This window comes from Schistocerca americana, chromosome 1 (genome assembly GCF_021461395.2).
Source record: "Schistocerca americana isolate TAMUIC-IGC-003095 chromosome 1, iqSchAmer2.1, whole genome shotgun sequence".
Taxonomy (NCBI): domain Eukaryota; kingdom Metazoa; phylum Arthropoda; class Insecta; order Orthoptera; family Acrididae; genus Schistocerca; species Schistocerca americana.
Window position 1 is genome coordinate 912,855,254 of NC_060119.1, and position 288,358 is coordinate 913,143,611.

The 288,358-nt window shown below is 43.7% G+C and overlaps 1 pseudogene; it reads right to left on the reverse strand.

Annotated features, from left to right (window-relative positions):
* Positions 1–58,817: 58,817 nt before the first annotated feature.
* On the reverse strand, positions 58,818–58,936 carry LOC124556854 (annotated as a pseudogene).
* Positions 58,937–288,358: the final 229,422 nt, after the last annotated feature.

The window sequence follows — 288,358 nt, forward strand, 5'->3', positions numbered from 1 at the left end:
TAGTGGCTTGATGAACTTGTGGATAGTATGCTACTACGCATCAAGGGAATAGGACGTACTACTGGGTATCAGAGGTACCGGTGTGTACAGCAATCCGGACCACCACCTCTGAAAGTCTCGCTCTATGGTGGTACAACGTGAAATGTGAGGTTTTTATGAGCAATAAAAGGAGCTAAATTGATGTTTATGTGGGCGGTCACGGTGGATGAGCGGTTCTAGGCGCTTCAGTCTGGAACCATGCGACCGCTACAGACGCAGGTTCGAATACTGCCTCGGGCATGGATGTGTATGATGTCCTTAGGTTAGTTAGGCTTAAGTAGTTCTAAGTTACAGGGAACTGATGACCTCAGATGTTAAGTCCCATAGTGCTCAGAACCATTTGAACCATTTTGATGTATATGTTGATCTCTATTCCAATTATCTGTACAGGTTCCGGAACTCTCGGAACCGAGGTGATGCAAAACTTTTTTTTTATGTGTGTATTATGGTATTGGCAATGTTCTCGTGGCGTTCTCTGGTTGATTTTGTCATTCTGGAAGTCACAGTGGATCAACACAAGTCTACATCTATCATTGGGAACCAACTAAACCTCTGCATGCAGTTTGTTTTTCCTCGGACGGTAGCAACTACCAGCAGGACAATCCAACATGTCACACGGCTCGCAGTGCACATGCGTGGTTCTAAGAGCACCAGGATGAGCTTACAGTACTTCTCTGGCCACCAGACTCTCCCAATCGAGAATCTGAGAACCACCTCGATAGGCCCTTTCGCGTCGCGAATCCTCAACAGAGAAATCTAACGCAACTGGCCACGGCACTGGAGTCAATATGGCTCCACATTTATGTCGGTCCTTCCAGAACTTCATTGACTCTTCTCCTCCGCATGTCGCATTGGTCCGTGCCGCATAACGTCGTCTTTCAGGCTTTTGACAGGTGGTCACTTTAGTGTGACCCAGTCACATCGTTGTTTCCTCTTGCAGTACGCATAGGACTAGCTCGATATATAATGCGCTATGCTTTCATTGTAATGAGTTTTGAAGCCGTCTTTTTACATCTAGTTCCATAACTACAGCGATGTTTCTATTTTGCAACGTTTCACTAGTCTACATCTACATCTGTACTCCGCAAGATAGCTTATGCTGTGCAGACAGCAGTATATTCAGCATTGTCACTACCCTAATTTCCTGTTATAGTTGCGGATGTTACTCGGGAAGAATGACTGTTAACAAGCCTCCGCATCAGCTCGAATGTATCTAATTTTACTATCATTGTCTTTCCGCAAGTTATACGTAGCAAAAGACAATAAGCCGAGTGACTTTTCTGTGAACCAACGCCCAATGAATTTCAACAATAAACAACTCCGTGACGCTTAACGGCTCTCTTGCAGCGCCGGCCAGTAAAGATGGAAGAGAATCTCCATGAAACTTTCACTCTTGTTAAGCCAACCCGTGCAGAAACGCGCCGCTTTTGTTTAGATGTTCTCGACTTTCTCTACTAATCTTTACTGGTAAGTGTTCCACACTGGCGAGCAACATTCAAATATTGATAGAACGAGGGTTTTACAAGCTCTCTCTTTCATTGGTGGCCCGAGGATTGTGCAAACTTCATGGATGGACTACACTTTCTGACGAATCTTCCAGTAAACAGTTTCACATCTGCATGTCCTGAATGTAGTTTTCTGTGGTCATATTCCCAGATATTTAATGGATGTGAAAATAGTATATGTTCATTCGGCTGTTTAGATACCGTAGTAGAACGGAAATGTATGTGTGTACTCATGCACCATATAATTAAACATTTGCTGTCAAAATTAGCTGTTCCATTCATCAACAAGTCATAACTTCTCGAAAGGCGTTGCTGAAGAACAGAATAACAAGAAAGATTTTTAAGGTGTGAGAATAGTTACGTAGGAACGTTACAGCACTGTGTAGATATGTGAGCACTGCTCGGGAGAACTGATTGGGTAGGACTGTCCCGACGACATAGCTTTCAGTTAACAAAGCGTAAAAGTATTCCAGCTGAACAGTTAATAATCTCATAAAGCAACAAAAATGGTTCAAATGGCTTTGAGCACTATGGGACTTAACATCTACGGTCATCAGTCCCCTAGAACTTAGAACTACTTAAACCTAACCAACCTAAGGACATCACACAACACCCAGCCATCACGAGGCAGAGAAAATCCCTGACCCCGCCGGGAATCGAACCCGGGAACCCGGGCGTGGGAAGCGAGAACGCTACCGCACGACCACGAGCTGCGGCATAAAGCAATACATATAGTATGACTGATGTCAATAATTGTACACTATAAATTTAGGCAGAAAGCTACAAGGAATTGATAAACTAAAATTGATAATTTAAGATCTACATAAGCAATCAGCGCTCTACAGCTTTGCATGTAGATATGTAAACAGCACAGCAATAAGCAGTGCGTAGAAGCTGCAGCTGCTGACGGTGGTAAGGATTACTGGAACTGTACGAGGGCAACAGCTGCACTACTTCCTTCTTTCAGCGTAACTGTTGTGGCGTAGAATTAATGTAGTTACTTCGTGTAAGTCAGTGCAGATTGCTACGTGCGGTTTGAAATACGCCCGCAGGCTTCGATCACAACCTACCGCAGCAGTTTAAACTCTGAATATTGTTCTTGGAACGCGACGTATATTTTGAGCACGAGTAAATGCGTCTTAAATATACTTGACGTAATCTCAATACGCGGGCAAAAAGTTATTATTATTATTACTATTATTATTATTATTATTATTATTATTATTATGTTACGCTCTCTTTCAACAAACTAACCCAGCGATAATATAGAGCATGAAATGATTTCTTTCTCCAACAAATTAATCTAATGATACAGAGAAAGAAAGAATGGTGCCAACACCTGCATATTATTGAAATAATTGCAAAGAATTTCTTCTCTGTAATAATTGAGTTAACTTTTAATCCTTTGAATTAACTGAAAATATTTTAAACCAGAGGTAAAGCCTCACCTAAGCCTTGCGGTGTTAAATCTTTGAATAAGTTTCGTAATCAAAAATATTAACTAACGTTAATATTGAAAACTGACGGTAAAAATTCATAAAAGCACTTAGGATTATTTTCCTTCGGGAGTGAAGGCCGTAAACACTGAAATACTCTTTAGTACACAAATGGTGGATTCAGCGCCACCGAAACAGTCGAAGCCAGATGGGCGATCGACAGCAGTAGTATTACCTTCAAATAAATTTGACGTGGAAGGAGAAGTATTTTTGAAAGGAAACATCAGATACTTTCAATTGATAATATACTGTAACTTTAAGGCTCATACAATTGTACGGACAGCGACTTGTACATACATCGACACGCAGTCGAGAGAGAACAGACGAAAAACAGAGAACAAACTGGGCGAGCAACATGGCTCTTATATATATATATATATATCTTACACGTGAAGTTCCATGCTTTCATGTAACGTATTAAAATATCGTATTCTTTATCTCTGAGATTGATGGAAAATATTTACAATATTTGTCAGAAAATATTATCGGACTCGACAAAATGGCTCATAATATTACAGGCATTATTTTCTCGGTTTACATTACATTTATATTAGTTAAAAAATCGCGTCATACTTTAGGCAGGCTTGGGTAGACGCCACACAGCGTCTCACGAATGACAACGATCTCCAGTGGGAGACCATCCAAGAAAGACGATAGGCAACCAGAAAGGCTTGCTGAAATCAGTCATCTGTCATGAATTTGTAGTGTCACATCGGGATTCAGAATCTGAAGTCTTATCACGAGCAGCTCCATAACGAAGTAGTTCAGACAAGACACTTCAAAGCTTAACCGAATCACTCAGTTTCGCTGACATTTCCCTTCGGACATTTCCCTTCGGACATTTCCCTTCGGACATTTCCCTTCGGACATTTCCCTTCGGACATTTCCCTTCGGACATTTCCCTTCGGACATTTCCCTTCGGACATTTCCCTTCGGACATTTCCCTTCGGACATTTCCCTTCGGACATTTCCCTTCGGACATTTCCCTTCGGACATTTCCCTTCGGACATTTCCCTTCGGACATTTCCCTTCGGACATTTCCCTTCGGACATTTCCCTTCGGACATTTCCCTTCGGACATTTCCCTTCGGACATTTCCCTTCGGACATTTCCCTTCGGACATTTCCCTTCGGACATTTCCCTTCGGACATTTCCCTTCGGACATTTCCCTTCGGACATTTCCCTTCGGACATTTCCCTTCGGACATTTCCCTTCGGACATTTCTCTGTACTACAGTCGAAGGTACTGTCATGGGATGTGTGGCATCGTTCGAAGAGCGAGGTGCAAAAGCAAGGCTCGTACCTCGCAACGCAACCACAAGAGAAGATAGTCGCTGCAAGCTGCATCGACGAATAAGTGACACCGGCGTAGCCACGCCCAGAAACGTTTCGCTACGCCGCTGCAACCGCTCTTCGGCCGAGCACAGGACCGCTCAGCCAGTTTTCTTTACATAGTAGGCTGTATGTGTGATCAATGCATTAAGCAGAACTCTACTTGAAAGTTATTGTTGTTCTGAGTGAGAGGCTTGTATTTTGTCTCTCTCGAGTGACACGTTAATGTTCAGAGACAGTTGTAAATACTTATGACCTCCCTGGGGAAATGCATTATACAAAATTCTTCTTCTCTGTATTATAATAAAGCGAACTAATATTTTATGTGTTGTAGTATCCACATGGTCTTCTCCCGGAGCAAAGTCAAGAATCCACCATTGTACCAAAGAGTGCAGTTTCTTCCGGTACAACATGACATACGGGGAAAAAAACTAAAGCGGCAGCGGATTTTGAGGCCGCGCTGTGCAGTGCTCCGGGGATTGTTACTACCCATGGAAACATCTATATAAAATAAATAAGTTACGTGAAGATTTCGCAACGAAACGTTGCAAGAAGAAACGAATAAGATGTTATTTCGTCCGACATGTATCTCATGATATGATCATAATGATAAAATTATAGAAATCTCTATTTCATAGTTAGCGTTGTTTTGCAGAGTACATACATGAGTTTGATTCGAAACAAGCTTACCCTGTTAACACAGCAAGCAATCAGTTTATATTTCGTGAATAGAGACAGGAACTAGCCACTGTTTATACGGTTTTTATTATGCAAGCCGTGTTTCGGACCTTCCTCTATTCAATTGACGTAATAAATTTCTGTTTCCATCAACACGACGATTTGTTTGGCTGCTTTTTAAGCGCTGCGGCTACCCTGTGCAAAATAAGAGTTTGTTTAGCTACCACGTTTTGTGAATTGTGTTTTGACGTTTAATTAATAAATAGGTAACTTTCAGTTTTAGCTCTTTTTTCGTATTTGTGTGCATACCATACACTTTCAGCATAGAAATGCATAGAAAAAAGACTTAAATCTTACAGAAAAAAAGTAATTACAATGAAATGAACACCCTTAACTGCTTACAGGCGTTGACATACGTCAACGGGGACAGATGAACATGTGTGCCCCGACCGGGACTCGAACCCGGGATCTCCTGCTTACATGGCAGACGCTCTATCCATCTTTTAATTTTTTTTTTGCATTTTGTTCGTTGTTGATAGTTGTTTGGTGTGGCGGACGTCACAGTTGTCACAGTGGTGGCCGAGCGGTTCTAGGCGCTTCCGTCTGGAATCGCGCGACCGCTACGGTCGCATGTTCGAATTTTGCCTCGGGTATGGAAGTGTGTGATGTCCGTGTGTGATGTCCGTGTGTGATGTCCTTAGGTTAGTTAAGTTTAAGTAGTTGTAAGTTCTAGGGGACTGATGACCTGAGATGTTAAGTCCCATAGTGCTGAGAGCCATTTGAACCATTTGGCTGGTGAGCCGTAACTATATATGTATATATACTAAGATGGCATCATCTTAGTATATAGTATAGAAAAAAGTAACTGCACGTGGATTTTAATGAAACAAATTGCAAAATTTCGTAGCTCAGCGAACTGTTATTTTGCACAAGACGTTTGCAGCGTTCAAAGAACAGTCTAAAAAAATGGTGCTGGTGAATAAAAATGTATCACGTTAATTGTACATGGGCGAAATCCTGAACTGTCTTGACACGTGTAAAAAAGGTTGGTTGCTGTATTCATTAAACCAATGTTCTGCAGAGTCACAGAGCTCAACAATTATCGCGGATGATCACTCCGTATGTTCGACACACGAACATGTTACACGCAATATTAACGAGATTTCGATATCGTTACAAACAGAGAAAACGCAAAGTACTCTAAATAAGCACGCGAAATTACAGTGACAAGCTACTGGAGGTGTGGGAAAAGAGTTTTCTCCCAATGCGAGAAAGAGTCACCATGTCGGACGCGGCCTCGTACAGCACAGAAGCCAATACAGCGCGCACAGTTCCCCGTTTTCGTAGAAGCTACGACGGCGTCCACAGAGAGGAGAGCGGAACGAGCGGGCGCGAGATTACCTCCGGAGACCGCGAAAATACCCGGAATCGGGCAGTCGCAGCCGCCGCAGGAGCGGTGTGAAGGGCGCGCGGCGACGTTGCACCGCTGTACGCGGCGGGCCGGCCTTTCCTGCCGAGGCGGCCGCTAAGCCCGCGGCCCCGCTGTGTCGGCACGTCCCTCACAGCGCCGCCGCCCACCGTTCCACAAATATTTGTGCTCGCCTGCCCGATGTGTGGCGCCGCTGCTGGCGCACTGATACTGCACAGTCGGCTGCCGTAACTGAGAAAAGCCGGGTTAAAAAGCTCCGCATCAGTCCGCTGTTAGGTACCTGCTGCTAGAAACTGCTGGAGAGACTGCTCTTCAACTGAACTAATCACAAAACTGTAGACAACATTTCTTTAGAGCCACGCCAAATAGAAGCTGCATAGACAAGGGCCGGCCCGAGTGGCCGTGCGGTTCTAGGCGCTACAGTCTGGAGCCGAGCGCCCGCTACGGTCGCAGGTTCGAATCCTGCCTCGGGCATGGATGTGTGTGATGTCCTTAGGTTAGTTAGGTTTAATTAGTTCTAAGTTCTAGGCGACTGATGACCTCCGAAGGTAAGTCGCATAGTGCTCAGAGCCATTTTTTGAACAGACAAGGAGAAGTCTTACGCCATACATAGCGAAGCATTCCAAAAACAAAACAAAAAAAACTCTGCATTGTTTGTAGACTAACCTGCTCTATGAAACGGTTTCGTATGTTGTACAAGCTGATTAAGCTGATTGAAGTATTTCAATGACGCTCAATAATGAGGATATCAGTAGCACGTCATCAGACGGATACTTTCATGTTGTACAACGCAAAAATATACCAGGGTGGTCCATTGATCGTGACCGGGCCAAATATCTCACAAAATAAGCGTCAAACGAAAAAACTACAAAGAACGAAATTTGTCTAGCTTGAAGGGGTAACCAGATGGCGCTATGGTTGGCCCGCTAGATGGCGCTGACAGGCCAAACGGATATCAGCTGCGTTTTTTTTTTTTTTTTAAATAGGAACTCCAATTTTTATTACATATTCGTGTAGTACGTAAAGAAATATGAATGTTTTAGTTGGACCACTTTTTTCGCTTTGTGATAGATGGCGCTGTAATAGTCACAAACATATGGCTCACAATTTTAGACGAACAGTTGGTAACTGGTAGATTTATTAAATTAAAATACAGAACGTAGGTACGTTTGAACATTTTATTTCGGTTGTTCCAATGTGAGACATGTACCGTTGTGAACTTATCATTTCTGAGAATGCATGCTGTTACAGCGTGATTACCTGTACATACCACATTAATGAAATGAATTCTCAAAATGATGTCCATCAACCTCAATGCATTTGGCAATACGCTTAACGACATTCCTCTCAACAGCGAGTAGTTCGCCTTCCGTAATGTTCGCACGCGCATTGACGCATGTTGTCAGGCGTTGTCGGTGGATCACGATAGCAAATATCCTCCAACATTCCCCACAAAAATAAATCCGAGGACTTCAGATCCGGTGAACGTGCGGGCCATAATTTGGTGCTTCGACGACTAATCCACCTGTCACGAAATACGCTATTCAATATCGCTTCAACCGCACGCGAGCTATGTGCCGGACATCCATCAAATTGGAAGTACATCGCCGTTCTGCCATGCAGTGAAACATCTTGTAGTAACATCGGTAGAACATAACGTAGGAAATCAGCATTCATTGGACCATTTAGATTGCCATCGATAAAATGGGGGCCAATTATCCTTCCTCTCATAATGCCGCACCATACATTAACCCGCCAAGGTCGCTGATGTTACATTTGTCGCAGCCATCGTGGATTTTCCGTTGCCCAGTAGTTCATATTATGCCGGTTTACGTTACAGCTGTTGGTGAATGACGCTTCGTCGATAAATAGAACGCGTGCAAAAAATCTGTCATCGTCCCTTAATTTCTTTTGTGCCCAGTGGCAGAACTGTACACGACGTTCAAAGTCGTCGCCATGCGATTCCTGGTGCATAGAAATATGGTACGGGTGCAATCGATGATATAGCATTCTCAACACCGACGTTTTTGAGATTCCCGATTCTCGCGCAATTTGTCTGCTTCTGATGTGCGGATTAGCCGCGACAGCAGCTAAAACACCTACTTGGACATCATCGTTTGTTGCAGGTCGTGGTAGACGTTTCACATGTGGCTGAACACTTCTGTTTCCTTAAATAACGTAACTATCCGGCGAACGGTCCGGACACTTGGATGATGTCCAGGATACCGAGCAGCATACATAGCACACGCCCGTTGGGCATTTTGATCACAATTGCCATACATCAACACGATATCGACCTTTTCCGCAATTGATAAACGATCCATTTTAACACGGGTAATGTATCACGAAGCAAATACCGTCCGCACTGGAGGAATGTTATGCGGTATCTCGTACTTACAAGTTATGTGACTATTGCAGAGCCATTTATAACAAAGCGAAAAAAGTGGTCCAACTAAAACATTCATATTTCTTTACGTACTACACGAATATGTAATAAAAAATGGAGGTTCCTATTTAAAAAAAGCAGTTGATATCCTTTTGACCTATGGCAGCGCCATCGAGCGGGCCAACCATAGCGCCATCTGGTTTCCCCCTTCAAGCTAGACGAGTTTCGTTCTTTGTAGTTTTTTTCGTTTGATGCTTATTTCGTGAGATATTTGGCCCGGTTACTATCAACGGACGATCCTGTATAAGGGAGGGATCAAAAGGTTTCCGTCCGAGGTTGTTGCTGCAGCGTACTTGCAACGTAGCGCGAATCAGATTCGGGTGTACACTGTGGCGACAGAAGTCACGGGATAGCGGTACGCAGATGCCGGTTGAATCAGGTACACAACATATAAAAGGACATTGCACTGGTGGAGCTGTCATTTGTACTCAGGTTATTCATATGAAAAGGTTTCCAACGTGATTATGACCGTATGACGAAATTAAAAGACTTTGAACGCGGAATGGTAGTTTGAACTAGACGGATGGAACATTCCATTTCGGAAATCGTTACGGAATTCAGTATTCTGAGTTTCACAGTGTCCAAGAGTGTGGCGAAAGTACGAAATTTCAAACAATGTCTGTCATCAAGGACAACGCAGTTGTCGATGGCCTCCACTTAACGACCGAGAGTAGCGGGGTATGTGTAGAGTTTTCAGAGATGATAGACAAGCAGTAGTGGGTGGAATAACTGCAGAAATCAGTTTGGGATGTACAAGGAACGTATCCGTTACGACAGTGTGGGGAAATTTGGCGTTAGAGGGCTACGGCAGCACAAGACCGGCGCGACTGCCAGTGCTAGCAGCATGACATCGCTCGCAGCGCTTCTCCCGGGCTCGTGACCATGTCGGTTGGACTCTAGTCGACTGGAAAACGGTGGCCTAGTCAGATGAGTCACGATTTCAGCAGGTAAGAAGTGATAATAGAGTTCAAGCGTGGCGTTGACCCCACGCAGCCGTGGACCTAAGCGTCAACAAGGCACTGTGTAAACTGGTAGTGGCTCCATAATGTGAGCTGTGTTTACAAGGAACGGACTGGGTCCTCTGCTCCAACTAAACCGATCATGGACAGGGTACGGCTATGTACAGCTGCTTGGAGTCATTTGCAACCGTTCGTAGACTTCATTTTCCCTTACAACGGTATCATGTCACCAGGCCACAATTGTCCGCGATTGGTTTGAAGAACGTTTTGGACAATTCTGTCGAATGCTTTGGCTACTCAGATCCCCGAAACGAAACTCGTCGAACATTTATGGAACATAATCGAGTGGTCAGTTTGTGCACAACATTCTGCACCAGGAACACTTTCACAATTATGGACGGCTATGGTCAATATTTCTGCAGTGTACTTTCGATGAATTGTTGAGTCCATGCCTCGTCGAGTTGCTGCACTACACCGGAAAAAATTATGTCTGACACGATATTAGGGATTATCCCACGACTTTTGTCACCTCAGTGTCTAAGCACCGACATTTAGCATTCGTGTCTTTCCTACGTGCGTGCGGTAAATTCGGAAATGTGAACTGTGGCGACGATGTTACCAAATGCTTTCAAAGAGAACCAACGCGCTATTGTTCTTTTCTTGGCTGCCGGACTAACAAAGTTAGACACCCGTTGGAGAATGAAAAATGTGTTTGGGGCAGTACGTCTGTCGAAATTTACCGTTGTGCGTTGGTGCGCAACGAGCGGTGTTGCCGCTTCATGATAATGCATGTTCGCATATTGCAAACGTCGTATCGCGGAAGTTAAGCCAACTCGAAGTGGGAGACACTCGAGTACCCGCACTATAGTCGTGATCTCTCTTACGTGCGATTATCACCATTCGGGCCCTCGAAAGAGGCCTGGAAGGGTCAGTGATTCCTGTCGGACGAGGATGTGCACGAGGCACTTATGGACCTCTTCACGCAGCAGGACATGGTTGTTTACCAAACGGGTATCTCATCCCGATGCGTCGGTGGGACGATTGCCTCAATGCTAACGGCGATTTTGCCTGGTTGGCATCTCGATTCTGGAATTGTGTATTTTGTCATGTTTGTTCTTTTTAATGGAGTTGCTTTTGTTTATCACCTGCACTGTCTGCTATTCCAGCAAAAATAGTCGCTCAGGTGGACGTAGTTTCCTAAATATATCTTGTGTTTAGTAAATTGTATCTGAACCAAAGATTAGGAAACTTCAGTCTTCAGTTCAATGAATATGTAGCGAGAACTGAAAATCATTGCCTGGCCAGGACTCTTGACTGCTTAAGGGGCTCCGGAAAGGCTCAAAATCATGAAAAGTTCAATTTTTACTTTTTTGCGTTTTCTGAATCTGCAGACTATTACCTTTTAATAGATATATAATTTATTCAATTCCGAAGACTACAACTATTTTTAAATTTTTTTTGAAATGTGTTCTACATGGGCGTGACCCACTGTGGCGCTGTTAAACTGCTGTCAAATGGTGTTATTATTAACGTCCGTGTTCATCAGGTACATTTTAGTGATGTGAGATAAAGTATGTGTTGTGGCTAACCTGTGATGGTTCAATATATATCACTGGTGTGATTGTCGATTGTTTCATGTTTATTTACTCTGTCGTTATCTCGAAAATATTCGTAATTAATTCTGTTTCTTGAGTCTCTGTTTTGTTGAAGTATAATAATGAGTAAAAGTAAAGTTATTAGAAATCCTCTGAAGGCTTTTAAGAAAAGGAGAAATGTTGGAAAGCCAAAGGTATGTGTTATTACTGTAAACAATAAAGACGATAACCAAGTGAGTGAACCTAACCTCTCAAGTACACCTGCCCATAGCAGTCAAAGTGGGAAAGAAAATACTTCACAAAAGAAGCTTGGTTCAATGAGTGAAAACTATGAATGTTTTATGGGCGAATCGGATGTGAATGAAAGATTTGATATGTCGGTTCTCAAAGGAATTTTTTCAAACTGTGTAAGATGTATTCATTGTAGTGAAGTTGGTCTGGAACTCTCCATAATAAAGCACGTAGGACTTGCTAGTGAAATACAACTGAAATGTGATAAGTGTTCATACATGACCACCTTTTGGAACAGTGTTGCAGTAACTGCAACTGAAGAAAATGGTAGCAAAATCTACGAACACAACAACGAGCGATGCTTGCTTTAGACAAGGAACGCCTTCGGGCTGCAGACAGGGCTGTAAAGAGTCTAGAAACACAAGCAAGAGTAAACAGGAGGAGGAACAAGAGGAAGCTGGAGGAGGAGTTGGCAGAGGATGAAGATAATCCATCCTATGGACCTGGAATGCACTAAAAAGTTAATCCAATCTTTGTCGCTCGATTCCCAAAACTTTTATTTTCTCATACTAATTACATGTTTTCTAAGGATCTTCCAAACATATTTGTTTCAAACTTTTAGTAAATGTTACACAGTACCTTCTGCATAATTTAACACAGCCTTTTTCCAAAAAACTGTATATTTTTGAATATATAAATAAAAAATGTTGTAAATTTTCATTACAATTGAAAAAAAATCATCTTTAATAACTGAACTAAAATTTTGGAAAATCCCTGTGTTAAGTTGTAGCCCATATTCCAATAAATAATCTGTAAGAAGTTCAACTTGTGAGGAAAGATGTAATTTATAAGCGTTATTTTAACATTGCAAGTATAGGGCGTTCCGGAGCCCCTTAATCGCGAGCAGTCGCCTCCTTAACCATTATAACGTCAGTCTCAAACTCTTAGCGTCACTGATGTTCCCACAAATTACTTTCGAACATTGTTCTCCCACGGGGAATTACGGGAACAGCACCATCTGGGAAAAGAAGTAGGTGAAGGACCACAGCATACACTGCCACAAGGAACACTTCCGAACTGATTACGATCGGTGGTTCAGATATACCTACAACATACCTTGAACAAGCCCAACAGACACAACAAGTGAACGCCAGTAAAGTAAAGTTTCCTTTCAAATATCAAATAGTAAGCCACTCTATCACTGCTGCCTTGCTATGGCAGGCTAATGAAGCAGCACTTGGAGAAACGCATCGGAGAGGCACAAGGCTACTCGTCACCGGACCTCCGGCGTTGCGGCCGGGCCCGCTCCCTGTCTGCGCTGACAGACGCGGCGTTAATGACGCAGCAGAGGCGACAGCGACACTCCGGCCCGCCGTAACGAGGGGCAATTTGTCGGCCAGCGCTGTGCGTTATCTGATACGACAGCAAGACTGGGCCAACGTCCGGGGTCGCGACCTCGCCACAATGGCCGGGGATTGCTGTCGCGGCCGCAAGGCTTGCCCCACCATTCCATTCTGGACGGAGCCATGGGCAGCGCTGCAGGCGGACATGTGCGGTTCCACAACCCAAAGACTGGGTAGCAAATTTATCCTCTTGTTGAATTTTATTACCAAGCTGGTAACGTGCTAAAAGAACGGGGGATCCGTTAAATAACAATCAGTTTGGTTCTTGGGAAATTAAAGACACCAGACAGGCAGTTCTGATGTTGCGACTGATAATGGAAAGAAGACTTGCGTTCGTCAGATTTATGACCAAGAAAAAAATTCGACTATGCAAAACGGCGCAACATGTAGAAGTAAGCTGTGGGAAATATAACGAGTAATAGACAGTACGTGCAAGAATCAATCATGTTGAATGACCAGGAACGAAATGCTCCGATTAAAAAGGACGTAAGCAAGTAATTCAGTCTACCTCCCTTACTATTCAATCTACACATCGTAAAGTGACGACGGGAATAAAAGAAAATTTCAAATGTGGGATTAAATTGCAGGGTGAAAGAATATCAGTGATAAGATTCGCTGATGACATTGCTACTGTACAAGACCTGTTGAACGGAGGCCGGCCGGAGTGGCCGAGCGGTTCTAGGAGCTTCAGTCTGGAACCGCGCATCCGCTACGGTCGCAGGCTCGAATCCTGCCTCGAGCATGGATGTGTGTGATGTTCTTAGGTTAGTTAGGTTTAAGTAGTTCTATGTTCTAGGGGACTGATGACCTCAGATTTTAAGTCCCACGGTGCTCAGAGCCATTTCAACCATTTTGTTGAACGGAAAGAGCAGTCTAATGAACACACGCTATGGACTAGGTATAAAACAAAGAAATACGAAAATAATGGCAAGTAACAGAAATGAGATTAGTGACAAATGTAACAGCAAAATTGGGGATCACGAAGTAGACGAAGCATGGAAGACGTGAAAAGCAGACTATCACAGACAAACAGAGAATTTCTGGTCAAAAGAAATCTACTAGTATCGGGTACCGGCCTTACATTGAAGACGAAATTTCTGAAAAATTTCGAGTGCAGCATTTTATGGAAGTGAATCATGGTCTTTAGAAAACTGGAAAAGAAGATAAGCGTTTGAAATATGGCACTGTAGGCGGATGTTCAAAATTAGGTGGACTAATAAAAGATAAGGAATAAGTACGCTCTCCGCATAATCGACGAAGAAAGAAACTATGGGAAACGCTGACAAGAGGAAGGGACTGGATGATAGGACATGTCTGAAGACACCAGGGAATAACTTCAGTGCTACTAGAGGGTGCTGCGGGGGGGGGGGGGGGGGGGGGTGTAAAAATTGCAAGGGAGAAGACACAGAATATATCCAACAAGTAACAAAGGAAATAGGGTGAAAGTGGTACTCGGAGATGAAGAGAAAGGAATTTTTGGCAGACCCATCAAACCAGTCAGAATTCCCATGACTCAAAAACAAAAATTAAAACTGTCTACCCCAATCTTCAACCCTTTGTTACTGCTTACAGTACTCAGGAATTTTATCTTGCACCTCTAGCAATATCTGTTAATAAGAAGAATGTCGACTTGAACCGGGGCTCGGGATCCAAATGTAGTTTTTCCTATAAAAATGGTTCAAATAGTTCTTAGCACTATGGGACTTAACTTCTGAGGTCATCAGTCCACTAGAACTTAGAACTACTTAAACCTAACTAACCTGAGGACATCACACACATCCATGCCCGAGGCAGGAATCAAACCTGCGACCGTAGCGGTCGCGCGGTTCCAGACTGTAGCGCCTAGAACCGCTCGGCCACTCCGGCCGGCCTTTTACCTATAACTAGGTGGGTAAATCAGTCCAAAAGTTGGAGGAAGGGAATGCATCCCTTTCTCCAACTTTTGCATTGATTTACGCACCTAGTTGTGGGTCAGGCTGATAAAGCACCGCAGTGTTCAAACCGACAATTCGGATCGATGTCAGCTGCACATTTTACCGCTTTCATCAGTCACGGGAGAAAGTCTCACAGACTTCGCGATCGAGAGAGGCGGTGCAAAAGGCTAAGATACTGAACTCGTATTCAGCGGGAACGTGGTTGAAATCCTCGACAGTGTGTCTTTATTTAGGTTTCCTTGTTTTTAATAATTCTCTCCCATGGAATGTTGGGATAGTTTCTTTAATTATCTCACAACCGATCATCTCCTCCAACGTTAAACAGTTTGCACTGTGTCTGACGACCTCAACAACTGCGAGACGTTAAACCAAACAATTGCTTTTTCTGAACTCTGTTTATACTTTCAGTCTAAATTTTAAGCCATAATCTCTGTACTGCAACAGTGCAGCTCACTGTAGTATACAAGACTGTGTAATATGTGAATATACTTTCTAAAGTCGAATATAGCGCCAAAATATGGTCATGGCTTCAATACCAAGAAATTCAGTCATCACAAATGATGGACTGGTAAGTTGATGTACCAAATGCTGCAGAGGCCTGGGTCATGTAGGGAAGGGAGAAAGTGAGGTGCGAGCACGTGAAATTAACTTGCGAGACTTCTGATAGGTGTAATATAAATGGAAAAGATGAAAAATAAAAAGTCTGAAGAAAATAACAAGGCAACCAGAAAATAACGAGGCAACCTTACGAGACAAGATTGAGTAAATATTTGAAATGGAGTAGGCATCTGAAGAGAATAGAACAGAGGAGGATGTCTGAGAAGGTTCACGGGATAGAGAGCAAGAGAGCATGGGTAACGCCAAGGGACAATTCGGAGAAGAGAAGACTGGGCCAGAAAGATGAAGAGGCTTGTGTTCCAAGCAGACTCTGCCAGTTAAGGGAAAACGTACAAGACGATGATGCTTATGAGGATGAAACGATCGATTTGTGCCTCTATCTGTCAGCAGACACAATAGACATCTTCCCTACGGGTCGTGTGAAGAGTTTTCTATCAATCCACATTTGCATGGGAATTGGTACTCAAGACCCGTATGTGGATTAAGACCCACTCGTCCTGAAGGAGAGTACAGTGATGTAACCACCACACCACCTCCATGGTAGGCGCCAAGCTGTCATCTGGAGGCAGCACAGATGTTATTGAAACATTTGTCTAGCTTGGGCCATCTTTCCGTAGTTCTTTCCCTTTATAACACAAAAAATAAAAATCCGAACGAAGAAGTATTGTCCAATTGTTTCCCTAGCGAAGATTCAGTCGACGTCCGCCAGAATAGTGGGACGACTATGTGAATACGGGCAAGATTGGACTGTCCGCGTGGGAAACGTAAACGTGGCTGCATGAGTGGGAGCAGGTAGTGGGCGCTGGGCAGGCCTCACGGCTGGAAGAGTCACCTCACACACACAGACGTGCCTGCCAAAAGGGAGGCCGGCACTACCTGTGCCTGGACCGGACGCTTGGCCGCCCTTCCTGCTGTGCTAACGGTCCGCGCACACAACACGTCCAACTTCCTCGCCGTGGTCAGCGCATGGAACATCACGCTTCCCTACACACCGGGAATGCTGAGATTCTTCTCAAGTATTCTTCCTTTCCCATCACTGGTTTCACAGTTATTCTTCTTGGCTCGCCCTATGCTGTGTGCTTCGGTACGAATGACTGTATTTTTCTGTGATACCTGCAAGTGTAGCGGGGCGCTGTAAATGCACTTTTCCTCCTGTAGTGAAAAAGAAAAAAAAGTGCTCAACTTACTTCTCATATACATCTGCATCTATATATTTCCAAACCCACCTGCAACGCCGGCCGCTGTAGCCGAACGGTTCTAGGGGCTTCAGTCTGGAACCGCGCGACCGCTACGGTCGCAGGTTCGAATCCTGCCTCGAGCATGGATGTATGTGACGTCCTTAGGTTAGTTAGGTTGAAGTAGTTCTAAGTCTAGGGGACTGATGACCTCAGAGGTTAAGTCCCATAGCGCTCAGAGCCATTTGAACCACTTGCAACGGCGCGGTTATTTGTGTTCGTGCTACAGAAAAGAGTTCCACTCATCTTGCGGTAATTTCCTCTTCTGGAATCCGGCCCACACGCCTTTCCTATTAAAAACGAATAATGTTCCTCTACTGGAAAAGCTGTGATAAAACCTTAAATGAAACAAGTTTACTGTTACCAGTCACTGTTTATTTATCTCCACGACGCGTTTCAAAGGTTTAAATGTCCATCAGGTAGATTTACTTTTGTTAGTATGACATGTGTGTCTGTGTTGTGTTATGATTTTTTGGAGGAGCTTGTGGTTCGGCCTCCAGTGGTCACAGGTTCTTTTCCGTGTCGTAACACATCACGTGTGGTAAAACCAACAGTACTGCGCCAGCTCAAGGGGTGCAAAAAGATGTTTTTCAGAATCAGGTTAGCTGAGCGATTAACTGAAAAGTGGTTTGCAAGTAAGAACTGTAATATTTAATGCTGGTTCTTGAAACTCTGTAAGTAGGATTTTCGTGTCTATTTGAAAGTTTCTGCTAGTTCAGCTTTTGCAGCATGGGTCAAACAAGCGTTTAACTATTCGTGCTGTCCTTCTTTGTATACGTTTAATACCCCCCGATAGTACTATTTGGTATGGGTCCCACTCACTGGAGCAATATTCCATTACTGGTCGCACGAGTGTTCTGTACGCGACATGGGACAAAATAATACTCAACCAATACAAGTTTGAAGTTTAAAGCGCTCCCATACTTACACAGTGTTGAGTTGTTTCAGAGTTCTCCAGAAGAGTTCTGCAATGTGTTTCGCATTTTAATTAAGACTTCTGTTTGTTGAATATAAAGGATCGTACTTCCCACGACTGCCACAAATTTGTCTTGTAATGTGAACATCTCGCATTGTTATTGTTTAAAAGTACACTGTGCGCACAATCTTTTAAAATTTAGCCGGCCGCGGTGGTCTCGCGGTTAAGGCGTTCAGTCCGGAACCGCGCGACTGCTACGGTCGCAGGTTCGAATCCTGCCTCGGGCATGGATGTGTGTGATGTCCTTAGGTTAGTTAGGTTTAAGTAGTTCTAAGTTCTAGGGGACTGATGGCCGTAGATGTTAAGTCCCATAGTGCTCAGAGCCATTTGAACCATTTTTGAAGCTTAAATCAACACGAATGGATTAAGTCCAAATGTACAGTGTCACAATAACGTTGACCAATGAAGGTGAAAACGCAATGATTAGACATCATTGTTACATTCGAATTATTTCCTTAAATAAGAGATCTTGATTGATAGGGTGTTCCTTAAACCGGCTACGATATTCTAATCTCCCCTGCTGAGCTAACTGCTCATTTTCTAATGATCTCGATGTAGACGAAATATCTTCCTTCTATCGACCCAGCTCCCATCCTGCTGTGGTTTGTACATTGTTTGCTCTGAAACCAACGTTGAAACTCTCCTGCGAATACGTTGGCGCTTTGAATATACAGTAAGGAGGCTACTTTAAAATAAGAGATGTCACCAAATTCTGAATCACCTTTTTCGATTCACCTTCTTAAGCTACGAAGAGTAAGCAGTAGTTTAATATCAATTCTAATTAATTAGGTGACCTCCACCAAGTGGCATATACTAAGTTACCGCGACGCCTAAGACATGTGCCCCTTGAAATGGTGTATCCAGATTTTTGACAAACTGCTCGTTCACTGATGCTGCAGTCTGTACTGTAACGTACATGGATAGAAGTGAGTATTTAAACTGCATTTTGCTTATTCTGCACTCCTCCGAAAACTTAAGGACGGAATAGACAAAGTAATTTAACATGTTAACAATTCAGTGGGTAATGAATCAGAATGTGGGAGCATGTTAACATAAGTCTCCCAGTCGTGCACAGAAAGCTGGACATCACATGGCATGAAGTAAACGTTGCTGTAGCGGCAAGTGGGGCTGGCCCGCAACGCGAGGCAACTGAAGGAACGGGTAACGACAGTGTGTGTCAACCAGCCAAGAGTTAAGGCGCACTGTGGTAATGTTCTTCGTTAAAACATTTCGCGGAGACGACATCAAGCTGACTTCATACGGGAAAGAATCGTTGAGGAACTGGAAGGAGGACGAAGTGTGACGAGGACGCCCAGGAGCTTCGCATTGCTAACAGCACTGTTTCATGTACATGCAGAGCGTTCCGAACTATAGGCACTGCTGCCTGGAGCAGAGAAAGTGGTCGACCACTGTCAGCTAAAGCAGCAGATGAGCGCTACGTTGTGAAACAGCAAGAAGGGACCAACGCCAAACTGTGGATGCAATTGCAGCCACATTTAGCTGGACTGTAAGGCGCGCAATCACATGCTCCACTATGGCACGGCGACTCTATGGGGGTGATCTCTTTGCACGGCGTTCTGTATCGTTGACACGCACACATCTGCAGCACCGTCAAAAGCACAGGGACTGGACCAAAGGGGAGTTGGGTCTTCTGAATCGGAGCAGACGCGGTATGAGAAGTGGTTCTGGACGTACACTACTGGCCATTAAAATTGCTTCACCAAGAAGAAATGCAGATGATAAATTGTATTCATTGGACAAATGTATTATACTAGAACTGACATGTCATTACATTTTCACGCAATTTGAGTGCATAGATCCTGAGAAATCAGTACCCAGAACAACCACCTCTGGCCGTAATAACGGCCTTGATACGCCTGGGCATTGAGTCAAACAGAGCTTGGATGGCGTGTACAGGTACAGCTGCCCATGCAGCTTCAACACGATACCACAGTTCATCAAGAGTAGTGACTGGCGTATTGTGACGAGCCAGTTGCTCGGCCACCATTGATCAGAAGTTTTCAATATGGAGATGTGCTGGCCAGGGCAGCAGTCGAACATTTTCTGTATCTAGAAAGGCCCGTACGGGACCTGGAACATGCGGTCGTGCATTATCCGGCTGAAATGTAGGGTTTCGCGGGGATCGAATGAAGGGTAGAGCCACGGGTCGTAACACATCTGAAATGTAACGTCCACTGTTCAAAGTGCCGTCAATGCGAACAATAGGTGACTGAGGCGTGTAACCAATAGCGCCCCATTCCATCACGCCGGGTGATACGCCAGTATGGCGATGACGAATACACGCTTCCAATGTGCGTTCACCTCGATGTCGCCAAACACGGATGCGACCATCATGATGCTGTAAACAGAACCTGGATTCATCCGAAAAAATGACGTTTTGCCATTCGTGCACCCAGGTTCGTCGTTGAGTACACCATCGCAGGCACTCCTGTCTGTGATGCAGCGTCAAGGGTAACCGCAGCCATGGTCTCCGAGTTGACAGTGCATGCTGGTCCAAACGTTGTTGAACTGTTCGTGCAGATGGTTGTTGTCTTGCAAACGTCCCCATTTGTTGACTCAGGGATCGAGACGTGGGTGCACGATCCGTTACAGTCTTGCGGATAAAATGCCTGTCATCTCGACTGCTGGTGATACGAGGCCGTTGGGATCCAGCACGGCGTTCCGTATTACCCTCCTGAACCCACCGATTCCATATTCTGCTAACAGTTATTGGATCTCGACCAACTCGAGCAGTAATGTCGCGATACGATAAACCGCAATCGCGATAGGCTACAATCCGACCTTTATCAAAGTCGGAAACGTGATGGTACGCATTTCTCCCCCTTACACGAGGTATCACAACAACGTTTCACCAGGCAACGCCGGTCAACTGCTGTTTGTGTACGACAAATCGGCTGGAAACTTTCCTCATGTCAGCACGTTGTAGGTGTCGCCACCAGCGCCAAACTTGTGTGAATACTCTGAAAAGCTAATCATTTGCACATCACAGCATCTTCTTCCTGACTTAAATTTCGCGTCTGTAGGCCGGCCGAAGTGGCCGTGCGGTTAAAGGCGCTGCAGTCTGAAACCGCGAGACCGCTACGGTCGCAGGTTCGAATCCTGCCTCGGGCATGGATGTTCGTGATGTCCTTAGGTTAGTTAGGTTTAACTAGTTCTAAGTTCTAGGGGACTAATGACCTCAGCAGTTGAGTCCCATAGTGCTCAGAGCCATTTGAACCATTTTTCGCGTCTGTAGCATGTCATCTTCGTGGTGTAGCAATTTTAATGGCTAGTAGTGTAGTTACTTTCCGTATTGTACTGTACTGTAGCAGTTTTGTCAATGTACAGTCCAAGTTTCATCGAACTATATTACTTGACAGTGACACGACATGCGAAAGTTGCTTTCTTCCTTAAGATTTGCTCACCAGTGTATTTAGCTGCTGACCTCAACGCAACGATCGTATACACTAGGAAGGTGTTCTCCGGTTGAGTGGCGCATCGCGTGTTGCGTCGTGGATGTCTACACGGTTACGTAAGTGAAAGCTGCATCCTGAGAGCATTGCGTCCCGTTAAGTGTCGCGGCCTTCACCCGAGTGTCTCCAATCACTTGCCAGTGAGTCAGTAATTGGCCATCATCCCGAGCCGCTCATCCTCAATAGCTACGCACGCTTCCGCCTTGGAGCTGTTATCACCTTGTAGCTACTAAAGGAGTGTAGTACTAATTTCAGCGGGAGAATGGGTGAAAAGCGAACGCGCTCCCTCTCAAGGATTTTTTTGTACCCCAAATAGTGGCTCGGTATCTTTCTGGGAAATCCAGAGGCGTTTGTTCGAAATAAAGCACAGTACGATGCCTTCCATATAGGTGTCACCAGCGAATTCTCCGTAAATGCGTAACATCGCTTCTTCCATCAGAGAACTCATAATTCGCTAGCGAGACTGCAAGAACATTACAATATATTCTACAGCCAGTGTGAAAGTGTGAGTGACTTTTTTTATTGTGAATGTGAGTCCAACTAGGTGTCACTTTCAGAGAAACTTTTAACAACAGGCGTGCACACTCGTTAATTGCGTCCTTTATTACTGTTCGCTATGTACGGGACTTCACTGTCGTTTTACCACTGCTCTGTGTTTTTCATGTCTTTCTGTCGTAGTCTTGTAGCTCACGCAGTCGTGTTTTCTGCTTGCAGTGTTCCTACGACAGTAAATAAATTATTTCGCTTCGGCTGATCATTTAGATCCGCCCCATCGCACTCTGGCATCCATTAACCCTTTCTTCAATGTGTGTGTGTGTGTGTGTGTGTGTGTGTGTGTTATCGTTTAGGCCACGCATATGTTCATAAAGTTCACTTATCGTTGTTTATATTTGGGGAGTCAGAGTAATGTATGATTTATGCCCTCATTTATTCTGTGTTATTGCTTTCGTCTGGCAGTGCTTATCCGAGTTACTCTTATATAAGATTTTATTACTCTACATCTCCCGTCCTTCTGTTTTTGTAGGTCAGCGACGGATAACAGTGAACTTTCGCTTACCACAGCTCACACGAAAAATGTTACGCTCTCTAGTTCATGTAACCTTGCTGAACAATACTAAGGCAAAAACTATTGAAAATAGAACGACGATAGTAACACATTTTATTATCTGCATACCTTCATTTCGACATTTCTGCTGTAATTCGATGAGAAACGTTTATATGAATATAAAGGTTTGTTTGCTAATGTCGATCAAATACCATGTTAACAGATGCTACCTTTTTTCTTCAGGCACAAAAATCCTGTTCAGAACTTTAGCGCATATCAGTACCTTTGTTAGAATATATCATGGCATCTTTGGGTACAGTAACTGATTATTCTTTCTTTCTCTCTTTTTTTCAGGTAAGTCAGCGATGTAGAGTGAAAAGTGCCAGAAGACGGTGAGTCTAATCATTTGCTTACGCGACCTTGTTATTACCTACTCCATAGCCAACTTTGCACCCACAGTATGCAAGTCACTTTACAGTCGACAGCAAAATGTACTTTTGCAGTAGCAAAGCGGTAAATGTTCTATGAGGATATAACATCACCTGCTGCTCAATGTTAGGTGTAATCTCAGAAATATTTTGTGGGAATAACAAATCCAAATTAATGGTAGGGATGTTGTTGATCCAATGCAATGGGTAGTCACCTGACTGACATTCATGCCTGTGTGGTATGACGCAGTTGCCACTATTGGAGCGAAGCTGTGTTCAAGTGCCAATCTCTTCATCCAGCCGTCGGTCACCCGCTGTTCCCTGAAGTCAGTTCACGTGAATGCTGGGAAAGTATCTTTAATAAAACCGTGGGTGGTTCTTTCCTCTGTCCTTACCCAACTCATCTAGTGGTTCTTATGGTCTCGGCGATACGTTAATTCCTAAATTTCCTGCGTGATTACCGCGCAGTTATTACGGAAGGTAAGCTTGAAGTTTATCATGGTCACAGGAATCAACAAACCTCAAAATTTAGTTTATGTATTTTGAACTTGAACAATAACCACGCAGTCGCAAAAATGTCAGCTTACGCGTTCGCCAGCATGCACGCTGCGAATAGTAACAAAGTTTGGTGCTTGAGTAGTCATTCAGTTATCTACGTCTTGCGGCGTGTGGCAGAAAGAAACTTCTGTGACATTATCATTTCTCTTCCCCTCTCCTCACATTCCCTCTATTCCTTCTGCAACATTTGGAAAGAGCCTGTCGGATTAAGACCGTTGGCGAGACTCCTTGGTAACACTCGCGCTCTCCCTCCCTCCCTCCCTCCCTCTCCCTAACCCCCCCCTCTCTCTCTCTCTCTCTCTCTCTCTCTCTCTCTCTCTCTCTCTCTCTCTATCTCTCTCTCTCTCTCTCTCTCTCTCTCTCCCCCTATCGTTAATAGTCTTTTCGTGCAATACATGTGATACCAAGTAATATGTTGCATTTTTGGGGAAGACACGTTCCAGGATTAGTACGCTTCCCCATAATGCACAACGCCCCTTTGCAGCATTTGCCATTGCAACTACCTAAGCATCTTCGTGGCCCTAAACGAACCGTAGCAAATGTTCTACGTGCCCTATACTGTTCCAAGTAATAGCCCAAGAATTAGCATGAATGACTACAAGAGTCGGTGGAACGAGTGTTTTAAAAGCAATCTTCTTCGTGGGCGAAAAAATGTACTTGGAATTCTTTCAGTGAATGGCGCCCGTTTGCGTTTCCTAAATGAATTTTATGTGGGTGCTGTAGATTAGATAACCATTTATATGTACCCTACATATTTTACGTTTATGAGCGTTTGCAATGAACAGTGTAAGTATTTAAAAATGGGTTTCTTCTCCATTTACGCTTAATACTCTACAATTGTTACTCTGAGAGTCAACTGCCATTCTTTGCAGCTGACGTCGAGCTTCTGCAGGTCTCGTTGTATTTCTCTACAATTTTCTAGCGTTGCTCTGTATCTAACGCAATAGCATCGTCGGTAAGCTGGCTCTAGGAGGCTCTGATGTTACCCACCAGAACTTCTACGTACGTCGTGGGTAGTAGCAGTACTAAAAGGGCTGTCCGGAAAGTATGGCCCAATCGGTCTCGAAGTGGAAACAACAGTGAAAATCAATCATGTTTTATTAGCAACAGTTTGCTACACCTTCTACATAGTCGCTGCTCCGACTTGAGACATCTGTCTTAGCGTTAGCGTCGTACCAACTTTGCAATACCCTCGTCATAGAAAGCAGCCGCCTGTACTTTCCGCCACTTCTCTACGCTGGTCTGCGGCTCGCTGTCTGTGCCAAAATGTCTTCATAGCCAGCGGTTCATATGAGCAGAGACGAACATCAGAGGGCACGTATGACCTAACGGGGCAGCGCAGTGGTTACCGCACTGGACCCGCATTCGGGAGGACGACGGTTCAGACCGGAGTCGGATCATCCTGATTTAGGTTTTCCGTGATTTTCCTAAATCGCTTCAGGGAAATTCAGAGACTGTTCCTTCGAAAGGCCGGTTTCCACTTCCATCCTTCCCTAATCCGAGCTTGTGCTCCTTTTCTAATTACTTTATTGTCTACAAGACTTTAAACACTAATCTCTTCCTCCTCGGGATCTATGGTAGGTGATCAAACACTTCCCATCGAAAACGCCGCATGGGGCTTCCTCACTGCCCCTGCAGTGTGTGGCCGAGAATCGTCATAAGGGAAGAAATGCATGACACGTACGTTGCGTGGAGTTGCATGAAGACTGGCGAAGTCTCGCAACGAAGACCCATGCTTGGCAGGAGACACTATTGTTCTAAGCATCTTAGCGTGCTTATTGTGTACTCAGAACTGAAAAGAGCCACGTGATGGGATCAACAGGCGTACTAGAGATACTGACCAACACTTCTGTGCAGCTTCAGTCCGGAACTGTGCGACTGCTACGGTCGCAGGTTCGAATCCTGCCTCGGGCATGGATGTGTGTGCTGTCCTTAGGTTAGTTCGGTTTAATTAGTTCTAAGTTCTAGGGGACTGATGACCTTAGAAGTTAAGTCCCATAGTCCTCAGAGCCATTTGAACCATTTTGAACTTCTGTGCAAAACTTATCGGATTTTCGCTGTCGTTTCCATTTCGCGACCTGTCGGACCTTTCTTTCCGAAAAGCCCTCCTATAACAAACACTTGCTACATTCAGCCTTACCGCTTCGCGGAGAGATGAGCGCGCTAACGTGCGGTGCGGCCGGGTAGCGGCACATCGGAGCACTTGCGTACCAAACTGCAGTTCCCTGACCGGCGACTCCAGCCCATCGCCAGACCTGGCCAACTTACCGAGTGCTCCAGGGAATCGAGAGAGGCACTCGAACTCGAAAATTGTGTTTGGGAACAAGCAGCAATAACCGGAAAGCGAGGCGGCTCGGAGTTCGTTAGGAGCGGCCGAGCGGGGCGGCTACGGGTCACGTAATCGCCGGCGCCGTAATGAGAGCGCAGCGCGGGGTCCGACCTGGCCAGGTCGGGTCGGGTCGACGCCGACGCCGGCGTCTGCGTCTGCGCCTGCCTACGTGCCCGGCATGCGGCCGCGCGCAATAAGTCGCAGCGTCGCGCCGCTCAGCGCCAAATTAAACGAGTTTCTGCCAGCGGCGCGCGCTGCCCGCCTGCCAAGCGAGAGCGCCCGGGATTGAGACGGCCGGGGCTGGTGCGACACCAGCTAGGGAGCGGCGGCCGCGCCGCGGAAGCACTAGTTGCTAGCGCGGATAGCTGGTGCCGCCGCAGCAGGGGTGGGTCAAGTTTTACCTAACTATTAAAATAACATTGTTATTGGGCAGTAACTGTCACGCAAATCATGCGTTCCACCTTGGACCCTAAATTGGGTAGCACTCACCGACAGAAAATCGAAATTTCACCATTTGCTTTGTATTAGGACAGCAATGAAAAAAAAAATCTATTCGAGTTTTATGTAAATATAAAGTGGAGGGGGGAGAAAGGGAATGAGCTGATTATATCAGCTGCATCAGGACTTCATGCGGAATCGGCGCCGACGTGTGAAAATGTGAGCCACACTGGAACTCGAACCCAGAATCTCCTACTTACTAGGCAGCTGCGTTAGCCACTGCACCATCCGGATATAGTGTTTATCGCAAACGCGGTACTATCTCGGCACGCTCCCGGGCCGACCCACATTCCCACCTGCGTGCATCCCCACTAGTGACGGGCAAACTCGTTCATCCTTGGGAACTAGTTCAGTGCTGATCGTTCTTTTTTGGGAACAGTTCATTTTCACTCGTTCACAGTTCATTTGTGTTTGGTATATGGTTCTTATGAAAAACTGAAAACTAGTAGTGTAGGTGACTGAAGGGTGGTGGGCACCAAGAGGGGGCACTTGCCTCCCCCCTGGAATATAGAGCTTTTATTCATTACAGAATTCTTACACATTTTTAGAAGTAATTTCTGTGATTCTGCAGAACCTCACGTTTAGTCAGCTACAGTTGTGTGGCTGATAGCAGGGAAATAATATAGGGTAGCGCACGGAAAACCGGCCCCGAGTACAGACTGCTCGCCAATTACAGACGATGTGTTGCCCGTTACGAGCAGATGCAACAAACAGACAAATATATATTAATTAGGCAGTGAAGAAATAACAAGCTAATGCAAGCAACAATTGCGAAACAATCGATGACGATGAGTAGAGAGCTGGAGAAGAGAACATCAAAATCTCACGCGACGCGCATGGGCTGTAGGTCATGTAGTCGTGTAAACCTGTTGGTGGCTGTTTCCCAACTTAATAGACCACAAGTGTCTTGTTCAAAATTCTTCATTTCGACTTCAACTACATAGTTATGCTACGTTGTAAACAATAATCGTTTACACCCTATATATACTTCACGTTGTTTCTTAGTTCGTAGGCGAAGTAGAGACTTTATGGAAGCATAAAATAAAATGTTGTTTTCTCATACTTGCGTCACACGCTTAATAAAAATTAGGTTTTTATGTTGCATTATTAAAGTTAATGGAGCAATAATAATAATTAAGTTCGCAGTAGTAAAGTTTTTGGTTTTAAAGCTGCTCCTGAACAAATGTTTTTGAGATAATAAGTAAATACGATTTTATGGCACTCTGTCTTTTCAGATGGAGGGGCGCCGCTTTTCCTACTGAGCCAAAATAACCCACAACCCACTTTTTTCAAAGAAACCAAACTAGCAGGTAATGCAAATTGGAAGCAACCAAACTTAAAAATAATTAGAGCCTTTCAAAATATAATTGTTTTGTATATGAAATATACACGAAAATCGTTTTATATGAATAACAAAAAAACTTGCCTTGTTATAAGTATGTCTTCTGCTGTTCATCGATATAATGAAGTGAGCTGATATGCCCTTTTGTTATCTGAAAAGACGTACCTATTACATACATCGTAATTTTTATGTAATTTAGGTAACTATAAAATACTTTTTGATTACCGGTCGTGGACGCTGAGTAGCCAGAACCGAGTGCAAGAACAGTTTGGAACACATGTATAATAGGCGAGCGCAGTGAACGAAACGAACAACTGGATACTGAGCTAACTAGGAGCAGTCAGCAGTAGAACTGAAACAGATGGTCATGCGAAGAACGACAGGTGCGGCCGAGGGAGGCCGAGGCTGAGACGAGTACTCGACCGAGGCTGGAACGAGAACTGCCGAAGTGACCGCCGCGACCGAAGTGAACTAAACGATGAACCGATCGTTCCTCGTTCCCGGGAACTATAAGTAGACCGCCGCTACCGAAGTGAACTATGAACCGATTGTTCCTTGGAATTCGTTCCTCGGAATTCGTTCCTCGGTCCTTTCGTTCATCTTGGTGAACCGTTCACTTTGCACCCGTTCGTTCGCGAACTACATCTCTAATCCCCACTGAAGGTAGCATTGTTCACCGAGACTAAATAACAGTTATCACGCATTCATAAAATATTCAAGTTTTTTACAATGCTTTTCCTCTTGTTGTTAAAATTTCAGCAATAATTTTAAAAAATCAGTCATTGTTGCCCTGTCGCTGTGTTAGACAGCCTCAGAGATCTGTCTCGCATCCCACACGGTTCATTTACATTGATGCGACCACCGTCTGTGTACTACGTGACGTCAATATACAGAACCACTGACAGACGTCCGGTGGAGGCATTGGCAGTGGAGGGTGTATAAAGCGTGTCCTGGGGGGGGGGGGGGGGCGGCGAAAACAGTGCAGTTGTTGTGGTAATGTGGAAATGGACCTATTTATCTGACGACCAAAGCGACGTTATCATTGGCTTTCTTGCCGAGGGTTGAGGCCTTCCCGAAACGATCACGCCACGGATGAAAGGGGTGAACGACGGCCTGCGGAGATACGTGCGGGCGAATACACGTCCAGCTGTTGGACAACTAACCGCCCAGATTAACCAATAGGCCACCAACAGCGTTCCCTCAGCGAATGTTTCTGCGTGTGGGGCTCCCCAACAGGCGCCTGGTTCGTGCACCCATGCTGACCGCTGTTCATCGGCGAAGTTAATACCGTAACTGGATGCCCACTGAGTGGCGACAGTTGATTTTTTCAGATGAATCACGTCTTATGCTCCATCGGCGTGAAACGCCTGAAAGCAAACATCATGCAGCACTCGTCGGAAGAGTCCAAGACGGACGAGGGAGTGTTATGGTCTGGGAAATGTTTTCGTGGCATTTCCTTGGTGATTCGTCATTCTGGAAGGAACAGTGGATCAACGCAAGTGTCCACCTATCCTTGGGGATGGTTGTCCACCCCTGCACGCAGTTTGTTTATCCTCGCTACGATGGCATCTACCAGCACGACAATGCAACGTGTCACACAGCTCGCAATGTACGTGCGTCGTTCGAAGAGCACCAGGATGAATTTACCATACTCCTTTCGCTACCACACTCCCCGAATTAAAACCCAACCGAAACTTTATGGACCACCCCTTCGCGCCATGGCTCCTCAACCGAGGAACCTAGCGCAGCTGGGCACGGCATTGGAGTCCGCGTGTCTCCACCTCCCTGCCTGTACCTTCCAGAACCTCATTAACTCTCCTCCTGAATGTCTCGCAGCGGTCCGCGCTGCAAAAGGTATTTATTCAGACTTTTGAGAGGTGATGACATTAATGTGACTGGACTGTGTGTTGGCCACAGATAGCTCCGTGCGATTAGGGCGTTATCCGCGCTTTTGCAAAGTATTAGTTCCAACGGGACGTTCCATTGCAGCCAACACTCATTGCCTCGCGGGGCAGTTATCGTTACTGTGGTAACTGTTAACTGGAGCGGACTGCCGTGGGCAGTGTCGTTCCGCCGTTCCAACGTGGAAGCCGTGACACGTTTACTGCCTCAAGTGTGTTGTGCGCTCTTGCTTGCAGCGGAGTACCCACGTATTACTCATACCTACCAAGGGAAAGCGAGGTACAAAAATTTTACATTCAGTTTTGTTCGTTTGTTTGTGAGGGCATTTTTTTGTAAAAGTTGGAAGTAACGGTCTCCTGATTCCACATATTAGCAAGATGTGTTGCATGGGGGCTTAATTAAATTTATATTTGATTGAAAATAGTTTTTAGTGTTTTAGTATGTCCGATTACGCAAGTCTCGTAATCGGTTGGCCCTGACTAGAATTATTACGCTATCTGACTGCAACAAACAATGTAAGAAAATTTCCGTAAACACAGTTAATTAATTAAGTCCCCAGCAACTATAAAATCTACAAATCCTGGCACAAATGTAACTGTTCTGTATGTGGGAGTGTGACTCAACGTCCACATCTGGCACGGTTCTTTTCCAACAAGACAAGAATTTTTAAATACCAACTATACTGGCGTGACAAAAAAAAATTTAGAAAAACTATAATTACGCAAGAAAATCACAATTACACTCTAATCCAAGAACACAAGCCAGATGCTTTGTTGACTGAACCTGTAGTGACACATTATTTCAGATACACAACTAATAAAGGAACATTATAAATTTTACCTTCATATATTGACGAAATGCACTCATTACAATAACATCTGCTATCTCTCCCATCAAATAACTGCATAGGACATGGAACTACACTCTTTACTACAACATCTTGCTCCAACTTCACAACAACCACGAGCTCTGCCCACGCACACACTGTCTCTATGAGTTCTTAACACACACTGTCCTCTCCGATCTCTTAACAACCACTGACTGCCACGAACTCTAAACAGGCACTGTGGAGGCGGCTTAAAAGTACTCTTTGGCGCACTCTCTGGCGCAGTGGCACAGTGTAGCCACCTTTCATATGCCCCTCCTCCACAGGCCAGAATTTGATGGTATTTTTGCCAGCATTGGTGGTGAAAATACCACCAAATTCGTCCACAAAAATACAGACAAAAATATAAGATAATATTAATACCTAAACATCACATAATTAGTTAAAAATTTTGGCTTTGCACTGACCTTTTACTAACCTAATATATAAAATACAGTAAGCAATACAACTTCTTTTCATACATGTGACCTTACATAATAGTTTATACAATATACAAAAAATCAGTTCATACAAATGTTCACATAAAATGCTTTCAATGATTAGTTTATACAAAAAAAAGATACTAACAGGTGACATCTTTTCAGTAGAAGCAGTCCATCAGTTGCACCCAGTAAAGTTTAGCAGGTACACCCAGCAACAAGTCACATTAATTCAGTAGAAGCAGTTCATCAGTTGCACCCAGTAAAGTTTAGCAGGTACACCCAGCAACAAGTCACATTAATTCAGTAGAAGCAGTTCATCAGTGGCACCCAGCAATGTTGAATTGGTGCAGACACCAACAAGTGACATCATTTCAGTAGAAGCAGTTCACCAGTTGCACCCAGCAATGTTGAGAGCAGGTGCAGACACCAACAAGTGACATCATTTCAGTAGAAGCAGTCCATCAGTTGCACCCAGCAATGTTGAGTAGGTGCAGACACCAACAAGTGACACCATTCAGTAGAAGCAGTTCACCAGTTGCACCCAGCAATGTTGAGAGCAGGTGCAGACACCAACAAGTGACATCATTTCAGTAGAAGCAGTCCATCAGTTGCACCCAGCAATGTTGAGTAGGTGCAGACACCAACAAGTGACACCATTCAGTAGAAGCAGTCCATCAGTGGCACCCAGCAATATTGAGAGCAGGTGCAGACAGCAACAAGCGACATTATTTCAGTATAAGCAGTTCCATCTGTGGCACCCAGTAAAGTTCAAGAGGTACACACAGCAACAAGTGACTTCATTTCAGTAGAAGCAATCCATCAGAGGTACCCAGTAAAGTTCAAGAGGTACACACAGCAACAAGTCACATTAATTCAGTAGAAGCAGTTCATCAGATGCACCCAGCAATGTTGAGCAGGTGCAGACACCAACAAGTGACCATCATTTCAGTAAAAACAGTTCATCAGTTGCACCCAGCAATGTTGAGCAGGTGCAAACAGCAACAAGTGACTTCATTTCAGTAGAAGCAGTCCATCAGTTGCACCCAGCAATGTTGAGCAGGTGCAGACAGCAACAAGTGACATTATTTCAGTAGAAGCAGTTCCATCTGTGGCACCCAGTAAAGTTCAAGAGGTACACACAGCAACAAGTGACTTCATTTCAGTAGAAGCAATCCATCAGAGGTACCCAGTAAAGTTCAAGAGGTACACACAGCAACAAGTCACATTAGTTCAGTAGAAACAGTTCTAACAGTGGCACCCAGCAATGTTGAGCAGGTGCAGACAGCAACCAGTGACTTCATTTCAGTAAAAACAGTTCATCAGTTGCTCCCAGCAATGTTGAGTAGGTGCAAACACCAACAAGTGACACCATTTCAGTAAAAACAGTCCATTAGTGGCATCAGCAATGTTGATCAGGTGCACACAGCAACAGTGACTTCTCTCAGCCGAAGCAGTTCCACAAAATTCACTAGCACTGATCACACAGTTCATCAGCAGAAATTAAACACGACCAAATGTCACACATCATGTTGAAAAGTGCAGGTAACAGTTCAGAATATTTATCTTCACTAATCAGACAGTTCAGGCATGAACAATAGTTTGAATGCACATACAAATGCTTTTACAGTAACATACAAATCATAACAAACACACAAATTATGTCAGATAATTGTCCTATTAACTATTACAATACACAAATACCAGTAAACCTATAATATTCATGGGTGTCAGTGCAAGCCACTACCAACACTAAAATAATATTTAGGAGATAGGTGGGTAGGATTAGGAAAGGAAAACACACAGAACACACTCACTCATCTCTCATCCACATTAAGTACTACTGTGTAACTGAATAGTGTTAACTGTGTAAATGTAATTCTGTCAAAATCTGATGTTCATCATGTGTATCAAGTAGTACTGGCAGCAATGTATAACAGTCAATAATAGTTAAGTCAACGTCATAGTCATCATGTCAAGACCAATGTTTGCAAAGCCAGATCAAATGTACTGTTGCTGAACAACTGTCAGTGAGCCACGATATGCAATTACTTCCTCTCTCCAAAAAAAAGTATATACTGCTTAGTTATTTAACAAAGTGTGTGTATAGACTATCTTCCTTCTATTTTAATGTTCTAGTCTGCTATCTTCCTCCTCCTGTTCCATAAGACCAACAAAAAAAATATGCTCCTCACTTACTTTACCTCTTATCCACCAAAACTCCAATAATTATCAGCATCACATAATCTCAATAATACCTCAATAATACGTCGATAAATGTAAACCTCAGCACCAATATCACCTTACCTCTTGTCCACAAACAACTTCATATACTCTCAATACCTATAATAATACATCGATAAATATAAACCTCAGCACCAATATCATTTCACTTCAATAACAACTCTTTCCTCTAGTCAGTCTCCTCGAACAAGAACAGATAAAATCCTAATGCAACTTCAATTCAGCATCCCATACAATCCGAAGACACAGTGTCCACACACAACCTCTGTGTAATCCATCTGACCCAAATTTTCTACTCATTATAAATTATAAGATACATTTTGGTTCCTTGTCCATCATTAAATAAAAGAAATGCATACCTGACCTCTAACAGACTTAGTTCGAATAACTCTCAGTAATTAAATACGATTACGGAGTGTGAATGATCATAATATTTCACAGTGAGTACACCACTTCAAGAATCATAGCAGAAGCAAACATGTGGAGTATTTTTTGTGTCAAGTGTCACTTCCTATTTCAATTGTTTACGAAAAATGCAGTCTAATAATTGTTAATGGTCTAAACCTAGTTTCGGTCTGTCATGTCGTTAGCCTCCTTCCTATTTGCATAAATTTATACAGCTTCCATAAAACCTCAGCTCATGTGACTTCAATGACTCTTGTACTAATGTCGTTCGTCGAATTATAGCAGTTAATTTTCTTATCTTAAAAATATAAGGCACTTAGCGTACGCAAAACATGCAATAGCGAGTAAATATACCAGTAGAGAACACAATGTCAACAAGTGGATGCAGCACAATCCTTACAACGAGGCTCTGCCAAGCGAACAATCTATAATTAATACAGTAGTGTGACCTAAACTCTATGTTTGTACACTGTACAACAGCATTGCTATATACCAAATTAAAGAGCAGTTATGGCAACAAAACAGAAATGTGTAAATATGTAATCCATACAAAAAGCAGCAAACATATATCTTACGTAATAAACAGGTCATTATCATCATACCAGCATACGCAAATAAATGTTCATATGTAATCTTAATAAGTAAACATGAAGGCGCAAGCAGATAAATGACAAAGTACAACATACATACATAATCACAGTCAGCACAATTAATCAGGTTACAATTATAATCCATACGTAAAGCAGTAAACATGTCATTAGCATCATATCAGCAAAAGCAAATAAATGTTCATATGTCATCTTAATAAGTAAACATGAAGGCGCAAGCAGATAAATCACAAAGTATAACTTACATACCTAAACACATCAGCACAATAAATCAGGTTACAATTATAATTTAAATAAATAAGCACAGCAGGCACATAATTAAAAATATGACATTAGTGAAATAGCAGTGCAGCCAAGCGATGCATAATCATATACAAGTCACAACCCTGTTCATTAATCAATAATTGTCAAAATCAGTAATTGTGCGCAAGCGCGTCGCTTCACACGTAAATTCATAGAACATAAAATTAGCACAAAGTATGAATCACGTAATCGCGAGCAGCAAATTACGTCTAAAGTACGTACCTAAGTGGAAATATGTAACCTGAAAAATGAACTCAATTAATAGTTACCCTTTTTAGTTTATTAGTTTCTTCATCGAAATTACATTCTTCCTGAAAATTTCTCGATAGCAAGTCCTCTTAACGTCGGAGACACACAGAGTTTACCTGAAGTTCTTAAATATTTTATAGAACCGTATCCTGAAAAATACTGAATGTTAATAACAGAATTCATCAAGTCACTATAGCTTTATACTGAATTTAGTCGGAGAAATTAGACTGTGTATTTGTTTACGGCTGTCAGTGCATTCGCACTGAGCGCTCGATCAGCTGTGGGCGCGTGACGTAGGAAGCAATTGTTCGCGGTCAACGACTGCCTTGTGCGGCGCGCAGACTTCACTGTTGCTTTGAGTATGTGCCGCCGCCAAAACACAGCGCGGTATCCTTGTACTCTCCGCATGTTTACATGTAGCTGTTAGTTTCTCACAAGTATGTCATTCCACAAAAATTTTAACGTTGGATATATGATGTATTCCTTTAGAGCGTCGTGATTTAAGAGTTTCTACTTCAACAGTGTTATCATGTATAATTTTGCGAATTCTATATGGACCGTTATAAAGCAGAAAAAATTTGCGACACAAGCCTTTTCCTTTATGAGACAAACGGTGAGACTTAACACTTTCTGACCAACTGACAAGATTTTTAAACGACCAGGACGTTTAGCTGATTTCTCTCTTCTTGCAGCCGCAGACGCAATATTTCGTAGAGCCAGGTTGACAACTTCAGAATGCCGCAGTTTCCGTGAAGGCGGAAAAGGAACGATTTCAGAAATGCGATTTGTTGGTACTTTATTTTTTAATATCAATAGAGGCGGTAAAGAAGTTGAGTCATTAGGAAGTTCATTCAGAATGTTTTGAAAAATATGAAGATACTGATCCCAAGTTCTGTGATTCTGATGACAATAAAGACGACACAATTTATTGATTTCCTTCATCCATCTCTCTGAAGCGTTCGATTGAGGGTGAAAAAGTGAAATGAAAATTGGTTTAATTTTACGACGCTGTAGAGTACGAAGCCAAATTTTAGAACGAAACTGTGATCCATTATCTGATATAACCTTATCAACGTGACCAACTTCTTTAAGAAAATGTTTGATGAAAGCATTAGATACTGAACGAGCTGTTGCTTTGCGTAAAGGTGTAAAACACACATATTTTGACGTCAACTCCACTGCTACGAAAATGTACGCAAAACCATTAGTAGAACGAACCACTGGACCAAACAAATCGACTGCAGCCATCTCCTTTAATTTCGCTGGAATGATGGGAAACAACGGTGCTCTGTGAGAAATCGTTGGAGGCTTAGCCATTTGACATAATTTACATTTGGCAAGAACAGATCGAATACGTTTTTCCATATTACTGAAGTAGCAATTTTCTCGTAATTTATGAAAGCATTTTCGGGACCAAAGTGTGCATAACTGAAATGCGTATACCAAATCAATTTATTGACCCACTCATCAGGAATACAAACTAACCAAACGGAGTTGTCGACCGATTTTCGTTTAAAAAGAACTTTCCAGATAGATCGCAAAAACGAGGTGTGGCCAAATCGTCCAAACTAACAAAGCGTCGCAGAAAATTACAGACACCAAGGAAACTACGAACGTCACGTTTTGTGCTAGGAACAGCATAATTACGAATAGCGTCTAATTTCTCTGGATCAGGAAGAATACCTTCTGTAGAAATAATGTGACCGAGAAATTTCACCTGAGAACGACCAAATTCAGATTTTTCCAAGTTTACTGTCATGCCAACTCTTGCAAAGATACGTAACAATGAATCCAAAATTTTGTTGTGCTCACTCCAAGAATGTTTAGCAATAATAATGTCGTCAACATAAGAAGTAACATTGTCACGAAGATAAACAGGTAAAATTTCATTTAAGCTACGAATGAATGCTGCTGAAGATACTGTAAGTCCAAACGGTAATTTCCGAAGTCACTTTTGGGTACATTAGTCAAATCCGGTTATTGTTTAATTACTCACTAGATAGATTGATAGTCGAAGAGTTGTTTTTGACAGATGCAAAGAATAGTAAAAGAGTAGGCAGCGGTACAGAAAACTAAAAGAGAAATAGCACCACTACAGCTCGGGGCCCTATGCTCGCTACGGCACATATTCACATAGAGTAGTGAATCCCCTGAGGACTTTAACAGCTGCACATAATTTCAGGTTTGTGACTTTGTGGTAAATTTGGCGGAAGTGCGTACGTAAATTGATCCAGCCATGAACATGGATGTATGTCATCCTTAGAATTGCGGAAGATCTTAAATTTCCGGACAGTCAAAAAGTGTTTATAATCAAAGTTCTCGCCTCGTGGCGACAAAGACCTACCGCGTCTGTCCCAGTCCGAATGTCGATTATTGTTAAATTCACGCGCCTCGCGCTCTCTTACTGCATCCCGTAAATGAAATAAATTACTTTCTTCATACCCCTCTGCTATCTGTGATTCTAAGTTCCTTCTACTGTCCTTTCCTACTATTTCGCCTTCAATTTGTTTGACTTGCTTCCGTAATGCCTCAAATTCCCTTTTCACACGTTCATTAAATTTTCCCTGATTTTCAACATGCTTATTTATGTTCTGATACTCTTCAGTTTCTGCAAATGGTAATGGAACTGTATCATCTGAATCTCTGTCCCCATGTAAACTAAGATTTGTCAGTTTATCTGAAATTTCCTCCACTCTTTCCGATAAGTCACCAAATTGTTCTTTCTGTTTATTTACGTCTTCCGTAAGTGTCGCGACTCGGGTTTCAGTATTGTCACATTTGGTAGCTAGCTGTTCATATTGTTGTGTTAGGTTATTTAATCTGTCATTTGGTACGGATCCTTCGATTCTCTCAAATATTTCTTCCTTATCCTTTGCACGTTGTAAATTTAACTCTGAAAAATTCTGTACTATCACGCGATCTCTTTCTTCCTGTTCTCTATCCTGTTCCCTTTGTCTGATTTCTACTGCAATTAATCTATTATTGTGAGAATTCAGAATCGGTTGTACTTCTTCCCTGATTTCTTTCTTTAATTCATCTTTCATATTTTTGAAACATGTCCCTATTCTTGAATCTAACCGTGTTTCCAAAGTTCCCATCTCTGTTTTAATTGTTCCAATCTCTGTTTTTAATTCAGATCCAAACCGTGTTTCCATTGTTCCCATATCAGTTTTAATTGTTCCTATATCAGTTTTAATTTCAGATCGCAAAGTTCCCATCTCTGTTTTAATTGTTTCCATTGTTTCCATTCGTGTTACCATTGTTCCCATTTGTGATCCCAGATTTAATATTGCACCCATCAACTGCTCCATTGTAGCCGGTTCGCAATTCTTTTCGCGCCTAACATTTCCCGCAATTCCAGTTTCCTTCGTCATAGCTGTAAAGCTATCTGTGTTCGATACTATTTCAGAATCTTCTATCGTTAATCTCATATTCTGTAAATTTTCTGATTGAGAAAAATTTTGAAATGGTTCTGGACTATTTTCCCGACTTATTACATTGTTTTCAACTCCATTATCCACCATACTGTTTTCCTGCGTTGGCGAGTTCGCCATGTCAACAATTTCGTTATTCTCACTATTCATCATTTTTGCCTTTTTCATTGATCGCGTAATCATTTAAAAAATATACGAAAGATTCGTCACTGTACGAAAATTACACCCAATGACTCTTTATCTCCAACAATACTATTCACATGCAATGTCTCCCTCAAACACGATCAATCGAACAATTGAAATAATTGCACTAATTTGTCAAACGCGTATACAAGACAATAAAAAAATTAAATTTTGAAAAATACCATTAGAAGAATGCCAATTACCAAATCTACACACTCAATACAGACTACAATCACTAGCTACAAATTACTACAACAATACTACAGTCTACAATTTTCACAATCAGAAAAATTCCAAGGGACGATCCTGGCAGGGTCGCCACGTGCATGGGGGCTTAATTAAATTTATATTTGATTGAAAATAGTTTTTAGTGTTTTAGTATGTCCGATTACGCAAGTCTCGTAATCGGTTGGCCCTGACTAGAATTATTACGCTATCTGACTGCAACAAACAATGTAAGAAAATTTCCGTAAACACAGTTAATTAATTAAGTCCCCAGCAACTATAAAATCTACAAATCCTGGCACAAATGTAACTGTTCTGTATGTGGGAGTGTGACTCAACGTCCACATCTGGCACGGTTCTTTTCCAACAAGACAAGAATTTTTAAATACCAACTATACTGGCGTGACAAAAAAAAATTTAGAAAAACTATAATTACGCAAGAAAATCACAATTACACTCTAATCCAAGAACACAAGCCAGATGCTTTGTTGACTGAACCTGTAGTGACACATTATTTCAGATACACAACTAATAAAGGAACATTATAAATTTTACCTTCATATATTGACGAAATGCACTCATTACAATAACATCTGCTATCTCTCCCATCAAATAACTGCATAGGACATGGAACTACACTCTTTACTACAACATCTTGCTCCAACTTCACAACAACCACGAGCTCTGCCCACGCACACACTGTCTCTATGAGTTCTTAACACACACTGTCCTCTCCGATCTCTTAACAACCACTGACTGCCACGAACTCTAAACAGGCACTGTGGAGGCGGCTTAAAAGTACTCTTTGGCGCACTCTCTGGCGCAGTGGCACAGTGTAGCCACCTTTCAGTGTGTCATACAAGAAGTCTTTTCTTCAGTTTTCCTAAAAGATGGCTTTGTTAAAAATGATCGTCATACTGGGGTAAGCACCAGACATACTGAAAAATTCTCTGTTTCGTGAAGCAGACGTGGTACACACTTTCGAATCTGCAATAAACCTGGGCAAACACATTAAATGTGTCATAGGTTTCTGAAAACTAGTACATAATTGCAAGTGAAACATTGTAAACTACTACTCCTAATTCGTGGTTTAGGACATCTCTACACCACAACATACCGTCAATAGCTGGATAATTGTCATTGTTCACGGATGAAAGATTTTTTTCAATCTTATTCGGTTGACTGTGTGTTTTGATTGTCATGCCGTCCAGCCGATTTGACGTAGCCTGCCACGATTTCCTGCACTAGCCAAACCGTTTCCTTTAGAGTAGCACCGACACCCAACTTCCTCAGTTACTTGTTATATTCCAGTCTATGTCTTCCCCAAAAATTTTTGTCCTCTGCGTCTCCCTATAGTACCGCGGAAGTTATTTCTTCGTATCTTCACAGACACAGTCTCTCTCTCTCTCTCTCTCTCTCTCTCTCTCTCTCTCTCTCTCTCTCCCTCCCTCCCCCTCCCTCCCTCTCTCTCTCTCTCTCTCTCTCTCTCTCTCTCTCTCTGTGTTTCTCACCCTATCCTATCTCTCTTTCTAGTCGTCGGTGATTCCCATATAATCCTTCCTTCACCGATTTATGATCAATCCACTTAACTTTGAACTTGGTTGTGTAACATTACACCTCAAAGGCTTCGGTTCTTTTCCTTTTTTTTTTCTTTTCTTTTCCCACAGTTCATGATCCAGTTTTATGCAATATTCTATTTCAGAGGTACAGTCTCAGAAAATTTATGACTCAAATTAAGATATGTGCTTGATACTAGGACTGCCATCTTTGCCTGTGCTAGACTGTTCCGTCTACGTACATATTCCGCACCCTACACTAAGGGCGGAAAGTGCCATGTACTCCTACTAGTGATTCCTTCCCTGTTCCTCTGGCAAATGAAGCGGGGGAAGAACGACAATAAACGTGCCTCCGTAAGAGCCCTAATTTCTGGTGTACTAAATATTTTCTCAATAATATTTCGCGGAAAGAACATCACGTTCGCTCCAGGGATTCCCATTTTAGTTCACGAAGCATCTGCGTAAAAATCACGTGTTCACCAAACCTACCAGTACCAGATCTAACAGCACACCTCTGCATTGCTTCTATCGCATTGCTTGATTTGTCCGTCATGTTAGGCAGCACTCTCTTCACACCAGCTGCTATGTAGTCCCCAAGTTCGATGTGAAGTTCGTCTCTCATCTTATTTCTACTGTGTCTTTCATTGGTTAGCTTTCAGGCCGTATTCTGTGCACAATACGTTTTTCTTGACGGTCTTCTCTGTGCTGATAACTTCAAATACCCTGTAGCACCTTACGTTATCCCCATCGACGTGCAAGTCGCCGAAGTGGCGTCAAAGCGAAACACTTACACTCGGCGAACGGTCTACACGACTGGAGACCCTGCTCACACGACGACCTTACGTTGTCCAAAGATTCTTCGGCGTCGATAGCCCTCTGAAAAGTTTTGGTTTTTCTTAACTGCTTCCATTATCAAGCTTACGATCTACGCTTTCCGCGAAGTGAATTTGATTACCGTTCCTTCTTAGCAAATGAAATGAAATAATAGTATGGCATTTATTGGCCGGGATATCCCCTGTGGGGTTCGGCCGCCGTATTGCAAGTCTTTTTGGTTGACGCCACTTTGGCGACTCGATTGTCAGTGATGATGGACACACAACACACACAGTCCCCTGCCGGGAATCGAACCCGGCCCCCCTTGCGTGGTAGGCGGTAACGCTACCGCTTCTTACGCATTGCGATAGTGAATCACACTGCCTGCGCATCGTCCTCCGTTTTCCCATGCATGACTTCTGAGTCGAACAATTCTAACACCATCCTCTTTCTCTATAATAAAATTTCTTGTCACTCTTTGTAAGTAAGGAAGATTGAAGTGTCCATTCAAATTGTATGCAAATACCAAATCCAGTTTATGGAGATACGATTTATTTTTCAAGATCGTATTAACTTCGTCTTCGAGTGGTTTGTGTCAGTCTCGTTTTCTTTCATTACGAACCTTCACGTGTGATATAATAATCTTTTGTATATACGTAGAAAGCTTAGTCTCATCACTATTTGCACTGCATGTTAAACTCGAGGTTCCTTCATAATTAACAGAAGAAAAAAGTCTGGTCGGCTGAAACCAAGAGCAAAGTGTTTGAATGTGGACATGCTCAGTAAGACAATACGCCGTTAAAACTACTGATTTAACAACTGCTCTACTGTTCAATTTGCTTCAGGGTGCTCAACGTATTAGTGGAACTATTAATAACTGAAACACATCAAGATAAGTAAACGAAGCTTTTCAGAAACCGAAAATAAACTAAGAAACAAGTATTGTGTTGTACTCCACATGCAAAACCTTTCTATCCATCGAGAGTTTGAAGATCTTACTATGGACTTACATAATTGTTGTATGGCGTTCGACAGTTCTAAAACAGGCGCATAAAAATATAAATCATCTTAGTGTCTGGAAAAAAGACTTGTAAAAATTTCCGAAGAATGTATTAATACAGAAGGTCAAAGTGTCGCCACGGTGAGGTTCCTCCACAATGTCTACGTAAACATGGCAAGTTACCGCTGAACAGACGGAATCTTAGCATTTAAATGTTTCGCGGCTGCTAATGGAAAACGATACACTGTAAACTTTAATAACCTCTATAACACTGAACTTATGTATTCAAAATATATCCAGTGCTACTAAAAAATTGATCCATTAAAAAACAATATAAAGGCTTCAGTATATCGGTAGGTATGAAAATTAACAGAATTCGTGAATACGCTAAGTACTAGAGCCTTTTTGGTATTATTATAAAATGCTAAATGTCTTTTCCAAGATCATAACTCTCAAACTTTAGGGTGTCCAAATTGTATGAATCATTTTTTACCATTTGGTAAAAGCTGTACTTCGTTCCCGGCTCTACGTGTAGGACACACAAACCGAGCATTATCCTCTCGCGACATGAAAAGCAGTTCTCGAAGTGCGAGTCTTCAGTAACGGACACAAGAAACAAAAAAAAAAAAGATATACATTTCTTTTGCCTTGCTACCGCCCCCCTCCCAGCACACGCCGAATAACGGTGGAATCCGTAAATGGGTACCAAAGAAAAAGAATTTGTTAAGAAAAAAGGCCGTTCGCAACAATGTAGTAAAATACCCCAAGTTCACTCCATCTCTCAGACTGAAACGAAAGCGAGCAATGCTGGTTTGGTCGACCGGTTCCACGTTGCAACGTACGGAGTAAGGTATGCCTGATATCTGCTTCTCACATCTCGCTCGCATACTACGGAGGCCGTTAGATAAGGCGGCTGACAGCGGTACAGGGTATTTAGCGCAAGAAATAAGCGGGCGGGTTGCGTTTCATGCACTTACTTCATCATGCGGCGTTACAAATGGATCACTTCTGAGGAATCATGTCGGATGCTCACCTCACGAAGCTAATATTACGTGCACTCTCCACTACTTGTTTCTCTGCACGTACATCTTAGACTGATGCCGCCACCATTTTATCCCATTACAGCTATCTTATGAGCTACACGTTCAAAAGCAGCAGCACTCAATCACCTAAGAATTATCCAGAAAGTTCCCTGGTTTTTTCTCTCTTCAGGTAGTACATACAAAAACTTCCTGACGAATTAAAACCGTCTGGCGGGCCGGGAATCGAACACGGACCGATGGCTTCCGTGAACAGTATTTTTATTGACTGAGCCATCCAACCTCAGTCTTTTAGTTCTTACCTTTCATTCTAGAATGTTCAATAAGTTTATTGACTGTACAAAGGTAATCATTCAATTTCGTTTCCTTTTAAATTTTATTTAATGAGAAGCATTGGACTTTCTCTGACACACCCCAGCCTTGTCGAGGCTGCTATGTACCCCCTTCCCAGTCGTCCATTATGTGAGTGAGTACCGTCTTTTACCTAAGCAGCATATTTAGAGGAGTGACTGAATTGAGCAGTTATGTCAAAACATAGTGCACAGAATTTAAATATGGATTGTGGTGTATAAAACCAGTTTTTTACTTTTTACTATCTAGGAAGAGAAAAATATTTCAAGCTTAACAGCGTTGTCCTTTTATTCCTGTTCATACGTGTTTCTCTTGGTGTTAGTAAGTCGCCTTGTAAGATCTCAGCGCAATACCCAGATATTCCAAAAGATAGTTTTGGGAGCTCTTTAACACACAATTCTTTCATTTGGATGTCTTAACAAACAAATCGTATGTTTGTAATAATATTTAAAAAAGTGAAGCTATCATTAACCGAAGGTTGATTTGAATACCTCAGTGTTTCACTAGGCATGATACATAGTGAAGGTGGCATGCCTTAGCGTTCTTCTGACTTTAGAACTGATTAACCAGCCAGTTGATGTGGAATGAGGATCACGATGTAACTTGATATATTTCACATTAACAAGCAGTGCCAGAAACGAAAGAAGTGACAAACGGCAGATAAATATCGCAGGACTGACACGGGATTGAACTCCATATCTTTGGAGCTATAATGTGGAAGTTTACCACTGAGGGACTGAGCCACACGTGGAATATTACGCAAAGGAAATATTAATTATTATTATTCAAAATCTCGAAATTAATTTACTCATACAACGTATACGGCGTATAGAAGAAAACGTTAATAATCAAATTCGTCTTTGATTTTTTTCACTGTGCCAGTAAGAATTATATGCGGTAGCTTGCTACTCTCCATCCAAGATGGACTCAGAACATAGTTTTTGTATCTTCTGCTGTCGTATTTTCGCTACTTCAGTCTTTCTTTTATCTCTGCTTAAAGTAGCGTTTCACTGCCGTCGCGCTTTACAGTGTACGATTGAAAACGGAAAGGATCTCTCCTCTTTCTGATTCCCTGCCATCAGTCCGCTTCACGGAGAGAGAGAGAGAGAGAGAGAGAGAGAGAGAGAGAGAGCACATACACAGAGAGAGGAGAGCGCGCACAGCAAGAAAAGAGAAAGAGAGAGAGAGAGGAAGGGGGGAGAGAAATAGAGAGATTGGAGTTAGAGGGATGGACATTTGCAAGTGCGTACCACGTCGGTGAAGGACAATGGGCACGGAGCGGAACTGTGGGAGTGTAAGGACGACGCAAAACACCTCTCCCAGTGGACGACCGTGCAGACTGATCGCAGACGCAGGAGTAGTTTGTACCGTGTACCGGGACGTCCTGATACGGTCAATAGCGGATGCCGGTCTTCCCTTTTTATGCCCCTTGAAAGGCTACCTAGTGTGCGACGTGAAGCCATCACAAACACTCGCCATTGTATCTTTACGAGACTGACAGCCTACCCGAGCCCGTTCACCTTTCTAAACACGCTACCTCAGGCTCTCACGCCAGAAGGCTTGAACCTTCCTGCTCCTCAGAAAAATATCGCCAACGCGTAATTTAAATATGAAGTGTGTAACAGGTAATATCTCACTCTACATGTTGTCTTTTAGGTTTATCGTGCTTAAATCTCACTATAATCTGCAGAAATCACTTTCTTAGAGGTCATGACTTCTGTGCCGAGCCGCTTTTCAGTCTCGTCCCTCTCCAACTCCGTCTCCCAGCTTTATTTAATGAAGACTGAGATGAGAAAAAGCGGCGAAGCATTTGTCCACGAAATGAGTAACTCTGTTAAACTGGGCATTCGTCGTAACATTTTATGTGCGTGTGTGCGCATACGCTGTATACAAGGTAAACCACAAGTAGGGACACACATTTACGAATATCTCAAGTTTAGATTACAGATGATAAAAACGTTCTCCGTAAGCGACACTAATAATATCACATCGATATTGGAATTCCTGCCATACTCGGGTAAGCAAGTTCAAATGGCTCTGACCACGATGGGACTTGAACTTCTGAGGTCATCAGTCCCCTAGAACTTGGAACTACTTAAACCTAACTAACCTAAGGACATCACACACATCCATGCCCGAGACAGGATCCGAACCTGCGACCGTAACGGTCGCGCGGTTCCAGACAGTAGCGTCTAGAACCGCTGGGTCACCCCGGCCGGCGGTAAGCAAGTGCAACTTCACTGATGTTATGACAGTAGGTACCCGATTCTTCAACTTTCTAGGTTCTGTGATAGTGCTGGTGCATAAAAAAAATGTCCTTGAAGAAACCTCGCAGTGAAGAAGTCACAGAGCATTAAATTCTTGTGACCGTGAAGACCAACTGAGAAGTGCTAAGCCGCCGGCTGTTTAACGATCAATCCAGAGGCTCGGTAGAGTTTCATTCAGACGCACATGGTGACTCCACTGACGGAGGGGTACCGTTTTCTGAAAAAAAATGAAGTTGTCCTCATTAGACTCAGAAACAACTAGTTTTGTAAGATAGCAAGATACTGCTGACCGTTAACCGTGTTTACATGAAAGAAGAATAGACTGTAAATAAATAAGTAGGATTTCGTACGAAACGCATTGATTTTGGGTGAATCTCGTACACGTTCAGTGTGAGCAAGTGGGTTCTGCAGGCCCCCCAATTTCGAACATTGTGTTTGTTTGCTTTACCACTAATGTGAAAAGTCGCTTCATCACTGAACATGGTGCGTTGTGTCTAGGAATCCTGCAAACTCGGTTCGCTAGACAAACAATCAAACAAACCGTATTAATGAGTTTTATTACAATAAGGCAAGATACAAAATAATCAGTCTTTTTCTGAATGGACAAATACAAGTCAGTTCTACGTGGAGAATCGTAACGAAGTGGCTAACGTTGACACTGCTGCCGAAGTGGCTCCACCAGTCGAGCGCGACGCTTATGTCCTCCTCTCCCAGGAACAGCTGTTGTCGCTTTGTCGTCCTGGAGGAAGGTCGATCAGCGTGCGATTGATTGATACCTTCTCACAACCTTCTGTTCCCTGTCGTTCCCGACTGGCGTGCCGGCACTGACTTTACGCCGTAACATTGTGCGGAAGTGTTATCATTCTCAGCCCGCATCTCGTGGTCGTGCGGTAGCGTTCTCGCTTCCCACGCCCGGGTTCCCGGGTTCGGTTCCCGGCGGGGTCAGGGATTTTCTCTGCCTCGTGATGGCTGGGTGTTGTGTGCTGTCCTTAGGTTAGTTAGGTTTAAGTAGTTCTAAGTTCTAGGGGACTTATGACCACAGCAGTTGAGTCCCATAGTGCTCAGAGCCATTTGAACCATTTGTTATCATTCTCAATAGCTTTCTGAGGCTCGACAAAAAAGTCACAGGTGTGCGTTTGTCGTCAGAACACAGAGCGTGGAACAACTGTTACTTGCACGACTTTATAACCAACCGACCTCTCAAAACACGGCGAATTGTTGTTATAGGCAGTTGTATCTCCCGACCGGAAGGACGAGTTCATTTTGTAGGATTACGTTGCCAAGCAATTTGAATTCGTGCGATATTTTCGTCGGAAACAAGAGGGCGGCAAGGATTATTTCCATTACATACACATTCTGTGTCTGCAAACTGTCGACACCACCTGCGAATGATCCGCCCATTCGGAGGGTCAGTTTGATACCTCAACCTGAAACCAAAAAAAATGTTCAAATGTGTGTGAAATCTTCTGGGACTTTACTTCTAGGGTCATCAGTCCGTAAGCTTACACACTACTTAATCTAAATTATCCTATGGACAAACACACACACCCACGCCCCAGGAAGGACTCGAACCTCAACCTGAAACATCTTAGCACTGTAATCATGGAATTACATTTCACAAACTCGACACCTGCGGAGTAGAGATGGCAGTTATCACTGAAACAATCGGTTTTCGGTTACATCGATTTTCCCACGCCAGTGTAACATGACTTAAAACCGATCAACGTAATCGCTTTCTGAAATAACGTACTTTCTGTCTCTTATTCCTATTACTTCCTGCAAAAATTTTGACTCGCTCAGATTCAAGATACATAGAATCAAAATGTTAAATAAATTAGGCAAATAAAAGAAATTTAGTTCGTCCACTGTTCGCTGCTTTCTGCGAAAAGTGATAAGTGGCTGAAAACTAGAAAAAAAATTGCCAATATTTTCTTACTGATTCTAGTTTTTTGAAACTCCGCTCAAAAATCAAGTTGTAATCGGGGATCAAAACACTATTTGGGCATTACGAAAAGCCATTGGTAAATGGTGAAAACCGAGGCCCAAAAACTCAATTTTTCCTGTTGATTTGTCCATTTTCAAGGGCTACAAGCATAACGCGTTCCCGTTCACAGGGGGCGAGTAACACAATAAGATGGGGGCTCAGGTAGTAAGCATAATGCGCCACAGCGGCGTGTGGCAGCGTCCATCTAGAAAAGATAACCTGAAGATGCCTAAGTAAGGCGAAACGCGTCGTTGAAAAATAACAAACTAAAATTGTAACCAAGACTGTTTTTAACCAATACGCCACAAAAATAATTACATTAAAATTCTATAGCTAGTCTTTAGACTGGAGCTTAACGTCTCGTCGACAACGAGGTCATTACAGACGTGGTACAAGCTCGAATTCGGGGAGGACGGAGAAGGAAATCAGCCGTGGCCTTTCTTGGGAATCATCTCGGTATTTGCCTCAAACGAATTAGGGAAATCACGGAAAACTTTGGTTTGGGTGCCTGGAAGGGGGTTTGAACCGTCGTCAGCCTGCCGAAGTGGCCGTGCGGTTAAAGGCGCTGCAGTCTGGAACCGCAAGACCGCTACGGTCGCAGGTTCGAATCCTGCCTCGGGCATGGATGTTTGTGATGTCCTTAGTTAGGTTTAACTAGTTCTAAGTTCTAGGGGACTAATGACCTCAGCAGTTGAGTCCCATAGTGCTCAGACCCATTTGAACCATTTTTTTTGAACCGTCGTCCTTGAGACACTTGTTACCAGGAGCTCCTTACAACAAAACACTCAGAAAATATCCACGAACCATCTTCGAAATTTTGACGGTAGAGTTCAGCAGTGACACATACGCTGATGACCTCCAGTTGCAATAATCACAGAAACTTTGGCACAAAACTCGTTATTGCTTAGTGCATTCTACAACACAAGAGAATTTTATGGAAATTCCCTCTCTTGTTGTAGAACCCTCTGATTGCATTAAATTCGCAGCCTGTAGAGCCGACTCCTCTGGTAAGTCCATCCTGCGTAGTGTGAAGGCCAGAGAACGCGTCGCAGAATAGGAAATGCTGATCGAGTGGTGGCGGCGTAGGCTGCACAGAGGGGACGCGCAAGTTGTCTGTCGGGCCGACTTTCCGGCGCTGCAGACGCCGAGGGCGGGAGGAACATATATTGCAGATAAAGTTTCACGAGATCGCTCGCTCGCCGGCGAATCCGACGAGCCTCCAGAGAGGCGCGGGCAGGCCGCCCACCGCGCCCCTCCAGCCAGGGTAAATAGGGCGCCGCCGGCACTGCCTACCGCCTACCGCCTGCCGCCCGCCGCCCGCCGCCCGCCGCCCTTCGGCGCTCCCTGCCGGCGAGCTCCTCCTTTTGGCAAACACGGATTTATTTGCCCGCTGATATCTGCTAGATGAAATGTTGCCTTCGCAAAGTAGCGCTTTTCCGAGCGGTAATTTTCGCGTCAAGGTCGTTTTAATATTCTCCGGGCTGCGGCCCTTTGCCGGGCTGCTCTTTGCTCCCGCGACTCGCGTTGCTTGTACAGTGGCAGCTCGGTGGAGCAGCAAAGGCGGTTTTGCACGCTGCTGCGAGCCTTTGACCAAACAGGTGCCTCTCCTCGCACAGTTACTCCTTCTGTCAGCTCTTTCGTACCCACAAGTGGAACTCTCGCAACAGTTTAAACTAAAAATAGATACTTGCATTTTTCTACTACGTCAGTATTGTGTCGTTCTGATCCCTCTGTGCTTTCACCCACTGAAAGTTTATAACATGGGACTCATCCCAGGAAAACTGTTTTAATACATATAGCCCAATTCTGCATCCATTCACTTTTTCACTTTTTTTTGCCGTTGGCGTTAGCCATTTGTTCAAGGTAAGTGATGACAGCCAAAACAGTTGCAGGATAAAGATTTATTAAAATTCTTGACAAGGTTTCGGTATATATAAATATACCTTCACCAGAAGTAAAAAAATCCTGAACAGGAAGACACTTTCATTAGCAAAAACTTAACATCGGAAATGAGAAAGGAAAAACACCAAAGCTTAAGTAACCGTTAAATTACCAGAGTAAAACAGGCACAAAATCTTTTAGTTACTTACTAAAATTACATCCTGCAATGGAGATTAATAAAACAAGTGTGCCAAAGGCGTCGTCAATAGTTAAGACATCTCCATTTGTACAACATGATTATGGCCATTTGCCCAAGGATATGATTAGTTACAAATTATTACTCAATATCACATGTGCGACATAGGCATTCACTAATACAATTTAAGGTTCATCTACAACTACAGCTACAGCTACATATTGCCCAAGCCAACGATTGGTGCGCGGTGGAGGTACAAAGTACCACTAGAAGTGGTTTGCTTTCCTGTTCCATGCGCAAACAGGGAGTGGAAAAAACGACTACCTATATGCCTCCGTACGAGCCCTAATTTTGGTCATCTTACCTTTCTGGCCCTTATGCTACATCTACTTTGGGGGCAGTAGAATAGTCCTGCAGTTTATTTCAAACGCCGGACCTCTAAATCGTCTCAACAGTGCTTCGCGAAAACAACGTTGTCTTTCCTCTAGGGATTTCCATTCGAGTTCACCAAGCCTCTCCTTAATAGTCGCGTGCTGATCGGACCTACCAGCAACAGATCTAGTGCTCCGGCTCCTTTAAACCAAACTGTTGGGGATCTCAAACTCTCTGGCAGTGCTCAAGAATGAGTCGCACCAGTGTTCTATACGCGCTCTCCTTCATAGTCACGCATTCGCCTTCCCTGCTACCACCCTTACGTTCCCGTTCTATTTCATATCACTTCGCCACGTTAGCCTAGATATTTAACTGACGTCACACACTTTGTATAACTGATAACTGTGCTTTCATTTCGCTGCTTGGCAAAAACAATAACATTGCGGAATAAATGTTCACGTGAGCTGTAGCCACCCCTCCATGTACATCGTGTCTGGATATCTTGCACATATTCAGGGTGATTCTTATTAATGTTTAAAAACCCCGATGCGATGTAGATGACGCTGAAACAATTAATTTAACGTAAGACACATGGCGTCGCATATGTCGGGAAGCAGCCCAAAAATGGATGGGAAATACTGAACTTGTGACGTCATCAGATGTACTTCGGCGCACATGAAGCGGTTGCACATGGGCGTGAACGGATGGTTGAGCGATGCAATACTTGCATGCGAGCAAATGGTGCAAATTTCGAACGCGTTTTGTAAATGTAATCTGTAGACATTACAAGATATTGTCTGTAACCAAGTAAAGCTACTCTTATTTTGTATTTATTTCAGTTTGTTCCTTACTTTTTTGTTTAGAGGCACTGTGTTTCAGAAAACGTAACTCATTTACTGTTGCCGGCCGCTGTGGTTGAGCGATCCTTAGACGCGTCAGTCCGGAACCGCGTGACTGCTACGGTCGCAGGTTCGAATCCTGCCTTGGGCATAGATGTGTGTGATGTCCTTAGTTAGGTTTAAGTAGTTGTAAGTTCTAGGGGACTCATGACCTCAAATGTTAACTCTCATAGTGCTCAGAGCCATTTGAACCATTTTCATTTGCTGTTAACGACGCAATTCGGAAGTTATTATTTATTTACTTGTGACGTAAATTATACAGTCCTGTACCTTGAAGTAAGGCAGAGGAGACCGCTAGACTGGTAAATAAAATAGCAAATCTTACCTCAATATAAACAGACAACTGTCTACGATAACGAAAAAAATACTGCCTGCCAGACGCAGGACTCGAACTGTGAGCCCCACGCGCTGAAGTCGCTCATGCGGGCCAAGAGCCACACCGACGGAAATACTTGGCGTGGTTTGGGATGATCAGGTGCGACATCTGGTGACGTCACATGTTTAACACTTGTTATCCACTTTTGGGGTATTTCCCGATATTGGGGACCCTGTGTGTCTTGTATTAAATTACTTGCCTCAGCATCTTCTATTTCACGTCGGAGATTTTTAAACTTTGATAAGAACCACCCCGTACAAAGTCTCGTGGGAACTACACCGACATATAGCTGCTTATTTTACGAAATCCGGAGTGTAACTCGCCAGAATCGCTCATGCTTAGCACTGGTTTTTCACAACTCCCCACGTGTCATTTCACGCTCGATTCTTAAAGAGGGGGCAAGAATTTATCAGGTGGCCTCTCTAATATGTAGCTTACTCTGTAGTGAATTTTACTCTACCTCTACGTCTGCGTCATGTAAATATCTCCACTTCTCTTAGAAAGCGGGCAATACTGACAGTTCACTGTGGCCAGCTGTCGAAACAATTGTCACACACGTAGGTTGGGAATCTGTACTCTTTTCAACTCCTTGTGAAGCTTACGCCTTTGTCTTTCACAATACGAACACGCTAGTATTACACAGTTGTCTGCGATCTCATTTTGCTCTTCTCCGTAGTGCAGAGATGGTTGAACTTAAAGCCTCTGTGGGCGCGGAAGATAACAGGCATGATCCAACCTAATGCGTATTTTAGTAGTGATGTGTTGCCTAGATAATTTTATCTGTGAAAACCATGTTGTTGGCGGAATGCTCGACTGTATAGATGCGTAATGTATTCTTTTCGACTTTTGTGAGATCTGCCACATCTGCGTCCATTCCTGAAACGCTTGCGTCTTCAAGCCGGGAACGAAACCCGTATGCGTTACAAAATTGTTATAAAGTTGGTCATAGCTCACACTACGTTTGCCAGGTGACACACGATCTCCTTAGGAGGGATACCAGAGTGGCGCTTGGGCCAAGACAACTAAATGGGTTCAAATGGCTCTGAGCACTATGCGACTTAACTTCTGAGGTCATCAGTCGCCTATAACTTAGAACTAATTAAACCTAACTAACCTAAGGACATCACACACATCCATGCCCGAGGCAGGATTCGAACCTGCGACCGTAGCGGTCACGCGGTTCCAGACTGAAGCGCCTTTAACCGCACGGCCACACCGGCCGGCGCCAAGACAACTCGGTACGTTTGTGTTGACATTCAGATTGGTATATTAATTTAAATAAAATAAAATTGGCACATGGTGGTTTGTTTTGTAGTACCATTCCTGTTTTTCTAGGTCTTCCAGGGCTTTCCGGGATCCGTGGAAAGGATTTCGTTGAACTAATTTGTTGCATATGTAAGGGCTTCCTTGATTGCGAGAAGTTCAAGGTGAAGATGCTGGCTTCTGTAGGCAGCTTCAACATAGTCCAAGTTCGTGGATCTTCGCATAAGTTAGCAGAGCCACAGCCATTTTTTTTTTTTGAGCTTTGTGTATACGTTGATCGATGTCAGCGACGGTGATGCAATCAGTTGTACATCCATTGATTGCTCTCTTCCAAGGCCAACCACTAATAAAGGGAGCGGAACGAGAACATAATTTCGGGAAGAGCTGTAAGGGAAGATGTTCATGGGCCAATCAACCATCCTTATACAGCTGTTCTGTGGCCTGTCTACGTCTCAACAGCTGAGTACCAGGCTAGCTCTTTCAATTGAGTATCTGACTGTCTGTCAATGGTGCTCTCGCCAACGATAGTACTATCAACTTTTAAGAAACTACTATGTATCTCGTCTGATTTTTTACTACTGATTGGCGAGCGCGCGACTGTTCGTTGAAACTAAAAATATTTTGCCACTACAGTTTGTTAGAAATTTTTCTAAATAGACACTATACATAGTCTTGAATTTTCCCGTAATCCGATGAGACAAACACACACTCCCATGCCCGAGGGAGGACTCGAACCTCCGCCGGGACCAGCCGCACAGTCCATGACTGCAGCGCCTGAGACCGCTCGGCTAATCCCGCGCGGCTGGACACAACGTAGGGTCACAGTGGAGAACAGTTCCACGGCATTAACCTACAATATTTAATTTTCACTTGGCGTATACCTGTCCATCTAAGTCCCCTACAGACATAGCACACGTATCTGTTTAGCACATGGATATATATGGATAGGAAAACACTAAGTCATAACGCTGACCATAACAAAGTTCCTGTAAGTATTACATTCATATCGACAACGAAAGTACAGGCTTATAAATACGCTAGTTTCCAGATACTTCATGTTGGGAAGATGCAAAGAATGAAAAAGAAAATTTTTCATGTTGCTGTATTTATGTCCGGGAATGTGTCCAAATATTCAGACCTAAAACAAATTTTCTACCACCAGTCACTCGGTGATCAATGTTTTCACACGGCGCTAGTAGCTTCGGGCTTGTGATAATCTTCAGGTACAGTTACGTACGGACAACAGTAGTAGGGACTTAAATATTGTAAAAACATCTAAATTTCAAGTAAAGTATTGCTTGTGGCTAGCACACTCTGTAATTTCGTTTCTTTTCGCACTTATTAATGGGCACACCTTTAGTTTTCCATTTTAATGCAGTACTCCGATATATTAGTGTAAGCTGCGAAGAAACTGAAACAAATGCCCTCTGACTACAAATAAATATTAAATATATATACGTTGGTTTCCCCACTAGAAATTCGAAAGTTTAGCAAAGTTGCATAGCATACAGGTATCCACAACCAATGGTTAATGCCAAGTTGCGATGTTTATACTGCCCTTAGTTGTTACCTTCAAATAAAAGAGAGAGGAAGAGACTGGAGAAGAGGACGGATCGTCCAGGTGTTCCAGGCTTTGTTCAAGAATAAACATATTTGTAAAAACGTTCAGGGAGCTAGATTTCGGTAACTACTCTTTTCGAATACTTACCAAGAGATAAGACCTCGTGGATAGAGAATAAGGTAGTATACCAGAGCATCATAGGGTTTCAAGAATTTCAGGAAACACTATAATCTAATTACAGGATGGTTTCTCAACCAGGGGCATCGGATATTACTCTGTTTCCAGTTAATTTAATGCCGACAAGAATATTTGAGTATGACAAACTATAGTACTAAGAATTTTATATTCTGCTTGGTGAAGCTTAACTCTAAAACACATTCTTTTCTACAAGCCGTTTAAAAATAAAAAAAAAATTAAAGAATGTGTGTGGTGCTCGAGTTTCGTTGTCAGACTATGTGGAGAAGTGTACTGTTATTTCGTTTCTTGTTTTATTGGTTGGTTTAAGTTCAGTTTTTCGTTCCAGGTATACATGCACATTCATTAAGATGGTTTTATTTCCTCTTTTGAAATTTTGCAATGGCCTGGTGGAACGAAGATGATTTTCCTTATTTTGTAGTTTTGTAAAATTCAGCGCACATCGTGGCGAACCAGAACGCAGTCACCCTACAGTGAGTTCCCCACTTTGCTTTTCTGCTTTCGAGACATTCATGCTTCGACGTGTGTGCAATGCACTGAATGGGTAGCCTACTACAACAAATTTTTCCAGTAGATTGATGCATCATTTAAAATATTTTCTTCCGCAAAAATATTTCGTGACAGAGCAAAAACAACAGCTTTCAACTACTGGAAATTAGAGCTTCTATCACATGTCGACCAGGTGTTACGACAAATACCCAGGGAAAAAAAAGAGGCTCGTGGCAATGTTTAAACCGTGGAGTCTACATTAATATGGAACGGCATCCTCGCATATTATTCGGGAACGTTACGGCGTGCGTCTGCTCGTAGCGTGCGCTCTCGCTAGTATACGTTGTGTTCCAGAACCTTGTCCCAATATATTCTGCCGCACCACGCACAGCTCAGCGCTTTTGCTCATAACTGTCCACTTACATTGTAGTGTTGATTAAAAACGGGTTTTACATACCAGGGTTGCGTGTGGCTGCGGCAGAAGCCGTGTATTTATTCGGAGCTGTCTCGGCGAGCAGTTTATTGTGGGCCCCGCTTTCTGGAGGCGGGCGGGCGGCTCCAAGGAAGCCCGGGAACATTTCTCCCGCGGCTAACGAATCACGAACTCGTGTCTACAACACGAGCCGCGCTGCCTGCTGCCGCCACGTCGTGGCTCACAGCGCACACGGCCCAGGCGGGCGCATTTTAAAATTTAAGTGCCGTACCGCCTCCCTGAGCTACGAGGCGCAGACAGCGCAGCGTCTGAATACGACTCGTGTTCTCCAGTCAGCACTTCTGTGGTCTCCCTCTGTCCTCGCGTTCATCACTATGGGACAGTTGTGCGTACTTCGTAGGTGGTTGTGTCTGTTTCAAAACTGAGGTTCATACTAAAACTAATAAGAAAGTTACGCTTAATATTAACGGAAGTGACTTAACGCCTGTTACGTTCTTACAGTAACAATTGGTAGAGTTCAACCGTATGCTACATACAGCTCAGCAACGCATTTCGAGGGATAATGCTCTCTCCACCACGTTGTAAGGCTTAACTCATGACGATAAAACAAAACGCTAAAATGTGACAGACTTTTTAACGCTTTAACCGCATGAGCTAAGTTTTAGTATCTTATGATAATGAGAGCATTGTCTCGAAACACATTGTTAAGTTGTGTGTAGGTGAATGAAGAAGTTTGGATGCTAACAATTATTACAGTTTTGCTTGCATTAAAAAATGGCTCTGAGTGCTATGGGACTTCACTTCTGAGGTCATCAGTCCCCTAGAACTTAGAACTACTTAAACCTAACTAACCTAAGGACATCACACGCATCCATACCCGAGGCAGGATTCGAACCTACGACCGTAGCGGTCCCGCGGTTCCAGACTGAAGCGCCTAGAACCGCTCGGCCACTCCGGCTGGCTTGCTTGTATTATTTACCCCTCCATAAACAAAACTATTTGTTCAGACACTGGAGTCATCTTACACAGGAACTGATATCAAATACCGGCCAGAACACAGGGTAGACATGCCGATTTAGGGAAGCTGACGGTACCACTAGATTTTACGCAATCCCAACACCAAGTGCGAGATTTTCTTATTCTCTTGCTTGTTACGATCAAACTATTAGACCTACAGAAAAATGAATAGGAACTTTTTGTAGGAAATTTTGAACGGGGCTAAGTTTCCGCTGGAGGCCAAGGCATTTCGAATTATTCAAGAGAAACTCATTTGAAGGTATATGTTGTACATTTTTCTTGAATAGTGTGAAAACCACGGCCTTTGGCGAAAACGTATCCCGTACATACGAGGTGCGGCTAGAAAAAAACCGGACTGATGCTGGAAAAAACATTTATTTACAATTTCATGTTATCTCCTTCAATGTACTCTCCTCCTCGGTCTCTACACAGCTCCATACGAATTTTCCACTGTTCATAGCAATGCTGCAGATCATTTTCGGTAAGTCCATACATTACTTCCGTCGCTTTTTCTTATACTGCTTCAACAGTCTCAAATCTAGTTCCTTTCAAAGCTGACTTGACTTTAGGGAAAAGAAAAAAGTCACAGGGGGCCAAATCAGGTGAGTAGGGTGGATGATCTACGATGGGAATGTTGTGTTTTGCCAAAAACGTCTTCACTGACAACGCACGGTGAGCTGGGGCATTGTCTTGGTGAAGGATCCATGACCACTCGAACACTTGTGTTCGCGATAAACAATCATCGCCGTACACTTGTTGTAACATTACAAACGTTGCACTTGCAGATTTTCCTAGTTTGAAACAAAATTTGATGTTAACACGCTGTTCTTTCTGTACACTCAACATTTTCCGACGCACAGACAAAACGTCAACTACTTAAAACAGACGCACGGGCAGACTGAGTGCAGGAGGCAGATGGAACTCGAGCAGTAGGCGGAGCGAGAGTCACGTGACAGGCCACGCGACTTTCAGCCTTATTGCATTCGTTTTATTGTTTCACCAGTACTAGTCCGGTTTTTTTCTAGCCACACCTCGTAATTTAACTACATTAACTTCATTACAAAAAGATGCTACTCATTTTTCTGTGGGACTAATAGCTTGCACATCGTGAGCGAGAGAATATGAAAATATTGCAAGTGGTATTTGAAGGCACTGAGGCTGCATGAAACCCATGTGTAGGAGCAGCTGAGTCACCCTCTACATCACCTTCATGTCACATAACCTATGAACAGGTCTTCTTTCTTTATAAACTGGTCATGTGATGATGACTTGCCTAAATGTCGAAACTGTAATGATAGAATTAAAAATACACCAAACATTCTGAAAACAGATATTGGCCACATTCAATAGTTCAGATATCTTGGGGAGATAATCCAAGAGAATAGTTTGGAAAAAACTGCTGTCGAGGTAAGAATGCATAAAATGGGAAAGGCATATGGAGATAGCAGAGAGACGAGAGACAAAGATTTTTGCAACAAAAACGCTTTTTTAAAAATGCAAAAATAAGGCATTACAGTACAGTAGTGGGCCAGAATATCTATATGCAAGCGAATGTCTAGAATTAAACTATAATTTAGATCAATTGGAAATAATAATGGCGAATAATTAGGAAAATATTAGGTCCACAAACACCGTGGAAGATAGGAATTTACGTAGCAAAGATGAAATTTGTGAAACATAGAAAACACATCAGAGGTGCTGAGAAAAAGAAGACTGGTATTTTTCTGGACACCGGCATTTATATCGACACTTGACAGAAGTGCTTGGAGAAAATGTATTGCATGCAGATGGATTCCAAGGTATAAGAGTGAGTGAAAAAAAAAATTGGTCAGAAAACAGGAAGAAAACACGTAGTGAACACATGAAATAACACAGCAAGAAAAACAGAGAACTACCAACAAGGAATTGAAACTGACGCGTGGTCCTTACCTGGCCCAGCTGAGAAATAATAATAGATTTTTAGTTTTTTCGTTATTTTACTAAATTGCTTGTGACGAATGATGCTTCAACGGTTTATTTGACACTATTTTGAAATTTTGAGAAAAGTTATTTTAATGGTTGAACTAATGAACTATAACATGTTGCTCATAAGCAATTAAGTTCTTCCCTTGCCTAAAATATTACTTTTTTATGTAAATCAGCGTAATTGTTCCTCATTCGCGTCTCTGCGCCATTAAAAAGATAAAATAAAAAAGTAAGGCCGTCACGCAGCTCACTTTCCCGTTCAACCCGGCTTATACGGTCCATCTGGAGCCAAAGTACCGAAAAAATTATAAGTAAAGTCGTATGGCATTGTTGGCAGGAAGACCCTGAAGGGGACGTTCAACCCGCCTAATTGGAAAGGTTCTTCAATCATGCGCGCACGATCGGACCTGGCGTGTTTAAGTGTATCTTGTAATTGTAGGTGACCGTAATAAGTGTGTGTGGTGTGCTATCATGTTAGTGTTGGATGATGATGACGAGAGAATGGAGAGGGTGAAACATGGTGCGGCACATAGCCTACTCCTCTCACGAAGCACGAATGGGGTCACCGACCTTAGAGCCTCATGCGACGGACGGTGCACCATCAACAGTGCCACGTGCTCTCGCTTCAAGAGATACTGCGGAGAGGTGCGGAATTTAATACAGGACATCGTTGCGAAGTCTGGTGAGCAGGAACGTGACGCCACCACCCCTCTTCCTATTGCCGTGAAGGTGAAGGTAAAGGGAAAGGGAAAGCAACAAACAGCACGTTGCGTACCCAGACGGTTACCCATCCATTTACTGGCCACGCTTGACGTTACTTAACTTCGGTGATCTGATGGGAACCGGTGTAATAAACATGACAAGGCCGTTTGCGCAAAATGGTGTACAACATGTAAATTGGCTTAGCTAACTGTGCGTAGCCAGCGGACGACTGAGATCAAAACCGCCCATTGAAATAATTTTGGACTTTTAGTGTTCGTACGATGGCTGTTGGAAATCAGTATTATTTTAAAGCAACATTGTCTACAAAAGGATTAAACTAATGTTTGACATCCGTCATCATCCTTGACCTATTGAATACGCGTTTCCTCTCGCCTGATTTCAAAGCCTGCTGCACCTGTGACTGTCACTTTTGTTTTCATATTTTAGTTTCAGAAGCATCCCTATGTTACGTTAAGAGTCCGTGGGACCATATTCAGTCTGATACCGTTTGTTAGTCTTCCAGTTAAGAAAACGAGCAATTTCGTTTCCGTTGAAGGCACTGCTAACTGAAGACTACGTTTACACATGTAAAATCATTTTAAAATTGCGAACTGATACTTGTAGCATGTACCAGCTATGACCCCTAAGGATTACTAGGCACATTTAATCTAGTGTTTTTGATTGCTTATTGCGTATTTCATTCGGCGCGCAATGGCACTGAAAATATCATTTCCAATGTCATTACAAATAAAATATCATTTGATCATCGTATTACCACTAGGATGAATATGACGCAATAAACAAACTGGATATATGTATCTCCTTTGATTTCAAAACTGTTATTTTCAAAATATATGACTTCTCTTTCTTAGTCAGTTATGTCCAATGATGTTTAGTTCATTTTTATATTTACAGCGTACCAAAATTTATTCGTGGTGAGCACCACTGCGGTCAGTATGTCGCTAATTTAGATTGTTTGTTTCTCGAATGTAACATTCATGAACATAGAGTGGTGACTGTGACGCTGAACATCTGTAGTGTACGTTTTCTTGTTAGTTCCTTAAAATACTGCCGATACATCCCATGTAAATTACTTGGGGTCCCCAATGGTAATCAATGAAACAAAAAATGCTTGTAGTAAGAGGGTTAAAATGTAGTTTATGTTTCCATTCCACAGTGCGGCTCCAAATTAGCCTAGAGTGGTATTCCGGTCGAGGACTACTATTTACGACTACTACATGAAGTATAAAATCACTATTTTCAGCAGATACTGAGAAAATGTGCTGCATGATGGTGCTGTGAAGCAAGTGCGGGATATCATCGTAGCAATGAGTCCATGAGTCACATTTATAAAGACTTTGCTGCGTTCATCTCATCGCAGTTTGGTAAAGTTTTTCACATACATCTTCGTTACAAATCGATACTTTGAGAACTACTGATAAACAGAGTTTGTAGGTACTAGGCCGTCGGTGGCTAACAAGTTTTCCCCCTTTGTGCAAACTGACAGATTTCGTCTTCTAATGTAGATTAAATACGATAATATGCTTCGGACGGGATTGGTTAGTAACTCCTTGAGATGGAATGTAATTATGCACTCGCACGCCATGAAAATTTTATTAATTGAGATTTGATTACAGCTAACAGTTGTGATCGTTAATATTGCACAACCACATTTGGGTTTCAAGATCAAGTATGAAACAACCCCAAGTAAAACTCTAGCTAAATTACGTCGTGAGTATACGGAGCAGAATATCTTACATGAGAATACCTTTGAAACATTGAAACATACCGATCATCTTAGTGGTCTGCTGTCACCAGACTTTTCAACACAATTCCATGCGACCGTTGTATTTTTTATTTAACTTTCAAACTGCGAAGAGAGGTTTTACCATCGGTTCTCTTATAGTACGTAAACGCAGAGGAAAAGGCGACCACGAGCGTCCCGCGACAGAGACGTAGAAGTCATGCGAGACGATTCGCTTCAATATGATTCGCACTTTCATCGAATTCGGGCAGACTGTCTGTTCCACGGTGGAATTGCGCTGGATTGCCAATAACCTGGCGTCGTGAGGCGCAAAATTAAAATTCCGCGGAAAAGAACCTTAACGCACATGAATAATACATCCTGCGGATTATTGACTCTTCCCTTGTCTTTCTCCTCCGACTCCAGCTAAAGCGATCTGGATCAGAAGACGAATTGTCCATCATATTTATGATTCTTCACGCAGTTTATAGGGTACGAATGTGAACCAAATTCAGATACCATATAGGAAAACTACTTTTCCGATAGTTATACGATAAGCAAATGGGATTCTACCTGAGGCATTATTACAGGGTGTTTCAAAAATGACCGGTATATTTGAAACGCCAATAAAAACTAAACGAGCAGCGATAGAAATACACCGTTTGTTGCAATATGCTTGGGACAACAGTACATTTTCAGGCAGACAAACTTTCGAAATTACAGTAGTTACAATTTTCAACAACAGATGGTGCTGCGGTCTGGGAAACTCTATAGTACGATATTTTCCACATATCCACCATGCGTAGCAATAATATGGCGTAGTCTCTGAATGAAATTACCCAAAACCTTTGACAACGTGTCTGGCGGAATGGCTTCACATGCAGATGAGATGTACTGCTTCAACTGTTCAATTGTTTCTGGATTCTGGCGGTACACCTGGTCTTTCAAGTGTCCCCACAGAAAGAAGTCACAGGGGTTCATGTCTGGCGAATAGGGAGGCCAATCCACGCCGCCACCTGTGTTTTTTGGATAGCCCAAAGCAATCACACGATCATCGAAATATTCATTCAGGAAATTAAAGACGTCGGCCGTGCGATGTGGCCGGGCACCATCTTGCATAAACTACGAGGTGTTCGCAGTGTCGTCTAAGGCAGTTTGTACCGCCACAAATTCACGAAGAATGTCCAGATACCGTGATGCAGTAATCGTTCTGGATCTGAAAAATGGGCCAATGATTCCTTTGGAAGAAATGGCGGCCCAGACCAGTACTTTTTGAGGATGCAGGGACGATGGGACTGCAACATGGGGCTTTTCGGCTCCCCATATGCGCCAGTTCTGTTTATTGACGAAGCCGTCCAGGTAAAAATAAGCTTCGTCAGTAAACCAAATGCTGCCCACATGTATATCGCCGTCATCAATCCTGTGCACTATATCGTTAGCGAATGTCTCTCGTGCAGCAATGGTAGCGGTGCTGAGGGGTTGCCGCGTTTGAATTTTGTATGGATAGAGGTGTAAACTCTGGCGCATGAGACGATACGTGGACGTTGGCGTCATTTGGACCGCAGCTGCAACACGGCGAACGGAAACCCGAGGCCGCTGTTGGATCACCTGCTGCAGTAGCTGCGCGTTGCCCTCTGTGGTTGCCGTACGCGATCGCCCTACCTTTCCAGCACGTTCATCCGTCACGTTCCCAGTCCGTTGAAATTTTTCAAACAGATCCTTTATTTTATCGCTTTTCGGTCCTTTGGTTACATTAAACCTCCGTTGAAAACTTCGTCTTGTTGCAACAACACTGTGTTCTAGGCGGTGGAATTCCAACACCAGAAAAATCATCTGTTCTAAGGAATAAACCATGTTGTCTACAGCACACTTGCACGTTGTGAACAGCACACGCTTACAGCAGAAAGACGACGTACAGAATGGCGCACCCACAGACTGCATTGTCCTCTATATCGTTCACATCACTTGCAGCGCCATCTGTTGTTGAAAATTGTAACTACTGTAATTTCGAAAGTTTGTCCGCCTGAAAATGTACTGTTGTCCCAAGCATATTGCAACAAACAGTGTATTTCTATCGCTGCTCGTTTAGTTTTTATTGCCGTTTCAAATATACCGGTCATTTTTGAAACACCCTGTAAGTCTATAACGTAGTTTACAAGTGCTTCAGTGCTTAGTAAACACCTGCAAATAAGACGAGTGCCGCCTGTTGCTAGGTAGTAACATTCAGATAGATAGGTTTATGAATGTTTGCATCTGAGACTTTGCTCTTTGATCGATACTCGTAACTAGAAACTGAAGCTACTAAGAATTTTTCAAAAACAATATGTTACACTTTGCTCACGTGCACCCATAAACTTTGCAGGACGTGAGTATGATAATGCGAAACGCATTAATATTTCAATTGATATCTCAAAAACACTTAAGGCAAAAACACACGATCTGTCGATAGCTGTTTATTATTCTACATTACCTGTTTCAAGCACTTTCGTTAATCTTCGCTTCTTTTCTTCTTCACTTCGTGGATGAGAAAAATTGCCTGTTGTGGTGCTCAACCTCTTGTACGGTCTTCCTACATTTCTTCTGCCAGTGCATTTATAATTGAGACCCTTTACTGGGAATGCTTCTCCACATGTACGGTGTACATGTTTCTTCGATTTTCTCCTATTTACGTTTGTTTTTTCGTTCAGGTTATATATTACTAAATATTTCCTTACATCCCCATTTCTTTTCCGGCCTTCACTTGTACATCCTTCCATTCTCAGAAATCTCATTATTTGATGCTCTATCCTACTTTTTCGGTATCTTAAGCAAATATCATCTAGCGATCTAATTCAAATTATTTTTTTAAGAAGGGAAACAGCAATTAATCTAGAGATTTTGAAATGTTGTCATTTATTAAAACAATCTGAAATACTAGAAAATACTCACCAATGTTTTAAGCATAAATTATATGAAGTTGAAGTTTTTAGTACATGTAGAGGGTTGTCATTAATGGTTGGTTCAAATGGCTCTGAGCACTATGGGACTCAACAGCTATGGTCATAAGTCCCCTAAAACTTAGAACCACTTAAACCTAACTAACCTAAGGACATCACACAACACCCAGGCATCACGAGGCAGAGAAAATCCCTGACCCCGCCGGGAATCGAACCCGGGAACCCGGGCGCGGGAAGCGAGAACGCTACCGCACGACCACGAGCTGCGGCCTGTCATTAATATCACAAAAATTTTCCACCAATCAAAGCTTTGTCTTTAGTACATATGACAGTGAGGCTGATTCTGTTTCTGCACGAATAAGGTATTTCTTGAGAACGAAACAGTTTACATCACGATTTTTATTTGAATGCAGCTATCGGTTTTGGTCGAATTTGGCTGTCTTCAAATCTAAATCTAAAACTAAAATAAGAAGAGCATACTTGCAACAACAGTGCCCGTATATCTTTAATAACATGTACGTCCGCAGAACTCACAAATGGCGGATGGGCGGTCGAAATTTAAATACGTCCTATGCAGATTCTACTTAGACAGGTTGTTCTAGTTGAAAACTGATGGAAAAGTTGAAAGCCGATGGAAAAGTAAATAATATCAAAAATGTGCTGTAGCAGCATAACAGTGTCAGAGTAGAGTGAAGGCACCTGCATTTAGCACTGTGTATGCGATCTGTCTTAGCCGAAGATACCTGGTGTAATTTCAGTAAATGTGAGGGGAAAAAAATGGGTGGTGGAGGCTAACTTGGTGGTGCAGTGCTTTCAGTTCATTGTTTTTACCGCGTGCAGCTGGATATGCTAAGGAAAAAGTTGTTTAGTACCCGTCTATAAAAATGGTTCAAATGGCTCTGAGCACTATGGAACTTAACTTCTGAGGTCATCAGTCCCCTAGAACTTAGAACTACTTAAACCTAACTAACCTAAGGACATCACACACATCCATGCCCGAGGCAGGATTCGAACCTGCGACCGTCGCAGTCGCGCAGTTCCAGACTGTAGTGCCTAGAACCGCACGGCCACTACGGCCGGCCTACCCGTCTATGACAGTGTCATTAGAAGTGCTGCTCGTTCTCGGGATGGAGGACGGATGGATCAGGAAAGTGACTGTTTCAAAATAACAGTACCGGCATTTACTTTAGTCAGTGGGAAAAAGTATATCTGACTGCCAGACGGGTGTTTAAACCCAATCCTACTGAACGTGAGTCCCATGGCTTAACCATACTGTAACTCGGTCAGCTGAATCCTTTAGCTGTCCATCCACTGTAAACTAATTTTCCATTTAATTCTCTTACTACATACTCTTGCTACCAATTATCTTAAGGGAGGACAGACGTATGCGCGCGAACAGTCTTACTGAGTCGCAAAGTGTACTTTATATATTGAAAATGAGACCCAAAAAGTTGTAAATGAGAGTGGAGTGTCCAGTTCTTGTATTTATGGCACGCCAGCTAGCGTTTTAATTTTAGAGCAGACACTGCTGCATAGCGCAATGAAGATAAAGTGGTGATGTAACCAAGCGGAAGTGTGGAGGGAGGAGGGTGTTAGACGGTAACTAGAGTGTCTTCTGCTCCACAACGATCCCAGGAACTGTTTATCTGACTGCTTCCATGAAAACGCATTTCACAGGAACTCAAGTGCCTCAGCTAAGTTGCAGCACCGGCATGGCTTCTAAAGGTCGACTTGGCAATGGGTGCTGCGTCGCGCTGTCCAGACTGTCGCGTGTCGACGTGTTCTTACTTCTCTTTCCGACCTGTTCCCTCCACATACCTCGACGGAAATTATCCTCACTTCCACAGAAGAGATCAGGTCCGCGAACCCGTCTACCACCCGAGAGGTAAGCAGCTCACTATGGTACTCCCAAAGGTTACGGGAGATCTTTTCAACAAATGATGCACACGGCACCCACGCTGCGGAAGAACTAAGGGTTCTAATCTGATGAAAGACATACTATCTAATGTTGCACAGTTTGTCAATTTAAGGTTATTCAGAAATAAAGAGTAGCAGTCGAAAGTGCAGTTTATTTTCTTCCTGCTGGTGTTGGCCAGCTTCGGCTACAACAATCGTCATCAGACCGAGATTCCGCAATACAGGTTTTGTCTTTAATAAGCATCATCAGACAGAAGGTTTCGAAATACTTTTTATTCTTATATCAGGAAAAATCGCTGAAGTTCAAACATGTTGCCAAAAGTCTTAAGACTTGCTGCCTATAGCAGCCACACGCTAAAGAAATCGTGTTGTTGTATCAGAGTTCAGTCGAGAATTTTGAATCTAGTAAGAAAAAAGTTAGACACGAAATGAAGCTTACCAAAGAACATTTCATTAAATTGGACGTCACCATAATATATCATAATGTCTCTCTCCTTTTCGAGAAGCACTGTTGAGAAAATTTGGAGAACCGGTATTCAAGGCTGACTGCAGAACGATTCTGCGGCTGAATACCACGAAGATAGGATTAGAGAGACTGGGGCTCGTGGAGAGGCGTACAGACAGTCGTTTTTCCCTCTCTCTCTTTGCGAGTGGGACAATGTGAGCAAGAACATAGGCTACTTAAGAAAAAAAAAGTTTCTACCACTAAGAAGTTGAAGTACGGAATGTACACGTGGTATGAAGTATAGCTATTTCAATAGCACGATGCATAGATTCGCGCTCCTGTCTACACCACTGCACATGTATTACGCACCGTCGTGCGTTTGTGACAGTTGATGAGGTGGCGTGGGGGGGGGGAGGGAGGAACAGCGCACATCACGACGAGCTATGCCTACCCAAACAGGTATGTGAGGGTAGCTGATGTTATTGCACGTATAGTAGCTTAATTGTTCACTAACACTCGTGATAACAAAACTACTGATACGCAACACAACTGTGGGTAATAGCAAGTGACTGAAGGCAATTAATTTGGATCCGCAGAGAGTCGTTTCTCCCTCGCTCTGTTTGCGAGTGGAACAATGTGAGCAAGAACATAGGCTACTTCAGAAAAAAGTTTGTTTTCTCATTCTCAAATCATTCATACCTGTAATTATCCATACTAATCATTTAGTTGAACTAAAATGTTTTGCCGGCCGGAGTGGCTGAGCGGTTCTAGGCCCTACAGTCTGGAACCGCGCGACCGCTACGGTCGCAGGTTCGAATCCTGCCTCGAGCATGGATGTGTGTGATGTCCTTAGGTTCGTTAGGTTTAAGTAGTTCTAAGTTCTAGGGGACTGATGACCTCAGAAGTTAAGTCCCATAGTGCTCAGAGCCATTTGAACCATTTTTAAAATGTTTATTTAGTATGTGCGTTTTTCAATTCATGTCATAATATGTTTTGCATCTAAATATTAAATATCAGCTATTTCTTTGTTTGACTTGTTTGAAGCTGTATTTTACGGTATGCTCTTGAAGTGACTGAAATACCAAAATCTATATGTTCACTCAGGGATTTGAACACCATTCGTTTCAGAGTACAACTCTAGCGGCATAGCACCCAAGTCTGTCAGTACAGATCAACGATTCCTCGGAATCCGTTACTTCCTGTCAATATTGCAGCAGTTGGGCGTGCCGTTTCTAAGGTACACGGCCGCGGAAGAAAAAAGGAAGCCAGCACCTGTTGATCAGGCACGTCCATCTCGCCGCTATCTCACGGATCTGGCTGTCAAGACCGAGAAGCAATATGATGCGCTGGCCGCAGCCAACTGCTGGAGACTTGCCGGGCCGTTCGCAGCTGTCTGCGGGGAGCGCCGGAGGCACTCGAGGCGAACCCGAGGTGGCAGCGGTGGTGCGGGGGTGGCATCCACTTGCCCGCACCATCAGCCCCGGGCTACCAAAATTGCGGCTTCCAAGTGCCAGCCCAAACCTGCCTGCCTCCATTGCCGCCACCGTTGCTACCGCCGCTCCAGAATTTGCAATTCAATGCCGCAAAGCCACACCGGCGCGGCGCGAGCCGCCTCCGCGAAAGCCGATAAAAAGTTTTCCTTTTTTTTTAACTTCCTTTCTTCCTTTTTCTCTTCCGTAACACTCTACCTCTCGTCCAGCTACGTCGCTTTTAAACGCTATACGGTTAAATTATGGTAAGGCGGATAGAGATTTGGAAGACTCTCACCTTGTTCTTTCCCTACGGATAAAGCGATGCAGCTGCTTATCTTTACAACTGTTCCCCTCCCACTCCGCACCTCGAGTATTTCACTTCCTCTCCCGAGAGCGCGAATTGACGGTGAGTGCTGGTACTGGTGTTCGTGTCGCTGGAGAAATTCCTTCCCGCTTTCATTATGTCAGCACGCGTATTCAGCTGGGAACACTATGAGGCACTTCCCAGTAGCGGGCGGAATGGTTCCGTGCGATGTGTCCAAATTTCTGCGACCGTAAAGCCTGCTGCTGCGTTGTGTAACACTGTTTAATACTGTGCTGTTCCTGAAAATGGCGTGTCATACGGTCGGAACCACCATGTTCAGAATATCAGCTTCCCCCACGTTCCGTGGAGTTGGTGAGCTACTGAGCTACGCTTCACACTCCCCTTTACTGTTAAAGATACATATTGACGAAAGATCACGTCCGTAAAAAAAATTGCAGATAAAATTCGCGGTGTTTACTGATATTTTTGGGAGCCCTTAAACAACTAAAAGCGATAGTAAGAAAATGTGTACATTTTTGATTGATGGAAATATGTTTTTCATGTAGTACAGGAACAGAAACGTCCGCACGTCTCAAAAAAAGATTATTTAAATTATACTACTGGCCATCAAAATTGCTACACCAAGAAGAAATGCAGATGATAAACGAGTATTCATTGGACAAATATATTATACTAGAACTGACATGTAATTACATTTTCACGCAATTTGGTTGCATAGATTCTGAGAAATCAGTACCCAGCCAATGCGAACAAGAGGTGACCGAGACGTGTAACCAATGGCACCCCATACAATCACGCCGGGTGACACGCCAGTATGGCGATGACGAATACACGCTTCCAACGTGCGTTCACCGCGATGTCACCAAACACGGATGCGTCCATCATGATGCTGTAAACAGAACCTGGATTCATTTGAAAAAATGTCGTTTTGCCATTGGTGCACCCAGGTTCGTCGTTGAGTACATTATCGCAGGCGCTCCTGTCTGTGATGCAGCGTCAAGGGTAACCACAGCCATGGTCTCCGAGCTGATAGTCCATGCTGCTGCAAACGTCGTCGAACTGTTCGTGCAGATGGTTGTTGTCTTGCAAACGTCCCCATATGTTGACTCAGGGATCGAGACGTGGCTGCACGATCCCTTACAGCCATGCGGATAAGTTGCCTGTCATCTCGACTGCTAGTGATACGAGGCCGTTGGGATCCAACACGGCGTTCCTTATTACCCTCCTGAACCCACCGATTCCATATTCTGCTAACAGTCATTGGATCTCGACCAACGCGAGTGGCAATGTCGCGATACGATAAACCGCAATCGCCATATGGTACAATCCGACCTTTATCAAAGTCGGAAACGTGATGTTACGCATTTCTCTTCCTTACTCGAGGCATCACAACAACGTTTCACCAGGCAACACCGGTCAACTGCTGTTTGTGTATGAGAAATCGGTTGGAAACTTTCCTCATGTCAGCACGTTGTAGGTGTCGCCACCGGCGCCAACCTTGTGTAAATACTCTGAGAAGCTCCTGTCTGTTAAATTTCGCGTCTGTAGCACGTCATCTTCGTGGTGTAGCAATTGTAGTGGCCAGTAGTGTATATCACTTATTGCACTCAGAGGATGTAACTGAAACTCCACTGTGATTCCACAAGAATTTTCATTTAGTGGATGCTTCCGTTATGATCATACTACTGAACATGAGCCTTTAAAAGTTTATATTTAGGCCTGCTGTTTATTTCTCTATGTGCTAACGTTTTCATTGGTTCCTAGTTTTGGGATTATAAGCTCCCCATTCGTGTTTTAATATTTTTGCGAATCAGATATTTACAATGTGTGTAATACCATTTGTAAGGTAATTGTAACTGTGGCCTTCATTTTGGATGCTTGCAAAACTGTGTTACTCCATTAATGTGGAACTCCGTAACCATTTCAATTCCTAAACGTAATTTCTTAAAAACAAAAAACTAGTATGTTTCTTCAAAATTAGAAGCTTATTTTCCATATTTGACACTCCACATTTAACACTACTTGAGACAGTTTTTGAGAGGCATTTGTCATCGCTTTTTATTCGCAGAGCCGAGTAAATATTTTATGTCATTTCGTTTCGATGTCTCATGTTTATCGAGATACATTGTAACTTCAGGCTTTTTCGAATTTTACATTAGCATCATTACTGTTTACCATTCAAATGTTCCGTGTTATAATGCTTTGTGTCTAACGTTACTATTACGTCTGCGTATTATTGTTAACTGGAATTTATCAATAGCACTTCTGCAAAAGGACTATAAATTTAGGTAAATATGGAACACACCGATCCATAGCGATCAAACCTCTTAATTGAACATTTACCTCTACAGTACAATTAAGTTGTCATTGTACGCATACACTTTCTTCCTCTTTATTTGGATTGCCACTTTGAGTTACGATTCGCTGAAAGACGTCGTCATACTTCGCTTTTCATTTTCTGCATCCTCCAAACGATTATTTTCTTTCTGGGAGACTGTCAGAAGTGTGTTGAAACCGTCTCTAATACATACGGGAGCATAAAGATTGTGTGTCCAGCCGTGGAAATGATAACTTGCAGTTGAACAGCGATTTATAAGAGTGGGCGACACGCTGGTCGGAAACATAGCATTTTTACCTAAACTGAGTTATGACATGACACAGGCGGTAAGAGTCTCTGAAAATCTTATTGTTCTCCTCGCTTGGTCTCCAGTAGACGCGCTTGAATTTTAAATGGTACGGGAGGGGGCTTTTTTTCGCGACTTTCTCTTTAGTTGGTACTCATGATGTTTACCATATAGGAATCTGAGACTGAGAGATGAACAACATTTTGTAACGACGAAGAGGTTTTTTTTTCTCAATTTATTGGCTTTTGGGCCGTCCCATTAAGTCAACTCAGTAGTAATGTCAATTATGATGATACGAAAGGAAGAAGAACACAACACACAGTCCTCGAGCGGGAATCGAGCCCGGGCCCCTTCTCTTAAGAATCCGCCGCGCTGATCGCGCAGCTACCGAGGCGGACGACGAAGATTCGAAATAAACCAAACGCGTCAGCAGGACAATTGCTCCGATTGATACCAGCGTCCTCCTGTGGTTGTTACAGGAATATTTGTACAACCTGGCTTTCTATGTAACTACCCTGGAAAGCTCAGGACGAGCGGACGTTTATTGGTTCGTTGATTCTAAGTGATGAAATATAACACCGTATAACGAGCATACTGAAACGGAAATAAGTCTGTAATACATTTTTTCATTCGAATGACTTTCTTTGTGTGAGAAATCTTATGGGACTTAACAGCTAAAGTCATCAGTCCCTAAGCTTACACACTACTTAACCTAAATTATCCTAAGGACAAACACACACACCCATGCCCGAGGGAGGACTTGAACATCCGCCGGGACCAGCCGCACAGTCCATGACTGCAGCGCCCTAGACCGCTCGGCTAATGCCGCGCGGCCGAATGACTTTCTGTACCATGGTCTCCTTACCTTCAGTTCACTTTCAGTGATACATAATTTGTGATGTTCTGATTCAACGATTGTTGAAATAACTTGTCGCTCAGCTTCGACAGATCTGTATAAAACAGCAAAAACATGCCGCCGCCCTCCATGATAGTTTTATTACTGCAAGGTATATTTTTATAAAGACATTTGTTTCCGGTTCTAATTACTTAAATGTCGACTCCAGGTCAACTTGTAACCTTCGAATACAAAATCATATATGTGATAGCTGTGCACGCGACTACCTTAAACAGTTAAAACAACAAGAATACCCTGTAACAAGTCAGTGTGAATTAGTTTAGTTGTTAACGACACATGACCGACACATAGCTCCAACTTCAGGTGAAAATTTTAGATTCATCAACGAAAGTTCCACGACTACAGCGCAGTTCGATTAAAATCATGTTATTTTCCGATAAAAATAACATAACATTTTTCAATGGTAAATTATAGTATTTTGAAATGACAGTGGCCCTCGTAAAGTAAAGCTACGCCACAGCCTCTTGGATTTATTTTACTAACTAAACAGCACTTGGAAATTTTCCATAACTCGAAAGATAAAGTGTTCTCTTAATGAACCAAGAGATTCTGTCAGGCCGATTGTAATATCAAAGCTCACGGCGCATTTACATCAGGTTTATTGACAGATACGCCGCAATCGTTATACGACATCGAAGACCAGAAATATAAATCGGATAACTGCTTACCTTCTGGCACCAGTGGTGTAAATATCCACTTGGTGAGAGGGGAAAATAAAGCGAGGCTTTCCATTTTCAGAGGGACTGTATTCCAAAGTCGATGGCGTGGCTGGGCTAAAATCAACTTCCGCGCTGCAATTAGCAGGACAAAAGAAGTGGACGCCGTGCCAGAGGGACTTTTTCCCTGCAGGCTAACCTAGAATTTGGCAGTCGGCAAACCTGCTACTACGAATTTGGCTGCGCCGCTTTCTATGCGCTGCAAATTACGCTCTTTGATCTTAACTTAATCCAGTCCACTTCAATAGAGCGCGCGGCTGATTTGTTTGTATATGCCGCGTCACGCGTTTGCCTAACAAATGCGCCTACATCCTTTGTTGTTCATTGGTTGCTCCAATGCATTTCGATATCGGCTATGCCAGAGTAATGCGTCACTCGTACCTGTTCCTTTTTATGGTACTATTGAGGTGTGCTGCTTTCGCAGTTTATGGCGACTGGTAAAAGCGTTGTATGTGAAACGCTTTTGATGGCCAAGTTAATTCCAATATTTTTCTCTTAATACGAACTGCAAGTATAATTCCTAATATTTTTTCACTTCTCTTCGTGCAAAACGAGAGTTCTCGAATAACACTTTCTGTTTATAAACGACCGAACTTCTCTTTTCATAACTTTTATCTATCTTGCCGTCAATCAGAGTATACCACTCGTATAAAAGCCAGCAATAACTAATGCATCGAACATAAGTTTTCTAGTAACATTATCTTCATATTACATCAAAATTTTATGTGAAACATTTGTCTTACGTAATATTACCATCAGCAGAAAATATCCTTTCGATTTATTATGAAAACAAACAGTACAAAGAATTTTAATGAGCATTCCAAAGATATCGAAAAGAAAATTAAGATATTCTTTTGACTATTTTTCTATAGTGGCGTTCTCGGAACTGAGGGAATTTTTTCATCGTTTTCTTTTTAATTTCACTGTCCTATAATTTGATAGGAAGAGGGGTTCCCTAGCTGCAAAATGTTTGCAGTAGTCAGGTTAACTGATAGCTGAAATTCATAAATAAATTCACACTAGGAATTCATCGATTTCAGAACTGCAACTTGGGCCATTGGTCGTATGCATCGACAGTTGGGTAATTATACTCCCCAGTAACTCTTTTGTTATAAAATTAAATGTTCATTTGTCTTTTCTCTTGATTAATTAATTTCCCAGAATGGTAAAACTGTCTGCAGATAGCATGTTTACGCATCATCGAGTATTGTTGTTCCCTGATCATAAGTGCAATTAATGAGAAAACCGATACTGTAGCGGTGTGTATGGTAGTGCTGTAGTCTCAGCTTGGTCAAAACCAGCAATAATCTGCCTCTTAGAGGGTGCCGTTGCTTACACACAGCCAAGTTCGTCCATTGTTCCATGATCGAATAGTAAGCGCCATTCACAATCATTCCGACCTTAATGATACTTTTTACGAAAAACTCTGATGTTTTGCATTGATTTAAACAACAAATTAATAATGAACATCAAGGTCTTGTTTCATTCCTAGCGATTTTCGCAATGTAACAGGATTAATTTATAATTAGTCACGAGGATCTGCGACATACATAGGTACTTCTCAGTACGTGCAAGCAAGTGACGTTACTCATCTTTAGCCGCGCGGAGTGGCCGGGCGGTTTGAGGCGTCATGTCACGGACTCCGCGGCCCCTCTCGCCGGAGGTTCGAGTCCTACCTCAGGCATGGACGTGTGTGTTGTTCGTAGCATAAGTTAGTTTAAGTAGTGTCCAGGGACCGGTGACCTCAGCTGTTTGGTCCTTTAGGAATTCACACACATTTGAACATTTTTATTCATCTTTACACTCGAACCGACACACAAAGTTCAGGCGTAAATAGAGAAAGATGCCCCTTGCATATTTACGCTAACCTATCAGATTTATGATTAACAACATAACGGGCGGTAGGAGAGAATGCTCCCGACGTCATCCTCATAAAGTGCTTGCTTGGGGCCATGTATGAGGTAAACTTCCACAGCGTTAACTGCATCGTTTTGTCGAGAATTTAATCTGTGCGTTTGTGCCTCGATTTTATAAATAACACATTACACGAATAACGTCTCGTAAGTACGGAGCATTTAAGGGGCTCCGGAACGCCCTATACTTGCAATGTTAAAATAACGCTTATAAATTACATCTTTCCTCACAAAGTATTTGAGGTAGGAAGTTGAACTTTTTACAGATTATTTATTGGAATATGGGCTACAACTTAACACAGGGATTTTACAAAATTTTAGTTCAGTTATTAAAGATGGTTTTTTTTCAATTGTAATGAAAATTCACAACATTTTTTTGCAATTTTTTATTTATATATTCAAAAATATACAGTTTTTTGGAAAAAGGCTGTGTTAAATTATGCAGAAGGTACTGTGTAACATTTACTGAAAGTTTGAAACAAATATGTTTGGAAGATCCTTAGAAAACATGTAATTAGTATGAGAAAATAAAAGTTTTGGGAATCGAGCGACAAAGATTGGATTACCTTTTTAGTGCATTCCAAATCCATATGATGGATTATCTTCATCCTCTGCAAACTCCTCCTCCAGCTTCCTCTTGTTCCTCCTCCTGTTTACTCTTGCTTGTAGGTCTAGACCCTTTACAGCCCTGCCTGCAGCCCGAAGGCGTTCCTTGTCTAAAGCAAGCATCGCTCGTTGCTGTGTTCGTAGATTTTGCTACCATTTTCTTCAGTTGCAGTTACTGCAACACTGTTCCAAAAGGTGGTCATGTATGAACACTTATCACATTTCAGTTGTATTTCACTAGCAAGTCCTACGTGCTTTATTATGGAGAGTTCCAGACCAACTTCACTACAATGAATACATCTTACACAGTTTGAAAAAATTCCTTTGAGAACCGACATATGAAATATTTCATTCACATCCGATTCACCCATAAAACATTCATAGTTTTCACTCATTGAACCAAGCTTCTTCTGTGAAGTATTTTCTTTCCCACTTTGACTGCTATGGGCAGGTGTACTTGAGAGGTTAGGTTCACTCACTTGGTTATCGTCTTTATTGTTTACAGTAATAACACATACCTTTGGCTTTCCAACATTTCTCCTTTTCTTAAAAGCCTTCAGAGGATTTCTAATAACTTTTCATGATTTTGAGCCTTTCCGGAGCCCTTTAACATTGACCAACAAAACCAACTAAACGTGTTTCATCTGGAGACTTAAACCGTGTTCCTGTGCACACACTATGAGAGGAGCTTTATTACGTCCTGTTTGTATAAGGTTCCATCTTAAGGGTTGGGGTTGGGTTGTTTTTGGGGAAGGAGACCAGACAGCGAGGTCATCGGTCTCATCGGATTAGGGAAGGATGGGGAAGGAAGTCGGCCGTGCCCTTTCAGAGGAACCATGCCGGCATTTGCCTGGAGTGATTTAGGGAAATCACGGAAAACCTAAATCAGGATGGCCGGACGCGGGATTGAACCGTCGTCCTCCCGAATGCGAGTCCAGAGTCTAACCACTGCGCCACCTCGCTCGGTCCTCCATCTTAAGCAACCTTTTAAGTCACGCGTACTATATAACCAATAACATGCCTACTTCCAAACAGAGTTTAATGTACCAAGTTATCTGCACAACAACTTGACAGGTCCTTATCAAATGGCCCTGAGCACTATGGGACTCAACTGCTGTGGTCATTAGTCCCCTAGAACTTAGAACTAGTTAAACCTAACTAACCTAAGGAAATCACAAACATCCATGCCCGAGGCAGGATTCGAACCCGCGACCGTAGCGGTCTTGCGGTTCCAGACTGCAGCGCCTTTAACCGCACGGCCACTTCGGCCGGCTGGTCCTTATCAACGTGGTCCATATTCATGACCGTCGCAAACAATCAATAACTTCATTCTACATGGTCACATCATCATCATTACAATCGTCATCAATATTATTAGCATTATTATAGTTTTCATAATGTTAGACGTTTAGATGAAAAATTGGGCGTTACAAACAGAAACAGTAAACAATGTGAGAGACAACAGTTTGGCTATGCAACAGTATCAGTCACTGCTGCCGTGAACAAAGAAGAGTGGTTATTTGAGACTCTGAAAGAAGTTACTATCTATTTCTATATTTTTACTGGCTTTGCGATCAACGGCGGCAATAAGACATAATCATTCGCTTTGTAGGCCCACGAAGACCGATCAGCGTATTGTAATCTAACTTTTCACCGTCGGATTGAAGTGCTGCCACCGATACAGTTTTAGAACTGCATTTCAGAGAACCGTTCTTCATAAGGACTTTCAAAACAAAGTAATTGACGGTGGACATACTACGAAAAACTTTGATAGTGAAAAACTTCAGCCTGAAGTACATAAGGACAGTCTTGTGTCTGCCAGTGTTTCCTGGTGGATCGAAAGGGTGAACGCCATGGGAAAGAACTGCAAAAGTTGGTGAAACAGTGCAAGCTGTTGGCAGTAGCAAAGTAATGATGATAACAATAACATTTTCTCACTGTTCTCTGAGATGATACATCCACACGGAACGCGTTCTCGATAATACGATATAAACTACTGCGTGCTGAAAAGTAACGCCTCCGAATTTGTTACATGAAAACTCTTAAAGCTTTTTAAAAAAATCGAAGTTTATAAACATTCCACACTTTAGTCTTCGTGTCTAAGTATTTATTTCTCAACATAGTCACCCCGTGAGAGACACAGTTCTCCCAACGAGAGGCCAGTTTGTTGATACAGTCACGGTAGAATGTTTATGTAGACGGAGCCACTTCACCCCTGCATGCAGCACTTCATCACTATCAAGGTAAGTCCTCGAAGGTGTTCTTCAAGATGAAAATCAGACGGGGCCAAGTCGCGACTATATGGGGGATGATCGATGACAGTGAACCCAAGGCGTCGAAGAGTTTCTGATGCTGCAGCACGCGTGTGTGGTCTGGCAATGTTATGCTGCAGGAGAGGATGCTCCATATGTAGACCAACTTTCTGCGGTTAGAAACTCAATTACAGGACGCTTTTCTCACGCAATGGCGTAGTTACGCCACGCATCGCCATGTTTAACGCTTCAATTCGGAACCCTCTAGCGGCAGAGGGCTGCAGCTTGCATCATCATTTTGAGAACCGAATAAAAAATTCGGAGGCATTATTTTTCAGCACGTCCTCCTACATTTATAAGATAACGTACATCCGATTACCTTCACTGAGAAGGGTTGGATGTTACAGCAAGACATTGCGACTGCTGTACATGCACGGCAACGGTTGGAAGTTCGGGAGAGACCTTTCAGAATCTTCCTTGGTGCTATAATTAACGGGCACTGAACGAAAGAAATTGTACGTGGTGCTTTATAAGAAACTATTGCGAAATTGTGCTTGAATCAGCTAAGATAAGCAGTCATCTGTGATAGTTCGCTGACAACGCAATTGTGTATAGGAAAATATCATAAGAAATCCAGAAAAATTTGGAGACAAAATTTTCGGGTGGTGTAACGACGGGCAGCTGTCATTAAATGTAAATAATTGTCGCCAATGCCCATCACAAAGAGAAAGCACCGAACAGTACTAGACTACAAAATCAGTCTTAGTACGATCACCTAAAGCCAGTATTAAGAAATGCGATTGAAGACCTCGAGTTGTTGGAAGGGTTCGGAGAAGTCATTGTGCATCCTTGGGGGAAACTGCATACAAGAAATTAATGCAGCCAATTGCAGCGTATTTTTCCATGGTTAGGTTTCCTTATGAGGTAGACTTGATACTACACACGCAAGCGTTCATAGACACACTGCTAAGATCTTAACAGGGTGGAAGAGCCCTTGTGAAAGTATAATAGAAAATTGTAAAGGAACTTAAATGAGAAATCTCGGGAGAGAGACGACGTAGCTCGCATGAAACCTAGATGTCTGACTGTGGAGAACCTGTGTACGAGGACAATCGTACGACTGTTCTGCTGCCACCACCGCATACCTGTCGAATGGATCATGAGAATGAGATAAGAGAGGCATACAGACTGTCACTTTTCAGTCGCTTAATATGCTAGTTAAACAGCGAATCGCTGATATTGGTACAACGTACCCTCCACTATGCGCTGTAGAGAGGCTAGCGCGGTATATATGTAGATGTAAATAGGGGAACCACGAAAAGCCCAAATTGTTTTTTCTTGTTGGGTTTAAACTTCATTCCTCCCTAAACAAATCAGCGGCCTTAATCTTTGCGCCCGGTGTGACTATTTCTGGAAATTATAGCTATTGGTGACACATCAAAATTTGTGCCGGACCGGAACTTGAATCTGGATTTGCCGCTTACTAAGAGCGGCCGACTAAACCATCTCTGCCTCTGTAAGCTTCCACGACCAACCAAACCAGTTGGAGTCCCGGTCCGGCACAATTTTCATATGCCGCCAACAGGACTACGACTGATGTCAAAAATATTCGCAACTGTAACAAAATTTCGTAATATTACTACCGCTGCAGATTATAATAATAACAAATATTTCTGATACGTCTTGATGACATGGCTAATTTCAATATTATTTTGTAACTCCGATCATACGAGGGCTATTCAGGAATAAGTTCCGATCGGTCGCGAAATGGAATCCACAGTGAAAAAAATAAAAATTATTTGCGATACTCAGCTAAATCTTTTAGCTACGTCTCTACAAAGTCGCCGCTCCGACTGAGACATTTGTCGTAGCATTGTATCAACTTTCCAATACCCTCGTCATAGAAGGCAACCGCCTGTGCTTTCTGTCAATTCTCTACGCTGATCTGCAGCTTGTGGTCTGTGCCAGAGTGTTGTCTTCATAGCCATTTGTTTATGTGAGCAGATATGAAAACCAGAGTGCGCCAAGTCCGTGTTGTATGGTGAGTGATCACACGCGTCTCATCGAAAACTCTGCAGGAGCGTCCTCTATGCTCATGCAGTAATTTGGAAATTGGTGGTAAGGACTATGGGACCAAACTGCTAAGGTCATCGGTCCCTAGGCGTACGCACTACTCAATCTAACTTAAACTAACTTGAGCTAAGGACAACACATACACCCACGCCCGAGGGAGAACCCTAACCTCCGACGGAGGGGAGTCGCGCGAACCGTGACAAGACGCCTGAGACGGCAAGGCTATCTCGCACGGCGCTCATGCAGTGTGCGGCAGAGAATTATATAAAGAAGGAAACGCATGTCAGTTGCTTTGTGTGGGCTGCATGAAATCCGGCGAAATCTCTCACAGGCACTCGTACCTGGCGGGAGACACTATTTTCTGGGCATCTTTATGTACTCACTGTGCGCTCGGAACTGAAAATAGAGACGTGACGCGATCCACGGGCATACTAGAGACACTGTCCAACAAGTGTACGCAAAGCCCCATCGGATTGTCACTGTGGCTTCCAATTCGCGATCGACCGGACCTTAGTTTTCGAATAGCTCTCGAATCGTTCCTCTCTAGAGTTGCGTTTTATACGCAAACATGAATCATGGGCGGACTTATTGAAAAGTGACGTTGGGATATGTGATCTAGACTTTGACCAGCGTATTACAGTCTTTATTTGTGACCAAAGCTACAAATAAAACTAATACGTTGCCATGCGTCGTTTTACGGACCTCCCGAGACAGCGCAGTGATTAAGCTAAAGAAGGTGTATTTGGAAGAACTCTATTTCAAATCCCCATCAGGCCATTTAGACTTATTATGATTTCTCTTAATCGCATAAGCGAGATGCAAAGGTCTTTGACAGTAGATTTATTTCCTCATCCTTCCCCGACTAAACTTTGTGCTCAGCAGGCCGGTGTGGCCGAGCGGTTCTAGGCGCTTCAGTGTGGAACAGCGCGACCGCTACGGTCGCAGGTTCGGATCCTGCCTAAGGCATGGATGTGTGTGATGTCCTTAGGTTAGTTAGGTTTAAGTAGTTCTAAGTTAGAGGATTGATGACCTCAAATGTTAAGTCCCATAGTGCGCAGAGCCATTTGAACCATTTGAACAACTTGGGTCCATGCTTCGTGGAGTCTGCGGCTTCACTCGAATCCTTCCATCAGCTCTTACCAACTGAAATTTAACTTACATGACCAGGCCACAGTTTCCAGTCGTCTAGGATCCAAACGATATGATGACGAGCCCAGGAGTGGCGCTGCAGGGGTGTCGTGCTGTTACCAAACTCACTCGCGTAGGTCGTCTGCTGCAGACACGTCTGTGCAAACACCGCTGCTCTCATTTGTTAAGGGAATCCCATCGGCCACTGCGCAGTCCGTGGTGAGAGGTAAATTTAGTATTCCCGGCACGCTCTTCGGACTATGGAACTCGGAATATTGAAATCCCTAACGGGTTCCAGTTTGGATTCCGTAGAAATGTTGGAACACGTGAGGCAATACTGACCCTTCGACTTATCTTAGAAGAAAGAGTAAGGAAAGGCAAACCTACGTTTCTAGCATTTCTAGACTTAAAGCTTTTGACAACGTTGACTGGAATACTCTCTTTCAAATTCTGTAGGTGGCAGGGGTAAAATACAGGGAGCAAAAGGCTATTTACAATTTGTACAAAAAGCAGATGGCAGAGTCGAGGGACATGAAAGGCAAGCAGTGATTGGGAAGGGAGGGAGACAGGGTTGTAGCCTCTCCCCGGTGCTATTCAATTTGTATATTGAGCAAGCAGTAAAGGAAACAAAAGAAAAGTTCAGAGTAGGCATTAAAATCCATGGAGAAGAAATAATAACTTTTAGGTTCGCCGGTGACACTGTAATTCTGTCAGAGACAGCAAAGGACTTGGTAGGATCAGTTGAACGGAATGGACAGTGTCCTGAAAGGAGGATGTAAGATGAGCATCTACAAAAGCAAAACGAGGATAATGGAATGTAGTCGAATTAAATCGGGTGATGCTGAGGGAATTAGATTAGGAAATGAGACACTTAAAGTAGTAAAGGAGTTTTGCTATTTGGGGAACAAAATAACTGATGATGGTCGAAGTAGAGAGAATATAAAATTTAGACTAGCAATGGCAAGGAAGGGATCGGTTGGAAGGACATGTTCTGAGGCATCAAGGGATCACCAATTTAGTATTCGAGGGCAGCGTGGAGGATAAAAATCGTAGAGGGAGACCAAGAGATGAATACACTAAGCAGATTCAGAAGGATGTAGGCTGCAGTAAGTACTGGGAGATGAAGAAGCTTGGACAGGATAGAGTAACATGGAGAGCTGCATCAAACCAGTCCCTGAACTGAAGACCACAACAACAACAACAACAACAACAACAACAACAACGAGTTACAAAATGTAATGTCTCAAGCGCCTAGCTCCAACTAACATTCCGCGTTCAAAGTCTTAATTCCTGTCGTGCGACCATTATCACACCGGAAATCTTTTCACATCAGAGTACAAATGAGAGCTCTACCAATGCACTGCCCTTTTATATCTTGTGCACGCAGTACTGTCGCCATCTGTGTATGTGCATATCGCCATCCTCGCCGTCACCTCAGTGTATGCCTAGGTGCCGTATGATGAAGTTGTGTATTTCATTTTTATTCTTTCGTTCTCAGAGCACGAGCTGGTAGTAGTTGCTAATTACAGATGGCGCGAGCGAAATGCTGTGCTGTAGGTTGGCTTGTGTCATTTCTTACAGCTACTCATCTGTTGTATTTAGTGCTGTCTGCCTTCCGCGTTAAACAATCAGTACCTACACTTTTGTAACATAGCACGTTTTTGTCCAACGAAGGTACCATTCTTCTGACGATATGACCTGGATCTAGCGAACGCCTATATTTGGCCCGAGGAAGTTTACCAGAAAATTAGAGAGGCCGCAGCGAAGTTTGGTCGTCCCGACAACCGCCAATCGCCAAACAGGAATGGCGAGGCGTCCGTAGGCCAGCGATCGCTTTTACTGCCCCCCTGCGCGTAGTTGGGCGTGATTTCTTATCAGGGCGGGCACCATCGCCATCGCAGGGGAGGCGGGTAGCGGCTACCGCCGGGCCGCGGCCACCGCCATAAAAAGCCGATCCCGCCGCCTCCGCCGCGGCCGCAAAATAGAGTTGGCCGCACTGCAGTAGCAACGGCAACTCTGCGATCCGCAAGGAGCCGCACTGAAACCGTGCCGCTGCTGAGACCACAGGAGCACCAGTAACTAGGGTCACCGAAAGATCAGTCCGGTATGTTCCGTAGGCAGGAAACTATTCTATACCTGGCACCTCCCACTCTTGGCACGTTTGCCGTGCTTTTCAATACACAGGGTGAAAAGTATTTAAACCGACAAACTCTGGGAGCTTGTAGGGGACATCAAAACAAATATTTTTCCCTAATGTCATTTTTTCCTATGAGGATTATTTAAACCGGTGGAGACAGTATTGCGCTCTTCAGTTGTTAGAAGCCGTATTACGCTCTTCAGTTGTAGGAAACTGCTTTCCACCAGTTTAGTAGTGCATTGCCTCTGTTTACTAATAGAGCGATACACCTGGAGTGAGTACACTGATACGGTTGGTGCGTACTATGTAGCGCACCACAACGGACGAGCTGCACAGCGGGTTTATCAACAAATATATCCTAATCGCCGAATCCCGTATCATACAACCTTTGCTGCTGTGTACCAACGTCTGCGTGAGACCGAGTCATTCAGCAGATTGCCTGGACAGGGACGCCGTCGCATGGTAAGAACGCTGCAATTTGAGGAAGCTGTCTTGGAGCATGTGAAGGAGCATCCTTCAATCAGCACTCGTGCAATTGCACGTAACATGGGGACGAATCAGACGAATGTAAGAACAGTCCTTCGAGAGCAATTGTTACGTCCATTTCACTTACAGCGTGTCCACAACCTGGAACCAGTTGATTATCCACCCAGAGCACAGTTTTCGCAGTGGTACCTGGAACAGTGTGAAAGTATCCTACATTTCCATCCTCTGTGTTGTTTACCGAGGAAGCAACGTTCGGGCGTGATGGAGTCTTCAACATGCACGATTCGCATGTTTGGAGTGAGGGTAGCCCACATGCCACAGTTACTAGCGCTCATCAAGATTCGATTCTTCGTTAATGTGTGGGCCGGTGTTGTTGGGGACTGTTTAATTTGGCCGTATCTGCTACACAGGCCATTAAATGGCAGCCACTATTGGAATTTTCTCGCCAGAGCATTGCCAGAATTACTGGAAAACGTCCCGCTCCCTACAAGACAACGCATGTGGTTCCAACATGACGGGGCGCCGGCACATTTCAGTCATCCTGTGCGTCGATTCCTGGACCGACGGTTCCCAGAAACGTGTATTGGCAGAGGCAGAGTGTTCGTTGGTTTAATTAATTTGCCGCCAGAGAAATCATCCTCTGCCGGTTTAAATACTACTCATAGGAAAAAATGACATTAGGGAAAAATATTTGTTTTGATGTCCCCTACAACCTCCCAGAGTTTGTCGGTTTAAATACTTTTCACCCTGTAGAGTGGCTTTTCCATGCGCCAAGAAAAGATCAGATGACTGCAGGTAACGCTGAAAGCACTCAAAAATTTATGTACTATTTTTCACGCAATCCAATATTTACACAGCTGTTGCTGTTTCTTTGTAACACGCAAATGACAAGTCGGATGAATCAACAAGGCTACTTTACAGAAGAATAGAAAAAACTGGTAGAAGTCGACCTCGGGAAAGATCAGTTTAGGTTCCGGAGAAATGTAGGAATACATGAGGCAATACTGTCCCTACGATTTCTCCTAGAAGCTAGGTTACAGAAAGGCAAATCTACGTTTATAGAATTTGTAGATTTAGAGAAAGCTTTTGACAATGTTGACTGTAACACTCCCTTAGAAATTATGGAGATCGCAGGGGTAAAATACAGGGAGCGAAAGGCCATTTACAACTCGTACAGAAACCGGACCGCAATTATAGGAGTCGAGGGGCATGAAAGGGAAGCAGTCGTTGGAAAGAGAGTGAGCCTATCCCCGATGTTATTCAGTCTGTACACTGAGCAAGCAATAAATGAAACGAAACGCAAAGTAGGGGTAGGATTTACAGTTGAGGGAGAAGAACTACAAACTTTGAAGTTGCTGATGACATTGTAATTCTGTCAGAGACGGTAAAGGCCTCGTAAGAGCAGCTAAATCGAATGGATACAAAACAAGGATAATGAAACGTAGACTAATTGAATGAAGTGATGCTGAGGGAATTGGATTAGGAAACAACACTGAAAGTAGTAGATGTGTTCTGCTATTTGGGCACCAAAGTGACTGATGTGGCCTTATAATACGAAAGTAATACACATACTTCTCTGTAAAAAAATACATTTTTAAAAGCATTTCATACACTGTAATTACGTATTTTAAAATAAAAATAAACAAAAGTTACCTAAAAAGTAATTCAACTTCATTAGCAGAACCCTTGATGTAACAACTCCATGCATTCCCTTGATTACAAGGTAGAAGAAATGTCCTGTATACCCATGATCCTGTAGGTGCTGCCATCTAGAGGCGTAGTCTCCACACTAGAATGCAATGGTGCCATGTGTAACCTGTGGGATATCGTGGATATTTCAGAAATTTATCAAAACTGTAATGGGTCAAAATGGATCCAATGGGCTGGAAAGAGTAATATCTCATTGTAATGACAAGTTCTGTTTACTCCATCTTCCTTTGCTAGCCAAAAAGCACAATTTTCTTTATACGTACCATTCCTAAACATATTGCAGAATCTCATTAAATGTGATTTCGCGTAAACGGGATTGCTATCATCATAAAACATAGAATGAAATATTACCCTTTTATATCAGATATTTGACGACACAACTGCCAGCAGTTGCGTGACAAGAACGGCGTTTTGCATATGTAATATATCGCTAATGTGAGCCACTAAGTATAACTACACAAACCACGTATCATAGAAAAATGAACGGGAATGCCGTTCCCACTTCGCAAACTGCACAGCGTTGCTAGACAAGCGTGTGGAGTCACTTGCGTGATTATTTGAACAATGTAATTCATATAATACTGAATCTATATTTCAAGTGCATGACTGTACTACTCTAATCTGCAATACTGAGTGGAGAAATGTTAACACTCAGTCATCATAAGAGTGAAGTCACGCTAATGTGTGTGTATACATCCTGTAAATTTGAAATCCTTTTCAAAGAAATAATATTAGCTTTACACATCTTCATTAGTAAATAAAAAAAAGGATGAGAGGCTAATAAGATGACAGCTGTTTAGTATTATCCAAAGTTTATCCCTGCCATTAACATAACAGGAAGCCGAACATAGCCTAAGCTTCTTCCTAAACTATTACTTCTGATCTAAAAGTCATGATTCACACACATTGGTGCTGCTGCATGCTAATATTTTTTATGGTAACCAGAACAACACCTGCAGTTCATTTTAATGAACTGATTTCTTCGTCACTCTTTGCTCACTGTTATAGTTTTCCGTGCGCAAGACAATACTTAGAGAATTTCTTATATCACGCATGCGAAAAGGTTAAATTCCCTTAACACTTTTTCAGTTCTTCTTTTATCCATTTCAAAGAAACAGAAAGTAGGTTGCTTTTTTTTTTTTTTTTTTTTTTTTTTACTCGCCTCTCGCGTGCACGATGTAATTTTGAAGGTATCCACTGCCATTCGTACGCAGAAAACTGGGCACAATAATGAAGCGGTTGACACAAAAGTCAATCGTGGGAGGGAATAACAGCCATTTTCGTGCATGACAGATGCTAAACAGTTGTGACATCTGCACGAGTCGTAACAGATTGTGCAATTGTAGACATGCAAACAGAACTGTACATGCGTGAACTCGGACCGGCAAAAACAAACAGTCACGCATATCGTAACTGCGCGTTATTATCCAGTAAAGAGCCTCTGTGGGATACAGTGAAACATCTGAACACCGCGTACTCGTTACCATCGATACGAATGCGCGTATCGCAAAGTGAATGACATGCTGTGCACGTCCTAGCCTCATCATGCGTTAAATACGTCATACTGTTCACGCTAAAAATGGAAAGGCGATTTGTAACTGTCGCCTGTGTCAAGCTTTAGCGAGAAGCATTTATCTTGTGTCGTTGATGAAGCAGAAAATTCGAATCAGATGATGTTACTCATTGCAATATAAACCACGCTTGTACAGCATTTTATCCATTGTGACCATGCTTGCGTTATACGGTGAAATCAGAAATACAGTCACTCTCAGAAAAAAATATTGTTTTGTTAATGCCGTATAGTCTATGGTTACAGAGCTGTACGGTAAAGTAACGTGGTCTCTGTGGATTAATAGTGTGACGCTGTTTCTGTGGCAAAATCTCGCACTGAAAGTTAGACATCCTAATTCTTTCAAGACTCAAAATTTGTTAGATACTGGCAGAGGAACGGATGAGTCGAGGAAACAGAAAACGAATATTAATGGCCACAGTATTCTAATAGCTTTGCAAAAATATTTTTATCTATTCAAATCTGACATCGGTTCTAGTATTAAAGAATGTCAGTACCTCTGTAAATATATGAGGCAATCAAAATCTTTCCATCGGAGGACGTTGCTGTAGCTTATATGGAACATAGCGCGACTTCGATGCGTGTGTATGAGCCCATACATGCAGGCAAGGAATTAACGTGACATTCGTGTCTTTCCGACGTCATTTGGAAAAGTCAACCATGGCGACATCATATCAGATGCCTCAAAAGAGGACCAACTTGCTGTTGTTCATTTCTTAGCTGCCGAAGCACAAACGCCAGTAGATATCCATCAGAGAATGAAGAATGTGTGTGGGACAGCATGTATGCCGAAAACTACCGTTTTGGAATGGAAAGCCAAGTTCCGTGCTGGTTGCGATTCGACATAAGACGTCCGTCGATGCGGTAGGTAATTCATTTCAAGGAATCATCCGCTTCGAGCCATCCAGATTTAGGTTTTACGTGATTTCCCTAAATCGCTCCAGGAAAACGGCGGGATGGTTCCTTTGAAAGGGCACGTCCGATTTCCTTCCCCATTCTTGGCGCAATCCAAGATTGTACTCCGTCTTTAATGACCTCGATATCGACAGGACGTTAAACCCAATCTGCTTTCCTTCTTTATTTCAAGGAATTTGATATCTCCGTCACTAGGGAAGGGTACTGCGCAGCGCTGGAGAAATTACGGCGCGCAATAAAGGCGAAACGTCCGGAAAATCTGCGACAAGGGGTGCTGCCGCTTAATGGTAAAGCACACCTCCATATCCCAAATGTAATGCAGAAGTTATGTCATCTCAGGTGGAAGACAGGCGAGCACCCGCCCTAGAGTCCTCATCTCTCCCCGTGCGACTATCACATCTTCGATTCCTTAAAACAGTCCTTGAAGAGCTGACGATTATTCATGTCAGACATTATACGCAGCAGGACTCGGTGTTTTACCAAAACTGGTATCTTCAACGTGGTGTGTCGGTGGGATGATTGCCTCAATGGAAACGGCGATTTTGCCTGATCGGCATACTGATTCCGGACTGTAAGGCCTTCCAACGGAAACATTTTAATCGTCCTTACATTTCATGTCATTTCCTGAATTCAACAGCAAATCTGTGTCTGATCTGCACCATAATGAATATTTGTAACTGTCTAGTTTCTGCCATATTTACCAAATGTATCCCCTTCATTGCGTGAGTGATTCTGTAGTAAAAGGCTCATACTTCGTAATAAAACTTGTATGAATCGGAGCTTAAAGCTGCAATGATAGGAGTCATCACCCAAAAGGACACAAACACCTTCCACAGCGTATTAAGGTTCAGTAAACGATTATTTGTGATTGAAACGATTGTATTAATTAGAATAGAAATGAGAGCATTCGTATGTCAAAGAGGGCCTTTGTAATCATACAGACCATACGTAAAACAGAGTGACAAGTGCTGCAGTGAATAATGGTATGTACTGGACGTCTCTCTTTTAAATAACCGGTGAAGCGAAAACGGAGCGGGATGTGCATGTACAGGGTTATTACAAATGATTGAAGCGATTTCACAGCTCTACAATAACTTTATTATTTGAGATATTTTCACAATGCTTTGCACACACAAACAAAAACTCAAAAAGTTTTTTTAGGCATTTACAAATGTTCAATATGTGTCCCTTTAGTGATTCGGCAGACATCAAGCCGATAATCAAGTTCCTCCCACACTCGGCGCAACATGTCCCCATCAATGAGTTCGAAAGCATCGTTGATGCGAGCTCGCAGTTCTGGCACGTTTCTTGGTAGAGGAGGTTTAAACACTGAATCTTTCACATAACCCCACAGAAAGAAATCGCATGGGGTTAAGTCGGGAGAGCGTGGAGGCCATGACATGAATTGCTGATCATGATCTCCACCACGACCGATCCATCGGTTTTCCAATCTCCTGTTTAAGAAATGCCTAACATCATCCTATGGTACGTTTAGCTCCCTGCTTGCTTTAATCGTCGACTTCCGCGGGCTACGCGTGAAACTTGCCCGCACGCGTTCAACCGTTTCTTCGCTCACTGCAGGCCGACCCGTTGATTTCCCCTTACAGAGGCATCCAGAAGCTTTAAACTGCGCATACCATCGCCGAATGGAGTTAGCAGTTGGTTGATCTTTGTTGAACTTCGTCCTGAAGTGTCGTTGCACTGTTATGACTGACTGATGTGAGTGCATTTCAAGCACGACATACGCTTTCTCGGCTCCTGTCGCCATTTTGTTTCACTGCGCTCTCGAGCGCTCTGGCGGCAGAAACCTGAAGTGCGGCTTCAGCCGAACAAAACTTTATGAGCTTTTCTACGTATCTGTAGTGTGTCGTGACCATACGTCAATGAATGGAGCTACAGTGAATTTATGAAATCGCTTCAATCATTTGTAATAGCCCTGTATTTATCGTTTTGAATCCTTTGTAACATATTAAAATCGTAAAAAAAAGGTCATGTTGCTACCATTTTGATGACCACTTTCTTTCTCGTTTAGCATTTCGAAAGCTCACACCCAGAGCAAGTCAAATCCTCAACCAGCAGTTACAAACTCCAAGCTCATTCAATGAGAACATTGTCTGTATTCGTTTTTTGGTGGGTAGCTTTGGTCTCACACAGATGCACAGATCAGATCGATGGGTGAAGTTCGTCATATATTTATCATCGCAATATTCGTTATGTGCTCTTTTTCTCTCTGAGTTTAAGAACATCGTCGCAAAACCTACGGCTACTTCTATACGAACAGGTCGTATCTTATTGCAGGGAACCCTTACTCAAAGACTACAAATGTTTGCATGGACCAAAGCTTAAGATGGCTTTGCTTGGAAAGGTGAGAGTTTTCAGAAAACGGAAAATACAAGTCAGTTACGCCTCACTTATACGTAAACAATTCCGGTTTACGACGTGATTCAAGATTTCGATTGATTCTGTGAATTACTCCACGCTATGCTACGACTATTCCTCTACCAGCGCCTCGCGTCTTGTTTTTCCGTAACTATTTTGCTATCAAATAAAAAGAATATGACATTTTTGAATGATATAACAGTTATCAGGAACAGTGGCCAGTATTAAGAGATCGTTTTTCCATATTTGCCTGTTCCACCATCATTAAGGCTTATATGTTCAATTACCCTTTGGCAAAATTAATGGCAAAGTTGGGTCACGATACATCTAACTATGGCGTCCGCCCCGACAAAGTTCACGTTCCAATACATACCACATCCTACATATCTCCCGGCGTCGCAACTGCAGCGCTGTTCTTAGTATCTGCGAAAATTCTGGAGCGGCAACAATGCCACTTGCACTAGATCAACTTAAGCGAACTCCTGTAAGTATTTTGCAGGTCGATACTCAAAGGTGTCGCTATAGCCCATTCCAGCATATGGATGTTTGCCTCTTCACAGGTACACGTACACAGACTGTCAAATTGCGAATTGCTGTGCTATCTGCCGCGCCATCTCGTCGTCCACAGATAAAGCGGCACATCCGTCCGCGTTTTGTCGCGATACGGCGCCACTGTGTGCTGCTTATCAGCTGTCCAGATAAGGCTCTGTATATCGACGACAGACCATTCAGTCGGTGCCGGAGTTTGGCAAAAACTGTCTGTAAAGCCGACAGCTGCGCAGCGGACATGCGTCGTGCTGCAGATTCCGCCTGAACTTTAGTGAAAAATAATCTAAACCGTCATTACTGTCGAATTAAGAACCTTTCCACTAGCATTTCTTTTTGTCCCTTCGACGTAGTTTGCCTTGTCAGTACGACTGAAAAGCTGCTAACATCGATGAAATTCGACAAATCGCGTTTTCTACCCACTCTTGTTCTTCAGTGTTGTTTTATTTTAATATTTTCTGCTATGAAAAACATCAAACTTAGGGAAGCAGAATAATTTAATTGATAGATGACAGTAGTTCATGTGTTTGAATGTTATCGTTTCAGAAGTAATGCGCTGCAACTTACGAACAGCTTTCTGTCACATTTTTTAGTTTTCCTGAGGAGCTTGATATAATTCATGTTTAATGAGCTATTAAGATCACTTTTTCTCAGTTGCTAGCATTTCCATTTTTAGCTTATTGTTTCATACCACACACAGTAGTTCTGCTTGCTTACTATAGACTCACAGACATAAAAGTTCCTCACGGTACACGCAGATGTTGAACTGGAATAAACACCAGTGTCTGTAGAGTCATCTCGTTTCATGAGAATGCATCGTCGATTCGTTGTCCAGTATGCCTACTGTTCAAAATGGCAAACAGTAAACTACGGACGACACTGCATTCAGCTGAAAAAGGAAAGACATGAAATGAAAATTGGATGTTTCAGAAGACAGAAGCACAGGAGTGTAAATATTATTAAGTACTTCGTTATTTTCACAGGCTGTTTATTTTACATGTGTACGTTTATCTCATAATGCATAACCTCAATTGATTCTATTAAATGGTGTTAAAATATATAGACCGCAAGTAATAATTAATTATTAGTAATAAGCGGCTTCTTAGTCCTGAATTTCTTTCTGTAAGGATAGTTTGTATCATCCTAAACAGATCATCGATGAAACGTAATTGTTTAGATGACTTCAGTACATTTCCTGCGCCGGCCGGAGTGGCCGAGTGGTTCTAGGCGCTTCAGTCTGGAACCGCGCGACCGCTACGGTCACAGGTTCGAATCCTGCCTCAGGCATGGATGTGTGTGATGTCCTTAGGTTAGTTAGGTTTAAGTAGTTCTAAGTTCTAGGGGACTGATGACCTCAGAAGTTAAGTCCCATAGTGTTCAGAGCCATTTGAACCATTTGAACATTTCCTACGTTTTTGTATGTGAACAGTCAATTCCACATCTTTCTCAGAATAAATCCCTCTCAAGACACGGACTTGTCCACATTAAGCCAGAAAATTTCTTTTCAATTGTGCTTGCTCAGAGTCTGTGACAAATAATTCGGTGCTTCAAAACACTATGTAATGGTATTGATACTGCGGAATATCATTGTTTACAGGTCGGGACGGTTAGTTTTGCAGTGACAAGTGTTCATGTATATATAGCTTAATATCGTTGATAAACGTTCTTTTTTAATTTAAAGGTCAAAGTTTTCGTGGAACTCATTTGGGATTTTTGCGGGACTAAGAATAGTGGGACGTTGTAGCAATTCCAGATTACTTCTGGAGGAGGCCGACGGATACTACAACGTACACAAAATATTCAAACACTTCATTAAAATTTGAAGAAGACAGAGGACTTAACTTGGAAATAATTCAGGTCAGCAGGAATGTCAGTTGCGTTCCTGTCACTGAACGATAAAAGTTATCGATGGTTCGATATAGAATGATAGCCATACCATAACGTACAGTCGACTATAAACTTTGATAGATAGTTCTCGCACTGCAGGATCTGAAGTAAGCGATTATTAACGATAGGCCTGAGTGGCTTTGCGCTCTGCATAAGCAGGCACGCAGCAGCGGTGGCACGTGGAACATCTCGAGGCGTCTCCCTTACGTTGCTGCGTCAGGCAGCGATTTCCCTTATTTGTGGTTCTATCTTGAGGCACTAACTTTGACATGGAATCTCGTTCCTCATACGACACCACACAAAGTTCCCATGCAGCAAACTTCGGGAGTCACTGCACCGTATTGTACATTGAGATGACGAAAGTCGTGGGATGGCGATATGCACATACACTCCTGGAAATGGAAAAAAGAACACATTGACACCGGTGTGTCAGACCCACCATACTTGCTCCGGACACTGCGAGAGGGCTGTACAAGCAATGATCACACGCACGGCACAGCGGACACACCAGGAACTGCGGTGTTGGCCGTCGAATGGCGCTAGCTGCGCAGCATTTGTGCACCGCCGCCGTCAGTGTCAGCCAGTTTGCCGTGGCATACGGAGCTCCATCGCAGTCTTTAACACTGGTAGCATGCCGCGACAGCGTGGATGTGAACCGTATGTGCAGTTGACGGACTTTGAGCGAGGGCGTATAGTGGGCATGCGGGAGGCCGGGTGGACGTACCGCCGAATTGCTCAACACGTGGGGCGTGAGGTCTCCACAGTACATCGATGTTGTCGCCAGTGGTCGGCGGAAGGTGCACGTGCCCGTCGACCTGGGACCGGACCGCAGCGACGCACGGATGCACGCCAAGACCGTAGGATCCTACGCAGTGCCGTAGGGGACCGCACCGCCACTTCCCAGCAAATTAGGGACACTGTTGCTCCTGGGGTATCGGCGAGGACCATTCGCAACCGTCTCCATGAAGCTGGGCTACGGTCCCGCAACACCGTTAGGCCGTCTTCCGCTCACGCCCCAACATCGTGCAGCCCGCCTCCAGTGGTGTCGCGACAGGCGTGAATGGAGGGACGAATGGAGACGTGTCGACTTCAGCGATGAGAGTCGCTTCTGCCTTGGTGCCAATGATGGTCGTATGCGTGTTTGGCGCCGTGCAGGTGAGCGCCACAATCAGGACTGCATACGACCGAGGCACACAGGGCCAACACCCGGCATCATGGTATGGGGAGCGATCTCCTACACTGGCCGTACACTGGTGATCGTCGAGGGGACAATGAATAGTGCACGGTACATCCAAACCGTCATCGAACCCATCGTTCTACCATTCCTAGACCGGCAAGGGAACTTGCTGTTCCAACAGGACAATGCACGTCCGCATGTATCCCGTGCCACCCAACGTGCTCTAGAAGGTGTAAGTCAACTACCCTGGCCAGCAAGATCTCCGGATCTGTCCCCCATTGAGCATGTTTGGGACTGGATGAAGCGTCGTCTCACGCGGTCTGCATGTCCAGCACGAACGCTGGTCCAACTGAGGCGCCAGGTGGAAATGGCATGGCAAGCCGTTCCACAGGACTACATCCAGCATCTCTACGATCGTCTCCATGGGAGAATAGCAGCTGCATTGCTGCGAAAGGTGGGTATACACTGTACTAGTGCCGACATTGTGCATGCTCTGTTGGCTGAATCTGTGTGTCTGTGGTTCTGTCAGTGTGATCATGTGATGTATCTGACCCCAGGAATGTGTCAATAAAGTTTCCCCTTCCTGGGACAATGAATTCACGGTGTTCTTATTTCAATTTCCAGGAGTGTATACAGATGGCGGAAGTATCGCGTACACAAACTGTAGAAGGGCAGTGCGCTGACAGAGGTGTCATTTGTATTCATGGGAAAAGGATTCCAACATGATTATGCCCGCACGGCGGGAATTGACAGACTTTGAACGCGGAACGGTAGTTGGTGTTAGACCCATGGGACATTCCAATTCGGAAATCGTTAGGGGAATTCGCTATTCTGAGACCCACAGTGTCAAGAATGTGCCGGGAATACCAAATTTCAGGCATTACCTCTCACCACGGACAACTCAGTAGTCGATGGCCTTCACTTAACGACCGACACTTGCATAGATTTGTCACTGCTAACTGCAGAAATCAGTATTGACGTACGAGGAACGTGTCCGTTAGGACAGTGCGGCGAAATCTACATCTACATTTATACTCCGCAAGCCACCCAACGGTGTGTGGCGGAGGGCACTTTACGGGCCACTGTCATTACTTCCCTTTCCTGTTGCAGTCGTGTATGGTTCGCAGGAAGAACGACTGCCGGAAAGCCTCTGTGCGCGCTCGAATCTCTCTAATTTTGCATTCGTGATCTCCTCAGGAGGTATAAGTAGGGGGAAGCAATATATTCGATCCTCATCCAGAAACGCACGCTCTCGAAACCTGGACAGAAAGCTACACCGCGATGCAGAGCGCCTCTCTTGCAGAGTCTGCCACTTTGCTAAGCATCTCCGTAACGCTATCACGCTTACCAAATAACCCTGTGACGAAACGCGCCGCTCTTCTCTGGATCTTCTCTATCTCCTCTGTCAACCCGACCTGGTACGGACCCCACACTGATGAGCAATACTCAAGTATAGGTCGAACGAGTGTTTTGTAAGCCACCTCCTTTGTTGAACTACATTTTCTAAGGAGTCTCCCAATGAGTCTCAACCTGGCACCCGCCTTACCAACAACTAATTTTGTATGATCATTCTGTTTCAAATCGTTCCGTACGCATACTCCCAAATATTTTCAGGAGTAACTGCTACCAGTGTTTGTTCTGCTATCATATAATCATACAATAAAGGATCCTTCTTTCTATGTATTCGCAACACATTACATTTGTCTATGTTAAGGGTCAGTTGCCACTCCCTGCACCAAGTGCCTATCCGCTGCAGATATTCCTTCATTATTTTCTAATGCTGCAACTTCTCTGTATACTACAGCATCATTCGCGAAAAGCCGCATGGAACTTCCGACACTGTCTACTAGGTCATTTATATATATTGTGAAAAGAAATGGTCCCATAACACTCCCCTGTGGCAAGCCAGAGGTTACTTTAACGTCTGTAGACGTCTCTCCATTGAGAACAACATGCTGTGTTCTGTTTGCTAAAAACTCTTCAATCCAGCCACACAGCTGGCCTGATATTCCGTAGGCTTTTACTTTGTTTATCAGGCGACAGTGCGAAACTGTATCGAACGCCTTCCGTAAGTCAAGGAAAATGGCATCTACCTGGGAGCCTGTATCTAATATTTTCTGGGTCTCATGAACAAATAAAGCGAATTGGGTCTCACACGATCGCTGTTTCCGGAATCCATGTTGATTCCTACAGATCAGATTCTGGGTTTCCAGAAATGACATGATAAGTGAGCAAAGACATGTTCTAAAATTCTACAACAGATGATGTCAGAGATAAAGGGCTATAGTTTTGCGCATCTGTTCGACGACCCTTCTTGAAAACTAGGACTACCTGTGTTCTTTTCCAAGCATTTGGAACCTTCCGTTCCTCTAAAGACTTGCAGTACACGGCTGTTAGAAGGGGGGGGGGGGGGGCAAGTTCTTTCGCGTACTCTGTGTAGAATCGAATTGGTATCCCGTGAGGTCCAGTGGACTTTCCTCTGTTGAGTGATTTCAGTTGCTTTTCTATTCCTTGGACACTTATTCCGATGTCATGTATTTTTTCGTTCGTGCGAGGATTTAGAGAAGGAACTGCAGTGCGGTCTTCCTCTGTGAAACAGCTTTGGAAAAAGGTGTTTAGTATTTCAGCTTTACGCTTTATTCGTGTCATCCTGTGTTTCAATGCAATCATCATCCCAGTGTGTCTGGATATGCTGTTTCGATCCACTTAGTGATTTAACGTAAGACCAGAACTTCCTAGGATTTTCTGTCAAGTCGGTACACAGAATTTTACTTTCTAGTGTTAATGGACTATAGCATCAGGCGACCGACGCGACTACCTATGCTAACAGCACATCGCCTGCAGTGTCTCTACTGGGCTCGTCACCATCGTGACGTCTGGAAAACCATGGCCTGGTCAGATGAGTCCTCACTTCAGTTAGTAAGAGCTGATGGTAGGATTCGACTGTGGCACAGACTCCACGAAGCCATGGCTCCAAGCTGTCAACAAGGCACTGTGCAAGCTGGTGGTGGTTGCATAATGTTGTGGGCTGTGTTTACATGGAGTGGACTGGGTCGTCTCGTCCAACTGAACCGATCAATGAATGGAAATGGTGATGTTCGGCTATTTGGAGGCCATTTTCAGCCATTCATGAACTTCATGTTCCGAGACGACGACGTCGTGTCACTGGGCCACAACTGTTAGCGAGTGGTTTGCTGGGGACTTCCAGCGACTTGTGTCAATGTCACGTCCAGTTGCTTCATTATGCCGGGCAAAGGGAGGTCAGACACGATTTTAGGATGTATCCCACGACTTTTGTGATCTCTGTGTAATATAGTGAGAGCCATGATACTGCGTGCAATTTCGGATAGGCACACGGAACGAGCACGAATTAGCGTTGAAAACGGTGTCTTAGCAGTCAATAGAAAAATAATTGGACACAAACTGTGCGATTCATCCTTGGTCAGCTTTAACTTAGCGTTGTAGTTCTCATGTTTAACACGATTGGGCCTCGTCCTCCTCTACAGAAGCACATCATGAAAGCGCGCTTGTGGCTACGATGCCAGTCCACGGGGCCACACGTGTCATTGCGACAAATGAGCGGATCTACATTTGCGGGTACTTTCGCTACGCGCGCCAGCGGGTACGAAATGGGAATTTGGACACGCGGCGCGGCGCTCTCATCATTTAACCTCAATCCCATTACCGTGGTTTGATTTCCGATATGGCGGAGGGGCGACCGCGCTTCTAATTTCGTTTGTCGGCTGCGGTCGGCCGGCCGACGTCGCGGTCGCCGCTGTATCCCGGCGGCGCGCCTCGCGCTCCTGGCGAGCTAATTGAAACCAAAGGCTGCGGCTGTCTCATTTTCCGGTCTGCATCCTATTCTCTGCAACCATCACTGAATCTTTCTGGTAGCTTAAAACTGTGTACCGGACCGGAACTCGAACCGTGGACTCGAGCTGTTCGGATAATTGTCCTCAACCAAGTGAGCTATCCAAACACTACTCACGACCTGCTGTGACAGCTTCACTTGCACAAGTACCACTTCCGCTACCTTTCAGACCTCTAAGTAGTTCTCCTGCATACCAACGTCTCTAGTAATTCTGTAATATAAGAGGATACGAAATAGGTTATCAGATGTATGAGTGACTCGAAGGCTTATTAATAGAGCCCGATATGTTGTCCTCGAGGGAGTGTTCATCAGAGACAAAACGCTAGTCAGGAATGCCCCACGGAAGTGTGACAGAGCCGGTATTATTGTCTATATTTACAAATGTAAGAAGCAACCTGCAATTGTTTGCTGATAATGCTGTGGTGTATGCGAAGGTGTCGAAGTCGAGCGACTGTAGGAAGATACAAAATGACTGATACAAAATTTCAGGCTGGTCTAATGAATGGTAGCTAGCTGTAAATGTAGAAAATTTAAGTTAATGGAGATGGGTAGGAGAAACAATACCGAAAGTTCGAATACAGCATTAGTAGAGTCCTGCTTGGCACAGTACGTCGTGTAAATATGTGAGCTTAACGTTGGAAAACGATATGAAACAGAACGAACATGTGAGAATTGCGTTAGGGAAGGCGAATGGTCGATTTCGGTTTATGGAGAGAATTAGTGGAAAGTATGGTTGTTGTGACCGTAGAAATTTTTAATTTTTATTCTTGCTTTTGTCACTATAATAAGAGTCCAGGCTCCATAGGCAAACAGCCAGCCGACATTAAGAAGTAGTCCACCATGACGTAGGGACAAGATAAGCGGCGGAGGCTGCCAAGAATGGCTTTCTGATCAAATAACTTAGTGTTTGACTTCCTGTCAGAGGAAGCAGCATGAATCAGACTTGCGCAATGGAAGACGCAAAAACCAGGGCGATAATACAGCAAGAGACAGTGTCAGCCACGTGCGGAAAAGACTCGTGTGGAACCAAATTAAGTTGTGTGCAGCTAGAAACTAAAGTGTCGTGTGGAACCATAGGCATTCTTGTGCAATCCGATCACTTAGAAATGAAAGGGTCGTGTGAAACAAATTAACTCGTGTGCACCCAAGTACATGAGAAACGAAATAAAAGGCCAGCCAGCGCAATAGCTAGAGGGAGAGATTCAGAGCCAGTGCCGGCAGTTTGGAGATTCCGCAGCGAGACGCCAGCGGCGCCGAGTAGGCCCACAGCGGCCGATACAGCTAATAAAGACTTCAACTACGAGAAGACGGTGATAGACTCTAGTGGACACTCAGGAACTGCAGGTCAAGTAGGATTTTTAGAGTTTCGTTGGAATAGTGTTGAACAGAGGCTGTCAGTCTTTGTCTCAATTGCTTTGAGAGATTTCAGTGCTAACCAAGAACAAGTGATTGCTTTGTACTTGTATTTTGTACAATTAGCTTTGAAGTAGCAAGTCCGAATAAATAGACTGAATCTTACGAAGGGGTTTATGGTCCAACACCTCACGTAAGTATATGTGAGAATAAACTTGATATAAACTATCCAATCTTTTCTGCCTATTGCAATTGTGTAACCTATTTTCAGGAAACTTATTTGCTTCAAACCAAGGAGATTCTCTCCCTTTCATCTCCAACATAAAGGTTGACAGCAATTTGTAACTAACCCATTGTCGTTAACGTCCCGATTGCGCTACGCAGTTCGCACTTACTTCATTCTGGTATAGTGAGGCTGTGCTGGGACGCCACATGGTTCATCTGTAAAGGGCACCGCATATAGGACGCTAGTGGGATCCGTAACAATTCGGATTAAAGGAAGACTTCGAAGCAATTCAAAGGATGGTTGCTAAATGCGTTACCGGTAGATTCGAACAACACGCTATTGTTACGAGGACGCTTCGGGAAATTAAATGGGAATCCCTGGAGGTAACACTGTTGAGAAAATTCAGAGAACCGGCATTTGAAGCTGACTGCAGAACGACTCAATCGCCGCCAACATACATTTCCCGTAAGGACCACCAGAATAAAATACGAGAAATTGGGGCTCATATGAGCAGTGGTTTTTCCCTCGCTCTATTTGCGAGTGGAGCAGTAAATGGAACGACCGCTAGTGGCACACGGTACTCTCCACCACGCACCGTATGGTGGCTTGCGGAGTATGTATGTGGATTTAAGAAAGGAAATTGCGGAGAAATGGCTTTCCCACAATTAAGCGATATTTCAGCACTTTCCCGCGAAAGGCAAGGTCCTGGGTTCGCGGACCGGTCCGCCAGACAGTTTTCATCTGTCAGGAAGTTTCTAATACTGCTCTGAAGAGTGAAATTTTCATTCTCGAAATTAATTTTTCCGTGCCGACGAGAGTGACGTGGCGGAAACGACTGAGAGAAACATTATCCTCATTTCAAGTTGTAACGCTACGTGAATTACTAATAACTGTGAGTGCTCACTGCGATTTTGCATTGTGTAAATTATGGCGTTATCGAAGTGGTGAGAGTTTGTTGCTATTACACTCCGTCCAAAAAATTCCGAGACTGATTTTGTTCCTGGCGTGTAATCGACGTCAGCACAGTAACTACGGTGGCAGCTCGAACTAGCAACCGTAAACAACAAATGTGCATGCGACCAGTTAGTTGCGAGCAGCCAGTGTTAAGTAGTGGACGGTCGGCCGTACTGTGTCAAAGCTGTTGTGCCACTAATCGCAATACAGGAACATATATACATCAAGCGTTCAAAGATATTCTCCAGAATGATTCGGCGGAGAGAATGTGTATGCAAAGGTTTCCCTGCACACCTTGACTCCAGGAAAAAAAAAAACCCGAGGCGAACTGATTGAAATGAAAAACGTGAACAATTAATTCCTACAAAAAATCTTCAAAGGTGACGAGAATTGATGTTAACTATGCGAACTTGCCACAAAACGACGAAGTGCAGAAATTCACATAAAGGGCCAACGCTATAACGACATATCCTACTTTGAAGCCAATTTAAGTTATTTACATGTTTCTTAGATCATTTGAACGATTTTTTATCAGAATGATCTGCGACGGTTCGGTTTACAGGGCATCTATACATAATTAGTGTTAACATTAGTAAACATATTTTATCCTACTCAAGCAACTGCACTTAGGAGAAAGTCCCTCTCTTTTTTTTACTGGCTACCAGTTTTAAATAGAAAATGGTTAAAGGAGTGGAAGGAGTTGTTTAGGAAAAATGACTTTTAAGTTACATGCCTTGCTGCCTGTCAATGTATTTTATGTGGCACACCAGTTGAGTAAATCTCAAAGGAGGACTTTCTTTGCAGTTTCGCATGGTTATATAGACAATTTGCACGTTGTACTCCGGTGGGGGGGCCTATCTAGGCATTAAAACCACCATATTAACTTTTTCTAGTTTTTATTAATCCAGTCTCCAACTTTTTTTACAGGTTGGGGTAGTTTTTAAGTCAGTTTCATGATATATATATATTATTTCTCTTACTTTTGGGCGTAAGGTTTTCAAAATTGCTCTAAGCACTATTGGACTTAACATCTGAGGTCATCAGTGCCCTAGAACTTAGAACTACTTATACCTAACTAACCTAAGGACATCACACACATCCATGCCAGAGGCAGGATTCGAACCTGCGACCGTAGCAGCAGCGCAGTTCCGGACTGAAGCGCCTAGAACAGCTCGGCCTCAGCGGCTGGCATTTCAAATACAATTTTTATGTGCATTGAAGATCCCCGGAAATTATGCTAAATTGATGAATTAAGCATTAATGTAAATTTATTGTTATTATATTAAAACACTTACTCTAATTAAAGAATTTATTATGATTATATTAAAACATTTGATATATTTTATTGGTACTTATATTAAAATCGTAAGCGTCTGTGGCACATTAATAGTCTGCGTCGCAACAAGTTACGATGAGTAGCGTGGAGAGGCGCAACAAACCGCGATCCTGCCCTCGCCCCCTACCCCAGAACCGATCCGTCTACTATCTTCCTTCTTACTTTACTTCCGGCGACATTACAGTTACATCCATCGCAGTTGTCTAGTATTGAGGCGCCAGGTGTCTGGTCAGAGTTCAGTCACAGTATAGCGTAAGGTCGCACAAAGTAATCCACGAGTAATGTGCTTTTACCGTCAGTGTAAAGACAGAAAGAGCCCGGCAGTGGTTTGTTTGAAATCAATCAAGGAAGTTTGTAATGTATGACTGTTGGAACATACTGACTGCCATCGTATGGGAGATGGACGATACAGATGTCGGCGACGGCTCTCGCTCCGCGACCGTGGAGGTGGAAGGCCGCAAGTACATGCACAGCTGTGAGGCCGGACTCGCGGCCTCGCGCCCGGAATGCGGACTCGCTCGGCCTTGGGCGCCGCCCCCTCGCCTCTGCTCGGTGCATTCAGCCGGGTCTCCGGCGGCCCGCCTCTTCTGTTTAGGACAGCTCCCAGGCCGCCGTTTCCGCCTCAGACTCGGACATCCTAAATAACGCTATGCGAACCCTAGACAGTCAATAATATTGCTTAATAAAATTGTGCAGTTTTAATGACGTTCTCTGTAGGCTGCTTAATAATATTGTGCCATAATACTGTAGTTCGGAATGCTAAAGGATAAAGATGGTCCCGATGTGATAATTGCTCTACTTTAGCGCAACTGGGGAAAAAAAAAGGAGAATGACAGTTGGTTCATGGAGAGTAAAAGGCCACTCGTGAAAACTATTCGAGAGAATTTAAGTTAAGCGAAAACAATATTATCAAAGGTTTTTGTGTGCTGATGGTCTGACATTTGATACATTACTGGAGGTAGCTCACCCCATACATTGGCGTTCCCGTACATTGGAAATTGTATAAATGCTCGACGTCTTTTGCAGTGATTGGTGGTTTTCACTGCACTGTGTTTAGTGAAGCAAGATGTGTGCAACCTGTTGGTGTAGTCCTAGCGCTGCACCACTGCACCTGCCGTCGTGACTGTATCGGAAGCACTAGCGCCGGTAACCTCGATCTGGACGTACGCTTATTCCACAGCATAACAATTCTATGAATGTCGTTCAATCCGTGATAATCCGATGCTGCTCTACAAAGGCGAGACGTGTCATTAAAGCAATATTTTCGCAGCCAAGACCGTTTTGTTCAAAATTAACATACACATCTGTACTTCACATGTCACTTCCGGTGTTTGACGGTGCATATTCTACATCTACATTCATACTCCGCAAGCCAGCTGACGGTGTGTGGCAGGGGGTACCTTGAGTATATCGGTTCTCCCTTCCATTCCAGTCTCGTATTGTTCGTGGAAAGAAGGATTGTCGGTATGCCTCTGTTTGGGCTCTAATCTCTCTGATTTTATCCTCGTGGTCTCTTCACGAGATATACGTAGGAGGGAGAAATATACTGCTTGACTCCTCGGTGAAGATATGTTCTCGAAACTTCAACAAACGCCTGTACCGAGCTACTGAGCGTCTCTCCTACAGAGTCTTCCACTGGAGTTTATCTATCATCTCCGTAACGCTTTCGCGATTACTAAATGATCCTGTAACGAAGCGCGCTGCTCTCCGTTGGATCTTCTCTCTCTCTTCTATCAACCCTATCTGGTACGGATCCCACACTGCTGAGCAGTATTCAAGGAGTGGGTGAACAAGTGTACTGCAACCTACTTCCTTTGTTTTCGGATTGCATTTCCTTAGGACTCTTCCAAAGAATCTCAGTCTGGCACCTGCTTTACCGACGATCAACTTTATATGATCATTCCATTTTAAATCACTCCTAATGCCTACTCCCAGATAAATCATGCAACTGCTTGCAGTTGGTGACCTGCTATATTGTAGCTAAATGATAAGGGATCTTTCTTTCTATGTATTGGCAGCACATTACATATTGGTAGTGTTACCGTAATTTCTGCCCTTTTCTGTTCCATTTCCGTATGGTACATGATAAGAACGAGTAGTGTTCAATCTCTATACGAGCTGTAATGTCTCTGACTTTTCCGCCGTGGTCATTTCGAGAGATGTATGTGGGAAGAAGTGATAGGTTGCCCGATTTTTCGAGGGACGTACACTTCGGGAATTTCAACATTAAACTTCTGCTTGGTACACAACCCTTCTCTTGTAGCGTCTGCCACAGCAGCTTGATGAGCATCGCCCTGACGCCCTCGCGATTACTAAACTAAAGCGTAACAAAACACGCTGCTCTTGGTTGTATCATCTCTACCACAACCTGTGATTTTCACTGACGCGATACGATACGCGATGTGACTTGCAATAAGACACAAAAGCAACCCGCATCGGCGGAGTGCAAAGAAACGTAGTTGAAACGACGTAAGTTGTTCTCACTTGGACGACAGCGATACGGCACCGCCACGTACTGGTCTCGCATTGACGGCGTAGTACGGAGTGCTGGTCACTCCACTAACTTGTGTCGTACGAGAGACAGCGAGGGAAATTTCAAGTTGTCCGACGTGTCTATAAAGCAAAGCAAAGCTACACTCGTCTCTGTAGTTAGTTTCCTAGTAAAACTTTTATCGTAAATAATCGGCTAAAACGAACATTTACATATTTCCATGCACACTCTGATTTCTCTTATTTTATAATGATCGTCATTTCTCCCTATCTAGGTGGGCGCCAACAAAATGTCTCCGCATTCGGAGGAGAAAGTTGATGGTTCAAATCTCATGAGGAGATCCTGCTGCAACGAAAAACGCGTTTGTTCTAATGATATCCATCCCAGTTCACGCGTATCATATACGTGACACTGTCTCACATGTTTTGCGATAGTGCAAATCGAGATGCCGTTCTTCGAACTTTTTCGACGTCCTCCTTCAATAATATCTGATACAGATTCCACACCGCGCAGTAGTACTCCATATAAAGACGGACAAACATAGTGTAGGCTGTCTCTTTAGCAGAATTGTTGAAAACATTTAAAAGCTAAGATCGCACAGACAACCGTTTTCAACCTTCTTAGCTGTCGTCTTCAGGTCTTAAACATTTATTTGTACTTCATTTTACGCTGAGGTTCATGCAGAAGATGTCAGCTGGATAAAATTCCCTTTGGACTAGGTGCTGTGTGTTTTTCAATATTTTAGCAGCGTTAATAAACATGGTTGTCCGAAATGCCACCACCAAAGAAGATGAAATAAATAAATATTCCAGAATTCGAATCAGCACCAACTCCCAAAATGAGTAACCTAGACGTAGATATCCCCAGTGTAACGGAGGCAAGGCCTCCAGCCCGGATTCTATACCAGTTAGGTTCCCTTCGGAGTATGCCGATACAATAACTCCACACTTCGAAATTATATACAACCGCTCGCTACTCGAAACATCCGTAAAGACTGCGAAGTTGGACAGGTCACAAAAACACTCAAGAAAGGAAATAGAAGTAATCCGCTGAATTACAGACCCGTGTCACTAACGTCGATTTACAGTAGTATTTTGGTACATATACTCTCTTCGGACATTATCAATTACCTCGAAGAAAACGTTTATTTACAGACAACACGAATTAAGAAGATAACGTTCTTTTGACACACAACTAGCTCTCCATTCTCACGAAGTAATGAGTACAATCGACAGAATATATCTTTGTGTTCTGTAGGTGAATATTTAGACATTGGTAGTATGTGTAGTATAATAGACAAACATTTGGGCTTTGCTCTTTAATTTGCGTTTGACTTCTAACACTGAGTGGTGGCAGAGACTAAGATATGAATATTTATTAAACTTAAACCACCGTGCTGTTTAATCATCTGTAACTGGTCAGCATGCAGCCAGATACACAAAATCCATGCCTCTTACATCGGGATCCATACGACGTGGTTACCAATATCCACTGATTTGAGTGAGGTCCAAATCCTTGTTCGACTTGCTAATTTAGATTTCTCATTGTTTCCGTGAAAGTATGAAGTGGAATTTTGGGATATAAAAGAACACAGTCAGCTTTCTGCGCCCACTCCCCCTTCTTCGTCTACCCGACAGCCAGTTCCTGGTCGAGGGGACTCTGAACCTAGTCTATTCGAAGCCTACCAACGTCTACCACAATGAGTCGAGTGTATAGTTGATACACATCTTTCTTCCTTGTTTACCAACGAAAATTACGGCCATACGCCAGTACGGCATACTTCATACATTTAAATCATCACAGTGCGTTTTATATATACAGGGAGGAAGGCGCAACGCGTTATGCACGGAAGTAAGACAAAGTTAAAACAGCCACGTCAGGTCTGTAGTGCGCAGTTGGGAAATGGGCCCGCTGCTGGAACTAAATTACGAGACTGGCTTGTTTCGACACCGACATGATCAAGATGTTTTGGGCGTGGCCGTACATACGAGCGAGACACCGCAAGTGGAATGCGGCTACTGAAAGAGTCATGGTTCACCTTACGCAAACAACCGGTCAGTTAACAACCGAGTAATTCTGCGCTTACCGTTTATCTTTATACGAAGCGTGTACACACCAAGTGCATGTTATTGATGGTGGAAGACTTCTCGGAACAGATAACAGTAGTTAAGGCACTGGACTAGCATTCGGGGTGTGTGTGTGTGTGTGTGTGTGTGTGTGTGTGTGTGTGTGTGTGTGTGTGTGAGAGAGAGAGAGAGAGAGAGAGAGAGAGAGAGAGAGAGAGAGAGAGATGGATTCTATTACTGTCCAACAATACTGATTTATATTCTTCGTGGTTTCTCTAAGTCGGTTCTGGCGAATACCGGTATGATTCCTTTACACAGAATCCGCTCACTTCCTGCCTCTCATATGCGAGCCGTTAATAACTAAAGTAGTATTTTAATTCTAAGGGATTCGACAGTAGGAGGACGTTAAATTGTACCCTTGCTTCCTTGTTTGTCAGTAAAACCAGTTTACTATACTTAGAGAAGTTCTATGAAACTGTGTGAAACGTGGTAATTGAGAGTGAAATTTTGAACTGTTCGCATAAACGAATGTCTTTGCACGTCAAAATGGGGATGAAATCTGCAGACACGGTGGATGTTATTCAATAATTATTAAATTACTAGGATTCAGCTGTACTGGAACAACGATATACGAGTATATGTAGGATACTACACAGGAAGGATGAGATGAAATAGTTCAAGAAACGTAGTTACCGTACTATTTAAGTCCAATTAATATTTGCTGCATTTTTATTGTTTTTATGATACTTATACAAAAAAATTAAACTGACATCACAGTGTTTAAAAAGAGACGTTTTCTATTGAAAGGACACTTAGTCCGCGACGACGTAAAGACATTTCGACATTTTCCAAAATTCGACAGATTTTACTGGCACTAACATACCTCGTAAATAACTACTGTGAACAAAAAGTAAGGAACGCTCCTGATGTGGAATAAGACAGAATGTAATTGCTACCCAGAGAAAAATAACCCTTGAGCAATGCGATGGAAACGATGGTCGTAATAAAAAAAAGTAACATGAGGAGTCTAGCATCAGTATTCTAAAAAATCTTATATTGTGCCAGCAATTGGAATGGCGACATATACAGTAAGCGGTGTTCAATGCAAATTACGAGTCTGATATTGCATAAATCAGCGTTCGGGTGTTCAGTCATCATTTTCATGTCATATTCGAATATCTATTATTGATATTTCTCCTTCACCCTAGAAAGCTATAGCACGGGAAAGTCCTTTTAGCTATATGGGGATTACAAACGAACACAAGTTGTCGGAATAATATGAAGTGAATTTAGTGTTTTTGTAACCAGTAACGGATTTTTTATGGGATGACGTCCATTTGTACAGATCAATGGTCACGCAAAATACCCAGACTCTATTCCCGTCGCTGCCAAGGATTACTCCTTTGTGGGGAAGACACTTTTCTCAGCAGAAATGAAGAACGTCTTCGAGAAGTAACGATTCAGGCTCGAGAGCTGGCATTAACGAGCAGAAAGCCTTTATCAAAACTAAATGTCATTCCGTATTCATATCCAGTGACGCCCTCGACAGAGACTGACGCATTGGTTGGTCAATACCGCATGGCTGCAGAATTGCTATTCTTTTCCACATTACGAACAAACCATACATATCGAGTAAAAGAAGTCATGATTCAATTGAGAGTGTATGTTATTTGAACAAAGTGCCTAGCTCGCCACTATCACAAAGGAATGTTCAAATGTGTGTGAGTTCTTAAGGGACCAAACTGCAGAGGTCATCGCTCCTTAGACTAATTCCGTCCCGGGGGGTACTAACCTATGCTAAGAACAAGACACACACACACACACACACACACACACACACACACACACACACACGCCCGAGGTTGGACTCGAACCTCCGGTGGGAGGGGTCTCGCAATCACTGCATGGCGCCTCTAACCACGCGGCCACCACTATCACACCTCATTCAAGTAATACACAGGCTTAGCAGAACTGTGACTTCGTTTCATCAATGTTTGGAGACTGTGGACTCAAACAGCCGTGAAACATGAACTGTTGTTTCTGCTATCTTTTAAAGAAGTGATCAGTATGTGTGACGTAACACGTAAGGAACTAACTTGTAAGACCACGAGGTGAGGCGGATCAAAGTAGGACATGTGGGAAGGGCTAAACGACGGGTTACCTGTTGTATCGCCTACATCCAGGCGTTTAGACAATTTCCCCGAGTCGTAAAGGAAATAACCTGGTTAATTACTTACACTCCTGGAAATGGAAAAAAGAACACATTGACACCGGTGTGTCAGACCCACCATACTTGCTCCGGACACTGCGAGAGGGCTGTACAAGCAACGATCACACGCACGGCACAGCGGACACACCAGGAACCGCGGTGTTGGCCGTCGAATGGCGCTAGCTGCGCAGCATTTGTGCACCGCCGCCGTCAGTGTCAGCCAGTTTGCCGTGGCATACGGAGCTCCATCGCAGTCTTTAACACTGGTAGCATGCCGCGGCAGCGTGGACGTGAACCGTATGTGCAGTTGACGGACTTTGAGCGAGGGCGTATAGTGGGCATGCGGGAGCCGGGTGGACGTACCGCCGAATTGCTCAACACGTGGGGCGTGAGGTCTCCACAGTACATCGATGTTGTCGCCAGTGGTCGGCGGAAGGTGCACGTGCCCGTCGACCTGGGACCGGACCGCAGCGACGCACGGATGCTCGCCAAGACCGTAGGATCCTACGCAGTGCCGTAGGGGACCGCACCGCCACTTCCCAGCAAATTAGGGACACTGTTGCTCCTGGGGTATCGGCGAGGACCATTCGCAACCGTCTCCATGAAGCTGGGCTACGGTCCCGCACACCGTTAGGCCGTCTTCCGCTCACGCCCCAACATCGTGCAGCCCGCCTCCAGTGGTGTCGCGACAGGCGTGAATGGAGGGACGAATGGAGACGTGTCGTCTTCAGCGATGAGAGTCGCTTCTGCCTTGGTGCCAATGATGGTCGTATGCGTGTTTGGCGCCGTGCAGGTGAGCGCCACAATCAGGTCTGCATACGACCGAGGCACACAGGGCCAACATCCGGCATCATGGTGTGGGGAGCGATCTCCTACACTGGCCGTACACCACTGGTGATCGTCGAGGGGACACTGAATAGTGCACGGTACATCCAAACCGTCATCGAACCCATCGTCCTACCATTCCTAGACCGGCAAGGGAAATTGCTGTTCCAACAGGACAATGCACGTCCGCATGTATCCCGTGCCACCCAACGTGCTCTAGAATGTGTAAGTCAACTACCCTGGCCAGCAAGATCTCCGGATCTGTCCGCCATTGAGCATGTTTGGGACTGGATGAAGCGTCGTCTCACGCGGTCTGCACGTCCAGCACGAACGCTGGTCCAACTGAGGCGCCAGGTGGAAATGGCATGGCAAGCCGTTCCACAGGACTACATCCAGCATCTATACGATCGTCTCCATGGGAGAATAGCAGCCTGCATTGCTGCGAAAGGTGGATATACACTGTACTAGTGCCGACATTGTGCATGCTCTGTTGCCTGTGTCTATGTGCCTGTGGTTCTGTCAGTGTGATCATGTGATGTATCTGACCCCAGGAATGTGTTACTAAAGTTTCCCCTTCCTGGGACAATGAATTCACGGTGTTCTTATTTCAATTTCCAGGAGTGTATTTCCGCCACAAAGACAAAGAAGTCACATAGCGAAAACACAGATTCACACAGAAAAGAGATTACCAGTTTCGCATGCAGCGTGTACACGAGGTTCCTCTCGTCCTAGATTAAACTGACGGTGTGGCGACAGGAATAGCAATTCGGCAACAGAAGCAAAATAAGCGGTCTTTCTATCAACGCGCCAGCTTCTTCTTTAGAAGCTAGTTGCCTCGCAGTTGCGAACTTTGACTGATAACATCAGAAAATGTTGTTTATTATTACTTGAAGCATAGCATCGCACTGGCAATTTTACCTGGATATTTATACAGATAGTAGCGCATTATCTTCATCTGATCAGTTCGTACGATGTTTCTCTGTACTATTGCTGTGGTCTGCATTCCGAAGATTGCCTTGCACGCCTCCACACTAAACTATTCTGTGCAAGCCTTTACATAATTATTGTAACAGAAGTTAGAGGAGGATGCTGGAAAGCAGTCCAATAAAATCAAGCGATACTGGCACACTTACAGCACTGCTGAATCCGCTGATTGTGACCGAGTCTTGGTCTTCCTCTACTCTCTTTCCTTCCCACATTTCACTCAGTACCAGACTGCCAATTCCTTCAATTCCTTGTTACCTTTGGTTGTGTCATATCAACCGACTCCATATTTGTATTGTATTGTATTGTATTGTATGTTAACCGGGGTCCTAGAAACGACGGAGAGGCTCCGTCCCCGGCGCAGCCGCAGTGGTTCGCAGCCCCACGACGACTACCGCAGTCCACTTCACCCCTCCGCCACCTCACACCGAACCCAGGGTTGTTGTGCGGTTCGTTCCCTAGTGCACCCCCTAGGGAACGTCTCACACCAGACGAGTGTAACCCCTACGTTTGCGTGGTAGAGTAATGGTGGTGTACACGTACGTGGAGAACTTGTTTGCGCAGCAATCGCTGACAGAGCGTAGCTGAGGCGAAATAAGGGGAACCAGCCCGTATTCGCCGAGGCACACGGAAAACCGCCTAAAAACCATCCACAGACTGTTCGGTTCAGCGGACCTCGACACAAATCCGCCGGGCGGATTCGTGCCGGGGACCAGGCGCTCCTTCCCGCACGGAAAGCAGTGCGTTAGACCGCACGGCCAACCGGGGGGGCGACTCCATATTTAGTCAAGTAGTGTCATCTAATAATCAGCTTTATTCTGTAGCACCACATTTAAAACGCTTCTATTCTTATCTTACCTGAAACGTTTCTCTTTCCACCCTCCCCTCCCCCCCCCCCCTCCGCCCTCTTACATTCGACGCCAACGTGCAATAACCACGCAGACGGAATGTGGCAGCACTAGCAGTGGATTGTGCATAAAGTGTGTCGGGGGGGGGGGGGGGGGGGGGGGGGGGACGGCAAGGACATTACAGCCGTCGCAGTGCGGAACCGGAGTGATTTATCTGATGTCCAAAAGGGCATGAGTATCGGCTCTCGGGCCAGGGGTAGAAGCACTTCCAAAACGGCTCAGTTTGTAAATTATGTGCGTGCCGTCGTGGTTAACGAATATCCAAAATCGGTGCCAAGGAAACTGTGGTTCGGGCAGTTGATGACAGTGGCGAAGGACGCTGCGGAGACTTGTACGGGCGAATAGACGTGCAATTATTGGGCAACTGATCGCTCAGATGAACACTCGAGCTAACAACAGTGCCTCCTTAACGACCGTTCAGCGAATGTTGCTGCGTGTGGGCCTATGCAGCAGGCGCCTGGTTCATGGACCCATGCTGACTGCTGGTCGTCGGCGGCGGCGGAGGGTGGAATTTGCACGCCAATACCGCAGTGGCCGGCCACCGAGTGGCGACAGACAGCCTTTTCAGTTGAATCACGTTTTATGCTCCATCGTGTACGGCATGATAGGTCTGAAAGCAAACACCTTGCCAGTCGAGGGGGCGTTGGGGTCTGGGAAACGTTTTCGTTGCATTCCATGGATGATCTCGTCATTCTGGAAGTCACAATGGATCAGCAAAAGCAAGCACCTATCGTTGGGGCCGATGTCCACCCCTAAATGGAGTTCGCTTTTCCTCAGCACGATGGCATCTACGAGCAGGACAATGCAACGTGTCACACAGCTCGCAGAATACGTGCGTTGTTCGAAGAGCACCGGGATGGTTTTAGCGTACTCCCCTGGCCACCGATCTCTCCGGATCTAGACAAAATCGAGTACCTGCGGGGCAACATCGATCGGCCTGTTTGCGCTACGAATCCTCAACCGAGAAACCTAGCGCAGCTGCCTACGGCACTGAAGTCGGCAAGGGTCCACATCCTTGGCGATACGTTGCAGAACCTGACTGACATTCTTCCTGCAAATCTCGCGCTGTAAAAGGTGGTTATTCAGGCTTTCGACAGATGACTGGACAGTGCATCACCTCTCCTGCCATCGTTGTTGTTTTACTTCCCAAATGGCAAAACTGATCTGCTACTTTTGGTGTTTCATTTCCTAAACGGCCTCTATATCTACAGCGATACTCCGCAAGCCACCGTACGGTGCCTGGCGGAGGGTACCACTACTTATCGTTTCCTTTCCTGTTTCACTGACAAATAGAGCGAGGGAAAAACGACTGTCTATGTGCCTCTGTATGAGCCCTAATTTCTCGTATCTTATCTTCGTAGTCATGAAGCGCCATGTACTTTGGCGACAATAGAATAAGTATCGTTTGCTTTAGTTTGACTGGATTACGGTTCCGTCGTTTCACTTTTTTGTATAATCGTAAATTTCCTAATAGAGTTAATGGAATTCCTTATCGCATTCCACTGCCGTTTCGCACAGCTACACTTGATGCTAAGTGATAGAGAAGGCAGAAACAGAGGACTGCGGTAAGCGAACAGCACAGAAAGAACAGCAGATTCGCAGGCAATCAGATGGCCGGATTAAAATCCCGCAAGACAAGCAGGTGCGCGACCGGCCCGGCAAATGGGATTGGCCAGCTGAGCGGCGCGCGGCGAGTAATTCGCCGGATGAGTCGGTCCCCTGCCGTGGCCACAGAGGAGCGGTGCAGGGGCCGCCGCCGCCGCCGTCCAGGGACCATCTCATCGGGAAGCCCAGCTATGGCCGGCGCACACCGCCGACAAAAGACGTTTTACTTAATTGGCAGTGGCCGTGGCACGCACGTGCGATTCCGGCCCTTCACAGCGTAGCAGCGCGCTGGCTTCTCCTGTCTGGAGGGGTCGCCAAAACTCTCGGGCTTCTTAGCGACGGTATGTTGGCTACTTGTTATTTATGTTTTACGACTTGTCTGTTTTATGAATTTACTGGCCTTCCGGCCAATTTCCTTCCCTAATGCGACTGGACCGATGAACTCGCTGTTTGGTCCCCTCCCCCAAAACAGTCAACCAATCTACGCATATCTTAAGAGCTAAGAGGGCCCGTTCGTTTTGGCTAACGTGACTGGTTCAAAGGGCTCTGAGCACTATGGGACTTAACTTCTAAGGTCATCAGTCCCCTAGACCTTAGAACTACGTAAACCTAACTAACCTAGGGACATCACGCACATCCATGCCCGAGGCAGGACCGTAGCGGTCGCGCGGTTCCAGACTAAAGCGCCTAGAACCGCTCGGCCACTCCGGCCGGCGGCTAATGTGAGACACGTCACTTCTAATGAACACACTTGTGGTATTCATTTTAGAGCCCACGCTAACATGATGATTTTTCTTTGTCCATACTACCTTCTCCCAAAATATGGGAAGCAAGGAGCATGCAGGAAAAGAGATTTGTTTTACAGTATTGAAAATGTACTAGTGCTCATGTCCGCCCCCGGTAGCTCAGTGGTCACCGCGACAGAATGTCAATCCTAAGGGCCCGGGTTCGATTCCCGGCTGGGTCGGAAATTTTCTCAGCTCAGGGACTGGGTGTTGTGTTGTCCTAACCATCATCATTTCAACCCCATCGACGCTCAAGTCGCCGAATTGGCGTCAAATCGAAAGACTTGCACCCGGCGAACGGCCTACCCGACGGGAGGCCCTAGTCACACGACACTTACCAGTGCTCATAGCTCTTAAGGCATGCATTTCAGAGCCCATCTTTCATTGGCTTTTGCTTCCAACGACCGTTCCTGTCATACCCATGAATTCTGATATTTCATCCTGGAACACCCCGTATATTTTAGTAGTAATTCAACTGAAGTGTTTTGATTACAGTTGTTTGTGTAAATCGTGATTGTTTTGTGCTCTGACATCTGCTGAATACGTGTTGCGTCTCAGAACAGCCATTAAATTGAAAATGATTATTACGCAACAGCTTCCTCTGCTCACATGTGATACAATTTCGGAATCAACTAAATAACTTCGACCCACAAGAAACCAATTCGCCCACTATGGTCTTCAGTTGCTGTCGATCTTCAGTTGCTGTCGATCTTCAGTTGCTGTCGATCTTCAGTTGCTGTCGATCTTCAGTTGCTGTCGATCTTCAGTTGCTGTCGATCTTCAGTTGCTGTCGATCTTCAGTTGCTGTCGATCTTCAGTTGCTGTCGATCTTCAGTTGCTGTCGATCTTCAGTTGCTGTCGATCTTCAGTTGCTGTCGATCTTCAGTTGCTATCGATCTTCAGTTCGTGGTAGAAACATATGGCGTAATGAATTAAATTAGTTTCAACATTCGACATTATGGTTTTCTTACAGGAATCCTAAAATATAATTTCGGAAGAACTGTATGCCATTATCAAGCAACCGCATGTGTTGTACTGCAGCAATAGGTTTGTCTGATGTATACAAAAATGCAATTATTCCGATATAAGTTGTTGATCAGTTCCATTCTTCTCTAAAGGAATGCTATAACGGCAGCCTCTCAACTACTAAACACAGCAGAGAAGTCAGTTAAGAAACGTCGATTTCGATTTCGATATCAGACATTGCCAACCGAAAATTCTGTGTGCTAAACACATTACCCTCCCTTATTGTCACACATCATCACACTTTAAGCAGTACTCCGCAACTTACCATGGGCTTTCAGGTTTCGGTTTTGGTAGGCGTCTTAAATCATATGATGCTGAGGGAATTAGGTTAGGAAATGAGGCACTTAAAGTAGTAGATGAGTTTTGCTATTTGGGGAGCAAAATGACTGATGATGATCGAAGTAGAGAGGATATAAAATGTAGAATGGCAATGGCAACGAAAGGATTTCTGAATAAGAGAAATTTAACATCGAGTGTAGATTTACCTGTCAGGAAGTCGTTTCTGAAAGTATTTGTATGGAGTGTAGCCATGTATGGAAGTGAAACATGGACGATAAATAGTTTAGCTAAGAGGAGAATCGAAGCTTTCGAAATGTGGTGCTACAGAAGAATGCTGAAGATTAAATGGGTAGATCACGTAACTAATGAGGAGGCATTGAATAGAATTGGGGGGAAGAGGCCCTCCCGCCGGAGGTTGGAGTTCTCCCTCGGGTTTGTGTGTGTGTGTGTGTGTGTGTGTGTGTGCGTGTGTGTGTGTGTGTGTGTGTGTGTCGTTCTTAGCATAAGTTAGTTTAAGTAGTGTGTAAGTCTAGAGACCGATTATCTCTGCAGTTTGGTCCCTTAGGAATGTACACACATTTGAACATTTTTTTTAGAGAAAAGGAACCTGTGGCACAACATGACTAGAAGAAGAGATCGGCTGACAGAATACATACTGGGGCAACAAGGGATCACCGATTTAGTATTGGAGGGCAGCATGGAGGATAAAAATTGTAGAGGGAGACCAAGAGATGATTACACTAAGCAGATTCAGAAGGATATTGGCTGCAGTAGGTACTTGGAGATGAAGCAGCTTGCACAGGATAGAATGGCATGGAGAGCTGCATCAAACCAGTCTCTGGACCGAAGACCACAACAACAACAGGGGATGTCACAGTTTGTTTCTGTCTGATTCCCCCACTAACCCCAAATATAACTTGTAGTCATCTTCAGGTATTTAATAATAGTAAATCTAAAATATGTAAAATGTCTTCCTGTAATGATAATAATAATAATAATAATAATAATAATTTGTTTAAATCAGTGCTAAGTGCATTGCTTTTGCATAAGTTCTTAGGAATACCTCATTTTATAAGACTTTGTCCGAAAACTTGAGAAGTACATGTCATGCAGTTGATTTCAGATCTATAACAACAACAACAAACTTGAGCAGTTTTAACACTGTCATAATTTTCGAGCTCTTGTTGCAGCGGTTGTTGTAGTCTTGAGTTCGAAGACTGGTTTGATGCCGCTCTCATCGAAATCTCTATCCTATGCAACTCTCTTCATCTCCGAATAACTAGTGCAGCCTACGTCCCTTTGAACCTGTTTTGCAGTCATGGATTGTGCGGCTGGTCCCGGCGGAGGTTCGAGTCCTCCCTCGGGCATGGGTGTGTGTGTTTGTCTTAGGATAATTTAGGTTAAAGTAGTGTGTAAGCTTGGGGACTGATGGCCTTAGCAGTTAAGTCCCATAAGATTTCACAAACATTTGAACATCTGAACCTGCTTACTGCCCCACCAGTAGCAAATTGGTGACCCCGTGATGTCTCAGAATGGGTCTATCAACTAATCCCTTCTTTCAGTCAAGCTGTGCCACTAATTTCTTTTCTCCCGATTTCTATTCAGTACTTCCTCATTAGATAAGTGATTTACCCGTCTGATCTTCCGCATTCTTCAATAACACCACATTTCAAAAGCTTCTATTCCCTTAACTGTTTATCGTCCACGTTTCACTTCCATACAAGGCTACAATCTAGACAAATACCTTCAGAAAATACTTGCTAACACCTAAAACTATGTTAGATGTAAACAAATTTATCTTCTTCAGAAACCCTTTTATTCCAATTGCTAGTCTACATTTTATATTCTTTCTACTTCAATCATCATCAGTTATTTTATTGCCAAATAGCAAAACTCATTTACTACTCTTAGTGTGTTGTTTCCTAATCCGATACTGTCAGCGGCGACTTCCTTAATTCGACTACGTTCCATTACCCTTGTTTTGGTTTCGTTGATGATCAACTTATATTCTCTACTCAAGACACTGTTCATTCCGATCAACTGCTCTTCCAAGTCGTTTGCAGTCCCTGACAGAATTACAGTATCGTCGGAAAACCACAATGTTTTTATTTTTCTCTCTTAACTTTAATTCTTTCTGCAGATTTTTCTTTGGTTACTTTTACTACTTGTTCATTGCACAGATTGAATAACAGCGGGACTAGGCCATCACCCTGTCTGCCTTCTCAAGCATTGTTTCTCTTGCCGCTCCACTCTTTTAACTGCCATCTGGTTTCTGTACAAGCAGTATAGAACCTTTCGCTGCCAGTATTTTACGCCTGTTACCTTCAGAATTTCGAAAATGTATTCCAGCCAACATGGTCAAAATCTTTCTCTAAGTCTACGAACTACAAATGCTATAAGCATTGGTTTGCCTTCCCTTAATCTATCTTCTAACAAGGGAACCTCCCCATCGCACCCCCCTCAGATTTAGTTATAAGTTGGCACAATGGATAGGTCTTGAAAAACTGAACACAGGTCACTCGAGAAAACAGGAAGCAGTTGTGTGGAACTATGAAAAAAATAAGCAAAATATACCAACTGAGTAGTCCATGTGCAACATAGGCAACATCAAGGATACTGTAAGCTCAGGAACGCCGTGGTCCCGTGGTTAGCGTGAGCAGCTGCGGAGCGAGAGGTCCTTGGTTCGAGTCATCCCTGGAGTGGAAAATTTACTTATTTCTTTTTTTTAGGTTATGATCTGTCCGTTCATTGACGTCTCTGTTCACTGTAATAAGTTTAGTGTCTGTGTTTTGCGACCGCACCGCAAAACCTTGCGATTAGTAGACGAAAGGACGTGCCTCTCCAATGGGAACCGAAAACATTTGATCGCAAGGTCATAGATCAACCGATTCCTCCACAGGAAAACACGTCTGATATATTCTATACGACACTGGTGACGGCATGTGCGTCACATGACAGGAATATGTTGTCGACCCACTTAACTTGTACACTTGGCGAATGGATAAAAAGATTCTTCTACCTTGCCCGATACTACGGCGCAGTTACCTCGTATCGGACGGACGGACGGACGGACGGACGGACAGATAATAATCTTCTGAAAATAAAAAATTAAACTTTTTTACTCCAGGGAAGACTTGAACCAAGGACCTCTCGTTCCGCAGCTGCTCACGCTAACCACGGGACCACGGCGCTCTTTAGTTAATATAATCCTTGATGTTGCCTATCTTGCACATGGACTGCTCAGTTTGTATATTTTGCTTATTTTTTCATAGTTCCACACAACTTCTTCCTGTTTTCAGTTGATCTGTGTTCAGTTTTTAAAGTCCTATCCACTTGCCAACTTATAACTAAATCTGAGGGGGGTGCGATAGGGAGGTTCCCTTGTAAAAGAAGTTGTATGCTCAATATTGCTTCGCGTATCCTACATTTCTACGGAATCCAAAGTGATCTTTCCAGTCTTCTGTAAATAAGTCATGTCATTATTTTGCTTAAGATTTAATGCAAATTACTGCGCAACTCTATTACGACGGAAATGTATTGTCAAAATTAAGTGGTAGACAAAGTCCTATGGCTAGTTGGGAATCGAATCCCAATAATATAAGTAATAGACTCACAAGCCAAAAACTGAGTTATCATTTCACACGGATTCTCCTTTCAGAATACTTCACCCGTCGAAGGAAGGAAGGAAAATCACGTTAAAATCGCAGGAAACACACATTTTGAAGTAAGTGGGTGATCTCGTCAGTAAATAAGGCAATGTACACGACTACGTTGTAAAATGACAAAACGTGAGGTAGAAACAGTCTCTCAGAATTGTTAAAGTATATCAAATTCGTTGTCAGATCCCATGAAGGCAAAAATTACCTACAACAATAAGGTAAAAAAGATAAATGTTTGCTTTGATAATTGGAAAAATTACAAAGTAAAACTGACGGGGGAAGTTGCGTTATTCGTGGTAGACTTGCTGAAAGTCATCATTCCTGTCACAAAGAGGAGGTAATACCACGTGTAGCTCGCGTAGACTAGACGAACGTGAAAATAGCGCTGTGAACGGTCAAACGCATGCTGATTGCAAGGCGGTTTCAGTCGATGTCAGAGGCAGCCTTCCTCCTGCACTCGGCAGCCTAAGTCCCCTTTTGTTTGCTGCGTAATTAGCCTACGACCGTGAACAAAAACTGATCCGAATGGGGGCGCCACTCCACAGTCAGACCCGTTTTATGCGAGCCGTGTTTGAACAGGCCGACGAGGAAAGCGGATTATGAAACGGATAAGCTGGCGCCCTGTATAACCATCAGTTGGCGCTGGTTTGTCGGCGGTTATTAGCGGTGCTTGAGCGCCGAGTGCACAAAGAGGAAAACAACACGTGCAGGAATTGGACAATAAGCGGTGGACCTCCGCGTGACTCCATGTTTCCCTCTTCGGTCCGTGTAGGTCTGTGGCCCGGGATAAAAGGCCATCAAGTTGATAATGGTATGATAGTGTCGAGATACACAAACCGTCAGCGAATGAAACCATGGTGTTGGGAAGCATTGTTGTTAAAGTAAATAAAGAATCTGACCAGCAAAACGTACAGAAGAGCAGCGCTGCTCTTATCGTGACGTCATTTAGGGAAAACAAAAAATACTTAACTTCATTACATGCTACAGTTCATTCCATTAACAACACTTCCTAATTCGGATGTTCTGGGCCGGCTTCTTGACTTTTTCCCAGGATACTTCGTCCAACCTTGTTTTTTCCATGAATATGTTAGGCCGAATTAGATGTCCAATTAATTCAGTTTTTCTTCTATGTATCAATTCATTAGTGCCTTTTTCTCATTAATTTCTTTTATTATTTGTTCATTAGATTGCCATTCAGTCCAGGACGCTTTTGTGGCTCTTCACAAATTACACATGTTTATCTAATTTATTTCTTTTCTTGTTTGTCTAATCCATCCTCCACCGCCATAGCTTAAAATGCTTGAAATAAAAGTCGTGATAAATTTTTTTGGGTTCTGTATTAAGGTGAATGTTTCTTAATAAATTATTCATATTTCTGTAGGCTTGTTTAGTCACTGTATTTCTCTTTTTAGTGTCCATTATGCTTCTGTTGCCATCAGTTATTGTATTTCAAAAATGGCTCTGAGCACTATGCGACTTAACTTCTGAGGTCATCAGTCGCCTAGAACTTAGAACTAATTAAACCTAACTAACCTAAGGACATCACACACATCCATTCCCGAGGCAGGATTCGAACCTGCGACCGCAGCGGTCACGCGGTTCCAGACTGAAGCGCCTTTAACCGCACGGCCACACCGGCCGGCTATTGTATTTCCCAAGATCCAAAATTAAAGTACTTCTATAAATATTTTATGTCGTATCTTAATGTTTATCTTATCTTTACATGCCGTTCGATTTGCCCATCACAATTATTTTAGCCTTGTTTGTGTTTATTTCCAGTTTGTGGTTGTCCAAGGCTTCAGACAAAAATGTTTAACACGCAAAATGGTTCAAATGGATCTGAGCGCTATGGAACTTAACTTATGAGGTCATCAGGCCCGTAGAACTTAGAACTATTTAAACCTATTAACCTAAGGACATCACACACATCCATGCCCGAGGCAGGATTCGAACCTGCGGCCGTAGCGGTCGCGCGGTTCTAGACTGTAGCCCTAGAACCGCTCGGCCACACCGGCCAGCTTTAAAACGCAGTTCATGTCCTTTTTAGAAGCAGCAAATCGAATGCAATGTATTTGTCAGAGATATAGTTCATGTAAAATTACGCTCTGAGTTTAAAGTACGTTTTTGGTGACCTCAGAGAAGAAGTTGAAAACTGACATTCTAACAGCCCTTTCATGTGAGAAGTAATAAAGATAGCTCTGATGATCATAATATCAAAATGGAAAAAGTTGCTTTCTGAATGAAATCTCTTAGATAGTAGCCGGCCGCTGTGGCCGAGCGGTTCTAGGTGGTCCAGTCCGGACCCGCGCGGCCGCTACGGTCGCAGGTTCGAATCCTGCCTCGGGCATGGATGTGTGTGATGTCCTTAGGTTAGTTAGGTTTAAGTAGTTCTAAGTTCTAGGGGAATGATGACCTCAGATGTTAAGTCCCTTAGTGCTTAGAGCCATCTGAAAATTAGCAGTTTAGTAAATGCTTACACGCTCGATCCGAGATCTAAAACCCATGCCCTTTCGGACGTCAGATAAATAGCTCCATTTCCGAATTTCGACAATGACTGCGTTGTTTTTCCCACGTCCCCCCCCCCCCCTCCCCCACACGATTTGTATAACCTACAATGTTAGTGCTGCCAACTGCTGTCTGTGAGTTATTATTAACCGCTGATTTCGAACATAGGCCGTGTATATATAATGCAGGTGTGCATGACCAACAGACTTCCTGAAATTAACAACCCTACACACACACACACACACACACACACAGATTATATATATATATATATATATATATATATATATATATATATATATATATATATACTACTGGCCATTAAAATTGCTACACCACGAAGATGACGTGCTGCAGACGCGAAATTTAACCGACAGGAAGAAGATGCTGTGATACGCAAATGATAAGCTTTTCAGAGCATTCACATAAGGTTAGCGCCGGTGGCGACACCTACAACGTGCTGACATGAGGAAAGTTTCCAACCGATTTCTCATACACAAACAGCAGTTGATTGGCGTTGCCTGGTGAAACGTTGTTGTGATGCCTCGTATGAGGAGGAGAAATGCGTACCATCGGGTTTCCGACTTTGATAAAGGTCGGATTGTAGCCTATAGCGATTTTGGTATATCGTAATGCGACATTGTTGCTCACGTTGGTCGAGATCCAATGACTGTCAGCAGAATATGGAATCGGTGGGTTCAGGAGGGTAATACAGAACGCCCTGCCGGATCCCAACAGCCTCGTATCTCTAGCAGTCGAAATGACAGGCATCTTATCCGCATGGCTGTAATGGATCGTGCAGCCACGTCTCGATCCCCGAGTCAACAGATAGGGACGTTTGCAAGACAACAACCATCTGCACGAACAGTTCGACGACGTTTGCAGCAGCATGGACTATCAGCTCGGAGACCATGGCTACGGTTACCCTTGACGCTACATCAGGAGCGCCTGCGATGGTGTACTCGACGAACCTGGGTGCACGAATGGCAAAACGTCATTTTTTTCGGATGAATCCAGGTTCTGTTTACAGCATCATGATGGTCGCAATCGTGTTTGGCGACATCGCGGTGAACGCACATTGGAAGCGAGTATTCGTCATCGCTATACTGGTGTATCACCCGTCGTGATGGTATGGGGTGCCATTGGTTACACGTCTCGATCACCTCTCGTTCGCATTGACGGCACTTTGAACAGTGGACGTGCGTTTCACATGTGTTACGACCTGTGGCTCTACCCTCCATTCGATCCCTGCGTAACCCTACATTTCAGCAGGATAGTGCACGACCGCATGTTCCAGGTCCTGTACGGGCCTTTCTGGATACAGAAAATATTTGAGTGGTGCCCTGGCCAGTACATTCTCCAGATCTCTCACCAATTGAAAACGTCTGGTCAATGGTGGCCGAGCAACTGGCTCGTCACAATACGCCAGTCACTACTCTTGATGGACTGTGGTATCGTGTTGAAGCTGAATGGGCAGCTGTACCTGTACACGCCATCCAAGCTCTGTTTGACTCAGTGCCCAGGCGTATCAAGGCCGTTTTACGGCCAGAGGTGGTTGTTCTGGGTACTGATTTCTCAGGATCTTTGCACCCAAATTGCGTGTATAATATATTTGTCCAATGAATACCAGTTTATCATTTGCATTTTTTAATTGGTGTAGCAATTTTAATGGCCAATAGCATATATAACACGTGAGAATGCAAGCGCACGGCCTTGTTTGCTTGGTTTTCTGTTATTACTTCTCGCCCCCCTTCGAAGATTTTACATTCAGAAACTACTTTTTTCCAGAAGAGCAGCTCGAACATACGTCCATCGTATAATGAAGCAGCGAGGCTACCCATAGACATTCGAGGCTGGCTGTTAGTAAAGCTACTTTCCAGCCTGAATACCGCGAACATCTCCGTGCCAGCGGCTTTAAGAAGTAGTTCCATTCTGACTGCCGGAAATGCATTCCACTTTGTTATTCTGGACTCGTCAGTAGTACTGGAACTCCACCTTTCACACGGGAGACTGCACGTGCGCAGCGACCATCACCGGACTGAAGAACCGGAACGGTAGCCTTTTAAGTCGCAGTTCCGCCGCAGGAGGGCCTGAGGAGACAAGGCGTGGCCATGCCGGCGAGTCACGCGCTGCTCGCGGGGGGTGTTTAGGTCTCGTGTATATCTCGCCCCGCGCGCTCCGTGCCGTGTAAACAGAATCACCCGCGAGTTTTTAACTCGTTGATGCCGCATGAATATACATTTCACGGTGATGCGTAAACAAATAAGTCTACAAAAAAAAACAAATGTGGAGCCTGATTTACATACAATCCATTTGTATACAACCAGGCAGTCATTGTGTCTCGCCGAGTCGGACTGCAGGGGCGAGGCTTAGCGGGTAGCGAGTCTTTGCTTCCGAAATTCGTCCTCTAACTGATGAATAAATAACAGCCGTGTTCATCCACTGCTTTTTTCTTTGTCGTGACTCAGCTGGCTCCATGAAGACATTTGCTCGTCGCAGACTCATACCTAAAGCACCGGAGATTAAATACACTCTAAGGGAAGAAGAAAAAGACGCACCACGAAGGAATTACCCGAATGATACAGAAATCGATAGATGTGTTGCACATGTACAGACAAACAAATGATTAAAATTTCCGGAAAATTGGATGATTTATTCAAGAGAAAGAGCTTAACAAACTGAGCAAGTCAATAACGCCTTTGTCCCCCAATGGCTCTTACTCAAGCAGTTATTCGGCTCGGCATTGTTTAAGAGACTTGTTCGATGTCCTCCTGAGGAATATCGTTCCAGATTCTGTCCAATTGGCGCGTTCGATCTTCAAAATCCGGAGTTGCTTGGCGGGCCTGCCCATAATGCACCAAACGTTCTCAATTGGGGAGAGATCCGGCGACCTTGCCGGCAGAAGTGCGATTTGGCAGGCACGCAGGAAAGCAATGGAAACTCTCACTGAGTGCGGGCGAGCATTATCTTGATGAAATGTAAGCCCAGGATAGAATATCATGAGATGCCGCAAAACGGGGCGTATAATATCGTCACCTCACCGATGTGTTGTAAGGATGCCACGGATGAAAACCTAAGGATTCCTGCTATGAAAGGAAATGGCATCCCAGACCATCATTCCTGGTTGTTGGGCCATATGACGGGTGACAGTCAGGCTGGTATCTAAGCACTGTCCAGTGCGTCTCCAGACACTTCTTCGCTGGACTCATAACTGAAGACAACTCTACTCCAGTCAATCAGATTCCAAGCCGAAGATGTGTCTGGAGATGGGGTACTAACATGACGTTGCGAATATATACAGGGTGTTGCAAAAAGGTACGGCCAAACTTTCAGGAAACATTCCTCACACACAAATAAAGAAAAGATGTTATGTGGACATGTGTCCGGAAACGCTTAATTTCCATGTTAGAATTTCGTCAGTATGTTCTTCCACCTACGCTCAATGGAGCACGTTATCATGATTTCATACGGGATACTCTACCTGTGCTGCTAGAACATGTGCCTTTACAACTACGACACAACATGTGGTTCATGCACGATGGGGCTCCTGCACATTTCAGTCGAAGTGTTCGTATGCTTCTCAACAACAGATTCGGTGACCGATGGATTGGTAGAGGCGGACCAATTCCATGGCCTCCACGCTCTCCTGACCTCAACTCTCTTGACTTTCATTTATGGGGGCATTTGAAAGCTCTTGTCTACGCAACTCCGGTACCAAATGAAGAGACTCTTCGTGCTCGTATTGTGGAAGGCTGTGATACAATACGCCATTCTCCAGGGCTGCATCAGCGCATCAGGGATTCCATGCGACGGAGGGGGGATGCATGTATCCTCGCTAACGGAGGACATTTTGAACATTTCCTGTAACAAAGTGTTTGAAGTCACGCTGGTACGTTCTGTTGCTTTGTGTTTCCATTCCATGATTAATGTGATTTGAAGAGAAGTTATAAAATGAGCTCTAACATGGAAAGTAAGCGTTTCCGGACACATTGTTATTGTCATTCAGAGTAATCACCAGCGTTGTGTAGAACCCATTGCCAGCGACGTGGAAGGCGTAGTACACCTTTGGTAGAGCCTGTTCTGTTGATGGTGCTAGTGGAGCGGTCTACTGCCTGTCGAATCTCTGGACCAGTTCTGAAACGATTGCCACGAAGTGCTTCCTTCATCTCCGGAATCAAACCAAAGTCACAAGGACTTAATTCCGGGGAGTATGGTGGATGGTACAGTGCTTCCCAGTCCCATCGACAGACCAGAGCAGCCACAGCTTGCGCTGTATGCGCCCGCGCATTGTCGTGCAAAATGATGGGTGGGTTGCGCAGAAAGCGTCGCCGCTTCTTTCGCAAAGCTGGTCGCAGGTAATGTGTGTGTGTGAGCAGAAACTTAGTGATAAGTTCTCTCTTTCCACCTGCGTGACCTCCGATCACATTTACACTTATTTGCCACCTTATTAAAGTAAATTTTAATCTTTCGCCATCGTAGCGTTTATCCCGATGTACGAGGTCCGTTATTTTCTTGATCTGGCAAATTTAGTTATTTTGCCATTCCTGTCGCCCCAGGGTGTGTGTCCGCCATTGATCTGTGAATAGTGTTACTTGGTTACGTGTGTTATCGCGCTTTATCTGTTTGTGTATCGTATTTTCTGAGGTGGATATCGGAGAAAAGCCTAGTTTCTGCCTAGACAAGTGAGGAAAACTGTCTAAAACCCACGCGGAAGCTGGCGGATGTACTAGACCAACGGTCTTCAATGTTACCTCACTGCACGCTAAGCTATACCAGCAATCTTACATCAATATTTCAGTAGGACTTCCGTAAACGATGGCTAGGCGTGCGCATAATCCAGGAATTATAAAATGACTCCTTCCCATATCTCTCATTTATCATGAAGCCCTAGGAAGTGACTTGCGAAGCACAGCAAGACACGCTGATTTAAAAGGCACCTAAGATAAACGGAATATGTTGGGAACTGTAGTCTTTTTACAGCTTTCCCTGACGTCACTTCTACGATATTTGCAATTTTCTTGAATATCGCAGCTACCACTTTGTATTCAGGAAGAAATCTACTCCGCGCATTTCAATTAGCGCAGGCTTTAAAGTTTTACATCCGGTCATCTGTTCGTTCTAATTTTTCCTTGGTTGTCGACAGCGGCAGTCCGTCGTTTACGATTTGTTGCCATTCGATATCATTAGCTTCTTTATGTAGAGTTTACAGTACTTTGTCTCCTTCTCTTTCTGCTAGCGTCTTTGTAAGATGTTAATACTGTATTGATTTATTCGTTTCTGTCATACTGACAGCTGATTTTGTATGTTACAGAGACTGTATAATCCTTGGGAATGATTATTCCGCTTTTATTAAAATAAATATTTCTGCGTAGCAAGGATATTTGAAATTCCGTAACATTTTTTTAAAAGTCAGAAGAGCGTCAAAATGTAATATGTTTATAAAATTTGCACTGACTATAGTCTGCAAAAGACAGGCAGCCATTACCTTCTCCAAAGGCAGACAAGCCATGGTGCACCGTACAGGAAAGGAAACAACCGTATTAGATGAGCATTTTCGAAGCGAAGCAGTCAATGGAAGTCGTGGATTGAATGCGAACAGCCACAGCTACTGGCAATTGCAGGAAACTCTTGCGGAACTGGTAGCGTTTTTTGTCCGGCTTCAACCGCTGTAGCTCCTGTCCGTCGTCTACTAAACAGGTGTTTCGCGAGTGATGACGAATAAAGAACTAACGGAAGCAGTATTTCAGTACACAGCGTTTTATTTCATAATCAGCTAATACTAAGAGATAGCTTTATCAGCTTTCTTACTTTTATACTCTTTTCTGACAGTAGAGAAAGTAAAATAAGATTGGTTTATGTTTTATTATCTGGGAGCAGAACAAAGGCATTTCAGCCACCAGAACACTTTCCACTTGCACGAACTTGGTATTTTTACTTTGACACTCACCATTCAAATTGTAGTTGACATTTTATGACGACGATGACAATTATGATGATACTGATGATGAGCGAAATGATTTGCGGCACCTTCCCCGTGATTTGTACTCGATTCCAGCAATTCAGTTTCCCGAGTTTATGCCAGACAGGAGGGTCACAGTTTTGAGAACAGTTTTCTGACATGTTTCTTATACTGTTTCGTAACTAATGGATGTAATACGACGATAATTCGTACATAAAGAATATCCAGTCATATAAGGAAAAGTGTAAGAATGCTACAAAATTAGGATATAAAAATTTTTTGCCTTGGACAAGAAGCCATTTGTCATACGTCAGCACCAATATAAATAGTCATTCTTCCGCACGGACGCCTGGTAATACCATCACGTCATCCTCTCTATTGCCGATGTGTTTACTTACAATATATTTTTCCTCTGCCGAAGAAATGACTCCTAAGAAACCACCTCTTGAAGTGCTTACTCGACGATGTAAGATCATCCAGTTCTCTCAGTGTCATGAACATGTGTTCGCCCGTTCTTTAACATCAGGTCCCACTTTCGGACACTGACCGTATTATCAACACTTCATCCACAGAGGGCGGCAAGTCTTTATGGAAAATTATAGAGTAACACATTTTCCTTTTCTAAATCGAGCCACGGGCTCGTACCATCGATGGAACGTGCAGTCTTGGCTCTCTTGCCGTAATTATTTTATACATCGCGAATACAAGCGACAACTTATCTACGTGAAACTGCATTAGTTTGTGTAGTTTAGAAAACCACATGAAATCTAAGTTAGGATGTGTGCGTCGTTATTTAAGCTTAACTCAAGGTTATATGAATGTGAAATGTAGATGATAAACAGTAAGACAAGAAAAGAATACAAGACTTTAAAATGTAGTGTTACAGAATAATGCTTGTGATTACATAGGTAGATCGCATACTCGAATAACCGAAACTGACAGAAAAGAAGTTTATCGAAGAACTTGATTAAAAGAAAGGTTAGGCTTACAGAGAGATTTTAAGGCTTTGAGATATTGGTAATTTGATAAGGAAGGACAGTAGTGAGTGAGGGAATGGTGGGGGGGGGGGAGATTGTAGAGGGATATCAGCTTTCAAATCGATTTAGGGGGCATTAGTTTCGTAGATAAGAAGAGACTTGGACAGCATACACCAACGTGGAAACGTGGAGAGCTGGCTGAAACCAACTTTCTGGCTGAAGAACGTATTTTGCGCGTCATTACTTTCAGCTACTCATTGCGGTAATGCGGTTGAATTCCTGTTTATCTAGCTGTCTGTAACATCATAGATTAAGGGTCGACCTGCGACAGCAATCGCACAACTTGCGTACGGGGCCGCGAGGTGCCACCACGAGCGCAACCGTATATAAGTGTCGACGGAGTTCGGCCAGCTCTCATTTTGTTGGCATCTCATTTCTGCCTATTCTCTTATTTGCTTAGTTGCTTAGCTCTTATTCGTTTATGGCTCATGTTATTATGCTCTCTTTCAGCCATTCTGATTGTTTTGATTTACTCCCAATTGAGAAGTGCTCATTTTGGCATTTCACTTTTGCATGTTTCTCATTTTGCTAATAATATGCTCCTTAGCTTTTTACAGTTGAATTGATTAACATAGTCTCATGTACTGTTTGTTCATTTCAGCCTGTTGGTATTTTGATGTTCTTTAAATACTGTAATAGTTATCGGAAGCATTTCTTCCCTTAACCTTGTGTAAAGTATTCTCGATGTAGGATTGGTTCTGTGACACAGGTGTAAGGTTTTGAATATAAATTATATACGAAACTGTGCTTTAAAAGGAATTTATATTTTCAGTTTGTACTACATCAGACGACGATTTTGTGATATGAGGGAGAAATTTAAGGGGCGAACCCATGGAAATAGTCTTACGTGATCCCCTTTAAAAATAAAAAAATTGTGTGACACTGAAAGACGTGACACTGTAGGCACCGAAAATTTATATGTATAAAATTATACGTCACATGTCCTGTAGCTAATGATGGCTCAGAAAAATACACAACTGCGTATGAACGATCGGTTGAAATCGACTATAAGAATAAGAATACGGAAAATCTTACTGGTCAAGCTCTGTACCTCGTGGTAGTAATTATTTAAGAGAAATGTTATATCTGTCCTTCCAAAATGTCAGACTGGAAGTGCGTTATTTCGCTCCTCACATAATACAAAACCTGTACACGCACACAGATACGCACATACCGATGTTCTGTTGGTGCTGCTGTAGAGGGACAGAATTTTTTCAGTGCATTGTGTATGCGGCACGTATCCTTTCTGACAAGAATACTGCTGTTACTCACTTCCACTGTAGGTCTGTGCTGTTCGTGTACGTGATATGAATGTCGAGAATGGGCTGGACTTTTTTTTTTACATCTCCTTCTCTTGATAAAAATTACTAAAAAAACTAGTTATAACCTATACGTGAGTAATTTCCTAATACAACAGAGCTTATATTTAGCAAAAAATGTCAGTATGCTGGAGAAATATTTTAGCTCTTGGCTGATATCGTTAGAGAGTACGGCATAGTGATGGCATGGCTCGTGAAGGAGAATTCCCTAAGACTTCTGAAGGTCGGATTTCATAAAGCTGGTATTTCCTTTGTGATTTTTGATAGCATTGACACAGAAGTAAAACAAAATTGGCTACTTGCTTACATTTGGTATTAGTCGCATAGCGATGTTTTGTTGTTTCTGTGCGATCTAATTCGAAATGGACCCCTAAGAGCACGCACCGTTTTTGGAGCTCCCGCCCTGTTAAACTGATGTTGAATTATACCAAAAACTACCCAGACTCAGATGGCCAAAAATGTCGCTGTTATGTAATTAGCACGTATGTCACTGAAGAGACCTGCTTGTGAAGGAAATCTCAATGTAGCCGACAGTGGCTGTTCAAGCTATATCTGGAAGAGCGACTACACATACACACAGACTAGATTGGAAGACAGAGGTAAATTCCTGGAAAGGAGATTTTCCAACGACGAGGACATCCACACAGTGCTTCACGAATGGCTCCGTGACAAAGGAACGGATTTCTGTCTTCAGGTAATTGAATGAGCGATACATTGTTCCGACCGTTGGTTATAGAGACTTGAAGACTATGTTGAAAAATAATATCATGTATTGCTCGGAAGTGTACGAGGTGTGGCTATAAAATAAGGAGATTATAGCTGTAAAACGTTTTATTTAAACAATACAGATGTTATAGATGTTTAGTTATTGTCACCCTCAATATACTCCCCTCCTTTATCCCTGCAACTCTCCGTGATGCTAGCAAACTTCCTCTGTGAGCTCCTTGAGGACGAATGCCGCTTTTTCCTTGTTTCAACGGACTGAAATTTTGTTCCCTTTAGTGCAGATTTGACCTTGGGGAATAGATAAAAGTAACATGGTGCTAGAACAGACGAATAAGGTGAATGGGATGCTGTACTTCGCTAGAAACGTCTTAAGAGATAACGCGGTATGAGCTCGTGCATTGTCTTGACACGAATACATGACTCTTGTTCTTCCACAGTTTGGGACTTTTTCTGTTATTTCTCACTGAGTTGAGCAATAACTTCAAAGTAGTAATGGTTGGTTCAAATGGCTCTGAGCACTATGGGACTTAACATAGTAATGCTGATAACTAGTTTGACATTCAGGAACCCAGTGAAGAAGCAAAATTCCTTGAATATCGGAAAAAAATCCTCATCGTTTCAGATCTTGATGTGCTCATTTCAGCTCTTCGATTGCATGGACTGGTGCCTAGTTTCTGGGTTATAAGCGAAAAACCAAGATTAGTCACATGATATCACTCTTTCGAAGAAATTAGGATCATCTGCACTGGTATTCGAAGTGCCAGTACAAACATTTTCACGACCTTCTTTTTGTTCGATCGTGAGAATTTTCGACGCCAGTTTTACTCACACTTTTCTCATGTCAAATTGGTTATGTAATATTTGCCATACGCATTCCTCGTCAATTTCTACAGTTTCAGCAATCGATCGAATAATCAAACAATGGTCAGATCGAATCAGATTACTCACTTTTTGGATATTTTCATCCGCTTTTAATGTTGAAGAGCGTGAATCATCTTCATCGCCTTCTCGACCGTCTTGGAAACACTTGAACCACTGGAAAGCCACATAAAAAGCCGCGTGATAAACAGTCTCCGCCATGCACTTCTTTTAGTAAAAGATATGTTTCAGTAGCAGTTTTTTCAAGTCTCATGTGAAACTTCACGATAATTCGTGCACTTACAATTTTGCCAGCAAAACAAAATAATAACCCACACACAAACGAAGGCCACTCCCACACCGACATGTCTACAGACGCCAGAGGTGCCGTTTACGGCTGAGAAGGCTTAATGCTTCACAGCTATTGATCGTTCGTCTTTTTCGCATGGGTACCTACTCTGTGACAGAATCAGTCCCGTTTATAGTCACACCTCGTAGGGTAGCATTGAATAAAAGTTAGTTGGCCTGCAATAATAATGTGTAACTTAATTTTTGAAGCCCCGTGGCAGTAATCAAAAATGGCTCTGAGCACTATGGGACTTAATATCTATGGTCATCAGTCCCCTAGAACTTAGAACTACTTAAACCTAACTAACCTAAGGACAGCACACAACACCCAGCCATCACGAGGCAGAGAAAATCCCTGACCCCGCCGGGAATCGAACCCGGGAACCCGGGCGTGGGAAGCGAGAACGCTACCGCACGACCACGAGATGCGGGCGGCAGTAATCACGACCACCCCGCCACTAACATTACAGACTTTCGATCCGAAGTTACGACATTCAAATCTTACTGTTGGTGGTAGTTCAGTTTTTACTAGGAAGTAAGGGATTGCTGCAGGAGAAAAGTTCTTTCGAATTCAACTGGTAACTGCTTTTGGTAATGGCCATGAAAAATTCTGTATTAAATTTGTCCCTTTTCCGTTTACTGTAAGCGAGCCAAGCGTGCGGGAAAATACACTACTGGCCATTAAAATTGCTACACCAAGAAGAAATGCAGATGATAAACGGATATTCATTGGACAAATATATTATACTAGAACTGACATGTGATTACATTTTCACGCAATTTGGGTGCATAGATCCTGAGAAATCAGTACCCAGAACAACCATCTCTGGTCGTAATAACGACCTAGATACGCCTGGGCATTGAGTCAAACAGAGCTTAGATGCCGTGTACATGTACAGCTGCCCATGCAGCTTCAACACGATACCATAGTTCATCAAGAGTAGTGACTGGCGTATTGTGACGAGTCAGTTGCTCGGCCACCATTGACCAGACGTTTTCAATTGGTGAGAGATCTAGAGAATGTGCTTGCCAGGGCAGCAGTCGAACATTTTCTTTATCCAGAAAGGCCCGTACAGGACCTGCAACATGCTGTCGTGCATTATCCTGCTGAAATGCAGGGTTTCGCGGGGATCGAATGAAGGGTAGAGCCACGGGTCGTAACACATATGAAATGTACCGTCCACTGTTCAAAGTGCCGTCAATGCGAACAAAAGGTGACCGAGACGTGTAACCAAAGGTACCCCATGCAATCACGCCGGGTGATACGCCAGTATGGCGAAAACGAATACACGCTTCCAATGTGCGTTCACCGCGATGTCGCTAAACACGGATGCGACCATCATGTTGCTGTAAACAGAACCTGGATTCATCCGAAAAAATGACGTTTTGCCATTCGTGCACCCAGGTTGTTCGTTCAGTACACCATCGCAGGCGCTCCTCCCTGTCATGGAGTGTCAAGGGTAACCGCAGCCACGGTCTCAGAGCAGATAGTCCATGCTGCTGCAAATGTCGTCGAACTGTTCGTGCAGATGGTTGTTGTCTTGCAAACGTCCCCATCTGTTGATTCAGGGATCGAGACGTGGCTGCACGATCCGATACAGCCATGCGGATAAGATGCCTGTCATCTCGACTGCTAGTGATACGAGGCCGTTGGGATCCAGCACGGCGTTTCGTATTACCCCCCTGAACCCACCGATTCCATACTCTGCTGACAGTCATTGGATATCGACCAACGCGAGCAGCAATGTCGCGATACGATAAACCGCAATCGCGATAGGCTACAATCTGATCTTTATCAAAGTGGGAAACTGGATGGTACGCATTTCTCCTCCTTACACGAGGCATCACAACAACGTTTCACCAGGCAACGCCGGTCAACTGCTGTTTGTGTATGAGAAATCGGTTGGAAACTTCCCTCATGTCAGCACGTTGTAGGTGTCGCCACCGGCGCCAACCTTGTGTAAATGCTCTGGAAAGCTAATCATTTGCATATCACAGCATCTTCCTCCTGTCGGTCAAATTTCGCATCTGTGGGAATTTTAATGGCCAGTAGTATGTTTAAGATGTAGGACAGCGACGCAGACTCTACGAGGGGCGTTCAATGAGTAATGCAACAAATTTTTTTCTGAAGGCAGATAAGCTGTATTTAAGATTCCTATACATCTTATTGTTCTCCACTCTTTTCGCTAAAAAAAAAAAAAAAAAAAGAAAAATATCACCAGAATCTCCTTTCAATGCGACGGCCTTATGCCACCTTAGTGGGAGGGCCTGTATGGCCGCATGGTAACACTCTAGTGGTCGACGTCGTAGCCAACGTCTTTCTACATCACCAACTTCCCCGTCATCTCAATACGTTGATCCTTCACTGGGCCAAACGGATAGGAGTCGGAAGGTACGGGATCCAAGCTGTAGGGTGGATGAGTACCCCAACTGGTGGACGAGTGTATCAGTGCTGCCAACAGAGACTTCCAGCTGTGCAGCTAGGTGTTTTATTGTGATCTGACTGCCACCTCGAATAAGAATGTCCGCAATTTCCAACATTTCAGGTTTCACAGCTGTGTGCGGCCGGCCGGCACGAGGGAGATAATGATACATGCCTCGCCTAATAACTCACTGTACATTTGTTCACAGCTAGGGCTCCGTAGACATTCTGCAAGCGCCTATGAATGTCTGCGAAGCCTGATTTTCCATCAAGAGAAACTCATTGACAGTTCTCTTCTTGGAAAACACCTCGGTTGCAGGCGCCATTTTGAATGCTGGTATACCGCTGCCACCTATCGGAACTTCATGAAATTATAGGGAATGAAGGGGGGAATATTCCACGATGTCCCACAACAAATCCTGCATTAATCACAATGGAGTTACAGGCATTGGCTGCAAGCGTGTATTGATGTAAATGAATGGGTAAAGTTGGAAATTTGCGCCGAATTCGAACCTGGGCGTCCTCCTTACTAGGCTAATGCTGTGATCACTATGCCATTTGGCCACGGTAGTCACCACAAGTGCAGCGATTACCCTAGCACGCCTTCGCTCAGATCCAAATTCTCAACATTACTAATCTAGTGGCCTTTGCCCATTATCCTCATTACTCGTGCCATTTCGCCAATTTCTGTAAGAATACAGCCCAATATGCATCCGCACTGAAGAGATCATTGGCTTCTCTTCCACAGTATTCGCAAAAAAAAAATGGTTCAAATGGGTCTGAGCACTATGGGACCTAACTTCTGAGGTCATCAGTCCCCTAGACTTAGAACTACTTAAACCTAACTAACCTAAGGACATCACACACGTCCATGCCCGAGGCAGGATTCGAACCTGCGACCGCAGCAGCAGCAGCAGCGCGGTTCCGGCTGAAGCGCCTAGAACCGCTCGACCACACAGTACTCGCAGTTACCCTTCTTATCCAATTGCAACGCGATGTGATATATATAAGTGTCCATTGTAGAGTATAAGTGGCCCTCAAATGGTACGGGAAGGTGTGCTTGGTTAGCTAGTCGCAGCATAGCGAGGCTTCACTGTTGCGCTGGGTGTGCACGCTCCGAGGGATGCGAGGCTGGCGTCTGCCGGTCATCAGTATTCCGGTGTAGCGCCGCGGACATAGCCGAGACGTGAGGCCTCTGTCCTGCCTGCTTCCGTAAACTCCCGCCTCACACTCTCAAAGGGTGCTTCCGCCTGTGTGTTTCCCTCATGCTCGTGAATATCTCTAGCTCTTCGGCCTTGTTGTTTTTTCATGGCGAACTTTTACAGTAGGAGAAACCTTGTCTGCGTCCGTACTTGCTCGACGATGTCGCACGTGTCCTTGCACTCTTACTGATCTTTGCTCCCGTGGTTGTGATCCATAAATCCTTCCCTTCGAAACAAAGACGTTGGGTTCGCAGAAAGAGAGGGAGAGAACAGCTACATTCGCATGTCCTATCGTACTTCGCGACACCGAGCTGCGGGTACAATGTCAAAGCCACTGCTATAAAACCGTTTACCTTCTGCGCGATGTGCAGCGAGGCGGTGAATACCTAAGAAGAACGCGCTAGAGCGTTGGGATGAATACTACCTTCCATAATTACAAGAATTTCGAAGCGAAACTAGTCCTACGTTCGGCATACGTGCAATCTCATGTGTTCGTTAGGAAATAGGTCACCAGGGAACTGTATACTGCGGTCGTTACTAGTTGGGGTTATGCAGTAAGCCAATACACTCCCCTCCGGAGGCGTTTAAGACTCCATCGGGCCATCCGAAGTTCATTTTCCACCGTTTTCGTAAACGTTACCTGACCATTATCAATCTTTGTTTCTTCTCTAATGACCTCAACGTTGATGGAAAGTTCCATTTTTCTGTTTGTGGCTGTTCTTGCCTCGTTGTGAAGCTATCCTCAACTGCAGTCTGGAATACACGTCGGATAACCCGGCTCGTGTTTCAGTCGTAATTCTGACCTGTATTCAGTAAACTAAGATGTTAACCAGTAGCCGGCCGAAGTGGCCGTGCGGTTAAAGGCGCTGCAGTCTGGAACCGCAAGACCGCTACGGTCGCAGGTTCGAATCCTGCCTCGGGCATGGATGTTTGTGATGTCCTTAGGTTAGTTAGGTTTAACTAGTTCTAAGTTCTAGGGGACTAATGACCTCAGCAGTTGAGTCCCATAGTGCTCAGAGCCATTTGTTAACCAGTATAGTCAAATTCATTAAAACGGTATGCTACTTCCTTCACACGAGGATAACCACCACCCTTGAAACTTCCTGTCACATTAAAACTGTTCATCGGACTGGGACTCGATTCTGGACTTTTGCCTTTTCGCGGGCAAATGCTCTATCGATTGAGCTTTCGAAGCACGGCTCACGACCCGTACTCACAGCTTTAATTCCTTCCTTACCTCTTCTCGTGTCTTCCAAACTTCTCAGAAGTTCTCCTGCGTAACTTGCGGGAGGCGCTGACCAAACCATTTTCCCCCAAATGTCTTGCCTTTCATAAATGAAAGGCCTACACAGTATACACGAGAACTATGAAGTTTGGAACATGGTGTAAGAGACCCTGGGCCGGTCGTAAATCATGCTTGGATATCACAGGAGGCAGAACACTCACCTGCAGAGAGGCAAAGAACTCAAGTTCGACTCTCGGTCTGGCACACAGTTTTAATCTTCCAAGAAGTTTCCGATCATTGCGCGCTCCTCTGTAGACTGTAACATTGGATTTAACGAGACAAATTTTACAATTTTTTGAGCGCTCCCAGCACTACTCTACACTCGGCAAGTAGCTACCATCGTTTAAGTTTGTTCCACGTGATTGCAGGTGTTTAACTTAGTGTGACTCAGTAGCTCAGTCCAAATGTTTCATTAGACGCGACTTCGGCAACTTGGGTGTCCCAGTTATCAACTCAAAAATTAAAGTGAAATCCGAACTACCAGCCATTTCTGGGAAAACGTCGCTTCACTGAGAGGTGAATTCCATGCTAAAGACTCAAAAAATTCATGGTCCGTCAGGATTCGATCCCGCGACATTTCTTTACGCGCTGCAGTAAGCACGTTAATAACCACTCGTTAGAGACGCTCTACTTTTTTCAGTTCCCTAACCTATTGCGGAGTATGGCTGATTTGGAAATCGTGTCGTTGTACAACTCTTCTTTTTTTTTCAGCCAGATCGTCGTGAGTTGGCTGGGAGTGAGACATATAATCTCTCCACTGGTCATATTTCAGCTAGGATTTCCAATTCTAGAATCTGTTTTGACATCAGGGAAACCCCCCGAAAACTTTAGCTGGAACCAAGGTGGGTAAAACATCCAAATGTTACGTACCTCGGATACAACGAATCGACAGCTAGTGGTAGCGCATATACTGTAAGCTATTGCAGAACGCTCGTTTTCGATTTTTTGCATTTTAATACCAAGAAATTAATAAAAGAAATAAATTTCGAACGCTAGTAAATAATCGATCAGCAACGAAAAAAGCACATAATATATAGCAAGCTGCTTTTCTTTAAACTTTTTCCGCGTCCTCTGTCAATTTTATCTGACAGGAATCCCATACCGTGCAACAATACTTCACAAGAGGACCGAGGAGAGTAGTGTGGGCAGTCTTTTTAATCTACAATGAAGGCTTTCACGACCGGATGTCACAGTTGCTGGTGAATCTCCCGTGATGTATGGCCGTCATCGAAGAAACCTTTCCGTTTCTGAAGTTTCGTCCAGAGCCACACTGGAAATCTTCGAAGATGCTCCTGGGGAGGCTCATTCTCGCCGAGGACGAGTGCAACGTTGGAGAGCTACAAAAAAGCTGTGGACAGTGAGTGTGCTCCAGTTTACCCGTTATCAGCGGAGATAATCTTCATCAGAGATAAAACTTAACTATCCACTCATGCTTGTCAACGATAAAAGATTATCTATCGATTCTGCTGAGCCACTGTCCATATATCGTTGACTCTTCATGGCTTCTTCTTTTCTGTTAAAATTGTCACTCTGCATATACATTTCGATGGTCTCTCCATACAGTCGTGGATAATAATTTGACACTGGTAGAATAAATTTTGGGTTTGGAAAACCAGGATTTCCTGACAGAAGAGCATGCTGTAGTAGGCGTCTGAATCATTTTACAATTGGTTTTCATCTTCTGATGACTTTACTAGACGATAAATGACAGGATCATCTGCAAACTATCTCCTAAATCGTTGTAATCGGTTAGGAACAGCAGAGGGCCTATAATACTTCGTTGTGGAGCGCCAGACGTCACTTTTGACTCACTGACTTTCTGTCTGTTGCTACTAACTGTGACTTTTCTGACAGGAAATCACGAATCGTGTCGCACGACTGAGACAATATGAAACAGGTACGCAATTTGCTTGGAAGTCACTTGTCAATAAAGGTTGCGAAAGCTTCCTGGAAATCTATATATCGCTTAATATTTTTTTATTTATTGCTTTATTTCTCTGCAAGTTTCTGCTACAGTCATCAGCTGCTCGCAGCAAAGTCAGAACATGAGAAACACATGCCCCTCTTAGTTTTAGGTTTTATTGCCACTGACACTGAACTTTGTTTCACAAGTTTTGCTTTTTAAGATGTTGTTGTTGTCTTCGGTCCAGAGATTGGTTTGATGCAGCTCTCCATGCTACTCTATCCTGCGCAAACTTCTTAATCTCCCAGTACCTACTGCAACCTACATCCTTCTGAATCTGCTTAGTGTATTCATCTCTTGGTCTCCCTCTAAGATTTTTACCCTCCACGTTGCCCTCCAATGCTAAATTGGTGATCCCTTGATGTCTCAGAATATGCCCTACCAACCCATCCCTTCTTCTAGTCAAGTTGTGCCACAAATTTCTCATCTCTCCAATTCTATTCAGTACCTCTTCATTAGTCATGTGATCTATCCATATAACCTTCAGCGTTCTTCTGTAGCACCACATTTCGAAAGCTTCTATTCTCCTCTTGTCCAAACTATTTATCGTCCATGTTTCACTTCCATACATGGCTACACTCCATACAAATACTTTCAGAAACGACTTCCTGACATTTAAATCTATACTCGATGTTAACAAATTTCTCTTCTTCAGAAACACTTTCCTGCCGTTGCCAGTCTACATTTTATATACTCTCTACTTCGACCATCATCACTTATTTTGCTCCCCAAGTAGCAAAACCCCTTTACTAGTTTAAGTGTCTCATTTCCTAATGTAATTCCCTCAGCATCACCCGACTTAATTCTACTACATTCCATTATCCTCTTTTTGCTTTTGTTGATGTTCATCTTATATCCTCCTTTCAAGACACTGTACATTCCGTTCAGCTACTCCTCTAGGTCCTTTGCTGTCTCTGACAGAATTACAATGTCATTGGCGAACCTCCAATTTTTTATTTCTTCTCCATGGATTTTAATTCCTACTCCGAATTTTTCTTTTGTTTCCTTTACTGCTTGCTCAATATACAGATTGAGTAACATCTGGGATAGGCTACAACCCTATCTCACTCCCTTCCCAACCATTGCTTCCCTCTCATGCCCCTCAACTCTTATAACTGCCTTCCGGTTTCTGTACAAATTGTAAATTTCCTTTCGTTCCCTGTATTTTACCCCTGCCACCTCCAGAATTTGAAAGAGTATTCCAGTCAACACTGTCAAAAGCTTTCTCTTAAGTCCACAAATGCTAGGAACGTAGGTTTACCTTTCCTTAATCTATTTTCTTTTTCTAAGATAAGTCGTAGTATAATAAGTATGATAGTAGCTGAAACGTGTCACGAATTAATGCAGTAAATAAATAAAATAGGAATACTAAGTTGCCTAGAAGGTATTATTGGCAGTAGCTGGAAATACGGTACCCCGACTGAAGAGCGGCACCTTGTTGTTGCCGGCAGAGGGGCAGTGCTGGCAGAGGGGGGACAGGTAGGCGCGGTGGCCGTGATTAGCATGCGGGCTGGCCGGCTGGCGCCCCCTGCATTCGGCCACGCGGCTAATCGGGACCACTTTAGCCGGCGGCACGTAAAGCCCAGACCACGCCGCAGCGCGCTTAAAACGCCCCGTGTGTCTGCACACACCTCGCCGCTGACGTTTTCTGCCGCGTGCCGAGGGGAAAGCTCCCCCGCAGCTAGTTAGCGATATGCCAAGGAGCAAAGGACTTAAATGGCTACATCCCTACGCTTATCGAATCTTCTTTTCCGGCTTGGGAAGTCCACTATTTTTCGATAGTGCTATCAACTGCTGTGGTTTGCTGCTTGCTATTCCGAAATCAACTGCATGTGATGGCAACATAATAAATTGTGATCGTAAACATCCGAAAACCGATTGACACAAAAGCAAAGAAACTTAATGTCCCAAACAGGTCCATGGTGTAATATTACGGGCGACCAAAAAGTTTTCGTCTCAGGACGTTGCTGCAGCGTATATACAGCGTAGTGCGACTCCTATGCGGCTATACAGGGTGAAAAGTATTTAAACCGACAAACTCTGGGACGTTGTAGGGGACATCGAAACAAATACTTTTCCCTAATGTTATTTTTTCCTATGAGGATTATTTAAACCTGTTGAGGCCGCATTACGCTCTTCACTTTTTAGAGGCCGTATTACGATCTTCTGTTGTTAGAGGGCGTATTACGCTCTTCAGTTGCAGGCAACTGCTGTCCACCAGTGCAGTAGTGCATTGTCTCTGTTTACTAATGTAGCGATACACCTGGAGTGAGAACACTGATATGGTTGGTGCGTAGTACGTAGCGCACCACAACGACGACCTGCACAGCGGTCTTATCAGCAACAATATCCTAATCGCCGTATCCCGCATCACACGATATTTGCTGCTGTGTACCAACATCTGCGTGAGACCGGGTCATTCAGCAGATTACTTGGACAGGGACGGCGTCGCACGGTAAGAACGCTGCAAGTTGAGGAAGCTCAAATGGTTCAAAATGGTTCAAATGGCTCTGAGCACTATGGGACTTAACATCTATGGTCATCAGTCCCCTAGAACTTAGAACTTAAACCTAACTAACGTAAGGACATCACACAACACACAGCCATCACGAGGCAGAGAAAATCCCTGACCCCGCCGGGAATCGAACCCGGGAACCCGGGCGTGGGAAGCGAGAACGCTACCGCACGACCACGAGATGTGGGCTTGAGGAAGCTGTCTTGCAGCATGTTGAGCGGGATCCTTCGATCAGCACTCGTGAAATTGCACGTAACATGGGGACGAGTCAGACGAATGTAAGAACAGTCCTTCGAGAGCAATTGTTATTTCCATTTCACTTACAGCGTGTCCACAACCTGTAACCAGTTGATTATCCACTCAGAGCACAGTTTTCGCAGTGGTACCTGGAACTGTGTGAAATGCATCCTACATTTCCATCCTCTGTGTTGTTTACCGATGAAGCAACGTTCGGGGGTGATGGAGTCTTCAACATGCACAATTCGCATGTTTGGAGTGAGGATAACCCACATGCCACAGTTACTAGCGCTCATCAAGAGCGGTTCTTCGTTAATGTGTGGCTCGGTGTTGTTGGGGACTGTTTAATTGGGCCGTCTCTGCTACCTAATTGTCGTCTCTTGGCCGTAAAAAAATGGAAAAGTGTTAGTTGGTTTAATTAATTTGCCGCCAGAGAAATCTTCCTCTACCGGTTTAAATACTCCTCATAGGAAAAAATGACTTTAGGGAAAAATATTTGTTTTGATGTCCCCTACAACCTCTCAGAGTTTGTCGGTTTAAATACTTTTCACCGTGTATAAGCAACGCCATGTAGGCAAGGGAGTAGTGTAGCATTCGTGTCTTTCCGACCTGTGTGTGGTAAATGCGGAAACGTGCACTACAGCGACGTTATCACCAAATGCGACCAAACAGGACCAACGTGCTGTTATTCCTTTCTTGGTTGCCGAAGACAAGACACCGATAGACATCAACGGGATAATGAAGAAAGGGTACGAGCAGCATGTCTGTCGAAAACCACGATTCTGGGATGTTACGCAAACTTCCGTCCTGGGTGCTGCTTTTTTTTGTAATAATCCACGTCGCCATATCGCAAATGTCGCAACGCAGACGTTACGCCAACTCACGTGGGAGACACTCAGGCACTCGTTCTGTAGTCTGGATCTCTCCCCATGCGGTTATCAAGTCTTCGGTCTCTTATAAAAGGCCTTGGAGGGTCGACGATTTCTGTCGGGAGAGGGTGTACGGCAGGCAGTTACGAAATTCTTCATGCAGCACGAGACGGTGTTTTATCAAATGGCAACCTACTCCCTAGAACGTCGGTCGGATGACTCCCTCAAACCTCATGGCGATTTGGTCTGACTGGCAAACCGATCCTGAACTGAACGGACTTCGAACGGAAAGTTTCCGATCGATCACCTCTTTCACAATGCTAGGAACAATGAACGATTAATCATTGTTAAAATGTGTGTTTCTCATAGACTACACTGTCATGAAAACGGTTGCGTAAATCTGCAGAGCTGACGCTTTTTAGTGTGCAGATCATCCAAACGAGGCAGTTTGAATCAGAGAGAATTTCTTCTAACTTCGTATGTGTTGTTGTGGATTAGGTTAAACAAACGTTAAACGGTCATTTGGTTCTAGCAGATAATAATAAAAACAGTAATAATAAATCCGTGTGGCTCAACGGCGTAGTGCAACTCTTTCAATTCGACGCCACTTCCGCAACTTGCGTGTCCCTATCCTATGTACCCAACTAAAACTACCGGGTAAAGGGCACCTACAGTGCAATGTCGAATCCGAACCACATGTCGTTTCTGGCAAATCTTCAAACCATTGCGATTTGAACATCAGGTTAAAATCAAATTGAAATATTCGGATATCGTCCAGTGATTCGATCCAGTGAACTATCGGTTTCCAGGCACGCTCATTACCGTTACACCAGGCCTGTCCCTATCAAACATAAAAGAATAATTTATGCATTATCTAGACTAGTTGCGGCCGTTTGCTTTCTCACAAACTGTGAGAGAATACGACAAGTTCGTTTCGCTAGTGGACAGTGCACCAAATATCATTGTTTCGAAGTCGGAATTACGTTGAACGCTTGTACTGCCAACCGGTTTTCTGGCAGAGGAGAACGTGTTGTGTGACCACTTCCAAGTCCCAGTTTCATGCTGTTTCTTTTTTCTCCTGAGCATATAGTTAACATTGTTTTAATTGGTTATTTCAATTACTTGCGGGAAAAGAAGTGAAAACTACTGCTACTGTCACGCCGAAGCGTTCATCGGATGTGAATAGAAATAAAAAAAATGTTTATATATACGTCGTGCTTGAAGTGGTGCACATATTAAATATTACTTACAAAGATAAGAAAAACTTAAATACTTCTGGCTGTCTTTTTACAAAATTACGCCTGTGGCGACGGACAATATCCTAAATCCTCACTTCACGTGACGCTGTAGAGATGTTTGGTAATCATAGGACACTGGTCCGAAGTTTACTGATGGATAACTTGACGTCTTCACCTCTTCTCAACCGCTGACTACACACTGGTGACGTAACTCTTTTTTCCACAACAACGATTGAAATCGACCTTCCTGGTTGTAAGTTCCTGTAGCGGCGTCCGATAAAGTTTTTCTCTGACCTAACAGTGATCTGACTGCTGACGGAGTCTTTAGCCTTAGTATAAAATTCTTCATGTTTTACGTCGCGTTGTTCTTTCCCGATTCTTTGTTGTGTTTGACTCACAGTTTATTTGTATTTTGGTGTTGTGTGTCATCCACGCCGTTGATGATAAGATTAACTACAATGTGTGCTAGATTCAAGTCACGTAGCAAACCAGCATTCAACACAGTTTTGTCGACTTGAGTGGCGAGTGTAGTAAAACTTTCGAACAACGGATTCATTATTCCAAAAGCAACGTGTTGCCCCTGCAAAACCATTCGAAAATCTCAATGGAACCGCTTCTCTGGCGAAGTGCTAAGTCGATCACTCGGCGAGAGGTCCTGGACAGTAAGCAAATTCCGCGAACAGTTTTACTGTAATACTTCTATTTCTGATAAAAGGGCATAAAAATTTAACCAACAGAGAGCCGCATAGGTGACATCATCACAGTATTTCTGTTGCATATGTGCTTCTATTCTTTTACCCGTGTATCAACGACGTCCGCCGTTCCGTTGTTGTCCGTCACATTCCGCTTAATCATCAGTCACATGACAACGCCGAGAAATAAAACGCAACGAGGATTAAAACGCAGGCATTTAAAGAGCTGTTTCAGGCTATTACCAAAAGTGAGCGACGGTAAGACTGCAAGAACCATACCGAAATTATTGTACTATTAATTAAGAAGTTGAAGGGTCATACAGAGCTGCTAAATAATTATTTTTACTCCTCAACGTAACGCCGTGTGCAGTCTTGAAGCAGGAAGTTTGCAGCTTCCGCAAGCTGCGAAATTTTGTGTTCTTTGACGTTGTTGCAGCTCGAATGCACATCCTAAGCCGGCGTAACAGGTGGGGGCTGAGATTTTTTGCTGTAGGATCCTGCCTCGGGTGAACGCCGAGTTCCGGACCACGCGTTCCGACCGACGTGGAACGGAAACCGTTAGTGGCATGCCGACGCGTCGCTGGTGCGGTTGTAACTGCTTCCTGCCGAGCGCAGTCCCAGGTATATTAACAAAAACTCCACCAACAGAAGATACTCGACGGCGTAAGAAAAGATAAACATTGAATAACACTCCGCTGTGTGTGTTCTCAATTTGGATTCGTACCCTATCGTCATCTTCAGAATAATGACGAAGCATCAAAAGAGTGACTTAGCAAAAGCAGTATATCGTGCGTATGATTTTAGGTTGTGACCAGGTGAAAGATCCCAAATGGGTCTCAGTAATTTACGTTTAACGAAAAAGCACAGAGACACGCATTTTGAAGGAGTCCAAAGGAATTGGGTATTTTTGCGATACTGCTACCCAAATTAACTATGTAACAGCGATTTTTGCTGTCGCCTTTTACACCTTTCATTGTTTCCTTCATGTATATCATTTGCGACCTGATTTCCTTCACCTAGTAATAGCTGAAGGAGTCCTGAAACCATCAGGAGAGTTCCCACCCTGCACGCTTTAATTGTACACATTGAAGAACATTATGACAGTACTCGGAACACAATGCTACTTGATAAAGTAGAATGCCAGAGCGATTTGAAATATTGTACCATGTATAGCTTAACACTGTTGTTGGTTATTGCGAAAATCCCGGAATGCCACAGGCTTTCTATACTCACTATACAGCAGTTCACGGACTTCAGTGATTACGATGTTAAAGATTAAATTACACGTCTAACAGACGAGTGACCTATCAAGTAATACACAGAGTTCTAACCTGACAATTAACCAAGAACCGCAGCTTTTTACAAATAATTCGCTTGACTGCTGGCCTGAATTGTACTCCAATTGACTTAGAAGCAAAGCCCTCTACTCGAGAGGAATGGCGCTTCTGTAAATTCCGGTTTCCCGTGGTTTCCCCAGATTACGTGAGGCGAATGTCGACTATTACACTACAATTGGCTCTGGCCAATTTCTCACCCATCCTTATCGAACTAAAAAGAAATGATGTGTCTCTGATGTCATCGACGTCGACAGGACATTTAACTCTGCTGCTCTTTATCCTTTTGGTTCTCTGACCTGTGAGCTTGTAACACACCATTTCCTGCCAGCGTCAGCAGGCTTGTTACAATCTGTTGTAGACGCGGGAGCCTGCACCAGGGAGACAGAGATTACGGGCCGGTCTTCCTTAATCCACGATGGTATAGCGGTTCTAGGCGCTCAGTCCGGAACCGCGCGACTGCTACGGTCGCAGGTTCGAATCCTGCCTCGGGCACGGATGTGTGTGATGTCCTTAGGTTAGTTAGGTTTAAGTAGTTCTAAGTTCTAGGGGACTGATGACCACAGATGTTAAGTCCCATAGTGCTCAGAGCCTTAATCCACGAAAGTAGTTGTGGTCTGGACCGACCAGGTTATTTTCTAGGGGGAATAACATTACTGTGATAGCCAGCGTTTTCCAGCACTTCCTGAAAGTAATCTTCTTGGCAGGAAGCAGTACATTACAGAGAAATTCTGTTAGCGGCAGCAGGAAATCCTCTTATTGACATTAATTGGCTGAAAGAAATAAATGAGAACAATTATTTCGCAGAGTGGCTTAAAGCTTGCGGGTTGAGGAACCCAGCCACCAGCCCTCATGTGGCGCAGGAGGGAAATGGTGTGCCCTCTGGGGACGGCGTTGGAGTTTTAAAATGTTTATTATTTCGGAAGTCGAGAATAAGCGATCGTGATCAGCCAAGTTGCTCTTCAAATATGAAAAGACCGCAAGAATGGAAAGTGCCTCCGCCTGTAAAGGCGTGGAATTCTGGTCAGTCATTTTTCCAGTTTGTCTCCGCGAGTGTTGCGTTTTAGTGCCGCGCGGGATTAGCCGAGCGGTCTAGGGCGCTGTAATCATGGACTGTGCGGCTGGTCCCAGCAGAGGTTCGAGTCCTTCTTCGGGCATGGATGTGTGTGTGTTTGTTCTTAGGATAATTTAGGTTAAGTAGTGTGTAAGCTTAGGGACTGATGACCTTAGCAGTTAAGTCCCATAAGATTTCACACACATTTGAACATTTTGCGTTTTAGTGACGTGCTTGGGTCACATGGCAGAGGGAGCCTTCAGCCTGGAGTGAAGTAACTGTCGGGTTTGGGGAGTTTTAATTGAAGTCAATATATTACATTTATTTCCGTGGATATTTGACGGTGTTTTGTGCGACACTTTTTCTATTGAATTCAAATACTTATTCTGCTTTAACTCTGTGGAGATTATTGGCGGAGGTTGTTAAGAGGCAGTGTGTGCAGTGTTAGGCCGGATATCGGAATGTCTCGTAAATTAGATAGCGTTAATAATTGAGGATATTTTAATTACGTTTTTGCAACTACAAGAGCCGGCCGGAGTGGCCGTACGGTTCTAGGCGCTACAGTCTGGAACCGAGCGACCGCTACGGTCGCAGGTTCGAATTCTGCCTCGGGCGTGCATGTGTGTGATGTCCTTAGTTAGGTTTAATTAGTTCTAAGTTCTAGGCGACTGATGACCTCAGAAGTTAAGTCGCATAGTGCTCAGAGCCATTTTGCAACTACAAGAAAATGTGTCGTTCGTCATCAAATGCCAGACCAGTAGTCTGTCGGTGGCTTTTCGCTCACATAAGAAAACGCCATCTGCTTGCACGTTTTTGTGTGATTTCTTCGTTTTGCACTGGCAGTTCTGGCCTAATCCTACATTGCTTTGCAGAACTATGCATTTTTTTATGTTAAACACAACACTGTATACTACTACCACTGTTTATATGTATCCATCTGGCTAAAGAGGTACCGTGTGTTTTACTTTGTGTGGGCAACTTTGCCATTATTTATACTTTGATCTAACATTTTTTCTGCATTTTTTCATTTCTGTATTATTCCGTTTAATAACGTTACTTTGTATTTACTTAATGCGTAAGAGAAATGAAGGAGCAATGACGGATATGAAAATCTAAGAGAGAGTAGGTGGGAAGGGCGCATGGGGAGGCAAAGATAAGTAAACTGTGAGTGCAATTTTATTTGGTCACTAACTATTGGGCGTGTGTTAGTACACTGTGTATATGGAAGTTTTCTTCAAAAACGAGGATGCGTCTGTCTGTACTGATTTTTATGATCTTTTCGTATAATGCTTGGTGTGTGGTACCCCCGCGTAAGGTGGTTTGCAAATGTTCGATCTAGAACAAGTCAGATTTTAAATACCTTTGATTACAAACCAATGGGGATGTTTTATTTCAATAAAACGAGACGCGTTTTGTGACAAGGACGCATGTTATTGTAGTTCCAAACTCAGAGCAGGCCCAACGGTACCGACCGACTGCCGTGTCATTCTTCACCGGCAGACGTCACAGGATGCGGATATGGAGGGCATGTGGACACCACACCGCTCTCCGGGCCGTTATCGGTTTTCGTGACCGGAGCCGCTGCTTCTCCGTCAAATAGCTCCTCAGTTGATCTCACAAGAGCTGATTGCAGACCGCTTACCAACAGTGCTCGGCAGGTTATTGATTTTTGAGAAGTGATTAGCTAAATCGTGTCTCGCGAGTCAAAGCAAGACTAGCTGCTCTTACTCCAGAGTGCTGTAAATAGCGTGGAAGTGCAGAGAGTTAGTCTGGATCAGCCAGTAAATGATTGCGAGTACATCTGAGGAGCAATACGTCGCGTAATTTGTCTCGCCCGCCGTATATGGCGAAGAGTGCGTGGATTATGGTCGTAACTCCTACTGGAACTTCGCGAAACGTCACGACAGTTCCGGGGACGGACTTGCGGACAGTTTCAGCTTTATTGTTATACCCACAACATATTTCAGTACTTTCAATAAAAATGGACAGCATAGGAATACGAAACCAACAGGTACAAACGTGTTTACACTGGTCTCAATGTGTTGTATAATGTCAAACACAAAGTAATGTTAGCGTAAATCATGAATCACTGTCACATCCAGAGGCGGAAGGCCTGCCCTGCCGCTGCGGTGGGGTTCCCGACTGCCGCAGGCAGCTATCCGTTACAAAGGTGTTCCATGAAAGACGTCCGTCCCCGGGACGCGGCAAACAGCCCCCGCGTGTTTGCAGGCGACCCTCTGCACGTCCCGCACCTGTGGGACCCCTCGCAACCTAACTATACTATTATCCCCGGCCTTACGTCACCTTCTCGGGTATCTGCTAAATGCCACGGCGGGCTACACAATAACACGGATATGGCGCGTGAAATTGTGTCTGCGGTACAGCTAATGGCTCGTTTATTATCCCATACCCGGCAGAGGAGGCATCGGGGAACGCGAGCACGAGCCTCTGCCCACGCAAGCTAAATTTAGCTCCAGTCTGTCACTGCACCATGAGAAATACCTGATTCCCTCCACCTTCCCCCTCCCCCTCTTAATATGCCTTAGAAGTGCACGAAACACACAAAATATAAAAATAATTCATATTTAGCGCATAGTAAATCGCTTTCAAGCAACTTACAAGAAATTGCAGCTCACATAAATACACTACCTGCCATTAAAATTGCTACACCAAGAAGAAATGCGGATGGTAAACGGGTATTCATTGGACAAATATATTATACTAAAGCTAACATGTGATTTCATTTTCACGCAATTTGAGTGCATAGATCCTGAGAAATCAGTACACAGAACAACCACCTCTGGCCGTAATAACGGCCTTTCTACGCCGGGGAATTGAGTCAGAGCGAGCTTGGATGGAGTGAACAGGTACAGCTGCCCATGCAGCTTCAATACGATACCACAGCTCATCAAGAGTAGTGACTGGCGTATTGTGACGAGTCAGTTGCTCGGCCACCATTGACCAGACGTTTTCAATTGGTGAGAGATGTGGAGAGTGTGCTGTCCAGGGCAGCAGTCGAACGTTTTCTGTATCCAGAAAAGCCAGTGCAGGACCTGCAAAATGCGGTCGTGCATTATCCTGCTGAAATGTAGGATTTCGCAGGGATCGAATGAAGGGTAGAGGCACGGGTCGTAACACATCTGAAACGTAACGTCCACTGTTCAAAGTGCCGTCAATGCGAACAAAAAGTGACCGAGACGTGTAACCAATGGCACCATCACGCGGGGTGATACGCCAGTATGGCGATGACGAATACACGCTTCCAATGTGCGTTCACCGCGATGTCGCCAAACACGGATGCGACCATCATGATGCTGTAAACAGAACCTGGATTCATCCGAAAAAATGACGTTTTGCCATTCGTGCACCCAGGTTCGTCGTTGAGTACACTATCGCAGGCGCTCCTGTATGTGATGCAGCGTCAAGGGTAACTGCAGCCATGGTCTCCGAGCTGATAGTCCATGCTGCTGCAAACGTCGTCGAACTCCTCGTGCAGATGGTTGTTGTCTTGCAAACGTCCCCATCTGTTGACTCAGGGACCGAGACGAAGTATAGCAAACGTTTGAAATTATGTTTAAAGTTTGTTGGAAGTCGCTAAGTGCTGTTATTATGAAACACTAGATGAATATAGTCTACATATATATCCATATCCTGCAAGCTACCGTACTGTGTATGGCGGAGGGTACCACGTACCGCCCCTAGTCATTTCCTTTGCCGTTCTACTCGCAAACAGAGCGGCGGAAAATCGACTATCTATAAGCCTCTGTACGACCTTAAATTTCTTTGATCTTATCTTCGTGGTCCTTACGTGAAATGTACGTTGGCGGCAGTAGAATCGTTCTACAGTCGGACTCCAATGCCGGTTCTCTAAATTTCCGTTGTAGTGCCTCGTGAAAAGACTGTCGTATTCACTCCACGGATCCCCATTTGAGTTCATGAAGCGTTTCCATAACACTGGCGTGCTAATCGAACCTACCGGTAACAAATCTGGCAGCCCGCCTTTGAATAGCTCCGATGTCTTCCTTTAATCTGACCTTCTGGGGATCGCAAACATTCGAGCAGTACTCAAGAATGGGCCGCACTAGTGGACTGTACGCCATCTGCTTTACAAATCAGCTACATTTTTCCAAAATTCTCCCAATTAAACTACGTCTAACATTCGCCGTTCTTGCTACCAACATGACCTGCTCATTAGATTTTGTATCGCTTTGAAACCTTACGCCTGCATTTTTAATCGATGTGACTGGGTCAAGCAGCTCACTACTAATCCTGTACCTGTTTCCTACATATCCGCAATAACTTACAGTTTTCTACGTTTAGAGCAAGCTACCACTCATCACACCTATTAGATATTCTGTCTAGGTCATCTTGTATCCACCTGCAGCCACTCAAAAACACCTTCCCGTACACCACAACGTCATCAGTAAACAGCCGTAAATTGCTGCCCACCTTGTCCGCCAAATAATTTACGTATATAGAGAATAAAAGCAGCCCCATCACAGTTACCCGGTACATTCCTGACGATACCCTTGTCTCTGATGGGTAATTTGCGTTCCATTTTAAGCAAAGGTTAATTTTTCACGCATCTCAATGGTTTATATATATAATCTTGAACTATGTATTGTACATTGATATAACTTTGCAGGTACATTCAGTGGTATATATGGACAACGTGTGCAAAATGTGTTCCGAATAGAATTAACAGCGATAAACTTTTTCTTTCCTTCATCGTTCTGTGGGTGTAATAGGGAGAAAAATTTTCTTATATGTTTGCAATAATGTATAAAGTTTGTTCGCAAGTCACTGAGTGCTCTCATTCTCAAATACTGAATGACTATACTGCGGGTTTTTGCGCGCCATCTGTTATGCTGCCTCAAGAGACATACACATTTTCTCAATGCAATACGCGTCTTACTGTGTTAAATCTGTATCCTATGGTTGTACCTCTTCATGAGAAGTTTACGACAGCATTTTAAATTTAATATTCGGTCAATAATTAAATGAAATAGTGTAAATCAATTTTTTGTTGTCGTGGGGGGCCGTTATATAGGCAACCTGCATCTCAAGGTGGGTTTCGGGATAGCGGTTTAGTAATATGCGTGCTGAAAAACAACGCCTCCCAATTTTTTATGTGAAAACTCTTAAGGCTTTCAAAATTATTATTAACATTCTACATCTTTCTTCCTCATGTCTACATATTTATTTCTTAACATAGTCATCCTAGTGACGAACACATTTCTCGCAATAAGAGACCAATTTATTGATACCGTTGATGTAGAATGTTTGACTTTACACTGACGGAGCCACAATCTCACCACTTCGCTTCTTGACAAGCAAAACGAAGTCCTCGGAAGTGTCCTTGAAGTATTGGAAACAGATGAAAATCGGATGGGGCCAAGTCGGGTCTGTGTGGTGGGTGATGGATGGCAGTGAACCCTTGACGTCGGATTGTTGCAAATGTCGCAGCGTTCGTGTATGGTACGACATTATCATGCTGAAGGGAACGGTGCTGCATGTGCGGACGTCGTCTGCGAATTTGAAACTCGATTACAGTACGCTGTAGTTACGTTACACACGGGCGTGGCAGATGGTTGCTACTTGTGCCCTCGAACCTGGAAAGTCGACCGAGTAATATACATGACATATAAAACCTCAACCGATATTGACAACAGAATGAAAAATTTTGAAGGCATCACTTTTCAGCACCTCCTCGCAGAAGTTACAAATTCTCCCATCTTTGATGTCATACTTGACGCGATATAAAGTGGAAGTATGCGCTCACAATTTCACTTAGCACTACGGTTGTATCTCGGGTCCGTATACTACGACCAAGTAAATGTGTGACTGGGGGGATACAGTTTCTTTCAGTTCTCCCACGAAGTTCGGTGAAGGTAGTTATTTTTTTCTTAGCTGAAAGTGTTTGTATTTCTCTCTTGCCTTATTAAACTTCTTGTGGTTTGCCGGATCTGCCAGCGGTCTCACGAATAGTTCTGGGTTTGTTGTTGACAGCAGGTGTGGTCAGTCTTTGAAAGCGCGCCCAGTCCTGGCTGAAATGTTGTCTCATGGCAGTCAGGACGCAAGCAACTGAAAAGCATCCTATGTTAAACTGTGCTTGTAATTTCTACAATTCCTCACCGGTTTCCAGATTCAATTTTTGTAATACTTCTAAAGTTAGCTGGGAATTTTGGAAACTGTTATTTGTAAATATATTAACGCGTCTAGTAAAACGTTCCTTTGGGAGAGTCATGAGGCGCTTGCCCCCTCACCCAATCTGGATCCGCACCTGACACATCTCTCCACCTGGGAGATTCTGCTTCGTTCACTCGACAATCTTCACTGCACTAATGCTACTTGTTCTTGCGCGTATAGAATCTGAATAACAATGGGTAACGCAAATCTCCTTCTTCCATATTACAGATTAGTTCTGCAGTTGGATGCTTTCCATTTCTTCAAAAAAGACATTTTCTTCTATCATTGGTGATAAGCCAATTTCGCACTCTTGGGCAACGTGGCGGTAAAATAACAAAACTGACAGACAGCTTCACACAAACAATTTTCCAGCAACATGCAAAACATAAAATTTGCATTATGTTCTTCCATTTGTCAGGATTTCATAATCCACACACGTGTGGAATGGATAATCATTTCTTTTGTGTGCTAGCAGATTCTTCCTGCATCTGCACTCCAGGAAGGCATTCAACGCGGAGGCAGACTGACGCACACTGATGCTATACTCACCACTCTGTATTGCCTTCGACGCGCCGAGTTTTGTTTCAGTGATTTGTGATTGATTAGTGCTTTTCGAGACATTAAGAATGAGTTACGGGGCAACTAAGGGATTGCTAAATCCGCATGTCACGTCTGATTTCGTGTGAAAAGCAGACGACACGATAATCTCAGTGTTATCTGCTAATGTACAGGTAGCGACCATAAAACTAACAGTACAGGAAATGAATTTGCAATTGCGAATAATGACAACCATCAAATGTAGAATGGAATGACGACAATGAAAAGTTGTATCAGATCGGGACTCGAACCCCGATTTCCCGCTTATCGCGAATAGACCGAAACATCCATACGTCGTCAACCAAGCGTCTACAACCTGTACCTATACCTCTGTTATATATATTCTAGCCGGCCGCGGTGGTCTAGCGGTTCTAGGCGCTCAGTCCGGAACCGCGCGACTGCTGCGGTCGCAGGTTCGAATCCTGCCTCGGGCATGGATGTGTGTGATGTCCTTAGGTTAGTTAGGTTTAAGTAGTTCTAAGTTCTAGGGGACTGATGACCGCAGATGTTAAGTCCCATAGTGCTCAGAGCCATTTGAACCATTTTTATATATTCTAATACAGGTCAAACGTTGTACTTGACGCATGGTTGACGGGAAGTTTGGGTCTGGCCGTGAGTCGTACACGGATAGCCAAACGTAAAGGCCACCGCTCGCGATAAGCTAGAAATACGGGTTCGAGTCCCGATCTGGCACAAATTGTAATCGTGTCATTCCATTCTACAGTTGATGGTTGTCCTTACTCGCAATTGCCAATTCATTTCATGTTGTCCAAAGGAAATTTGTATCGTAATCAGAATGACACAGGCACTGCAATATCGTATCAACTAAGTGTCGATCTCTGCACTTCGATTTATACCCTTCAGATACTATCATCAGCAAATAAGTGTCACTAGTGTGAATATTTAGTGACCTCGAAGGTACGCACAATCAGATACAGACTATTTGTTAAATGGGGATTCCTTCCGTACTGCTCCACTGGAAGGAAAGGGCTCCGAAGACTAATAGAGCTCTGCATAGATAATAGCGTTCAACGTAAGTTGCCCCCTACGACGAAGTGGCTTTGGTGTTCTGTCAGTCTGATGTCGGCTTCACGTCAGTGGGCTAAACACGCGCTCCCAGCACAGAAGAAAGGGGCATTAGCGCGGGCGGGCGGCTTTGATCCGGAAAGCCCCGCAGAGGGAGCTGCGTGCAGTCCGGTGAAACGCGCGACTACGTGACAAATCGGCCGCCAAACTGCATTGTGGAGGCGGCTGCCATTGAGTCGCTCGACCGCAGCTGGCGCGCGGCCGCCAGGCCCCGCTGCCGAAACGTTCCCAGATGAAGTCCTCTCTCAGCACGCGGATTAGCCGCTGAACTCTTCCTGCATACAAATCGATTTCTCGCTTATAGTATCAGGTCTTTTCTGACCACGTCTATATTTCCCCGTGCATGCTTAGTAGAGAGCGTGGATGCAATTAGCGGTTTAAAGTGAAAGGACAGTGTCAATATTACGTTTTCCAACTGTTTTTGGATTACAAGCGACCGTTAGTGAATATACTATAAGACCAAAATAACAAAGAGAAACAAAGAAAGACACACCACGAAGAAATTATCTGAATGGTACGGAAAACGGTAAATGATTTACAAGCCGGCCGGAGTGGCCGAGCGGTTCTAGGCGCTAGAGTCCGGAACCGCGCGACCGCTACGGTCGCAGGTTCGAATCCTGCCTGGGGCATGGATGTGTGTGATGTGCTTAGGTTAGTTAGGTTTAAGTAGTTCCAAGTTCTAGGGGACTGATGACCACAGCAGTTAAGTCCCATAGTGCTCAGAGCCATTTGAACCATTTTTGATGTACATGTACAGACAAACAAATGATTACAATTTCAGAAAAATGGGATCATTCATTCAAGAGAAAGAGCAGTAACAAGTTGGTCCACCCATGGCCCTTATGCATGCAGTTATACGGCTTGCCATTGGTTGACAGAGCTGTTGGATTTTAAAATTTTCCCGGCCAGTTGACTGTTCAAACAAATTTCGGGCTTCCAGGCGGTTGTCGTTTAATTCGTTGCACCATATTTCGGTTGGCCACATACCTTCAGGTTCTCAGACTTGCTTCGTTCTGCCCTATATAGCGCGCTGCGAGCATTTCGCGCATGCGTCAGAATTCAAGTTGACTGACGGGCCACACTTCACAGCGGCAGCGGCGGCCTATTTAACTGTTAGAAACGCGGAGCTCAGCTGTCCTCTGTGTTAGCGCTCACCGCGGCCACTGACGCACTCTGTGCAAACCGTGGAGATGAAGGGGGTTGTACTCCAGCCGATAGCCACTATCACGGTTCATCAGACTTTTCGCCAGACATATTTCCACGGATTCTTTAATAATGAAGCTCCAAAAAGATGTAGCTGTGGTCAGAGTCTCAGTTCTGTCGTACTCCATTGAATGTCCAGTGGAAATGCAGTATTCGGCAATAGCGGACTTGCATCGTTACAGTATAAGAGACTGAACAGAGTAAGTGTTCTTCAGTCTTCGATGGCTCACCTGAAGATGACTGCCTGGCAGGTGCCTAGTCGAAATATCGTCCAATGAATTGAACGACAACCGGCTGCAAGCCCGAAATTTGTTTCAATAGAGTTGTTGGATTTCCTCATGGGGCATAGCTTGTCAAATTCTGTCCAATGGCGCGTTACGTAGTCAAAATACAGAGCTGGTTGGACGGTACTGGTCATAATACTCCAAACGTTCTCATTTGGGTAGAGATCCTTGTTGGCCAAGGTAGGATTTGGCAAGCACGAAGACAATAGTAGAAAGACTCGTCATGTGCGGGCAGATATTGTCTTGCTGAAATTAAACCCCAGCGATTTGCCATGGGCAACAAAACGGGCCGCAGAATATCGTTGACGTACTGCTGTACTGTAAAGATGCCTCGGATGACAACAAAAGAGATACTGCTATGAAAAGAAGTGGCACCCCAGACCATAATTCCTGGTTATCGGGACATACGTCAGGCGACAATCACATTTGTATCCCACCACTGTTCAGGGCATCTCCAGACATGTCTTCGCTGGTCATTGGGGCTCATATCAAAGTGGGACTCATAATGAAGAAAATTCTACCCGAGGCAGTGAGATTCCAACCCGAAGACGTGTTTCGAGACGCTCTGGACAGCTGTGGTATACCAACCTGTATGTCGACCGCAATACGGCCCGACAGCCAGGAGTGATGGTCTGAGATGCCATTTCATTTCCTAACAGGACCCTTTTGGTTGTCATCCGCGGCGTCCTTACAGCACAACGGTATGTCAGCGGTATTCCACGCCCCGTTTTATTCACCTTCATGGCAAGCCAATTTGGACCTACATTTCAGCAAGATAATGCCCTGCCTCACACGGCGAGAGTTCTACTGCTTGTCCTCACGCTTGCCAAACCCTATCCTGGCCAGTAGGGCCAATCAACCACCACGAGATTTTGACCATCTAATGCGTCAATTGAACAGAATTTGGCACGATATCCCTCAGGAGGACATCCAGAAACTCTGTCAAACAATGCCAAGCCGAATAGCTGCTTGTGTAAGGGCCAGAGGTGGACCAACAAGTTATTCACTTAATCAATTTGTGAAACGTTTTGTCGTGAATAAATCATCCATTTTTTTTTTTTTTTTTACACTGAGACTATTTGTTTGTCTGTCCATGTACATCACATGTACAGCTTTCGTCCCATTCGGATAATTCTTTCGTGTCGCGTCTTTCTTTTTTTTTTTCATAATGGTGTATCATTATTAACTACGTCATTACCATTACCCGACCAGCTTGTATAGCGTAACTCGCAATGAGCTATCTTGCGAGAGAGAAAGGTGAGTCAGGCCCGGATCGAATCCGTGCGGCTGATTAACGCGCGTGGGCTGCATCACAGGCCATCCTGCGGTTTTTAGGTGGTTTCTCACGCTCGGTTTGGCGAATGCTGGGCTGGTTCCCAAATCCAATACACATACTGTTAAAGTACGATACGTTTTTATCTGACTTGTGTCTACTGTGATTGGACCAGTGTGCTGTTTTACACCGACTTTAGCACACCAAATACCTTTTTGACAACATAATTATTTATGGGTAGAAGTACAGTACATCGTGCTGCAAATCTGCATGTTGTTGTCGATTCATTTTACGAAATTTAACGTTGATTAAAAAATCGTATTGTAGGTTGAATTTGCGGCGATGTCTGTCGCAAAAGGTTTTCGCACCAACTTACATCAACTAAATTTTGATTGGGGGGGGGGGGGGGGGGGAGGGGCTTAGATGACTGAGACTGGTACATGTGATTTTTTAAGGACAACTAAAAACAATTTTCATAAGTGTAGTGAATGAGGCTTCATGTCGCTAGCATTTCCGATAAATGAAGAAACATGCAAACAGTGGGTAGTTGAAGTTACTACGAAAGACGAAAATTGTTAGGCGGTTTGTGGGAACCGACAAATCATTCCTTTATGGGTGAAGTCCATATTTTGTTCTGTAAGATGCCATTAGTAATGTCGAAGCAATAACATTTCATTGTACCTGATGTTGTTCCAAAACAGTTCACTGTTGCAGTGTACAATTTACAAGTTGCCAGCACGAGAACGAATAGAAAGAGCCATGTTTCTACTACCAAACTTTTGTCACGCGATTATTTTACCGACTGGCCAACAAACATTACAATTATTCACACTGTGACTCCTAAGAATTTAATACCTTAACTATGAAATTTAATGGGACAGTTATTTTAACCATTTATATTCAATAAAAAGTATTTAAATGCTATTATCACTTCTCGAATTGTGAACAATATTTTTGCAAAAAAAAAAAAAAAAAAAAAAAAAAAGAAGAAGAAAAAAGAAAAATTTTCGTCATCTTACACGACCTAAGGTGTAAGATGACGAATGGCGGTGGGTAAAATGACGAATATATAAACATTAACAGTAAGAGAGAAAAATTTTATTTTAAAAATTCAGAGAAACAATGTACGTGGTGTAATGTACGAAAGTCGAAGATGAGACACTAAAAATGCAATAACAGATTGTTCATAATGAAACGCAGTTGTAAAATATTAGTCACAACAGAAATTTAGAATAATATTAATTAGGTAGACAATACACTTTATACACACAAATCGCACTTCCAGGTTGTGTCTTTCGCTTCAACATCATCCCAGCCCGAACATGCAGCATTGCTGTCACAACTCTTCCTTTCCATGTTCTCTCCAAATAATACAGTCTTCTTCATCTTCTTCTAACATTGTTTTCATATCAGAGTTGTTGTCATTCATGTAAGGAGTCTCTCGCGATGAGTCATCAAATGATTAGTAGCCCAGTTGATACATTTTAGTTTTCTTTACTTTTCTAGATGTTTTAGATCCTTTGGAACACTTGGATTCCTTTGAAGCTAACATTTCAGATTTTCTTTTTAATTTTTCCTGTGTTTTCAGTTCAAACAGTTCGTTTTCGTCCTTCTCGTCTTGAAGAGCTCGTTTCACAGGGCTTTCAGAAGCGTGGTAAGAAGGCAGTAGTTTCTTCCTTGTTTTCCTGTATTTTTTTTTTCCCCTGAGGAGGTTTCGAACGGATGAACAGCTGAGGAAATGATAGACTGTGGAGGTGGGGTTGCTGACATCGTGGAGTCTGGAGGAAGGGCTAATGAAATGAGCTGCTGACTAGCGGCAGGAGCAAACTGATCAGTGGTGTATGAGGCTTGAGAGTCATCATCTGTAAAAATGTTGCTGTCTAGAGGCTAAATGCCAGTAGCGCCGAACCCGTTCGCAGCAGTCTGGATGGAACTTACTCTGAAGTATGCTTTACCAAATATTCCGGCTATCTCTCGGCTCCTGGGTTAGACACATGGTGTGGCCGCAGCTTGTGACCTATATGAGCTGGAAATATCAGTAGGCATACCCCGTTATTCCATAGTGACACTTGTACATTATAATGAGAACTGGATTTTGTTTCCTTGGGTGAGCACGACTGGTGAAATGTTCTAAGATGATCATCAGAAAATTTTGATCAATCATCCACCCTGATTCATGAGCCATACCAATGGAGTCTAGGAGCGCCGCTTTAAAAAAATCTGGGTTCATACTTTCCGTGGGAAAGACTAGAAAACGTGGAATGTAAGTCCCAGTAGCACTCCATACCACATAAAACCGTGCACTGTTAGTCCTCATTCAACAGAAGAAACTTTAATCACAATAGCGGGAACCAGTGGCTGAGATCACTTTAGGAGTTTTCGTTGACACTGCGGAAATCCTCGTTTCATCGATGTCGTAGATATTCTGGGCTTCGAGCAAATACTTCAGTTTAATCAATCTTTTGCCTGCGATTACGTACAGCAGATACAGTCCATCGGATAGAAAAGAAATTAACCTCGTTCGTGTTACTAAGGATCCGTTTGTCCAGTGTACGATAGCTTTTTCGATCTTGATTGTGTCCTTCTGGAAAGCCCGTTTTTGATCGAAATTGATCATCTTAGTGACGGTGAAGAAACAAGTGATAGTACTAGTGTTATTTGTAACACAGTTGCACAGGGAATGGACCGACAAACAACAGTGTAATGTGCCACGCATTGTATGTGCAGTTTGTTAATAGCGGATTATATTTGAAGATATAGAACTCCATTGGATTCTATTAGATCTACACGCAATTTCAGATAGTACAAGCATGCCAGAAGTCTCGTTATCATCATCTCAGCCTTTTCCCACATCATGTGGGGTCGGCGTTGCTTTGCTGGATCCTTCTCTTCCATAAATGTCTACCCAGAGCTTCTTCTCTGAGCCGGAAGTCTCGTCAAAACCCCATAATTATTTTCCTTCTTGTTCATCTCGCGAACGGAGGAATGAGACAAAATCAGTTTCATCTATTGTGTATGTTTTCTGTTTTAGCTCCGCAGGAGAAACAAAAATATTTTTTAATCATTGTGGAGCAATGGTTCTCGAAATTCTGACAGTGGCTTTGCAACAAATTACTCTCAGTCCCATACTCAAAACTACTTATAGCAAAATCGAAGCTGCAGATGGCAGTAAAGTATACTCTACATAGTTTAGTCACTGATGGTGTAAGTTGTTTCTTCTCTTTCCCCAAAAAGCCTTTACACAGTAATACGTCACGCCAACACAAAATTGTAAGAATGCCGAGAAACCTCAACTCTTCCGTAATAAACGGAACCATAAAACGGTCAGCTGTTTCTCCTGGATTGTTATTGCGGTCCTTGCTGTATGCTAATTAATCGCATCTTTCATCTGTGCTTTCCGCTTCCTTCCCCTCCCTTTCCGTAGTAGCACTCAGTGATTCATTACCCATATTTACTTCGACGTTCAAAGATTTTGCTTGTGTATCGTTATCGATGTACTATTGCAAAATTTAAGTTTCTTGATACTGTAAACTATGTCTGTACTAAATTAGCTTTTTCTCTTCTTTTGCAGGTAAGTCAGTGCTTGTTGGTTGATAAAAGCTGGTAGTCGGTAAGTCTAAATATTTGATTCGCTCTGTTTTTTATGGGACTAGTTGACCTGCAGGTGCTGTTGTACGAACGGTGCAACATTTACCAGAAAAAAATTACTAGTTTAAAATTACTTTGTCTCTCTCACGACACATTAAAGGAAAAATAGCAGGTAACTAGAATTCAAATGGAAAAACCAACACCTAATTTGCACATGTTATTGAGGCGATCTAGTACAATATTAGAAGCGACATCGCTTACTACAGAATTGTTTATTTCATCACTAGTTTCGACAGTAGTTTCGACAGTAGCTAGCTGTCATCCTCAGATCTTCCCGAAATATAACTACACATCAGTCTCGTCGACATACTGAGAAAATGCTCCAATTATGATAATACAATTCCACACTGGTTTGCCAGATATATAAATCATGCTTAATAAAATATCTATAGCACCAATAAGGAGATAGGAGTAAAAACAGGTACATCAATGAAGATGATGCTTGGACGGCATCGTAATTGGAGCAACCTCTCAGAATGTCGACTAGACAGATATGTAGTTGCACTTCTGGGAGATCGGAGAATCTGAGGATGACAGCTTATTAGTGTGGAAACTGGGCATGAGATAAACTATTTCACAGCAAGCAATCTTGGCTTTTAAGAAAAGCAAATAAATTACGGGTTCCCGGGTTCGATTCCCGGCGGGGTCAGGGATTTTCTCTGCCTCGTGATGGCTGGGTGTTGTGTGCTGTCCTTAGGTTAGTTAGGTTTAATTAGTTCTAAGTTCTAGGCGACTGATAACCTCAGCTGTTGAGTCGCATAGTGCTCAGAGCCATTTGAACCAAATAAATTATTCTATTTTCCAGAAGTACTATCCGCTTCGTATTTGTCATCTGTAACTGAGAGTAACTCATTAGCCTTGAGATTCTGTAAATTCGTAAGTAATTATCTCAAATTGGAATTAATTTGTTTAAGGGCAAAATTCTAACCACTATTTTTCTTTATTTTTTGGTTTTGCTAATGTAAAAATAACGTATTATAGAACATTGTTTCTTCCTGTGAATAGTGATCGTATCTAAGGGAGTTTAAAAAGCCTACTAACACTTGCGTCGCTTACGCTTCAATATCGGATTTTCAAAAAACGTTCTCGAGATTCAGATTCGGGTTATAACTAATGCTTGCCTAACTTCCGCAAATTCGTATGAAGAAAACATTAATTAAATCACCCTCGACGAACTGGGCACAAAAAGTGCTATCTTCCATTTACTGAACGCCATTTTATTTCCATGCCTGATTTTTCCCACTGACATTCGATTAAATTATGATATTACTTGGCACATACTTGCGTCATTTGTTGCTTCCAACGTTCCACATCGACATCAACCCCACAGCTTCTAGGGCTACGAGGAACGAAGCTATTTCGGTCAGATAATTGACGTAGTTAACGAAAATGATTTATGAGGCCAGTAGCGTTGATCCACTTAAGTGTTCTTAATTGTTTGATCGCGCCGCAGACGTCTGCTTTTAGAGCCTACATGTCGACGTCCATGCAGTTGCAGACCCCGAAACACACATGTGAGTTTCGCCGCTAACTTCGTTTCCTGCATTTGAGAAATGTAACCCACTGGGACAATTATTTTTTGCTTATTTTTCCCACATTAATAGAGAGATGTCATAGTTATTAGCTCCCTTGTTATGAGTGTACTGCAGCAAAGATCGATGTTAGATGGTGTGTAAAGAATAAGTATTTGATGCTCCAAGGAATTGTACTTCCGCCCTAGGCAACGTACTCATGCAGAAACCAAGCTTCTCGGGCGAAATGTGAAGGAGAGAGAGAGTAGTGTGACAGAACTGAGGAAAAATGTGCACAAATAGACTACTACTGAAGACGAATGAAAAACGGTAATTATTCCCGAAATTTCACTTGCGATGAAAAGGAAAAGCTACTGTGTCACTTCTTAAACGATTTACAGTAGGAAGGTATGGATGAAACTCCTCGTTGTTCTCGCCAGAGATTGTACTGATACCGGAGACGGCGCAAATCTGCTTTCCGATGTCCGACAATGAGAGAGCATTTCTGCTTAAGATTGGGGGCACATCTGCTGTGTAGCTGTGGATTCCGCCAGCATTTGTAGTTAGACCAGCTGTAAAACCACGTGAGGCCTTTTTTTTTTATCCCTCTTTCCCATAAAACAAAACGACTTCAGCCTGCTTTCTCTACCCTGGTATCGTTTCTTAATAACGCGACGCCAGCACTGGCCACAAGTGGTCTTACTACTGAACGCTCATTATGCGTTCCGCTTTGTTTCATATTGTACGATGTTTGTCAAGCCATAGTGAAAATTTTGTTATTTTCAGTTCAAAGACTGATTCGGTTCAGCTCTCCACGCTAGCCTACCCTGTGACAGCCTCTTCACACTGCATCGTTCACCCACTTGAACCTTCTTACTGTAGTCGAGCCTAGCATTGGTATCCCTAGGTATTCCTCTAAAATTATTGCATCTCCACCCCACCAAACACACACACACACACACACACACACACGCACACGCACAGTTCGCCACATTATAAGATCGACGATTCCTTGATTGCCTCACTGCGTGTCACGTCAACCGATCGCTTCTTTTTAATCGGGTTGTGACGTAAATTTAGTTTCTCTCCAGTTCCACTAGTAATGTTTCATTAGTTATACGATCAATCCAATTAAGAGTCCTTTCTCCACAATCAGCCTATAAGATAAGCGATTTTTACGATTTTTTTGGAAAGACTAGTGAAGCAATCCACTTATCTTTTTGCACATTATTTATTGATTCCTGGACACCATTATCTGATTTTTGTAAGAAATTCAGTGATCATTAAGCCCCGCCCCCCTCACGCCACCCGAGGAATTAAAGTTGTTCTGTCCAAAATCAGGTGTCTCTGTGACGGAAGTCATGCAGTCCGGAAATCTTATCTGAAATAAAAAAAAAAACACACTTCTCTTAATCTATAGGATATTGCACACGGAGTAATACCACCGTTTCTTTGAAAGTAGACAAAATAATAAAATGGCGAAAGTCTGAAACAAAGATGTAGTTTTATTGTGTCACGTTTTGCAGCCACTAATGAATAAATCACAATTTAAAAAATTACCATTTACTCTCTGTGGATATGCCCGAGGAGTAATTCCACCAAATTTCAGAAATATGTCTTTTTTTTTAGTGTGCCTGCAATCCATTCCCTTAGCTTGAGGTACAGTTTGTCTTTTGATTTCCAATAAGGTTTGGAGACTGCAGGATCTCCGTCATGGACACACATTTTGGACAGAGCAAGATGGCGGGCATAATTATGACTAAATTTCTTTTTAAAAAATCAGAAAATGTCCAGGAAGCAGTAAATAATCTACCAAAAGATTTACATTGATTGCGTCATTACTTTTATCAAAAAAAATTGTAAAAATCACTTGTTTCATAGATTGTTTCCACCTTCAGAAAATTTATGCCATAGAAGTTCGTGAGTTGTCAGTACTGGAAGGCAAACAATAAAACATCCCCTCCCCCTCCTCTCCCTTCTGTTAACCCTGCAGTGGCTCCGCTACTTACCAATTGGCTCACAACCAAGTTCACCAATGTCAATTCAAGTGAAGTACCTCTTACAATACTGCTTTTCTGTAAGTATTTTTGTTTGTTACTTAGCAAGCTCTTAACAAGCTCTTTTGGATTCAGTCGTTTGTCGCTAGAATCATATTATTATAAAATACTGCTGAAAACTGCGGGCCGCACAAATACTTGTGTAAGGCCGCATGCGATGCGCGGGCTGCAGTTTGACGACCACTGTCTTAGACTGTGGGCATTTCTTCCCAGTCAGTTCTTAACACGGTAGACCGAGATTATTCTATAAGCAACAGACAGCTATCACTGCTCCCTACCCCGACAGCCGGTGTTCGCAGCCGCGTTCTGGTGTAGCGCGTAGTTCACAGTTGCAGGGGGCGCCGGTGCGGTCAGTTCTTACAGAGAGGGCGCTGCCGCACAGCAGGTAGCAGGAGGCGGCCTCACACAATGGCCCGCGCTCCCCTGCTCGGCGCCCATTGACGCCTGCCTGCCTCCTCCCGTCTGTATCGAGCCCGGTTTCTTGCACAGCCGCCGGTGTGATGTGACGTTTAGTAGGTTTTCACCAGCAGATTAAACAGCAGCCGGGCGTGACGCACAAAAGGAGCAGAAACACGACGCCACACGGTGCCTCGCCAGCCGCTCACCGTCAGCGGCGTAGCTCGCAGGCGCTTTACATTCCGTTCGACACGCCGCTCTGCAAACACGCGACTCCCGTATTTTACGTAACCTCATTATGGCAGTAACGTCCCATGTGCTCTCAATCGAAGAAATTGTTTACACGAGTAATTTGCGGATATCAAATATCATTCGTCTGTCTTCGCTTACCAACGAATTCCGCAAGAATGAAAACATGATAAGAATGAAGGAAAACTTTAAATTTTTCTGCCTCCATGGTCAAAACATGCGATAAATAATATTTTAAAAAGTATAACAGCGACAATTTAATCTTAGGAAAGTATTCGACAGCGTTTCCCAAAAATAGATAAATATTTCGATCAGTAAACACAAACATGGACTCTCGGGACAGAGGAAGACCAGAAGCTAAATTCTTTTGAAATGTGGTGCTATAGACGCATGCTCAAAATAAAATGTATCGACAAGGTCACAAACGAAGTGGTTCTGGAAAGAGCAGGTGAGAAGAGAAGCTTCTGGAGTTTCATTGTTAAAATAAGAGTGCAATTACAGGCCATCTATTAAGACATAAAGGACTCCTGAACACAATCGTAGAGGGATATGTGGAGGGAAAAAGACCAAGAGGAAGACCACGACTGAGGTACATGGATCAAATCGTGAAAGATGTGGGGTGTAACACCTATAAAGAAATGAAGAGAACAGCTGAAATACGCACAGAATGGAGACAAGCTGCCATTGTAGCTGTTGCAAACCAATCCTTGGATTGACCACTACAGAAGAAGAAGAAGAAGAAGAAGAAACCCAAATTAATCCACTGATTGCGCATTTCTTGACATTTGCTGTATTATTCGATACTAAGGTGCCTGTGTTATTCTGATAACGATGCAAAGTTTCTTTAGAGGAACAGGCACTGCGGCGACTACAGCCGTTATGAAATACATTAAATGAATTCGCAACTAGTATGGAAAGATGACAATGAAAATTTGTGGCCGACCGGGAGTCGAACCGGGATTTCCCACTTACCGCGAACGGTCGCGCTCTCCGACCGACCCAAACCTCCACACGTCACTCTGTTTACATCTTTATATAGCGATAAGCGGGACATACGGGTGTGCTACAGCATAAATTTTCATACGTTATTTTGGGCTACTAAATTTGTACCTAATGCAGCTGCTTCAAGGAATTCGGAGTCAGTGAATTAATTGTTTCGTACAGATGTGGATTGTCAACAGTATCTATTCTTTCAGACAGGCGTGTACGAGAAGTTTCAGAACAGCTCACACCCCGCTGCAGAGTGAAAGAATCAATCCTGGAACAATTCTGTACGCGGTGCATAAGCTATTTCTCCGCAATTCCTTCTTTCATTGAAGTAGTTAGGAACGCTTCTGTGGTGCTTACGATGCAGGATAGAGGTACTGGCGGAAGTGAAGCTGCGATTTTGCGTCTTGAGGCGTTCTCTGATCGCTCTCTCGGTATTAGCGTCCCTTGTTACAGGCAACGTCCCTGTTGGGATCCCCGTCCGGGACGCAATTTAATATGCTAGGCAGTTTCAAAACTTGTCATGCAACATTTCTGCAGTTTTTCTGAGCGGGAAAGAACAAAGACCAACTCATTTCGTTTCCAGTGCCTATACTTTCATTTATACTTCCTCATAGATTTGTAGATGCTCACACACATGGAATTATGGTTTATAGGATTGTTCGGTACTACCCTCCTACAGTTACTTTGGGAGAAGGTATTGTCCGAATAAAATGCATAGGCATCTGTCACTATTCACGATGTTTGATTCCTTACACATTTATTTCACCTAGCGAGATAGGTACCTTCAGGTCCTCAGTAGTAAACATAACAATATCTGTCATACCATGAGCACTATACAATAATAATAACAACAATAATAACATGAAGGAGAAGAGGAGGAGGAAGAAGAAGAAGAAGATGATGATAGTATGTGTAATAATAGTGAATGTGTGGAATTTAAGAAATGTCAGTCTTACTATCATTTACGTATTTCTTCATTATGTTCTTGTCGAATGGAGGTAGTCACATCTGACAAATACATGACAGCAAAACAGAGCAAATTAAGGTGGAGTATACATGTTGACTGGTCACGGGAAGAGCGTGATGTAGTAAGGTAAAATTAGCAGTTGAGATGGAAAGAAGAAAGAGAAATACTTGGTGGTTGTAATTAACCTTTCGCTACTTGACACTGCACCCATGAAAAACGAGTGAGCGTACTACAATGAAACTTTGTGGAAATATTCGTAAGGATGTACGGAAGGGAAATAACGAATAAATCACTGAAAGAAACACATTTTAATTTCCACGTCAGAGGGTAACATTTGTTAACTGCGTACCACGTTTACGTTCAAAGTTGCTCAGTGTTACAAGCATTTGCATCCACGACAGTCTGGAACCGCACTACAGATTGCTCTGCTGCCGCCCGACCCATCGCAGGCGACTGTTGGTTACTTCCCTCGCTATGCTAATTTTCAACCTCCAAAGTGTGTTTTAGTGTCCGTTGATAAACCCTGTCCTTCAGGTAACCTCACTACCAGAAAGCACACAGGTTCAAATGTGGTGATATTTGTGGCCACGCATTTTGGAACGATTGGCCAGTGATTCGGTTTTCTCCAAGTGTCTTACGAAGCAACCAGAGACATCACGAGCAGTGTGATGTAGACCTTCATCGTGCACCAAACAGCTAGGTGTGCGTCACGTGGCAAAAATGGGTGACTAATGTGAAGTTTGTACGGATACCATTTTATAATAGTTCGCAGCATTTTTCGAAAGGTGGACCATGGAATGTTCAGCTGTCGTGACACAGCTTGTACACTGCATGGAGTTCGAACATTGCGTCCAGCATTCTCTGTCATGGGACCAGTAACTTCATCAACAATTTGTGGCACAATTAGCCGTCGGCCTCTCCCGGGGACAATTCCCAATCAGTTAGTTAATTCGAACTTCCGAATCATGTTCTTCAACCCCGGTGCGGAAAGAGGATCTCTCCGTTTTCCTTTAATGCGTTGATATATTCGACCTGGCTTTTCCCAGTCATAACCTTCACAAACTAACCTCTGTTAGAAGTCGTTCATAACAGCTTTTAGGTCTGCCCCGGCCCTGGCAGTGCACAAACCAACAGTTAGTGGCAAAGCATTATTTTCCACAGAGCCCGAAGTGCAATAACGGCGTCGGAAGACAAGCCAGCCGCGTGCGCACGAGTCGCATGCGCCGGCGCGCACCAAATTAGGCCTTTTTCCCCTGCTCTGACTGCTTGCCAATTTTCCGCGCCGAGAATTCGTCTCACGCAGCTGAAAACCGGATGGGCTTTCGCGGAATTAAATCACTCCGTTGACGTGATTTACAACTCGCGGAATCTCTCAGTCAGCGACTTTAACTCATGCGGGCGGCGGAAACAGAAACAACAAAATTATCAAAGGAGCGGCCACGACCCTGTCATTAGCAGTGACAGGACAAAAATTCGTCTCAAATGGGATTTATGTACTTCTGTGCCGGCTGCTCTGCACCATAGTTACGCTGCATCAATGAGAGAAACGCGCGAGCAGATCTAGTACGTTTCGTGACGTCACTCGCAGCTACCCGACTACTCATTTACTGAAGGTTAAATAACTGACTGTGCATGCTCTGAAATTCGTCTAAGCGTCAACAAAATAAGTCGTAACCTGCAAAGAAAATACATTTTCTGGCAACTAGCACTGCGTATTCTCCGTTACTACAATGTTTGAATTCCTTTTTTGCCTCTGCTGGAAGTAAAAGGGAAAGGCACCTGATATAACACATGTGTTCATGCAGTTTCACATCGGATGCACACTGTGAGCAGGAAAACTGCGGAAAAGTTTTTTGCGTGCAAAGTCTTTGTCACACGTAACATCCAGTTAGGGATTGGGCCAGAATGTCGGCAAATAATGACTTCCTTCTCATTCCTGCTGGTCAGTCACGCCTTACGCTCTCCCTTTTCAGCTCACTTGCACTTAACGTGCTATCCTCTTGTGCGCCACTGGAGTGTCACTGCTGCAGTCACGTTAGCTGATGATTCATGACGGACAGCAGCTCCTTTCGCAGTGCGAGAGTAATGTCAAATAGTCAACACCATGGACGCCTCATACAAAATTCTCGTCCAACTCTGTTTCTGAGTATCAACATCAGAAACTGACAGAGAATTTCCTCAGAGGAACTACGCTATCCGTTCATCCGTTTTGTAAAAGCGCGAGTGTTGAATTACGATCAACTAGAGCTTCAGATGCTAAAATAAAAGCAACGTGTACTGTGAAAACCATTTCCCTCAAAATCTAAAAATAATCTTCACAGACGGGCCCGTTAACATTCCACACATACATAGTGATAATATCCCCACCGATAAAACCACGGAAATTAGGACCCATACGTAGACGTGTAGGGTGTCGTTATCCTGCACATTACCTGTGATTGGAACAGGAAGGAGGACTGATGATGCTTCTTATAAAGTCGGACCATCTGCCATGCATCGTGCCATGACTTAAGAGTTCAGCTTGCCGCGTTTGCTTCTCATTTCAGTCAAATCTGAAACTGAATGTTGCAGAAAATATACAGACATTAGCAAAGAATGAAGGAACTCCACCTGCACAACATGTAGGAATGCATTTACCGCAACAATTCCAACGTTATCTCTCATCTACAACTGTAAATGTACTTCAGTTCTAGCCGTGTAAAGCCGGTGACAGATTTCTACCGCCGCATTCTTCCCTGAACTCGACTTGTTCACGCAGTAAGATAATGGATGTGACGGCAGCACTGATCACGGACGCGAACAGTGATGCTAAAGAGTAACCCCGTAACGCTCTCGCCCTGTTCTGGGTATCGTATCAGTTACGAGAACTATCCTATTCTTAGCCCCTCTGGCTGGCAAGTTGGCGGTGTGAGCTCAGCAACAGGTTTCCTGGAAACATTGCGTAGCAGAAGGCACTGCGCGCTGATCAGAAAGCAAGCAGTTCTGTCAGAAAGAGTTGAATGAGAGCGGAATGTCTGTATGGGAACATCTTTAGGAAGGGAAGTCGACGACTAGTCGCTGCACAGTCGTCTGAAAAGAACTAGAAGTGTCTGACGGAACGATTGAAATGCATATAGAATCATTCAATTTTATTCAACAAACAATACGAATTCAATTCTTTGAAGAACGTCATGATTTACCGCCAAGAACTGCTGATGAAATTTATTTACTGAACAACCAGTTTCGGTCCACGAACCATCATATAATTCAAATAAAATGAATGGCGTCAGGTAATAAAATCCATCATGAATTCGTACTTGTTGTCGTGCCCAGACATATAATAAAAACGAATTTATGTATGCATGTATGTATGTATGTAATGTATGCATGCATGTTCCACATCTACTCCTAAACAACTGGATCGATTTCAACCAGACTTGGTGCACGTATCACTGCCTGGAAATTATCGCTGTGGCTAAAATGGTTCAAATGGCTCTGAGCACTATGGGACTCAACTGCTGAGGTCATTAGTCCCCTAGAACTTAGAACTACTTAAACCTAACTAACCTAAGGACACCACACACATCGATGCCCGAGGCAGGATTCGAACCTGCGACCGTAGCGGTCTCGCGGTTCCAGACTGCAGCGCCAGAACCGCGCGGCCACTTCGGCCGGCAATTATCGCTGTGGCGGTAAGAATCACCCACCTATCAAAGGGGTTGGGGTGAAAAAGCAGTGTATCTCACGACGCACCAGTACCCAGACTTTATTCAACCAGGATGAGAACATTTCGAAACTTGCAACAAACTTTACACATAATTTCAAACCTTTACGAAACTTTTTCTCGCTGGCGACTCCCACAAAATGATGAAACAAAAAAACAATTCATCCGATCTTGCAGTGCCTGAGTTGTTCAGAAATACGAAGCTATGTTCCTTCTAACTTGTATTCAATTAAAACGTCTTCCCTGAATGGAAATATACTCACATATACCACTGAATGTACCAGAAAAATTATGTCATGGTACAACACACAATTCACAGGATATGACTTCATAATACTGAGATGCTCGAAAAACTGCCGCATCATGCATGACATTTTAATTTATTACTTCTTTACTACTAAATCGATTCGCAACACGTTTGGCAGACAGTAGTCACATGTACCACTGGATGTAGCTGCAGACTATATCGTTGTACAGCTTATAGTTCAGGAGATACGACATCATAAACATTGATCCACTTGAAAATGTTACACCAGTTTGAAATTCACTAGAGATACAGATGGAATATGTGTACAATTACGTGGAAAATTTGTTACATCTACCTGACATGGGCGCACGCGGGCAAAGCCGCGGCTAAAAGCCTCATCCTAAACCTTCTGGAGAGATTTCTCCAAATTTGCACACTATTAGTTACACTCTGGAATTAAATACTGTGGGGTTAAGGAATACCAGCTCTATATTGGCGAGAGCGAGATAACGAGAAAAGAGAAGAGGGGGGGGGGGGGGGGGAGGAGATGGACTGACAGAGAGGGGAAGGAGGTTATAGGCACAAATAGGGGGGACGAGAAGATAAAGAGAGGGGAATGAGGAAATGGATCGAAAGGGGGTGGGAGGAGAGAGAGGCGTGGAGAGGGGAGGAGGAAATGGACAGAGTAAGCGAAGATGGCTTCAAATGGCTCTGAGCACTATGGGACTTAACATCTATGGTCATCAGTCCCCTAGAACTTAGAACTACTTAAACCTAACTAACCTAAGGACAGCACACAACACCCAGTCATCACGAGGCAGAGAAAATCCCTGACCCCGCCGGGAATCGAACCCGGGACCCCGGGCGTGGGAAGCGAGAACGCTACCGCACGACCACGAGCTGCGGACAGTAAGCGAAGAGGAGGGTATGGACAGAGAGAGATGCTGTAGGAGAGGGGCAAAGAGTGGGGGCAGGGATGAGGAGGTATACAGAAAGAGGGTTGGAGGAGATTAACAGGATGGTCGGGTGAAGGAGGAAATGGACAAAGAGATGGGAAAGAAGGAAATGGACTAATAGAAGACTGGAATTAATACATACCGGGGCAATGCCGGGTACTCAGCTATTATTAAAATGAATTACATCATCATTCATAAAATGTGCCGAACAGTGCACTCATGGCGGTAAATTAAGAAGTTCCTCAAATCTTTACGAGCTGTGGGGCAACACCTTCTGAAAATTCTGTTCTTGTCAGGGAATTTATATGCTACACACATACACAGAACCAAGTATGTAATTTCCCAATCTGACTTAGTTTACGTTGACCTTCCTAATTCAAACTGTTACTTTGCTTACCAGCGTGTTAACATTACGTCCAGTAAGTGGAACGCGCAAACAACCTAACTGAAGGGAGAATCTCACTGTTCTAGCCGTTTCAAAGTCATCTACCTTCAATGTCGAATGTCATAAAATCTAGCAGGAGAAATTAAAGCTGTTGTCACTAGTCGTTGTAGGAAATAGTTTTTATCACGTCAGTATAAAAAATATGCCATTGATAGAAACAGTTTGTCGTAAATCGTGACGGAACTTTTTTAAATCAGTGCGATTCTTACTTAGAAGGTGACAGTATCATCCATTGTCCATTCCGAAGTAGGTTACTGTGGATAGTACAGAATTTCAAGAAAAGGAGAAAAAAGTCCAGTTTAGATGTGCAGAAATCTGTGCTTTAACATTTGATGCATATCGGTACGAGATTGTGATACATATCGAGTGAATGAAATAGAGATTACTCTACAAAAAGGCTTGTCGTTATACGAGTAGAGTGTAATGGAATTAAATTATTCATTTGTTTGGCCATTGTGCTGTGTCGATAGTTAAGACCCGCCTATTGAAGTGACTACCTAAAATGCATACACATTTTACCATATCCTTTTCGTTACGTTGGAATTAAGCCTTATCAGTGGTTGCACCGTCATCTTTTTCCTGCTTTCATCTGGCAGCGTCGTGTATACAAACATTTGGCAGTTATTCTTGTCCTCGGTATTGGCCATTTGGACTCACTTTCACTTTCGCTTCCACCACTACAGGTTTCCTGAAGTACTATTAGACCACTTCCTGCAAGCCCCCTGACGCTAGGCAGTCGCTAAGTGGGTAGTCAGAATTTTACATAGATCCCTCCGTCGCTAGCACTTAGCAGTATTCAAAGCGGTAATGTTTGCCCCTGACTAAAGTGTACTTTGGAAGAGGATATGAAAAGCATATGGTAATTAAAAATTTTTTTTTAGTACTTGCATAAACGGACCTAAATTTTAGTGTGCTCAATTTTTCCGTAATAAATTTAATGGTATGAAAAAGTAGAGTACACTGCAGCTCATTCGTGTGAATAAAGCTTGTAAGTTTCACATACTATTTCTAATGTTTACTATAATAGTGTTTTTTCTGATAAAGTGTCGTAATAAATTTAACAAATGCGAAAGTCACTCGTTTAGGTGAAATCCCCATAAGACTTTTGTTCCGTGATTGTTTCTATTCCTTTAGCCATGCACTTGGTTTGTTTCTGGCCTCAAAAGCTTCGCACGCTGTAATTTCCATAACCATCCTTTATTGGATAGATTCCACCGCACCTGCCATTCCAGTTCAGAGCAAAACTACTCTGCAGTATAAAGTTGAAGGCAGGCATATGAAATTGCGGGGAACGCTTTGCATAGGAAGAGCAGCCAGAAGCTGACGGCGAAGTGGGAGACGGCGGCACGTTGGCCAAGGTCGCGGGGCGACGGCCGCGGCGGGCACCGCGACAAAAAGCACACCGCCGGCGCTGGCGCCACACACCTGGCGCCATCACTGCGCGCTCACGCTGCTGGCTGTCCTCTTCTGTATGCTAAACACAGCGGGTGTCATGTACGACACGCTGCAGGCGGACTATACTAGCAAACAGACAAGAATTTGTTCCCGTGCCAGCGACTTCCTGCACTTCCCGTGTCTCTAGGCAGTAGCGAGCTGGGTAGTCGGAACTGTACAGAGATTCCTCCGTCGCCAGTGCTTGGCAGTATTCAGAGCGGTAATATTTGGCCAGCGGTGAAACTGACTGACTTTGAAACTGATAATTTTCATTTTTCGGAAAAGAGATCATAATCAAATAGGAAGAAAGTAAGAAAAAAAAACTTCTTCAGACTGCAAGTAAGCGGTCTTCATTTTATTGAGTTGGTGCGTAAGTTCATTGCGTTTTTCCGTAAGTTTACGAAATCCAACAAATACACAATACAGAGGCTTTGGTTGTTAGTAATGTATTCTCCTTCACTATTTACAATAGTCTGCCAGCGATGGGGTAACGTTTCGATTCCGCGACTGCAGAAATCACGTGATGTTTGAGATGAAGAACACGTCAAGCCATGCTCGAATCGCATTTTCATTCGGAAAGGAAGTTCCTTGAAGGTTGTGCGACACAGAGCAAAAAGGTGAAAGTCTGAGGGCGCAATATCACGTGAATGAGGTAGGTGCGGATTGACTTCCCAATCCAACTCCTTTATAGTGTTTGGTGTCAGTCTAGCAGAATATAGAAAGGTGTTCTCGCGTTGTGGCATCACTTCACACGGTTTTCCTGGTCGTTGTTGTTGAGTCTTGCAGGACGTCTCAGTCGTTGGCAGTTAATGTCAGCAGTGATCGCTACATCTTGGGGAAGCAATTCGCGGTACACCACATCGTCTGTATCACACCAGATACATATTATCTTTTCTTGATAAGCACAGGTCTTCGTAGGGAAGTTGCTGCTTTGCTTGGGTTCAACCATTACTTTCTTTTCGTTGTATTAGCATAAAGACAACATTTCGCGTCACCAGTAACGATACAGAATGGGAATGGACGATGTTGTTCACGAGCCGTTTAATGACGAGTAAGCAGAGGTGTTTTTTTTTGGGGGGTGGGGTGGGGAGGATTTGGGCTCAGAGCATGCGGTACTCTTGCAACTGATTTTGGAACCTTCCCCATTGCATGCAACCGTCCAACTGTGGCGAGTCACCAGTGTCAAAACAATCCTCCTTAAAACGAGAAAACCATTTTATTACTGTGCTCTGTCCAGTGGCATTATCCCCATACACGGCGGAAGTGTTTCTAGGTGCCTCCGTTGCTGTCACCCCTCTAGCGCACTCAAATAAGAATACGTCACAAATGTTACGATTTCTCCAATTGGCACTCCATTTTCTAGCGTCCACATCTCCGATCACTATCTCCAAAAGACAAAATGACAATATGCAAACTAAAACAGTGTAAGTAGGCTGTTTATATTTTCTCTATGTAAGTAGGCTGTTTATGTTTTCTTATTGGCAACGTTACGTAGCGCTCAATATGAAAATCACTGGCTGTGCTGTGTGCAGTCTGTGGCTAGTTTGCATTGTTGTCTGCCATTGTAGTGTTGGGCAGCGGCAGCTGGATGTGAACAGCGCGTAGCGTTGCGCAGTTGGAGGTGAGACGCCAGCAGTGGTGGATGTGGGGAGAGAGATGGCGGAGTTTTGAAATTTGTCATGAACTGCTATATTTATATATGATGATATTAAGGTAAATACATTGTTTGTTCTCTATTAATATCTTTCATTTGCTAACTATCCCTATCAGTAGTTAGTGCCTTCCGTAGTTTGAATCTTTTATTTAGCTGGCAGTAGTGGCACTCGCTGTATTGCAGTAGCTTGAGCAGCGAAGATTTTTGTGAGGTAAGTGATTTGTGAAAGGTATAGTTTAATGTTAGTCAGGGCCATTCTTTTGTAGGAAATTTTGAAAGTCAGATTGCGTTGCGCTAAAAAATATTGTGTGTCAGGTAAAGCACAGTCATGTATAATTGTTCAAAGGGGACGTTTCAACAGTTACCGTGAACTTATGTACCAACATAATATTATGCCATGATCGAATTCGAGGCTTGTATCCGCCTCATCAGATGTGCGTGGTACATATAATGGAATATACGTGTGTTGTGTTAATCTTAGCACAATATATTACAGGTATCAACTATCCTTCACTACTGTGCTTTCTGAAACCGGGAATCCACAGTGTCACCCCCGAAGCGACACACACAGCGGCTTGTTGCAGAATTTCCTTTCCATCGTTGATACAGTTAATTAGCATTCTGTAACAAGGCGTTGGGTATGACTCTTCATGAGTGATGCTGTGCGTCCCTGGTTTCGTAGTGTACGTTGTTGGACGGTTGATGTCTGTAAGAGATGATCCCAAGATGGACATACCGTATTTCGATGTAACGTATAAGGTATATCTGATGATATGACAAGAAGCATCGAAATCGATCATGGAGTAATAAAATGAAGATCATTTAATTATAGTCTGAGGCAGTTTGTTTTTCCCCCTTATTAACCATACGACTATATTCTTCAATTTCTCACAATACTGTGTGCTCAATGGTTTACAGGCCTATGTGAAAAAGACAAATCTCACCACGGATCACATACGTTTTTTTTCTACACGTTTATTTAATTTTGTACAAGAAGAGAGACAGAGAATGAAACAGCTCTTCTAATTAAAGAGGGCGTTTAGATACGCTGCTTCACATCAGATGAACTCATCCCTTCATAAATAGAAAACCCATCTTTATATAAACATATTGTGGCTGTATTAAAGGAAAGTTTCACGTTTCCTGTTTGTCGACTTGTGATCGAGATTTAGTTTTCTTGCTGAACAGTAGTTACCTCAAATGATAATATAAACTAGAGTAAGTTATTGTACTATTGGAAAATGCATTATCATGAGATCTCTGTCCATGCTTTTCCTGCGTAGAGAATAATTTAATTGGCTTTCACGAGGAAGTGCTGAAAAGTAAGGCCTTCGAATTTTTTATTCTTTTCTCGATATCGTTTGAGGCATTCCATGTCTTGCCTTCTTCTCGATCGACATCCACACTTCGGTAACGTAAGTTGCCACCCTTTACCACTAGAGGGCTCCGAATTGTAACGTGTAACATGGTGGTGTGTAACGTAACTATGTCGGCGGGTGAGAAACAGCGTGCTGTAATGAGTTACGAAATCAGAGTGTTCATCGATACTTGGGACATTCTCTCCTTCAGCATGGCGATATGAGACCTCGCAAGACCGCAGCGACATCTACAGTAATCCGACGCGTTGGGCTCACTGTCATCGATAATCCTCCATACAGTCTCGACTTAGCCCCATACGATTTTCATCTTTTTCTAAAGTTTAAAGAATAATTTTGAGGTGTTCACTGTGATAGCATGAAGCGAGATAAGCAAAGGAGAGGTTGTAGATCCGTCAACGAAGTTAAACATTCTACACCGACGATATCAACAAACTGGTCTGTCGTTGGGAGAATTGTGTTCGTCTCCAGGGTGACTATGTTGAGAAATAAATCTGTAGACTTCAGGAATAAAGATGTAGAATGTTAATAACGTTTGTTTTATTCGAAAAGCCTTAAGAGATTGGAATAAAAAATTCGGGGGTGTTGGTTTCCTTTACGCTCTCGCACATAACAGTGTGCGTGATTTGACGCGGTTCTCATTATGCGTAATAGGAACATACGAATTTCATTAGGGCACAGCAAATGCATGTATCATGTAGCTTTTATTGAAAAGTTTTGTGTTTGAATCTTGTTTTTTTCCTCCCTCTGCGTCACACGTACACTCTTGCGTGCTAGTATGTTTTATTCGTACATTAGAATGCTATAGCTGTTGAAAAAGTTTATTTTGGAATAAAGTAGTCGCTAAAACCGCACATGGCCGCACTGAAACCAGATCAGTTTATCTGAAGACATTATTGTTAACCGGATGCAGTGGCAAAGAATGCAACAGAAGAAAAAAGCAATACTGTATGTACTGTAGGATTGAAAACATTTGGAGGTGTAAAGAAACTTAAAAGAAAATTTAGTTTGCAGTAACTTTTATGCAAAAAAGAGAGATCTGAAAGTAGTATTTCTTCTGGAGGAAGAGAAATAGAAGGAAGGAGTATTAAAGGGTCTCCAAACACACTGTCTGTGCGTCACCGAAGTTGAGGATACAAAACACGTGTGAGTAACAAACACAGTAGCAAAATGCAATTGACTAAGTCTTGTTAAAACAAAGTGCAAGAGAGTAGCAACGAGCAGTAAACTGTAGACTATGTGTTCTATAACGCTGTTGTTACAAATTAAGTGTAATAGAACTACAAAATAAATTGGTATATTAAAAACAAGATTTTGTAATGTAAAAAAAAAAGATCGTTTCATTATCATATTGAATGATTGCCGATAAGGTTCTGTTTGCGACTACAATGAAAAGCCAGAAGGACGGAGAATCAGTACTTCTAATCTGTGATAGATAAAGCCAATTAGTGCTCGAACATTACGACATTCGAGGTTGGCAGTATTTTTTAATCCATATGCTGAATAAGAAAGGGAGATGTCGGTTTTTGAGCGTCTCGCGACATTGCAGTACGAGCAAGCAAAGCAAGTCATGGCAGAGAAGACGCTCAATCGATTCGATTCTGTTCCGAATAAACGTCGTAAATAAGAACGAATACTGTCTAAGTGGTGCACGGTTTTCGAATGGGTAATGTTATTAATTGGGGACATTGTTTCATAGGCGTGAGTATCGGAGCGGAAGCGTTTTTGTTGGCGGCGAGCAGGTCCCCTCCCCCTATCGTGCCCTTACAGGCACAGCGCCGAGGCGTTGGACCCCTCCCCAGACTGTCGTCAGTCCAGCATGTTATCACCCCACAGAGAACGTCGTCGCGTCATCGCCGGCCGGAACATCGTAAAATAACACCATCCAGTGTGAAGCTCCATTCATAAAACCCAGACGCACAGGGATTCTTTGTGCAGCTCAAGGCGTTCTGATGGCTCGTAGGTGGCCAAGGGAAGCAAAGAGTTAGTAGTTGGGCAAATAACGTCTGTCGAAATATAAGAGTATAAATCAACTAAATCTTTGCTATTTAACACGTCTTTTAATTACAACCATGATGACTTTTGAGCAAGTGCAACTATCATATTATTATACCACACATTAAATAATGTCACATAATCAAAATGTCGTTCTTGGCAGGCTGCCCTAAAATACAAAAAGTGCTACTGGATTAACATTGCATGAACTTGATCTGGAAACTTAAATCTTCATTTTTATCCATTGTCACTCGAGAATTTAATTTTATTTGTACGATCTTATGCTAAAATATGAAAGAAAAAATATTTTCGAGGTAATGAGAGCTGTGCTCTGCAGAATAGCATCAATTTTGATCTAACGTTTTTGAAAAATTAAATAATTTAAATTTTGTATCTTTTGTTTGTTTGATATGACGATCATTTCAAATTTTAAACGATTCGGAAAAAGCTGCAGGATGTATACTATAGGTATATATATTGACATATTTTAGGGGGCTTCATCGCTCACCGGCAGATGATACTGCTGTTTCAGAAACGATTACGGTGTATGTTTAACTCGTGAATTACCTCACAATTACGTTCAAAAGTTTTTAAAAAAATTCTTCGTGAGGAATCAACATAAACAGGTACAAATGCTATAGCAAAAATTATATTTCCTTCGGCAGCGGTAATCAGTATCCTTGGGTGGTGTTCTAATTGGCTTTTGCATATGAAGATTTGTAGTACATACCTGAATTACACAACTGAAAGATATCCTTTTGTTTTTTTCCTCGTGTACCCATTGCTTATAATATTTTGTACGTTCTAGAGTTTGTTGACGCGTCCTTACGGTGTCGTCTTATTCTTTCTGAAATCTTATTGTGAAATTAATACCCTTGCCCCTTTCACGTCCTGTGTTCCTATGGAATTGTTCGAATAAGCTTACCACAGAAATCGGTCGACTGGAATGTTTAGCAGAAGCAAGAGCCTTTGCTGTCGGTAACGTTGCGAGTCCTTTACTTTCAAGATTTTCAGTAATCTTCGCTTGTAATTTTCTCGCTCATCTCTAGATTTCTTTTCTTATCTTTTAACATTAATGTCGGTGTATCACAGTCAGAAAACTGAGCAGGTTTCTAGACGATGTTTCCACTTTGCCATTCGACCTCTCCGGCTAACAGCACTAGTAACAAACACAACACAAAAGTTGCAATCAATCAGGACTGTACCGAACGAAGGATCGTGTAGGAATGTTTGTTATTATTTGAATGACGAAAAAGAGAGAGCAAAGTATGCTCAGATCGCGAACTCGGATGTTCTGACGTCTTGAATGAGCACACAGCAGTAAGGAAATGGGAGAACTACAGTGAGTAAGAAATTGCTCGGCTATCGACTGCCCTAGCTAAGATTTCAACCTCGATAAACTGAGCTATTAATGTACAGTGCTGAACGGAGCTGAGTTAGTTCGAATTTCGCTGAGAGTGACTATTTTCCTGGGAATGAGGATACCGCTGTTTCCCAGAAGCAGTTGCCGAGATAACCCGTCCGTGAACTCTCGCTACGCCCTCGTACGCCAGAAATGGCAAACAGCGGTCGAGCCTCTTGTGAAACAGTGCGTAAATGTGTCAGACGCAGATGAAACTGCTGCACAGAACGGTAAAAATTGTAATCCAGATATGCATGCTCCCGCCGTTTGCTTCATCCTCGCTACCGCACAGCATATGTACATGTGCTGATGGAGAGGGAAAGTTGTGGGCCCTCTCCTGTTGCTTGAGTAGGGTAAAACTTCTTGCTGCAGTGTGGTGGTAGCGCTCATACGCTTTGCTGAACATGTGTTTCGTGGCCTTTGTTCTTTGACGAGTTACATTTAGCTTCCTACATTCACGGACGCTAAAGAAATAAATACCCTTTAAATCAACGAAATGGGGGAGTATTTTTTAAAACATGCTAACGGCTTTTTTCTGTATTTGTTGAATCGGAGCTACTGCTCTTTCTCTGTCGACCTCGAAATTGACGGAATGTTTAGCAGAAGGAAATAATCAGTTTTAACATGGAAGACCGGCACCAGCCAATAAGACACGAATGTTGTACTGTCAAGTTGGGACCCATAATGAAATACAGATGTCATGCAGTTACAAATTCGGAATAACAAAGAGATCGTAGTATTAAATTTAAGGAAATCTGTGCAGAGTTAACAGGTTTTCTAAAGATGTTTCCCACTGCAAAATGGTTCAAATGGCTCTGAGCACTATGGGACTTAACAGCTATGGTCATCAGTCCCCTAGAACTTAAACCTAACTAACCACACAACACCCAGTCATCACGAGGCAGAGAAAATCCCTGACATTTTGGTCTCAAACCGGATCACAAAACGTAAAATATGAAATTGCACAAATTTATGAGTGAGGGAATACATTTCTTGTTTGTAGATTCTCTTGTTTCCGATGGAATTTGTGCGAATTCGCTAGTAACAGCGATGTTCTTAGGACGTACACTGCAGTGGGGAAGTAAGTAAAAAATAATGTGCGATTTAATTATAGGTTAGCAGTTACTTCTGACATTATTTGGTAATATAAATACTACATGACAAAACGGAAACATTAGACAAGAAGCTGTTATGTGCCAGAACGAGGCTTTACGTCTGCAGAGAATGTGCGAATTTCCTGACATGGTACCTGATGTGTGACGACCACATCCTCGTCTTTCGCTCCAAGCCCACAGTAAAGCTCATTTGTGTGGCACAATTTCTGATGACTGTAGTTTGTGTTTTAGTGCAAGAACATGGGATCGGTTGCCTTGCGCAGAACACTCGAACGCACAAATTAGTGTGGTATCATACTAACAATTTAACACTTATAACAAGCAACTGAGACAAATTCATCGTGAAATTTGATTAAAACGAAAGCTTGTAAGGGTCAGTACAAGGAGTGTAAACTAAAACACCACTAGAACACAGAAAAATTTCACTTTCAATTTCAGTATGTATTGTTAGTCTTAGGTTTAAGTTTTATATGAGCAATGCCTAAGTAACGGCGCAAGCTAGAAGCTATTAGAGCATAATAAAAGTTTCATCGTTAACTGATTGGTAGCGAGAGATCCATTGTTTAAATAAAGCATGACCATTCCTAATTTCAACCTGAATCACAGTGTGCCGCCCCACAACCGCTAAGCTAAGAGAAACTTGCCGCGTCTATTAATATGAGAAAACACAGCCACTGCTGTGTTCGGTATTCAGCTCAAGGACAGTTCCAGAAGGCAGCCAGAGACACTCTGTTTAACGATCTCATTTCAAGTGTAACTCCGCCGGCAAAAAGTTACAGTCTTGTGACAAATATCGCTGGAGGGCCGAGCAATAAGGAGGCGAATAACTGCCCCCGGAGGTGTCCGGCCGCGCGGTGAGCTCCGCAGGGGCCGGCGTGTGTTTGACAGATTGCTGATGCCGCGATAACTGGCGCTCCGGCGATACCGGGACCGGTCCGCAGCGCAGGATTACGGCGAGCTCGAGCCGTCTGCTGAGGCGGCAGCTCTTCCGCCTGATAAAGAAGAGCCGTCCGGAGGTTCCGCGTAATCGCGCTATCTCTCGATCCGTGGCAGGCGTACGGCGACTGTAACACACAGAATGTAATCTTTCAGCTGACAACTGCTGAGATTAACAGTTCGATGCTATCTCGAATACTGCTGCTGCGAGCCGTCCGTAAACAGACTTTATGCCGTTGTTTTGAAGATAAAATAGAGAGAACGTCATCACTTTGACGCCTACATGACGGGACGCGAAGGTATCGTTGCAAAATTTACTCTGAAAAAGCGTGAGACGGAAGGAAACTTTCTTATCATCCTGTACATATATCGCTAACAGTCCCGCTGTGGACTGATACTATTGGGCAATACAGCATTGATTCAACAGAAGTGAGCTCTATGTCTGAACGCCTGGATTCTGCCATTTTATTTGCTAGGTTTAAACAGTGTCACTTTGTGATACATCGACACCTTACTCTATACTCCACATTCTGGTGTCTGGCGGAGAGTACTCTTCGTACCACTGACACTTCCTCACTTTCCTGCCGAGAATAGTGCGCGGGAAGAATGATTACTGGTCAGCTTCTCTGTGAGGTCGTATCTCTGTAACGTTACCTTCGTGGTTTTTTTTAGTAGATATACATAGGAGGTAGAGATCTGTTGACTGAATAATTTAGAAAAGTACGCTCACGAAATATTAACAGTAAACCGCACAATGACGCACGACGCATCCTTTGCAGCGTGTGGGACTGGAGTTGGCTGAACATTTCTGTGACCCTTTCGCTCTTTTTAAGCGAATCCGTGACGAAACGCGGTGCTCTTCTTTGGATTACGTCTATTTTTTCTATCAATCCTATGTGGTACGAGTCCCAAACTGACGAGAGATATTCAAATAGTGGCCGAAACAGGATTTAGGAAGTCACCTACTTCAACGTTGTACTGCACTTCCTCAAAATTCTCCGAATGAAGCTGTCTGGCATCTGCTTCTCTGACGATTAGTTTTATGTTATCGTTCAGCTGTACACCGCTCCATCCGTCTACTTCCTACTGCACTTCCTCAAAATTCTCCCAATGAAGCTCAGTCTGGCATCTGCTTTTCTGACGATTAGTTCTGTGTTATCGTTCAGCAGTAAACCACTCCATCCGTCTGCTTCCTACGCTGGTTCGGTTATTGCGTATTTTACGCCTACTACAGTGCAGCACTCTTTATTATACAGAAAATATGGACACGCTGTAACTAGTTGACAGTTCTCATTGCCAATGCGTGAACTCGCCAAGAGAATGAGTTAGACAGTTCAGATTCAAGAGAATCCCTCAAAAAATGTGTGTGAAATCTTATGGAACTTAACTGCTAAGGTCATCAGTCCCTAAACTTACACTACTTAATCTAAATTATCCTAAGGACAAACACACACACCCATGTCCGACGGAGGACTCGAACCTCCGCCGAGACCAGCCGCACAGTCAATGACTGCAGCGCCATAGACCGCTCGGCTAATCCCGCGCGGCGAAAATCCCTCAATAACCTATAGAACAGCATTCCAAAATGTAGTCCAGCTGAAATACGGTAAACATCCTGATCACGAGAGTACGGTGTAAGAGAAGTACATACTTTAGCACAGCACGATTCGAAGTGCCTTGCAGCTGTCTGGCAGCACGATTTAATCTCAGGCTTGATTTCAGTAGCCGGGCACATATGACTCCCCGATGGCGCTCCTCTTACAAGCTGCCGAAGTCGTTGACAGCAGGCATCACAGAGTATTGACCTCGCTGTCGGGTGACAGAGCGTTGTACTCTTACAATATACACACAATACGTTGCATTTGTTTATGTTCAAGGCCAACTGCCAGTACCTGCACCAATTGTCGATCCCTTGCAGGTCTTCCTCAATTTCGCTACAATTTTTTACCAGTTTATTTTCTCAAGATACAATAGCGTCATCTGTGAGCCTTCGACATTATGCACTAGGTTATATTTGGTTATAGTGACGGTCCTGTAACACTCTTTTGCGATACGCCGGAAGTTACTTTTACGTCTTAAGACTTCTGTCCATCAAGAATGACGTGCTGTGTTACATTTGCTAGGAGCTCTCGAATCCAGTCGCAAAGCTGGTCTGATTACGCGTACCCACGTATTTGGTTCTTCCAGCGACAGAGCGGACCTGTATCAACCGCCTTTCGGCGGCCAAGAGAACGCGGCCATCAGCCTGGGCGCTCGTATCTGCAGCCTTGCCGCCTTCTGGATCTCGTGGACGAACAGAGACAGCTGGGTTTCACTCGAACGTTGTTTGCGGAATCCATGTTGATACCTATAGGAGGTTCTCAGTTTCCATAAGTCTTAATAAGCGAGCAAACAACGTGTTCTAAGATTTTCAATAGATTTACGTCAGCGATACGGGCCTATAGTTTTGATATGTGCATTTTTTTTTTTTTTTCCAATCACTAGGTACACTTCATTCCTTCAGCGAGCTGCGGTACAAAATGGTTCAAATGGCTCTGAGCACTATGGGACTCAACTGCTGAGGTCATTAGTCCCCTAGAACTTAGAACTAGTTAAACCTAACTAACCTAAGGACATCACAAACATCCATGCCCGAGGCAGGATTCGAACCTGCGACCGTAGCTGTCTCGCGGTTCCAGACTGCAGCGCCTTTAACCGCACGGCCACTTCGGCCGGCGAGCTACGGTACACTGCTGCTTGAAGAGGACCAAGTGTTTCGCATTTTATACGTAAAATCGTATAGGTATCGCATCACGTCCATTCGTCCTTCCTCTGCAGAGTGATTTTAGTTGGTTTTCTGTTGCGATTGATGAGAGAAACTACAGTCTACAGTGAAACAGTTTTGGAACCTGTAATTTATTACGTTAGCCTTCTGTCTGTCAACGTCCGTATCGATACAATGGATTTATCTACATCTGAATATATCAAATACGTCGGTATCGAACAGCAGTTCCAACATTCCTCTCATCTCTAACTTTCCCTGACACTAAAACTGAATTTCTCTTCGGGTCCTTTTAAATTTGTGAGTAAGCTTCTCAGCGACTAAATGTCAAGGCATGATTCAGTGAAACGGCCCAATGTTTCGTTCTGTCAATACCTCTTTCCTACATTCGAAACTCTAGGCAGGATGTCCAGTACAGACAATTGGAGAAGTACTCTAGGGGAAAGCATACGACCGATCATGACTTAGTTACAGGGTTAGTCTCTCAGTCTGCAGTAGAATATACGCTGCAATGATTCTATACGATAGCTGGAACCTGTGTCGTTTCAGCTCCATTGATACTACTGAAAATTTAGAACTATATTAGCAAAATGGAAGAAAATGAAAAAATCCATAATGATGGATTACCAGTGAAAACCGTGGCCTTACTGATGAACGGAAACGCCAGAAGCAATTGCTCTAGCGTATTTTGTTTGGTGTCCTCTATGAAAACATTGCACTGTAAAACAATCCTTACACTGAGGTGACGACAGTATGCACATATACAGATGGCGGTAGTATCACGTACACAAGGTATAAAAGGACAGTGCATTGGCAGAGCTGTCAGTGGTGATCCATGTGAAATCGTTTCCGACGTAATTAAGTCTTCACTGCGGGAATTGACAGCTCGAAAGTGGAATGGTACTTGAAGCTTGCCTTTCACTGATTTTATATGTTCTTTCCACTTCGTGTTGCTTCTTGGTACTACCCTCAAATGTTGAAAACCTGCGACATCCTCGAGACACACACTCACAAATATTGTTATCAGATACTGTCGGGTGATCTCTTCTTGTTATGGGCATTTCACTACATTTTCCATATTTAATGGGAGCTACAGTTCATTGCACAAGTGGAAATTTTATCCACGCATTTCTTCTTTTGCTTACTATAGTCCAGCGACGATATTTCCGTGTACTTAAGCTTAATGTTAGTTGATGACACATTTCGCGCAAATTCCATTTTGTTTATCTTGCAGAGAAACGCACTTTTTCAGTTAGTTGAGATGCAGAATAGCTTCCATGCTGCACGGTCACTTGAGAGATCTACTTAATCTATATCCTTTATGATTAGAAAACCAGACCGTTCTGCAGAGGTGAAACAGTGTACAGAATAGAAGACAAAGGGTTGTTTCTGTTTGATTATGAGATCGGGCTGCAACTAGTCGGAGCTAAAAAAATTGTTCGTTCCATTACGTCGGTACTCTCGTAATACTAGAGGAACTGATGTAGGAACACTGTGCAGTGCTATTTCGTTTCTTCCCGTCACCATTAAAGGGATTCTCATTTTAATAAAAGGACCTGTCTCTCTTAGTGAATATTTAGCTGATCAAACGTATCCGGTCACCTGTTAGCGGACATTAATATGAAATGCGTCCACCCTTCGCCTTTATGACAACTAGATATCTGCTGGGGACACTTTTATCTTAACGTCTGTGGAGGAATGGCAGACCATTCTTCCCCAAGAGCGGAAACTAAAGAAAATAAAGAAGTTGGACGCTGTGGTCTAGAGCAAAGTGAGCTTTCTGAGTCATCCCAAAGGTGTTCCATTGGGTTCAGGTCGTGTATGTCGTGCCAAATGTTTTTTCGAACTGATCTTCGTTTCAGGTATCTTCTCAAGCAAATAGCATACGGAATGTTTCAAACCTGAAGTCGAGATGTCTCAGAGGGACAGCTGGTTTCTACCTGCCTTAGAGATCATCCTCAGATCCATACCTCTCATAATATATGCATGTATTTCCAAGTTACTGTTAATACATTTCAGCGCCTTCATAAAGTAAGAGCTTAAGCAAAATTTAAATTACAGGTCTTACACTTACCATACATTGAGGTGACAAAAGCCATGGTATACCACCCAACATCGCGTCGGATCTCCTTTTAATCGGCCTGGCATGGACTCAACAAGTCGTTAGAAGTCCCACACAGAAATATTGAGCCATGCTGCATCTATATCCGTCCATAGTTGCGAAAGTGTTGCCGTGCAGGATTTTGTGCGCGAAGTGGCCTCTCGATTATGTCCCATAAATGATCGATGGAATTCGAGTCGAGCGTTCTGGGTGGCCAAACTGTCCAGAATGTTTTTCTAACCAATTGCGAACAGTTATGAGCTGGCGACATGGCGCATTGTCATCCATAAAAATTCCATCATTTTTGGGAACACGAAGTCCAGAACGGACTGTAAATGGTCTCCAAATAGCCGAACATAACCGTTTACTGTTAATGATCGGTTCAGTTGGACCATAGCACCCAATAAACCCACCACCAGCTTGCCCAGTGCTTTCTTGACAGTTTGCTTCCATGCCTTCGTGGGGTCTGCGTCACAGTCGAACTCTGCCATCAGCCCTTACCAGCTGATTCAAATGGCTCTGAGCAGTATAGGACTTGACTTCTGCGGCCATCAGTCCCCTAGAACTTAGAACTACTTAAACCTAACTAACTTAAGGACATCACACACATCCATGCCCGAGGCAGGATTCGAACCTGTGCCGTAGCGGTCGCGCGGTTCCAGACTGTTGCGCCTAGAACCGCTACGGTCGCAGGTTCTAATCCTGCCTCGGGCATGGATGTGTGTAATGTCCTTAGGTTAGTTAGGTTTAAGTAGTTCTAAGTTCTAGGGGCCTCATGACCTCTGATGTTAAGTCCCATAGTGCTCAGAGCCATTTGAACACTCTTGACACTGTCAATCTGGCAATATTGAATTCCCTAACGATTTCCGAAATGGAATGTCCCACGCGTCTAGCTTCAAGTACAGTTCCACTTCCGAGCTGTTAATTCCCGTAGTGCGGACTTAATTACATTGGAAACGATTTCACATGAATCACCTAAGTACAAACAGCAGCTCTGCCAATGCACTGTCCTTTTATATCTTGTGTACACGATACTACCGCCATCTGTATATGTGCCTATCCCCATACCATGACTGTCGTCACCTCAGTGTATACTAATGAGCCAAAACATTACGAACATCTGGTTAATAGCTTGTTTGTCCCTCTTTGGAAGAAAATTCATCATTGATTCTGCTTACCACGGATTGGTATGTTTGTGGAGGTATGCACAGGTCATGTAATTAGCATAAATAACGGACCGCTGATTTGCACGATAACGATGCAAATGGGTTCCACAGGATCAGGCAAGTTTGGTTGCCGAGACATCAGTGGGAGTTCACTATAATGCTCCTCAAATCACTGTAGAGCGCGGTTCTGGCTCCCATACACGGACAACTATTCTGCTGAAACATGATATCGCCATCGGGGAAGACATCAAGCATGAAGGGATGAAAGTGGTTTGCAGCTGTCAACGGGTCTTCGATTACTGGCACAGTTTTCATGCAAGTGCAGGAGAATATATTCCTTAGCTTAATACTGCTCCCATTAGCCAGCGTCCGTGGCGCGCTGCACGTTTCGAGCCGCCGTTCATCTTGATAACGGAATTGGTGGAGACAGCCATCGACATAGTGTAGCAGAAACGTCATTCACCTGAAGAGCTGACACTTCACCCGAAGAGCCAACACGTTTCCAGTGATCGACGGTTAATCCCGATGTTCTCCTGCCCACTGCAATCGTAGTTCATCATGTCGTTTGATCATCTTGTGAACACTTAGGGGCGGTGTGCAGCGGAGCTCCATGTTCAGTAATGTAAGATGAACAGTGTGTTCCAAAACACTTGTGCGTGCAGCAACATTGTGCTCTTTCGGCAGATACCACAGATCACCATCTTTCTTACTTTACACAGCAGACAATCCTCCGTACCCGAGTTTTTGTGAAAAGTCGTGGACTTTTTTAGCGCCTAGTGGTAGTTTCACTGTTCCTCAACCTCTTCCCGTGGATGCTCACGACAGAAGCAAGTGAACAGCCGACCAGCTTCCCCTTTTCGAGATACTCTTTCACAGGATTTGCGTAATTATAATCTGCCCTTTGACAAAGTCGCTTATCTCTGTGAATTTTCCCATTTGCGACCTGTATCTTCGCTAGGATGATCCCCCTATCCGTCTCTGCTGCGCCTGCATACTTTCCAAAGAGCGTTACGTGCACGCAGAGTCACCAGGCGGCGCCCAGATCGCGGTTGGCGGTTGTCATAATGTTTTGGCTTATAAATGTATGTCACGTAATTCTACTGCTTCATTTGCACAACTGCGGTAGTTTGCACATTTCCTGGAATTATGTATGAATTACTTCATGGTCTTCTATTTCTATGCTGTCATTATTTGTATCTTTCTCATGTCACATTACCATTAATTTTATGTTTTTTTATCAGATGTTTGAAAGCGAAGATAATATGTAGCACAAGTCGAAAACGGTTATCGTATCTGAGTGGCGCCGACGGTGTCTTTTTACATGTTTAATAAACCCCATTTGGAGTGGTGTGTGCTAAAATTGTCATGCGTATTTACACTGTTATGCTACATTCTATTTAAATTGCAATATATCATTCAGTATTCACTTTAAAAATATGAAAAAATTACCACTTATACATAAAAGGATGTAGAATATTATGGCTTACACAGATTATCATAATGTTTCAAATGAATTTTATTGTGACAGTCCAAATAAAAATTTTTTTAATGTTATAAATTTGACTTTGATTCCATATATCCAACACTATGCTTTAATTTAAGAAGGCTAACTACAGTCCGTAGAATGTACACACATTTGTGAGTAAAATGACTTGAGGGATATCAAATTTGTGTTATTATTTAGAAAGATAATAATTATTTATTTGAAGAGAACATTACAGAATTTCCGTGTCTACAGTATGACTTAGCATTTGTGTTTAGGAAAACATTCGCCATGCAAACCCTTATTACATCTATTGCAAACAGTTCTTGACCTTCTTTTCCTTCCCTACTAGTACACACACAGCATCTTGACTCTTTCTTCTCTGGAAGTTTTCTCAAACCCGGAGAACCACGAGGATCATCAGTTGCAAATACTGTAATAGGGAAGCGTGACATTTAGTGGCAACTAGACTCTCATCATTACTAAGTTGTTCATGAGATGTGTAATGATGTCTAAATATATTATTAGCATGATCTACCAATGACTGGTACCTGATACATGGGTCATAATAAGGATGGCCTGGTGCTGGACATTTCTCACTATCCACAAGCTGAAAGGATTTTATAAGATGCCTAAATCGGTGGGCAGAAAACATTTTACCAAACCATGGAAATGCCTGTGACGGTTTTGTGCTCCAGTATGAGAGCATTGTGGGCCTTTTTTGAGTCCCATATTTAGTAAGCAAGCAATAAAACCTCTTACGCCGGTACTTGTCACATTCTTCCATTTATTATATGGTTTGGGAATTTAGAATGTTTAGTTACAAACTGTTTAGCTGAGCGATTTGTTTCAGTTACAATAAGCTGCAGCAACGTTGTAGTAAAGAATAGATTGAAATATTCTATCACAGGAGATCCTGCTGGCGGCATATGTTTTGGTACTGGCAGCTCTTGAAATGGATGTGGTAATGGCTGTAGTGTTTCAGGCGCAATTACTTCAGTGTATTGTACATCTCCCACTTCGTCTTCACTTTCGTTCACAATATCGTCAAGTACATCACTGTCACTTTCTGAACTGTTGCTACTTTCGCTAAAACACTCTGTATCACTAGTACAATCTAAAAGTTCACAAATTTCTTCGTCGGTAAGTCCTCTGCTGTGGCCTGGTGTAGGTCTCATTTTTCACAAAAAGTGGGGACAGTAAACAAACTGTAAACACTTAACGTGAAGAAAAACACACAGAAACAATGTAAATAACAGTACTGCGCAAAAACAAGAACGTAGAATGCAATAACAGAATGTTAACATGTACTGCAAAACACGACGTCAATAAACATACGATGCAAAACGGAATAATCTAACGCTAATATTTCACCGAAATGATGCTCAATTGTCGATAGCTATCGAGCTACACGTAGCTCGAGTGAAAGAGCATCTGTAATCAGCACGCAAACACCATCTAGCGCCCGATTCTGTAAGATAAACAAGACGAAGCAGAGTACCGACGAATCGGCACACTGACAGTATTAGCATCAGTAGGGGTTGGCGATAGATCGTTACCTTGACATTAAAAGGGTTAAGAAAAAAAAAGTGAGCTCCTGGAGGCCACTAGAGCGGCACAGACAGAGCACCAGACAGAAGTTGAGTTGCGGCCATGCGTAAAAGGACCGTTACGTGGAGACGGCATCTCGTTGCGCTCATCACAGAAGAGCTGGTATTTGAACAGGTGTGCGAGTGGTGCAGCGGGCAATGCGGGCCGCAGCTGTGTTCACGGTCTGAAAAGGCGAGACCCGCACTGCTCTGGGGCAATACAATCGCAGCAAAATCCCCTGAAGCTAGCTCACACGTTCGCTCTTCATATACGCAAGCCAGCTCTTTCTCTGAGAAAACTGGACAATTTCAGCAACGTTTAGGTCCCTACATCGCCCTCATGAACATGTTTTAAAGATGCAGTCGAATAGTCGAGTCTTCTTTGTCGAGTAAAATACTGCACAGACATTATCGAAAAAGTAAGAAGACGCTGTCCAGCAGGAGTTCTAACGTCTAGTATATTCAATCTGCAGTCGCCAAACGCAAGACTTAGCTGCGTACGCTCATGTATCTTCAGAGCTACTGTTCATCCGCAGTCAGGGAACACTGACGGCTGTTACTTATTTATGAAGGACAAAGGAAGTTCCCAGGGTTAGTTACGGCTGCACGGAATGTGACGCCCATTATGCGCATAGCAGCTTCGCTGAGGAGCAGTGAGTGAAACGAATAATAAATCACCGCTGTGCGCTCAGTGAATGTGAATCTCCCATTCGTTTCTTAGACAAGGTCGTGCCAGGATTCTTCCTTGATCACGTTGTATGCTACTTAGAATATTTTGTAGGAATAAGTGAAACTCCCTGAAACTAATAATAAAACTGAATACTAAAATATGGAAGATGTTTAACCGGCGCAAGTTAGCATATAAGCATCTCTGCATACCTAACGTTTTAAAATGCCACAACCTCCACTTCCAGCCACGGGTATTACAAAGGTGACTAAATCGAAAGAGAACTACAGTGAAAATATGTTTCTTCGTTCGATTCTCGATCCACATATAGGTTTAACTTGTCGCAAATGAACTACCTTAAGTTATTCGTGATTTTCGTTCGGCGCTCTTGCGTGAAATACGATATTCCTCTTTTTGGGCTTATCGTGTATCTTGTTCACCAGTCTTGTTAGTTAAAAATAGTTGCTCTCCATCGACGTCAAAATAATATATTTTCAGATTAATGCAACGCAGTGCAGAAAGGGGAAGTGAAACGTTTCACAAATTCCGGCGCAGAGTTGAGTGATTCCTCTATGATTCAAAATAGGTTTGTAAATGACAACCATGGATTATGGTTTTTATTTCATAAAAGATACTTTGAGAGGGTTTTCATATGCGTAAAGTCGGTTTCCGATTTGGCCTCTCTGCTTTTCAGTGACTATTAGGATATCCATTCCATATTTCAACATATGTCGATGTGACATTGGTTTGTGCTGTTCCCGATTGTCTGCCGGATAACTTACACGTTTTTCAGCGGTCGTGTGACGCAACAGTATTCTTAGAGATTTTTTTTTCATATTAGCTAATTATGTCTACATCTACGTCATACTCCGCAAGCCACATAACCGTTTATGGCGCAGGATACTTCTGGCCCCTTCCCTGTTCCAATCGCGAATGGCGTGTGGGAAGAATGATTGTCTGTAAGCCTCTGTATTATCTCTCGAAATTTCACCAGAAATCCTCTCCGCGATGCACAGTGTCTCTCTTGAAGCGTCTGCCATTGGATTTTGTTGAGCATCTCTGTAATGCTTTCGCGACAACTAAACGATACCGTAGCGAAACGCTCCGCTCTTCGTTGGATGTCCTCTGTCTTTTCTATCAGCCCTATCTGGTACGGACCCCAGGTTGACGAACAGTATTTGGCGTTGCCCGATCACCAAGTTGTTCCAAATTTATGTAAGGGAAAATTAGCAGTGTGAAATCAAATAATTTTAATTACGTGCTTCCCATGACTAAGTACAATAAAATTATCACCCCCCCCCCCCCCCGGTTAGCCGTGCGGTCTAACGCACCACTTTCCGGGCGGGAAGGCATGCCGGTCCCCGGCACGAATCCGTCCAGCGGATTAGTGCCGAGGTCAGTTGTGCCGGCCACCCTGTGAATCGTTTTTAAGGCGGTTTTCCACCTGCCTCGGCGAATACAGGCTGGTTCCCCTTATTCCGCCTCAGTTACACTATGTCGGCGATTGCTGCGTAAACACTGTCTCCACGTACGCATACACCATAATTACTCTACCACTCAAACATTGGGATTACACTCGTCTGGTGTGAGACGTTCCCGAAGGGGTCCAGTGGGCGCAAAACCGCACAATAATCTTGGATTCAGTGTGGGGCGGCGGTGGGGTGAGTGGACTCCTGTAGCCTGTTGCGGGGTTCTGTGTACCACTGAGGGCTACGGCGGGGACGAAGCCTCTCCGTCGTTTGTGGGTCGCCAGTTCCATACAATACAATAAAATACAAAAAAGTTATAGCATCACTGTTATCTCAACCTCTTCGCCTTCTGTAAATGAATACCGAGCGAGACGTCGGACGACGGTTAAAATTCCCATCCTATTATTCAGATATAGGTTCTCCGTGATTTCGAAAAATCGATCAGAGCGATTACCAGAATGGTTTGTTTAAAAGTGCGTGGCTGCTTTCCTTACCCATTCATCGTCAGTCTTGAGTTTGTTCTCCGTCTCCAATAACTCCTAATCTTCCTTCCTTCCTTCCATACATACATAAATCCGGGTGTATGTTTGTCTGCAAATCGATGGATAATTTCTTAGAACAGAAACGAGTGTGAACATTATTTCTTGCACATTTAGTCGCTTGCAAAAGGGGCTAAAACATTTTTTTTAATTCTTTAACTTTTTAACTTTTTAATTTTACAGAATGTTACAAAAGTTTTCGTCTTCGTTTTCAACGGAATATAGACATTCGCCGGGACTCAAAGAGTGTAAGTGTTCTGAAACCTGTGGACTGACTACTACATCCGCAGATCCCTATAACTTTTGAGATATTGCAGTGGCTGTGTTGTTAAGAACAACGATATAGTATATCCTCGGGCACATGGTTGTGACTCATGGACGACGATGAATGGAAGTTTGGATCTCACCATGAATCGCGCACAGGTAGCGAAAGCGATTAAGGCGATCGCTCGCTTAAAGCAAGAAATCCGGTTTCAAGTCACGGTCCAGCACAAATTATCATTGCGGTCATTCCCTTATACACATGATGGTTGCTCGTATTCGCAACCGTGAATACATTTCATCCGTTAGTTTTTGGCGTGTCGGTTACAGATTATAAAGCTGGTTATTCTGTGCAGTAGTTTGGGTTGTTATTAATGATGGTGAACAGAGGGTGGGAGGTAAATATTTAATTATTAGTTTTGGACTTCCGTTTCCCTATGGCGTATTTTATAGACCTTTGCCCGCAGCTCGTGGTCGTGCTGTAGCGTTCTCGCTTCCCGCGCCCGGGTTCCCGGGTTCGATTCCCGGCGGGGTCAGGGATTTTCTCTGCCTCGTGATGACTGGGTGTTGTGTGATGTCCTTAGGTTAGTTAGGTTTAATTAGTTCTAAGCTCTAGGGGACTGATGACCATAGATGTTAAATCCCATAGTGCTCAGAGCCATTTGAACCATTTTTTATAGACCTTTCACAACGTCCCTGTTTTTAGCTGTCTTCTCTTACGTCGATTAGAATTGACGTGTAGTCGTTTTTAACTCCTCCCTGTCTTCGTGTTCTATAGTGACAAGGGCGCGTTTGACCCTACCTGTTTTTGCGCCCTAAGACAAAACAAAATAGCTGGCCGGAGTGGCCGAGCGGTTCTAGGCGCTGCAGTCTGGAACCGCGCGACCACTACGGTCGCAGGTTCAAATCCTGCCTTGGGCATGGAAGTGTGTGATGTCCTGAGGTTAGTCAGGTTTAAGTAGTTCTAAGTTCTAGGGGACTGATGACCTCACCAGTTAAGTCCCATAGTGCTCAGACCCACTTGAACCAAAACAATTACCAAAGTTACCGATACGCAATACTAACTGCTCATCTGTAGCAGGAATAAGGCCGAATATCCTCATCGTCAAGACAGAATACCATCGACAGTTCCTCGAACTATCATTTCATGAAACGTTGCGGAGAGATCTGGGTTTTAATATGGGATACTGGAACACTGCTAGGGATCAGGAACTGTATGCAGTAGTCTCTCTTTCTCTGCTATCTCAATGAGCGATCGTTGAACCCATAGTTGGTGTTCAGCACAGAAGCGTGCATCAGGGTCATGGGCTAACAAAGGGTTTATGACGTCTACATGAAACTCTTTTTTTTTTTTTTTTTTTTTTAATAGAAAAATCCATAGAACACTGAAGGTATGAAATGTTACATTGTTACTAGACCATCGTAAAGTTTACTACTCCATATTTTATTCAAAAAAAGTCATAATTTATACATTATGCAGTAGTTAAACAGAATTATAGAATTATAAGGTCTCCAATGATTTGTCACGTACAAAATCAGTACAAATTATCCTGTTTTACGCCCTATACTAACGCTACTAGACTGACAGAACGGCGAAGTGGTACCAGCTGCAAATTTTACGAGGGTTTAATAATCTAGGGTTAAACGAAAACCAGGTTATTAAGTGAAAGACATCGAAATCCGTACGGCCAAGAGAGTATGAACACAGCAGATGTAGGAGCTCGAATGGTGAAAGGCTTGGCGGATGATGTCTTAATGCTAGAAAGTTCTGCCGTCGGCAGGGTGGGCGGTGTGAACTCCGACCCGTGTCCTTCGAAGGCGCTGACATCACGTATGCTGATCCGAGCCCTCAGGCACTCGAAGCGAGCTTCTAACTGATTTCCTTATCTAGATGAGCGTCTCCACTCTGCAAAGCGTTTTCTCTTAACCGAGACGGACGTGGCGCCGAGTCTTCCCAGTGTGCACGCGTGACCGGCTAACCTTGTCCAATTAAGCGGCGACTGCCGCGTCCTTGGCGACCTCTTGTGAGTGACGCCGCTCTCTGCCGACGGCCAATTAAGGCGGCCCGTTCAATGCTAATCCCGCACTGTATTCGCCACTCGTAAAGAAGCTCGCTGTCGCGTCACTTGACTGTTGTCCTCGAAAAGCGCCACGCTACCCGTTTACCTCCACTTCGGACGTTTCCCCATCTCTAGCCAGATATTACTACCACCCGCCACGTTAATTACTGTCTGGTGCGGCTGCGAAAGTTCTGGTGAGGGCACAATATTTTGCGGATGGCCACGACGCAAGTCGGCAAAAGTAAGTGCCGACACTGACATCCTACGCTTTAAGCCGTCGGCACACGGGATGAGTCAGTTAACGCTGACGTGGCGCTGTGAGTTTTGTGACGTCACGTCCTGCTAGTTCACGTTGAGGAGACATTTCGTCACGTGAAATACAAAATAAATTTTGCGGTATTTCGGTGACGAGTCACGTAAAGTAAAACCAGTGGTTGCAATAACGCTCCATACGTCATGAACAGAGAGGTTGAGGCCCAGAAAAAGCAAGACGCCATATTGTATTACTCATGTTCAAAAATGGTTCAAATGGCTCTCGGGACTATGGGAGTTAACTGCTTAGGTCATCAGTCCCCTAGAACTTAGAACTGCTTAAACCGAACTAATCTAAGGACATCACACACATCCATGCCCGAGGCAGGATTCGAACCTGCGACCGTAGCATACTCATGTTCAGTAGAAGCCTATATGAGGTGTTTTTCATGTTATACCTGATACCTCATGAATGTATGGTGTTTCTTAAGCGCCAACACATTGTACATCTCGAGAACGACTCGTTATTGGTACGATTTATTATAATAATACGACGGGAAACGACATATTGGTGGTCAAAGAATTTTCCTATTTATTATCGCGTTATAAATCGCTTGCTATGAGAGTAATCCGTTTTAAGGCAACAGCACATTGAAGATTCGTGAAAAACCTGTCGTTCTTGTTAGGATTTGTTATGATTAACTGTAGGATGATAACATTTCGTCGATTAAAGCTTATAAACGACTACATTATTAAATACTAAATCGCTACTACCAATCTACAGCTTAGCGTATTGAGTGGAGACATCGCCATTAAATACAGAGGTTAGGTCGAAGGATGGTTCCAGTCCCGTTGTACGGATTTTTTTTTTGTTTCTTTCGGTTTTTCTGAGAGGTTGCGGGACTTTCATACGAAATTAATAGGAATTATCTCTGTAATACTTGACGTTACGTAAATATACGTTCTCTACCAAGAGTGATTTTGTTCGTTTTGGTGAAAATGTTCACAAGTATTAAAGTTCTTATTTACGTATACTGCAGACAGAATAACATGACTAGTATATGGTCTGGGGAGGAAAGATGCGTTTTAATAAAGCTAACGTTGGAAATTTTCGCTCGCCCATTCCCGTCAACAAACTGTGTGGTTTGCGAGCCCAACTTTAGCTACCCCGTCTCGCGTGCCAACGACTTTAGCAATCGTTACTATAATGACTGCGAGAAGTCCCCATATCACTAGATCAGATCAAGATATAGTGTACTGGAGTACTTACACATAAAAATTGTGCCTTACATAGACGCCGCTGCGTCTCCATGTCCTCCGTGCAATCTTGCGCAGCGTCTCACGAATTACACTTTGAAAGGCTTCCAAGAAGACTTTTCTCCAGTTCCTCGTTAGTCTTGCACCGACGTTGAAACGCATGGGATTTGATTATTCCCCATAATAGTAGTCTCGTGTGGTAAGGTCAAGACTACGTGGTGGCCATTTCAGTGGGAATGGGAATGTTGCTGAACAGCACCCAATTGAGTGACCTCGACACCGCTCAGCAAAGAACAAAGATGGAGTGTTAACCACGTTTGAAAAATGTCTAAATAAGAATTTCCCTTTCAAAAATCAAGTTCCAGACAGGTGGCGTGATGATATCCATCACAAATCACAACTATTGCACATAATGCGGGACCTTTTTTTTCACCTGACAACCACATTCTTCCCATCAGTATTACGAAATAGCACATTCATCAGAAAATAGCACTCCAGACCCGAACATGGCTTTCGGAACTGGGCCAACAAAGCACGACAGACTGCAACCCACTGCTCCATGTTGTTCTCACATAATTTATTCACAGTCATCGGTTTAAATCCCTTCCCTTTCAAATATTTCTGTAATGTGGTCAATTATTTTGACTATGTCACTTCCAATTCAGCTTTTCTTTTGCGAACGGATATCAATAATACATTTATTTATGTTATAAAATAATAAAGTCCACTAACTGCTTGTACGAAATCAATAGGAGCACTGTTACCTATCGCGCATCCTGTAGTTTCCTACTTCTGTCGTAAATATTATCAATCGGATAACGGCGTCGTAACTTCATAGAAACCGTCCGCTACTTTTTCCAGCGTATATCATGGCCGGGTTAGCGCTACATATGTAGGCAATACATTAAACCATGAATGAGGCTTTTGGTTTGAAGTGTGTACATGTTCTCTCTTTTTCAAATGCTACTAATGTTATTCCACTTTCAAGCGGAGCAGCTGATTTGTCTTGGAACTGTTTTACAGAATTGTCGTAGCTCATTATAAAAATTAATGATGTACCTCAAAAGTCACGTTTACTGCGACTTAGCCAAAGCCCCATCGATAAGTCGACGTATCAAGCCAGGTAGAGTAGTTTTTAAGACACTGCACTAGTCTTTGGAAGAAAAGAAAGGGCTCGAACACCTGCCAGACCGTCATGGTCACTGGTATCCGAAACTGATTTCAGACAAATGTCTGAAAGAGTGCTTCAAACTGTCGCAGGCTATTCTCAGCCTATTGTTATCCATCCGAACTAAAACTCAGCCTCTAATGAGAACGATGTAAACAGGTCGTTATCCGTCCGAACTACAACTCAGCCTCTAATGAGAACGATGTAAACGGGACACAAAATTCTTACTTCCCTTGCAGTTTTCATCTGTGGCTCACTGACCTTCGTTTTCGACTGACACTTGTGGATTCGATCCATGGCATGGTAGCAAGGAGAAACTTCTGTTCGTAGGAAGACACCAAAAAATGCACTCTCTTACTCATGACGATAACTAAGCTGCTACTTGCAACATGTGCAGGACCTGCGGCAATAAAAGGCACGTAAAGCGGCATGCTGTTCATGTGACCTTCAAGTGACCTACGCCTTAAGCTCGTGCTACACTACTATTGAAACAATAAACGGTTAGAATAGATAGGTTACGGTAATGTAGCACACGTCGTCTAGTTAATGGGCACACGGGATTTTGTAGGGGGCTGGCCGTAGTGGCCGACCGGTTCTAGGCGCTTCAGTCTGGAACCGCGCGACCGCTACGCTCGCAGGTTCGAATGCTGCTTCGGCCATGGATGTGTGTGATGCCCTTAGGTTAGTTAGGTTTAAGTAGTTGTAAGTTCTAGCGGACTGATGACCTCAGAAGTTAAGTCCCATAGTGCTCAGAGCCATTTGAACCATTTTGTAGGGGTTTGCATGGCTACTGGGCGAGTACGACATTTCCTGTACAGTTCCACCTGACTGTAGCCTTCAGTAGATAGTCCAACAGAGGATAAAGTAGACTGATAAGTGCGGACACTTATCGAATTCAAATGAAAAAGGAAACAAAATAAAAACAGTACGTAACCTCGCAGACGTCTTAACAATATGAATTCATGATTACTCAGATAATTAGGCCCTCGACTGAAATACTTATCTAATCTAATCTCAAGTTCTCAGCTCCGCTCCCCACCAGCTTCCATGGCCTATGCCTTTTTTTTAATCATTCATACCCTTGCATCAAGCCAGAAGAAATGCACTTATATTAACATGAAGTATATGATTCTCTCCTAAAAATGTATCGTGCATAATCAACAAATTTCGTACTCTGTGTGCGGTATTTATCATTTGGAAGTTAGCAGTCAATTAAAAAAATCTATTTATCTAGTGTTGTTTGATTCCGAATTCTCCTAGTTTTAAGTATACATCATATTGCGTTAATGACAGGAAAAGGAACGTATCTGATAATTCATTCACAAGTGAGTGAAATAGGAACTAGGAGAGAACCACACGATTTTTTTAGAATGTCAGATCTTAATTATTAATGTGGGCGTTCTCGCTCGTCTTTACTGCCAGGCATAGAACTTCTAGCGCTTTCATCTGTTCAGAGACCGAAGATAGTATCTGTCTAGGTATGCACTATAAAACTTCTCCTACCATAAAGCCGTTTTATATGTGCCTCTAAATGGCTCTATTTGCAAATAAATAAATTATGGACCAACTCTTAGACCTAAAATTTTCTTCGGAACAGCGAATATTTTGCGTGGATATTTGCGCTTGGAAGTAAGTGGTGCATTTTCAATTACTAACTCGCTGTCCAAGTGCAAGCTCTTTCTCATGTGTATAATTCTACGAAGCGTTTTCCCTTTCTGTAGGAAGGGAGACGAACTACACGGTTAGTAAAGTACGCTTTACGTCTCGGGATCTGTTGCGCTTATAGATGGACTTTAACTCGCTTAACTTATTGAACTTTCTGCAACGACAAGATTGCGTGGATTATGTTTCGTGACACGCGAAGCCATTACTTGAAATTAAACGAGCGACGCCGTCACTCGACTGGCTCGTAACGTAATTCTGCGTTTGCAGCAGATGCCGTGCCATCACGAAATGCACAGCGCGCGCCGCACCGGCTGCCGCTTTAGTCGCGAGTTCCACATAAAGGAGAAACGTATTATCTTAGGGACTTTTCTAGTGGTTATGCTAATTGACCTATGTACAGTTTTCAGGAGTTGAACGCGACTCCGTGTGTGTGACTTTTCTAGCGAGATTCTCTATGTGGACACGTACCAAGAAAATAAAATTTACCGACAGTCGTTTCCTTGAGTAATTTCTCGAGGTTTTATTTATGTTGCACGTGAAAAAATTCTGAGAGAACTAGATTTCAGTTCAGCAATGGCAGCCGCATGTTAGTCAAGAAAATACAGTGTTGGACTTGAAGGAACACAAATAACCGAATAACTTACGTGACACTGAATATCATACCCATCCTTGGAATATACTAATAACACCGGAAATGCCATGACGTAACAAAAAAATGTGTGTGTATATTTCTAAAGTGGTAAATTCAACACTAGCATTTGGTGAATTGTAGAAGAAGTAATATGTAATGCATTTCAATTAAATCCAAGTCTTCGCCACCTCCCCTCTCCCCCACAGCGTACACGTGACAATCCGATGGAAGGACTTGAGTTAGGTGAATGTCTGGAGAACGTTAACTATCATGGCATACTGCAGTACCATTACACCTTAATTTTTTAGTCTAATTAAGTCAAAATTATATATTTTTTATATCGTGGCATACCTTAATTTTTTAGCCCTATCTGAATCAAAATTATTTTTTTATTTACGTCCTGCTTCCATCCATGTCGACATCTAATTTTATTAACAAACGTAAATGGCTCTTATTACACTCTCTTATCTTGTTACGTAATTAATTCTACCTTGCTGTTGTGAGGTGGTTTCTTGTTATTACGCAGTTCTTCAAAATTCTGCAAAGTTTTGCGTTTGGTAGGCGCCATTCTGTCTGCTCATTCAGTAATTATTGCACTTACACCGTCTTAAATAACAGTAGAACAATAAACAAGTAAGTCGCATCGCGAACACAAGGGAAGTCAAAGTGAACGAACTGCCAAGGTTGGCGAAGCGTAGCTAATGCTTCTGTACATACACTGTGTCGCTTGCACGCACACTACCCAGTCAGTTGTTGGCCTATGGGTGTCGCGCGTTCAATTTTTGAAAGTGTTGGAACCGAGCCATACTGAAAAAACTTTGGATAAACAATAAAAAGTTGTGATAGCCAACGAAAAAGGTGATCTAGAACATATGACACGAAAACTACAGGAAGAGAACGAGCGATAGGAGTTAGAATTTAACACCCAGACAACAGAGTATTTCAAAAAGGGGTAGAACTATCCAGTATGCAACTCATTACAGACGAAATTGTAGCTTGCAGTAGTCGCACATATCTAGGCGTAGAATTCGCTACCACAGATAAAGTTGATCAAGAAATTATAGAACGAATAACTCAGGCTAGAATACTGATCTCCTTTTTAAGCGCAATTATTTGGAGTAGCCAAATGGGAAAGAAACCAAAATAATCATACATTATCTGTAAAACTCTAAATAAGTTCCTTGTTGTATGGGGAGTTAACAGAATAGGAAGAGAAAGACGGAGGACACTGAAATGAATGTGTTAGGAAGGCTGTTGGGAATATCCATAATAGAAAAAATATGTAACGGAAGTAGGGGGACAAGGCCAGCATCAGCGCATTTTGTTAGTGCAGGTTGCCTACATCAGGGGTAGGTATGCATTCAGGGGCAAATCTATTGTTCTCCTTTGATTGACAAGTCATTAACCTATTGTTCTGCTAAGAAGATCCTTCCTTTTGATTGACAGGTCCTTAAGCTATTGTTCTCCCATCCCTCCCCTCCCAACCCCTCAGGAAACCTCCAACCCTCCCCTCCCCCCTCGCCCATACAAGCACACATTTGAAATCAATTTGATTGACTAATTAATTAAATCGACCAACTTATTAAATCTGGTCTCTAAACCTCCCCCTCCAGCACCCTCCTCCCCCCCCTCTCCTGTAAGTTGGCAGGAAAAAGACTTAGTTGATTGGTCATTTGTAGGAAATTTGAATGCAGAGTATGGACTGTTGTTCAAACAATTTAGACAATGTGTGGAATATTGTTTATTTAAACAATTTATGGGGTTCAAGGAATTGTATGAAACATAGTTTACTTATTTATTTAAAGAATTTTTCAGGAGGCTTATTCCAAAGCCCCACTCCTCCTTCCCCATTGCTGGTACAGGTAGACTTTCAGGTCTGAGTAAATCAAATAGCCCCGTCTCACCCTTATCAATTTGATTGACTACTTAATTAAATTGATCAATTAATTAAACCCTCCCCCTCTGGTAAACTCCCATCCACACCATCTCTCCCCATCCTCTACCTGGACATTGGTTGCTCTGTGGTGGAGAGGAAGGATCTCACAAGGGCATATTGTTCATTAGTAAAAAAAAAAAAAAATTCAGTTTGCAGAGGTTGGATTTCTCTTGCTCATCATTCTATGCAGTCTGGAATGATGCAGTTCTTGTAAGAAGTAATTAAATTGACCGCTTTTCTTTCATTCTGATCATGCAAGGAATTCAGTCATAAAGCTGCTATGACACATAATTACACTGGTAAAAATATTTTCGATCATGAGGCATGCACCTTCCACTGGACCACACAGAACACCACTGCAGACGCTGTCAGTAGTCCGGGTGCACCGGTGGAAGCAAAAAGCGACGACGCTGCCGCCATCTGCCGAGCCATGTGCAGGTGTCTGTTCGCGTCCTGCAAACATGAGGCGGGGGCACCGCTTTCATACTTGACACCTGTGAAATTCCTGCCAAAACACTTGCTTACCTAGCCACCACAGCTGGCGCGTACCCTTTGTACCTGTGGGTCTAGCGAAGGCCTAATTGCTAAGTGAGAGATATTTGCCTAGCGAATCACCACTGCAAGTGCAGCTAAAAAGTTTTCAGTGTTATACTGATGTCTCACGTCTATGTAAATAACGGCCAAGTATCCCTCTGGATGTGCTATAGAAATTTTTTTCCAATGCTTTCAGGCTCTGTTAATGAAAATATCCGAGAGTAATACATGATGCATTCTTCCTAGCAACTGTAATGGCAGAACCAGTCCATTACATATCAGCCGTTCAAGAAAATCGTGAAGTGCCATAGAAATAGTTAATGTTCGCTTTTATTGTTGTAGGAGCTTTTGGGATGTCTTATTCTGAGATTCTTTCATTAACAGTTCACGTCGACACTTTGTGGGAGCTGCCGCTGCAACCCGACTACTGGCAGCGCATGCGGCGGTGTTCTGTGCGTTCCAGTGGATGGCGCGTGCTTAGCAATCGAAAAGATTTTTGCCAGTGTAATTGCATGTCATAGGTGTCTCATGATGGAATTCCTTGTGTGATCGGAATGAAGGAAACGCAATCAATTTAATTACTACTTACAACATCTGCATTATTCCAGACAACAGAGAATGATGAACAAGAGAAATCCCACTTCTGCAAACTGATTTTTTTTTCCTAATAAACAATATGCCCTTGAATTTCCTGTCATGAGATGCTTACTCTTTCCACCACAGAGCAACCAATGTCCAGGTAGAGGATAGGGAGAGGGGGTGTGGATGGGGGTTTACCAGAGGGGGAGGGGGTTACTTCATTGATCAATTTAATTGAATAGTCAGTCAAATTGATAAGACTGAGAGGGGGCTATTTGAATAACTCAGGCCTGAAAGTGTACCTGTACCACCGAGGGGATGGGGAGAGTTTGGGTGTGGGGATAAATTTCTGAAAATTTTTTGAATAAATAAATAAACTATATTCCATACACTGCCTTGAATCCCATAAACTGTTTAAATAAATAATATTCCATACACTGCAAATGATTTCCTGACAAATTATTTATCTAAATAAATAAACTATATTCCATACATTGTATAAATCGTTTAAATAATATTCCATACATTGCAATCGAATTCCCTCCACATGACTGATCAACTGAGACTTTTTTTCCACCAACTTCCTGGAGAGGGAGGGGATGGAGGTGCTTAAGAGGCGGAGGCTTCCCAGAGGGCAGATTTAATTAATTCATTAATTTAATTAATTAGTCAATCAAATTGACATCAAAAGTGTACTTGTATTGGCGAGGGGCACCCATGTATGTACAATAACACCTCCTAATTTATTTGGAGTTGGCCATATAATTGCATAAGCAAATAGGTAGGGGGGAGGGGTGAACAGTAAGTTAAGGACATGTCAATCAAAAGGAAGGATCCTCTTAGCTGAACAATAGGTTGATGACCTGTCAATCAAAGGAGAAAAATAGGTTTTCCCTTGAGTGCATACCTGGCCCTGATGTAGGCAACCCACACTAACAAAATGCGCTACTAACGCAGAGGTTCGATTACGAATAGGTATAGGACACTTTGCATCAGACAGAAACAATACGTAAAATCGTGTCGAACGGATGAACGAATACAGGTGGGGCTTATGTAAGAAGGTATTCTGTGGACACAGCCGAACTGTAGAAAATGTGGATGCCTGAGGAAAGCTTAGAAAGAGGGAATTGTGCAAGCATCGATATCAAGAGAATTACGAGACGAGTAGTGCACCGACAGATAATCAGGTGAATTGGTCACCTGACGACACTGGAAGAAGTTCTAAAAGCTGTATAATAATAAAAAAGTAGTAAGTCTATATTCGGCTTATTCAGTATAACACCTGATATAAAGTACTAATTAGAAGTATCAAATAAAAACTATCAAGTAAAAAGTATCAAGTAAAAAGGTGTTGGTATCGAGACAAAAGGACTCGATACCAACAAGGTTCGATACCTTTTCCGTGTCCATAACTGTACACATCGCCAACACTAGGCACGAAATCCTAGTGGCAAACAGCAACTGTGTCAGTTTTGGCCTGGTGAGTGGGCAGTCTTGGTAAGTCAGGCTATAGTGTCAGCATTAGGCGACATGAGTACAAGCTGCTGCGTTTTCTGGCGCTCGGATAGAACTCCGTGAGAGAACTCTGGCAGGTGCCAGTAAAATTCTTCTGTGCTAGCTCAGCACAAAGCCCTGACTGAGGCCGTTTGCAATAGTGGCCAAAACGTCGGACAATTTTATTTATTGGCAGTGCTACGGTCGCAGGTTCGAATTCTGCGTTAGGCATGGATGTGTGTGATGTTCTTAGGTTAGTTAGGTTTAAGTAGTTCTAAGTCTAGTGGACTGAGGACCTCAGACACATTTGAACCGTATATTGGCAATGCGGTCAACAACCCAGAAGAATTTTATTGACAGTGACAACAGCCACAGAAGCGTATGCTTACATCTGGTAGTAATGTTCGGTGGAAAATCAGTGATGGTGAAAGTTTCATTCAGGCTTGGTGACGTGGTAATATAGCCTGACGGTTGAGGCAAACGCTCGCGAAAAAGCAAATAACCCTGACTCATTGTCCTGGTTTGACACACATTCTCAAAATGGTTCAAATGGCTCTGAGCACTATGGGACTCAACTGCTGAGGTCATTAGTCCCCTAGAACTTAGAACTAGTTAAACCTAACTAACCTAAGGACATCACAAACATCCATGCCCGAGGCAGAATTCGAACCTGCGACCGTAGCGGTCTTGCGGATCCAGACTGCAGCGCCTTTAACCGCACGGCCACTTCGGCCGGCCACATTCTCATGTTTCACTATACTGAGTGATTCTGTTGCCCCTACCCATGGTTTTTATGCTAACCACGATGCCTTCAAATACCGTAAGATTTTCATATTCTCTCGCTCGCTACGCTTAAATATTAGTCCAACAGAAAAATGAAAAGGACGTTTTTAGAGGAAATTTAATGTAGTTAAATTTTGTACTGGGATACGTTTTCAGTGGAGGATGTTTTCATATTTCAAGAAAAACGTAAGAAAGTAGCCTTCAGATCTGTTTTTCTTCACTAACTTGGAAACCGTGGCCTCCAGCGAAAAGTATCTCAGTACAAAATATAACTGTATTAAATTTCCTATAAAAAGGCACCGTTCATTTTTGTGTGTAGGAATAATACTTTGCGCATGGTGAGCGAGAGAATATGAAAATCATGCGCGTCGTTTTTGAAGACATTATGAGTTGCATAAAACGTATCAGTAGAGGCTGCTGAATCACCCTATATGTGCACTACAATATAGTTTCAGCATACCTGAACGGTTTGCACTGATACCATTTCATGGTACCACATATTTTATCCGCATCGATACATTTATTTCATTTGGCGGTTTTTAATTCGTTCCGCCGGCCGAAGTGGCCGCGCGATTCTGGCGCTGCAGTCTGGAACCGTGACACCGCTACGGTCGCAGGTTCGAATCCTGCCTCGGGCATGGATGTGTGTGATGTCCTTAGGTTAGTTAGCTTTAACTAGTTCTAAGTTCTAGGGGACTAATGACCTCAGCAGTTGAGTCCCATAGTGCTCAGAGGCATAATTCGTTCCATTACTTACAAGCAGTCGCAGTAGACTACACAGCCATTATGGAGTAGGTGAGCATTTCGCATAGTTAACGGAGCACGAGGCAGCAGCGCTCGGGGTCATTGTATCAGAGATCGCGGAGAGCTACTCCCACGGAGCAGCGCGCTGCGTGATTAAACAGGTGGGGCTGGCTGGCTGCGAGTTACGGCGCGCACCAGCTGCGATTCTCCACGGCGCGGCGGGCCGGCGATAAAATGAAACACGGCACGGCTCGACCCGAGAGGCACTCGCCGGGCCGTGACCCCGGGTCTCCAGCCCTCTTTCTCTGCTCCAGCCCACTGACACCGCGGAATTTTCTGCGCGTCGTGAACTCCCAGCTCTGCATTGCCAAATAAAACAACTCTCCTCCAGTTTCCAGATAACCACGAGCACGAACCGCTGTTTACTTTTCTGCTGAGAGAGGGACCCCTTTCACAGACCATAATTTACTGAAATCCCGATTACGTCATGAAATAAATTTGTCACTCCTGTTTGAGAGTCACCGCTTACAAAGGTGAACATTTATCCAGTAAAAACTACTTCGTTACCTTTTATGAGCGTAGACACTGACAGACTCTCTGCTTAAACTTAACACTGCAGTCATATTCCTAGGATTTGTCTTTCGACAATGTGAAATTGTGCAAGACGTTGAAATTCTGGCTAAAATAGGAGCATGTCTGGTATCCTGGCCCGACGAGCTTGAAAGCCCGCTGGAACGCATGCACCTAGACGACAGCCGCTACAGCTCCCAAAATTTGCGAGCCTGCTGTCGCCGCAGGGGAGGCCACGCCCCTCGTGTTAGCCTATCGGAGCGGACGGCCGCGTTGTTAAGCTAGCAGCGAGGTCTGGGCTTTAGTCGTCTCCCTTCTGTGCTCTCGCACTGTTCGTCATACCCAAAGTAGTTCGGTGCCTGACATTGCTACGTCTAGGCTTTCGATCTGGTTCACTTTCCAGACTTGCCATTCTGCCGTATTGTCTTCGTTGTCCATACATCGCTGTTGTTGTCTTTCCGTGATTTTCGGCGACTCACAGTCTACACCGTTGAATTGTTCGGCAGTGTCTACTGGTCGTGTCCGATTCCGGTTACTGTAGTAGGCTATTAGAAAGACGCGCAATATAAAATACCTGTAAGAACCAATAGCGAACAGTAACATTGGAAGACCAAGAACGAAGAGCTCGGATTAAAAATGGTCTAAGACAGAGGTGTAGTCTTTCGACCCTTTTGTTCAATATATACATCGAAAAACAATAACGAAAAAAAAGAACGGTTCAACAGTAGGATTAAAGTTCAAGGCGAAACGATATCAATGATAAGATTCGCTGATGAAATTGCTACTCTCAGTGGAAGTAGAGAAGTATTACAGAATCTGTTAAATGGAATGAACAATGTAACGGTTATAGAATATGGACTAACAGTAAACCGAACAAAGACGACAGTAATGAAAAGTAGCAGAACTGAGAATAGCGAGAAACTTAAGATCAAAACTAGTGCTCACGAAGTCAAGGAATTATGCTACCTTGGAAGCAAAATTCCCCATTGGCGTTCGAAGCAAGGACACAAAAAGCAGACTAGCACGGACAGAGAGGGCATTTCTAGCCAAGAGAAATTAACTAATATTAAACTTGGGTCTTAATTTCAGGAAGAAGTTTCTAAGACTGTACGTTTGGAGCAGAGCATTGTATGGTAGTGAGACATGTACTGTGGGAAAACCGGAACAGAAGACAATCGAAGTGTTTGAGATGTGGCGCTACAGAAGAATGTTGAAAGTTCGATGGACTGATAGGGTATGGAATGAGGAGGTTCTCCGCAGATCACCAAAGAAAAGAATTTCCACTGCAACAGTTTTTCGTTCACTTTGAAACAGTTGATTCTACAAATAGTTTTCTAGGTATGCGCATCGAGGAACTAGAATATTTAAAGATCTCTCAAATATCTGCTACAAATTGATTAAATTTTAAGCCGTCAAACCTAGTAAGCAACCACACACGGTGAGACCGCAAACAGAAGTAAGTCCGTTTAGGGTTTCACTCTGTGTGGTTGCGTACTACAAGAGCTGATGCGGATACCAGTTATTTTCACGTGGGACATTCTGACTGATGTCTTTCGGGAAAATTCAGCCGTATACATTTAACGACCTGATGATGACGAAGTGTAACATCGAAACCGATTGCAAATAAATTAATAATGAAATTACAGCTGAAGGTAATATTGAAAATTGTAATAACAAAGGATACGTGAGTACCCGGATTGTCTTTTATTGATCGTCCTTACAATCTGAACTGATGAAACTTCTTAATGCTCAGTGGAGTATAGAAAGGTATCATTTGTCAAAATATACTTTTTATGTGTTTTAGACATACGTTTGCTTTACATATGCCCAGATTGGGAATTCCCCTTGTTCGTAGAGGAAGGCATCAGCTACAAATCGCGCGTACGCCTTTTTACGTTTCCATTCTTCCTTCTTCTTTTTCAGAGAATGAATCTTAGATTTACTTGTAATTTTTCTTAGTAATATTCTCAGTTTCATGATAACCTTCACTGGTCTTCTTCGCACGTAGCTGCAAGGGGTGAAACTTCCCAGTTGGTTTAACAGTGATATACAAAGAAGGAAGCAAAACGTGCTATGAGTGTGGAAACGTTAATTTTGTAAAACTCAATTGGAATTAATAGTGTGACTTGTCACGTAACTGACCAGTGATTCAGGGAACCACCCCTTCAGCTTCCGATAAGGCAACCATACAAAACCTACTGTGGTCTTTCGTACCCAAGATACCTAGCCACAAAAACCCCAAGTAGTACTGCTGAAACCTATTGTGATAGGGCTTCCTTTGATCGATATTTCTTCATCTCACAAACACACGATAGGATAAGTGACTTTCTTAACTCATGTCTTAAAAATAATGAGTTGACTCATACTTTCTCTTTTAAAATTTCTGCTGTCATGTGGCGTGGATGCACAGCGACTCGTTATGAAATTCTAATCAGGACAACGTCGGAAGCCCACACAGTCGTTCGTGGTTATTGCCTGCGTAAGTTATCTCCATCTGGCATACATGAATCACTAACATCGACATAAAATGTGATTTATATCGTACATCCTTGTAAAATGACCGCCGGTGAGAAGCAGTCTGCACGCTTTTAGTAGGCTGCAAAGTTGGAGAAATATACGATCACAGATATAACATTCGTATTTCTGATTCTGCGTTAATGAGTCTTAATTCCGAGATCTGACAGCAGGCACATCCGATCGCAGGGTGAATTGAAATTTACAACCATTTTTTTTAAGTTATTTGCAATTTCTCGCTGTCGTCTAGCAATATGCGACGGACGGTTCTTAAAACTGAAGTTAAATATTTCGGCAGCAGTCATCAGAAAAAAAAAGGAAATTGAACGTGCGCGATATGCCGTTGTTATCGACGATCTCAGCGTAATGGTATTTTTAGAAATCTGCTTTTTCTTTCAGCTTTATGTATTTTGTTGTAAGGTGGTGTTGAAAGTTAATTCGACATAGGAATGTAAGATTGGCTCGTGATGCGGTTGTACTCGATACTAGAGGAAGAGATAAGTTCCCAGAGTAAGTTCTACGTCGTAAATATACAGCTTATAGAATGTAGAGGGGTCAAAAATAGATACACGAGAAAAGCTATTGCTGAAAGGTCAGTTTCAGCTTCTTTTAGCAGCGTGGTAAAAGTATACCGCCCATCGAACAGCCTATCTGTGTATTTCGAACTATCGGCTGCGGTGCAGCTGGGACCTCAAATTCTCCATTGGATGTCGCCAGAAGCACAGTAAAATGCATAGCAGTAGTTGAGTGCAAGATAAGACGTGAGTTACAGCGCAACCATAAATCTGACGAACTAGCAGTACTGGAACATAATATGAAATATCACACTCGGCGTAGTGAATCACATAAATCTAGTAGTGTAATTTTCCTTTTCTGTCATTAAGGCCTCGGTAATACTGACTTTACGTCAATATATTATTTTCATGCCCAGAATTTGTTGGTCATTAATTATAAAATAGCCGGCCGAAGTGGCCGAGTGGTTCTAAGCGCTGCAGTCTGGAACCGCGCGACTGCTGCGATCGCAGGTTCGAATCCCGCCTCGGGCATGGATGTGTGTGATGTCCTTAGGTTAGTTAGGTTTAAGTAGTTCTAAGTTCTAGGGGACTGATGACCACAGCAGTTAAGGCCCATAGTGCTCAGAGCCATTTGAGCCAATTATAAGATAAGTTGCATCTTTCATTAGCATTCATCGACTTCATGAGTACTAAAAGCAAATACAGGAAAGGAATAAGAATGAAACATTTCTCAAATGGTAGCTTTACTGTCGCGATTACTATCCCCTTTTTAATGTGGTAAATTAGATATGCTTGAATCTAGGAGAAAAGATTGTATTGTCAATTTATTTATCATGAATTTTCGTTGATAATAGTGGACGGGAAACCTTGTTTCTATAATATGACCAAGCAACATAAATTTCTATTATTTTTTCTGTTATTTTCCTTTCTTCATTGTTCCAGCATTAATATACAGAACCTCATACCTTTAGAGTTAGCTACTGTGGCGGTGATAGTTAAGACTACAACAGCTCCGTAGTACTCCCGTCTGATAATTGTACTCTCCCGGCATTCATCGCGGACATACAATAGCTTGCACTGTATAATCAGCTACTTGTTCTTTTTTACTTCCATTGGTGGTGTGAGTTATTACGACTCAAATGTCGGCCTCCTGATACTTCTCACATCTCCGCGCAGATGTGTACAGGTAGTTATTTGACGATTTTCGACGCGTGCTTTTTTCTTTTATCTGAATTATTACCTTAAAGCTGTTTTCAGAATTTCGACAAACACTCCGTTTCCAACTTTTAAAAAAGTTTCAAAAAATTGGAAAACGATGTTGCACGTTGATGGTCAGAATAACAAAACGAAACTCACAAGCAACACCACGATATCACCAAAACGAGGGACACGTTGATACACATTTACATCGAAGCTCATAGCACAACTCAATCTCACAACCCTTGAAATGGCGCTTGCACTGCTAACGTTAGTGGTATGACTGAGAACAAACAAAGCAAAATCAACTCTGTGGCAGCGGAGAAACGCAAACAAAGTGGTGCAAAAAAATCTGCGCATTGGATGGAAAATTGCGTTCGGGGCTCTAAAGGAGCTTCAGTCAAGCTGAAAATATAAAGCCAATGTACGGCTCTGTTGTAAATAAAACGGGGAAACACAGGACTACATTCAGCACAATGATTCTAACATAGTGCTGAACAGAGGGTTGTTTACGAAATGCAAGTAAAGCACAAATAGAACAGTAGTGGTAGAGGAATACAAACATAACAGGTGCTGCGCTTGCTGTTGTCGTTCTGATCTCGCACTCTGGTAAGATACTCTGGGAAAAACATTGCAGTCCTGGATCACGGTTGTTGCAGAAATAACTCTGAATCGTTCATGTTTGTCCAAAGATGTTTCTATGTTTGGTTTTGCAATATAGTCGTAATTTTTCTCTTTTGTACTGAGTTATGTATTTAGTGTACTGTTCGCGTAATAGAATTTTATTTGTCGCAATCCACTACTGTAATCGGAACAAAGTTTATTTTTCACTTTAAAAACTATGGACGAGGCAGCATGCAATGTATTAGCACAATCTAAATGTGAATATAGGATCTAGAAATGAGCAGTAATCTTCAGAGATGACTCCTAAATATTTCAGGGCAGGAAGGATAAAAGTAGTACTGAAATTTTACTTATTATGTATATACAATATAGTAGGAAAAAGACGTGATTAATGTTTTGGATGTTTGGGGGTATACAGGTTGTGAATTTCAGGTACCTCATTCCATAGTGCTTCATCTACATCAAAAAGTTAAACAGTCATAGTGGCTGACAAGTGCTGGCGTGCTACCCTCTCGGTCACCTGTGACTAGGTGTTTTTTTGTGTCTTAGAGATCTGAAGAACGTGTTGGCCACAGCAAAAGTCGAACACCCGCTGTCTCCAGGTACGTCAGGACAGCACGGGCAACATGCAGTCTTCCGTTTTCTTCTCAATAGATAACGTCACGGAAAAGGCCACGGATGCTGCCCAGATTATTGGCTATGCGAACCAGGCGTATTGGGCACTCAATGTAACCACATACCACCGGGCCAAGTGCTGAGCTCGCATGACGATGACGAATACAGTCCGGCAGTTTTTGCTTATCTCTGGATCACAACACATTGATTTGTCATCGTGATGCGGTACGCATAACAGGTACTCCTCTGGAGCAATGTGGTACTGTCCGTGTGGATACCTACGTTGCTGCAAAAAAACGTCATATTTCGAGACGTAAGGAACGCGACATGCATGTACGTTTCTGCACGACAGAGCGAGCAATGTGTCTGTCCTATGCGGTGCTAGTCGCGTAGCATCGTTCAGGTACTGCGTGGCGTTGAGCACAGCTTTCCTGAACCCATCGATTCCATGTCAGCATGATAGACAACGCAAGCAAGAATATCGCGGAACGATAAATGACCGTCTCGATACGCTACAATCCTGGCATAGCCAAATTCCGGTCCATGCTCGTAGACGGTTCTTCTTCTCATCCTCGACGTAACGCGATCTTCTCACACAAAATCAGCATCAACATGCGGTCTCTTAATGGCACACACTGCTGAGCAGTCGTTGTTATATCCAGTATGTAGATGGCGTTACTCCTACGGACTTTGTGCAGTTGCCTTTGCGGGCTTTCAAATAACTACGCACCCTCTGACTCAGAGTTGCAGTTATTAAAGGTTTTGGCTGGTTTCGTTGACTAGGGGCTGGGATACGTAGTTGCCGCATTACAAGCCAAATACTGCTGAGTCTACAGTATACGATAAGAATACACACATGAATCGAATGGTCGAAGGTTTTTATCACTCGGCAATTGCGAATTATGGAAGTAACTTATAAATTTATAAATCAAAGATTGCAATTAAATAAAATCTGCAGGTACTATCTTAACGACTTTAAATCATGAGCACGATAGTAGAAGTACTTTCCAGAATTCGGCATATTTCTACAAAACACTTATTGGTGTCGATGGTCCACCTATTATATAAAATATAAGTTGAATAACAGGGAAACAATAGATTCCTGCTGCTCGTAATTAATTATGAAAAACAATATAGCTCACGAGATATTCATTTCTAAACGCACACTACTTCTTCACTGCAGAAGATACGGAAATCACACAAGAGCACAGGTCGGCACTCCGAAATATTTCTATTCTCCGCGACCACGCGCAAACTGCTCCACTGTCCAAGTCTTTCCGCCGACTGTGCGTCCGTCACGCTGAACTGTCCGCGTCCAGTACTCACTCCCGTGTCCCGTGCCGTGCCGTACCGTCAAGAACTGTTAGCGTCCTGTGGCGTACTACCCTGTCCTCTCTCGATACGATCCTCCTCCCCCACTTCCATACAGTCTCACCGTTAACGAGCGCTGTGATTGGCTAGAGCGCTGCCTCCATGTCTCCTAGCCAACGCACACTCAAAAACATAATGAAACGTATTCGAAATACTGGATTTACATTTAAATACTTGAAATTAAATAAATATTCCTACGGCTGGGCCATAAACATGCTCTAACACACAGTATTAAATAGATAAACAATTAAATAAACACACATCAGAAGAAAGGAAGCAAAAGGTAGGCCAGGAGCCTAATGTCTCTGTGCTTTCTAAAACACAGTAAATAATTGACCAGTTTCTTCATGAATAGCATATATCAGATATTAACAAAAACATAGATGAATCAATGTATTTATGACCATGCTGCTACCGGTTTTTCATGTAACTGTGGAATACTTATGACCTGACGCGATCGATAGTAATCGGCCACTTTGACCTCCAATAACTCATGTTCTATTTATGTTATATGCCTGTAATTCATACCAATTTACGTTTACACTAATAGCTTTCTAAAGACACGGCGATCGACAGAATCGGATGAAGCGTTTATATTTTGGAAATTCGTTGCAGGGTGTTACTTGTATAATTTACCGTCAGATACTAAACTTTAAACTAATCAAGATATCGAAAATCTGATTACAGCATCAGAATCGTCGTGAAAATAATAATAATAATGTACATGTTTCTTCTTGAGGTATCATGATTCATCTGGCTACTATTAATTTCTGTACGAACTGTGAAATGTCTGCCATTAAGGTTTCATAAAGTCCACCATCTTTGGCACTCCAGGCGCACACATCTCCTTCATCGAAACAAAGCACCGTCCTCGTCACAGCGGAATTCCCAGCCACGCGGCTGGACCGTGCGCTGGGGCTACCCCTCTCGTCCGGCTAACGTATGGCACCACGTGTTCGCTGCCGGGCCCCGGCTGGCCGAGCGGCCGCCGCAACTCCGAATATATAAAATTTCCAGAGCGCAACAGCTCGCCCGTTACCTCACACCTTGATATGATAATCATATACACATCATGCCAATTTGACGTTTGTTGCTTGCTGCCTCCATGTTGTTGCAATTTTGGATGGGTTAGTGAAGTTTAAGATTGTCCAACCAAGTGCGACTCCTACGACCATATCGACTGCAGATGACGACGCAAAAGACTAGCATGAACCAATTTCTTTGCGCCTTTAGATTCGGGAGCCCACCACGCTGATTATTTTCACCGTTGTCACTGCAGTGTACGGAGGCTGCAGCTGTGACAATTCATTAACAGTTTGCAGCACTACGTCGAAAAGTATGAGGATTCAGCGATATCATGCTGTGTATCAGCCAAGAACCGCAGCAATATTTATATTTCTAATTTCCGGTCTGAGAAAGTGCGTCTGAAGACAGTGTTGTGTGGAAGTGGCTCAAAGAGTGTGGGAAAACGGTAAAAGAAGAGAATCGAAACGTTGTAGATGTGCTGCTACAGAAGGATGCTGAAAAAGATGTGAACTTGTGAGATAAATGATGAGTTTCTCTGCAGTATCGTCGAGGGGAGGAATATTTACAAAACACTGACTATAAAGAGGGACAGTATGATAGGACATGTATTGAGCCATCGGGGAGGGAACCGGAGAGGGCAGAAAGTGTAAGGGAAGACAGATTGAGATACGAGGACGTGCGTAAAGCCTCCTATTTTTTTTAAATAAGAAAACTCGAATATAGCGCGCAGTTCTCACGAACCGACATAGTTACGTCACATACCGCCATGTTACACGCTACAATTCTGAGCCCTCTAGCGGATATAGCTACAAGTATGTAGACATGAAGAATAAAGATGAAGAATGTTAACAACGTTTGTTCGCCTTCGTATATCTAACAAATATTCGGAGATGTTGGAGATGAACGCCACTCTGAGATGAATATGTTCACAGAGGAGAAAAAATCATTTGGGCCGCATCAAATCAGTCAGAAAGCTTATCAAAAACCATTCAACACGGTACACAATAGCACAACTATATACTAATGCTGGACATACTCAACTTTGAATAGCGTATAAGGCACAACTCAGAGGTATTATTTCAAAGGTAGCCTTTGTAGTGTGTTGCAGCCACTAGATGGCTTACAAATTGGAACCATGTAACAGTTCGTAAATGATTCTCCTTCCGTATTTAAAATTAACTGCTTTGAGTGGTCTTTAAAAGTAGTAAAGATTCCAAAATTGTACTTTGCTAACAACTGGAGCACATATTCAATTCTCACAATCCCCTTTAGTCGTTTTTACTACTGCATGCGTAATATGAAAATGAAGGTATTTATCCCGCAACAGGGCTACTGCCTTTCTTAAGACTGGAGCATACAAGATCACAAATATTTGTGAGAATAAGGGACTCAGCACAGTGACAGTCTGCAGTGTACCAATGGGCGCTGCCGAAGAGCAACCAAAAGTCTAACCTAGAAGTAGCATCACTTTTGTGCAAAAAGTCACAGAGATTAAAAACGGAAGAGTACAATAATTTAACATAAAAGGTCACAGTAGATCCTTACACTGGGGGTAGTGTGGGGTAATTATTATATTATCTTGCATATAACAGCATTATGGATACAAGGGGTGGTGCATATTCTAACATGCTCATGCAGCATATCTGTCTGTACTCAGACTTCCTTTTTCCTTACTTTACTTGGTACTTGACCGTCAAAAACATAATAAAATGATAACAGGGCTATATCCGTACTTTACACTGGAACCTATGTTAAGTGTTTATCATATCGCAATACTAGTACAGATCGGTTTCATGTTAAAACGCGACCAACCCAGGTAGATTTTCACCAACTGGGACACAACAAGTCCAGGAATAAGACATTTGGTATCGTAGAAGGACAGGAAGCACAACGGCTAAGGTGAACAAAGAATAACATAGTAGGTTAACACAACACAATGCACTTAAAACTATAAGTCAGCTGTGAAGGTATTCGTGAGAAACGAAGATAACACAAGTATAAAGTAGTCCTTTCCGTGGACAGAATTTGAACTCGTAACCAATTTCTATAGACAAGTGTAAGTACACTCCGCTATGGAACGCTATGTATATATAGGTGTGGTCCTAGGCTTTTCCTATGCTTTGTCAACAGCTTTTGATGTTGCGATGGGTAAGCGTCACAACAACGGAATACACTGTAGCGGAGTAAATACCTAAATTTTCCTGTTATGCTTGCAGTAATAAGAACATGTAAAGGGGATTGTGGGAATTGAGTCTGTGCTTCAGTTGTAATTTTTACTATTCTTGAAGGCCACTCAGTGAAGTAGCTAATTTTAAATATGAAGAGAGCATTATGTACGATCTGTTACATGGTTGCCGGCCGAAGTGGCCGTGCGGTTCTAGGCGCTGCAGCCTGGAACCGCGAGACCGCTACGGTCGCAGGTTCGAATCCTGCCTCGGGCATGGATGTGTGTGATGTCCTTAGGTTAGTTACGTTTAAGTAGTTCTAAGTTCTAGGGAACTAATGACCTCAGAAGTTGAGTCCCATAGTGCTCAGAGCCAATATTTTTTTGTTACATGGTTGCGATGTGAAATCCATCTAGTGGCCTCAACACACCTTACAAATATTATCTTTGGAATAATACCTGTCAGTTGTACCTTATACGCCATTGAAAGTGAATTTGCACTATTTAGTATATTCTAGCATATGTAAACTGTTGTGCCATTGTGTACCGTGTTTGCATACTGCAACAAGAAACTGTGAGCAATATGTATAAGAATATAACCTGTTGCGCAAGGTGCTTTATGTTTTTCAATATTTTAGCGATAGCAAACCTTTCATAATATGCTGTTTTTGTCCACCTGGCATCTTGCACGTGAGGTCAGCATAAAACGAACATGTTTTACAACAAAATATTTTAAGGTATGTAAATGTGCATGTCCATTTCCGATTTTTATAATATCAATCTAAAACATTTATAGCAAATGTTACATCTTAACATGTGAGACACGCTCCAGGTATTTGCACTTTCTTACAGACCTGAATATGGCACCAGTGTCTGTTGAAAACGGTTGTCTTAAATAAATAAACATTTTATGCGATGTTGTCTGTTGACTGGTTTTAACAATTAAACAGATCGCCTTTTAGCTCTCGCAAAGTGGAAAAATTCCGTCAGAAAACTGAGAAAAAAGAAATGAAACACCAATTACATCGACAAACAACCCACACAAGTTGTATCGATACTGGCATTTGCTGTGAAGGGGGATAGTTTCAACGACATTGTGACGAAGACCGACAGTACCACCGGAGGATGCAACCTGGAGACAAAAGTGGCTATTCAGGAAGGCGAGCGGCCACCGGCTGATTTACGCGAGGCCAGGCTGCGCTGACAGTTTGCACAGATTACAAGCCGCGCGCGGCTGCCACCAATATTGACTTTCCCGCGTCTGCATCGGCCACGGCTGCTGGTAGGGCGCGCGGTAAATCAACATTCGCACCGCACCGTGCCGATAAGATAGGCCCGCCTAATTAGTTTTTATTGCTGCCGGGGATCGCCGCCCACGTGTAATATGATAAACACGACGTGCAAACACGCGAATCTCGACTCTGTGCTGCGCTGCTTAGGGGTCGCAGCCTCCCCTGGCGCCACGGGAGAAAGAACGCAAAGGAAGAAAACATTTAGGCAACCGAGGAAGCTATATTCTTCTTAAAATATGTTTTGTGGGATTGTAAGCACTTGTCATCCGATGAGCGAATGAGGAAATGGCCATCTAGGACACATCTAACTACTGTTATCTACCAGACGCGGATCCACCACCCCAGCTTTAACACGGCACAGACACCAACGATTTTGCTAATAATAAATAGTATTCTTAGTATACGCGAGCTGGTCCAGAGGGCCGCCCGCAGCTACAAGGATCCTTTTCGAGTGGATTCTATTTCCTGCTTTCTGCCGCCAGTTACCCTTTATGCAGATCTGCAACAAGTCTGCCTACTTTCCGCCCCTCCCACATTTCTTTGGTCTGCATCGTGGTATTCATCCGCGGGGAGTAAACTCGACGGATTTAAATGCCATCGATGTTTATCCATCAGGACGACTTGATATGCCATTCAAGCCGTTTGGATCTCATCACACTTACAATATTTGGTCTGTTATAGATGGGTTCAAATGGCTCTGAGCACTATGCGACTTAACTTCTGAGGTCATCAGTCGCCTAGAACTTAGAACTAATTAAACCTAACTAACCTAAGGACATCACACACATCCATGCCCGAGGCAGGATTCGAACCTGCGACCGTAGCGGTCGCTCGGCTCCAGACTGTAGCGCGTAGAACCGCACGGCCACTCCGGCCAGCGGTCTGTTGTAGACCTCAACCAGCTCACAATTATGCCGAATCCTCCATTCCCCAGCGATCTCATCTTGTATTCGATCGCAGACATTCCTTAAGACTTTCCCGCTCGTAAACGAGCATATTATTTGTCTTTTTATCCGCACATTTCATTTTTCGCATCAATACAGCCCTGCTAACTGGAATGGTATTTTGCACAGCTGGAGTTTCAAATTCCTCGAGAGACTGCGCAGTTTAAAAAGCTGACAAACTGAAGTAGATCGGTTTGCGGTTTAGAGCCTCGCTTTTATTTCTGTCTCACGCGATGCAGACTCTGTAAAGATAACCCCAGATATCGGAAATTATGAACCCTTTTGTTGTATCGGCTTTCCTCAACCAGTGGCAGGAGTGAATATCTTGAACAGGCATGAATCCCCCTCATCACCAGATACTCGTCTTCAGTTCATTCGCTAGGAGACTGATTTTTCTCGGTGCTGACTCAACGCTGTCGCCCATTTGCATCAGTTCTTCTTTAGATCTGGACAACAGGGCTACGTGGTCGGAATGTGGGAGACGTATAATTTTCTCATCGCTACCCTCAAAGTTCTATTGTAAAGCTTCCCTCGCTATCTTTTCGAGTGCAAGTATAAACAATGTCGGTGACACATCGCCTCTTTGCCCCAACCCTCTGCTTACGTTAAAACTCTCCATGGTTTGGTTTTCGAGCTTCACTTTGCCTTCTTAACCAGCGAGATAAACTCTAAGTAAGCGGACGAGTGTCTTGTGTATTCCAAACACAGTTAGACAGTTAATCAGGCTCTACTGGCGAATGCAGTCATATGCCTTCTTCAAATTCTATGAAGAGCACACGAAGGTCTTCGCCTTATTCCCATATCTCCTCGGAGAGCTGTAGCAGTACACAGATGTTCACAGTCAAATGGCCGTTTCTGAAACGAGCTTGATATTTACCTATCAGTTGTTCCGCAAGCGGCTGGATTCTGTCTTGTTTATAGGTGGACAAAATGGGTCAAATGGCTCTGAGCACTATGCGACTTAATAGCTGAGGTCATCAGACCCATAGAACTTAGAACTACTTAAACCTAAGTAATCTAAGGACATCACACACATCCATGCCCGAGGCAGGATTCGAACCTGCAGCCGTAGCGGTCACGCGGTTCCAGACTGAAGCGCCTAGAACCGCTCGGCCACTTCGGCCGACATAGGTGGAGAAGATTTTAGAGCAGACGTTCAGGAGGGCGATTCCTCTGTAGCTTGGTGCAATCCACTTTATCACGTTTCTTGATGGACACTCTCTTCCAGTCCTCTAGGATCTCTTTCTCAATCCAGATCCCTTGACCATTTGGTGAATTCCTTCCTGGAATCTCTTTCCTCCATCCTCTTTGGATCATCGCGTGGCATTTGCATAGTGTGTGTACTCGTCGACACAGATACTAGCTCAAAGTACACAGTGAAATAACGACCAGACTTACTTACAACTTTGAGCTATAAACCAAGACTTCAACTGGCCATTTGACACACAGAGTACTCTCCAGACATAGACTGCATTAGCCCATTGCGTGGGACGAATAAAAGTGGCCCAGAGAACAGAGTTCCAGGGTAAAAAGAAACACAATAAAGGGAAGGAAATACAGACCTAACTTGACTGTAGTAGGTGTTGAATGTGATTACTATTAATCTCTTGTCACTTTTGGGCTCTGGTCAGCAAGTTGCTGAACGCAGATCGAAGTTGGGCTGTTGGAATTGCTACAGTCTCGTTCTAAATGTTGTGCTGCAGTTGTTTAAGCCTATGAGGTTTATTGCGATGTACCTTAGACTTGAGGGCTCCCCACACAAAGCAATCGCACACTGATGGATCAGGTGACCTGGGTGGCCAGCTGGTGCCGCCACTAGACAACACTGTCAGGCGTGAAGATTGTGTAAATGTGCTTCAAGATTCGTCCGGCTGTATGGGTAGTTGCTCCATCCTGTTGGAAGTTTAGGCCTTTTCCTCCTCCATTAATGTTGCCACAAATTGTTTCAAAATGTGGCAGTGTAATACGCCGAAGTCAGCAGAAAGAAGATGAGACCAAGGCGTGCAGACTCTGTACACCACACCCCAAACTTCTGATCATGCAGAGGTGTTTCGTGGGAGTTATGCGGATTCTCCGCTGCCCGGAACCTGTGCTTCTGTTAGTTGACATAACCACTCAGGTGAAATCAGGCTTCATGAGACTTAAGGAACAGATCCATGTCCCAGCTATTCACTGTTATCTCAGCGAACAGCCACTCACAAAACTAGAGGTGCTGAAAAGCATCTCCTGGTTTTAATGCATGAACAACAGACACTCGGTAGGGATGCGAGTGCAGATCAGAGTATTCGTCCGCATGATCGAAGTGATATGCCGATCTCTAGCGACAGGCATCGGATTGATTTGGTAGAACTCTGAAGCATTTTTTGGTGAACTGTAGCCACATTTTCTGGTATACGGGCACGTTTCGGAACGTTTTTTGACTTGTTCAAAACAGATACTGTCTGACGCCATTTTCGAACTAAGCGCTGCATGACACTCTTTGCTGGAGCTTTGACACCATTAAGCTTCTCAGCAAACAACTGACCACACCGTTTTCACGACTTGGATGTCACGTAACTTTTCGCAACGAACACCCGCTGCTCCATTGTGTGTACCAACGTCCCGTTTCCACTGTTCCATTCACATTGACACTCCACTCTGAAGTGGTTTGGATCACGTGGCGGGCGTACACGTGGTAAGCGCATCACGGGGTGTGGTTGTGTGCATATATTCACGTCCAGTCGTATCCACTCGTTCGGTCACTTTTATTTGTCTCACCCTGTACAGCTGGGTCACAGCCGGCCGCAGGTTTCAAGTCTGTTATTAGATTGCCGGCTGTGAGACGGGCAGAGCAGCTGTAGCTTTTTCTTAGTGTTTCTACTTTTCTATTAATAGATTGTATGACATGATAGATGGCATTACATGTTATGCACATTTGTAAAGCTGAGAAATCAACCTATTTAGGGTTGTATAACACACTTCATTTTTTTGATATTTTGCGAATTATAAGCAATCGTTTTCAGGTTTTGTTAGGTTTATCCTCCCCAGTCTTATCAACAAAGCACCCTCCAGAAATTGTGTAGCGTGCAAAGCAGTGCCTCGCGGAATTCGCCGAGCGGTCTGAGGCGCTGCAGTCATGGACTGTACGGCTGGTCCCATCGGCGGTTCGAGTCCTCCCTCGGGCATGGTTGTGTGTGTTTGTCCTTAGGATAATTTAGGTTAAGTAGTGTGTAAGCTTAGGGACTGAAGACCTTAGCAGTTAAGTCCATAAGATTTCAAACTTTTTTTGTTGTGCAAAGCAAGGAGGAAGAAAAGTGATACACACTGTATGAGAGTGAGAAATGTCTAGTGGCGTTGCACATGCCTGTATTTTTTCGGGTATACCCCACCAACAAAAACTTCTAAAACAGTATTGTCTTCACTTCAGTGAATAGTATTGATAGGTTTATAAAGAATTCATACCAAAAAAATTATATAATATCGAGAAAGGATGAAGACAATTTGTGCTGATTTTTGTAAACTGTAAATAACCTGTCGACTATGGGGAAAAATATTACTAAGTCACTGGATTAACAAAGTCTGATTATTCATTCGGCGTTTATTTCAGGCTTATGGGCTGTATGAAAAGTCAAGAAGTAATAATGAAATAATAATACATAGCTGTTGAAATTAGTTATTCCTTTCAAAGTAATACAGACAAATTGTATTGGAAAACAGTAAATCCGTTTCTTTGTTAAAGTAAAGCCCTTGCTTTGAACACGACAGTGCTTTACAAAGCATGGTACTACGGATAGTTTTATGTCCTTGTCTTTCTCCGACATCTGAACTAATACTTGAACTGCCTTATCCAGCCAGTTATAGGGGATCTACTGTTTAAGCGTGTTACAGCTTGCTTAACAAACATTGCCAGCGGTAAAAGAAGTGATAGGTGACACATAAAATGGTAGGACCGACCAGTAATCGAATCCCAGACCTTCGGTTTCTTAATCTGGCACCTGAACATATTCCCCAACCTGTGAAATGTGGAGCTGCTAAGATTGTTAAATCTTGAGGAACGTGACTCTCTGAATGACAAAATCAGATTAAAATTTACTCATTTTGGCTAATTCGAAACAGTGTCATATTTCTGAAAACAGTGCCTCAAGTAAACGTCAATTCTACAACTTCGCTTTTTTCCTCGTAAGTTTTATTTTCCCCGCCCTGTTAGCCGAGTGGTTTAACGCACGGTTTTACGGAATGGGGAGGAGCGCCTGGTCCCCGGCGCGAATCCACCCGGCGGACTTCTGTCGAGGTCCGTTGAGTCGGCCAGTCTGTGGATGGTTTTAGGCGGTTTTGCATCTGCCTCGGCGAATGCGGGCTGGTTTCCCTTATTCCGACTCAGCTACACTCTGTCGGCGATTGCTGCGCAAACAAGTTCTCCACGTACGCGTACGCCACCATTACTCTACCACGCAAACATAGGGGTTACACTCGTCTGGTGTGAGAAGTTCCCTGTGGGGTCCACCGGGGGCCGAACCGCACAGTAACCCTGGGTTCGGTGTGGGGCGGCGGAGGGGTGAAGTGGACTGCGGTAGTCGTCGTGGGGTTGCGGACCACTGCGGCTGCGGCGGGGACGGAGCCTCTCAGTCGTTTCTAGGTCCCCGGTTAACATACAATACAATACAAGTTGTTATTTTAGAACGAAGGAAGGACTAATCGATTTCAAGAAATCATGAAACACCTGAAGCTACATAACGACACACAATGTGCTAATATGCCACGAAGATCACGAACCACATGAACAGTATTATTTCTTTTATGACGAGATAATAGACACTTCCCTCTTTTTAAGAAAATGCTCAGGGTACGTCGCAATAGCTAGTCTCTCTAAGACGATGAACAATGAAAAACAGCTATCAGAAAGAAGCAAAAGTTTAAGTCCTTGAACATTAAACCATTTGATTATCAGTACTGTGGAATTTTTGTTCGAGTAAGAAGTGGCTAACCCAAACCGACGGAAGACCTCGTAACAATTTTGAGTAAAAACGTGAACTTCAAGCATTCGATTAAACCGGGCAGGATTTACCTGTTCGCCGGCCAGAGTGGCTGAGAGGTTCTAGGCGCTTCAGTCTGGAACCGCGCGACTGCTACGGTCGCAGGTTCGAATCCTACCTCGGGCATGGATGTGTGTGATGTCCTTAGCTTAGTTAGGTTTAATCTTAAGTCCCATAGTGCTTAGAGCCATTTGAACCATTTTTTTTACAGTTTCTCATTAATGACTTTGTAATCCATACTCTGCTGCGGGAAAGATTTTTCTGGTAGGAAGATTGTCATATTAGATGATGATGGTTTTGGTTTTACAGTTTCATATAATGGCATGTGCATGTGGGGTGTCGACGGCAGTGCTCGCGAAAGAGGCAAATCTGTGGGTCGGCGCGTGTTCACATTACACCACCTTGAGTACACAGTCGAAGTCACACAGTGCCCAGAACAACGATATAGCTTCTTTCAAACGCCGCAACATTCGCGTATTTCACATGCAAGAACACAGTGTATATCTTATATAAAGGGTGAACAGTAGTAAAACCGACAAACTGCAGGAACAGATTCCTGACTGGAAATGAAGGAAAACAGGTCCTCTGAACACCCTGTATTCTCAGATGAATGTGGAATTCTCTTGGATATCATTTGCGTGATGTGTAACAGTTGGCCACAATCTTTATATCGGTAGAACGCTGCGCATTGAATGCAGCGAAAATAAAACTGAAGGCCCTGTCGGTGTCTGGGTCATTAAATAGTGTATATTAGGACAGTTTCACAGGACAGAGGACAAGCCGTAGCGTTGTTGAAGAAACCATCTTGGTATTCTCTTAAAATGATTTGGGAAACAACTCACATTCTAAATCACTTTGATTGGGTGATAATTTGAACAGCGCTCCAGCTGAATATGAATTTAACAAGAGTCTTAACAACTGAATCCACACATCGGGCGTGCGTTTGACACCTCATCAAAGCGCTGTCAAATAGGATTGTCGGTGCACGCAAGAAGAAAGGCCGTCATACACGCTGTTTACCATAGTTTATTGCTCGCAAAGAGCGTACGTACTAACACTGCTTCGTTTCAGAACAGTAAAAGCGAATATTTAAACGAGATTAATACACAGTCTGGTAGCTCATATCAATAAAGTAGGGTACAAATAAGCATTTTCTAAAAATTTCCGTAAATATTTGCAATATATGTCGTAGAGCGTAAATTTAACCCATCAAATTTAGCTGAAATACCTCACGCAGAAAAAAGAAATTAAAAAATCGCACAACAGTGCACGCTAATACATTCTGCCATCGTCAAGTAACAATACGTCAGATCTCCTCTAAATAAACCTGTCGTCCAATCAGAATTACATTTTAATGAAAATCTGATTACTTGGCCTTGATTTAAATTACTGGCGGGGACTACGGACGGAATTAAAAATCTGTCATTCTGCGAGGTAAATAAATTATTTCTGTTATATGACAGATCCCGTCTTCATTTTCTGCCGTTTTTGCTGGACTTGCCTGTCCACAATAAACGGAGTGACAGGATGCTGATAATCTCAGCGCATCTGTTACTAAGGCGAATTCAAGCTACTGTGTTCGCTTCCTGATGAAACTCGACTGTGCAGTTTTTCTTTGCATATTTAATGTAATCTGAATGCATATAATGTCAGTGCGTCATCATCACATATTGCGGAACGAAAGATGTCCCAAACAAGAGAAGGAGGTGTAATTTCTGGAATGCGATAATGGAGAACGTAGAAACTGACTTTTGCAGAACGTTATTCAGTTCTAGGGTTCCCTGTAATGCTATAGAATTGATTTGTGAATCTCTACCGGTTCTGTTAGAACGAGAAGAGGGTACTGCCTATAGAACAACATACAGCGTCAGACTTCACAAAAAAGCAGACTTTACGCGATAAGATCTTGTACTTACGACTGGAGTCAGTATTCCAAAAATGGTGCTTTGAACGTAATTCTTCTTTTTACATTTTGTTAGAATAAGTTTTTTCACGAATAGCATGAAAAAAATAACATTAAACTATACTATCAGTAACCCATAATGTCACCGACATTAAATTCCATTGTAAAGATGATCCATCAGTGTGTGCAGCACTTAGTTCTGCTTACATTTGACACAATTTGAGCCCAAGGACTCCAGAGACATACAATGAAATAAAGTGATAGATAATTTAAACAGCTGCGATGAGGTGTGTGTTAAGCCGGCCGCGGTCGGCCGCGAGGTTCGCCGGCACGGTACCTCAGCGTGTTCGGTCAGAGGGTTAGCTACCCTCTATAACAAAAAACTGAGTGAACAGATCAACGAAGAGCCTAAATGGGTGTCATCGGACGTCCACCCCGAACAAATTCAACGAACAATATAGAAGAAAATGAGATCAATAATAACAACAACAAAAAGCGGTTCTAGGCGCTTCAGTCCGGAACCACGCGGCTGCTACACTCGCAGGTTCGAATCCTGCCTCGGGTATGGATGTGTGTGATGTCCTTAGATTAGTTAGGTTTAATAGTTCTAAGTATAGGGGACTGATGACCTCAGATGTTAAGTCCCATAGCGCTTAGAGCCATTTGAACCATTTTGTGTGTGTTAAATGTTCCGTCTTTATCCTGACGTTCTTTGTAATATACAGTTAAACCAGTGTCAACAAATTCTGTTTTGTGACCGAATGTTGTGTGTGTTTTCGATAAACTGAATGTTGAAGTATTTTCCGTGGGCTGTCGTAATAGCATCACAGAACAGGTGAACAGAGTTCTATCTATCTTATAGGCTGCAGAATGGATCTGTTATCGTTGACCATACATTCGATCGTCTAGTTGACTGTCCTGCAAACAAGTAGCGATGTGGTTGTGCTGTTTGGCACATTACGCTGTTGGGAGAAAAACGTCGTAACTGCCATTCCCCAAGGGTTATAGTTCACAGGTCCTGATTACCGGTCCCAATGACATCGAAAAAAAAAGAACAGCAAATTGTATAAGACGACGATCCAAATATTGGTACGCCCCCCAAATGAGATGTCACATTGACGCATTTCTGCAGAAGAAATTAGTTTCTTTTTGCCCATTAAATATGGTCTGAAAAGCAATACTAATCACTTCTTCATTGATTTTATTTTCTTCTGTTCTTGTATATGATGCAAAATACGTTCCGAATGTTATTTCTCTAAATAAAAATGATTTTGTGTTATATTTTTAAAAACGTATTTACGTTAAAGATACACTGTGCTACTTTTGGAACAGGTTTTGAGGAGAGGAAGTTGAGTATCGTATAAAAATATAGAATGCTATTTAGGGAAGACGTATTATACAAAAACGTGGTGCCTCTAAGCGATTCACCTCGATTAGCAATGAACCCACCAACTTCAGTGCGGAGACACGGTCACGTGGGAATGTGGGTAGGCATAGAGGCGTGCCGACATAGTCCGCGCAATTGCGATAAACACAACTCCCAGTTGGCGCAAAGGTTAAGAAAACTCCCTAGGAAACAGGTGATGCCGGGTTCGGATCCCGGCCCGTCGCACATTTTCGCTCTTCGCCGATGAGTCCGCGGAAAGTCCTGATGCAGCTGATATGAATAGCCCCTTTCCTTCTGCCCCCTCCCCCTCCTCTACCTTCAATTTAAATGAAAGACGAATCACTGTTCGTATTTTCATAACGAACACAGTGACAAGAGAGACAATCGTGCTGTTTAATGTCCCCCCAAGTAGCTAAACAACATTTCCTTGACGCATTTTTATGTTGCTTCTGAAGAAAGTTATTTGGTGTGGTCGAGATACATGGATCACCCTGTATAGTGGAATGCAGCCGGCCGCTGTGGCCGAGTGGTTCTCGGCGCTTCAGACTGGAACCGCGCGACCGCTACTGTCGCAGGTTCGAATCCTGCCTCGGGCATGGGTGTGTGTGATGTCCTTAGGTTAGATAGGTTCAAGTAGTTCTAAGTTCTAGGGGACTGATGACCTCAGAAGTTTAGTCCCATAGTGCTCAGAGCCATTTGAACCATTTATAGTGGAATGCTTCTCCGCCCACTACCCGACGTCTACCGCCTTGCATACACCGTCTGCCATGCGCCATTCGTTCCGCTCGTGGTACACAGGAAAAGGCCTAGAGTGTAATTCTGACGGGGACCCGAGGCTGGAAGGCACCCATGTATTTATAGCTGTATCTGCCTTTCTTCTTGGTACTTGGCATATTATAGTCTTACCGGGATAAAAATGTTTCCACACAATGAATGCCAGTGGTGGGAGTCGCGTGGTAAGATGACAGAAACTGGCGCCGCCCTAGGGCACACGCCAGCGGCCTCGGCGCGGTGCTACTCTGTGTGTTCGTTAGCGGGGACGCGGCCGGAATAAAAGCGGTTAATCCGGGCGTCAGGGAGGGCCATCCGTCTTGCGCCGCGTGCGTAGGTGTGCGCATAACGACTGCTCCTCCGACCCTGCCCTGCCCCTGCGCTGCCGACACACTCGCTACATAAATTCGGGACCGCCGCGCCGCGCCGCGCCAGCCGTTTGTCTGCCCATCTGCGCTGCGGAGGCAGTCGCCAACAAACTCGTGTTTACGGGTCGCCATTACAATGTAAAGCGGTATCTATTGTCTAGTCAGTACGGTGCGTGTCTCTCTTGATGTGTTAATCAAGTTGCGCGTGTTTTTAGTCCGGCCGCAACAAAGCTAAGTTTAATAAGCGACTACACAAGTTTTTATGAAGGCTCTCAAATCCATGCCGTGTTTCCTTTCAAATGTTCGTGACAAGTAAGGACATAAGTAATTAGAAGTAAACTGGCCGCTATTCTGGCCTCAACAACGAAAGGTGGGAAAAGAACACATCATGCTGAAAAAGGAAGAGCCTGGTTATTTTGATTTGTACTTGCAAGATTCTAACGTTTGTGCGTGGGTCGCAATCGAATTGAGTCAGACGGTGAAAATCTAAAAGCGTAAGTGCTGTCAGAACTGCAGTTGCTATGTCTCCGGTCGTCCGATTAAAATTACTTCACAGTTGACGCCTGTTACTTGCCGCTACAGTGTTACCGCATCCGCTGCCAGCTACGCCTCGTTAAAGGCGACACACGAACGCGGTGCGTCACTTCAAAAATGCTATTGATGTGTAACGCGGAGCAATGTTGGAAACGGTCGCCGCGAGGCGTGGCGGAAATGGGACATCCTGTGTCCACAGCTGATTTTAAGTGACCAATGACTGACCTGCGGCAGACGACGCGTTTTGCAGCACTGAATTTAAACTCGTGTCCTAACCCAACCACAACCTCGTGACGTGCAATGTATGCTAGAAAACGGGATCAACCATCTGCTGCAGAACAAAATCACGATCACTTTGTTCCTGGTGTTTGACTAACCTCCACGAGAAAACGAAAGACAGAAAGATTTCAGTTTCAGCCGTAAAAGTAAATTGTAATTTCTCGCTGTCATTAGCTACCCGAAACTATCCTAACACTGGTTGCACAGGATGCCGCGCTACCAGCTGAGGGCCGGCCGAAGTGGCCATGCCGTTAAAGGCGCTGCAGTCTGGAACCGCAAGACCGCTACGGTCGCAGGTTCGAATCCTGCCTCGGGCATGGATGTTTGTGATGCTCTTAGGTTAGTTAGGTTTAACTAGTTCTCAGTTCTAGGGGACTAATGACCTAAGCAGTTGAGTCCCATAGTGCTCAGAGAGCCTACCAGCTGATGAGCAGTTCTGGTTGGGAATAGGTTGCAGATTATGGGCGACACAAGCAGATTCCAAACGAAAAAAGAATGATAGGAAGAAAAATGAGCAAATAAAAGGTCAATACGATAAGGAAAAGACGCAGCAAAGTATTAGAAATAAAAACATTGCAATTAAACAAATTAATTGAATCAAAATAATCGTCAAAGTCCATGGTTAGATTTATAAATGTAAAAAATTTCGTAGCGTTTGACGAGATTGGAACTTACGACCTTCTACATGTTAGGTTTATACTCCAGTCAGTACGCTACGCCATTCCATCGTAGAAGTTTATATATACTAAGATGATATCTGTTCTTTCGGACATGTCGGAAAGAACAGATACCATCTTATTATATATATAGTTAAGGCTCACCGGCCACTTGACCATCTTCTTCTTCTGTGCGAATGCACAAACAGTGCCCGAACTCTTACGGGACTCGGCAACGCGCCGCGAGTAATGAGTATAATGGGCGGGGGCACTACGAATGTCGTGCGGGACGATACGTTGAGAATGTGGGTTTCGCGGGAGGCGTGCCAGAGATAAATCCCTGCAGTCGCTATATCCTCTGAGTCCTCGGTGGCTCAGATGGATATAGCGTCTGCCATGTAAGCAGGAGATCCCGGGTTCGAGTCCCGGTCGGGGCACACATTTTCATCTGTCCCCGTTGACGTATGTCAACGCCTGTACGCAGCTAAGGGTGTTCATTTCATTGCAATTCCATCGTAGAAGGATGTTGTATTTATGACTCTAGTGGCCAAGTCGCTTTGATTAATTGAAACCTTCAAAAATTCCTGCCTCACGATGTCGTGCGAATCTTACCTAATGTGAGCCGATCTCTGTGATTAAAATGACTGAATAAGTGACGCTGAATCGCGTCTTGTGCGGAAAGATCCAGCAGTGTTTGGTTAATGCTATGCATAAAACGTGTGTATTTCGTTGGCATCGTTGTGTGTGTGTGTGTGTGTGTGTGTGTGTGTGTGTGTGTGTGTGTGTGTGTGTCGGGTAGGAAATAAAAGGGCCAGATATAGGATTCGAGGTCCAATCACATCAAGAAAGAAAGTCAGACAAGGTACTGGAAGTGAAGTGGCTGATTTTTGTGGCGCTTTGACAACCGCGAACGATTCAGGACTGACGCTGGGCGCCGTGGTTGGAGGAAACTAACTTCAACGCGTGAAGTGTCAACTATCAAGTAATTTTAATTGGGCCATAGTGAGTAAAACAGAGAGAAAGAAGGGAAAAACGGTTATATACGAAAACGGCATGAAACAGATTTGAAGGTGCAGCACTGTTACGTAATACGTACAGACACACAGTACGTTACATGAGATGTGTCCTTGTGTAGTTGGAGACCCTGCTATGGGAACTAAGTAGAGAGTGACACACAGTAATATTGATGACCATATGTTACTGGCTTGGCAGGAATAAAATTTGCAGAGCGTATCTAATTGTTATTTTGAGGTCAACAAATAATTATGACAGTTGTATTTGCAGTGGTTTCAGATTGTCTCCACTGTTGAAATTTCGACCTTGTGGTCATTCTCAAGTGGGTAGCAGGTGCTACAAGTACTGCAGTAGTCATCAGTAAGGGCAATAAAAATTACCTGTGCCTCTAATGCTCGTGTCACGCTTAGTCACATACACCATCGGTATGTGACATATAGGATAAAAACACAAAAAATAGAACTCGTGCTTACTGAACATGTCAGTCACGAACAGCGTACTATGCGAATATCGTCCAAGAAATGGAAGTTCGCCAACGAAGACGTGAAGCTGTTCTTTACTGACATGTGGAGCAAGCGCGAGTTTTATTTTGTGTCTTCTTATCGTGTCTGCCACATAATTGTGGTCACTAAGGCTGACAAGAGCACGGTAGCCCCATGTTATTCTTATTGTTTTCCCTAATAACTACTGAAGTGCTTGCAGCAACTGTAAGCCAGCTGAAAATGACCACAATACCGAAACTGCAATAGCGGATTTTTAATAAACGTACAGTCAATGGTGAAAATGAAGCCTTTCTAAGAAATAATTAATGTATCGAAGTTTGAGAGAGCGCTGTAAACCATAGAGTAAAAAGCATTACCGAGGAATGCTGGTTACATCCACCAATTTGGAAATCAGATAACGAAAGTTACCTATGTTTCCAAGGAATTTAATCGCCTTCTCAAAGGCCGCAGCCATCAGTAAGAGGCAATTTCCGACAAGCAGGGTGAATCTTGCTTTACAGGAGAAGACAGTGAAATGCTATTTGAAGTATTGTCCTATACACTTTGAAAAACTTCAACATTATAGAAAGAAGAAATGCTACAAAATTTGATAAACGGTGCTCACAAGACATTTGGGGTTCAAGTATGTCTAAAACCAGTAATAAAATTTCTGGTGCGAAATATACATATTTAAAGAAAGACAAAAGAAACAAAACTCCAAAATCTCCTCCACAACATAAAAACAGTTAATGAGTGATAGGGTTGTCCCTAGCTACTACACGGGCTAACCAGCTACGCAATCTGCTCTGTATGAGGCGGCACAGGACATCTACAAGCAGTCAGTCCCTTTCCTACGAAAGAACTATGCGCAGTTCCGGAGAAGTCATAGATGGTGGCTGTTACACTGCATTTCCACTGACAAATACATCGCGGGATTTCAATACGACCTCGATGACTAGTCTATAAGCGGATAACAGTACAGTACAGTAAACGAACAGTGCGCATATTATCGTCCAGGAAATGGAAGTTCACCAACGAACCCCTGCGGGTCCAAGGGTTCTAATAGGCCCGAGGTAATGCTGCCTGTCGTAAGAGGCGTCTACAAGGAGTCTCACACGTTTCGGCCTTTATGTAACTGTCCCGTGTAGGGTTTGACCTCCATTTTTCAAAATTTTCCTGAAGAGCGAGAGAATTGGGTAGGGGAGCCTTACATGGTGCATCGTGTACATCATGTGCTGAGACCTATCGCTTCGTTCGTCAATGTGAATCTGCACTTCTGGTCATTCTCCAGTTGTTGAGCGAGGTCACCCTCCTGGGTGCGTATTTTTCCATCAACTGTGTAGTATCGTTTTCTACACTGACGATGACAATGGACTTGTTTGCTTGGTTGCATCTGATATGCAGCACGGTATCCAGACCGTACCCTGTTGGTTGTAGCCCACTGACCACACAAGGATCGCTCTGCTGATGCCTGCTGCCGAGGAGTAGATGCCCGTCACCCTGGGGCATTGGGACTCCGGCAATGGCCATTTTGCCAGGTGGCCTTTGCTGCAGCCCATGGGGAAGGCCCCTAGTCGGAGTGGGTGGTATCAGGGCGGATGACATGCGATGAAGCGTAGTACATCATCTCTTGCTGGTGGTCAATCACCAGCCGTCTCTAAACATTCACGGGCTCAATTCAGCACACAGAAGTATGACCCCAGATCGTTCCCCTCCCTGGCCACACCATGGGAGGAACGTCAGGCTAAGGATGGCAGCGGCTCTTACTCGCCACAGTACCTTGTATGTTTAAGAGCTGATTGGGAATCTTTCATGATGATAAAGCCTCAGTTTTTTGTTGATAATAAATAGAGTTGATAATAAATAGAGTGAAATATAAAAGTGTGTGAGAGAATGACATTTCTATCGATAAGTCTTGTGATGTTTGTCACTTTCTCGAGTATTACTTGTACGTGGACATGAAACAGAAAAATTGCTTCGTGTGGAATTTTACCAAAGCAACATATACGGTTACTGTAAAGTGATGTGGGACAGAGAATAGATGACATTCGGTACCGTTAAGGAATTTCAATTAAGAAGCCAAAAGTGACAAAATGCCCTAAGCCTAAGCATTTATGGACACTAATGAGGATCAGGTTTGGGTACTTCCGCGCAGTGTCGGAGGACTGTAATCTTCTGGCAAAGCCGTAAATAACAGCACGTTGACCACTGCAGCCTTTAACACAAATGTTTCTCACTTTACAGCCTTTCCTAACCACTCTTTGGGATGGTCTGCGAGCACAACGTTTCTGTGCTACGTGGAAGGCTGCAAATTTCTCGACAAAACTGGAATTTTCCGAAATTGTCGAGTCTCGTAATCTTAGAAGAGTAAATAAAGGCAACGGGTATAACTAAGTAGGCAGATGAGTGATTGTTATGACAGTTTAGGAAGTACTTTTTGGGTAGAATCCTGTGGCCTGAATCCTTATCCTGTAGCTTAATACGCAGCATTCAGATTTGTGGCATGATTTTAGGCAATGTTCCACACCTTTTTTGGTAATTGTAGAGCTGGTTGTCATTTTTGCCTCAAATACGAAAACACGCGGAACAAAATCCAAACGGTTCACAGATACATACCGTCCGTCCAAAAAGTTCTGAGATTGAATTTATACCTGGGGTAGATGCGGCGTCAGCGCAGGACCACAGTGGTAGCTTTAACTCTGTAAATAACAGATGAGCGTTCAACCAGTCAGTCGTGAGCAGGCAGTATTCAGCAGCGGTCGCAAGAACTTGGTATGTCAATGTTGTTCTCACAAAAAATTGCACATCTCTTAGTCAGCTGATTCTCCAGAATGTTTCGAGGAAGAGAAAAGTTTGTCCCGTGTTCCTTGACTCCAAAACGAAAAACTACGTGTGGACACCTGCCGTATCTTGATTGCAGTGAAAACTGCGGACAATTCTTTTATGGTAAAAAGTCATCGAAAGTGACGAGACTGGGTGTTATCGGTGCGAACCTACCGCAAAACGACAAAGTGCAGAATGGACCTCTGATGGCTCGAAAAAACTGAAGGAAGTGGGAATGGGATGGGCGAGTTGAACATTATCTCAAAGAAAGAACTTTTTTTAAGAACTTTTTTGCCAGTATCACGTGGTTGTATAAACGTCCTGTGCGTTGTACACAATTGAAGGAAGACTATGTAAAGCACCTGAAGCATTAAAACCGCGGTCTTAGCTGTTCTCTCTTTTTATTAATCCAGTTCCGAAACTTTTTGGACTACGGGGTATGATGCGCATGACCTACTTGTTAAATGACGTTTGTGGCAACAGGAAAGATATGTAGCTATGGAGTAAAACAATGTATTTACCAAATAATGAACGCGTGATAGCCCGTCATTAACAGACCTTGTCACAGTAAAACAAACGGAAAAGGAGAGAAAGAAGAATAAGAAGCAGCAGTTTCTGCCGGGGTCGATACCCAGTTGTCGAAGTATCTTGTTGTACTCTTGGAGTTGAAGAAACTGCAGTAAAACACACGGCAATTGGCCTGCTGTGAAAACACTCTCATTAGGAGACATTAGCGTCGCCAAATGACACTACAAAGGTATTTCCTAGGTTCTGTAACTGGAAATCCGAGCGCAGAGATCGCCACTTCAACGATCTGTAACGAGGCGAGTTACGGCTCTGCTGGATGCGAGGGCGGTGTGCTCACATCACGTCCCTACAGTGTCGTAGGCGAAGCCAAGTGACTCGCGCCACACTGCTTTCCTGCCCATTCAAATTTAAGCAGAGCTGCGCTGTAGCCTCTAGGTTTTCCTCTCTTTTAAAAAAAATCCTCTTTCTTTTCTTTGCGTGCTGTAGGGCACGCGGTTATGTCGAGGTTTTACGTTTCTTGACGTAAGAACACAGGCCTCTTTATAAGTTTTCAAGCCTCTGCTCCCCGGGGCGCAAAGTTTCTCACTCCATTTAGACAGTGCGCTGGAAAAACGCTTCTTTGTGCTCCCGACTTTCTCTTCTCGTACCGTATTGGTAACTTTGAGGTACGTTTTAAAAGTGCCTATATGCCTTTCCGCGATAAGCTTCGCTTTTCTTATTTATGTCTAGAGTTTCTGAAAATTTTTTCTGTATATTCGTCCTGATAGTATCTTCAGTCATTCATACTGTCTGGAGTTCACTGGCAGCCAAACATTGCTTAATAACTGATCGTATGGGTAACGTAAGCGATCTTTCTTACAGTGGAGTTACAATTTCTAATCATTTTCACAGTGAATTGCTACGATCTGCTTGTTTTCAAATCCTTAAAGAGCTTCAAACGTAAATCCTTAAACTTTTGACCATTCTAAATGTAGTAACTTTCCATTTATATTATAGCTGAATAAAAGTTTACGCTTTCTGCTGGTTATGCGTTGTACATCATTTCTCTTTACTATGAAAATCATTTCATCTGTAATTATTCATTTATTTAGCAACTATTTTCTCTTTTTGTGGCTTGGTCCCTGTGAAAAACCCTATAGAATTATGAATGGTGTCCGTTAAATCCTATATTTACCTCGTCGACAGTAACAGTCTTTCCACACTCCCCTAAAGTTCACCGAACTTAAGATTGACTGCATCTTTCCAACATGACCAAAAGCGGAGCTCTCTAATTAATTCCATAATCCAGTTGCATATCCGGTTAAGTATTCCGTAATAGCGAATTTTATTTACTGAACTACGGAAGACTTCCCATAAAATCAAGAAACTGAGAAGTAGTTTGAACGCTTTCACTAACAATTCTCTAAATTTTGAGAGCAAAAAGTGAGAGTGATGAGATGCTACACCGGTTTCTTCAGCCAGACAGCGCTCGGTTTTATCCCCAGCTTCGTTCAGCTAAAGGTGTTGAGCTCTATCTCTAACGACGCCGATAACGACGAAACCTGAAGTTTTAATTCCGCTCATTCTCTTTAGAAGTTTGATGTACCACCACATATTGCATGGGTCCGCTTCTTTAGTTAAAAATTCAGCGCATCCAACAGTTGCTACAACCAGGACCTGTGATCAGTTACGGATATGCTAACGATTTCTCCTTCGTGGAAAAACTGTCGGTACTGGGTGATTGAGAGGTGGGGGTGACTGAACTAAGCCTTGTCAGGCCTAAGGGGAGCCACTTGAGAGAGAAGTAGCATCGCTGCTTTGCAAAAGTAAACGTTAACGAGTGGGGGGACGATGTACTAGTCACATTGTTAAAGGTCTACACGGATACCGATGTGTACATTTGTACCTACGTACACTCAGAAAGCCACCATACTGTGCATGGTGGAGGGTACCTTGTACCATAGCTAGTAATTTTCTCGCTCGTTCCACTTTGGAGCGAGGGAAAAGTGACTGTCCATATACTTTCGTCTTGATTTCTCTTGCCTGTCTTGGTGGTCCTTAGGCGAGATGTATGTTGATGCAGCAGCATTGTTCTGCAGTCTGCTGCAAATGCCGGTTCCCTAAACCTTCTTAATAATGATCGGCGAAAAGAACTTCTTTCCTCAAAGGATTATGTACATATATTGTAGACCGTATACAATATTTTTTTAAGATGACCGGTTTCGATGAGTGTTCAGTGTTTGGTCGAAACCGGTCACTTTTTCTAATAAAATTATTGTATAAGGTCTAGATTGTTTTTTATTGTATAAAAATTTTAATAGTATATTACGACCGCAACTATTTCCCAGAACTATGTTCGAAAACCTTTCATATTTGCATATAACTTCATGAAGTATTTCCGAGATACTCGCCCGTTGATCGAACCTGTTGGTAAAAAATGTAACGGCACGCTCCTGAATTGCTCCGGTATCTTTCTTTAGTCAGACCTGGCACGGACCCCAAACACTTGAGGTAGATGAGTTTCACTTGCCTCGAATTCTTCCAATAAACCGAACTAAGATATTCGCCTTCACTTAACCAACCACTCATGCCCTTCCGTTTCACGCCGCTTTGCAACATTACGGCTGGATATTTAATCGATGTGACTGTTCAAACAGCACGCACCTGGACTGTTTCCGTACTCGTCTACATTAACTTACATGTTTTCCACATTTAGGGCAAGATTCCATTCAGCGAACCAAATAATTCTGTTCAAGTGTTCTTACATGCTCCCAGTCACCCAATGATGACACTTTACCGTACACTTCGGCCACACCACCAAACTTTGGCAGAGTGCTGCTTACCCTATCCGTCGCATCGTTAATGTATATAGAAAACAACAGTGGTCCTGCCAGACTTCTCCCGGACAGTTCTGACGATACATCCGTCTCTGCTGAACTCTCGTCGTCCAGGACGACGCGCTAAGCTCCACTACCTAAAACGTTTTCGAACCGTGATACATCAGTATCATGGAATGGAGGTCATATCGTGGGTATTTCAGTGCAGAGCCGCAATAATAATTACTTTGTGAGTAAAGGTTGAAGTAAAAAGTCAGTGTTACAGTTTTCGTCTATTGGCATTATGTGCGACCGACAATAATTATTTTCCTTGTTTTAATTCAGTGTTATTACCCACTTGGCTGGAATTCACAACATCCCGGAAAGATGTTGGGTGGTTGATATTTGCGAGGTCTGAAGATAGAGACATGCTCTTCTCTCTCACAACTGCACGTGCGTTTTTTTTTTCTGTCATCCCAACAACCACTTTACTTCTGAGTTACTCCTTTTCTGTTTAGAGTAACGGAGATCACTTATGCAGTTACCGGTGCGTGAAGGTTCCTCTAGGATAGTGCATCCATTGGAACTATCGATTCATAGCCTGATTCCTATCTGTGTTACACACACGATACATATAATGTTCGGTATAAAATGAGTGTTGCTATCAACGTTTCTCTAAAAAATCTTTTCAGTTTTACAAAATAACGGTTTAGCACATTTGCCTGATTTAACATTATGGTGGATTAACCTATATTTGATAAATAATGTGTGTGGCTAACATTTAATAGTATGCAGGATGCGATGATAGCTTCTGACATGGTTTCAGTAGACCTCTCAATATTGCAGAGATGTTCTGCAAAATATTTCAGAGAAGATGTTTCATTAAATACGACACAAGCTGTGATTTACGGACCGTAAAACAATATGACAGATTATATTGTACTAAAACATGGTCATGATCGACCTTTTCAAAAAGTGTTCAAATGTGTGTGAAATTTTAAGGGACTTAACTGCTAAGGTCATCAGTCCCTAAGCTTACACACTACTTAACCTAAATTACCCTAAGGACAAACACACTCACCCATGCCCGAGGGAAGACTCGAATCTCCGCCGGGACCAGCCGCACAGTCCATGACTGCAGCGCCTTAGAGCGCTCGGCTAATCCCGCGCGGCGATCGACCTTTTCGTTCTTAGCCATTGGCATCTAACTTTCGATGTCCGACATGAGCAGGACATACTTTAGGCCTGAGGCAGAGCTCCGGCATACCGAACGGGTTAAAATAGTTTACAGGGTGTCCGCGGATGTAGATGCGGATAAAAGACTGTCAGAACGGAAGCTACCCATGTGGTCAAGAAACTGAAAGTAGCTTTTAGAGACTCATAAGTTTTGTGCTACTTTTTTCTCCGAAAGTGAGCAAAGAAATTTGGAAATTTATATCGATAAAACATTTAGACCTTTCTTTTGGAGCCGTGATTACGCCCGTTAATCCTGTAAGTAGGCTGTTCAGGTTTTTATATTGGTAACGCCACGTAGTGCTCTGTATGAAAATCACTGGCTGCGCTGTGTGCAGTATGTGGCTGGTTGGCATTGTTGTAATACTCGCCATTGTAGCGTTGGGCAGTTGGCTGTTAACAGCGCGTAGCGTTGCGCAGTTGGAAGTGAGCCGGCAGCAGTGGTGGATGTGCAGAGAGAAATGGCGGAGTTTTGAGAGCGGATGATCTGGACGTGTGTCCATCAGAAACAGTACATTTGTAAGAATGGATGTCATGAACTGATATATGTATTATCACTTTTGAACACTATTAAGGTAAATACGTTGTTTGTTCTCTATCAAAATCTTTCATTTGATAACTATGCCTATCAGTAGTTAGTGCCTTCAGTAGTTAGAATCTTTTATTTAGCTGGCAGTAGTGGCGCTCGCTGTATTGCAGTAGTTCGAGTAACAAAAATTTTTTTGAGGTAAGTGATTTGTGGAAGTTGTATGTTAGTCAGGGCCATTCTTTTGTAGGGATTACTGAAAGTCAGATTGCGTTGCGCTAAAAAATATTGTGTGTCAGTTTAAGCACAGTCATTTACAATTTTTGAAAGGGGACGTTTCAACCCCCACCACCTCCTCTTGGAGCTTCGTTTGCTATGGAGTGCACCTCAAACGTTTCGTGTTGCGTAGTCCAGATTATTGTCTTTGGCTGAGAGGTTGTAAATTTCCTCATGTACTGACGTAACATCGTTGTAACTTGTAAATTATACACCACACCCTCATATGATAAACATTTCACGAAGTAACGATATCATTTATCGAAGCTTGAAACAAATGTCGTTATGATTTGGCACGCGACTTTATTAAGTAATCCCACATCGCCTCTCTCTAGTTGAAGGGCCGCCGGCGGATGGCGTACGGACGAGATAAGTGCGGCGCATGTCCAGAGGGGCCAAGTACCGTCAGAACAAACACAGTGGTCGGGCAGTCGTAAAGTCGGGTTTATTCCCGCCGTACGCGCGGGCAGGTATGTCTGACGGCGGCCGTTCGGAGAAGCGATAAGTTAACGCGGGAAGCCGAGGCGTGGGCCGACCGGGAAGGGCGCGCCTAAGTAATGACAGGCATAAAGGCACTGTTTGGAATCCCAGCGCCGAGCGCCGAGGGCCAGCCGTTCGGCCATTACACACGCGCCGCGCCGCACCGCACCGCGCAGCGCAGCGCGCCGCCCGTTTTTCCCCGCTTTTTCGTGGCCGCGCCGGACCGAGTGAAAGAGACAAAGGGAGAGGGAGCGGCGGTAATCGCCACCGTGGCAGGTGAGCGGAGAGACAACAGCCGCGCACGCCGTTTTGCCGCACAACTGAACCGGAAAACACTGGACACAAAACATGAGGCCGCCCTGGCCCGGTAACACGGCAACTAGCCTCTACGTCCAACTTAAGAGAATAATGGACGCTCGGCCCCATCGGCCCACGGTATCAGCCACCCACGCCATTGATCGTAAGCTGAGGAGCGACGCGACTGCCGGACGTTGATTTTAACTCTCTGAGTGGTACGGTGCAGTTTACGATATTGCACGTCAATACTGATTGGGGTGACCGTGTGATCACGGTCCACGTCGGAGGGGGAGCGAACCAACTGGTGGCTGGGTAAGTGATGACGCTCAGCTAGCAATGATGCTAGGAAAACATTTTGTAATGAAGCATGTTTTGGAGAAAGTATTGTTGTTGATTTTCTAGTAATAAATCTGAGAGTCCGTTTGATGCATCTCCCACTCCGGTTTATCCTGTAGACATGTCTGCATAGCTCTGGCTCTGAGCACTATGGAACTTAACATCTGTGGTCATTAGTTCCCTACAACTTAGAACTACTTAAACCTAACTAACCGAAGGACATCACACACATCCATGCCCGAGGCGGGATTCGAACCTGCGACCGTAGCGGCCACGCGGCTCCAAACTGCAGCGCCTAGAACCGCACGGCCACACCGGCCGGCTCTGCATAGCTACTGCAATGTATTTCTGTTTGAAATGTTTCCTGTAGGTAAGCTGTCGTCTCCCTCTGCAATTCTCCCCCCCCCCCCCTCCCCGCGTTTCCCCCTCTCACTTCTCTCCAGTACTAAATTAAGTAGCCCGGGATGCCTCAAGAGGTGTCCTATAAACCGATCCCTTCTTTAAGTCACGCTGGCCCGTAAAGCACTCTATCTCCCTATTGCGTCTTTATTAGTAGTCCGACCAAACCATCTAATCCTCAACATTGTTGTAAGACACCACATTTCAAAAGCTGCTCCTCTTTTTCAGACAAGTACTTTCATTAACGACTTCTTAACTCTTAAATTTACGTTACACTAGCGACGCCCATCCGCTCTCATGTCATGTTTTCGCACAGTTATCACTGGCACCGGACGACTTGTTTATACAAGGAGCAACCCGTACGAAGGTCGTATAGTCTACGATCCATATGCAAATAAGGAAAATCGCCGTGAGCATTGAGGCAATCGTCCCAGCAAAGCACCAAGTTCAAGATACCAGTTCAGCAAAACGTAGTGTACTCCCGCATGAAGAAGTCTGTAACTGCCTGCTGCACATCCTCGTACAACAGGATCAATCGGCGTTTCAAGGCCTTTCATAAGGGACTGATGGCCTGATAATCGCATGGGGAGAGATCGGTACCATAGGACGGGTCCTCGAGTGGCTCCCACTTGAGTTGGCTAACTTCTGTGTTATGACATTTGCAATATGGGCAAGTTCCAGCACGGAACTTGCCGCGCCATTCCACGAAGGTGTTTCTTTCATTCTCAGATGGATGTCTACCGGTGTTCGTCCTTCAGTAGGTTAGAAAAGATTAACAGCACTTTGGTCCTGTTACGACGATTTGGTAATAACGCCGCCTTAGTTCACGTTTCCGTATTTACCGTACGCACGTCGGAAAGAGAAGAATGCCACAATAATCCCCTGCCTATGCTTTAATACCCTCTTCGTAGTCGCTCCTTTTGATATACGCAGGAGCAACGCCCTGAAAGGGGAACTTTTTGATCGTCCCTTATAATCTGTAGCGACATACACAAACCATCGCCGGCCGCGGTGGCCGAGCGGCTCTAGGCGCTTAAGTCCGGAACCGCGTCACTGCTACAGTCGCAGGTTCGAATCCTGCCTCGGGCATGGGTGTGTGTGATGCCCTTAGGTTAGTTAGGTTTAAGTAGTTCTAAGTTATAGGGGACTGATGACCTCAGAAGTTAAGTCCCATAGTGCTCAGAGCCATTTGAGCCTAACAGTGCTCTGCTACCACTGATACGGCTGGGCTTAGCGGTGAATGAACGTAAACTTCAACATTCTATTTAACAACATGCATTAATTTTCAGTTTACTGTCAATTCAGAACCTTCATTAAAAAACTTTTAAATGACCGACCAGAGCGCCAGATAAAAACAAATATTTAGTAACAGACCACAGCCTGCTTATTCAAGACGGAATGCAAAAGTGATTACAAGAATAATTACAATCCAATACAGACAAGACAGAACAAGCCCCAAATGATAAAAAGGATAATAACCATAATATTAAAAAAATACAATTAATTTGAACTGGACAAAGCCACGGAGCAAAGTCATTTCAGAAAGAATGTATATAACAAGGCTAAATAAAATCGCTTTATACAAGAGTCAAAATACACATGGAACATTCTCCTGTTACTTGTGCCGACAGGCCCTGCCAAACTGTAGAATGACAAGAAATCAGTGTTAGCCCTAAGCCTTATTTTCCCGAAAAAAATTTTATTACTGAGATACAAGTACCGCTAATCACAGATGCAGCTTTTATTGCCCGGATACCCAAGCATCACTAATAGCAAAATTTCGTTCGTGAAGACTGCTGGATGAGCAGCCCGAAATAATCGTAGCCCGAGTACTCCTAAGCGAGTGTGCTAAATTACTCACAAAACAGTTAGCAACAGTGTAACAAGAAACTTCCTGGCAGATTAAAACTGTGTGCCGGACCGAGACTCGATCTCGGGACCTTTGCCTTTCGCGGGCAAGTGCTCTACGAACTGAGCTACCCAAGCACGACTCACGCCCCGTCCTCACAGCTTTACTTCTGCCAGTACCTCGTCTACTACCTTCCAAACTTTACAGAAGCTCTCCTGCGAACCTTGCAGAACAAGCACTCCTGAAAGAAAGGATATTGCGGAGACATGGCTTAGCCACAGCCTGGGGGATGTTTCCAGAATGAGATTTTCATTCTGCAGCGGAGTGTGCGCTGATATGAAACTTCCTAAACTTAGGAAGTTCCATATCAGCGCACACTCCGCTGCAGAGTGAAAATCTCATTCTGGAAACAGTGTAGCAATAATATAATCAGTGTTACACATAGTAACGCTTCACATTCACCACACCGAACTAATGTCTGCTCTTTCCTAGAAACACATACCGGCCGTTTAGCAGACTGACTTAACAACTTGCTCTGCGTCCAGGGAAGCGCACCCAGCTTAAGCGCACCCAGCTTAAGACGCATCCCCGATTCGTGTTCTCCAGGAACCGCAAGGAATAGACTGCTGAACACCAAAACAGCACCGGATGTCCCGTACTTCCACTCTTTGGGGTGCTGCCTCTTCAGGTCCGTCTCATTCACATGTCGTTGGCGGCAGAAATTTACTAACCTGAAGTGACAGCGATTAATGCGGTTTCTACATCGAAGATTAAAAAACTTTCGGCGATTATGAAGAGTCGAAGAGAGAAGAGTATCTGTCTCTTCATGATCTTTGCGTATGCTAGGAAATAAACAGCCAAATATTTTTGACATGTAAGAGTACAAATTTTATTGCCGTCCTCCTAAGTTTCTACCTAACCACACACTCGGTAATCGCCACAGACTCGGAAATAAACAGCCAGACATTTATTTCATTCTTCGTTTTCTAATGAGATAGCAGAGTAAATAACATCCAATAGCGCAGAACATACTTATTTTATATCATAAGAAAGTCCCTGAATTTGTTAATGCGTTAACGACGTTAATATGAAAGAAAAAATTGCATACAGCAGGAACGAACCTACTTCCTCTAACTTTATAATCCACAATATGATTCATTAGGCTACGCGGAAGTCACACGATTTCTGTCTTTTTGTCTCGTTTATCATAGTCTCTCTTGAAGGCTCATGTCGTAGATGCGTCAGTAATTGACATTTAATGATCAGGGTAACATTATTTTTTGACCTGTCTTCGATGCGCCGTTGCCTTGGAAAGGCACAGTTAAATGAAGTCTGTGGCCCTAGACGGAAATGGTATAATACTGCCGGTGACGCTGAGCAACATTCTCTCTTTCAGTCACAGCCGCCCTTCCTCGTTGTCTTCGTACGACCGGCGCTTAGCCGCTGCCCATAGCAGCGTCCTAGTGCTAGAGAGCTGTAGCAGCCTTGGCGCCACCATGTGATTTCGAGGCATTTTCAATCGCCGCTGGCATGTGACATCTCGTTACGGAACAATATTGGTGTGCAGGTTCTCTCTGTATACAATGGTATGCTTAAGATTAGGCACTCATGCTAATTGAAGTAATTGACTACATTATAAAAGGCACTTAACGTACCGCCGCGAGTTTGACCTACGGTCAAGGCACTAATTATCCAAAGCATTCCGTTTTATTCCCATTTATAATCGGGAACGGGTAAGTAAAGGGGAAATAAAGAATAAGTGTGCCAGTAGTGAGTGCAGAAGCGGACTAGAGGCCATGGCGTGGTGTGGCGCAGCGCTAAGCGACAGCTGTAGCGGCCGTCTGGCGGGCAGCAGATGGCGGCTGACGGCAGCAAGACGGATGACCGCCGGCTCCTAATAATCTGGATTCCGCTGCCGCTGCCGGTCGCTGGATGGCGCTCGCCGTCCACCACTCCTCCAGCGGCAGGTTTTTTCCTCCGCCGCCAGCTACCGGAATTTCGTGCATCTGACGCCCCGAGTGCAGATGGACGGAAGCAGGCAGCTCTCGCTGCCACCGGCGCTGTTGCGCGGCTCTTGACGAGTAAACGCATCTCTGAGCTCTGAGATCCCCCCCCCCCCCCCCGCTCCACCTCCTTCCACAATACAATTTGCTCTCGCTGACGAACGGCCAGTTTCCGTCGTCTCGTATCGTGTAAATATTACCGAACTATCAGCTTAACAAGTCATAATCACCACCTTGAACAGTCTCCAATCCCAGGCTAGGTTTGTCTGCAACATAAGCCTCGCCATCTAATCCTGTCTTTCCACCATCTTTCTGTGTTTTCATGTATGTTCCTGCGTATCCTCCTTTTTCACTCTCTTTAAGCTTGCATACCATTTCAACCTTTATGTTTCTATTCTGCTTTGCAGGAGTTCCACTTTCACTATTTCCATTACCCTTACATTCCTCATCTTATCTCCGTTGATAAGACTCATTCTGAGACATCAACGCATCACCAGTTTATTATTGGAGGAAGGTATGTGGGGGGAGGGGGCCAAAAGTTGAAAGGAGAGCAAGAGATGAATAAGGTAAACAGGTTCAAAAGGCTGTAAGTTGCAGAAGTTACTCACAGATTTAAGAGCCTTGCACAGGATAGCGTAGCGTGTAGAGCTGTGTCACACCAGTTGTCAGACTGGAGACTACTATGACATTCTTCATCATGATGACCTTGGAATCGGGTCATGCGGCTATTTAAATTTGCAAATTTTATGTACAGTTCTTCCAAGCAGCCACCATTATACCATCCATGCAAGACCTACCTAGCTTCGAGAGTCCATCTCACATTGTCAGCTGTCACGAACCTCAGTTACTGGGAAGATATTAAATGTCATTATTGAACGGATCTTCAAAGTAGGGCTACGATAATAAATGTCATATCCTCCATAGAACACAAAAAGGCAGAAAGATCATTATTTGAAGTACTGGCTATCAATATACATCAATCATAGGATCCTGACTTCATCCTTAACTATCAAATACGGTTTCACTGTTCAGCCAACCTAAATTAACAGTTAATATGTAAATAGTATAACTGTTTCCCACAGCTCACATGCAGTTTCCACTAACTTCTTCCTTCTAACTGCTCTCTCCTCCCCCTCCCCCCTACCCCCGTGGTCTGGTCAATATAAGATAAGTTTGTGTCAACATTCGCTCGGTGTACTGTTCTGGCCTCTAATCATAGAGTAAAATTTAATATAAAACTTATGTACTCATACTTTCTTTGTGCGCATTTCAGTATGCGTGTCAAATGATATCAGGCTGTGTATAATTCAAAGACTTTAACCATTGCCTGTATAAGTTGTGTAGTACAATATGTTTACTTGCGTTTAGGGATTTATACTCGTATCTAGCCGAAAACACTCAGAACGTTATTTCGGAATATTTATTGTTTTATACTCATGTCAGGTTGAGACATTGCTGTTACTCTTTCTTGTACATATGTAACCGTAAAATAGGCACAAACCTTTGGACATAAAAATCTTTGTGCAGCCACAAGCTGCGCTGATGTGCAGATTATCAGTCCAGTCTTAAGTTGCCTGATGATGGTCTAGAAACGTGAAAGCAGGTTCAACCGACGAAATATTTCTCAAGTATAAGAATTCATGTGACAGCGCATGTAAAGATTACAGCGCCTCATCATCAACAGTGCTGATGGTGCACTCCAGTAGCCAAGAAAATGTTACGTTTTTGCATAACATACAACAGAGTGTTTCTGTTGTAATCTCTTCAGCCGATTTGGTCAATAACGCTCGTTGAAGGGAATGTACAGTTTGGGTTGTAGGATCGAATACTCAGATTTTATTTGCAATGCTTAAATTGTGTGTCTCTTCTAACTATTTCCCATTATAGCAGAGTGTAACGTCGTCGCAGGGTTAGACTTTGCGCCGGGCCTACAACTCGGACCAGTAAGGCCGCTCTTACGACTGAGCTATCCAAACAGACCTGTTCCACGTGCCAGTACCTCTTTTCTACATTCTAGAAACAATCAGGAGATTGGTGATCCATGCCTGGATAACGTGGAGGGTACAGGATTTCTCGCGAAAGATGAAAGTTCTGGATTAGCCTCAGGTTCGGCACAAGTTTTAATGTACTGGGAAATGCGTATATTTTGTGTGCGTCACGACTACACAGTTTTTCAATGAGAGTTATTTTTAATCGTCTCCTGTACACCAGTGGCGTCCATGTAAATTCGAACACCCTGTGCTCATTTTTTATATGTATCTCACCACTAACTTAAACTGAAGCGACGAGAAACAGATCTCGAGAAGGAAAGAAGCGAGACGAGAAAAACAACTATGTTTAGATTGCACTGTGCTTAACCAAGCTTCTTCACGTTGAGGCCCAGTACAGACTATACAGCAAGAACAAAATCTACAGTAGAAAGGTGAATAATTCAGAATGACGCTATCAGAAACACTTCTGTTTCCTCTATCTGGTGTTTGACCTAAAATTATTAAGAATGGAACAGTACAGCTTAGTTTAAGCAACTGATGTGCAAGCGCGAACTCGTTAAGCAATGACCCAAGTATTTTCCCCTATTAATAAATCGCACATTCTGACATCCAGCTGGTTTCATTTTGAAAAACATACTGTGGCTCACAAGCCAAATGGATGACCAAAAATGTTTATCTGGAACCAACTACACTTCTAGTTTTCTGATAACATTAATACCATCCGATAAATTACAGAGTACCTAACAGCATTTGACTCAAACTATTGTAAATAGCACTGGATTAATAGAAGACGAAATAAATCCAAAATAATATCCGTGATCGTAGACTTGAGTTATATGGTTTACGACTGTGCTAGTGCTCTTTACTAGATTCTGACACGTTATTCTGTGCAGTTCTAGAGTATTTTCCGTGTGTTGTTTTCATTGCATCACCAAATGTTTTGGAGTTCAGTCATGGTACTTCAAAAATGGTTCAAATGGCTCTGAGCACTAACCTAAGGACATCACACACATCCATGCCCGAGGCAGGATTCGAACCTGCGACCGTAGCGGTCGCGCGGTTCCAGACTGTAGCGCCTAGAACCGCTCGGCCACTAAGGCCGGCGTCACGGCACTGCTCTCTGGTTTCGGAATTGCATTCTGTCACGTAACAAGTCATTATATTTTTCATCTTAATGCCCCGTGTTGTGTAAAAGCATGTCAAATGTTAATTTCATTCTTAATAGCACTATTACTGAAGCTGAAGTAAATCATCAGTTAATTATTTCTGTCATTAATGTTTCGAATGATCTGAAGAGACCAGAACGTTACATAAGTTGTTAGTGTTTTACCATATTTCGAAGTTGCTATAGAAGGTGTTTCTAACTTTCATGTTTCTCGTTTTTTTGCAGGTAAGTTACAAAGCCTTAATGTTGGGAGTAGTTTACGGGGGAATTCTAGAGAACTGCTTTGGTAAGTACCTGTCACAATTCCACATCTTCCTCACATATCGTAAGACATACGTATCACAGGAGACGTATGGTTTTATCTGTTACTTTTAACTACCTGTAATAAAACAGCTGAGTGAATACGTCTACTAATTTTAAGTCCTTTTGTATCCGAGGACACGGGGAATGTAAAGCGAACAAACAAATTACGAGGCAAGGCATGGCCATTCATTTTTTTAAGTCGGCTGCAATAAATGCGTTTAAGCAGCAGCACGGCCGTGTCGACAAAAACTAAACATACTCGGTGTGTTGACAGAAATGAGGAGTCACTGTATACCCAGAGATTTTTTCCCCTCCTCGGTTCCCACTGTTTATTATCCCACTTCCGCTTCCAAGGAACGTCTGAATATAAACGTTAAATTCGTCAAACACTTGAAAACCGAGTGACGAAGCACCCCGGCGGCGCTGGGAACTCCGCCCGCGTGGGCACGGAGTGTGACGGAGGGAAGGGTTAAAGAGAAAGCAGCAGCCGTCACCTGTTGGTGGAGTAGCGGTCGCGTCTGAGGGGCGACGCAGCATCACAGTGTCTCCGGGGCTGAATTTTAATGATTGTCAGAGTCTTTCTCTTCCTCCCTCCAGTCTGCGAATCGACCAATGAAACATGCGGTGCGGCGGAGGAACTGGGGCAAGCATCGGCAAGTTTCCGCAGGCTCTGAGCCGTGCTGTCGCCGGATGGAAGTTCTGCAAGAACTCCGCCAACAGGCGGGCTCCATCGCTCCGCGTGCGTCATGTTCTGCCTTTTCTTTCAACTCTATACTTCGCGAAGTTTCTCGCAGTGGACTTTGCACAAGTTGCGATCGCGACTCAGAGAATATCGTGGCTCACGTAAACTGGTTTGATTTCTAGAATGCACGTATGGAAGAAGTATATCTGATTATCACTTACTTTGTCTCTTATATATAGTTGAATTTCCTCTCGTAAGTAATGACGCATTACGAGACGACGCACTACGGCAGAAATTAATTTTAAAGAATGGAATTTATTCCAAATCAAAATACATGTTACCTGAGGCAAAGAAAAAAGTTTCCATGGAATATGGTACATTACTAGCCATTAAAACTGCAACAACATCAAGGTGACATGCAACAAACGGTAAATTAGCATGGAGTGTGCTACATGCTCGGATAAACCAAGGATCAGCATTTCAGCGCAACCGCATACAGCACGAGGGCGTGCCGAAAAGTAATGCCTTCGAAATTTTTATTCCGTTCTCAATATCGTTTGAGGTATTACATGTCATTGCCTATTACTCGGTTGACTTCCCGTTTCGCTGACACAAGTTGCAGCCGTCTGCCGCTAGAGGGCACCGAATTGTAGCGTGTAACATGGCGGTAAGTAAAGTAACGATACCGGTGTCCAAAATTAAAGCAACAAACCACTTTTTCCCTGTCCTATGTGTAATTCACGATATAATCATACACACTGTCAACAGACGTCCTTACGATCGTGTCCTTCACGAAAGAGGGATTCCGGTCAATGAACAACCACGCCAGCGATGACGTCAGGGCATCTATCAGACTGGTCGATGCTAGTTCTGCAAGGTTCGCAGAAGAGCTTCTTTGAAGTATGGAAGGTAGGAGAGGAGGTACTGGCAGAATCGAAGCTGTGATGACGGGGCGTGAGTCGTGCTTGGGTAGCTCAGATGGTAGAGCACTTGCCCGCGAAAGGCAAAGGTCCCGAGTTCGAGTTTCGGTCCGGTACACCGTTTTAATCTGTCAGGAAGTTTCATATCAGCGCACACTCCGCTGCAGAGTGAAAATCTAATTTTCTGGATACTGGTTGGTGTTGCCAGCTAGTCCCAATCCACAATCGCTGCGTACAAGTCACAGACGGTGCGGTACAATACAGAAAAGACGCCTACCAGACTCTCGGTAGTGGAGGGTCATAGGAAGAACGGAAGCAGCACAGTCTGATACTGGTGTGACCTGATGGCTTAATGTGAATCATCTGTTGCTTCTCGTACGTGGCGACAGTTTATAGAGATCGAAACTGTACAACCAAGACCAGGGCAGGTCCGACAATGTGTGACATCCGAAAGAGAGGACCGTTATTCGGTTGTAAGGGCACTACGGTACCACCTCAGCACTGCGTGGCAACTGGCATCTGACCTCGCGGCATCCACTGGACGTGTTTTTCGTGACAAAAGATGTACAGAAAGCTTCGGCAGGGTGACCGTTATTTTCGGAAACTTGCTGTATATATACTTCTGAAGAAAACTTCTAGAATGGAGTCGTTAACATACCACCTAAACAGTCGAACAGTGGGACAATGTTATATTCACAGATGAATCCCGATTTGGACTCGTGAATGATTCTCGACGGATTCAAATTTGATGGGAACGTGGAACGCAATTTCGGGACCCAAGCATTGTGGAAAGAGAACGATATCGAGGATCCATAATGGTGTGTGCAGGGATCACTCGACCACTCGAATACCTCTACATGAAACTGTACGGCCGAATCAGCAAAGGTTTAATCGCCGACAGGTATCGTCATGGGATCTGATGTGGGGTTGTTGCGAGGTGCAGTGGGCTCAGACTTCGTCAGGATGGACGATAATGTTCGCCCTCATAGAGCACGGGTGGATGATATTGTCTTGGAATGAAAGATATTGCACGCATGGCGTGGCCGGCTCTCTCACCCGATCTGAATCCCATAGAGCATGGGGGAGACGGGTTGCATCACATCAGCCTCCACCAACCACTCTCCAAGATTTGCGAGCAGCTCTGCAAGGAGAATGGAAGCTACAGCCTCAACATGAGACTGTTGACATCATTTACTGCATGCCCCATTGTTGTCAGGCCTATATTGCTGCAAGAGGTGGTCACACCCCGTACTTACGCATTAGTCAGCCAGCAGAACCTGTGCTCAAATAGGTTAAGTAGGAACGTATGAAGAACATTGCTGTCTACCATTACGCATGTTGCAGTTGTTCACGTACTATATTCTTTGCATTGTTTCTCCTTTATTATCACCTGTTTGTACTGTTTTGTTGCAAAATAAATGCAACCTTGCAAAATTTCCCTTTTTTGCTTTAATTTTGGACACCAGTTTATGTCGGTGCTTGAGAAACAGCATGCTGTAATCGCGTTTCTAACCGCAGAAAAGTTCGCACGCGCATGCAGCACCCCTCTTCTGTAAGACAATGCCGAAACACGCACGAGCGCTGCGACATCTGCAACACTCCGGCGCCTTGGGTTCATTGTCACCGAGTATCCTTCATACAGTCCCCACTTCGTCCCATCTGTTCCCAAAAAGTAAAGAGCACCTTCGAGGACCACTTTGATAGTGATGATGCGGTGCAAGCAGATGTGAGGCTGTGGCCTCGTCAACAGAGTCAAACATTCCACAGTGACGATATCAACAAACTGGTCTCTCGTTGGGAGAAATGGGTTCATCGCCAGAGTGACATATCTTGAAAAATAAATATGTAGACAGTAAGAATAAAGATGTAGAATTCTGATGACGACTGTTTCATTCAAAAAGCTTTAAGATTTTTTGCACAAAAATCGCATGGAGCGAGATGGGGACTGTATGAAGGATGTTTAAGGATTTCCGTTGGCAATGTGGTGGGCCCAGCCACATGTTGCCAACGTTGTTTCGACTACGGCGCTGAAGTTTCGCTGGGATCCCTTGCACAAAATCCATACAGTAACGGCCTCTCCCCATGTGATTTCCGTATTTTTGGAGCGCTGCCCGCATCTCGTGGTCGTGCGGTAGCGTCCTCGCTTCCCACGCCCGGGTTCCCGGGTTCGATTCCCGGCGGGGTCAGGGATTTTCTCTGCCTCGTGATGGCTGGGTGTTGTGTGCTGTCCTTAGGTTAGTTAGGTTTAAGTAGTTCTAAGTTCTAGGGGACTGATGACCATAGATGTTAAGTCCCATAGTGCTCAGAGCCATTTGAACCATTTGGAGCGCTGATGAAAGATATTCGTGGCCGTCCAGTTGCTTCTGACGAAGAGATACATGACTGGGTACAATCATGGTTCAGTATGCAGCTGCAAACATTTTGCCAAGAAGGTACTGGCAGTCTTTGGCGGATACATATGGAGGGCAGGCACTGTATCAGTCCCTTCCGCCTCTGCAACGACACAGAATAATATGGCCCTGATCTGTGTGGTAGCTTGCGGTTTCGTAATTTACGGATCATCGCAGGGCAGTACTCCTCCCAGAGTAAAACAACATCGTTGTCATTACAAACCTAGAAATTCTATTCGTATCCACACTTCTTGTGATACTAGTGCTCAAGGTACATAGTGAAGAGAAAAAACTGGCAGACTGGCTATGTTTGTCGTTCTGTGAGGCATGCTGACAGGGCTGCCTAGGGAAGGAGGTACCCGGGTTGGAGTCCTCTTCCTGTGGACTTTCTTAAATGCCGCAGTCATCGTAGCGTACACTCCGTCACGATCAAAGGAATTCTGTTCTAAAATAAGACTTATCAGAGGAGCTGTGACGTAATTGATTGTATGTTTGGGGATAAAAGAAAAATGGGAAAGACTATCTGCAATAAGGTGCCACACTGTCCTGAAAAAATTAGGAATAATGAATTACTTAATTACTTGTTCAAGTTTCATAATCTTCTCCCTTTTTTCTACGTGGTACACACCGTGACCCTGCTTACGGTAATGAGAGAGACGTGAAATTACATGGCGCTTGGGGTGCCTGCAAGTTTCTTAGAGGCCCACACGAATTATCTCATGAGAACTGCTTTCTGTGGCGAGACGCTTGCGACTTGGGCGGCAGACCGTGGCTAATTGTGCTGTGAGGACAGCGTCGCGAGTTCACGTGTGTGTGTGTGTGTGTGTGTGTGTGTGTGTGTGTGTGTGCGCGCGCGCGCGAAGCTCGGGAACGCCCGAGCTGCCTAACCGCTCTACCTTCATTGTCCATTGTTACCCGCGATGGCGCACCGTGATAAGCGGTGCTTTTAATTATGAAAAGTTGTAAGTAATTTAGACAAGTCGAACCTGCAATTATGCAAACTAATCCGAGAGAGAATACCTCGGTCATCTATTAGCATGTTAAAAGATCCAACGGCCAGCTTTCAGCCACCCACATCGTAATATCGCTCGCGGAATGCACACGTTTTTTCAGTGTCGGCGGCCGCGAAATAATGCAGAAAAAAAAATAGCACCAGAAGAATTGGTGTTACACCTACTGCAGGCTACAGTTTTCACATGTGGTGAACACCACTCAGAGCGTATGACCGTGAACTTCATTCTGAACGTGTGAAGGCCAAATGTACAGTGCATCCGGGGATTCGATAGTATGCTCGTTCTGAGTTAAACCATAGCAATCGAAAATAATGAAACTTTACATACCGTGACCACGTTGTCACTATGATATTACAAGATTTTTATTACAAGTAGGCTTGATAAGTTCGACATGAGACGTCTCATAAACATAGACACCACTCAGATTAAGAATAGGCATAGATGAAAGATCCATCTTGGCCCTGGCTTCGATGCCGAGGTTGAAATTTTGGGTGTATTCCGCCTACGTAAATGTGCGGCCAGCCCGACGGATTGTTAAGCGACGGTACCCAGGATCGATTCCCGGTCGGGTCGGAGATTTTCTCCACTCGGAGGGTGGATGTTGTGTGGTCCTTACGTTCGTATCGTCCTAGCTGACAAGAAAATCGTCTGAACTACGCTATCCTATCGTCTTTCCGTCACTAATGTGGCTGACTTGGCACAACCCGAAAGTCAATTAAAAAAAAAATGCTTCAAGTAAAGCTGTCATTCGTTCTCGAGTGGCTCAGGTGGTAATAACGTTAACCTGCGAAGGGCAAAGATCATGAACTTGACGATTAATTTGTCAGGAAATTGAAGTTACTTGTAGCTTTCCTGGAAGTCTTTGAGATTGAGCTATTAGATTATTCTTTTCTGTTTTCCTTTATTTGACCCTCTGAATTTACGGTTTACATCAGGAGAACGTAGATTATCTACGAATTTGTCTTAGTTTCTGTACTTCATGTGGTTATTTTAGAGTATATGTAATATAATTTCACTTCGTGTTCCGTTCAGATTGCGCATCTGGAAAGACGATGTTAAATCAGCTGAGGATATTTAGAAAACATTTTAAATTGAGAATAGTTAGCGTAACACAGAGTAGTTAGTCTTTCGTAACTGGGTTAATGAAGTGGCTCATCCACATAGAAGTAACTGTTTCCAGCATACAAATCGCTGAATTTATAGTGATACCGAATAAATTCAACTTCCTATCTTGTTGCTTATTGGACATTCAGTTTAACTAGTGTATGGTACTCGTATAGCTTTTTGGTTTGTAATGCTCAAGTAAGTGATTCAGAGCAGCTTCTTCTGAAGTGTAATTAATTTTGCACAGATACATTAGGAAATGCTCGCTGTGTCCTTCTAGATGTCAGAGACTGAAAAGACTGGAATACGGCAGGAAGGTGTTGTAATAAAGAAGCCGCGAAAAATCAATGGAATCTATGTGGTGACGCTAGATAGAACAGCAGGTGATGTTAACATAACTATGGCCAATGATACGGCCGCTCTTAGAATTCTGGAACTACTGGCACAACACTCAGGTTAATCTAAGCATACCATGTGATGGACTAGCAAGTCTAGAGCATGAATATCGTCCCAGGTAAAACATCTGTTAGTATGCTTCATGTTTAGTTATTTGTCCTCGGTCGGGAATATTAAATTTTATTAATGAAGAAGTGAGAAACTTGTGTGTTTCATTAAGCAGGATGTCAGAATTCCTCTCCAAATCCCGCCATCTTACTATTGCATGGACCCAAATTATCACGGTTATCTACTAACCAGCGCATTTTTGAACTTTTTGTATCCTGGTTATTGCAAATTCCAATTTTACGGAGCAGTTTATTTTTATTGATTATTTACCGTGTAAGCCAAAGCTTTTCAGTCATGGAACGAGTCTCAACGTAATTTACAGAATGCTAATCAGAAAAATTATTAACGAAAAAATTAAGTAATTAGGCCTAATAAAACACGACAAAATAATGCCAGACTATACGAATAAGTTCCAGATAAAAGCCTTTAAGTACTGCACAGAAGGAAATGGCTGTGCCACAAGGAAACCTTTCAACTTGGATCTGAAGATCTGGGTATAATGCCATTGATGCAGTAACTATCGTGGCAGCTTGAACTAACAACTGCAAACAGCGTGTATGGATTCGATCAGTCAATTGTGAGCGCGTAGTGTTAAGGAGTGGACGTGCGGCCGTAGTTTGTGAACGTCATGTGCCAGAAGCCTCGAAGGAGCAACATATACAATTATAAATAGTCCGCCCCTGGTAGCTGAGAGGTCAGCGTGACAGACTGTCAATCCTAAGGGCCCGGGTTCGATTCCCAGCTGGGTCGGAGATTTTCTCCGCTCAGGGACTGGGTGTTGTGTTGTCCTAATCATCATCACTTCACCCCCATCTACGCGCAGGTCGCCGAAGTGGCGTCAACTCGAAAGACCTGCACCAGGCGAACGGTCTACCCGACGGGAGGCCCTAGCCATACGACATTTCATTTCAATTATAAATAATTAAAGTGATTTCGTAAATTCACTATAGCGACAATAATGGATATATTATTTCAGCACGTGACACATATATAGAAAAAGTCAAAAAGTTTTGTATCTTCGCAGCTGCACTTCAGATTTCTGCCACGAGAGCGCAGCAGTGTGCAGTCAGGTGACAAGGCAACAGGCGCCGAGTAAGCGTATGTTGTGCTTGAAATGCTCCTGTTCTGATCCTATGCGATTTCTTTGGTGTGGGGGTTATGTGAAAGATTCAGTGTTTAAGCCTTCTCTATCAATAAACGTACCACATCTGCAATTCTCACATACAGTGGTTTCGAACTGATGGAGAGGGACATGCAACGTCGAAGGTGGGAAGAACAAGAACTTCGTCATAGACTAAATACTTGATATATGCAGAATCAGTAGAGAGGAACGTATGGAGTATGTGTGTGTGTGTGTGTGTGTGTGTGTGTGTGTGTGTGTGTGTGTGTGTGTGTGTGTGTGTGAACAAAGCTCTGTGTGACGATATGTCAAACAATATAGCTACAGAAAATCTGTGAAATCGCTTCAATCATTTATAATAACCGGCTGGTGTGAATAATTTCTTTCGTTAGGATACTTATAGGCGTCACTACAAAGTTTTAGATACTTCTGTCGTTCTGTGACAAATTTACCACGATTAGAGGAGCATCCAATCCTTTCGATGTAACGCGTGTCTTAGTTGTTAGTTGTTCATATTTCTTCTTTTTGCTGTTGCAGAACGATAGTTTTTCCGTATAGAGTTGCCGGATCGTTATTCTGTCGATTATGTTCCAATCTGTTACCGACAGATTGGACTATAACACAGATGTTTCAGAGCAGCATTCTAGTGTCGATGTCAAGATTGCTAGAAAGTTGTTGAATCCTTACTCTCACAAAAACGTAACGTGCCCGTTGGTATGTGGTTGTCGCTTTCGTAGCATACGACTGGGGCTGAGTCGTGAAGAATCTCAGGACGACGAGACACTCCCGATGCCTCTTAAGAAATGCCGAATTACTGACCAGCTTCCCGGCACGATTAAAACGAAATTCGCGAACTGACGCCTCGGATCTGCCTGACCACAGTTTTCTGGGGTTAGAATATTCTTGGTGCGTGCGGAGAGTGCCACCAAAACATAATACCAAAGAACAATGGTCTTCATACCTTTTTGTTCAAGAGCCAATACTGACATTGTTGGGCAGCATATGTACCGATCTTATTATTAATTGGTAAGTTACCTAAATTACTGTACTATGAGCCCCCACTATATTAGCTATAGTAGCAGGAGCGGGATGAGTTGGCTGCCTGTAACCCAAGTACTGATTGTCAGACACTTCGGTGTCGACAGTTCTCTGTTTCAGGTTGCTGACACTATCAGCGACCCCAGAGTTGTGACTCTGTAACTGCGTGACGTAGTGTTTTTATATTGTAGGTGTGACCGGATGATTTGACTGCTTAATAACTGTAATTGTTCTTATATTTAAATGCATTCTGCAGTGTAAGACACAATCACAAGTGTTTACTAAATGATTTGAATGTCGTTTATGTTCTGCTCTTTGTGTTGCATCCAACAGCCTTAATTTCGTATTTCTTGCTACAAGATAGAACTGTATTTGTAGATGAGCGTCTCTACAGAATGTACAGAAATTCCCGTTATATTCCTAAGATTTATAGAGGGGAATGAGTATATAATATTTTGAACTGGAACCCACGTCCCTAAACATACCGTTTCCTTGTTACAAAAATTTGACAACATGTTGGTAACGCGACGATTTTTACAACTAACTGATTAGACGTGACTCAGTGCATCACTTTCTTACAGTTCCACTCATTAATAGCCAAAGAAATTGCTCGTGTACTCGTTGACGGGTTCTCTTCAACGCACCACGGCCTCATCCAGTTCGCGGGTGCGGCGTCTCCTTGGAGCACAACCGTCACGCCTGCTGACGGTGAAGGTCCTTTCTCGAAGTCATTGTGTAATTGTGGCGAAAAATGTATGCGAGGAGTTGTGTGGAATGATCTTGATAAAGGCGACGAGCAGCTCTTCCATCATCGTGAGCCTCGCCATTCAGAAGTATCGTGCCGGTGTATCTTGCAAACGTGTACTAAACCATGTAGCTCTAACTTATCAAATTACATCAGCCGATCCGACGTACACCACCCTCCCCCTACCCCCCCCCCCCCACCCACAACTACCCTGTTGCATGTGTAACTAGCAAATATGTCCCGGACATTGAAACGGGAATTTCCGAACGCCTACTAGTATGCACATTCACGAATGCATGTTACTACCGTTTGAAATTCGTACCACAGAATCTCTCCCGTTATGGCCGCGTTTACTTACTTCTCTGCCCCCCCCCCCCAGGACAAACGGCTATTTGTACGTAGGTCACGGCCTAGTTCACCAACGTCGATTGAAATTAAGCACTTCTTGAACTACACTACTGGCCATTAAAATTGCTACACCAAGAAGAAATGCAGATGATAAACGGATATTCATTGGACAAATATATTATACTAATGATGACATGTGATTACATTTTCGCGCAATTTGGGTGCATAGATCCTGAGAAATTAGTACCCAGAACAACCACCTCTGACCGTAATAACGGTCTTGATACGCCTGGGCATTGAGTCAAACAGAGCTTGGATGGCGTGTACAGGTACAGCTGCCCATGCAGCTTCAACACGATACCACAGTTCATCAAGAGTAGTGCCTGGCGTATTGTGACGAGTCAGTTGCTCGGCCACCATTGACCAGACGTTTTCAGTTGGTGAGAGATCTGGAGAATATGCTGGCCAAGGCAGCAATCGAACATTTTCTGTATCCATAAAGGCCCGTACAGGACCTGCAACATGCGGTAGTGCATTATCCTGCTGAAATGTAGGGTTTCGCAAGGATCGAATGAAGAGTAGAGCCACGGGTCGTAGCACATCTGAAATGTAACGTCCACTGTTCAAAGTGCCGTCAATGCGAACCAAGAGGTGACCGAGACGTGTAACCAATGGCACCCCATACCATCACGCCGGGTGATCCGCCAGTATGGCGACGACGAATACACGCTTCCAATGTGCGTTCACCGCGATGTCACCAAACACGGATGCGACCATCATGATGCTGTAAACAGAAACTGGATTCATCCGAAAAAATAACGTTTTGCCATTCGTGCACCCAGGTTCGTCGTTGAGCACACCATCGCAGGCGCTCCTGTCTGTGATGCAGCGTCAAGGGTAACCGCAGCCATGGTCTCCGAGCTAATAGTCCATGCTGCTGCAAACGTCGTCGAACTGTTCGTGCAGATGGTTGTCGTCTTGCAAACGTCCCCATCTGTTGACTCAGGGATCGAGATGTGGCTGCACGATCCGTTACAGCCATGCGGATGAGGTGCCTGTCATCTCGACTGCTAGTGATACGAGGCCGTTGGGATCCAGCACGGCGTTCCGTACTACCCTCCTGAACCCACCGATTCCATATTCTGCTAACAGTCATTGGATCTGGACCAACGCGAGCAGCAATGTCGAGATACGATAAACCGCAATCGCGATAGGCTACAATCCGACCTTTATCAAAGTCGGAGACGTGATGGTACGCATTTCTCCTCCATACACGAGGCATCAGAACAACGTTTCACGAGGCAACGCCGGTCAACTGCTGTTTGTGTATGAGAAATCCGTTGGAAGCTTTTCTCATGTCAGCACGCTGTAGGTGTCGCCACCGGCGCCAACCCTGTGTGAATGCTCTGAAAAGCTAATCATTTGCATATCACAGCATCTTCTTCCTGTCGGTTAAATGTCGCGTCTGTAGCATGTCTTCTTCGTGGTGTAGCAATTTTAATGTCCAGTAGTGTATTATTGTCTCTTTAAATTTTTTGTTTGTTACTGAGCAGGAGAGTTAAGAAACTCATAACGTTGGTTGATGGCTGTTTGTTGCTAGATGCATATTATTATAAAATACGGCTGAGGATCACGGACCGATGGAATAACTGATTCGGGCCGCATGCGACCCGCGGTCCGCACTTTGACGACCATTGCCATAGAAGATATGCGTCGTAGTGTACATAACCAGCGTAGGGAAGGGAATTTTTCGTGGCCGTCTGGCCTGCTCCTATATTAAATTCTTTATGAACGATTCTCCAAGATTGACTGGGCGTTGCATCTTCTTTGCTTTTCGAGCTGTCACCATACTTGCCAGAGCAGTTAACGACCATTTGCCCTCCTGCAGGGATAACCGGGCCGCTCCCCACTGCGTTCTTTTTCGGGTAACATAACTCTTCTCTCGCCGTGGCTGCACGGTTTGTGTGCCGGGGGGTGGAGGGGCCTGTAATAATATTTCAGGCAGCGGCGTGACGTGTGAAGAGGCGGCAGCTGGCGTGCACTACATCACACGGCGCGGCGCGTCGCGGCGCCAGACGTCGCACGGCGTCGCGTCGGCTGCGCTGGCCGGTATTTCGGCTGAGCCGCGGTGCGCGATATATTAGCGGCTCATCCCCGGCTGCGCAGCGCGTGTGTAGGGGGAGCTGTTGCTGCGTAAGCTCGCTGCTGCTGCTGGGGGAGGGAGGCGCGAGTGGTGGGGGTGTACTTGTGCGGCTGCCGCCAGCCCGAAACTCGACACCGGCCCCGTCTGCCCCGCCTTCCTTACAATGCCCGAATTATTAGCTCCATTTTTTAGACCACTTTTCTTCCCTCGCCTATAGCGGCCGCCTTATGAAATGCCATACTCTCATACACGCTCAAAGCTCCAGTCCCTCCCTCCCCCTCTCGATGCAGCCCTAATCTACTCCAGTTTTCCTTTTATTAGCCAGAGTTCTCGGCAAATGAAAGAGAAATGATGACTCTTTCTTCGAGCAGTAACAATAGTAATACGAGGGCTATACGTTTGTTAAGGTCTGATTGGTAGCGTAATGGAAACCACAGTGGAAATCCGATGAAACCTTGGACGGATGTGTTGCGCAGTGTCTCCAGCATGCCCGTCGATGAGCACGTAAGGATGGCTGGAAAATGTCTCCCCCTAAGTAAGAGTACCTGCTGAGAGATTTCGCCTGATTTCCTGCAGCTCATATAATGTAACTGTCATGCATTTCCTTCTTCATGACAGTTCTCGGCTGCACACTGCAGCAGCAATGAAGCCGCTCTTGCATCGTTTTCAATGGGAAATGTTTCATCATCCACCACACAGCGCAGCCTTGTCTCCCTCTGAGTTTCATCTCTGCTCACACGGACCGCTGGCTATGCACTGACCAGCGTAGAGAATTGGCGGAAAGCACAGGCAGCTGGCTTCTATGAGGAGCGTATTGGAAACTTGTTACAGTGCTACGACAAATGTCTAAGTTGGAGCAAAGGCTATGTAGAAAGGTACCTGGAAGGCGTAGCTAACTGCCGCAAATAAAGTTTTTTCGATTTTTCACTGTGGTTTCCATTTCGCGACAGATCGGACGTTAATAAACTATTAGTGCTCGTTGTTTCCAAGCTACGCGAAAACTCGGTGACTACTCTTGGAAACGTAAACTGATCTAGTATGAGGCAACACACGTTTCTTTAGTGCACAGGTCTGTGAATGGCAACAGAAGCAGAGACGTCGTAGTAAACGTGGTTACACAAATGTGCAGTTTACGAGAAAAATTTCAGTGCGAAATTCTGTCATAGTTGGTATAAATGAGTTTCTAATGCAAACTTTTCAGTTAAGTCCCACCTAATCAGGCTCATGCACACTTTTACGGCAGATATCTAACACGCCAGGATCGTCCAAGCTGGATAGGTCGAGCAGGGCTTCTGCGTTACCTTCTAGTATCATCAGAATTCAATTCTATGGATTTTCGTGTCTGGTGCCATGGCTCAAATGGCTCTGAGCACTATGGGACTTAACTTCTGAGGCCATCAGTCGCCTAGAACTTAGAACTACTTAAACCTAATTAACCTAAGGACGTCACACACATCCATGCCCGAGGCAGGATTCGAACCTGCGACCGCAGCAGTCGCGCGGTTCCGGACTGAAGCGCCTAGAACCGCTCGGCCACTCCGGCCGGCCTGGTGTTATGTCATAAGTGAAGTGTCCAGCTCACACGAAGATGCGACTGAAGAATTGGAGAAGCGTACTGTATAGTCTAATCAAGATTTTCGAGATGGTCACGATAGACTTGTAAGAAGAGACGAGCGCAAAGCATTCAACAGTGAGGGTGACATGCAGAACTCTTCCTTTAACAAGTAACGTGCAGTAGTTACGTGAAATTGGAGCTAAATAATACGGAGAATTAATCGAAAATTTTATATTTAATATATGAGAGCGTGCTGAAAAGTGATGTTTAAGAATTAATGTGAAAAGTCTTAAAGCCTTTTAACTACAGCAAACTTTATTAACATTTCACTTCTTTATCCTTTATGTCTACATATTTATTTCTCAACATTGTCAGCCTGGCGATGAACATATTTCCCCCAATTTCTCTCACTATCAAAGTGAAGTCCTTGAAGCTGTTCTTTAAGTTTTGGAAGCAGCTGAAAGTTGCATGGGACCAAGTCGGTACTGTATGGGGGATGAACGATGACAATGAACCCTAAGCTTCGGACTGTCGCAGTTGTCGCAGCGGTCGTTGGCTGGTCTTTAAGAGAAGGTGCTTTCAATTTTCTCGGGACCCGTAGCATCTTGTAGAGTTTCTAGTGATGCCTTTCGGCATAAATTTCAAATTCAACCCACCTTGAACATTCCGGAACACTGTATGCATGACCTTCCCTGCTGATGGCATGCTCTTGAACGTTTTTGGTGCCAGTGATTCTTCGTGGCAGAGCGCCAATAATGCTCTCTTGCCTCCAGTGTCTGGATTTACAGTTCCGGCATTTGCCCTACAACCAAGGTTCAAATGGCTCTAAGCACTATGGGACTTAACACCTGAGGTCATCAGTCCCCTAGACTTAGAACTACTTAAAGCTAACTAACCTAAGGACATCACACACATCCATGCCCGAGGCAGGATTCGAACCTGCGACCGCAGCAGTCGTGCGGTTCTGGACTGAAGCGCCTAGAACCACTCGGCCACCGTGGCCGGCTACAACCAAGGAAAACCTCACGAAAACCTTGCCCAGAACCAGGGTTGAAGGATGGAAACCATTTTTACTTAATTTTGGAACGATGTACCCTACACAAGAAAAATGAAGGCTAATGTAACTGAATATGTATTTCTTCACGTGCTTACAGAAGAGTCAATGAGTTGTTCGACATGTGAAGCCTACCTATGCTGTGTATTTTGTTGCTGCCTTGTTAGTCATTTATCATGGGTTTTCAGCTGTGAATGAAACTGCGAAGGAAGTGCCTCAGTGAAAACTGAAGAAGGCAATAGCTGAGTTGCACCGAATCACTTGCTGTGTCGCAAAATATGTTTTGAATACCAATTTTCAACTGCAAGGTTGAGTTCTGACATGTCCAAGCTAATATTAAAATGAAAAAAACCAAGCTGGTTTTACACGAGTATTTCAATTTTCGTATGTACCGTCGCTCACCTATACTTAAAATGTGGCCGCGCATTTTATTCGGTTCTAAAATTGTCACGAATACACGAGCAGTCAGATAAACGGGTTTTGTCCGAGACTGCTGACGGTAGCTAAAACTGGTTGTAAAATTTTACGAAATTTTAAGCGCATTTTAGTTCATTATGAGCTGTCGTCGTGTATTTTGATTTTTGTATATTTTTTAATATTAATTACTCTGATTGAAGACCCGTACCGCAGCTATACCACAGTTGTGGAGACATGCGCCACCATTCTCAGCTGTGGGATAAATGATTATTGTCTTCCGTGTTAAAAATATCATGTATTTCCACGAATAATTAACCTGTTTCGTGGTTTGTATTTCAACAGCCTAAGTTAGAGAAGACGCCTTTTCTTTTCTTTCTGAACGTGGCGCTTCGCTTTGGAACTCTTCGTACTGGAGAGATACGGCTAAGAGAAATAAAGAACGTTTAGAGCTATATGTTAAGGGGTAACGGGACATTTGTAAAGCGCCGGAGTGCGGGACTCCTTTCGGGCCGCGCGGCTGTCCTCGTGATGAATACGCTCCCGGCGGGACACGGCTTTTTTACTGCGGAATTTCCCTTGAATGCAGTCGTGGATTAAGACGCCAAATAATTAATTACGAGAGGAGTGAGCCGCAAGACAGAAAGGATTCTTCCCCGGGAACTTTTTCTCGAGTCTTAAGCCACATTACCTCGGGTCGCCCCCTCCAGGCTATTTTCTGCTCCGTCTAAACACTAACAAGACAACTTTTAATACTGTAACCGAGTAAAACAGTGGATTGTTCGTGGTGAGTCTCTTGCGCGTTATCTTACTCTGTGAAGACAATGTCACCCGTTCTGTTGTCCTCTAACAATGGTATAATGATATGTTGTCTCGTTTGATATGCGCTTCTCTGTCCGCCTCATATCTCTTTAGCTACTGGCAGCCCAAGTAATTAGTCTGTGAAAAAAAAAAAAATGCAAATCTTAGAGCTGCTTGTTGAACTATGAAATGTGTGTCTTGGTACGATGGTCTTTTGACAGTACAGATTATGTCCATGCTACATCGCATGTGCTGATGTAAAAGTGCTATAATTCTCCGTTAGTCATACTGTGTGTTTCTACGGAATGACAGTCTGCCGGAGACAAATTCTGTCTTCTACTCATTTTCTCCAGTCTGCTTCCCCTTGTTCTAAGGCTCTAACTTCTCGCTGACCGACATATCAAAACATTACAAAGTGATTTAGTGGAAGAATTGGTTATCAATGAAATTATTGGAAGTAATAATAACTGGGGAGGCGCGCCCACCCCGGATCGAATTGCCCGGCGGTTTAACGAAGACGGCTGGTGCGCTGGCCAGCCCGTATGTCGTTTTTAGGCGGTTTTCCTCATCTAGCTTCGTGAATACTGGACTGACGCCCTTGTCCCACCTCAGTTACACAATTTAAAAAACATTTCGGATACGTTCTCACACTTTTACAAGGGACGACACTAGACACAGACGGATGGGGTGCACGGGTTCCGTCCCGGCAGTTCAGGAATGGCGACATAATGGCATCCGGTCACCCTCTACCACTAACACTGTCAAATCCAGTCTGTCATGCCGACCTAGTGCCGATAGGGAATAAAGCCAGGACAAAGAGTAAGGTAAAATTAGAATCCCTAGAAGAAATAAAGGTTAATCAATATTCTCCATGTAGAAATATAGATGGCCTTTGTGTCCCACAACATGCATTCTTGACAATAACATCTCGAGAGAAAAGGCGGCTCTTCAGCTAACCGCCATAGCGCTTCTTATGTTCGTAATATACACTGAGGTGACAAAGTCATGGGACACCCCCTAATATCAAGTCGGACTTCCTTTTGCACGGAGTAGTGCAGCAACTCAACGTGGCAGGGACTTGACTCGTTGGACGTCTCCTGCAGAAATACTGAGCCATGCTGCTTCTATTCCCATCCATAATTGCGAAAGTGGTGCCGACGCAGGGTTTTGTGCATGAGCTGACCTTTCGATTATGTCCCATAAATGTTCGATGAGATTCTTGTCGGCAGCCTGGATAGCCAAATCATTCGCTCGAATTGTCCACAATGTTCTTCAGATCAGAAACTAACAATTGTGGTCCGGTGACATGGCGCATTGTCATCCATAAAAATTCCGTCGTCGTTTGGGAACAAGACGTTCAGGAAGGGCTGCAAGTGGTCTACAAGTAGATGAACAGCCGGAAGACTCAGTCCATTCCACATAAACACATGCAACACCATTATGGGGCCACCACCAGCTTGCACAGTACCTTTTTGTCAACTTGGATCCTTGTTTCGTGAGGTCTGCACACACTCGAACATTACCGTCAGCTCTTACCAACTGAAATCGGTGTTCATCTGAAAAGGCTACGGTTTTCCAGTTGTCTAGGGTCCAAGCGAAATGGTCATGGGCCCAGTAAAGGCGATGAAGGCGATGGCGTGCTATTAATAAAGGCACTCGCGTCGGTCGTCTGCTGCCATAGCGCGTTAACGCCAAATGTCGCCGCACCGTCACAACGGATACGTGCGTCGTACGTCCCACACTGATTTTTGCGGCCATTTCCCGCAGTTTTACCTGTGTCTTAACGCTTCTATGCAAACGCCGCTGCTCTCGGCCGTTAAGTGGAGACCATCGGCCACTGCGTTGTTCGTGGTGACAGGTAATGCCTGAAATTTGGTGTTTTCGGCACACGCTTGACACGGTCGACCTCGGAATACTGAATTCTATAACGATTTCCGAAATGAAGTGCCCCTTGCGTCCAGGGCCAACTACCATTCCCCGTTAAAGTAATAATTCCCGTCGTGCTGCCGTAATCACGTGGACACCTCTGCACATGAATCACTTGATTACAAATGACAGCTCCGCCAATGCGCTGTCTTTTCTACCTTGCGTACGCGATACTAGCACCATTTATAAAAGTGCATATCGCTGTCTAATGAATTCTGTCACGTCAGTGTAATTAAGAATAAGATTGGATAGAGTGAGCAGTTTCTCAAATTATTTGTTGATGATCCTGTTGTTTGACTGAAGAGAATCTTCTCTCGAGACGTACAAATTTCATCTACAGCTATACTCTGGAAACCTCTCTGAACTACTTAGCAAAGGGTCTTCCAATTACAGTAGTTACCAGAGCTTCTTTACGGTCCATTCATGTGCGGAACGCAGGAAAAATGGTTCCTTAAATTACTCTGTACGCGTTGAAATAGAATCTTGTCTTCGGAATCCCTTTGGGAGCGACATATAGGTGGCTGAAGGAAAAAAAAAATGTTCAAATGTGCGTGAAATCTTATGGGACTTAACTGCTAAGGTCATCAGTCCCTAAGCTTACACACAACTTAACCTAAATTATCCTAAGGACAAACATACACACCCATGCCCAAGGGAGGACTCGTTCCTCCGCCGGGACCAGCCGCACAGTCCATGACTGCAACGCAATAGACCGCTCGGCTACTCCCGCCCGGCGGCTGAAGAGTCTCTATATTCATCATTTAATACTGGTTCTTGAAACTTTGTCAGTAGGCTTTCGCAGGATAGTTCTGCGTCTATTTTTAAGTGTCTGCAGTTCATACATACATAAAAATGTGAAAATCATTTATTAGTAAATCACGACAGCAATTAGTTCTGTCATACAAATATCTGTGACTATCAGCAGGAATAAATCATTTAGGTTAATATATAGACAAAACAGATGGAAACTTTCATCGTTGGTACGATACCGTGAACCTAGTGCATGGGAAACGTAACGAGTGCGACTAATACGGAACCTCGCTGAAAACAGTACTAACCTTCACATGGGAGTGTTTTAGACATGCAGCTCAACTCAACTGTCGAATATTCGAAAATAGACACAGAATATCTCGCGAAAACCTACTTAGAAAAATTTATAAAATGAATGTAAGAATATTGGTTCAAATGCCTCTGAGCACTATGGGACTTAACATCTATGGTTATCAGTCCCCTAGAACTTAGAACTACTTAAACCTAACTAACCTAAGGACATCACACAACACCCAGTCATCACGAGGCAGAGAAAATCCCTGACCCCGCCGGGAATCGAACCCGGAAACCCGGGCGTGGGAAGCGAGAACGCTACCGCACAACCACGAGCTGCGGACGAATGTAAGAATATTAATAAGTCACGCACGTTACTAAGTGCTTGTGTAGGTAAAATAAGACTAATAATACCTCGTTCAGAAGCGTATGCGTACAAGAATGGGACGAAAGAAAGAAAGGAAGATTAAGGTTTAACGACCCGTTTGACTAGAAGGTCGTTAGAGAGAGAACTCAAACTTGCATTGGAAAAGGATGTATAAGGAAATCGGACATCGACTGTTCAGAGGAACCATACCGGCGTTTACCTTCCGCGATTTAGGAAAATCACGGAAATCCTAAACACGGATGATAGGACGAGAATTTGAAGCGATGTCCTGTCGAATAAGAGTCCTGTATATCGTTGCTGCATCAACTTGTTCGGTGAAACGGGCTAAATCTGATTACGTGATACTATAAAAAATATCCTTAGCGATATACTGCGCAGTGATTTGGACAGTATAGATGGAGAAGTGTTTAGACCCACCCAGATAGCCGAGCTGTTTACGGGACGCGGGGAGGCCCTCCGCCCACCATGGATGTGGTTTTTAGGCAGTTCCCTGCATCCAGCTGGGTAAATACCGATGTGCTACCCACGTCCCGTCTCAGCAACACCTACACAAAAATTTATAAACGTTCTCACACATTAACATCAGAATGTTCTGCATGCAGACTGGGAAACTGGTGGCGTCAGGAATGGCATCATGCTGCCAGTTACCGCTTGCTAAAACTGAAAAAAATACGTTGACCCCGCTGACACGGGATATGGCGAAGAACAACTAGACATGGACACGTTTAACCTGAACGCTCCAACAAGACATGAAAACCTTCACAAAATGGAATTAGCGTGTAAAACAAATGATCTCGAAAATGAGTTCCTGATTTGATGTGATAGTGCAGTAGTTGATGCATACAGCCAATTTCAGGCAATCATTACGAAATATCGCATGTATGAAAACTTTTTTTGTGGATGTAGGCAGTTATAAGCGATTATTACCAAACTGCTAAACAGTTTAAGCATTTTTTTTTTTTTTTACCGTGAATGACCCCGACAAAACCGAAGTGGGTGGGATGGAAGGGAACAGATGATCAGCTTTTTACAAATCTGCTACTAGTTACCAGCCGCTAGCCATGAAAGTCAGATTTAAGAGGCGTGGCTTAAACTCCCAGTTGTTACTCTGTTGGTCACCATATCGTTTCGGCTTTCCGCTCCAGAGACCGCAGCAGTTAGACGGTGTCGAAACACAGCTATCCAGCTCTCCACAAAACAAACACGCCCGAAGCGACGCTATTAATCATGCGCGCAAGCGCCCACTCCGTGGGTACAACGAACGGAAGAAAACGTCCCGAGGCTCTGCGTTTTCTCCGGACGTCTCTCAAGAATCCCTTTTCGCAAGCACGACACGCGAACTGAAATTACGGACGAGAGATTAAGGGGTTAATGAAACATTGCCGGTTGACACGGACAGGGGCGATAATTATCTCTTCGAAAACGGCGGATTAAGCGCAGTAATAATCACCAGCGTTAACAAACAAGAGGAAGAGGCCGCCGGCCAATTACACGGCGGTCCAGCGAACTCCGGCGCGCAGCACCGAGCCGCGCAGCTCCGCGGGTGGCCCGTAATTATTCCGGCTGACGTGCGTTCCGCGCTGACCTCATCCTTCACTTGGCCGGCCCTTTTTCTTTCGTTGCGGTCCGATGAGAAACGAGGACTTCATACAGCACGGCACTGCAATCCAGATTCATTACTCTCGACATTCCGTGTCTAGTTCCTGTAATATTCCCGTGGTAGCCGACACGGTCATTTGTGCGCAGCGGGGCGAGTGGTCGGTAACTTCGAGACCGACGGTTCGATACCCGCCCAGCCTCGAGCATTCGTTATATTTTTCTGACTGTGTCAGTTGGAGGAATGCTCCATGATCTTGGGCGGGGTGGGGAGCATGCCTCGTTGGCTGTAAATTCGGATATGTCAAATGAATCAAATTAGCCACATAAGGAATGCTTAATAAGAACAATGCTTCTTGTTGGGAATCGGTATCATCAGACTATGGCAATGTACAGATGATTTCTTATTAATAATAAAAACTGCAAACACTATTCATAATTCTAGAAGGAAATTTTCACTCAAGAGCGATGTGTGGCTGATATGAAACTTTGTGGCCGATTAAGACTTCCTTGAAGTTTAGACGGTTGTAGATGAGATGAAATGAAATGTCGTGTGGCTAAGGCCTCCCGTCGGGTAGACCGTTCGCCTGGTGCAGGTCTTTCGATTTGACGCCACTTCGGCGACCTGCGCGTCGATGGGGATGAAATGATGATGATTAGGACAACACAACACCCAGTCCCTGAGCGGAGAAAACCTCCGACCCAGCCGGGAATCGAACCCGGGACCTTAGGATTGACATTCCGTCGCGCTGACCACTCAGCTACCGGGGCCGGACGGTTGATGAGATAATGGTGGAAGTACAGCTGCGAGGACGTGTTGTGAGTCATGTGAGTCGATAGACGCAAAGGAACAGAGTCCGCACGCAATTTTAATCTGCTAGGTAGTTTTACGTCAGCGCACACTATGCCGCAAAATCAAAATTTCAGACGGCCGGTGTGGCCGAGTGGTTCTAGTCTGGAACCACGCGACCGCTGCGGTTGCAGGTTCGAATCCTGCCTCGGGCGTGGATGTGTGTGATGTCCTTAGGTTAGTTAGGTTTAAATAGTTCTAAGTTCTAGGGGACTGATGACTACAGAAGTTAAGTCCCATAGTGCTCAGAACCATTTGAACAATTTTTTTTATTTTAAATTTCATTCTGCAAACATCCTTCAGGCTGTGACCATGTCTCCGCAATATCCTTTCCTTCAGGAGTGGTAGTCCTGCAAGTTTCGCTGGAGAACTTCTATGAAGCTGGGAAGGTAGGAGGTAAGGTACTGGAGGAAGCAAAGCTGTGAGAACGGTAGGGTAGGTCAGCCGGTAGAGCTCATGTCAGCGAAAGACGAAGGACCCGAATTAAACTCTCGGTTCGGCACACAGTTTTAATCTACCATGAAGTTTCACCATTCATATTTAGTTTATTCAACACTGAGCCGTTACCGGCTTCGACCCAACAGAAGACTCATCTTAGGACGACTAAACACACTTTACTTCATGCTAATAATATGGCGATGGCAATCATATGTCGACAGTTTCCTGCGGTGGTCAATGTTTCTTGACGTAGTGGTACAAGGACAGATATTAACATAATCTCTTTTTTTATTTTATTTTTTTTACATGTTCTAATGACGAACTTCAGCAACATGCCGAGCTGCAAGCGGTGAAGAATGTTATGACGCGCGATGTGGTGCCTTGGTTACGATAGTGACGTATTCCATGTGTGTATGTAGGTGTGATTCGAGATTTAGTGATTCTGCATTATTTTTTTATGATGTACTGAAAATACATGTATTCTTTGCATCTTCATACTTTTTAGAATAAAACTGGCGATGATCACGTAGTCCATGTGTATCTGTAGGTGATATTCGAGATTTAGTGCTTCTGAATTATTTTTTATGATGTATTTAAAATACTTGTACTCATGAAATTTTTAGAGTAAAAGGGGTAAAAGTGCAAAAACATTTTCTTTATTGTGCTTTATTTTGGAGATTTTTTTTGTACGATACACACAGTACAATACGTTCGCAATAAAACAAGAATATGTGTGTAATAAAGGCAAAATTTTTCATTAGCTGGAAAACAATAGGTAAATAGAAAATAAAATAAAAAAACAAAAGTGGAAGTATGTTGGTGTGGTTCCAACATTTACGAGATTTTATTCACTGTCACTTTCTGTAATCCTCGCAGAGTCAGTGCCTTAATATAGAATCAGAATAATTTTCTTCCGTGTTATCTCTTGAGGAATATCCTTCCAGGGCAAAAATCCTCACGCTGTATTACTGTTTTGTGCATTTTTGAGCCTTACTCGTCCCCTTCTTCGACCACGTCCTCTTCATATAGAACTCATGAGGAATTTGAGGGGTGTTGTTATTTATTTCCTGATGATTTTTCCACTTCTTAAATTTTATTTCTTACTCATCTTGATGCAAAGACTGTAGAAGAGGTATTGATGGGGACCAATACTGCGCCTCCTAAAATCTGCTTCAATAAACTCAAGATAGTCGAACTGCAGTGTTAGAGGACTTTCGTTGCTGATTCTGATACTACTAATATTCATCCATCTTATTTTGTTTCCTTGAGCGTCTTTAGCAAATTTGTCTTTCGCTGTAGGACCCATGGCTTTAACTGAACGAAAGTTTTCTATTCTTATTTCCACTACGGACACTTTACGCTGACCTCCTTCACGGCTTCCGTCCTGTGTTAGGGAACATATACATATTTCAATTGTTTCTTTGCATTCCACTTATGTATGGCCAGGTTCAAGGAACTTGTGACCTGTTATGTCAGTATGCTAATTTTCTGTCATGTACGAGTAGATCAACTATTTCAAAACAGAGCCTGTTTAAACATGCATTAAATATTGTTATAGGTAAACTTGAAAGTTTGTAAATACGACTGAAACTCACGAGTGAGGCGTGCGACCACTTTTAATGATTTTTATTGCGATTCTAAAAAAAACTGATAGGTACCAAAAAGAAGTCGTTAGCTATTAATGGAATTCCTTTATTTTCCTAACGCGTTTCGGGCGTGATCCATCATCAGACAACCTGCTAAATTAATAACACATGTCTAGATTACATATGTGAACACATGCTCAAACATGTATATACAAACAACGTGGTTTGAACCAAAATTTGTAATTTTTTAAAGCTCATATATTGGACTACTGCATTACTTTTAGAAAAATATATACGTGAAGCTTCGATAAAGAACCAGTTGTATTCAGTCCTGGCAATGGCTTAGTCTAAACTTTATCATCACAGAGTGGAGAACTATGCAGGAAATCACTTTTAGGTCTGCTCCCTTTACTCTGAAGAGATTCACACTTTAACTTAACAAATGCTTGCTTGGAACATTTCCTTGTCACTTGTACCACTTGTTCTCTCAGCCTCTACATTCTGCTATGCAAGTTTCTTTGGTAGAGAGGTGAGGGCTCGTAGTCTCCACCAGCAGAAACTTTGGCACGATGACAGTAGGAAGTCCGGAGATTCTGCTGTGTTTTGGCAACCTTAGAACACAACTTGCGATTAAGATTTTCCGCGGGGGAGCCTGAATCAAATGGTTTGGCACAAAGCCTCATTCCTGCCGTAACTCGGAAGACATAGATATTCATTTAACGACGACACGGCGTCGATTAATGTTTTTTATAGCAATATTTACGAGACAGTAAGCCATTTGAAACGGATTTCCGTAACGAACACAGGCTTGCTGTGTTGGCTCTCGACATCGCGCATGCTACATGCAAAGCTGAAAATAATAGCTGCCTCTGCCTTACTCTATCCACTACTGTCTTCTTAAGTGAGCATGCCGTAAGTAATACCTGGATTGATTAAACGTTTAGTGTAAGCCTACTGAAAATTGAAAGAAATCGATGAATGCAGTTATTTAAGATTACAATGAGAGTCACGAACGTTCCGTCACAGATATTTCGCTACCTACATATGCTCAACTCCACGACCGTATACTGGAGAAAACTGATACGCAATGTACCAAGAAATGATAAGAATCCTCGTAACCTATTGCATCGCAGTTCCGTTGCAGCTCAGATACGGAGGTCGTCATACAACGAACTGCCGAGGAGCGATGGGATCCAAATTTTCGTAGTTGCAGCCATCGGTCACAAGACTGAATGCGGTATATCATTTAGGGTAGTGCAAAAAATACTTTGATTAGTTTTTGGAATGGTGGTTGAAGGTTCTACGGAGTGATGACTCATGGTGCATGAAGTGACACTAAAATTTATGAAACTGGAGCTGACGACCGCCTGGCATGCGTTTTTCACCTCAAGTCTGTTGTACCAACAGTGGCATTCGGCGGAAGCAGTTTGTGATCTGAGGCTGCGGCCTCTGTTCATGGCAAAATGAATGCAGGTGTTCATGAAACATTGTAGAAAACAAAATATTTCCCATACTCTGCGCCAAGGGTTTTTAAACTGATGTTGCTTGTATCTTGGCAATTTTCTCTTCACAAAGTACGAAGGCTTGCTGAAAATTAATGCCTCCGAAATTTTTGTGTGAATACTCTTAAAGCTTTTTAAATAAAACGAACTTTGTTAGTATTCTTTATCTTTATTCTTCATGTCTGCACATTTATTTCTCAACATAATCACCTCCCTACGAAAGACCAGTTTCTTGATACAGTCACTGTAGAATGTTCGACTTTGTTGACGGAACCACAACCTCACTCTGCTTGCACCGATTCATCACTATCACTTCAGTGGTCTTCTTCCTATTTACTTTCTTGAATATTGGTGTAATCTGTCCAACTTCGCAGTCTTTAGGTACGGATCTTTCGGATAGCGACTGGTTGTATATGATTGCTACCTACGGAACTATTTTATCAGCACACTCCGAAAGGAACCTGACTAGTATACGGTCTTGACCGGAGGGCTTGTTTTTGTTAAATGATTCAAGCTGCTATGCTGCAACGTCTTAATTATTCATTTTGGGAGTCGTTCTTGATTCGAACTGTGGGATGATTATTTCGTGGATTCGAACTGTGGAATGGTTATTTCGTCTTTTTCTGCGAAGGGATTTCCGAAAACCGTTTAGCAACTCTGCTTTAGCGTCACTTTTATCAGTACTATCACGACTGTTATTGCGCAGAGAAGGTAATGATTGCGTTTTGCCGCTGGTGTACTTTACATACTACCAGAATCTCCTCGTGTTTCCTGATAAGCTTGTAACGAAAATGTCGCCATTTCTAGTAAATAAAGTCTCGCCTTATTCATGTCGCATCCGCTAGAATATGCCGAACAGTCCTGCCATCAATGCCACTTATATACAAACAATTTCCCCGTATTTCAAACCGAACTGTAATTTTCTATCTGCTCTCAGACTTGAAAATGACATATACATACAAATATATGGAAACAGTGCAAAATTGGACTACATCGAATAGTGAAAATACAACAATTTATGTCAAAGTGACTAGATAGTGTGACCTTCCCCATTGAATTTTATTACCGGTTAGCTGTTCCTGGTGAACATTACGATTGCAATGTTCACATAAGACTCGACGCACATTTTAAGACATTCGTTCTGTCCTGTTGATTATAGAACCCACTGAAGAGGCTTGACATTAGATGGTGAAACATATATGCGTAAATAAAACAAAATGAAAAAAATTCAATCGGTGATTACTTAATGAAATTCATCCAGACGAAGAATATAAAAGACTTTTTTAATTTAAAGAAAGCTAAAAATCACTTTCCATTTTCTTTATTTATTTTCGCACTGGCAAGAGGGAGTTGCCCAGATGCTTCATCAAGCGGTTGTTTTCACCGTGCATTATATAGTACGTCACGCCCCATCTTCATGGTGGATGGAATCGTTATGCGAGCAAGTAGAATATACAAGCAGTTTTAGATTCCGAACAAACAGAAAATACTCGACAAAAACTTAAGGAAAGCTTAGACTAAACCAAAAATTTTACCGCTTGACAATCAAGACAGAGTAGAAAGGAACAGTCAGGCTTGTAACCAAATTAGATTTTTTTTTTTTTCGTTTCAGTACTGTTTCATTAAGTCTTGTGAATTAGTAGTAGCATACATATTGGCGAAACTTTTTAACACATTTCCCTTTCAAATAAACTTGAAAGTCTTACGTGATGGAAAGTTTGTACTCACCCATCAATATAAAATACTGGGCTACTCATACAATCAGGTAGCCGTTGTAAAGGGAGAGGCGATAGGTATGTCGTACCAACGTAACAATGGAAAATCCGGGATGGAATAATGCGAGTATTTAAGAAAGAATAGACTCTGCTCACCTTATAGTGGAGACGCTGAGTCGCAGACAGGCACAACAAAAAGACTGCTAAATAAATAAGCTTTCGGCCAAAACGCCTTCTTCTGAGTTAGGTAATATAGAAATACATATTAACACAAATGCAGCTCTTACACACACAATTGGGGTTGCAGGTCAGTGGGCGGATATGCATGAAGAAGACGGACAGCAGGTATGATTAGATTAGGTGAGGTTAGTATTTGTGAACTTGAATAAGACAGGTGAGTGAGGAGGGCTCGGTAAGAGAGGTACAAGTTCGTGTGGCACCGGAAGATACGGAAAATTGTCCCATAGACATTTCCCCCAATCCACTGTAAGTGTAACAGAAAAAGCGGAGCCAGTGTGACACGGCTGCGCGCAACGGGCGAGAGGTGGAGCCGCGCGCAGCCGCCGGCAGTGTTTTAGCGGCTATGCATCGCCGTGCCAGCCGGCTGTATAGTTAATGAGCCGGAGGCGAACTCAGCGTTGATTATTCACGCGGCTGGTGGAGCGGGAAGAGCACACTCGCCGCAGCCCGGGGCCGGAGCAGGAGCCGCTGCCGCAGCAGCTCTGCGCTCCACTGCACTCCGCCAGGGCGTGGCCCCACACTCCCCGTGCCCTCACCCGTCTAGCCGTCTAGCGGTCCAGCCGTCCCCTCCCAGAGTCTCTGTCAAACTGGACCAACTTCACATTAAACGAAATTAAGTACATATCTAGTTTTTGCGAGGTACGTACAAGCTCTGCCGTCTCCGATTTTATTTCCCACGTGTTCTCGATTCTGTTCAGGCTCTTCACCAATAGGGCTGTAATAGAATAATGACGCACATATAAACGAAACTGGGACTGGGACGTTTGATAAACTGCTGGAGATTCAGTATTCATTGCTATTTCTTTCCTAAGTGTCTTATCGTTTCCATTTACTTTACAAGATCATGAACAGTTACCCCAACACATTTCCAATGTAGTCCTGCAGACAATATCACTATTCCGTGCTAAGAAGGGAACGAGGCATCACCACCGCGAGACGTTTTGTAGCTGTCTGAAACTGGAAATGCTTCTCTGTATCTCAGTTCTTCTTTCCAGAGGAATACTCGACATTTCTGTCTTAGGTGAACCCCTGTTTTTCGTTAACTATAGGTATTTCTGTATTTTGACATCTCGTAAGTAAAGATGAATTAGTTATGTATGCTTCTTGGCTACAGTAAACTGCTGATGAACCACCATAAAAATGTGGTGTCTAACAATTTCGAATTCGTAAAACTCATGTAAATGAAGGATCTGAAATTATTAATCTCGAGCTTTTTAGAATCGCAGTCGTAGAGCGAAATGTAATTCGTATGTGGAGGTCCGCCGTCATAATAGAATCAGCTTCTTATGGATGCAAAAGGTTTCTCGTCTCGATGTGAGTTCTGTAATACTAGCCTGCGCTTATATAAGGAGCAAAAACAGAGGAACGAATGGCATTAATGCTTCCATTTGTATGCTAATGTTCCTGCAACTAGCAATTAACATTGCTTCAGGTACTATTATAACTTCACCGACATAGATAGCTTTTAGAAGCTGAATATCTTCTTGAGGAGCCTTTGATTATTGAAATTAGTCCATCTCAAAGAAAGGGAAAACCAAGAAACTGCGTGCACAGTGTCTTTAATGGATGTGGTATCAGTTACAGCGATTTAGAAACTTCGTTTGTTTCTAAAGAAAGATTATAAAGTACAAACTATGTCCCGCGGTGTTACCCGCTGTTAAACAGCAGTTTATAAGAAAAACTGTTAATGCTGAGACTCAGTATGCACGCGCATGCGCAATTAAGAAAATTCTCTCTTGGAAGTTTTGCAGCGCGCACAACTTGTGGTCCAGCAAACCGCGACATCGGAAAAAGAACACCATATTTTGAGACGATGGGGAAAACTGACAGAATTCATGCCGCTCGCAACTCACTCTTTTACTCCTCGGATAGCATTTTAAACTGTCCAAGTAGCAAATTACAAAATGTACAGGAATATTTTTCCATATTTAAAAATTAAATTTGATTTTCAATGTTAATGCTTATTTTTTTATACAGCCGTAATTTCAAATGTGTGGTTATGTAGACTGACCTATTTTTATGCGTTGTATGGTCTGCCACAATGTCACGCCACACGTTGTTCTGCTCACTGGAGGCGTAACACCAGCACTGTCGAATTACGTTATTGTGTCCATCTCTCAGATGTCACGAATACATCCCGGCGTTCACGATACACGTCACTTTATGTACACTACCGTGATCAGAATACAGGAAGCACTAGGAAATATTTTCCAAAGCGAATACCTAGAGAACGTTGCCTGCCATCGTATGTACTGCCAACAGTGAATTCCAGACATGTGGTGTTAACGGTATGGGAGTGTTATTCGTGATTATTATGCAGTTCACTTATTGCGTTTAAGAAAATGCTAATTGCGAAACACGTTTAATAGCACTGGGTATTGTGTATAGTAGAACCGTCAGAGACGATGATTGTATCAACATGACAGTGCATCCTGTCATAAGCATTATCTTTGAGGCAAAGATTCGTGCATAGTAACACTCTCGAGATGGACTAACCTGCCCAGTGGAAAACCTTTGGTATGAATTAGAACGTCCACGTCGGTCCAGACATTAGCCCGCAACATAACTACCTTCTCTACTTTTGGCTCTTCAGGAAGAATGGGCTGACATTCTTCAATAGACATGCAGACAGCTAATTTAATGCATTAAATGAATTCGCAATTGTGAACAAGGTCAATCATGAGCTGTAGAATGGAATGACGACAATGAAAATTCGAGCCTTTGGAGACATGCATGCATATCCAGAGGAACTTTTCATCGTAATCAGAATAACACGGGCACTCTAATATCTATCTATCTGCCGATACGGGGTAAGCGACTTCCAGGTACAAGGTCTGACCTTGTATATTGCAGTATTTCTGATTTACTTATTCTAGGACTGAAGACAACTGTGTAAGTTGAAATGACATGTTTAATGTCGCGATATTAGCACAAAAATACACGCTTTTACACTGTTTTCAATGTGACATCCAGAAACAGTTGTTAGGATAACGCATCTCGTCAGCATCAGAAAGTGAAATAATCCTAATCACAACAATATTAAATATTAACTGTCAGAAGGTTAAATTTTCCTAAACACGACAATATTAAAGTTTAACTAGACGTTTCTTTACAAAATTGTGCCTACACTCCAAAGTTCGGTACTATTTTTAGGATGACAATCAAGTCCACAGTGGAAGGTTTGTTATGTGACAAATTGAGGAAAAGATTATCCAAGGTCGCTCGAGTTTACAGTGGACGCAAGCTTGTGAACCAACAAGTTTATGCCTTTGCAAGCGATATTTACCTTAAGCTGCGATGAGCTGTCGTCTGCTAGGCCGCTCTCTTCCGCGTAAATTCCTATAAAACTAATTACACCTTTGCTGAATTTTCCAGCAGAAACTTTCCCTACATTTCTCATTATGTGAGAGAACATGTACTCATCCCTAGTCTTAGAATGTGGCGATATACACGTGCATGGTTGGAGCAGCGTGCATATTATAATACCGTCTCAGTTCTCGCCAGAACAATTAACTAAATGGTTGGTTCGTTTCTCCACAGTTGGAGCTAAACGGCGCGACAGCTAATTTCTAGCTGGATATCAGCCGCTGTGAACGCATTCATACAAATTACTCCTCTGCGTTGTACAGAGCATTATGCACTCCGTTCTGCTCTTGAAGCCAGTTCAGAGAAGAGTCCAAGAAAATTTCCATCTTGTCTTACTCATAGCCAAACTGTCCCCCTACATGGGTTCTTTCATTCATCACGTCACAGCTTTTTTCGACCAATAGGAGCGTTCCTCTTATTTTGTGGAAACTCTCTGTACCAATCGCAAGGTCCCTACCATTAAGTTGCGTCGAAACTTTGGCTCTTTTCTCCTTTCTAGCGCATTTCCACTAATAGGACGTTTGTGTCCGTTCCAGACGCCTAAATGCGTACATTGACTCTCTGATGTGTGTTCCCCTTGCTGCACATGTGATCGAAAGTGCGTCACTGGTCTTGTTTCGTACCCATTTGGAATTCCGAAATGCAGTTTTCTAAAAGCTTTGTTTCCTTTCCTCCCTCAGACGGGCCGTTATACTCGCTCTCCCCGTCTCAGTCACCTGGTCAGTCATTGACTTTCCGCCTGGGACATCCCTGTAAGTGGTTTCCGCGCAACCCCCTGTACCGCGGCCTTGCCTCTGCGTCATCCTTCTGAATTCGAAACTAAAACGCTTCTCGCTGCTTGTTTCACATTCCGCTCAAACATGCATTATAAGAACAGTATGTTAATTACTGCCAATTGAATGTCATCCCTTTTTGCATTACATACTGCAAGGCAAATTTGCTCATTACCGCCCAGTTCAGTTAGGTGCCATATTCACCTTCCCATTGCGATGTATACAGCTCTCATGTAAGGTGCAAATCTGACTTTCATTTATTCTGCCACCTTACAACCTGTACGGGAAAATACATAATGGATGTACGAGTACATGTCGTAGACGACATATGGGGGTCTGGTCGTGAGTCGTGCACGGATAGCGAAATGGTAAGGCGACCGCTCGCAATAAGCGGGAAATCCGGGTTTGTGTCCCGGCCGTGCACAAATTTTCATTGTCGTCATTCCATTCCAAAGCTGATGGTCATCCTTATTCGCAATTGAAAATTCATTTCATAGCAGCTGTAGTCGCTGCAGTGCCTGTTCCTTTGGACTTGCAAGCATATTCTAAGGAACTTTGAGTCGTAACCTGAATAACACAGGCGCTGCAATATCGTACGTGTTAATTGAATGTGTCCTCAGCAGTGTTCAATGGAGATGGGCAGACTCGTTCATCCTTGGGAACTAGTCACTGCTGATCGTTCTTTTTTGGGAACAGTTCATTTTTACTCGTTCACCGTTCATTTGTTCTTGGTATATGGTTCTTATGAAAAACTGAAAACTAGTAGTGTAGGTGACTGAAGGATGGAAGGCACCAAGAGGGGGCACTTGCCTCCCCCCTGGAATATAGAGTTTTTATTCATTACAGAATTCTTACGCACTTTTAGAAGTAACTTCTGTGATTCTGCAGAACCTCTCGTTTAGCCAACTGTAGCCTTGTGTGGCTGATAGCAGGGAAATAATATAGGGTAGTGCACGGAAAACCGGCCCTGAGTACAGACTGCTCGCCAATTACGAACGATGTGTTGCCCGTTACGAGCAGATGCAACAAACAGACAAATATATAATAATTAGGCAGTGAAGAAATAACAAGCTAATGCAAGCAACAATTGCGAAACAATCGATGACGATGAATAGAGAGCTGGAGAAGAGAACATCAAAATCTCACGCGACGCACATGGGCTATAGCTCATGTAGCTCCCAACTTAATAGACCACAAGTGTCTTGTATAAAAATTCTTCATTTCGACTTCCGCTACATAGCTATGCTACGTTGTAAACAATAATCGTTTACACCCTATATATACTTCACGTTGTCTCTGAGTTCGTAGGCGAAGTAGAGACTTTATGGAAGCATAAAATAAAATGTGGTTTTCTCATACTTGGGTCGCACGCTTAGTAAAAATTAGGTTTTTATGTTGCATTATTAAAGTTAATGCAGCAACAATAATAATAAGTTCGCAGTAGTAAAGTTTTTGGTTTGAACGCTGCTCCTGAACAAATGTTTTTGAGATAATAAGTAAATACGATGTTTTGGCCATCTATGTCTTTTCAGATGGAGAGGCACCGCTTTTCCTACTGAGCCAAAATAACCCACAACCCACTTTTTTTTTTTCAAAGAAACCAAACTAGCAAGTAATGCAAATTGGAAACAACCAAACTTAAAAATAATTAGAGCCTTCCAAAATGTAATGTTTTGTATATGAAAGATACACGAAAATAGTTTTATATGAATTTTCTTACACTAAAAATTAAGCAAATTATTGAAAGTTAGCTGCTAAATCAAGTCGATGAAACCAAAAAATATATGAATAACAAAAAAACTTGCCTTGTTATAACTATGTCTTTTGCTGTTCATCGATATAATGAAGTAAGCTGATATGCCCTTTTGTTACCTGAAAAGGCGTACCTAATACATACAAAGTAATTTTTATGTAATTTATTTAACTATAAAATACTTTCTGATTACCGGTCGTGGACGCTGAATAGCCAGAACCAAGTGAAAGAACAGTTTGGCGAGCGCAGTGAACGAAACGAACAACTGGATACTGAGCTAACTAGGAGCAGTCGGCAGTGGAACTGACAGAGGCGGTCATGCGAAGACCGACGAGTACGGCCGAGGGAGGCCGAGACTGAGACGAGCACGGGACTGAGGCTGGAACGAGAACTACCGAAGTGACCGCCGCGACCGTAGTGAACTATGAACCGATCGTTCCTCGTTCCCGGGAACTATAAGTAGACCGCCGCGACCGAAGTGAACTGTGAACCGATCGTTCCTTGGAATTCGTTCCTCGGTCCTTTCGTTCATCTTGGTGAACCGTTCCTTTGCACCCGTTCGTTCGCGAACTAACCATCTCTAGCGCACACACCCTATGTTAATGTCCACTACTAGGTGTCCAGAAACAGTTGTTCGGGTAGTGTATAGTAACATGTAGTGAGCACAGGTAGACGTGCGCTGCCTGGGCTGGGCCGCCACCCCTCGGCAGCGCCTTGCAGGTGGCAGGCCGGCTAAGTGCGGGGGCGGCGGGCCGTGGTGTCGCGTGAGGGCCCTCGAGGCGCCGCCGCCGCCGCCGCCGCCGCAGACACGCCGCCCTCTGGACCGCCGCGAACACGTGCTATCTCCATCTGCACGCCACGCCGCCTGCCAGCCGCTCACCGCACTGTCGAGTAACATTACAGGGCTATTACAAATGATTGAAGCGATTTCATAAATTCACTGTAGCTCCATTCATTGACATATGGTCACGACACACTACAGATACGTAGAAAAGCTCATAAAGTTTTGTTCGGCTGAAGCCGCACTTCAGGTTTCTGCCGCCAGAGCGCTCGAGAGCGCAGTGAAACAAAATGGCGACAGGAGCCGAGAAAGCGTATGTCGTGCTTGAAATGCACTCACATCAGTCAGTCATAACAGTGCAACGACACTTCAGGACGAAGTTCAACAAAGATCCACCAACTGCTAACTCCATTCGGTGATGGTATGCGCAGTTTAAAGCTTCTGGATGCCTCTGTAAGGGGAAATCAACGGGTCGGCCTGCAGTGAGCGAAGAAACGGTTGAACGCGTGCGGGCAAGTTTCATGCGTAGCCCGCAGGAAGTCGACGAATAAAGCAAGCAGGGAGCTAAACGTACCATAGGATGGTGCTCCACCGCACTTCCATCATGATGTTAGGCATTTCTTAAACAGGAGATTGGAAAACCGATGGATCGGTCGTGGTGGAGATCATGACCAGCAATTCATGTCATGGCCTCCACGCTCTCCCGACTTATCCCCATGCGATTTCTTCCTGTGGGGTTATGTGAAAGATTCAGTGTTTAAACCTCCTCTACCAAGAAACGTGCCAGAACTGCGAGCTCGCATCAACGATGCTTTCGAACTCATTGATGGGGACATGCTGCGCCGAGTGTGGGAGGAACTTGATTATCGGCTTGATGTCTGCCGAATCACTAAAGGGGCACATATCGAACATATGTGAATGCCTAAAAAAAACTTTTTGAGTTTTTGTATGTGTGTGCAAAGCATTGTGAAAATATCTCAAATAATAAAGTTATTGTAGAGCTGTGAAATCGCTTCAATCATTTGTAATAACCCTGTACTGTGTCCAGTTCTCAGATGCATACCTTAAGAGCTAAAACCATTTGTTCAGTAGAAGACATGTATTTCATAGTAGCGAAGATGAACAAGTGTCAAGTGATCGTATGCACTTTAGAGCCCACGTTTACTGGACATTTTTTTTCTTGTTTTGGTCCATGCTTCCACATGTCAAAATATGGAAAGCAAAGAGCTTGAAGTACAAGAGATTTGTTTCGAAAAACTATAGATAAAGTGCTCGTAACTGTTAGGAAGGCGTTTAGAGCCCTCTTTTACCAGACCTTTTTTCCTTCGGATGTTGTTCGTTCATGCCCTGTCCCTGAATATTGACCATTCTTCGTGGGACACGGTAAAGAACTCCTAGTTCAAAATGGTTCAAATGGCTCTGAGCACTATGCGACTTAAAGTCTGAGGTCATCAGTCGCCTAGAACTTAGAACTAATTAAACCTAACTAACCTAAGGACATCACACACATCCATGCCCGAGGTAGGATGCCAACCTGCGACCGCAGCAGCAGCGCGGTTCCGGACTGAAGCGCCTAGAACCGCTCGTCCACAACGGCCGGTGACGACTGATCCGGTATTAGTTCTTTTTCCGTGTGTTTGGAACATGTGGCTATTAAATAAGTGTTATGTTATCATCAATAATCTTGTGTAGCTACTATTAGAGATGTTTGTTGTCCAAGGAAGTACGTGTAACAACTACATTCCAGTGCCATGTCTCATATGCACTACTGGAAACACAGATATTTACATCAGTTTGACAAAGCAATGAGTATTTACGGCAGCTAGCTGAAATTCTGGTAACCAAAAAGCATTGCCCTGGATACCACAGAAATGAATGATGGACTACTATTCTAACAACAGTACATTGGGTAATAAAGTAGAAAAGACCGGCCGGAGTGGCCGAGCGGTTAAAGGCGCTACAGCCTGGAACCGCACGACCGCTACGGTCGCAGGTTCGAATCTTGCCTCGGGCATGGATGTGTGTGATGTCCTTAGGTTAGTTAGGTTTAAGTAGTTCTAAGTTCTAGGGGACTTATGACCACAGCAGTTGAGTCCCATAGTGCTCAGAGCCCTTTGAACCATAGCCAAAGTAGAAAGAAATTTTTTCGTATGCTTTCGTTGGTTTCTTAGGTATTGCAAATTAGAATTCCAACCGATGGGCGTTAGAACGTGAGTCTCTTCTTATGAAAATTTTACTTGCTACATGTTACTTCGGATTAAATTACTCGTATAGCATTATTTACCGTACTCAACTAGGTGACAGAAAAAGTCAGGGATTTCTAATATAGGTCGACAGAATTCAGACATCGATAAACACTACACATGTTGACAAACTGCCGACTGGCTTCTGTCTCGGGTTCTTCGGCCGACGTTCATCTAATGATTTTTCTGACGTTTAGATGAACGTCGGCCGAAGAACCCGAGACAGAAGCCAGTAGGCAGTTTGTCAACAAGTGGCCACGAAAGCCTCAACAATTTTGTACTACACATGTTGCCATAAGGTAACTTCTATCCGACGGCGAGCTGAGACATACGTGCGTTCTTTAAATACAGCATTAAAACCATGTAGGGATGACAAACGGAGAACAGCGATATCCAGTATCGGTCCGATACAGCCTTAACATAAGGTAAGGCTCTTGTCCGAGTCTAATACATTGTGTTTGTACAGGCAACTTTTCAGACTAGTTCTGAACACGACTGTAGCTCTTGTGAGTGATTGCAGATACACAACTGGCCATTAAAATTGCTAAACCACGAATATGACGTGCTACAGACGCGGAATTTAACCAACAGGAAGAAGATGCTGTGATATGCAAATAATTAGCTTTTCAGAGCATTCACACAAGGCTGGCGCCGGTGGCGACACCTAAAACGTGCTGACATGAGGAAACTTTCCGATCGATTTCACATACGCAAACAGCAGTGGACCGGCGTTGCCTGGTGAAACGTTGTTGTGATGCCTCGTGTAAGGAGCAGAAATGCGTAGCATCACGTTTCCGGCGTTCATAAAGGTCGGATTGTAGCCTATCGAGACTGCGGTTTATCGTATCGCGACATTGCTGCTCGCGTTGGTCGAGATCCAATGACTGTTAGCAGAATATGGAATCGGTGGGTTCAGGAGGGTAATACGGAACGCTGTGTTGGATCCCAACGGCCTCGTATCACTAGCAGTCGAGATCCTCATGGCTATAACGGATCGTGCAGCCACGTCTCGATCCCTGAGTCAAGAGATGGGGACGTTCGCAAGACAACAACCATCTGCACGAACAGTTCGACGACGTTTGCAGCAGCATGGACTATCAGCTCGGAGACCATGGCTGCGGTTACCCTTGATGTTGCATCACAGACAGGAGCGCCTGCGATGGAGTACTCAACGACGAACCTGGGTGTACGAATGGCAAAACGTCATTTTTTCGGATGCATCCAGGTTCTGTTTACAGCATCATGATGGTCGCATCCGTGTTTGGCGACATCGCGGTGAACGCACATTGGAAGCATGTATTCGTCATCGCCATACTGGCGTATCACCCGGCGTGATGGTATGGGGTGCCAATGGTTACACGTCTCGGTTACCTCTTGTTCGCACTGACGGCACTTTGAATAGTGGACGTTACATTTCAGATGTGTTACGACCCGCGTCTCTATCCTTCTTTCGATCCCTGCGAAACCCTACATTTCGGCAGGATAATGCACGACCACATGTTGCGGGTTATGTACGGGCCTTTCTGGATACCGAAAATGTTCGACTACTGCCCTGGGCAGCACATTCGCCAGATCTCTCACCATTTGAAAACGTCTGGTCAATGGTGGCTGAGCAACTGGCTCGTCACAATACGCCAGTCACTACTCTTGAGAACTGTGGTATCGTGTTGAAGCTGCATGGGCAGCCTGTACACGCCATCCAAGCTCTGTTTGACTCAATGCCCAGGCGTATCAAGGCCGTTATTACGGCCAGAGGTGGTTGTTCTGGGTACTGATTTCTCAGGATCTACGGACCCAGATTGCGTGAAAATGTAATCACATGTCAGTTCTAGTATAATATATTTGTCCAATGAATCATCTGCATTTCTTCTTGGTGTAGCAATTTCAATTGCCAGTAGTGTACTTTATTTAGTATTGGCCTTTCTATAAGATAGCATGTTAACAGTGACCTAACTGGCGGGCTCGCTGAGAGCCTGGATAAACGGAACCTCCAGCACGACGCGGGAATGTGTTTGGCAGTGGGTAGGGTGGTGGATGTGCTGACGCACCGCCTCCCTGGCAGCCAGCAGAGACCGCACAATTGCTGGCGCACTCACAGCCCTCGCCCCACAGCGCACCTGTCTCTTGCGGCCACCTATGCGTGTGCTACATAGCCCCTCTCTGCGTGCTACCGAGGCCTTTCCTATGCGTCGCTTGTGACTACACTGACTGCTAACTGTATTACATTAACTTTACAGAAACACAAACCGCGAGCTTGGACAGAGATCGTCGACAGTTGAAGACATCTATCCAGACAAATTTCTTTAGAAAAGGTGTATAATTTTTGTGCCACGTGTTTGTTGCTCGTTTCTGTCGGCTTTGTTACTAAAACAGCACTGATCACTTTTACCACTTTCTATAATAACGCAATATTTCAAAGCAATGGAAATTTTACGAATACAAATTACTCATCTTTTTTTAGAAATGTTTATTTAAAAACCAAAAATTTTGGCACTGCTGTTATGGCTAGCTGAAATTTCGGTATTTTTATCTGTTTATTAGCAAAAACTGAAAACACCTGTTGTAACCGAGACTAAACAGACACTGGAAAACACAGGGTACTAGCCGCCAGAAGTGGCCGAGCGGTTCTAGGCGCTGCAGTGTGGAACCGCGCGAGCGCTACGGTCGCAGGTTCGAATCCTGCCTCGGGCATGGATGTGTGTGATGTCCTTAGGTTAGTTAGGTTTAAGTGGTTCTAAGTTCTAGGGGACTGATGACCTCAGAAGTTAAGTCCCATAGTGCTCAGAGCCATTTGAACCATTTTGAACACAGGGTACTCAGAAATAAAAACCGATATCGGTTTTAGCTGTTCGGTTTTTCCCATCCGTACTACGTGCGCCCATTCATCTTTCACCATAGCTGAAGAAAATCTTAGTTACGGGAAAGTTACAACCGAATGCGAACGCATAACGCTCACACATCAAAGTGCAACGTCATGTCCGTGGTGGCCGAAAGGCCGGGCGTTGTGCTAGAAGCCGGCGCGTCGTGAAAGTCTTGAGAACAAGGAGGTCGCCGACCGGAGAAAGGGGTCCTTAGGAGACCCGTGGAGCCCCGTCCGTGTCCAACAAAGGCGGCAGTTAGTTAATCGCAGCGCGCCGCTGCCTGCGCTGCCCGGTCAATAGCCGCTGCTGGCGCCTGCTGGCTGGGCCCTCGCTCGCTCATAATGAGCGGCCTTTCTCCGGCGTGACGTATCAGCGTTAATGCCGTATCGCCCCGACCCGACACTCCCCTTGAGAATGCGCTTCCTGCTAAGGCGTGAAATCCGGCGAGGGTGCGCGGGGAACTGTCTGCTGTGGAAGACTAAAAAGAGCGGAGTGGTAGGCGGAAGAAAGCTGTTGAGGACGAAAAAAGATGAAATTCTTACTGACCCAATAACTGGAGCAACAATCGGTAGCCTGCTCAAGCCCTCCATCTGCATTTACGAATTACAAAAATTTTCAAATGTGTGTGAAATCCTATGGGACTTAACTGCTAAGGTCATCAGTCCCTAAGCTTACACACTGCTTAACCTAAATTATCCTAACGACAAACACACACACACACACACACACACACACACACACACACACACACACATGCCCGAGGGAGGACTCGACCTCCGCCGGGATCAGCCGCACAGTCCATGACTGCAGCGCCTAAGACCGCTCGGCTAATCCCGCGCGGCTACGAGTGACAAAAAGTGACCAGAAAGGGAAAAAATTGCCAAGTATGGGTAGGACACACGCTCTGAGGGTTCCGTACAAACTTAATGTCTGTGTATAAAGGCAATGTGCCGACTAACTGACTCACTCACTAACTCATCATCGCCCAGCCCACACCACTAAGGATAGAAACTTCAAATTGGCAGTGTGTTGATCTTATACTGTAGGGGTCGTTGTGGAAGGTTCAAATGGCTCTGAGCACTATGGGACTTAACATCTATGATCATCAGTCCCCTAGAACTTAGAACTACTTAAACCTAACTAACGTAACAACATCACACAACACCCAGCGTTGTGGAAGGAAAGGGGTGGAAGGGAGTGGAATAGGGGATGAAAGATTTTTTTGAAAATATGTCACTATTAAGGCAATTTTGAAGCTATAACTACGAAGAACGTTTTTCAGCATTTTTGGAAATTTAAGCCCTAAGGGGTGAAATAGTGTGTGAATTTTTTAAAATAAATCTAAATGTATGAAAATCTGAATGTGGCTTCTCGGTTATAAATTTAAAAGAGTCACATGTTTCAGTGTTTTTGGAAATTCAGTTCGTAAGGCGGTGAAATAGGACCCGACTGATTACTGACTCATCATCGCCGTGCCTAAACCGCTAAGGATACACATTTGAAATTTCGAGAGGGCGTTGATCATATACTGTGGGCATCGTTTAAGAAGGTACTGTTCAAAATTCCGTGCCTAAAGGGGTGGAGTACGTGGA